At 42.0% G+C, this 288,358-nt stretch overlaps 1 protein-coding gene and 1 long non-coding RNA gene across 16 annotated transcripts; one reads left to right on the forward strand and one right to left on the reverse strand.

Annotated features, from left to right (window-relative positions):
• Nucleotides 1-15,411: 15,411 nt before the first annotated feature.
• Nucleotides 15,412-25,413, reverse strand: OTX2 (orthodenticle homeobox 2). 9 transcript variants are annotated; one of them, XM_045451069.1, is made up of 5 exons: nucleotides 25,221-25,413; nucleotides 25,001-25,068; nucleotides 20,118-20,333; nucleotides 18,976-19,151; nucleotides 15,412-17,059 (listed from the first exon to the last, which is right to left on the reverse strand). In XM_045451069.1, exons 3-5 carry the CDS (start codon nucleotides 20,212-20,214, stop codon nucleotides 16,439-16,441), a joined length of 894 nt encoding a protein of 297 aa, XP_045307025.1. In that variant the 5' UTR covers nucleotides 20,215-20,333; nucleotides 25,001-25,068; nucleotides 25,221-25,413; the 3' UTR covers nucleotides 15,412-16,438. The 9 variants fall into 9 exon arrangements, with proteins under 9 accessions (XP_045307025.1, XP_045307033.1, XP_045307026.1 ...); XM_045451077.1 differs by having other exon boundaries at nucleotides 18,976-19,127; nucleotides 25,221-25,399; XM_045451070.1 differs by lacking the exon at nucleotides 25,221-25,413 and having other exon boundaries at nucleotides 25,001-25,211.
• Nucleotides 25,414-26,777: 1,364 nt separating this feature from the next.
• On the forward strand, nucleotides 26,778-196,959 carry LOC123583894. Of its 7 annotated transcripts, XR_006705035.1 has the most exons (7): nucleotides 27,109-28,263; nucleotides 113,092-113,235; nucleotides 113,664-113,788; nucleotides 157,853-157,992; nucleotides 181,625-181,830; nucleotides 192,401-192,511; nucleotides 195,198-196,959. It is a non-coding gene; the product is annotated as an uncharacterized LOC123583894 (long non-coding RNA). The 7 variants fall into 7 exon arrangements; XR_006705033.1 differs by lacking the exons at nucleotides 113,092-113,235; nucleotides 113,664-113,788 and adding an exon at nucleotides 26,778-27,017 and having other exon boundaries at nucleotides 28,106-28,263; XR_006705036.1 differs by lacking the exon at nucleotides 113,664-113,788 and having other exon boundaries at nucleotides 27,111-28,263.
• Nucleotides 196,960-288,358: the final 91,399 nt, after the last annotated feature.

Genomic DNA, 288,358 nt, shown 5'->3' on the forward strand with positions numbered 1-288,358 from the left:
ACAACGGTACTTGTTCCAGTCAACGTTTTCTAGACAGAAGATCGTTCTGCTCCTTCGTCATTCTGCTCCTGTCCCTATCACCCCACCCCCCACCTCAGGACCCAGGACCGGGGCAAATGCTGGCCATCCCCCAGTGCGGACAAGGACAAAGTGGGAGAAAGGTGGTGAGCCGCAGATGGACTGCCAAGTTCACGCCAGCTGTAAAAAGGGAAATATTAAAGCCACGGCAGCCTTTTCTCGAACCCATTGATGCCAGGAGAAGAGAATCTGCATTGGCAGGTTTTGTTATTTTTTAACTTGACCCTGACAATACCTGCTGGGCTACCTGTGCTTTCTGCCAAAGAAGTGTCAGATGAGGGAGGAAGTTTGCGCACCTGGTGAATTCAACATCACAATGCCAATTGGGAGGGAGGAAAGAGAGAAAGAAAGGCAACTACAGAAAAGAACAGAGCCAAGAAATAGAAACTGGGGAGGAGGAGGAAGAGTAATGAAACAAACAATTTGGAGGAATTCTTGTGTGACATTTTCCAAGATCATATTACACCACAGGGACAGTAATAATTAACGATTCTAGTCGCCTTGGGGTGTGAGTATACACCACTCTGGGTTTGAATTTTTGTACCTGGAGCCCAAAAGGAAACTCTGCACCAGCCACCGCTGTCTGTCTTAGATTTTGATGCCCTGTTTGGCTGGGCTGCCGCGGAGTTTCCAACTGCATGTAATTAAACATTAAGTGGTCTCTTGATGGGCTGTCTTTTCCAAAAAGGCCTTTCTTGAATTTACAGCCAGTACGTCTGTAGAAAACACTAGATGGTTGCTTTTGCCTGTCCCAGGGACACTTCGGCCATTCCATTCACAGCCCTGTTTTTTAAGGAGTCAGTCTGATGGAGGCAATTGGAGGGGGGAAAGGAGGGGTGAGTTTCAAAGACGTCCAAGCCTAAGCCAAGCTTGTTAGCAGCAACTGTCACACAACGAGGCCAGAACACAGAACACCATATGGAGCTTCTGCAGCCACGGGCCCTGGGACCTACGTAGGTTCTCAGTGCAGAGCATCTCCTGTGCTCCGACCTCCCTCCGCACACCCAGGACTCCCAGAGGGGCCTGAGTTTGGAGCATCACAAACTATAACCGTTCATCGGAACATCTGGATCGTATTCAAATGTGTTAAAAATACGTGTTCCCATCCTTTCGAGTGTTAGCAAACATCAAGCTTCTAGCGTCACTTGCATTTCCATACATCCTTAAACGCACCAGCACTTTCCTTTAGACTCAGAAGCCTTGGCTTCCGTTGTGACCACCCAGCAGAATGGTCTCCCATAACCATGAATGTGAGTTCCATGGAAGCTGAAACTTTGTGTGCCTGGTAGAGAGAAGACCCTCAAATAGTTACTGAATGAATAGATACATCTTACGAGGGCCCTAGTTTTCCTAAATCCTAATGAAGGTTTAAGTGGAAGCTTAATTTTGTAAGCTTGACACCTGATAATCTTTTCCTACAGCCAATCTAATATCCATTTTAGGGGCGCCTGGGTGGCTCCGTCGGTTAAGCGTCCGACTTCAGCTCAGGTCATGATCTCACACTCCGTGAGTTCGAGCCCCACGTCAGGCTCTGTGCTGCCAGCTCAGAGCCTGGAGAGTGCTTCAGATTCTGTGTCTCCCTCTCTCTCTGCCCCTCCCCTGCTCATGCTCTGTCTCTCTCTGTCTCAAAAATAAATAAAAACATTAAAAAAATAATATCCATTTTAATGTTTATTTATTTTTGAGAGAGAGACAGAGAGATAGACAGTGAGTGGGATAGGGCAAAGAGAGAGGGAGACACAGAATCCGAAGCAGGCTCCAGGCTCTGAGCTGTCTCTGTGCGGAGACTGACGTGGGGCTCGAACCCATGAGCTGTGAGATCACGACCTGAGCCAAAGTTGGACCCCTAACCGACTGAGCCACCCAGGCGCCCCTCTAATATCCATTTTAATGTCTCCGGGGCCAGAAAAATATTATAACTTTATCATTCATATAACTGTTAGTAATGCAGTTAGTGTCTGCTCTTCAGAGAAATTTACAGCAGGCATGAGAAGCTACAATGTGCTTGGTTATTCTTTCAATCTCCCGAAGAGGTCAAAGCTGAAGTGTCTTCAAGGCAAACACAGACTCTTATTAATATAACTACGTCTTCTCGTGGAACAAATGCAAATCTATATGAACCTACAAAAGTCCCTTTGGCAATAATACCATTAGTGTCACAACTGTCAAAAGGAATTGAAAAACAAGAGTGGTATTCAATAACCATATGGTTAAGTACATGATAGGTGGGAATTCTCACCTAACAGGTCACCTAGTCATGAGTCGAGCTGTCGGCTGATGCTGGACAGTTCCTGAGGCTTGATTCCAAGGGTTCTTCCTTCCCTGGCTTTAAATGTTCCAGACTGGTGATTCTGTCACTTCCCTTGAGCGACTCTTCCCGGGCCATTGAGAGGTCATCACTGAGACATCTCGCAGTTTCATATTTTTATTCCAAATTAGCCCCTGGGATGCCCCTGGTCAATTCTGATGGGTGATGCCTTTTCAGACTCTTGCAGGTGGTTGTCAGGTCCCTGCTCCATCACAGACGTCACAAAGGAGGTCCTGTCTCCCTGTGCGTGCCCTCAGAGACATGTTTTGAGTTTGCAGTCTTAAACAAATTGCTTGCACAGACCTGTGTGCTGAAGAACTGTGGAAGCTGATGACTAAAGCTTTGCTCTTTGCAAATGTGGTCCATTTTGCCTATTCAGGCTTTCTTGAGATATCAGCCCCTCTAGCCACTTACTCGTTTTCTCTGTAATTCCTTAGAGAGTTGAATTGCCGTCTTCAGTAAATTCATTTGAACAAATTCATTACCCTGTTCTCTTCTCCTTCTGCCATCATCCTTACTAGTTGATTTGCATAAAGCTTTTTTTTATTCCCAATTATTCTCTCCTTTTTTTAAACCAAGGGCCCAATTTACAAGGTCTTTATTATTTTATTACTAAACAACGTTACCACACTTTTCTTGTTAAAGGCTGATGTTTAGGGGGAAAATTGTGAAATGTGTTGGCAGCCCTGTTTAAGCCACATTTAAAAGGAAATTAAAACCATGTTTTGACAGCATTTTTAGAGATGAGGAGGAGGCAATAAACATTGCCCACAGACTGAATTAACCTGCAGTATGTGGGAATAAAGATGCTAGTATCATTCTCAACAACACTGAGAGCAGGTTGGGGTTCAGAGCATTTGGAGCTGGGAAAAAAACTACTTGCAATAATGGATAAACATTTTAAATCTTACATGGAGAGGACTGGAAGTATGATTTAAAGATAGCAGTGTGGCAGCACCTAGGTGCCTCAGCCGGTTAAGCAGTTAAACATCTGACTTCGGCTCAAGTCTTGGTCTCCTGGCTCATGAATTTGAGCCCCACATCAGGCTCTCTGCCGTCAGCGTGGAGCCATATTTGGAACCACTGTCTCCCTCTTTCTGCCCCTCCCCAGCTTGTGTATGTGGCTCAGTCGGTTAAGCGGCTGACTTCAGCTCAGGTCATGATCTCATGCCTAGTGAGTTGGAGCCCCAGTGGCGGGCTCTCTGCTCTCAGCGTGGAGCCCACCTCGATTCCTCTGTGTCCCTCTCTCTCTCTCTGCCCCTCCCTGCTTGTGCTCTCCCTCTCTCCTTCAAAAATAAATAAACACTAAAAAAGATTTTTTTTAAAAAATAAAATAAAGATAGCAGCGTGGTTTGTTTTGTTACACTTTGACCCTCTCGTCAAATTTGTCTTTGCTCTTCCTTCCTTTTTGCCAAATGCCTTTGCAGATTTCAAAATCCTTATGGTTTCTTGGACTGTTGAACACAATCAGAGGCTCTTTGTGACAAAGGCAGACCCAACACAAAATGAATTTAACCATGTGGTTATGCTACATCTATAATTTGATACATATTATACAACAGTACACGATTACCCCTACTCTTGCATTCTTCCTATAACTGTGTTCTTGTCCTATTGGTGGAGTGAAAACAGTCAACGTTAGTTCATCGAGGCTTCTGACTCTGACTCAGTTTTGCCGGCCAGAGACTGACTACCATGACAGTGACCATAAGGGTGGCAACAGTAACTGGGACCAAGGATTGAGCACCTATTACCTACCAGACACTGAGCTAAGTGCTTTGTCTTCACGACAATCAGGGAAGTCGAAACTACCATGTTTTCCTGTTTTACAGATGAGGACACGAAGGCACAGAAGGGTTAGAAAATCTTCATGAGGAAAAATATGTACTTCATTATAGAGGAGCTTAACACCAGACAATCCAACTTTAAAGCCTGAATGCTCCCCCACTGCCTTTAACTACTCCCCTCCTGGAACTAGGGGTCAGCTTCTCAAATAACAACAAAAAAAAATAGGGACTGCCTTATGTTTCCTAAGACACCTGGAAGTCACACTTGCTTATTTAAATACTGTCATATGAGGGTTTCTACAATACTATGAGAGCCAGAGACATAGGCAAAAACCAAATACCTCTCACTCACACCACCCCTACCACAGCCCAATTTGTGTATGAATTTGAGGTAAAATTAACCAAAGCTCAGAGAAAGCTCAAGATATTCAGAAAAAGATAAGCGGGCGGAGACCAGACTGCGCTTCCAAAAGTAGGTCGTGAAGACCTACAGTAAAAAAAACTGACCTCTGGAAAGCAGCAAATTTGTCAGTTGGGATAGGTCTTTGAAAGGCTGAGTAAATCACCTGGTCCCATGTCCTGCTGATTGGTCTACGATACATGCAAATCATTTCAATATGGGAGATTGATCCCACCTTCATCACTGCCATCATGAAGGCGTGGCAAGACTAGACCAAGAGAACACAGGCCTGGTCTCCTCTGTCGAGGCTCTAGACTCTATCCCAGCCCACTTCTCATGGAGCAGACACATACTAAGGAGAGATAGTCCTGACACTGTAATCTCCTCCAAATACGTAAACATGTTGCTTTGCCTCTTGTCTGACCAGGCAAAACGCTGTCCATGTTTTTTTGAACATTGTATCATCAAGACACTGGAGCCAAGGCCAGTCTTAAGCAGTAACAAGACTTCCCTGTTTATTCCATGCCCTATTTCCCCACAGTCCTTAAAAAAAAATCTTCCAATGTTACAAAACACACCACTGTTATCAATCAGTGACTTTTTACCCTAAGGGGTGTCCTTTTACCAATTGTATACAGCTCTCTCATCCTGAGATTAGTAATTATGACTTGAGTTTGTTTATTTAGTGTATCATTTGGGGGAGAAGATACCAAACAATGGGGTAGGGTTTGCAGATACCAGTTAATTAAAAAGCTAGGTCAGCAAACAAAGGGTCTAGGAATGAAGTTCTAGAACAGCATAGCGGGATGTCTCTGTGACACTGTTTGCTGACCGACTGAAATTCTGCATATGTCAAGTTGATTTTTGATCTTGTCCAAAGGAGCTTATTGCTAAAAATACCCAAAAGAATTTGTGTCTACTTCATCAATGACCCACTTCCAACACAGGGACCTTAAACAACATATGATTAAAATAGCTACAGTATTTTTGAAACCTCTTGATTTTTTTTATCTGTCAATCCTTTCCAGAGCCATTTAACAAAAATCAAATAGAATGATTATAATACTGGAGTAGCAGAGGCAGAATACTTCTACCAAGCAGTAAAGGCGTATTTCTGTGACTTGAGGCTACAGCTGAGTACCCTGGGATATGAGCCTAAAACTGTTCCCTCTGGATATTTGAAAAGTGCAAATAGTTAGCAATTGCCCTGCAGGTCACTTAGCCTGGTCTCCCTCTGGGCATCAACAGCTTTCCTTCACCACTACACTGCTTTCCTTTATTCTCCACTGTAACCCCCCCCCCCCCCCGACTTTCTGCTGCCCCTTCTATCCCTGAAATGATACGGAATGAGAACATGGTCATCTGTACTGACCTTCCAGATGGCAAAAATAAAGCCATTTTCAAAACAATAAAAGCAATTCTAGATAGTACTTTGCCTTTTATTTTTTATATGTGCATTTTCCCTCTACTGTTTGGCAAAAAAAAACATTCATTTCCAGAGGTCTTTTTCTAGTCATGGTCACAGTGATGTTGTTTAAAGTTTATTGGGCAGGGAAAACACACAGTTACCTTTTCAACCTTTCTAATTTGTATTGGATTCTAAGCTCCCACATCTTGGCCCTCGGGCATTTTCCTTGATAAAGCCCTCCTACCTTCCAGTCCAACAAAGACCAAAGACTTTGGATATGAAATTTTAAAGTAACCACTGGAGAAGAGGCTTCAATTGTATTGGCCCAACTGGCAATCTGTGGAAGGCCACATGAATTGCTCAGAGATAACGCCCTGCCTTTCACCTTGCGGTCACCAGTTTGAGTCAAGCAGAGATTAACGGTGTCCAAGGGTTGTTATCATCTGGTGATGGCCTGGGAGCTGATATGAAATAAATTGCTAGTATCTTGCGTCTACTTGCCTGAGGTCGCTCAGTTCAGGCTATTTTAGGGACCAGATCCAAATCTTAGCTGCAATGGTTACTCTAAATGGAAGCCTCTGCGCAAAGATCAAATGCTAAATAAACCCATAGATTATGCTTCCTCTTGCACTAATGGAAGATATCCCCTTAGACAAGGTTGGAAGTAAGCTGGGGAGTTATGGGGGTGGGAGGGTGGGGGGGATGGGCTAGATCTGCTATTCTGAAGACAGGCCTCTAAGTATTTAATTTAAATTCTACCCTGGGTCCCCTACAGGTGATTATACCATCTGACCTTGAATTCCTTACCTGGATGGTATAATCATGCCCTCCTTCTGATTCGGTTCGAAGGTCCCACCTCCCTTATCTATTATTTCATCCACCTTGACAATCATTAAACTTTAAGGAAAATGAAAAACCTTTCAACAGAAAAATTTGGGAACCTAGGCATGATTACTAAATCTATGTACGTGCACAAAGAGAAAGGGAGATCCAATTCATACTAAATTTTCTAAAGTTTTAAATTAGAGCCAGATAATATTTTGTTGTTATTACTGTTGATTGTCTTGTTTTGGGTAAAGAGACTTGGGGTGCCTGGGTGGCCCAATTGCTTAAGCATTTTGTTTTGGCTCAGGTCATGATCTCATGGTTCTTGAGTTCAAGTCCTGCACTGGGCTCTGGGCTGATAACACAGCGCCTGCTTGGGATTCTCTGTCTCCCTCTCTCTCTCTGCCCCTTCCCCACACATGCTCTCTTTCTCTCAAAAATTAAACATTTTTTTAAAAGAAGTTTTTTGGTCTGAATGATTAAAATGTTTGCTTAAATTCTCTACTTCACATTTCATATGTAGATAATATTAAAAATAAGTCTTATTTAATTCATTTGTTATTTTACAATGCGTTATACATAAATAGCCTCATGGGCAATAATTCAAATTGGGCCTAACTAGATAAAATTTAAAAATAAAAGGGATTTTTTAGATTACTTTGTTTAAAAAAAAAGTTTTTTTTTTCAACGTTTATTTATTTTTGGGACAGAGAGAGAGACAGAGACAGAGCATGAACGGGGGAGGGGCAGAGAGGGAGGGAGACCAGAACCGGAAACAGGCTCCAGGCTCCGAGCCATCAGCCCAGAGCCCGACGCGGGGCTCGAACTCACGGACCGCGAGATCGTGACCTGGCTGAACTCCGACGCTTAACCGACTGCGCCACCCAGGCGCCCCTAAAAAAAAAAAAAGTTTCAAAATGTTAGGGGTAGATCTAAATTTCACTGGGCTGCCATTTTGTCCAGGTTTTATGAGAACTACAAGTATCTATCCCCAAGTTCACTCTTCTTTCACAACATAAAAACCAATGGCTCTTAATTCGGGGTGGTTACAGCCTTTGTGCGTGTGTGTGTGTGCGCGCGTGTGAATTTAACAAAAGCCGTAGATCTGTCCAGAAAAATTACACTGAACACACACCAAAAAAATGTATTTTTCTATACAATTGAGAGAATTTATCCATCCTCTAAAATCTATCCATGGACAACCATCCCCAAAGGGAAGGTTGAACCACTGTTAAGAACTCCTGAAGAAGCACCTAAGTCACTCAGTAGGTTCAGTGACAGACTTGGGCTCAGATCATGATCTCCCTCTTCTGGAGTTGGAGCCCCATATCAGGCTCTCTGTTCTCAGCACACAGAGCATACTTTGGATCCTCTGCCTCCCTCTTTCTGCCCCTCCTCTGCTCACCTGCAAGTTCTCTCTCAAAAATAAATAAATATTAAAAAAAAAAAAAAAGAATTCCTGAAAAAGATATCAGCGCAGGCACCTCTTAATAAAATTGTGTATCATACACTCCATACCTTTAGCTATACATATGAAGGAAAGGGGGAATAAAAGAAGGAAGAAAAAGGAAAAGAGGAAGTGATGTGTTCATTTACAATAGTCAGGAATCAAGATTATTGGTTTAACCAACACAATGACTTGTTCTTGAAAATAGGGAATGTATGTTTATACCATCCCCCCCCCACCCTCCCCCTCATCTCAAGATCAGAGGGCCTTATCTGTGGTCAGTTTTAAGACTAAATAAAGGCTATGCTTTTTGGTAGAGATTAATCAATAGACTGAGTTCTTGTTAGCCTTCTAAAGCTTCAAAGTGGCCAATTTAGACTAAAATTAAAAATAGCATCAACTTAATCCGCAAGAAGAACTATTGAGAAAGACATTTCAATTAGAGACTTGCATCAATTTAAAATGTATAATATTAATGTGACTCTTCATTCCACAATTACCTAATTTCATTTTTGGATGTGTGCGTGTGTGTGTGTAAAACTCTCCAAAGTATCTGCCTCCCTATGAAAAAACTCCTTAGCACTGTCTAGCAATAAGAATGAATAGCTAGCTGGACATTTCGAGCCAAACGTAACTCAAAGGTTGTCACACTCGCATGGGTCCATGGGCAAGAAGGACTCGGGAAAAGCTTTATATGTGCACCGTCAGTGTTCAAAACTCGAACGCAGCGCTCATTTTAGGACGCTCCTTACCAGTCTTCTGAACCTGCCCTGGCAGCTCCCGCGGGCCGGGTCAGGCCAGGCCGGGCCTCCAGGTGGAACCGGAAGCTGCCACCCGCCCGCCGGCGTCCAGGCCTCGGGGCCCGGATGGGCGCACTGCCGCCAGGACCCAGGACGGTGTCCAGACCCTGGGCACTGGGGTCCGAGCCCAGGCCCGGCCCGGGAGGCAGCGTTTACTCCAGGTCGCGAGCTCTAGGGACAAGCATGTCGCAGTTCCCCCGTCTTTTCGCCACGACGTGCTCCAAGGAGGAAATATGGACTTCTGCGCCCGCCCAGAGTGGGGCGCCCACGTGGGACCGGACCGCGGGGCGTTTTGGCCTCCTGCGTCATTACGCCCCCACGCACCACCCTGAACCTCGGGGAGCCTGCGGAAGCGGATGAAGGTGGGGCACGAAGACCACGGCACCCCCACCCCACTTCCCGCTTTCTCGAGAGCGGTGGCACTGTGCCTGGGACCCGAGCCTTCTCAGTCTCCACGGGAGACCCATCCACCGCGGGTTCGAGGCCCGCAGCCGTCGGAGGTACGGGTTAGGGGTCTTGGTCTCGCTGTCCCCAGCAGCTGGCCGGAAGCTGCCTCTCGGCCAGGAGAGTGAGACTCTCTGCGGTCCCTGGCCCTCTCTCTGGTCTCCAAGTCACCTTAGCGGGGGCGGAGGGGGGTGGGCGCCGCTGGGGCTGGGGAGGCCCAGCATGCGGAACCCTCCGCTTAGTTTGCTGAATTGGGGTGCGGGTGGGGAGGGTGGAGGACGGGAACACGCGCCTGCACCACTTTTGCTGGAAACCCGGGACCCCGCTCCCTCCCTGGCGCCGCAGCCGCTGCAGGGGCGTCCACGGCGCCGTCGACTGCGAGCAGCCAGGCCTGTAGGCTTCCGCGCCGCCGGCAGGAGCGCCCCGCGAGTGTTCCAGACTCGGCGGGCCTTGTCGGGGCGGGAGGGCAGGGGCTTTAGGGACTCTGCGCCGGCGCTGAGAAGCGCGGGGGTCCCGCGGGGAAGCCCCGGACTTAGGGCAACGCAGACGTCCGGGCGCGGGCCTCCATCGGCCTTAGCCGCCTTTCGGGCAAAGCTCCCTTAGAAGCGGGAGGAGGGGCAGTGGCCCGCGACCCGCCCCTCTTTCGTCTGGAGGTGACCTTATGCCGACAGGCAAGTTTTCCCCCTCCCCTTTCCAAAACTCTACGCGTTTGTTAAATCCGGTTAAATGAAGAACACAGAAGTCTCCCGCTCTGCTGTCGGGAGGAACGCCTCTACTTAAGAGCATCGCAGCTAAAATGTGGTTTGGCTGTAAGCTGATAATCAAGTAGCTGTGGTCAGACACCCACTCCAGAACATCGCTATTCAGGGACCATGTTGTCACACACGACGTCCATTAGGCCCCAGTAATCCGCCATCAACGCATTTTAGAGCTATTTGAATGTTAAGGAGATTTTTATTAATGGCCCATGAGCCTAAAATGTGACTATTGATTCTTGGAACAGATTTTAACAACTAGGGGCCGGGATGAGTGATTTTCAGGTGGCAGTGTGGCCGCAGGCCTCTGGAGACTCCAGTTGGCAGATTGGGGGCAGGGCCTCAGGGAGAGTCTTCACCCAAAAGCTGACTCTAAGGGGCGCTTTCAGGCCTTTACCTGGGGAACCGGGGGTGGAGGGCAGCAGACCTGCAGGGTGCAGTCAAGTGCTGCTCCTGTGTTTCCCGGAGGCCGCATTTGCTGGGCTCGTCCTGGGCAGTTCAGAGGGGTAGAAATCAGCACCGGTACAGCTGCTAGAAACCGGCATCTTATTTTTAAAGACACCCTCGGCTGCAAGTGTCTCCTAGTAAGAAACATCTAATCCAAAGGCCCCCTTCCCACCTCCACAGTAGGCAAACCAAGGCGAGGACACCGGGAGAGGGTGGCAGAGAATTCTGATTCTTGGACAGCCTTTTTTTTTTTTTTTTTTTCTCTTCTGGAGCTGAAACAAGTCAGTTCAAACTTTGGTCACTTACCATTATATATTTGCTGTGGGATTCTTTTTTGTTTTCTTTGTTTTGTTTTGTTTTTTTCCACCCCCAAATACCATGTTTCCTTCCACTAAGAATGGAAGGTAAAGAGTTGGGGAGATTAAGGAATAAAAGTGACTCATGGACCTCCTGCTGTTCGACTTTCCCTTTAGGAGAAAAACAAAATTCGGAGTCGACCCTCCCCCCAGTGATAGCCTGGCCTCTCGGGCACCTGCAGTTATCTTTGACCGAATGGGTTGGGCTTGGTAGGGCTCCTTTATTTGAATTTGCTTATTGTTTGTTTGCAGTCGACAGCAGGTTGATTTTTAAATATAAAACACGCTGCTTGCAAGAGAGGAAGTCTGACAGATTCCCTTTAGAATTGGGGGGTGGGGGGGGTGGTGGTGCCTGCCTTGCTTCTGGGAGTTGCTGCATAGTAGAAGGTCTTGCAAACGCACGCCTGCTCACTTCTCTCAGCCACTTCTGCAGACAGAAGCTTCCTCCAGCTGGCGGAATGGGTTCCGTGTCCTTCGAATTGCCTCCCTTGGAAAAACTGCCCTTTCCAAATAGTGCCTAAATTTTGTTTTAATCGGGTTAAAAACAAAAACCCACAAATGCTTTCAAGGCCTCATATTGCTATTAACAGGCAGTTTGGAAGAGATGCTCCAAGCAATTCTATACAATGTGTCTCAATACACCGGAGCACTATGGTTTCACATGTAATGTTAATTCTGTCCGAGACAAATCCCATAATCTGTGCAGTTTCAGAGCCTAATAGTGAAAGACATCGGGGTGGGTTTTGTTGGGGGTTTTGCTCTCTCCATCCCAGGGGCTCCCTGTCTTTCCTATCGTGCTAACCCACGGGCGGAAATGGGGCGGCTGGGGGATCAGGTTTTATCCGGGCACGCTGCGCTTACTGGGTGCTACCCGTTGAGAGAAAAACAGAGGTGTGTTGAAGGCACTGGTCACAGATCTGGGCATGCAGATACGCGACTGGGGCTTGGACCCTTTTGTGGTAGGAAGGGGAAAGAGCTGTCCTTCCTAAAGGTTTCCAAGGAAGGCAAGAAGCAGGCTGAGGTCATGGCTGAGTCCGACCCTGTATCTTCCCGTTTGGGTTGTTTTCTACGACGTCCGCTTCAGTTGTGTGGGATGCGCCCGACGCCTGCCTGACTCCTTTGTTTTTCTCTTTTGCGTAATTAAAACATGTCTCTGTGTGCAGTAAACCACCACCTAACACTGGCACGCCTGGTTTTGGGTTACAGCTTTGTCCCGGTAACAACAGCGAGGTTTTCACCGGGTGCTAGATGCGGGTTCAAACTTGTGCTGTACGTGCCAGGTCTGGCTGCCCGACCACCCGCTTCTGGTTAAGTGCGGGCGGGCACAGTTCTGCGGCCGCTGCCCTGCAGGTGACCGGAATGGGCTTCCTGGCGCCTTCCAGGGCGCCTAAGGCACCGCTTCCCCATTCCAGACCCGGCTTCCAGCCTTCGGGGCTGTTCAGTGCTGCGCCCAGGTCCAAAAAGGAAAAGACAGGGCACTCGGTTAAAAAAAAGAAATGTAGAGGGGTAGGAGAAAAGGGATGAGGCTCCCCTCTGAAAGCCTCAGCCCAGAGCCCAGGACCCCGAGGGAGGGCGGAACACACAAGCACGACTTCCCCAGACCCGCCAGCCGGAGCACCTGGCTCTCCAGGGAGATCTCTGAGGGCCCAGAGCAGGCCCAGCTGGACTCCCTGTCGGCGCCACGGACGCCCCTCGGCGGGAGCCCCCGCTGTGGCGGCGGCGGCGGCCTCCCCCCTCGCTGCCGGGAGGAGACCCAGCGGTCTGCGGCGCTTCCTCCCGGGAGACGAGGAGAGCCAGAGGCCGTAGGCCCCGCCAGGCCCGCTTTCACCTCCCTGGCCCCCTCTCCTGGGCCCGGCCTCTCCTTGGGTCTCAGTTTTCGTTCCTTTTCCAGCGCAAGGTGCTCTGCTCCTGTCCGGACCACACACACACACTCCTCCCTCCCTCCGCAACTCGGGCCGGGCCGTGCTGTCAGCCAGGCGCCCCCCAAGCCCGCGGCAGACCCAAAGGCGACTTCAGGGCTCGAGGAGGCCGCGCTCTCCGTGCGCTGAAGGCGCGCAGGCCCCGCGGCGGCTCCTCAGCTCTGCCCGCGGCCCCCAGCCCCCTGGGCTCGGGCGCGGCCGGATCCCGCGGGGCCTGAACGGGGTGGGCTGCGGCCCGGCGGAGGTCCTGGGTTCGGACCCGAGCCGCAGGCAGGGCACAGGAAGGGAGGGGAACTCAAAGGACGAGAGACGGTCTCCTGTCGCCTCCGCCAGGCCCGCAGGGCTGTGAGTAGGGCCAGAGGGCGGCATCGGCCCGGGGAACTGACTTGGGCCTCTGCCCCAACTGGGATGCGAGTCCTTTCCCCTGGCCAACTCCGACGGGCCTCCAGCCCTGAAAGATCGCGGTGAGTTCGGCCGAGAACCCGGGCCGCGCTCCTGCGCCGCCCCTGTGCACACCTTGGGGCTCAGTTCCCGCAGTCCCGCCCAGGGCCTCCCGGGGCCCCACGCCTCCCGCCCAGGCTGTGCGGGGCTGGGGCCGAAAGGACGTTTAGAGGAAAGGTGAGACTAAGGAACCGGATGGGAGTTGAGGAAACTGACCATTATCTAAAACTCGGAAATTTCGGCAGCCGGAAATTAATTGACTTGATTGCATCGCTCTTCTTATCTGGGAAGGCTAGAAACACTCCCAAGGTGAAATACAAACGGCCAAGAATCTTTGTGGGGAAGATAAAGGATTGGGGCAGCAGATTTTTGTGAAGCGGACCACCCCACCGACCTCTGCCCCCCCCCCCCCCCCCGCCCCAGTTGCCAATATGCAGTTGAACTAGCTCCCTGACGCCTTTGGAGGGTGACGTCATTTCAGTACAAGTATCACCATGACTGGGCTTAATTTTGTTAAACCCGGTCTTGAGTAGGAGGGGTGATCAGAACTCTCTGGACGTCTTTAAGCCAGCGCTTGCTCCCCGCCCCCCTTTCCCTCCCTTCGTTGCCTGCGGTCAGGGGGAATTCATTTCTACTTTGCCGTCAATCCAAAGGGATTTAACTCCGTGGTCTGTTAAACGAAGTTGTGCAAAGGTGATGGAAAAATTAGTTTCAGAAGATGCTCAACGCCTTTTTCTGACCTCCTCCGTGTTTATAGTATTGGGGGAGAAATCTAACCGCGTTATTTGCTGAGCAATTATTATTATGCCATTTTATAATTATACCATTATTATTTTTAATGAGAGGGGGTCTTTTCCTGATCCTTTGTGGGGCATCCTGAAAACTGGAAGCAGGGAGAGAAATTACTTTCGATCTGCTTTACTGTTGCATGAGAAAAGCTGGGAGAGTTAGATCCAGAAGCTGGAAAATTATAAAGCAAAGATTCTCTCTTGGGCCTCAATTTCACTTCGGTGTAAACTCTGTAGGGTAAATATTATCAATGGGTACTGGAAAATCTTGCCATGAAGTTTTGCCTCAGTTGCTTCTTGTTAACTATTGCATTTCCTTTAGCAGTAAAACAAAACCAATTTACTTATTAGGCAAGATTATGTAGGGTTCAAGAGAGCATGCCCGGCCAGGGACAGAAAAATTAGCTAGAAAACAAAATGGTTGCAACTACTAAAGTCATTTAAAAAGTTAGTCAAGAGTCACTTAATTTGGGTCAAATTTAAGAACATAAAGAGTTTAACATTCAATACTGCTTTTACCTGAGGAGCACCGTGACCATTGGCCCATTTGTCTTTTCTGGTGATTGGTTTACAAAATGCAAGTAGAACTGAGAAGGGACCTATTTTCTTTTCCTCAGCACTTTCTTTTAAACAAAACAAAAACAAAAGTGACCAGGGTGCCTTATGTTCAACTACTGAAATTATAGGTTTTAAAACTTTTCTGGAACTCTTTTGTTCAGAAATCATTTCTGCCTGAACTGCTTTCAGATTCTGATTACATTCCCTCTCATGTTCACCTCAGATTTTTTTGGAAGTTAAAAAATAAAAAAATCCCCTTAAATGAGAGAATAAAAACAAGGAATTCTTGTCATTCCCATTTTCTCCGAGGTACTACAGTTCTCCCTGTCTCGCTAAAAAAGAAATGAGCTATGTTAAAAGGTACCAATAAAGTGCCTAAGAAATCACCATGGTATGCGGCAAGGAGAGCAAGATCCTAATGATTGTTAGGCTCCCTATATTCTATTCCAGAGCAGTCCTGATGGAAGTCACACAAAGTTGACGTGCCACAGTCACTCGTATCTAGTTCATCCATTGACAAAGCCAAACATGCTTTTTAAATAGTTTATGGATTTCCTCTCTGACCTAAATAAAATATGTTTAGGGAAGGAGAGGCTGAATATGGGCTTCTCATCCATAAATAGTGGCATAAAATTAAACTGGACCCAATATTGTGCTAGAACCATTTTAATATAATTATACATATCTGCCAAATCCAGGAAGAAAAGGTTTATGCATATATAACTTTTCCAGTTAACATCTGCAAGCATAAACGACAATGATCTCAGTCTATAAATTCATCAGGGTCAGAGCAATTGACCAATGTCTCTTTACTGCTAGGCTTACCAACAGTAAATTACAGATGAATTAGTTAGTGTCCTTCTGTTTCTCTTCTCTCACTCTCCTTGTCCAGAGACATTTTGTTGTAAAGTTTCAGTGCAGCTCACCTCCAGCCAAAGGTAATCTTTTTAGATAAGTACTCAGTTGCTCTGAATTTGCTTATAATTATAACCTATTTAATCACAGAAGAACCCCTGCAGAGCTGGAGTTCAAGGTTGCATACAATAACAGGAGATCACAGTTTTGAAGTCTAGCACAGATTAAAAACCACAGATGTACCATTTATATAAGACACACACTGATTGTCTCTTAAACTACATATTGACTCCTTATGAACATTATTTTTTAAATAAAGTAGTGCATCTAGGACAATCAGTCGCACAATTCACACAGCCCTGAAAAGTTTTTCAGTGCCAACTACCAGTTGGTCATGAAACGTGAGTGAGCTTGAGACACTGTCCATTCCTAAGATTCAACCACGGATTGGCTAAAACATTGGAACACCTCTGCTTAAGAAGGCTATGTCCTTCCCTCCTTTCCCTCGCAATTTAGTTTTGTTTATTTTTGGTGGTGTTTGGTTGCACATGGTTAGAATGCTTTTGATCACTTTGCAAATCAGGAAAACCAATGACCTAAAACTATGACAGGATCTTAAGTAGACTGGTCTGTCCATTTCAGGTTGCTGGTTGGTGGGCCCCTGTAAGGCCCTTCATTTTTCCTTCTATGCCTCTCGGATCATTGATCAGAAGATGAGTCTGAGCATCATCCCATCTAACTCTTTTAACCAATGCCTGGCTAAAACTGGAATGTCCAGCCCAGTATATTTAAAAATCACCCACAAAAAGGTTCTACGGATCTTCACAAAACCTGGAATTTCCACGAGGATGTCTGATCTTTATAATCCAAGCAGTCAGCATTGAAGTTAAGCTTCCAGGAGGCAGTTTGGTCCTTATAATCCAAACAATCAGTGGTTGAGTTAAAACCCAAGCTTGAAGCTCCATATCCCTGGGTGGAAAGAGAAGCTGGGGACTGATTGAGATGGCTGGTGACTGCATTGGTACCCATGGGGCTGAGTGTGGCCCCTGGTCCAGGAAGCTGGTGATGCATAGGGGTCAAATAAGATCCACAGTCCATGCCCCCAAAGTAGGAAGTTGAGCCAGCATATCCTTGACTATAACCTGAAGCCTGAGTATAGGTCATGGGATAGGACCTCTGCATGCAGGAAGAGGAGGTGGACAAGGGATCTGACAGTGGGGAGATGGAAGCTGGGCTCCAGATAGACACGGGAGCACTGCTGCTGGAAATGGCCGGGACTGAGGTGCTAGAGGGGGGAGTGAATTGGCCACTCGTTCCACTCTCTGAACTCACTTCCCGGGCTGGAGAGGTCTTCTTTTTGGCAGGTCTCACTTTGTTTTGACCTCCATTCTGTTGCTGCTGCTGCTGTTGGCGGCACTTAGCTCTTCGATTCTTAAACCATACCTTGAAAGGGAAAGAAATTTCTTTAACGTGGTTTCAAGGACAAGAGTGGCTTCCAGATTATAAATCTGCTCTCCATGGACAGATGAGCTAAGCAGACAATCTCTCCTGCCACTGAAAACCCATTTTGTGGTGCTTTCAGATGTACCCTGGAATTGTAAGAAAGTGGGGAGGCTGTCTTAAAGCCTGGACTCTCAGCCCAGAATCATAAATCATATGGCTAAAAATTCTCCCTCTCATTTTCCTATCTCGTATTTCACCTTAAATACACACATACACATAGACCCAGCAGTATTGTGGAACACTCTTACAGTGGAATTCCATGTTTCTATGTCTTTTGGAGCAAAACACAAGCAAAGCGAGGGATGACAATTCTGTTGTTACTCAACAACAAGAACAGCCTAAATTCAAAGTTTACAGTCCATCTTCTGGGGGAATAACTTTTAATATGGAGGTGGTTCCATCACTCTATTTTTTTTTTCCTTCTCTCCTAAAAAGGCTCACTTACAAAAGAGAGCTCCAAGGAGAAGCGATCCTGTTGAAGGAGGTCTGAAAGCCACTGTTTGCTGAAACTGTCTTTATGGTAAGTGGAATGTTTTGTACGTACTCAGCTTTGAGCCTAAGCACAGACTTCTCTGCTAGTCTCAGGTCTGATACTGGAGTCTTTGCCTTCAGGGTGGTGCCACTCAGCACACAGATTCAGTGTCCTGGGCTATGTTCACTGGCTTGTCAATTTAAGGGTCTGCCTGCAACTGTGAAGACTGTCTTTACCAGCCCTGTTCACGTTCTGCAATGAAGGAACAGTATTTGCTGTGGGAGGGGGCCTATCAAAGAAATTACCACCCTTTGAGAGAAAACTACAGGCATTTTCTGAGCAACACGTCCTCCATGGTTTTCTCGAATGAGCTCTACATATGGGTGTGTTAACTGTGCCCCCAAAGCTGAGCATATCACCACCAACCACTCAGAGCCACTTACTTTCTTGCAGTGAAGACTTGAGTTCAAGCCCCCACAAGTGCTAAATTCCTCCGTCCTACTTTGGAAAGTCTCTTGTGTGATCTGCAGGTCACATTGATATGTCCTGGCTAAAGGGGAGTCCCAGGTGTGTGTGTGTGTGTGTGTGTGTGTGTGTGTGTGTGTGTGTGTGTTTAGGTGCTAAACATTATTTCCAGAGAACTCTATATGCGGCTTGCATTTGAGGAAATTTGGAGTTTACTTTCCCTCTCCAGCTTAAGGTCAAGTTAAGGGGAGGGGGGATGTCACTGAGGATGTTGCCTTGATATTTTACCTGCGAGATGGCTCAGAGCTAGCAAATTCTGTCTACACCCTGAGAAATTAAAGAAAACACTATTATTGTGTAATTTCTTTGTTAAGAACACCAGTGTTTCTGTGGCTTGGCTCTATCGCCAAACTGACATGTGACCTTGAGCAAGTCATTTACTCCATTTCTTCACCTGTAAAAATATTGGGGCTATACAGGAGCTAAGCTCCTTTCACCTCTAAAAGTAGATGAGAATGGGGTAGGATTTCCACACGGGGAAAGGGAAGTATTAAAATATTAAGTGACTGCCCTTGAAATCTGCCAAGACCAGGCCTCTGTTGGCTGGGGACCCGAAAGCTCTAGGACTGTGCTTTATCACTGCAGCAAAATCTCCAGTCTTCCCTTACAACCTGGGTCGGGAGACTCATGCAGAGACTCACCCCTAGGGTGGGGTGGGGGTGCAGAAAGGGGCAAGAGGAGTAATCAGGCCCAAGGAGCCTTAGAAGAAGAGTGTACTGGCCTCCAATGGAGGGCTGAATTTCCAGCCTTCCTTTCACACTTTCTAAGACCTGGGACTCTGCCGGGTCCTCAACATACACCGAGCTCAGGGGAGGAGTGGCACGGTCAGGAAGGACGGTTCTATCTACATCTGCCCTACCTGCACCCTGGACTCGGGCAAGTTGATTTTCAGCGCCACCTCCTCCCGCATGAAGATGTCTGGGTACCGGGTCTTAGCAAATAGAGCTTCCAGCACGTCTAGCTGCGCCCGTGTGAACGTCGTCCTCTCCCGGCGTTGCTTCCGGGGAGTGGCTGCGGGACAAGAAGCCCAGGGCCCTTTAGGGTGGGGGAGCAGTTTCTCAGTCATAGGGGTCTCTGCGGGTGCTCCGACTCCCCCGACCCCCACTCCCGGCACTTCCCTTGTCCTCCCAGCCCTTCAACCCAGAGCCTACCAGTGTTCTCCCCACCCCCTCCCCGGACCCGGAGCCGACACTCGGTCCCCAGACAAGCACTGTCCTTTCCAGGGGAGCCCCCACTTTTGACATCGGAGATCGCTCCAGCCAGAGCGACCCTTCCATAGATAACAAATGAAATAAAAGGAAGCCCAAAATCCTAAACTCCCACAGAAGCAACCCCTAAGCCACAACACAAACAAAAAGCCATTCCGTGAAGTCAAGGGATCCCCGGGGACCCGCAGTTCGGATTGATGGGGTGAAATCTCGATCCTGCTCGAGACTCTGGTTTTGAGGGCCTTTGTTCCTCCATCTTTAAAATGGGGGCATATTTCCTACTTCTACGAGGATTTTAAAAAACAGATCTGACCGGAAAGGAAAGCACCCATACCCAGGGTAAGTCACACCTTTAGGGCTTAGAGGCATGGGGCCTGGAGGTCACAGGGGAGGCCCCAGGATTGGCCCGGAGAATTTACGAGGAGAAACCCAGCTTCTCGAAGAGGGTCCTTCGAGGAACTGGGATTCAAGATATGGGCGGAGGCAGGAACCTTCCTCGCCCGCCTCCGAAGTGTGTCCCCCCAATCACTCCAATTAAGAATAAAGCGGTGTGGGTTTCCTCCAGTGTTGCAGGATCCACCTACTCCCTCCAGCCCCTATCCTCCCCTCCGGCCGGTAAACGCCCTGTGGCCCTGAGCTGCTTTTTCGAAGGAAAACCCAGTGGGGACCTCGCCTGGAGCTGGGGTGGGGGCAGCGCGACCGCCGGCCCCAGAGCTCCGGGGGGAAAGGGCGTCACAATCCGAGGGGCGGGCCTGGAGAAAGGCGAGGCAGGAGTGCCGCGAGGCTCACTTACCCGGGTAGCCCACCGAGGGGTGCAGCAAGTCCATGCCCGAAGTGGTCAGACTCAGTCCATTGACTGCGTAAGGCGGTTGCTTAAGATAAGACATCATGCTAAGGTTGTTTGGAGGCGCAAAATCGGCCCAAATCGGGGGGACCCAGCCAGAAGGTCTCGCTTCGCTGGGGGTGGACAGATTCAGGGTCCTTAGTGTGTGGGTTGGGAGCGGTTGAACTATGGGCAAAGCAAACAAACAAACAGAGGTGCTGGTTTACTGCTTCGCAGGCGGCAGCTCTCCCACGTTCCACCACTAACTTAGAAAGAGCCTGGGCTGTGCAAGGTAGAGGCTTTTAAAGGACTTGCAACCCATCCCTCACCCCCGCCCCCAGCTGCTGTGGAACTAGAGGGGATGGAGAGAGACCAGATAAACCTGTCTTCCCCACCCCCACACTAAACTTAAGGGAAAAAAAAAAAAGTACCAGAAGAAAGCAATTACAATCTGCCTTCCCCCCCCCCCCCCCAAGAACAAAACCCCGCGCCTTCAAATGCACACATTGCATTCCTATCCCTACATTTGCATAGGACTCATTGGCTGGCACTAGCTAATTGTCTCAAACAAAACTTGATTGGGGCCATTTGCAGAGACAAAGAACTCTTTGGCTAAATAAATAATGCTGATAACAAAGCCCATTGGTGAGAAACAAAGAAACAATTCAAGAAATCTACCTCTCCCCAGACTGTTGCCTTTCCAAGGCAAATTTTAATTATCTTCGCTTTTTTTTACCACTTTTAACTGCTGTGAACCTAAAATATTTAACATCTAAAATACGAACTTGCTAATCGACAAAGTTGAGAAAACTGCTCAACTGCTATGACTCCACATTTGAAGTCATTTCCAGTAATCATTTTCACCTAATTAGTAGTCTGGGTAATTAGATTTTGAGGTAAGTAACAGATTTATTAAGGTTTTGGAGGACCTTGATTATGTGTCTAAAGAACTAAAGCTAAACAAACAAGTGTTTAACTTTTAATCGACACCCATCAAATATTTAAACACACTGCAAAAAAAAAAAAAAAAAAAGTCTTAGAGATTGGCATGAGGTTTGCTAGAAATCCTGAAGTTAGAATCCCACCAATCAGATAATGACAGGCCCCCACATTTGCAAGCAGAAAGGGTGAGCATTTGTATTGCAAGCCGCTTCCATGTTGGTTTTGGTGTTGTAGAGGCAGCAGATCCTGCGGGAGGCACATTTTCAGACATTGGGGTCCTCAGCAGCTACAGCAGAGCTTCCTGTTAATTCTAGCTGCCTGCCTTTTGCACATTTTAGTTTTGAAGAAAGTAGATCCACAAACACCCAGAGTTGTGAAACTAGTAGAATTTCTCCCTACCTTTCAAGTTTTCTACAATCCTATAAGAAAAAGCTCAGGGAGGGAAAAGGCAGGCAGAAAAAGAAAAGTTATTTACTTTCTTCAGCCGTGTGTCTCTCATTGCCCCAAGCAAAGGGATCCCAAATGGATGTTAATACGGGCTGACAGTTTTCAAGTCTAGCTTTTATTTGACTAAAAATTGGCACTTATCCTGCAAAGACCTCTACTTTGCAACTTTGACACTATGAGAGATTGCTTCAAAATGGCGGATACAAGATTAGGAGAAGTTCCCTCTTACTTTGACAAAGGTCCTACTGAGTTTTTAGGACTGGATTTTCATATTTCCATTGCTTTAGAGATCAAGGCACAAAATTCTACAAATGGAAGTCAGTTACTGCAACTTCTTCCCGATTTAAAGTCATAGCACAAAAATCATGCTTTTCTACCTTCGGGTCTAATTTAATGTAATTTTATAAATACCCTTCTTGGAGGAGTTTGAAAAATCTCATCAATAAAACTAATTTAGTTGCCCCTTATAACAAAGACTTGATATTTTCTACTCTCTTTCCAAGACAGAGTTATTTAGAGCCTGTGAAAACAATGTTGCTTTAAAATACAGTCATTTATTTGTTTATGTAGCTTCTAAGCTGGAGTTCTTTCTTGTTTAATGCAGTCTTACTATGTTGTACAGTTCTGAACTACCACAGAAAAAACCAAAATCATAGCAGATGTACACATGAGAAATACGGAATTGTTCTTACATGTAGAGCTCTCACCCAATTAGAAACGCACATTCCAACGTAAAAAGCAGTAACAGACAGAAAGCACTAGGCAAAGATCCTTCTCGGAACAGCTTTGCCCTTGCCATCGCAAAATCACTAAAATTCTAGGGATAAACTGTTTTCGCTTTAGCTACTCTATGCATCTTTAAAAGAAAAAGAAAAGCACCCCCAAATAAAACTACTCGATACTTTGAGCAGCCGGCCTAGGCTATGAAAGAGCCATGCCTCTCCAAAGAAGAGGCCATTGGCTCTTCCATTAACTTTCAAAGCCCTGCAAGGACGCCTTTCTCTCTTCCTCTCTAAAGCGAGCCCAGAAGGGGAAACTGAAATACCCTTTCAAAAATATAAGCGTCAATATGACTGCTCGTGAGGTAGCCACTGGAGAAGTCCTACCCACGGGAGCGGGCGACGGTCGCTGGGCGAGTCTCCGCAGCCGCTGGGCGCCCGCACGTCCGGGCGCGAGTGCCTCGGTCCGGCGTCCCTGCCCGGCAGCCCCGCAGTCCTGGCGCCCCGGGTCCGGCTCCACTGCCCGCCCGGGCCCGCGCCGCCTTATATCTAACGGTCAATTCGTGCAATCTGTCGCTCTTCCCTCCCTCCCCCACATCTCCCCCCGTGTTGTGTGTGTGTGTGTGTGTGTGTGTGTGTGTGTGTGTGTGTTTCTTCCAAGGAGCCCATCTACCAGTTGCTGTGTCCTCGCTCAATAATAATTACCTCGTCCAAGAATTAATTATAATAAATGTTTTCTTGATAAACTAACGAGATAATCCGAGGGGCACACGTCCCTTAATTACAGGCCGCCGTGCTCAGCTCCGCTTCTCGTCCGGGCTGATTAATTTTCTGCATGATGGAAAAGAAACAAAACTACGCGGACTGGCGACTGGCCTGTGGCTCGGAGGACCGCGAAGAGCAAGAGGAGAGAAAGAAAGAGGAGAGAAGTGGGCACCGCGGAACCAGCCGGCGCGGGCCTCCCTCTCCGGCGAACTCGAGTGAAAGTTTCTGGCCTCAGGGAATCAAACAACGCTGCCACCCGCAAGGGAGGGAAGAAGAAACGTGCCAAAAGGGTTGGCCTTGACTATTAATTATGGTGAGGAGAAAGCCCCAGTGTTAGCTCAGGGAGTGAGGAGAGGTCTGGTGTCTACCTTCCTTTGGGGGGAGGAGTTTCCTCTCCAACTGGTCTCCTGTGCTAATAACTTTCGGTGCCTGGAAAAAGTCCCGAACTGAGCGGGAAAAATCCTGACCCCCCCCCCCCCCCCCCCCAGGCTCTCGGACGGAGGAGAGCATTTCCAGGAACGACTTCCCCACCCCCTCCCCAAGTCATCCACCGCTCCAGGGTCAACGCAGCTCGGCCTTCCGTCCCCGCATCCCACTTCTGTCTGTGAAGGAGGAAAAAGCCAACTCGGGGGAGTTCTGACGAGGGACTTGATCTCAAAAAATGTGTTCTGAAAACGGACTGTGATTTCAAGAGCCACTTGAACACATCAACACGAAGACTTCTTTGGAGTTGGCGGCGTGACACGTCGCCGAGGCCGGCTGCCCGCGGAACCTGATGGTTCAACCTGCGTGGACCCAGAGCGGAGGCTGGGCCTCAGGGCACCCCTCCACCCCGGCCCGGCCCCTGCCCACGACACCTCGGTGTCCCCGAGCCTGGGAGGGGAGCGCGCGAGCGCGCACGCAGGCCCCGGCGCTGCCCCAGGTCCGGAACGGCGGAGGGCCGCCTTCCCCAGTGTAAGGTTTCCGTCCCCGGCCCCGCCGCGGCCTCAGGCGGAGCCGGGGCCACTCACCAACACTTCTGCCAGCCCCAGGTGCGTGCGGAGGGCTGCACCGGGCCGGCCCGGAGCCGTTCCGGACAAAGTCACGTAGCAAAACGACTCTCCCGCTCTCGCTCGGTCTGGAGACCCTGGTCTGGGACCGAGACAACCGGGGATGGGGATGGGGGGTTTACTGCACTCCCAGGTTATTTTGAGGGGAGGAATGTGGCGATCAAAAAGGAAAAGGGGACCTGGAGGCCTTTGAAAGAGGCTGAGAACGGAGGGAGAATCTTGGTGAGCTGCTCTTGGCTCTAGGGAAAGGGGACGGGACAGAGGGAGCGGCGAGCGCGGGGCGGACGAGCTGCCGGCGCTCCACGCCTCCTAGGTTATTCGCTCGGGTTTCCTCTCATGTTCGGTAAGGGCGGGGGGGGGGGGGGGGGGCTCGAGCTGCGACCATCCTCACCCGCTGATCCGCGAGCAAGCCGGGCTTCGGGCACGCTGGCCCTAGAAGACGCCTATCTTATCATCATCATCATCATCATCATCATTATCCATCCATCTAGCTACATCTGTATCTTTTTGTCTCGGACTCTGAAGATGTCCTTGAGATCAGTCCAAATGACCCAACCACATCTGAGGGCCAAAACGCAAACTAGCAGGGAGAAGCCCAGAATGGGCGTTGACATAAAACAAAACCAGAAACAGAACCCCTCCAAAACACCCCACATTACCCTCACAGGGTTTCCACGACGTTGGGCGGAAGCGGCGACCCCAGGAGCGCGCTGTCTCCCCTCCTCCCACTCCCGCCCTCACCTCCAGATCAGAAATTTTTCTCAAGGCTCGTTACTACACCTAAAAAATTTACAAGGGAGAAAAACACGGCATGCTTCAGAAGAACTCCACGTTCGCGGAAGTGTGCATCAGTCGGTCTATTGGAGGTACCGGGGCGATGGTAGACAGGAGGACACATGGACATAGGCAGGCAAGACAGACGGACACTTACCTTACAGCCGCATGGGAAGTTAGAAAAAAAATTAAATTATCCTTCAAAATTCCAAATAGCCAGCTATCCTAAAAGAAATCAAGAGTATTGAGTTAGAAATCTTGCTGTCTTCACCCCTCCGTAAAAAGTCAAACAACGAAAAAAAAAATATTTTTAAGAATCGAAAATGAGGAAAGTAGCTCGAGTTGGAAACACGCGTGGGTCCCTCTGTGATACATACAAAGTAGACGTGGTGAGGGCTGCTCTAGCGATTTTTATTTTTAATAACAGTGGAGGCTGAGTTGGAGCTGAGGTCGGTCCCGCTCTCAGGGAGATTTGCTGAGAAAGCGCCTCTCTGGCAACTTTTTGACGCAAACTCTCCAACCAATGGCAGGGAGAGAATGATTGACACATCTAAGCCAGAGGGAAAATAATAAAAACACACAACAGGGGGAGGAAAACAGGCCGCTGCTGCACGGGGGGACGAGCAGGCAACAAATCCAGGCCTCCGACATTACCAGAATGTTCTTGAAAGACACTGGGCTCCGCTTAAAATATACATTATGGGCTGGAGCATGTGAACTAATTGTATAATTAAAATGATGGACAGGGAGGCCTCCCTTACCTTCCTCCTTTTCTTCTTTTCCTCCCCCTCCCCTTTTGTTTTGTTTTGATTTTAGGGAAGGGGAGAAAGGAAACCCATACAATACGATGGAAAGATAAAAATATTTAGGTAAATGCTGGAGAAGAGTGAGGGTGGGGGTGGGTTATCGCATTCAACGCCAGCAGTAAGGGTGTAGATCAAACGCAGAAAGCAAGTCAGGCTGAAGCCTAAAGCCACCACTGTGCTGTCTTAACCAGGATCAGACCACGCTGAGGGCCAGAAAGGGTAAAGGAAGGAGGCCTGGGAGTGAAGTGTGGGCGTGTAGGCAAGAGAGAGACAGATACACAAGTCCAAGAACAAACTATTTTCAAAAACTCGTGTCTCTCCCACTCGTTGCGCCCTTCTAAATACTCCACGGTCCCCGAAGGAGAGACTGGACTCGTGGGATCCGCGCAGGGCTTTTAGAGTTTGAAGGAAACCCAAGGCAGGCTGCAAAGAACACCAACCGGGGAATCTAACCCCAGGGCCGGTTTGGGGAGACAACAGGAGCCAGGTCAGGACTCGGGGATGGAAGAGGGGTCGGCCGGACACCCGGGGAGGGAGCGAACGCAGGAGGCCCACGCTGGAAACAGAGTTTCCACGTTAATACAAACGCTACTCAATGCCCGCCGGCGCGGCCTGGAGCAAACAGCCCGCGCGGCCCGAGCCGGGGGCTGAGAGCCCGGAGGCGGGAGAGCGGCAGCACCAGGGGACCCGAGCCAGAGCGCGCACCCCAGCCTAACTTTAATGCTGGCACAGAGAGCGGGACCCGACAGCCTTCAAACCGGTCTGAGTCCCTAGAAAAGCAGAAACAGATTGGGCGGAGGAGTCGCGGGGGGGGGGGGGTGAACAAGGGGACCGGCTGAGGGTGTGAGTGGTAGGTGGGGGGAGCAGAAGACATTTCTTCCCTCACAACTCCCAATGCCGGAAAAGAAAAATAAAATCTCTTTCTAAACACCCTCCCCCTTCAACCACCACCACCACGGCAAGTGGGCCCAAAGAAACAGCTCGCTGCCTTTAATTTGGGGACCTATGTTAATGAAGTTGGTAATTAATTCGTCGCTTTGTTGTCGGTTCTTATACTGTATGTGTAATCAAATGTGGCCGTCCTTGGGATTTACAGCAATTAACGAATTACGGGAGTGCGCACGAGGCAGCAAGCGCACGGCAGCCCGGCTGGACTCCGGCTCCGGCTCCGGCTGCGGCTCGGCCTGGGGCTGGGCATTCGGCGGCCGCGGCCAGCCTCGCAGGTGTCTCTAGAGCTTTGGGCCCCGGCGTACCAGCGAGCCCCCGAGCGGCCCGGGGTCTGCCCAGCAGCTCCAGTCCGAAGAGACCCGCTGGCTGTCGCGTTCCCAGGAGTCGCGACATTGTGGGGTCCCGGGCTGAGGGGGGAGGGTGAGTACGGACCTTTTTTTTCTCACCCCGCCCCGCCCCCACTGTACTAAAACACCTGGCGACTGCTCCCCCACCCCGGGCCTTTAATGGGGGGGGGGGGGGCGGGGAGAGCCACAAATGCCCCAGGCGGTCTGGCCCATTGGTTGGGAGCACTTGGCCAGAGTCGGGATACTTCGGTGAAGGAAGGGCAAATCCACCCAGCTCCCCTGAGCCAGAGCCTCCTTCCTACCCTGAGAAAAGACAGGGATTCTCCCAGTTTGATCGCAATGATGTTTAAAGCATCAAAGAACGAAAAAGAAAAATGGACGTTGTGCGTCTGGCTGAGGGGAAGGGCCGAAGGGAGGCCTTGGGGACAGTGGAGGTGGGGTGTGTGTGTGTGTGTGTGTGTGTGTGTGTGTAGAAATATCAGAATATGCGCTTGTGTTCTCCACGAAGTACGGGGAGCGTTTTAGGCCCAGAGATCTATGTGCTGTGGGGGGTCCATTGGTGTGGGAAACCCGTCGAACCCTACGGAGAGGTTTGCGGTGTCCTCTCAGTTGGCGGGGGCAGCTAAATCTCCCTGAAAATTCCCGGGTTCTGTCGGACAAGGGCGCATTTCTGAGCGGTGGGGCGTGGGAGGGCTTTTCCCTTTACTGCGGCTGGGAGCAGACAGCTCTCGCTTCTCCTTTGCCCTTTAGTCTAATAACTTCGCAGAAATGCAGGACCAATAAACCACGAGTTGGAAATGGACAGTGTTAAATAAACAAGGGTCTCTTTAAAATTCCCATCCACTTCAGATGTCTAAAGTAAGATTGTGATGATTTTGTCACGGTTTGGTAAATTTACCCCTTTAAGAGGCTTTCATAAATCCCAGAACACACCTTCAGCCAGATTTGAATATAGATTTAGGTTTTAAAACCCAGAAGCTGGAAACGCCGCTTTATCAAAGAGAATTTCCCTTTAGCTTAGCAATGTGCTGAAGCTCTTAAAAGATTGGATCTGAGAGAGAGAGAGACAGAGAGAGAGAGAGACAGAGAGAGACAGAGAGGAGAAAGAGAACTAGAGACACAGGCAGACGGGGGGGAAAAAGACTTTCTTTTTCTTTCTAGAGGAATTCTGCCCAGACTCTGCAGCAGTTGGTAGCAAGAAAGCTTTCTCCTGGGTGTCTCCTGGAAAAGTTGCAAAATTGCTCTTCACCTGTAAGAACATGCTCTTTATCTTCCAGTCTCTTCTTGTCAATTTGGAAATTGCAGACAGCCCGGCTCAGGTACAGTCCCCACAAACCATACTGTAGGTCAGGACAAAAGCCACTGGCTTTGGTGGCAGGGGGGGTTGGGCTGTTGTACTGAAAACCGCAGAGGCTTGGTGGGAGAAAAAGACTCCTTGGATGAAAAGTCTAACTCTTGATTTCCAGTAAGTCCTTGAACTTCCAATATACTTACTATGTGGTCATTGTATTTTCTCTGTTCATGTTTAACTTTTTTTTCCCCCTACATCTTCTGTCTTTAGATTTTTTTTTTCTATGAATCTGACTTGTGGTAGGTAGCATGCTTTGTGTTTGTAAGTAATTTTCATTAACAAGTGGATGGTTTTTAATTGCCATGAGTACAACTGTCTTGCTATCAATATGAGATATAAGTATTCAGAAGTGAAATTAAGAAAACCAGTACATAGGAAATCAAATTGTTCGTCAGAGCTTGCATACAGTTTCCAAAATATGGCTGATATTCATATTTTGAAATCTAGATTAATGTCTCACGCTAGCTGGATTTACTTTCTCCACCCCACTTGCCAGGCCAGTTTAAAATATTCCAAACTTTCCTCCAAGTTTATTAACTATGGTGCTGTGGGGGGGGGGGGGGGGGGAGGAGTAGAGGAGTGGGAAGAGAAAGGAGAAAGATTTCAGGATTCTTCCAGGCTAATTAAAAAAGAAGAAGAACAAAACCCATATTCCGTGAGAACACCGCCTCTCAGGGGGAAAGGAGCCAGTTAGACTCCCTGAACACTTACTTCAGAAATATGAAGATTAATTTCCAATCTTTTCAGCGATTCAGTGGACAGTAGGGGACCACATCTTGCCTTAGAACTGCCACGATATTTAGAAAGAAGTCATTTTTCATTAGGTTTTTAGATATGTCTTTATTAAAAACTTTGACAAGATTAACTTTAATTAATTTTTTAACGAGGGTTAAAGATTGGCAATGCAGGCAGAATTTGGAGGGAAATAGAAAGCAGTAGATCACTTGTGAATGAAGCTTGAGTTGCTTATTCCCTGCATTTACGATTGCCTCAGAAAAGAGGGTAAGGGAGAAAGAAACAACTTCAAAGATAGGATTGTGCTGTCTTGATAAAAGAGTAGGAGGCAAATTCCAAATGCAGAAAAGAGGAAAAGAGGACCATGTTGTTCCGGAATGAAACGGATTAAGATTGTGTGACAAGTGCGAGATGTGGGGCTGGGAGACATTTATGAGCTGAGTGTGAGCTGGGAGCTGTGCGTCTGTCCCTGAGCATGTGGGGACCCAGGGTGTGTGCAGAGCAAGGTTAGGGTGGGCGAAAGGAAGGGTTGGTGTGTGAGAGATGGAGAGCAATATGAGGGTGTGAGTGTGGGTGTGGGTGTGCGTTAGGAGGGTGTGGACGGGAATGTGGATGGATTGATGAGGGGTGGTAGCTGTCAGTTTATATAATTTTCATCTTCTGGTCCCGAACTTTCCTTGAAATCAATCCTACTGCAGGCAGTAGCCTTGAGCTTACAGAGCTGATATAAAACAACCATTACAGTCCAATATCTTGCCTGTTTGCAAACTTCATTTAAAACTGGGGGAAAAAAGACCCAGGAATGGTTTTGTAAGAAAGGGAAAAAAGAAGAAAAGAAAACCGCAGTGAAGCTTTAAACTAGTTTGGATAAATCTCTAATCTTTTATTTGTAACCTTTTACAAGCTTTATTTCCCGTATATGAAAAGCTTCTTTTATATGGGCACGACAGACTTTTCCTTTGGATTTTTAATTAGAGCCCATCAATTGTAGCCATATTTAAGAATCAATATAAAGTAATCCTTCGAGATGGGATAAGGTTTTAATCGAAAATCTAATTTCCCACTCTTTGCAGATCATTTTGAGGGGCTGGTTGATTAAAAAAGAGTTCAATTTTTAAAAGACATAACACCTAAAACCTGGAAAGATCATGTCCGCAGAAAAAGCAACTGATGTTTTCTTACAGAGAAAAAAAGTCTGGCTGTTGTTGGGAACTTTTTTTTTTTTTCTATTTAGAAGAATTTGACTTATTTTTCGCTCAAACACTACTCTCTACTGTGGCTCCTATGAGGGTATTCACATTGAATGGGGAGAGAAAAAAAAGAGGAATTGTTTGTCTAAAACAGTATTTCATATGCAAAAGACAGTAACTTAAATTTTTTATTAACAAAGAAAACATAGATTTTGATGGATCTTTTTCACTACAACCTCAAAAAATCCCAAGATTAGAAAATGAATAACACATTTTTCATTTTTGTTCAATGGATGCAAACTTTCCACTTTCACATCTAGGAATGAATATTTTCAACAGATTTTTAAACTTCTACATTAGAATTTTGCAATTTTAATTTTCTTACAATTGAAAAGTTGCCTATCACAAAAGCATAGAATTGTAAACAGTTGTACCAGATTCACTAGCTTTGAATTTGTCTTTTTTTTTTTTTAAGGAAGAAAAATGATAGCAAGGAAGGAAGTAAATAAACAAAAACTAATTGTAGGTGCACAGCCCAGACATTTTTTTGCTTCTTAATGATCAAGCTGAGGCATTTGTTCAAAAACTGCTCATTATCTAAATGGGCACAGTGCATTTTCTGCAAACACACCACTATTCTGTAAGATCTGCAAATCATCTCTAAACTAGAGGAGATTCCCCCCTAAAGTTTATAGACGCATTTTCAAACATTCACTGACTTGTTTTTGTTGTTATATCTGTTAAGTGCATTTCAAAAAAAGAACTCATGGTATTTGCTTTTTAAAATCTGAATGGAGCGGTTTGAACATAGTTGCTGCTCATGCTTTTCTTTTATCTGCAGAAATTTCAATTTATTTAAAAGCTTGGCGTTTAATGCACTACATGACCGCATAAATTTTAGAGAAACTCTCTTGCATTTCTCTGTAATCGCGTCTAATGAAAACCTGGGATTTTCCATTATTAAAAAAATGTGAAAAAATAATGCATCTTCATTAGGAAAATTGACTGCTGTGCTCACGACAGTTCTTAATTGAAAAGGCAACCTATTTTAATGGTGTGGTTGAGAAGAAGATTACATACTTTATCCAAACACAAAGACAATTAATAATGAGAAGCAGGCTGCTGCCATTAACTCTAATGCAGTTGCATCAATGTCAGTGAGAAGTGCTCATACCTGAGATACATGGTGCAAACTCCCCCGACTCCCTCCTTCCCCAATTCACCCACTCCTTAATTTGGGTTTCTTAAGCAAGCGCCTGGACCGGCTGTGATCCGGCGGGCTAGTGTCATGCAAATGCGGCGCGGGGCCAGGCGCCCCTTCTTCCCGCGGGTCGCGCGGTCCGGGACAGCGCCGCCCGGCCGGAGGCTCCCCGGCTGCGGGAGGCTCTCCGGCTGCGGGAGGCTCCCCGGCTGCGGGAGGCTCCGCGCACACCTCGCGCCCTCCCGCCTGTGCGCGGAGCCTGGCCAGGGCAGCCGCGGCTCCCGCGCGCCGGAGGGTTTGGAGACCCAGGGCTACCTGGTACATGTTAAGAAGTTTACCAAAAGGGACCGGGCGGCCTCGGAGTCTGGGTTCTGCTTTGATTCGCTTACGGAAAGGTCGTAGGGGGGAAAAATCTTTTAAAATTGAGAGTGTGGTGGGGACGTCTGGGCGCAAGTGGTCATCCGGCGGATCCATCAAGTTTCCAAAGCGCCCCCTCTCCAACTCGGGCCCGGAGAGCAGAGCGTGCGTGTGTGCGTGTGCGCGCGCTCCTGTGTCTCCGTGTGTGTGTGTGTGCGCGTGTGTGCTTGCGCGTGCGTGTGCGTTGAAGGGGAGATCCCGACCTTTCCTGGGTTCGAGCACGCCAGGCTGCTCCAGGCTGGGAGATAGGGAGGAGGCGGCAGCCACCTCTCTGCTTTTTCTTTCCTCTGCGACGCGCGGCCAATTCAGGCCTCCAGCCGGCTGCCTCGAACCCGGGCCGGCGAGCTGCAGGAGACAGCGCGGGAAGGGGGGTGGGGAGACCCAGGGCTCCCAGGCCTTGGCGCTGGGGGTAGCGGCGGCGCCTTGTGCCAGGCGCGGCGCGGCCGGGCGCTCCTGGGCTCCAGGACTCGAGGGTGCGATCTGCCCTTGGTCGGCCCTGCAGCCGCCAGGCCCCAGGGAGGCGTGCAGGTTGAGGATGGGGCAGATCTCAATTTGGGTCTCTACGAGGGGCTTTGGCGCCCGAGGAGGGCTAGGCGCCTGCTGCGTGGCGTATTGCAGCCCTCCGAACCATCTCTGCCCCTGGCCCTTCCCCAGCTCAGTTTCCCCAAAGAGGCTCAGAGCAGCGGGGGGGAGGGAGGGCCCCTCAATCGGTATTACTCCCTTCTCCCAGTGTGACCCAGGGCCAGGCTGCAGGCTAACAGGAGCTTTCACGCGAGGTGGTCACCTGCCTTCACCAAAGGGCTGGTGGGGGCGGGGGGGGGGGGCGTGCTACTTCGGGAAATTCTGGAGGCTTCTCGCATTGGCCAGCCATGCGCAGCTACCGGGAGAGAGAGTGTGCTGGGTGAGAACTACACACACGCATCCTGCAGAGGAAGAGTGAGGGACCCCATTCTCTAAGGCCTGACAGGCTACATCTCTTCCCCTTGAGGGATAGCTTCACAGGGAAGTTCCTTCCACAAATGCCACACTTCCCTCCGCAGCCCTCAGAGTCCCTGGGCCCACCTTGTCCTACCCCACTTTCCCTCTGGTTTCCACCTTTTCATCTACAGACGTCCTGCAGATTTGCCATTTTTTGTTTCTGCCCACTGGTCAGGGATCCTCTCAAACCTGAAGACAAGAGGACCTGGAGTTTCCCTGAAGCCCAGGCTCCTCCGCTCCCTCCCTCAGGATAGGTGATCTCTGGGACATTGAAACCTCCCTTTGGTGAAAGCCAGCCATGGGCTACTTGGCATGGTCTGCCCTACATCTCTATGATGTACCTAGAGCTTTTCCTGTTCCTTTTGACTACCTTTTTCACATTGCAAAGGTTGAAGTACTCCAGTTATTATTTATCAGCAAGTCTCAGCTTCTGCTGGTGCTGAGGCTAAATGTGTCAGCTGAGTATCAAGGGGGAGACCAGGTCTCTTAGACCAGAGAGAAGTGATTTTCTTCTTGGGAGAGCATGAACCTTAGATGTCATACTTGCCCAAGAACATAAGAGCAACAACAAACTAACTTGTATTTATGGATCTGTTTCTTGACATATGACCTATGGATGCTGGAGACATCTTTTTTTTTTTTTTAAGTTTTATTTATTTATTTTTGAGAAGACAGATGGAGTGGGGGAGGCGCAGAGAGAGAGGGAGAGAGAGAGAGAATCCCAAGCAGACTCTGCACTGTCAGCACAGAGTCCAATGCGGGGCTCGAACTCATACACCGTGAGATCATGACCTGAGCTGAAACTAAGAAAGAGTTGGACTCAACCGACTCAGCCACCCAGGCGCTCTGGATGCTGGAGACATCTTTATTAGCATGTATGGACTTTGGATAGCCAACCAATAATGACATTCCTGGTCATTTATTGAAAATTATTTAAGCTAGTTCAGCAAAAGACCGTAGCTCTTAGCCTAAATGGCAGGTTTCTGACAGCTTATTCAACGAGCAAACAAGCAAAAAACGAAAGATATAATCGCTTCCAATACTTAGCTCCTGAATATAACAGTCACCACTTAAGGGACACACAGACCACACCAAAAGTAGATGGTGTGGTCTAAGTTATTATTGGAAAAGCAGTTTCTTTCTGGTTGTGCTCTCTTGTATATAATGCACAAAATTATGTCAAAGAAACAGAAGAAACAGGCATGGTTTATAGATATTGGGTATCAACAGAATCATGGCCCCAAGTGTATCCTGACCTTTCCCTGCTGTTTTGGGAAAAAGCAGAAGTTGCAAAGACCTTGGTGAAGACTTCTTCTAACAGAAACATTATGTAGACACTATGTATTCACCAAGGAGTAGGTCACCTCGAGTCAGCCTGTGTCTGTGTCAAAACACTTGGAAGGAAATTAAACAATTCCATTATTTTTAAGAAATATTTTTAAATGTCCTTGTTGTTGACTTTGGGTGGATACAACCCCAGTCAACTCTAGAATCCTAATGAAGATATTCCAGTAAAAGAAAAAAAAATTACCCTAGACCACACAATAGTAGCCCCTTATCTGTGGTTTCACTTTACACGGTTTCAGTTACCCAAGGTCAACTGCGATGTGGAAGCAGATGATCTTCCTGCTGGCCCATCATCAGAGAGTCAACAGTAGCCTAAAGCTACGTCACAATGCTTATGTCATTCACCTCAATTCATCTCAATTCCAAGGCATTTTATCATCTTGCATCATCACAAGGAGAGGAAGAATGAATACAGTACAATAAGATATTTTGAGAGAGAGAGACCACATTTGTGTAATTTTTATTACAGTATATTGTCATAATTGTTCTTTTATTATTAATTATTGTTAATCTCATGCTGTGCCTAGCTTATGAATTTTTGATAGGTATGTAGGTATAGGAAAAAACATAGTGTATATAGGGTTCGGTTCTGGCTGCGGTTTCAGGCATCCTGTGGGGGTCTTGGAACATATCCCCCTGCAGTTAAGGGGAGACTGCTATAGCGTCTTAAATCTGATTGCACATTTGGATCAATTTGGTTGATTAACCAATTTATTCATACATGGCAGGATGGATAAATCTATTTCTTTTTCATGTGCAGAATTTTTCATTGAAGTCTCTGATTTCTCTAAAGGTTTGTGATTTGCGATGTAAGAAGTCTCCAGAGTACATGTATTTTTTTTTAAGTGGACTGTAACATGAACTCGCATTGCTTCCTTCCTTCATTTCTTCATTTAGCAAACATATTTGGGATCCCACTGTATACTATGCGATTGTCAGGCATCGATTATGCTCAGGACCAGGAGCTAAGTTGTTGTTTTTTCTCACTTAAAGCAGAAGGCAGATGGTTATATAATAGACGTTTGGTCTAAAGGTATACATTATCTACTCTCTTCTGGGAAATTCACCATCCCAAATCTGAGGACAGAAGTCATCTTGATTTTTCTGCTTTCCAGAGTATAGATTATTGGAGACAAAAATTAAGCCTGGAGAGATTTGTGAGTTGCTCAAAGTTGTAAGACCTTGTTGGTCATTCACAGCAGTGCTCCTAGAGAAAGCTGTAGGAGTTGTTTGTATTAACAGACACAAGTAGATGACTCTTAATGTTCAAATTTGGTTTGTTTCTAAAAAATAAAATCAGAAGGCAACTGAGTGTATAATTTATTGCATGTTTAGATAAATTATGTGCTCTTCAGTAACAGATAACTTTTTCATAGGAATAAAAACAAATTTGATATTTAACCTTCTTTTAGCCAATATCTAAAAGACGTAGAGATGGTGTGTATGCCATCATTACATTCTTACCTTATTTTTAAGAGAATGCAAAGAGTCGGATGCCTGGCTGGCTCAGTCAACAGAGCATACGACTGTTGATCTCGGGGTCTTGAGTTTCATGTGCGTCGTATTTAGTTAAAATTTAAAAATTAATTAATTTTGAAAAGGGAGAGAATGCAAAAAGAAGTATTTGTAAGTCTAATACTATTTATTTTTTGAATCCCTTTTCCTGGGCTAGAAATAGTTGTTATGGTTTGTTTGTTTGTTGGCCTTTTCAGCTTCGACTACTTGCCGGTCCTCAAAGTTGACAGGTTTTCTTTCTTTTTGAATTTAGGATTTACAAAATAACAACTTATACTCAAATATAGTCTTTTCTATAAAGATTCTCTCCTCCTGTTTTTAAATTTGTTTCTCGTTCATAAAAGAAACATGACCATGAGTTTTTCCATAGATCCTTGATGGAGTTATTGAATGTGGTGATCAAATGATAGATTAGAACTGAGTCTCCATAGAGGTGGCCAGTATAGAAAGCCCCTTTTTTTGCTGGTGAGCTCTACCAGGAGGAATTAAATGCTACCTCTTATAAAGCAATCTTACTGATCTATGTCTGTTTGGGCCCACTAGTCTTTGAGTCCTCACTTTGCTAGTAGCTATTTTACCTTTTGAATATGATTTGTGGGTCATGGCACCCGTGCATAGCCTGTGGTCTGTAGAGAGGCCATATTGATTAATGCCTTTGGTGCAAATTATTCAGAAGGTTATTGTTGTTGTTGTTGTTTTATCCTAAAAACATCCAAACACTAATTCTTTACTTTCCCAATTTGATCTTTTTAATTTCCTTCACAGCTAAGACGGTATGAGAGCCCCTTTGTTCTGGAACTGCCGAGTCTAGTGTTCAAGGTGTTTGTTCCAGGGACTGCACTTATGATTTTAAAGTGCCATAAATTCTTCAAACTAAGCCCCTCTACTTCTTATAACACCTTACGAGCTTCGATTGTGTGAACTTGAGAATGAAAAAAAGTTTCCATGAGATTAGGTAGCTATTCAGATTATAAATATGGCTTTATTAAATTTAACTGGCAAAGTGATCTATTGCAAGTAAAGAAAGTGAAAACACAGGCTTAAAATATCCAGGACTGAAAATAGAACATTTAATTTCTGATTCTCTCTGCAGGTGGGGTATGAAATAGAATGCTAGTGTTGCTGCTGCCAGAATGCTTGCCTGTTTTTATACTTTTGTCAAGGATGTGGGCAATGGAAACGGATACTTACTGAAGTACAACAGGGTTTATGTAGACATCCACAAGACTTAAGGAGGGCAGTATTTCCTTTACAGAAGAAAGTAGGTGTCTTGATGCCGGCAAGGTATATGAGAAAGATGGTGAAATGAAAGGAGATGAGAATCCAGACACTCTATCAGCAGCCTTACCCTGTGACAGACCCAGAGGCAACTCCAAAGCCACCAGGGCAACTGCCTGTTCAGTTTGCCAAAGAGCCAGATGCTGTTGCTTGGAAGAATCTCCTCCACAGCTTGATGTCTGGGTCCTGTGATTGCCATCCAAAGAACAGTGGTGGGGCATGCTGGGATGAATGCAATCCCGGCATCCCACTACAGTGCTTTCTTTTTAAAAAGAGTCATTTTAAATTAAATAAGTTTTAAAACTCACATGTTATTTTTTTTTAATGTAAAAAGGAAATTGGAGGAGGACAGTAGTATAAATCAAGGCTGTATATTTGAAAAAAAAAATCCTCTTAAACTTTATTTTGCTTATAAGTCATATTTAATTATCCCTTGAGGATCGGGACATTTAGAAAAGACAAAAGACCATCTACTATTCACAGTGATGAAATAAAAATCACTATAATATAGATGAATGGTGATGCAGAGAATTTTAACTATTTGTGTTATTAACGATGGTCACTTACAGTATTTATTTGCGTAAAATAAGATACTCAATTTTAGTGTTAGTTTTGCAACAGAATTTTGATTGTGGGTGCCACTGAACACGTGTTTAAATTAAAAGGGCAATAAAAAAGTGATAGGTGACATCTAAGGGAAAAAATTATGCCTGAGTTTCTGATGAGGCACTAACATCTCTTCTTAAATGTCAGCAGTATTGTCACATGAAGCAACATCTCTCCTTTTCAAAATATGTGTTAATATCTGCTGTGTTGTAGCTGAGTGAATAACAGCTGCTGTATGTCTTTGGAGTCATTCAGACCACTTGAACAAATGAATGTAATTTGATTCCAGAGTACAACCAAAATCTTTGCTCTTTTCGTGTAATCTCTTATTTTTGTAATTATAGGAATTTTTTCCCTTTAATATTACCAGGCTTTGTCTAATAGCCTGATAGTAAGTGCTGGAGTGCCAGAGTAAATCTGTAATTTCTTTAATCATTGTGATCAATGCGAATCATGGCATGATTAATGCAGCCATGGTAATAGGTAATGGTTAAAAAGATAATCAAAATATTTGGAGAGTAATAACTTACTGTAGAGCAGTGGTTCTTAACCAGGGATGGCTTCTCCCCCCAGGGGACATTTGGCAATGTTCTTCAGACATTTTTGGTTGTCACAACTGTTACTAGTGGATAGAGACCACAAATACTGCTAAACATCCTGCGATGCAAAGAGCAGCCCTTCCCACTCCCACAACAAGCTATCTGGCCTAACATGTCAAAAGGTACCAAGGCTGAGAAATTCTGATGTAGAGAAATAGATAACATGTATAATAATGTTGGCATTTAAAAATTTGGGTAGCGATATAGTATCACTAACCCAGATGAAAAGTAAAAAAAACTGAACAAAACAAAACAAAAACACAAAACAACAACAACAAAAAGTCTTAGTCACTCAAATATTTTCAAATACCTTTAGGTTTGGGGTCATATAGACAAGGCATACAGACATAATATTATTCTTACTTTCTGTAAAATATATTTCTTGCCCTCACTTCAGTTATTATTAAAACACAAACTAGCCACATGTTGATTAAATCAATTAGTGACTTCGCGTTATTAAGCTCTGCTTCTTGAATAGAATATATTCAGCAGGAAGAAATATATTAAAGAGTTTTTAGTTTTTCCTTTTTTTTCTCTTTCTAAAAATTCTTTCCAAAAAATTTGGAAAATGCATAAAACTATCAAGAGGAAAAGGAAAAGAATCTTTAATTTTACTACCTTAGGTTTTTAGTTTCTGTAAACTCAAAGGTATGCCTATGGTCATTGATTTTTCACTACAGCAACAAATATTGTTTGACCAGTATTTCACCGTGGTTAAATTTTCATGATACTAACTCCCCTGTTAACAGGGGAGATGAAAAGTGAAATTTTTAGTCATTTTCATAATTGTTGTTTGACAAATATTTCACTATGGTTAAATATTTCATGATATGAACTCCCCTGTTAATAAGGGGGATGGAAAGTGAAATTTTTAGTCATTTTCGTAATTGTTGTGAATACTAGTTTATCTCCCTGCTTTGGAGCATGAATTTTTTTAAGTTTTTTTTTTTTTTTTTTTTTTTTTTTTTTTTAAGTAGTGTGTTCAGTTATACTAAATAGAAGGCGTCTCTCCATATAAAACCTTGCTTGGACAACACTAGCATCCTGCCTTATCTGTTTTTATGTAACCTTATATATGATTTGTCTTCTAATAATTTTTTCTTAACTCAGATGTTTATGCTAAAGTTGTTTTTCAACTTTGAACCACTGTTCATAGGTTAATACTTTTGTCTCAGAGAGATCTATGGGTGAAGATACCACCAAGATTAAGGTGGTAGGTAGTTAGTTACTAATGGGTATTAAGGGTCCTGGTAGGGAGACACAGGCACAAGGTCCTTGTCAGGGGATGAAACCTAGACAGTAGTGTAGGGAGGATTGCCGGAATGGCAGACTGGCCCAGTGTAGAAAAATGACAGAAGCAAAGAGGATAAATCGAAGTTAATGGAATAAAGCACAGCTTTTATTTTATTTTTTTACATTTATTTATTTTTGAGAAACCGAGTGAGACAAAGTGTGAGCAGGGGAGGGGCAGAGAGAGAAGGAGACACAGAATCTGAAGCAGCCCCCAGGCTCTGAGCAAGCGGTCAGCACAGAGCCTGATGCGGGGCTCAAACTCACAAACTGTGAGATCATGACCTGAGCCGAAGTCGGACGCTCAACCGCTCAACTGACTGAGCCATCCAGGTGTCCCAAGCACAGCTTTTCAATAACAAACTGAACAGCAATGAGTTTGTATTATCATTTAGGCAATTAAATCCTTAACAGGACTTCTTTATTTAAGCCATTGATACTTGGTTTCCTCCTCAGACCCAATTACTTCTTGTCAGGAAAGCAGAGGGGAGAGTGCAAATGGCCCTTAATTTGCCGGGTTTATCTTTTCTAGAATTTTAAAATGGGGGGGACTGGGTGGCTCAGTCGGTTAAGCATCCGACTTCGGCTCAGGTCATGATCTCACGCTCCGAGAGCTCGAGCCCCGCTTTGGGCTCTGTGCTGACAGCTCAGAGCCTGGAGCCTGCTTCGGATTCTGTGTCTCCCTCTCTCTCTGGCCCTCCCCCCGTTCATGCTCTGTCTCCCTCTGTCTCAAAAATAAGTAAACGTTAAAAAAATTTTTTTTAATAAAATAGGGACGGTTCCCTCAGCTACCACCAGTTTTGTCTTATGCAGTTGATAATGGCAATTTTATGGAGCCCCCTCAATACAACACAAGAATTTCAGTGAATAGTTTATTTCTTTCTTTTCATTCATTCATTCACTTAAAAGTAATCTCTATACCCAACGTGGGGCCTGAACTTACAACCCCGAGATCAAGAGTCACATGCTCTAGTGACTGAGCCAGTCAGGTGTCCCTGAATAGTTTCTAGAGTAGAACCACTTTTCTTCTTCATAGAGTAGGTCTCATTCCTGTTCCTGGGTAACAGGTGTCATACTCAACAGTAATAGGCCTGTCTAGGGCGTGTTTGTTATTTTTTTCACAGACTCTGAACAACAGGGTTTAGAATAAGTCCAGTCTCTTGTGTCCACCAAGTTAAGGCACATGAAAAGAAACTTAATACAGGGCTTTCAAAAGGTTGCAAAAAAATTATTTCAGGAGGAATAAAACATACTATGGAATGAATAATATTTCAGTTAGTAAGAAAATAATATAAACATATAACTAAAGGAGGGATCCTTTCTACAGTAAGGAATGGATGAACCCTTTTGCCACTAAGACGGTGGAGTGACTTGTTCTGGTTCCCTCTGGGGCCTTCTTTCTCATCAAATGATAGTAGGTGTCTGTTGGGCCTCCTGTGGGTGCTGTCCTGGCCACATTGAAAGTTGGCCCATGCTAGCCTCGCCATTTCTATGATTACAGAGAAATTTCAGTCTCTGGGTGTTCCAAACATGAAATTTGAAATCCAATGTGGAGTGTCTTTGTGAACTTTATTTCTACACCTCTAGTTATTTCTGTTCCTGTTTATATGTGCAAATGCCAGAATAGCCTGCTCATTTAATTATGTCTTAAAATTTTTATGGCTGTTAATTATAAAACTCATTTTGTTCTGCTGCTATAGAGAATGGGGCCTTATACATCCACCCCCATGTTGATGGGAAGAGAATGTTAACTCCTCTGGGCCCAACTAGAAGTTTCCTTCTTTACCACTTACATGTCCTTGGCTTAAGGCTGCTTTGCATATTCTTGCTGCACTTTCCTCATTAACTAAAAAACAGGGGCGCCTGGGTGGCTCAGTTGGTTGAGCGTCTGGCTTCGGCTCAGGTCATGATCTCACAGTTTGTGAGTTGGAGCCCCCCGTCAGGCTCTGTGCTGAGCGCTCAGAGCCTGGAGCCTGTTTCGGATTCTGTGTCTTCCTTTCTCTCTGCTCCTCCCCTGCTTGTGCTCTGTCTCTATCTCTCAAAATAAATAAATAAACATTAAAAACAAAAACAAAAACAAAAAACAAAAAACAAACTAAAGAACCAGGTGCAGGTTCTTTATTAGGGTTTTGCACTTACGTGATGCCCATTTGTATGTGGTTTGTATACACAACACCTAACTTCTTCCCAGACTGTTTTAAAAAAGAACAGAGAAAAAATGGAACAGAGCATGCATGGCCTGGGAAGCACTCAACCCTCAGGACAGCGGCTGAGTATCATTAACAAGAACACAGCCCCTACTTTAGTCACTGTTCTTTAAAATACACAGGGTGTGTCGGGAGTGCCTGGGTGGCTGAGTGGGTTAAGCATCCGACTTCGGTTAGGCATCCGACTTTGGCTCAGGTCATGATGTCACTGTTCGTGGGCTCGAGCCCCACATCGGGTTCTTTGCTGACAGCTCGGAGCCTGGAGCCTGCTTCAGATTCTGTCTCCCTCTCTCTCTGCCCCTCACCTGCTCTTTCTCTCTCTCAAAAACAGTAAAAAGAACTTTTAAAATAAAATAAAGTACACTGGACGTGTTGAACCCCAAGTGAATATGTTATGAAAGAAGTATCTTGGGGCACCTGGGTGGCTCAGTTGGTTAAGCGTCCGACTTGGGCTCAGGTCATGATCTCACAGTTCGTGAGTTTGAGCCCCGCGTCGACAGTTCAGAGCCTGGAGCCTGTTTCAGATTCTGTGTCTCCCTCTCTCTCTGCCTTTCCCCTGCTCATGCTCTGCCTCCATCTCTCCCTCAAAAATAAATAAACATTAAAAATTAAAAAAAAAAAAGTGTCTTATGGGTACCTCTATGAGCATAGCACATAATTAAAGGGTTAAGTTTGTTGAACTTGACTGAGAATGGCTAAAGTGATGACCCAATTAATATCATGAAGAGCATCTATAGAGATTAGAGGAGGAATTTTGAAGGACATTCTCTATGTCTTCTTTCTGAGATCAGAGATGATGAAAAGAATTGTTTTTGAATGTTTATTTTTAATTTTTTATTTTATTTTATTTTATTTTATTTTTTTTTTCAACGTTTATTTATTTTTGGGACAGAGAGAGACAGAGCATGAATGGGGGAGGGGCAGAGAGAGAGGGAAACACAGAATCGGAAACAGGCTCCAGGCTCTGAGCCATCAGCCCAGAGCCCGACGCGGGGCTCGAACTCACGGACGCGAGATCGTGACCTGGCTGAAGTCGGACGCTTAACCGACTGCGCCACCCAGGTGCCCCTAATTTTTTATTTTTTAAATTTACATCCAAGTTAGTTAGTGTATAGTGCAATAATGATTTCAGGAGTAGAATCCAGTGATTTATATCCCTACATATAACACCCAGTGCTCATCCCAACAAGTGCCCTCCTTAATGACCCTTGCCCCTTTATCCCATCCCCCCCACCCACAACCTCTCCAACAACCCTCAGTTTGTTCTCTGTGTTTAAGAGTCTTTTGTGTTTTGTCCTCTCCCTGTTTTTATATTATTTTTGCTTCCCTTCCCTTATGTTCATCTGTTTTGTCTCTTAAAGTCCTCATATGAGTGAAGTCATATGATATTTGTCTTTATCTGACTAATTTCGCTTAGCATGATATCCTCTAGTTCCATCCACATGTTGCAAATGGCAAGATTTCATTCTTTTTGGTCACCGAGTAATACTCCATTGTATATATACACCGCATCTTCTTTATCCATTCGAGATGATGAAAAAATTTAATGTAGGAGGTATTTCATCTAAACATACAGACTGATATCCCCAACTTACCCAGCCCAATAGTAAAACACAGGAATATGTTTATTGTTGGCCATTGTGGAATCTCTATGTTTGGAGATCTCTGAGAAAAGATTTGAAAGTTTTGGTTAAATAGCCTGAGATAATCAGTCTTAAATTTCTTTCTAGTTCTTATTCTTTGATACAAACATATAGCTGAGAAAAATATTTATTTCCAAGTAGTAAATCCTAGGAGGGTCTTCTTGTGTTTTGAGGCTATAAAAAGTTTATGCTTGGAAAAGTTTTAGTAGCTTTGAAATTCTCTCTTAAGAAAGCTCATATCCCAGATTGCATAGTTCTTTCATATTTTTTGGTATGTGCTTTAAAGCATTTTTCCTTGTGAGGCACCTGGCTGGCTCAGTTGGAAGAACGTGTGACTCTTGATCTCAGGGTCATGAGATCAAGCCCCACAGTGGATGTAGAAATTGCTAAAAAAAATAATTTTTTTTTTTGCTTTTTTCCATATAGTCTTAGCACTATTACTATTTATTTATAAACTTTTTTTTTTAATTTTTTTTTTCAACGTTTATTCATTTTTGGGACAGAGAGAGACAGAGCATGAACGGGGGAGGGGCAGAGAGAGAGGGAGACACAGAATCGGAAACAGGCTCCAGGCTCTGAGCCATCAGCCCAGAGCCCGACGCGGGGCTCGAACCCACGGACCGCAAGATCGTGACCTGGCTGAAGTCGGACACCTAACCGACTGCGCCACCCAGGCGCCCCTATTTATTTATAAACTTTTATTCCTTGCCATAGGTTATGTTTTATCCTTCAGAGGCCAGCACAAACTTAAAAAAAAAAAATCTAAACCACTTGTCTTATGGTTTATAAAATGCTTTAAAAATTTTAAACAACTATACAATTTTTTTAGTTAATTTTGTTTGAATTATCATACAGTAAATCTGACCTTTTTTGGTGTATAGTTCTGTAAATTTTTAAACCTATATATAGATTCATGTAACCCCCATCCTAATTGGGTCCATCTTTTAATAATTTTGCCACTGAAATCAGTTTTCTAATGAAATTGCTCCATGAGTTTATATCCAGCAAACACTTAGTAGAATATAGTACTAAAATTGTAAAGGGGTAAATGTTTATCCACAAGAAAGTGCTTTACTCAAGATACTCTTTTTTTTTTTTTTTTTTTTTTTTTTTTTTTTTTTTTTTTAAAGAGAGACAGACTCTTAAGCAGGCTCCATGCTCAGCACAGAGCCTGATGTAGGGCTTGATCCTGCAACCCTGGGATCATGACCTGAGCTCAAATCTAGAGTCAGATATTCAACAAACTGAGCCACCCAGGTGCCCCTACTCAAAATACTCTTTTAAAAAATCCAAGTTTCTGAATTCAACTCATTGTGTCCAAATTCATTTTATACAATTCCTTATTATCACAATAGCTATCATCATTAACAGAAATAATACGTGTCAATATAATATCAATATTCCATAATTTTGAAGGCTTAATTGTATCTCACAAGGTTTTTAGTTTTTTTTTAAATCTAACTTAAACTATGACATGAACTTACAATCAGATTATAACTTAGAATATTTTCAATCATTTGCCTGGTATAGAATCTATCTTGATTATATTTTAACTTATTCTTTTTTTTTTAATGTTTATTTATTTTTGAGACAGAGAGAGACAGAGCATGAACAGGGGAGGGTCAGAGAGAGGGAGACACAGAATCCGAAACAGGCTCCAGGCTCCGAGCTGTCAGCACAGAGCCCGCCGCGGGGCTTGAACTCACGGACTGTGAAATCATGACCTGAGCCGAAGTTGGCCGCTTAACCGACTGAGCCACCCAGGCGCCCCTAATTTATTCTTTTTATAAAAGTTGCTTAGAAGAGATTGCAGAAAATGTAACTTTTACCTTATATAAGACATCAAAACAAAACAAACTCCTTACCATGCCAGATTTATAGATACTAAAAATACTATCCTCAGTATGAAAAGAAATTGATTTGAAGAGTCTACCCATATTTTTATGGTTGAATTGGATACAACAAAAATTTTTGGTCATTCTGACTTGTGTAAACTACCTAAGAGGAATTAATACTACATGCAGAGTCTTTTATTTTATTTTTATTTTAAGTACACTCTACATCACACATAGGGCTCAAACTCACCATTCTGAGATCAAGAGTCACACACACACTCTATGGACTGAGTGAGCCAGGCAACCCCAGAATCTTTTTTTTTTTTAATTTTTTTTGATGTTTATTTATTTTTGAAGGAGACAGAGAGACAGAGCGTGAGCAGGGGAGGGGCAGAGAGAGAGATGGAGACACAGAATCTGAAGCAGGCTCCAAGCTGTCAGCACAGAGCCCAACACAGGGCTCGAACCCACGAGCTATGAGATCATGATCTGAGCCGAAGTCAGATGCCCACCTGACTGAGCCACCCAGGCGCCCCAACCCGAGTCTTTTTGATAGGCATGATGAGTCAGATCTGTTAGCAATGCCAAATTTGCTTATCCATTTGTAGATGTACAGCATGATAATAATTTGTCATAAGCCCAGTTTTTATATAAATAGAGAAATGATAATATGGATAAAGATAGCATTGATTTTTGGATATGTTGTTTCTGTAGATTGATGAAAATATGTGTTTGTAATTTTTTTAAATAGCTAAGTTGAAAAACTCAAGGATTTGTACTCCACTAATAGCAGTCAATACATTGAATAGAATGCTGTTAAACATGCCTCTTTCTTCGCATCTCCTCTTCAGAAAAAAGGTTATTATGAGACAGTAAACATAATGGGGTTAAAAATACCTGGAAATTTAGCACGTGGTATCAGAGAAGATACCACAATAGTCAAATGTAATGAGGTTGGATAGTGTGTATTCTTCCAATTTGTCATTTCCTTTCAAAGCTATTATTTCACCCTTACTGATAACCTCTCTTCAGTTAAAAAAAAAAAATTACCATTAACATTCACTACTTTTTGCAGGTTTTGAACAATTTTTTAATCCAACAAGCTATTTTACCTTACACAATAGATGTGGTCTTAGCCAATAATCTTCATTGTTAACAACATCCAATGGCTTTTTAACAATTACATGACATCCATTGTGTTCCATTTTCTTTCTATGTCAGTAAATGCCTTCTAAAGCACTCCAACTAGTAAGGTACACGAAGTATCACTTTCATAAAGCTATGCTAGCTGTCTCTAATTCAATTATTCAACTCAAAGACTGCCTTCAGAGCTGCAAAATTGTCCTGGTACTTCCCCATTTCTGATGTTAACCTGAGCTGTTTGTGGTTCCTTGGGTTGTAAAGTGTTTTCATTATCTATTTTGCTTATCTTTTAGAACCATTTTACTTGTCCTGAAGAAATGGTTTTAGATTTTTTTTTTTTTAATCCTTAAGAGTGACCATGGGGATTATAAGTGGTTGTCATTTGTCTAAGTATAGAGAAGAAATGAGCATCTTGCGGGAGAAATGTCGGCATCTGTACCCGTGAAGAAAGCCATGATGTTAAAGTTCAGACTCTGTACTACCCATGCCACTGCTTCTTACTGCTCTCCGCCTCCCACTCCCTTATTTCTGGGGTAAATCATATTTGGGTCATTTGATTATTTACTTATTATCTCCAGAGGCTGGGTAAGCTAGTACTATCTGAACTCTAAATACACTCAAAATGCAATAAAGGCCAGAAGCTAGAGAGGATTAACCCCTCTACATTTTATAGTGATTGTTATATTTACCTTTCAAAAACCCATCCAGCTTCACCCCACAATTTCATCCTGGGAAAAAGTAGAAATGATATTGGATACATTGTCAGAAGAGAGTAGGTATGTGGTTCTTTGTCGCTAACTAATCATGAGTCATTTCTTCTCATAAAATAAATATTTGGAGTTAGTTTGTGATTTCTTTTTTCTTCCTCTCTGAATTTTTAGGTATGTAAACCACAGATCTCAAAATCTCCCCCATACATTTGATTCTACAGTGACTGAAATGGTAAATCATTTGGCTGACATGATTTTGCCTTTTTAAAAAATCCCTCAAGGGGCACCTGGGTGGCTTAGTCGGTTGAGCGTCCAACTCTTGATTTTGGCCCAGGGCATGATCCCAGGGTCATGGGATCGAGCCCCATATTGGGCTCAGGGCTGAGCAAGGAGCCCACTTAAGATTCTCTCTCTCTCTCTTTCTCTCTGTCTCTCTCTCTCTTTCTCTCTCTCTCTCTTTCTCTCTTTCTCTCTGTGCCCTTTTCCCCTGCTCAAGCTCTCTCTCTCTCTAAAAAAAAAAAAAAAAAAAAAAAGGCCTGGGAGTGGATAGGGGTAGAGTCTGGTATGACTGGGGCATCACTAATGGGGGTCCTAATTAAAAAAAAAAAAAAGTAGGGGTGCCTGGGTGGCTCAGTCAGTTAAGCATCCGACTTCAGCTCAGGTCATGATCTCGTGGTTCGTGAGTTCAAGCCCCGCGTCAGGCTCTGTGCTGATGGCTCAGAGCCTGGAGCCTGTTTCAGATTCTGTGTCTCCCTCTCTCTCTGACCCTCCCCCATTCATGCTCTGTCTCTCTCTGTCTCAAAAATAAATAAACGTTAAAAAAAATTTTAAAAATAAAAAAAAGTAAAAAAGACAAAAGGAAGGAAAAAATAGAAATTTCAGTTCATTAACTCAACTAATTTTTCCTCCAGAAGAACAAGTGGGCTTAAATATATGAACTATATTTAATAAAGATTAATATTATAAACACAAATCCAATAGAAGCCTGAAACACTATAAGAACAAAAGAAATAGCAAGCACTATATTTAGTTAGGTATAAGTACTTGCTGAAGGTGAATCTTCTTATTGATGGAAGAACCATAGTTCATAGAGTTGTTTTCTCTTCTGCAAGTCATAAAATGTTAATTTAAGTCTGGTAGTTCTTGCTTTGTTTTCTTTCTTCCTTTAGCAGATGCTTACCAAGTACCCACAGTGAGCTAGTAGCTGTTGGGGGCTATATAGAGGTGTAACCCATGGGAATTCATAGAGGCTAAAGTAAAGCCACAGTGCTGTCCTATCAGTTGGGGTTTGGGCAAAGAATAGACAGTAATTGACGAGAGTTTAATGGAGGGACTATTTACAAAAGTGTCGGGCAGGGGTAAAGGAACCCCCAAGAGATGGTGAAGTGCCATGGGACTAGGAATATTGGGGAGCCATCTCCACCTCTCCACCTGAAGGGATAAGGAGAAAGCAGTTACTGGAACCCAGGGCAGGCTGTAGCTGTAGAGAGAGCCACCCGGTAGGAACTGTGGCCTTCAGGAGAAGAATGGCTGATACATGTGTCCCAATAGGGAGGGGATTGGGCAACAAATACCACATACTGTCTCTTCCCACCCTCTTATTTCCTTCTGGTGATTGTTACTGCTTAAATTCAACCCCAAACCAGTGAACAAGAGAGTCCATTGACAAAAGCCACAAAGGCCAGCATCCTGGTTTATAGAAGAGAGTGGAAAAGGGTAGAGGATGATGGTTCTAGAGGGGCAGGCAGCATACCTAGCACAGTGATCTTGAGATATCCATACAAAGAAAGTTAACCTCAAAAGAAGGAAACAATACAAAAGATATCCCAAGATAAAGGATACCTGGTATAGACAGTAGGTCCTGGGTAAGGTGTGTGGTGTAACTCAGGGAAGACTCCTAGAAATAAAAGGAACACTTCTGTGATTGAGCCTTTAAGAATGATTTGGGGGGGCGCCTGGGTGGCTCAGTCGGTTGGCCGTCTGACTTCGGCTCAGGTCATGATCTCGCGGTCTGTGTGTTGGAGCCCCGCATCCGGCTGTGTGCTGACAGCTCGGAGCCTGGAGCCTGTTTCGGATTCTGTGTCTCCCTCTCTCTGCCCCTCCCCCGCTCACACTCAGTCTCTCTCTCTCTCTCAAAAATAAACATTAAAAAATATAAAAATACAATTTTAAAAAAAGAATGATTTGGGATTAGGTGAGCACAGAGGAATGTGGAGGATAGTCTAGCTGGAACAGAATAAAGGGAAGAAAGGCATGGAAGTAAAAATAAATATGACATAACTGAGATTATATTCAATTAGCTGAAGCATGGAGGGTGTAGAAGCCATAATAAAAATGCCAGGGACTTTCTGTGAGAATGGTGAACCACTTCCATTTATGAAAATCTTTTTAGTTCTACTGAATGCCTGCTGTATGCCTTGTACTCTACAAAGCTTTTGGGCAAAAGAGGACATCAAAGGTAGGCGATCTGGCCCCGAGACCTTTGACTTTCACTTACATTCACGTGAAACAGTGAACCAGTTAACCATACAAAGACAGAATACCAAAGTGAATGTTACTTGGGGTTCAAAAGTGGGGTCCAGAATGTGTAATTCCTGATGTGTGTTCATTCGTTTAAAAAAATCCATCCAACCAACATTTTTGAAGCAACCAGGATGTGCCAGGCACTGCCATTGAAGACACAGCCCCTTGGGTTGATCTGGATCCAACAGCCAACAACTGAGAGTTTGGCTCAGACCGAACCTCATCTAATTTAGACAAGAATGAAATGAAATACACTTCTCCAAAGTAAACCGTAATGAATCCACGATAGGTGCTCACTAAATATTCGTTGACCATGTGAATAAGTAATTATAATGAAGAAGTGTTACAACTTTCTATGATATTTTGAAACAACACATACACTAGGCATTTATACTGATGTCCAAAATCTAATCACAATGCGGACCCACTATGAAGGCAGAGACCTGACCTGTCTTGTTTACTGGATTAATCCCAGCTCCTAGCATGGAGCCCAGCACGGAGCTGGAGCTGGAGCACAGACTATATCTAGTGAATAAATGTGGGGATAAATTAATAAACGAATGCATTCTTGAAGCAAGTACTTTTACAGCGAGGTCGCTTTGGGTGGTGGCGTCCCTTGGGGGCATCCTTTGGGGGGTGCAGTTACCATTACAGCACATTAAGTACTCCTTCGGGTTGTTAATGAGTACTTCTTGAAAATGCATTTTTAACTTTTCCTCACTTTAATTCCTTGCGAGTTCCAATTGTGCCAGTTGTTTCAATAGCTCTGAATATAAAGGGAGAAAATCATGTTCTGCTTCACCTTTGAAAGGCAACACATGAGGGCAACACGTGAAGATGCAGGGCTTCTGTCTGTGGCCAGGGCCCAGGTGTGCATACCTGTGGTTGGCCTCAATGCCACTTGCACTTTTACCATCGTTCCTTCCTTTGAGAGCTCTAACTTCTTTTCCTACTGCCATTAAAATCATATTAAATCATTGTGAAGTGCTTCCCATAAACACCAAATAAGAGGTACAGCCGCGAGAAAAATTATCTACTTGTGTGGAATAGGTTATTATTTTATTTGTAATCGAAGTGGCGTATGTTTTAGAGAAGAGAGTATCGGGGTAGGCACCTTCCCCCATGCCTCACATACTCAACAAGGAGTGTGGCTTTTACGCCACCCCCCTCTCCCCGCCCCAGGCTAGTTTTAACCCCACTGGCTTATTAATTATGATACCTGCAGGTACATTTCTGTTTACTGGCTTTTATGCATTGTACTTTTTTATTTGCCATTGGACGCAAATAGAGATCTGTGTTCAACCTGGTTTTATGGCTTATAGAAACTGAAAAGTCAGATAAGATTAATATTGTCAGATGATGACGGATATGTGCAAATTTTACCTTTAAAGCAGGCAGGCCTTCTTGTAGAGTGAATTGCATTTACACAACCGGATTTCTCCTCCGGTCGGCTTTCAGTTTAAGAATTCCTGCCTCTGTGCGGATGAGATGGGAGATTGGAGGCTTTCAGGGGTCTGTAAGATCTGGGAATACGTGCTGCAATCCAATTGTGGGCGAGGTGCTCTGCCCACCAAATCTTTGTGTTTGTATGTAGAAAGAACTAGAAAATGATTGTTAGGGCTGATGGCACCCTGCTGACTTGTAGACGGAGTTTGTAACAAGGGGGTTTTCAGAATCTAGTAGCTGAGATAGGACAAATTCTTTTCACTTGAACAAAAGATTATGGTGAAAACCTTAACCAGCACACCCTAAGACAGACTGAAATATGAAAGAGGTGAAGGAAGTCTGAAATACGTGGATGAAAAAAATGTTTTAAACATGCGCTGGGAATGGAATTGTGCACATGCTACTTTCAGTTGAGTGTTTGTCCTTTCTTGTTTTTAAGATTCCTGCCCCCAAATATACCTAGATATCAATATGCAGGTGTCTCTCAAGATTCAGTTTCTAATTGTACGTGTAATATTCCAAGCAAGTTTTTTTTCTACTTCAGATTATGAAATTAAACTGGGGTATTTAATTTTCCTCCCATAATGACGATTGTGGAGGCTATATAAAAATAAAAGTAAATGTTTTGGGGTGCCTGGCTGGCTCAGTCGGAAGAGCATGTGACTCTTGATCTCAGGGTGGTGAGTTCGAGCCCCACGTTGGGTGTAGAGATTACTTAAATAAATAAATAAACTTAATAAACTTAAAACTTAAACTTAAAAAAATTAAAACAAACGTTTTGAACACAGTTGACACCACCCTAGTATTACAATTTGTGGAAAAAACATTGTTTTTCTTTTGAAGGTTTGTATACGTATGAAAAAAAAATGCTTTGGGCTGAAAATAAAACATGGGATGTCAGTCAAGAAGTATAATTTGGAATTACTTAAACATTAAGAAAAATCTTCTGAACCTCAAGAAATTACAATTAATGCACAATAAAATTAACTACATTTTTTGTTACTTCCCATCAGCTTTTTCAGTAAGTAAGAAGCAAAGATGGTCTATTTATTAGACTATTATTGAGTAAGCCCTAAGTATTTTAGCAAATAAGAAAGAAAGAGAAGAAAAAGAAAGAAAGAAAGAAAGAAAGAGAGAAAGAAAGAAAGAGTAAGGAAGGGAGGGAGAAAGGGATGGGGGAGGAAGGGAGGCAGGAGAGGAAGGGAGGAGGGAGAGAGCAAAGGAGGAAGCAAAAGAAAGAGAGAAGGAAAGAAAGAAGTTGATTTGATCATATGATTCAGCCTTTTTAATTGATAGCATATAATAAGTTCAAATAAAAAATTTAGTTATTTCAAAACTCATGTCTGATTGTACGTATGAGCAGGGTAGGCAAGGCTGCGTGATGAATAGACCCAAACAAGTAAGGACTCAACACAATGGAAGTTTATTTCTTGTTTACGCCAGAGTCCTAGGAGGGTGAACAGATTGGCCTGTGGCTCTCCTCTATGTACCACGCGGGGTACAGGTTGACAGAGGCTCTTCTGTGACCACCATGGTTATCTCTGTCATAGCCTGCAGGAAGAGGAAAAGAGTACAGAGGAGAGAGAGGAGGAGGGCCCTACTGGCGAGGACTGGAAGCCGCGCAGGTGACTCTGTTCCCCTTCCATTGGCTGGTGCTCAGTGACGTGGCTACCTAACTATAAAAAGGAGTCTAGCTCTGTGCATAAGAAAAAAGGGAGGCAGATTTTGGTGAATAGCCAATACCCTCTGCCACAGTTTAGCACCTTCCCAGCCTAGCAGAGCGTGTCATGTGTACTAGACCTTCCATTAATATTTGCTGAAGTGAGTATGTGCATATTACCTTCCAAATGTGTATCTATTTCTATAATGTAGTAATAGGATAGTGGTCACCTTTCCTATTTTGCTGCTGTGACTTGGAGGTTTATTATTTATTGGGGTAGTTATTTATATTCCAGTTTGTTACAAAAAATTAAACATACAGCAATGCAGCAAGATTAAATAACTGGTCATTAACTAATAAATATTTTTCTATGGTTCTGTATAGCCTTCAGAATTACAGTGTTGCAACTGAATTTACTAAGGCTTATATCTAAAGGTGGACATATTTTTTTCTTTTGTACATACAATATAATGTATATATGCACATTGATAATGGTTTAGCTGAAGTAATTTCTTAGGATAAATTCGTAGAAGTGAGAATATTGGATCAAAAGAAATAAATAATTGCATGATTTTTGTGAGATATTTACAGGATTTGCAGGAAGGAGTAGAGAACTCAGTGAGGCTACGACCTCATTGACTTGAATAGTATTTGTAAACACGTTTCACTGCCTATAATGTGCAATAAGGTATAATCGTTTTAATTTATATTTCTTTGATTGTTAATGGCATCTCCAAGTAGTACCTTCTATTTATATGTAACTTGTTGAGTGCTATATTAAACATGCTATTTAGGAATGAAATTCCCTTTAAAGTCTTCAAGAAAAGTGGGGTGCCTGGGTGGCTCAGTCAGTTAAGTGTCCAACTCTTGATCTCAGCTCAGTTCATAACCTCAGGATCATGAGTTCAAGCCTCACATTGGGCTCCACACCCAGTATGGAGCCTACTTAAGCAAACATTTTTAAATTAAAAATTAAAAAAAAAAATAAAGTCTTCAAGAAAATGCAAATGCAGCGTTCTTTAATCTGGGGTCTGAGGATTCTTGAGGCCACAGATGGCCTTCAGGTAGTAGTGACACTTCTGAAATTATGGGCAAGATGCTGAGAATAGTAGCACCTACATATATTTTTCTGTGTATAGAATACATAATATTTTAAAGTTTATTTATTTGAAAGAGAAAGCAAGAGTGAGAGCCAGGAAGCGGCAGAGAGAGAGGAGAAGGAGAGAATCCCAAGCAGGCTCCACTTTGCCAGCCCGGAGACCGATGCACATGGGGCTTGAACTCACAAACCGTGAGATCATGACCTGAGCTGAAATCAAGAGTTGGATGCTTAACTGACTGAGCCACCCAGGCGCCCGTAGGGTATATCATATTTTAAATCAGATTCTTCTGCTTCCATTCTACTTCTTTCCATGAGTAACCTAAGAATTTAGATTTGTCAGAAATAGAAAAATATATTAACTTCTCAACTTCACTGTAGGACTGGATACTAAGTTTCAGAGGTGCCTGTCTTCTGGGTTTAAAAGACAGAATTAATAAAATGCTAGTTCAGTAGGAAGCTATCTCTTAATTTTATGTTATTGAGATTCTATGGCTTTATGATTCGCAGATATCAGCGATATGTGACTAATATTTCTAAGCTTTTGGCACTTTGGACAAAAGTTTCAACAACAATGTGCTGTGATTCTTGAAGGGAAGTTCAAACATCAGAAGACGTGTGGAAAAATAGTGGGGAAAACAGAAACAATAGTCCCAACGAGAGAAAGCCCTGGGTTCATGGTACGTTTTAGAAGTAAACCAACTTATAGCTGGAGATAAAAGTAAAGCAGAGGCAGAAACACAAAGTGACACCGGAGAAAGATGAACGTTCTTGGTCCTACAACTTATCATAAATTAGGAATTAAATGAGTGGATAGTGATTTCATCTGTGAGTAGACATGCATCACACTAGAATCTAAGCCCTGTGGTGGCAGGAAGCTTGCCTGCTCATTGATGTATTCCCAGAACTTAAAACAGTGTCCATTATAGTGGTGGGCATTTGATAATCACTTATGGAAAACTATGAATAAACCAAGTAAATTCCAAGTGAAAAACACACACCTTAAATTCTCATTGGAAAGGAGGCAAAAGAAGAATGGTGTAAGACAGAACAGGGACCATTGACTGATTCAACAAGTGTACTGGGCACTGACTGTGTGTATGGCACTGTGCCAGGGACCACGGAGGTTACAGGTGGCTTCCAGTCTTGTAAGGCCAGCATCTGCACCAAGAGAAGCCTTGGAAGGCGAGGAAGAATTTCACTCCATTATAATCTCCAATGCCATCTTTCCGTCAATAAGCATTCTCTGAAAACAAAATGGGTATTTTTTTTATTAACTTTAAATAAAGTATGAATAAAAGCATCTTTATAATGTTGTTCTCATATGGATTTTAAAAGTACAACCTAGGGGCACCTGGGTGGCTCAGTCGGTTAAGCGGCCGACTTCGGCTCAGGTCATGATCTCGTGGTCCGCGAGTTCGAGCCCCGCGTCGGGCTCTGTGCTGACAGCTCAGAGCTTGGAGCCTGCTTCACATTCTGTGTCTCCCTCTCTCTCTGCCCCTTCCCTGCTCATGCTCTGTCTCTCTCTGTCTCAAAAATAAACATTAAAAAAAAAAGTACAACCTAAATAAAAAGAAAACCGTTATTTTTCCAATAAAGTTTCGTGATAGGGGTGCCTGGCTGGCTCAGTCAGTAGAGCATGCAACCCTTGATCTTGGGGTTGTAAATTCAAGCCCCATGTTGGGTGTCGAGATTACTTAAAAATAAAAACGTCTTTTTTAAAAGACTTTATTTTTAAGTAATCTCGACACCCAACGTGGGGCCCAAACTCACAACCCCAAGCTCAGAGGTTGCACACTGTACTGACTTTTAGCCAGCCAGGCACCCCTCAAAATAAGAAATCTTAAAAAGTAAAGAAAGATTTGTGGTAAGTCCCTTAAACCTTTTCTCCTTTTGCTTTGCCTACGTAGAATTCTGGGAACTGCTATTGTGTAAGATGAAGACAACAATGACAGGGATAATTATTATTCAAGATAGGAAATGTAAGGAGCCCTAAGAAGTGTATAGGTAAAATCTTACGAGGGTTTGGAAGAGGGGATGATCGCCTTTTCTTTTTTCTTTCTTTTTTTTTTTTTTTTTTTGCCTCCAATATTTTATCTTGAAAATTTTTACTTTTACAGAAAAGTGATAATAGTGGTGTAATGACATTCATACGCCCTTCACCATGTTAACATTTTACCCCCCTTTCTCTCCCACTTGAAAGTGAATTACAGATACCACAATACTTTACACCTAAATACTTCCTATGAGTCTCCAGGAAACAAGGATATTCTCTGACATGAATCACAATACTTCAAAATTTTAACATTATGGTAACAGGATCAACACTATATTATTCAGTATTCATTCCATAATGTTCGCCATTTCTATCAATCAGTGTCTTTGGGTGCAAATAATAGAAACTGGAAGTGACTAGTTTTATAAGAGTTTACTGGAAGGGTATGAAGTTCTTCATAAAATCAAAATATAGATCAAAGAAACCAACACTGGCAAGGACTGGAGGAGAGCAGAAACAGTCTTCTGTGAGCAGAAATAATCAAATTGCAGAGAGAGAGAGAGAAAGAGCTAGAAGGAGAGCCGGCGGAGGCTGAGAGGAGTGGCTCCTGATTGGTGAGTCAGGAGTGAGTGTCACATCTCTGTCCCTTCACCACTAGGGATAGGGCATTTTGAGTTACAGTCCCCTCAAGATTGTACGCAAAACTGATGCATTCCTCCTGAAAGAATGGTGAATGAATGATGCCAGAAAGGAAAAACCTATAGGTGTTCAAATACTCATCGAACTTGGGGTACAAGAGGCAGAGAAGTCTTCATGAGAGAGTTGGCATTGGAATTAGGCCTTAAAAAAAAAATTTGAATATGTTAGAATGGAAAGAAGGGTTAGGTTTGAAGGCAAGAGATCATGGTATAAACAGAGGCACAGAGGATGGACCAGAAAATAGGTATACCAGAGGTATGTTGGGAAGAGAGAATGGTACCGTTTGGATAGAGTATAGGGTAAGAACATACCGTGAAGAATTATGAATGCCAGCCTAAGAAGTTTGCATTTTATTCTGTAAGCAGTGGATGGACTGAATTTTTTTAGATGGGACATACAGCTATGTAATTAAATATTGAAATATTAGCTACGTGCTTTTTTCTTTTTCTTTCTTTCTTTCTTTCTTTCTTTCTTTCTTTCTTTCTTTCTTTCTTTCTTTCTTTCTTCCTTCCTTCCTTCCTTCCTTCCTTCCTTCCTTCCTTCCTTCCTTCCTTTTCTCTTCTCTTCTCTTCTCTTCTCTCTTCTCTTCTCTTCTCTTCTCTTCTCTTCTTTTCTTTTCTTTTCTTTTCTTTTCTTTCATCGACGTTCCCTCTGGTCATGGGATGGATGGCATAAGAGATTTGATACAGGGGAACCAGGACAGTAATGCAAAAGTTTGGTCTAGAAATATGAAGGAGGGGTGCCTGGGTGGCTCAGTTGGTTACGCGTCTGACTCTTGGTTTCAGCTCAGGTCATGATCTCTTGGTTCATGGGTTCGAGCCCTTGCATCGGCCTCTGTGGTGGCAGTGCATGCAGAGCCCGCTTGGGATTCTCTCTCTCCCTGTCTCTCTCCCTCTCCCCGACCCGTGCTCACTTTCTCTTGCTCTGTCTCTCAAAATAAATAAATAAATTTAAATTAAAAAAATTTTTAAGATTATGAAGCAAATGAACTATTGTAACAACTGTGGGGATGTTGTTTGAGGAGCTGGCACAGGAAACATGGTAACAGGTTGTGTTTAACCACAGGACTTACTCTCACCAAATGTACATGAAGGGAAGGGAAGGTAAATGTGTGGCTGAAGACTCGGTCAACAGAATCTATGCAATATTGCTCACAGAAGTAATAACAATGTAATTTAGCCACCGTGACTTTTCACATTAGTTATCAATCAAATATTCTTCATGATTAAAACCAAGCTATTGGAGAAAATCCCTAAATGCATGCCTATGTTCCCATAGCTTGAGACTTCAAAGTGAAAGAAATCAATTTAAATAATATGTATCCATCTTCCACTAAAAACAACAGGAAAGAGGGGCGCCTAGGTGGTTCAGTCAGTTCAGTGCCTGACTTTGGCTCAGGTCATGATCTTGCAGTTCCTGGGTTTGAGCCCCACATCCCTGCTTTGGATCCTCTGTCTCCCTCTTTCCCTGCCCCTCCCCTGCCTCACACACACTTTCCCTCTCTCTCACAAATAAATAAACATTGAAAACAACAATAGCGACCACAGGAAAGGTACTATCGGGAAGGATCTGCAAACTTTTTCTGGAAAATGTCACATAATAGACGTTTTGGGGTTTGTGGCCCATGCAGTTTCTGTTGTAACTATTCTGCTTTCTGCCAGAGAGCAGCTACAAACAATATTCAAATACATGAATGTGGCTATATCCCAATACATCGTTATTTATGGACACTGAAATATGAATTTCATATGATTTTTACATGCCGTAAAACCTTCTTTTGATTTTCTTCTATGATATAAAAACGTCCAAACAATACTTGCAACTAGTAGATAAATCAGTCCCAGAGACCTAACACACCGTACAGTGATTATAGACAACAAAACTATATTATAAATATTAGGGGCGCCTGGGTGGCGCAGTCGGTTAAGCGTCCGACTTGAGCCAGGTCACGATCTCGCGGTCCGTGAGTTCGAGCCCCGCGTCAGGCTCTGGGCTGATGGCTCGGAGCCTGGAGCCTGTTTCCGACTCTGTGTCTCCCTCTCTCTCTGCCCCTCCCCCGTTCATGCTCTGTCTCTCTCTGTCCCAAAAATAAATAAAAACGTTGAAAAAAAATATTATAAATATTAAATTTGCTGAGAGACTAGATCTTAATTGTTCCCAACACTAAAGAAATGGTAATTATGTGAAGCGATAGAGGTGTTAGCTCATGCTACAAAGGCAATCATATTGCAATATATATCGAATCAACATCTTATATACCTTAAACTTAGACGATGTTACGTGTCAAATGTCTCAATAAAAAATAATAATGAATACAAAATTTTTAATGAAAGCCTGGGAAAATAGAAACTAAATGAAATAAAAATATAAAAATCATTCTTTGCTCCCAGGCTGTAAAACACCAGGCAGTGGATTGGATTTCACACTTGCTAATTGTCTCATTGGCTACTATCACAACTTTAGAAATCAGGGCTAACATTTTTTCTCGTGAGTCAACAACAATGTGAACCCATTCTGAAAGTAGTAGTTGAACTAGAAGAAGGAAAATATGAGAACCAATTTACATTATTGATTCTGCTCTACTTGTTTTTAGTTTAAATGAATGGAGTCTTCCTTTCAGCTTTCTTTCTTAATGTGGCATGGTGTTAATGTTTGATAAAATACAGATGAGGCTAATGTAACAGAAGTGTTCCAAAACACAGTGCTTTGGGCGATATAGAAGTTAATTTCTCTCTGAGAAGTAAAATCTTCATCTGGAAAGCCATATGTCCAACTAAAATTGGGAGTTAACATTCCTACCGGAAGATGGGGAGAAGAGAATCGTAGAAATATCTGACGACAGCAGGAAGTCTTTGCAAAGTGTTGCATGTGACTGAACAGTTTCTTTATTCTAAATAGAGATTGTTTTATTGCTTCGGTCGGGGAAAAGGAGTCATTCTAAATATTTTTAACGATTAAACACTAAGAATAGAAATCAGTTATTTTGTTGGTGGTGCCTTTTCCCAGAGCTTTTACTATGGTAACTTCTATAACATCATAAATTCATTCAACAACATTTTTGAGCACCTATGGTGTTTATCTTTCTAGGCAGATAAACACCCTCGTTTTCTACACTACTAACAGTTTTAACACATCTCTGTTGAAGACAGTAGCTTAGAACACATAGGAAAAGCTCCTAAAAGCATGGGGAATGAGAGTTGGGAGCCATGGTTGTTAGAATACAAAGTGAGGGGTGGTTGGGGGGACTCCAGCCCTTCAAAATCTCCATCAGCCTTACAAATTCACTTCCAGTAAACATGAACTGCATACAACAGCCTGTTCACTATGCAAACATAGTTTCAAGAGAAGTCCTCTAGCTCTCTTTCCAAAAGATTGCCATCCTTGCACCTGTCCTTCCTAGAAATTCTAGACCCCTCCTTGGTATGGGGATTTGGGCTGATATTTAGGTGCTACCTCTCTCCCAGCCTTCCCAATGGGAAGATAACGGAGGATCCTGAAATGAGAGTCTACTTGCATGTGTTGGTGTCTTTCCCAAATTGTATTAAGGAAAAAAAAAAAAAAAAAAAAAAAAAGGAGCAGTCCAACACTAAGCACTCCACCTGGCATGACTTCAGAATGCTTGTGATTAAGATATTTTTCTTATTGTTAGTCAAAGGTCTAGACCTGCCTCGCTCCACATAAACAGAAGCTCTGTTTCTCAGCTGCCTGCGCGCATCCTCTCACATGTCCTTAGGGCGCTAGAACAGCAGGTCTTCTCTAAATGGCTCTTAGACTCGAAGAACATGAAAAGAAGCAGCGAAGGGTTCCTGAAAGCATTTACATTGACGAGTAATATGTATCGACAGTACGTTTTTTCCTTTTCTTGCTATAAAGCGAAAGCCTTTGTGCGCCCCTTTCGTTGTTAGCACCAAGGCGTGGCCAGCAGCAGGAGTGGGCTGAAATTAATTAAGTGAGGCAGTTTGGGCCACTCCTTCGCACTTTAACTGGTTGGAATGCAAGGGGCATGGTGGGGGGTGGGGGTGGGGGTGGAGGGAAGAGTGTGTGGCCATGCAAAATAGAAAGAATGAGAAACATTTGTTTGGGGTTCTGTCACCTGTCAGGTGGTTGGAGAGGAAGCCACAGATTTAAAAAAGCAGAAGCAGAAGCAGAAGCAGAAGAAGGCAGAGAAATCCCTTTACTTTTTATAGCGTGAATCAGAGCGATTAAGTACCAATAACAGCTAACACTTATTGAGCCCCTTATATATGCAGACACTGTTCTAAGTGTCTTACGTGTCATTATCTCATCTGATTCCGACAATAACTCTCTGCAGTAAGTGCTCTAATTATTTCCATTTTACAGCTATGAAATTGAGGCCGGGAGAGGTGAAGGCTTTCAGCAGTAGGCCTGGGATTCTGCCCTTGGCAGTCTGACTCCGGAGCTGTCATGCCATCCGGTATGTCATTCTACCTTAAAGGCAGTGGATCCCTTGCTTGTCATTTTCCTCTAGATTTATAGCACGGTTTTTGCCACAGGTGACGGCATAGATTTGCATTTCCTAATGAAAGAGCGAGTGAAGTTAAATCACAAACAAGAGAATGCCTGAAAAGTATGATGTTCAAAAAACCGCACAGAGTTTGTGCCTTTTCCCTGATTGCCTGCTAGCACATTGCTTGCTGTAGGGAAGAAAGTACAGCCTAACAGTGCTAGATTCTCTATAAGGCAATTTATTATTTTTTGAAAAGTGATAATGGCCTTGTTTTCATCTTAAGAGTCCAGAGCAGCAAAGGCCTGATAGGACCCTAAGAAGCATGCACTCAGCAAGATTCCCTAAATAGTTCTTTCCCCTCCAGTCCTGACCCAGTAACCTCCGGGCCATTCTATTCCCTGGAATCTCCTGTATAGGGCCCCAAAGAGTATGCTGATGCCTGCAACATCCTTTTAGGATTTGAAGACCTGTAGACAAATGGCTCCTGGGGACAGGGAACATATCAAAACGTAATCCTTACTCATAACAGAATTGAGTTTGGTGTGAACCCAGCAATCAGGGAATGAAAGGTGAGTGCATTAACCTACCATGTTATCTGTATAGGAGTTTTATATCTTAAATGGAACAGACATCCCCGCAAAACAATGACGGACCGAGATTAATGAGTTACAGGTGACCCTCAGACACGGGAAGGTTGACTTTGGATAAGCACCCACAAAGGTCAAGTGCTTATCTGAATTAACCACAAGTCTTGGATCTGGGGTAAAAATAAAGGACGAGAAATACCCCAGGGAGAGGCTTTCTTCAACCTGAGTTTTGTGTTCTTTCTTACCTTCTGCTAAATTCTGCATTGGATTGGACCAGCCCTTTTCCACACACATCTCTGGCCTAAGCCAGATCTCAACGTCGTGGAAACAGAACGAAAACCCAGAGCAATGCTTTTCAGATTTCCAGGGTTTCAGGATGTGTTGTAGACCAATTATTTTTGCTAACATAGAATTGAGTCTTTTTGACAGAGGCTTTTAAGAATTGGATGGAAACCTCCCAGCTGTAGTCACTTTTGCCTAGGACTGACTGGAGGATTTGCACGTCTCGTGGTAGAGTGCAAATATCTAGTGGCGCTGACAACTTTCTGTGTTTCTCACTCTCGTCCTTGGGTCAATTTTATTTCCATTTAAGACAATAATTAGTCCCCAGAGTGGTGCTGTATTCCACTTAATGAAAAACACACTTGACACCCACCTCCCTTAATTAAGCGGAGTTGTATAGCTACCTAGTGTCTCCCCCCATAGGGAGTATCTGCTGGGCTCTATCTTAGGACCCTGCCCGGAAGGTGAGTAGACTGGGAGAGGCCCATGGAGCTGGTGTAGACCCAGCTCAGGCTTCAGGAAGAGTTCTGTGTGGAAAGTAGAGTGGTCCTGCAGGAAGGTGAGCATCCACTCACCTAATACAAAACACTGGGGCGTCTCCGCGGGTGGACAGAATCCTGGTCCAGGTGTGTTGTCAATAATAGAGAAATATAAAGAGACAACTCTCAAACACCTCCCCCCCCCCCCCCCCCCCCCGCAGAACCTGGAATTGAGAGAGAGAAGATGCCCACTGAGAGCAAAATTTTAAAAACAACGACTAAAAATAGAGCATAGATATGCAAAAATTTTCTTACACCTCAGATGAGTCCGAAGAAACCTAGGCAAATGCATTAACACATGCAAAGAAAGAATGTGTTAATCAAAGGGGGTTGGTCAGCCCTGGAAGGTGGTAAAGAGAGAGTTCCTGAGGCCAAGTTAGAGGTGCTGGTCCAAGTTTTGCCCCTGGAAGGCCAGACCTGGCCAAAGTTTTTTTCAAACCAGGGTAAGCCTCAACTAAACATTTACACAAATTGGTATGGTGTGCTTATAACATGCCAGGCTTGTGTCAGGCTTTGGGAGAAAGTGCCGAGCGTTGAGACTTCCTCTCAAGACAGAAGACTGACCTGAGCCAGGCATCTTATGAAGGAGAGAACATTAAAATAACGAAGGAAACTGTAAACTGAGGACTCTTGGTCCGAGGAGGAAGTAACTCTAGACCGAAGAAGCTAAGGACTTGTAGGAGTTAAACAGAAGAAGGAGGAGGTATGAGGAGTGTATTTCAAACAGGGCCGGCGTTTGTTCAGAGCACCAGGCTGAAATGATCTTAGCTTGCAGCGTATTTGAAAGATGGAGGGAGGGCTGGTGTGGCTGGACCCAGGGTGGTTTCAGATAATAGATACCACTTCCTGATCACCTAGTAGGTGCCAGACCGTGTTGAAAGCAGTTTACTCTCCTAATTTCATCACAATCTTATGAAGTAACCGCTATCTCTATTCCTATTTTCCTGAAGCAGAAACTATGGCACAATGTAAGTGAATAAACTGCCCGAGCTTGAAAGTAGAGGGAGGGGATTTGAACCATGGAGTGTGGTTGCAGAAACCTATGTTCTTAACCAGTTCCTACAGTGAAGGCAGAGACTGAGCCGCCAGATCGCGTAGGGCCAGTAGCTGGAGGATTTTGCCTTCTTCTGAGAACAATGCCCAGTTTTAGAGGAGTGACCTAGTTGAATGTGTGCTTTGAAAAAAATCACTCTGGCTGCAATGTGATTAGCTACCATTTTTTAAAAATCTGATTATGATTTTGCTTCCTGTGTATGTCTGCAAAGAAAGAGGGAATGCGCAGATCATATGAGCAGATCATATGCACAGAATTTTGCTCACCAAGACAGCCATTTATTACTATGAATTAATATACTAGCTTTTTAAAATACATGTTCTAGCTTTCGAGCATAACCTGGCTTTTCAAAATTCTTGATGGTAGGCACAGAATATGTTGTGAGTGTGGCTTTGAGTATTCTACAACTGTTCTTTCTTTTTTCTTCTTTTTTTTTTCCACAACGGTTATTTCTTAGTGTAAATTAATAAATTACCCTGGTTTGATATGTCAGACTCATGAGATAGATGAAGCAGTCTGCCTTAGAATGATTGATTTACTTTCTAAAAATATGAAGTTTCTGATTTGCAATGCTAAGATCAGGCTTTGAATAGACTGCAGTAAATTCACCAAAGTAATGACTTTGCCTATGGCTGCTCAGGAGGAAGCCTGCTGCCTTTTCCCCAAGGGTAACATTTGATTACTCACAACAGTCAACATCATTGGGGCTGTGTACAACAGCCAGGGGTCCTTCTTTTTTTCCTCCTTCTTCCTCCTCCTCCTCTTCCTCCTACTCATAAGACATTCAGAAACCTAGACAGGTAGGCAGTTATTAGGAAAGTCTGCCAGAAGGTATCATGTTTAGAGCCCTTTGATAGGAACCAACAAGAACAATTCAGGGACTCAGGCCTTAAGGGATTGTGATATTAGACAGGGAAATAAGAGGGGAGCCCACTTAACATAACTAGGGCACAAGACAGAACCTGGATCTTGTTTTCACAAAAGGGGTGCAGCGTTTAAGAGCCATTCAGGCTAGATATATACATCTAGACAACAGTGTAGAGATGGTATATAAAGCTTTGTGACTGATGAAATCCTCTGTGGATTGAATGTAGTTAGAGGACAAAAGGGTCAGAACCCTATTTGGGGCTCCATCTCACGACTATGAGATCATGACCTGAGTCAAAATCAGGAATCGGAAGCTTTGTGGACTGAGCCACCCAGGCGCCCTGGGATGAAGGAGTATTGAGGACAGAGGAGGAGGGAATGGTGTAGGACAACAAATGAAAGCTGAGCAGCATTATTGGTCCGAGGTTATGATGACCGGGAATTTAGAATGGATCAGCCAGCCTAGTTGTTTGTTTTTCTCCAACATGTTCTGTTCAAGGATGCTGACGTGGAATAGACAGAAAGTTGGATTTAAGAAGTTATGAGAATTTACCAGTATGCTCAGAGAGGAGCAAGGAGGATGAGGGTGCTTGCAAGAGAATACTAATGGTAATGGATCATGGACTTTAAGCAGGATAAGGAGGAAGAAGGCGAGGACGCAGAGGATGAGGACAGTGACAAGGTGGGAGGGAGCATCAATAGATCAATAGATTGTTCTACTGGAGTAAATATGGTATTTCTGGCCTTCATCCTAATAAATCTCTCAAATTTGGAGCACCTGGGTGGCTCAGTCGGTTGAACGTCCAATTCGGCTCAGGTCACGATCTCGTGGTTCATGAGTTCGAGCCCCGTGTCGGGCTCTGTGCTGACAGCTCAGAGCCTGGGAACCTGCTTCCGATTCTGTGTCTCCCTCTCTCTCTGCCCCTCCCCTGCTCGCACTTTGTCTCTCTCTCAAAAATAAACATTAAAAAAAAAATTTTTTTTTAAATCTCTCAAATGTTTGACGTTCACATTTCTTTAAATGTTGATGGAGATGACAATAACATCTTTAGTTTTGGGGGAGCCGCGGCTACTCAGTTGGCGCAGTTATTGCTGGGAAGCAGCTGGCATCAGTGGCTGTTGACAAGAGAGAGGAAAGGCTGAGTGTTAGTTCCTCGTCAAAGGGGAAAGACTGGTGTGGGGTAGCAGGTCTCAGAGTCTCCAGTCTCTTGAAGTTTATATTCCTAGGATTGTAGGAGGAAGTGTTTAGACTCCAAGCCACCCCCCCACACCCACACACACGCATTTTTCTTCTTTACTAGGAATTAGGATAGTGCCCCATGCCAGAAGTGCCGTCTGTCAGTGATTCTTCAAAAGATTTTGGAGAGGGGGCGCCTGGGTGGCTCAGTCAGTTAAGTGTCTGACTTCGGCTCAGGTCATGATCTCACAGTTCATGAGTTCGAGCCCCGCATCGGGCTCTGTGCTGATGCCTCAGAGCCTAGAGCCTGCTTCGGATTCCGTGTCTCCCTCTCTCTCGCTGTCCCTCCCCTGCTTGAGCTCTGTCTCTCTCTCTTTCTCTCAAAAATAAATAAAGATTAAAAAATTTTTTTTAAAAAGACTTTGGAGAGTAAGAAGAAGGCCACAGAGAAAACAAGATAAGGTGAAAAATCAGGACAGGTAGAGGCAGGAGGAAAACTTTTTAAATACAATGCTTTACCTTAGAATTTAGTTTACGGATGATTTCAAGAAATGCGTGTTATAGCAGCACTTGGGGGGCTCAGTCAATTGAGTGTCAGACTCTTGATCTCAGCTTAGGTCATGATCTCACAGTTCATGGGATTCAGCCCCATGTCAGGCTCTGTGCTGACAGTTCAGAGCCTGCTTGCAACTCTCTTTCTTTTCCTCTTTCTCTGCCTCTGTCCTGCTCATGCTGTCTCTCTCTCTCTCTCTCTCAAAATAAATAAACTTAAAACAAAAAAGAAATGTATGGTAGAAGCTTGATAATAATTTCATTAAGGCTATAAGAATGCTCACACATGTCTTTGTGTATTGACTGTAAGATAGGCAGTTACTCCTATAGGCAGAATTCCTTTGGGAATTCTCATGTTTGTGGATTATTGTCAACTTCTTGGCCCCTGGTCCCTGGTTCAACCAAGGATACTTGGTAGTTGAGACTTTTAAATCAGGAATGGGCCTTTAATTTTTTTTATTTTTATTTTTTAGATGATTTAAAAAAATTTTTTTAATGTTTATTCATTGTGGAGAGAGACAGAGTATGAGTGGGGGAGGGGCAGAGAGAGAGGGAGACACAGGATCTGAAGCAGGCTCTAGATGTGGGGCTCGAACCCACAGGCTGTGACATCATGACCCGAGCCAAAGTCAGATGCTTAACCAACTGAGCTACCCAGGCATCCCAGAAATGGGCCTTTTAGATCATCTAGACCAATCCTTTCATTTTACAGATGTAAGTAAGACCTAAGACCTACTGAGGTGAAATCTGTGTTCCCCTATTTTACCATGATGTGGATGCCATATTCTGGCCTCTGGCTATGATGAAAGCATCCCCTTCTTCCATGCTTCTGTTGGAAACTTGTTCCTCGTCATGGCTGCCCTTGTCCTGTATTAAAAGTATCGTTTCGGGGCGCCTGGGTGGCTCAGTTGGTTAAGCGTCCGACTTTGGCTCAGGTCATGATCTCGTGGTCCGTGAGTTCGAGCCCCGTGTCGGGCTCTGTGCTGACAGCTCAGAGCCTGGAGCCTGTTTCGGATTCTGTGTCTCCCTCTCTCTGACCCTCCCCCATTCATGCTCTGTCTCTCTCTGTCTCAAAAATAAATAAACGTTAAAAAAAAAAAAAAAGTATAGTTTCTAGGGCACCAGGCTGGCTCAGTCCATAGAGCATGGTACTTGATCTCAAGGTTGTAAGTTTGAGCCCTGTGTTAGGCATAGAGTTTACCTTAAAAAAAAAAAAAAAAAAAAAAAAAAAAAAGGAGAGTTTACCCTCAGGTTGAGACGACCTCCCTATGACCCAGGAAACATAAACTTGCTGCTTCCAACACTGTTATACAGAGGATGGAACAAGAAGGTTTGGGTTTTCTTTGCAAGTTGGATATACATCTTATTCGCAAGAACAATCAGGGACTGAGGTTGAGGGGGGAGAAAGGTTTTCATCCTTCTTTAGAATAATTTTGTAGAAGAGATACAAAAATAATAGCATGAACGTTTTTTGGAAGAACTTGGGTTTTGAAGCCTGACAATTATGATGAAAGTTGTACTGAGTCTTACTTTATGAGGGGCATTGTCCTCTCTCACATCCTGGTACCACTTATTATGGGATCTTGGGCAAGTTGCCGAAATTTTTTGGATTTTTTTCCCCCATAGAAAGAAAGGAATATTAATGCCTTTTTTGCATGGTTATTTTTGTAAAATATTAAGTTTGCTGTCATGTAAATATCTCTGGCACATAACAGGTGCTCAGTAAATGTTAATTTGTTCCTTCTCCTCTTTCCCTCAAGGTTCCTGGGGTTTATTTATTTGTTTTTTTAATGTTTTATTTATTTTTGAGATAGAGAGAGACAGAGCATGAACGGGGGAGGGTCAGAGAGAGAGGGAGACACAGAATCTGAAGCAGGCTCCAGGCTCCGAGCCGTCAGCACAGAGCCTGACGCGGGGCTCGAACCCACAGACTGTGAGATCGGGCTCGAACCCACAGACTGTGAGATCATGACCTGAGCCGAAGTCGGCCGCTCAACCAACTGAGCCACCCAGGCACCCCCAAGGTTCCTGAGGTTTAAAAATACTTTTCCAGATTTTGAGCCTTTGAAAAATTTCAACCGCAAAGCGAGAATGGTTATGATTAAAACCAGTGGATACTGTGTATTCAATTCTGTAATGTAACCTGATACCAACAGCCAAGATCTTTGTCCTGAAGGGAATTTCAATATTCAGCAAAGTGAGGCTGATTTAATAGCCATTAATTCTGAGGATATGTTCAAGTTCAAAGTCCGTCTGTTATAAAATGTAAATTGCTCTTTTTGTAATGTATTTTGTATTGGAATTTAGGAACAAATGCTGTCACTTTTCCTTTTCTTTGCATGGGATTGCAGGCGCCTTTATTATCACAGAGCCCTATTATTGTGATACCTCACACAGGAAATGCTCACTCTGACATTAGTTACCAAATTGCTGAAATATCATGTGTTTTCTATTCATTAAAGCCCTAAAGCACTATGTGCAAATTCCCTTACTTTAATTACACACCTCAGGGATGTGCATGCCAAAAAAGGAGCCAGTCAGACAAAAAGCCGGGTCTTTGCCAAAAAACCCCAGCCCCCTAAACTGGTAAACATTTATTTTCAGCTGGGAAATCTGCTATTAATTCATATAGTGACTTTCCCAGCTGAAATAATGAGCCAAGCCAAGTGAACCAAATGTTCGCAGTGAGCAAACATGAACAGTGGGGAATCAGCCCATCTCTTATTTACATGTTTGTTCCTTCCTCAGTTAAGAACATTTGAACATTTTCCTTTTACCTGGAAGCATACCAGTGTTTATGCTTCAAGTGTCTTCGTTTTCAAACAGAGCTTATACACTGTAGACCTAGGGTAGGTGTTTTAAGAATTAAAAGAGAAAAATCACAAAACCAGATTATTTATTAGGGCTTAAGAACAGAGTCACCCCATCAGCTTCATGGACTTCCCTATCTTATCGGAGCCCTTCAGAAAAATCAGAATTGGCAAAATAATGAGATTTTGAAGGACATGCCATTTTGAAATTTTTGTTTTGAAAAAAGTTGACAAAAATTCTAAACTTATAAAGAAAAGAGTTTATTGTTCCATAAAGCAAACTAGGAATTAAAATACACTGTAAAAGTTTGGTTGTTTTTTTTTAATGTTCATGGAGTCTCTTTTCATTTCCACTTAATTCCGAAGCTTTAGCATGTGGAAAATAAGAAAAGAAATAGTTGTCCACAGGCACCATAGACATATGACCAAAACCAATAATAATTACACCCTGTTGAGGTCTGAATACTCAACAAAATGCACTCAGATTCTAGAACAGAAAGTTGCCCTATGTGTATAAAACTTAGAATAAAAAGTGGTTTGTAGAGAAGAGCATGCATAAAGGCTTAATGGAAAGCAAAGAAGGAAGGAGAAACAGTTAAATTAACACATGAAATAGCAAAGTTCAAGAGTCAAAAAGTCAATATATTGATTAATCCCTGTGATGATGCTGAGTATCTACTCAACAGTCAATTAACCATTTAACATTTTTCTTGATATAAAGGACTGTAAAAAAAAGGTCCCCACCCCAAACTTATATAAAGATATAATCAATAATTGGAGTTTTAATGCCACTTTTGGTATAAGCCCAGGTGCAGAGTTTTAAATCTATTCTCGAAGAATAAAATGCTTTCCATTTCAATGAAGGTGTAATTTTTATTATAACAAACATAAGGAAAAGTAGCTTTCAATTCACAGTACTTTAAAATCAAGGTTGACCAGCCCCAAACCTTTTTCCTAAATGAAATTTTTAGCAGATACATGATTTCTTAGCAATGAATAAATGAATAAAATGTATGAAAAAAATTTTTTTTGTTCTATAAGAAGAAGCAATGCCCTATTAATTTTGACAGACAACTTGGCATTAGCCATTTTAAAATCCAACATGGGATAAAGTTATGCATTACTAGTCTCTCTACACTTTTGTCAAGAGATGAACATTTTGCCAGATTTTAAATAATATGCCAAGAGCTTTGTCAGTCAGTTTATTTAGCCCCGCGTGGTTATGCCAGGTTTTGTCCACCACCCCCACTGGGTGTAACGCTGCCCGTCACAGCTCACAAACCCCTCCCCTGCAATTAGACAAAGTCAACACGGCGATCACTCCCAACCGCCCTGAGGTACCTGCACTATCAACAGTGCAGATTGAACAAGCTTTGCTTTGTCACTGCCTCCCCACCCCAATTAGGACTTTTTTCTGCCCAGGCAATTTAGCACCAACACCAAGGGTGAACCAGATAACTCTTTTAAAAAAGTGTGTTTAAGTCATTCTTTTGCCCTTCCCCCCCCTCCCCCAGCCCAACCCAATCAATTCTTTCTCCACCCCCTTTCACTACTTCCTCCACTGCTATTGCCTCCTGCACCCCCCTTCCCTAAAAAAGCACTCTCAGAAGGAACTAGTCTGCAAGAAGGCAGCTTGCAGTCCCTAACTAGTTACCATGCCGACTGGAGCCTGTGCTGAGGAATGTGCCACTGCCACACGGAACTCAATGAAAAGATGAAGAAAATGTGCAGGCAATACTAGTTTGGCTGGGATGCTGGGGAATCTGAGACAGGGCTGTTGGTATGGAAGGATCTCACTGCATGCAATTTGCAAACATGCCAGCTCAATAGCATGCGATAGGCACTGGATGGAATTTAGAGGTCTTGGAGGCTTCACGGCTGGAAAGGAATAAGAGAGCTGACTGGGGGGAAATCTGCCCCATGAAACAACCCCTGCCCCTTAGAAATGGAAATATAAGACTTACTATTAAAGTTATTACTGAGAATCTGTGGAAAATGCTAAAAGAGATTGATCTTTTTATAAGCCCTCCTTTTCTTAGTCCATTCATTATGCTTCCTTGAGATTTATTTGCACCTCACTTTTGACTGGCCATAACAGTCTGACTTTCTGTCCTAAAAGTCATCAGCAGAATTCATAGGATACTAGAGCTGTGTGGTCAGGGGATCTGAGGCAGTTGGGGATCATAAACAATATTTCCTGAGCAGTTGCATGAAGGAGAGGACTGCTATAATTTTGTGTGAAGAAAGGTGGAGGAGGAATGCAGAATTCTGAGAGTTGAAGACTTCCACGGCTTTCCATCTGGATGGAGGCAGATTTGGGTCTCCACTGGGGTACTTCTAGGGAGTCTCCCTTAGTCTGGAGAACTAGGCTACCATGAGATTATTTTTATTTTAGAGGTGCACTTGGGATATTGAGAGTAGATATGGGACCATCCTGAAGGCTAAGTCTACTCCAACAAAATTCTTACCCAAAACAGCACTTCCTGCTTTCATGTGAACCAGAAACTGCCCTAGGTTTCCTGGAAAGAATAGAGAACATTTTCCAGAATTAGGATGGTTCAGGGTTACTACTTACACCTCACACTCAGAGTAGTAACATTTCTTACTTCTTGCCTTTTCAGTCTTCCACATTGATTGGTTCCAAACTGTCCTGCACATCACTGGCAAAATAGTTTTCCATGCTTGCCAATTCGACCCTGTCTTTTCATTGCCCACAGCCTCCCTATGGCTCCTCATTGCCATGGCAACCACATGTCCTGGATTTTTCAGGACATTTTGATTTCAAATATTCTGTCATGTGGTCAGACCATGTGTCAGATCATATGCCAAAAGATATGTCCTGATTTGGGTTTTGAAAATATGGTCACCATACCCCTCACTCCCCAGATATGAGTGTTGTCTCTTCTTCCTTTTCTAGCAAACTAGAAAACAGTGCTTCTCTTTTAATATAATAATACCTTATATTTTTACATGATATTTTGCTGCATGCTCTCACATAATCGTCTTGATGGATCCTCTCCTCCCTGTGAACTAAGACAAGGGGAGACATTATTTCAGTTTTATAGATGGGAAGATTGGGGCACAGAGTAGTGAACTGACATTGTATTATTTCCGCAGTGGCAAAGTGACTAGAATCCCTGCCTCCTGACACTAATGTTTTGTTTTGCTTTGTTTTGTTTTGTTTTTTTTTTCACTAACACACTGCTTCCAAATATAAATGCTTTGTACTCTAGGTTTGTTTGCCATTTTGTCCCTGAAAGACTATCTATCAGGGACCATGTGACTGTAGATCAATGCTTTCCTGATTTATGCTGCACATCAACTCACGAGGTTGAGGAAGAATTGGGGGAAAGGCTTTAAGGTGAAAGATTGGGGGCTGAGATGTTGATAACTGACGTCATATATAACTTAAAAATAAAGAGAGAGAAAATGAGAAAGGGGGGGAGAGAGAGAGATAAAGAGGGAGGGAGGGAGGAAGAAAGGAAGGGCTATTCTTTATCATTAAAATTTCTCAAAAATGGTATTCTTATGTCAAATTCTCCCTAGCCAATATGATGTATGGTGCTAGACACTATACATAAGAATAAAAAAAGAAAAAAGGGAGGAAAATGCTTGTGATTAGCATAATTGTTTATTTGCGTCCCCAATAATAATTTGACAACTATCAAGCATTGTCTCTGAGCCAGGCGCCGTACCAGATGCTGGAGATGTTGTGGTGATAGCACGGTGCTTATAGTCCGGTGATAATTATTGATTGTGATAAGTGCTACAAAGAAGATAAACAGGATGATGTGATAAAGAGACCTGCAGGAAGCTGGGGAGATACTTAGGAGAGCTGCTTCAGATAGAGTGGCAAGGGAAAGCCTCTCTGAGGAGGTGCTGCTTAAACTGACACTTGAAGGATGATAAGGAGCCAGAGACATGCGCGCACAGAGCTAGACAAAGGGCATTTCAGAACGCGGGAACAAGAAACACAGAGCCCTGTGCTTGTCATGTTCTGTGTGTCTACAGCATAGTGACCAACCAGTTGGGGATCAGAGGAATGGTAGGAGGTGAGGCTAGAGAGCTTTACTCACCTTGAAGACCATGGTAAGGGGTTGGGACTGTATTCTAAGAGTAATAAAAAGCACCGAAGCCATTGAAGAAAGAGACCTGTAGATAAGATTTTTCTAAGGAAAAACCTGTAATTCTCCTCCTAGACCCAATTCTTATCCTTAAAGCCCACGTCAACAGAAGCAACACTATAGGTAGAATATTAGAACTCTCAGGGGCTATTTGTGTGGCATTATGTAGTTCTTTACCCTCTAAAAGTGTTCAGAACAGAATTTTTACTCTAGATTTCAAAACGTAGATTCATTAGCATCTCTTAAATGCCAAGAACTGTATTGTCTAGGTATCTTGACTCAAGATCAATAATATTACCCCAAAATGATCATGCAACCAAGGTCAATTTGAGAGGAGAGGGCATGGAAATAGGAATAAGCAGACAGATTGTTTCTGGTGAGATAGGGTTGGAGAGGCTTTGTTATTAAGCACTGAAGAGCTTTAAATTCTAATTGTTGTTGGTATCTTCAGCTTTAGTGTTTTGCCAGAAAATGGACAGGAGGAAGCAATGGTATGTAACTGAAGCTTTTCAGTTTACAGTTTACTATGGAATCAACTATGGAAGCTAACAGTTTACTCTGGAATCAACTCTCTAGGCAGCCAAATGGCTGTGACTCTAGTCAGAACATGTGTGATGTGCATCTCTTTCTGTTGTGATCCATGACAACTACTCAATGAAAAGGGAGAACTTTTAGTTGATTTCAGATGTTTTGCAATAGTCAGATGTCATACACAATACATGACTCACAGGTTTCCGTTTTCAGCTAGATGTGTTGGCATTGAATTGTAAGTGTTCTTTGGGGTGCCTGGGTGGCTCAGTTGGTTAAGCGTCCAACTTGGGCTCACGTCATGATCTCAGGTTGTGGGTTCGAGCCCCGCATCAGGCTCTATGCTGACAGCTTGGAGCCTGGAGCCTGCTTTGGATTCTGTGTCTCCCTCTCTCTCTGCCCCTCCCCTGCTTGTACTCTGTCTCTCACTCTCAAAAATAAATAAACATTAAAAAAAATTAAAAAAAAATTGTGAGTGTTCACTAAGAACAGTCACAGATATATACATGACCCTCAAAGGAAGCTCACCTAATGCACAGTTGCACAGTATAAAGTCAGGAGTTGGTGTTGTTGTTTTTTAATGAAATGTATGACTCTTGGTCTATATTATTTGTAGACTCAATTTTAGAAAAGGAGGAAGTGTTAGATGATTTATATTTAATTTGCTACACTGTTGGAGAAAAAAAGATTCCACGTCAATTCAGGCTTATAATCATAGCTTCTTTAGTTCTTGAACATATATATTTAAGGGCAGACATACTATAGCTTGGCAAGAATCCTCATTCAAGAGTGCTTGCTAATGAAAAAAGTGAGGGAACTGGTCCATTTGCGTCAATGTGGCTTATCATTGTGTTACTTCCAGAATAATCACCTTGGAACTATATTAACAGTCTTAACAAATAACACGATAATTCCATGTTATGAGCCTCAGGACCCTGTAAGGTCAGGAGGGGTTCAGTATGCATTTGTGTAACAACCATAATCCGAAATACCTAACCACTCATTTGTTAAAACACACATCGCAAAAATAAATTTTACTTTAAAAGCATTGGTTTTCCAGGGCACCTGGATGGCTCAGTCGGTTAAGCGTCCGACTTCGGCTCAGGTCATGATCTCACGGTTCGTGGGTTCAAGCCCTGCATCGGGCTTTGTGCTGACAGCTCAGAGCCTGCAGCCTGTTTCAGATTCTGTGTCTCCCTCTCTCTCTGCCCATCCCCCACTCGTACTCTGTCTCCGTCTGTCTCAAAAATAAATAAACATTAAAAAAATTTTTTTAAAGCATTGGTTTTCCCATTTTGTTCTTTGGATTTGGGTCTTATAGATTACATAGCGTAAGGCAAACACTTAAAGGCCAAAACATATGTAAGTTACTTCACATTATTTTTTTTTATTGCTTTTTAATTTAAGAATAGAAGTGTGATGTTCAGTCAATACTAAGAAAAAGTATAATTTTTTAAATTTTGTTTGAGAGAGAAAGAGAGTGAGCAGTGGGGGAGAGAGAAAGTCTCAAGCAGGCTCCACACTCAGTGTGGACCCTGATGTAGGGCTCAATCCCATGACCCTGGGATCATGACCTGCGCCAAAATCAAGAGTCAGACACTCAACTGATTGAGCCATCCAGGCGCCCCAATTTTTTTTTAAATGGCCATGCTATATTCCCCAGCTTTTGGCCTACATCCTAAAATTATGAGTTCTTAAAATGAAAAACCAATTAAGATCATTTTTAAATAGTGAACTGAAGTTCTTTCTTTAGTTGTTAATAAGTAACTTTGCATGCCTACTGCATGCCAGGCACAGGGTTAGAATCCAGGGATACAGTAAGGAGAAAAACCCAGTTTATTTTAGAAGGGGCTTTGAAGGCACCGACCTGGGATAGGAGGCAACCCAACGAAGCACAGAAGGCTTCAGAGAAACCAGGTCTTGGAATATTCTGGCCAGTGATTTTTAAGCAGGAAGTAACTAAGCATGAGCATTCTTCATGTCAGTAGTTATGATGTTGTGTTAATAAAGGGATTTCTCCCACATTGCCTCATTACACGTCCCATCGTAGAGGGCATTCACAGTTTTTCACATCCTTGACCACTGAATCAGTAACTAGCTAGCTAGGCTTCTGTTTTTCTTTTCTGTGGATTGATTTTGACTAGGAGAATTTTACAGTTTCATCCGTTCTAATGTTTCGGCCTGTTTGTCCGCTTCTCAGAGTACGACTTCTTCAGAGAACATCCTAACCCTGAATGCTTTGGGGGCAGAGATGCATGGTGGTGCAAGGGGAGACAGGAGATAGGGAGGGAGTTGACGATTCTTTTGAAAATAACTTATTTTCCTGGATGTATTTTCTTCCGTTACTCTACATTCCTTTGGTTCTGTTCTAGTTCTGCCAATTAGTGAAGGCTCACAGAAACATCCCAGCTGCCAGCGCGGGGAGAATAGAGAGTTTTGGTGACTCCGGAAATAACCATCTGGCACTCAAGCTTTATTTTGTCCAAAGAGAGCTCACAATAATTCAGTCATGAAGTTCACGCACTGAGACAAACACGTGTACAACCGTGGAGCAGGTTTAAAATTGTAGCCATTTTTGTTGTTTCCTACCCGAATGAATATGATAGGGCTTCTTTTAAGGAAACTCTCAACTCTTCCGTTTTGGGTGATTATGCTGCCAAGTATTTTAGGGACCTTAAAGAACGGTGTCAGAGTAGAGTTGTCAGAATACTGGGTGCCCGGTTAAATGTGGATACCAGTGAAAAACAAATAAATTTTTAGCATAACTGTGCCCCGTGCCAAGATTAGGACATGCCTGTATCAAAAAAAAATTATGTGTGCTGTCTTGTATTTTTTTAATTTACGAATGGTGGGCAACTCTGTGCCGGGGCAATGAACACATTATGGTGGTGTCAACAGACAGATCGGGAAATTGTTCCAACCCACTATTGTCGGCACGATTTTGGCGTCATCGACAGCAGCACCGGGCAAACAGTTATGAAGCACCTGCCCACTCACCAGAACCGTGCTGGTTGCCACACCGAGTTAGTTAAGTGGACAAGATCCTTTCAGTCGAGGAAGGCAATAACGGGACAGTATCACCGCGAGAAACCAGAGAAAAAGAAAAGGAAACATTAAAAGAAAACTTGACAGGGGTGCCTGGGTGGCTCAGTCGGTTGAGCGGCCGACTTAGGCTCAGGTCGTGATCTTGCGGTCCATGAGTTCGAGCCCCGCGTCGGGCTCTGTGCTGACAGCTCAGAGCCTGGAGCCTGTTTCAGAATCTGTGTCTCCCTCTCTCTCTGACCCTCCCCCATTCATGCTCTGTCTCAAAAATAAATAAATGTTAAAAAAAAAACAACAACAACTTGACAGCCATCAAAGGAACATATATAATAAATAAAGTACTTCTATTATGTGGACACCTCGTTGTTAGGAACCAACACAAGACCACAAACATTTCACAGAAGTCACTGGGCAACTGTTGACATCTTCTGTTTGGAAGCAAAACAATGACTCAGAAGTAAAAGAATCTCAGCTTCATTTAACTCCCAGAATTTCCGCAGCTCCCAAACCACCTCAACTCCTCATCTCTGCAAGACACTTCATGGGATTAAAAAAGTACATGTAAAAAAGTACGTATAAAAAGGCACACGTGCACATACACGCATGCATGCGTATAAACTATATACACATAAATAAGGGAAAATGCAGCCATTGATGCAATCAGAAAATGCTCACATACGTATGTGTGACAGATCTGATCCGTTTGCTGTCAGCAATGAATGTTCAGGTCAATTGCAAAGATACTGTGCTAAGATCCTGAAATGACCCAGTCCATTGCACCACAGCCTAGTCTTTTTTTTCCTTTTTAAATTTTTTAAAACGTTTATTTATTTTTGAGAGAGAGAGAGAGACAGAGACAGAGCACACATGGGAAAAGGGCAGAGAAAGAGGGAGACACAGAATCTGAAACAGGCTACAGGCTCTGAGCTGTCAGCACAGAGCCCAATGTGGGCCTCGAACCCACAAACTGTGAGATCGTGACCTGAGCCTAAGTCGGACGCTTAACCGACCGAGCCACCCGCGCGCCCCAGTGCCTCAGCCTAGTCTTACAGTGAATGCCCACTTGGCAACCAGCTTCTCAAACTTTAGAAACTGATTTTAAATGATTGATTCCCAATGTCCATATGTAGGATTGAGGTGGCCTAAGAGACTGTCAAGAATTTTCTGTGTATTTTTCCATATTCCTTTCTTTTTATAAAAGTAATGTAAGAGGCGCCTGAGTGCTCAGTCGCTTGAGCGTCCAACTTCGTCTCAGATCATGATCTCGCAGTCTGTGAGTTCAAGTCCCGCGTGGGGCTCTGTGCTGACAGCTCAGAGCCTGGAGCCTGCTTCACATTCTGTGTCTCCCTCTCTTTCTGTCCCTCCCCCACTCGCATTCTCTGTCTCTCTCTCTCAAAAATAAATAAACAATAAAAAAAAATTTTAAGTAATACAATACCATCATAGAGAGTTTCAGAAAGCAGATAAGATGAAAGATAAAAAGTAACCATCATCTCATCTCTCTGAATTCCTCTTTAAAATTTTTAATAATGACTCATTTTATGCACCTCCAGAAGATCAGAAAAGAATCTACCCAATTTCCATCTATCCACCAATATTGAATACATATTGTTATTACCCCATTCATATTTTATATTTTTAAAAGAATTACCTGTTTTTTAAGGGAATAAAATATAATAGATGCTGGTGAAGACCCATTTCCATCCCTTCTTCTTTTCCTTTCCCTTCCTAGGGCAACCACTACCGTGAAATTATGTATCGTTCCCATCCATCCGTTTGTACTTTTACAATACATGTATAGATACATAATCTATTGTTTGTGTGCTTTTTTAAAAAAAGGCACACTGCCCATTTTCTTCAGAATTAGCTTTCTTTTACTTACCATCATGTTTCTGAGGTGTATTCATGTTAATACATAGCTCTATGTATGTATAGAGCTATGTATTATATATTAATATATAGCTCTATGTATACGTAGCTCTAATACATTCATTTCAGCTGCTGTGCAGTATTCCATTGAATGAATGCATCCATTCCTACCACTAAGGGACATTTAGAATGTTCTCTAATTTTTTCAAGAACACTTTTCTCCAATACAATAATTTTTCTGTAATACAAACAGCATAACAATGGGTGTCTCCAAGTACACGCGTTCAAGAATTTTTTACAGAGGATATGCCTGAAAGTATGATTACTGGTTGCAAAATACGGAAACTTTCAGTTTTCTAGGTTTTCAAAATTGCTCTTCAGAGTGATGGTGACGATTTATACTTCCGCTAGGAGTATACATACTAGTTGAATTCCCCACATCTTTAAAAACGCTTGGTATTACCAGACACTAAATGCTTGCTAGTCTGATGAGTGTGAAATTATTGAGTTAATTTGTGTTTCACTAATTGTTAATGAAGTTGAGCATATTTTTCGTGTGTATTCATCATTCACCTTTCTTGATTTGTCAATAACTTATCCATGATTTTTGCTTTATATTTTTTTTCTTCGTCTCACTTGCTTTTAGGAGTTTTTAAACAGCTCGGATCCAAATCTACCGTCGTATCATTTGCAGATCTTTTCCTCTAACCCGTGGCTTCTATTTTATTTTATTTATGACATCATATCAGATATTTACATTTAAGGTAGCAAAAATTATTCATATTTTCCTTTAATGTTCATGCCTTTCATGATTTAAGATAGTCTTCTTTACTGTAAAGATACTCAATGCTTTCTTCTAAAAGTTGTGCAGTTTTGTTTCCTTACATTTGGGTTTTTAGTCCTTCTGGAATTAATTTTTGTTTACAGTATGAGACAAGGATTCAATTTTATCTTTTTCCATATGAATTTCCAGTTGTCTTAGGGCCATTGGTTGGGTGATACCTTTTCCCCCCATGGATTTGTAATGTCATCTCTGTTATATATCGAGCATCCGTATAAATGAGAATCTGTTTCTGTGCTTTTTTATCCCATGGCCTTTTTGTCTATTGCTTCTCTAATACCACTCAGTTGGGAGTAAGCCTTCTCTTCTCATTCCTACTCCTCCTCCTTCTCAAGGATTGTCCAGCCTCTTCTCGGCCCTCCACCTCACGTGCTGAGGGTTGCCACCATCTGTGAAAAATCATGTTGTGATTTTGATTGGCATTGCATATAATTTTTAGATTCATTGGGAGAGAGCTCTACTATATTGAGTTTTTGCTATGTAGCAATACTCTATATTAAATCTTTAGTATATAGCAATCTTTACTATGCTGAGTCTTTACTGTATAGGTATTTTACTATATTGAGTCTTTGCATCCAGTAACTTGATATACCTGTCTTTGTTTTAGTTCTAGTATGCTGCTTAATAAAGTTTCCTATTTCTCCGTAAGGTTCTTTTGTTTTTGTTACATATTTCCCTACATTATAGTTCGTGAAGCTATTGTACATAGTAGTAGTTTGTGTTGTATAGAAATGCAATTAATTTGGGTATATTGATCTATGTTTAGCAACCTTGTTGAACTTTTATATTTTTTGGAACCAATTTTATTTTCTTTGAATAATAACAGCTTCATTTCTTTTTTTCCAATTCTTATATTTTTTCATTTTTCTCCCCTGTCTTACCATGCTCCCTAGAGCCATCAGGACAATGTTGAATAGAAAGGGCAGGGGGCGGGGGGCACCTGGGAGGCTCAGTGGGTTGGGCATCTGACTCTGGATTTTGGCTCAAGTCATAATCCCAGGGTCATGGGATTGACCCCTGTGTTGGGCTCTGAGCGGTGTGTGGAGCCTGCTTAAGATTCTCTCTCTCTCTCTCTCTCTCTCTCTCTCTGTCTCTGCCCTCTTCCCTGCTTGTGTGTTTTTTTTTTTCTCTCTCTCTCTCAAAGAAAAAAGAAAAAAAAGAAATGGGGAGCATCCCTGTGAGTAAGGGCATGCTTATAGGACTTCACCATTAAATATGATGTTTGCATGAGGTTAAGGAAATTTGCTTATCTTCACAGTTTGTTAAGAGTTTTTGGTTTTATTTATTTTGTTTTGTGATTCAATAATGGGGGGTTGAATTTTATCTTGTATTTTTGTACATCTAGTAAGGTAATCTCATCGTTTTCTCCTCTAATCTATATTTTTCTTTTTATCATAATATCCTTCTCTGCTTTTGATGTAAAAAGTGAAGGGAATACCTGCTTCAAAAACTAAGTTGTCTTTTTTTTTTTTTTAAATCACTTTGTATATGATAGAGTTTATTTACATTTTGAAGGCGTGGTAGAGTTTTTTTTTAAATGTCTGAGTCTGGTGTTTTTTATTTGCTTGTTCTGTGGATACGTTTTTTACAACTGATCCAGTTTATTTTTAATTTCTCTTAATGTTCATTTATATTTGAGAGAGAGAGACTGAAACAGAGTATGAGAAGGAAGGGGGCAGAGAGACAGAGACACAGAATATGAAGCAGGCTCCAGGCTCTGAGCTGTCAGCACAGGGCCGGATGCAGGGCTTGAACTCACGAACTACGAAATCATGACCTGGGCCCAAGTCGGCCCTCAACCAACTGAGCCACCCAGGCACCCCCAATTTTTTTTTTTTTATTGTTATGGTCTTTAGTTTTCTATTTCTTTTTGTATCAGCTTTGATAGGTTTTATTTTCAAATTAAAATTTCCATTTCACTTGTGTTTCTAAATTTGTTGGCATGAAGCCATTTAAAGTATTTTCTCATGATTTAGAAAATCTTTTATTTATCTGTACTTGTGTTCTCCTTTTTATTAGGTTATTGTTTGTTTATAACTTCCTAGTTTTTCTTACACAGAGATTCTTTAATCTCGTGTGTTGTCTGGACAATCTAGGATAGTTTAGGATGTGCTTTGACTGTGACTTCATCTGCAGTGAGACTTCCATCTGTGGGAAACCCGTGGGGCCCAGGTTGATGGACGTCCCCCCCAGAGCAGGTGCTTTGGCCTGGCAGCTAAGTGATGTCACTGGATCCTTGAGGACCATCTCAAAGGCTGGCTACCACTGGCACGGAAGCACCTTTTATGTTGGTTTCTGTACTTTGAGGCTCCCTGACTTTGTGGTATGAATTCAGGAGGTTTTATTCTCACCTAGAGGTGAGAATTTCCATGTCATTTCTCAGTGTTATTGGGTAGATTTTCTCATCCTTCCTTTCACTGAAAGTCAGAGTCCTGGTTTTATGCCAGAGCCTTAGTTTCAACTCCCACTTTGTGCTACCCCAGTCTTCTGGTCCTGTCTGTGTGTTAAAAGCCAAGCTTCTGTGAGGGGCACCTGGGTGGCTCAGTTGGTTAGGCGTCCTACTCTTGGTTTCAGCTCAGCTCGTGATCTCATGGTTCATAAATTCGAGACCCGTGTGGAGCCCCACAGAGGTCTCTGTGCTGACAAGGCAGATCCTGCTTGGGATTCTCTCTCTGCCCCTCCCCTGCTCATGTGTGCATGCTCTCTCTCTCAAAATAAATAATTAAACTTAAAAAAAAAAAAAAAAAGTCGAGCTTCTGTGTCACAGAGGCCAATACTCTCCCCTCCTTTCTCAGATGCTTATGTATGTATTGAAAAACATTTGTGTGTTTTATCTAGTTTCTCTAGGTATTTTAGGGGAAGGGATTGCAGGTTACCTCGTTTTCCGTTTACCAGAACACAAGTTTGCTCATGGTACTATTTCAAGAAACAGAGGTCAGCTGATCCGTTTGTGCCTGCGCCGCTCTGTGTATCTGCCATTCTTTACGCAGGGAGCAGGGGGGCTCCCCTGCGAACCTTGAAAGTGGTGAAATTCATCTTTAGCACCTCCTCGCTCAGAGCTCCCTCTCCCACCTCCCCTGCCCTCTACAGCACCTCGCTCGTCCTTCCTCACTGGGTCCTACTTTTCCAGGATGCTCCGACCTCCTTCAGGGACTTGTCATCGCTGTGCTTCCCCCCTGCTTTTTGTGGAAATGTGCCTCACCAGTATCTCTGCACTGTCCAAAGTGTCCAGGTGACAATTAGCTAATCTGATAAGCTCATTCATGCTAATGTGCTAATGAAAGAGGCCTACAGAAGATGGCTGTCCTTCCCCTACCTCCTAATCAGGGGCCCTTCTTCTCCTGCCAGGTAACATATGTGCATAGCAGCAGTGATCTTCGAGAGACCGTGACCTGGCTGTAGTGGTCTAACCTGGAGGATTGACGTTAATGGAATGAGATTTTTAAGTCAGGTAGGAGGGACAGCTGAGTTGAGGCAGGCAAGAGAGGGTTAGTCAGGCAAAAATGACCCTCCGATCATGACGTGTGAGTTTCTACTAGTGTGATGATTGCATTAACCCTTGTCCTACCTACCCCACAAAGAATAAAGAGGATTTCTCAGAACACCCTTTTGCTAAACCAGAATTATTCATATCGAAAACCCCTCTACAAAATCAAAATGAGAACTCAACAGAACCAAAAACACATAAGGGGCTCATTGCTACACATTCCGATATTTTCATTTTGCTGACTCCACAGGAACAGTCTATGCCCCTTGAAAGGGATGGACAGGAGAGAGGTAAGTCCTTAAGTTGGAGGCCACAACTTACAGAGTTGGCTTTTAACAGGATACGGAAGGACTGCTAACTGTTTCTTCTCTCCTTCTGGGCCTCAGTCTGTTGGGTTTTGACCCCGGAAGAGTTAGGGTGTCAGTTCCCTGGAAGTGGCTCAGAGATGATCCAGACTCACGGGGCGCTGTGGTGGAGTGTGGCTTTGAGCCCCAGAGAGTAAGTTGTGTCTAATGAGAAAGAATATCCAAGTACATGCGTGTTTCTTTTTGGTTTCTCTGTGTGTTCACAGAGCAGATGCTTCGGCCCGGTTGTTGCTATGCTATGGGACCCAACGAGAAAGCAGACTTGGGTAGTATGCATCTGTGATGCTAATGGGTCTCTGTTACTGCTTTGAGGACACCGTATTAGACCGAACCCTGTGGTGGCTGTCTTCCTTTTGCCCTTCTTATCCACTCTCCATGCTCCCCTCTGGTGTCCTTCCTGCAGGTTTGTTACAGGCTGGCTCTCCCCACATTGAAAGTCTTATTCCTCTAGAAGAATCTTTCCACACAGCCTTCTGTTTCTTTGGCTTCTGGTTCCCTGCTCCTTCCATCCTAGCCCTGGGGTTCTCCTCTCTCCCTTGCCATTTCCTTATGCTCTGTCCAAACCTTTGTAAAGAGTCCTTTTATTAAACTCTCCTCAAATTGTCCTAATTTGAGTGTGCCATCTGTTTCCCGCTGGGAAGCTGACTTATAAAACACTCAAATTCTTCTTGTTATTTGTCTTATTTTTTTCTTAAAGTAAAATGTAACTTTTTTTTTTTTAATAATGGTAAAATATGCATGACCCAGCATTTACCATTTTAACTATTTGTAGGCATACAGTTCAGTGGTATTAGTTACATTCACAATGTTGTGCAGTCATCACCACCATCCATCTCCAGAACTTTTTCATGATCCCAGACTAAAACGCTGTACCCATGAAACAATAACTTAACCATTCCTCCCTGCCCCCAGCTCCTGGTAACTAACTTTCTACTTTCTTTCTCTATGAATTTGACTACTCTAGGTCTCTTACATAAGTGGAATCATACGATGTTTGTTCTTTTGTGTCTGGCTTGTTTCATTTAACATGATGTTTTCAAGATCCCTAAAAGTTACAAGTGAATTGATACAATAGTGAGATCCACAGGGGACAATATTGGTTTCCCGATATAAGCTTTTAAATCTTTGAGATATTTGTGAACAACTTCCCATGGAAAGCAGCAATGAGAGAATCAACATCCTGATTCTTCAGGGGTAAGGAATCACTGATTCCTTAGTGGTAATAATCCAGTTTCTTCCCTAGAGAATTTTGTGCAGTAAAACCAAACACTGACCAATAATACCTTCAAATAAGACCAGCTGTGCAATTGTTGTAACATTGAATGAATTTGAATCTTGATAATCCTTGAAAGGGCCTTTAAAACTATTGTGGAAGATCTCTTTCTTCCAAGTTGCATTCACAGTCATTTATGAATATTGGTGTAAATATGGCAGAATCCAAAAGTATCTTGTCCTGTGTCCTCTGAACATGCCTCACTTCCTGAGCTACACTGTCATATGTGTGATGAAGATCACTTTTGTCATGTGATGTGGATTGTTAAAGCATTTTAAGGATTGTATTCTAATGGACTTTCCATGACTCTATGCTTTACAGATTATGTGAGCAGAGCAAGGATATAACTTCCCAACAGCTTGAAGAATGTTTGTTCTGTCTAGAATTTGAATTCCCTGTTTTGTGTATTTTATTGTTGCTGCAGGTAAAGGTGTTGAGTCAGAGGATGTCCTAGTTATCTATTGTCATATAACAAACCATTCCCAAATTTAGTGGCTTAAAACAAATTTGATTATTATCTATCATGGTTCTGTGGATCAGCTGGGTGTAGCTGGATGGTTCTAACTTAGGGGCTTTTATGTGGTTACAATCAAATGGTGGCTGGGAACTGGAGTCATCTGTAGGCTTCTTCACTCTTGTATCAGACATCTGGGCTGGGGGGTGGCTGGAACAGCTGGGGGCTGGACAAAGCTCTTCATGCTGCCTTTCCACTGGCTATCTTGGGCTTTTTCATGGCATGGCATTCTCGGGATGTGTCAGACTTCTTACTTCTGGCTCCCCTTGTAGCGAGCATTCCAAGAGGGCCTAGGCAAAAGGTGCGAGGCTTCTTCTGACGTAGCCTCTTAAACCCTCTATCAATTTTTGTCACATACTATTGGTCAAGCAGTTCGATAAGGTCAAGCCAGATTCAAGGAGAATTAGACTCCACTTGTCAAGAAGAGTAGCAAAAAAATGGTGACCTTAATCTCAACTCTGCAGCTCCCAAGCTCTGAGAAGTTAGATCCATCCATCATATGCTTTTCCTGAGAATTAGTGTCCTCATCTGTGGACAAATTTTCGAAAAGTCTGTGAGTGATCTTAAAAATTCTTTCACTTCAGGGGCGCCTGGGTGGCGCAGTCGGTTAAGCGTCCGACTTCAGCCAGGTCACGATCTCGCGGTCCGTGAGTTCGAGCCCCGCGTCGGGCTCTGGGCTGATGGCTCAGAGCCTGGAGCCTGTTTCCGATTCTGTGTCTCCCTCTCTCTCTGCCCCTCCCCCGTTCATGCTCTGTCTCTCTCTGTCCCAAAAAAAATAAATAAACGTTGAAAAAAAAAAAAAAAATTAAAAAAAAAAAATTCTTTCACTTCAAAATTGTGAGTATTCTCTGTCTTCAAAGTATAGACAACATTTATAATAGGAGCTCCTCTTTAAATTTATCTAAATTTGTATTTCGTAGTTTTAGTGTCAAAACTTTTAGGATCTCTTTTGCTCATCCTGTGTAAATATAAAACTTGAGTTGGCCCAGAGATATCAGTACAAGATCCCAGTATGAATTATGAATTATTTATGAATTTTTCATACTTCTTGATGCTAGCTAAGAAGTTTACAAAATGACAATGTTGAATAGAAGACATATTTCTGAAATGCAAAGGGCAATGTCCTCATTAAGGTGTTGATTTCAGATGCAAATGACAGTTCTCTAGACAATGGTAGCTAAGCGTTGGTGCCCGTTCCATAATCTGATGCTTATCGAAGGCTCTTATCTAGTTTTAGGTGAAGCAGGGACAATGACAGATACAATCAAGGTTAGTGTCTGAGCCTGGTAGATGGTCAGAGCACATTGACCATCATTTTGTTTCAGGGTAGGATGAAAGTCTCTCAGATATGAATTCCTTCAGTAAAACTGACTCTTCAGTTTTCATGGACACAAAAATAGCTATTTAAAAAAATTTTTTTTTTGAGAGAGAGAGAGACAGCATGTGTGAGTGAGGAAGGGGCAGAGAGAGAGGGAGAAAGAGAATTGACATGGGGCTCAATGTTGTGAACCGTGAGATCATGACCTGAGCTGAAAGCTGAAATCAAGAGCCTGACATTGAACTGACTGAGCCACCCAGGTGCCCCGAAAATAGCTCTTTTCTTTTCTTTTTTCTTCTTTTTAAAATTTAAATCCAAGTTAATTACCGTATCGTGTAATAATGGTTTCAGGAGTGCAATTTAGTGATTCATCACTTACGTATAACACCCAGTGCTCATCCCAGCAAGTGCCCTCCTTAATGCCCCTCACCCATTTAGCCCATCCCCCCACCCAACACCCCTCCAATCATATGATATTTGACTTTCTCTGACTGATTTATTTTGCTTTGCATAATACATTATAGCTCCATCCATGTTGTTGCAAATGGCAAGGTTTCATTCTTTTTGATCACTGAGTAATATTCCATTGTATATATATGCCGCATCTTCCTTATCCATTCTTCATGGACAAATATCCATGGATGTTTGGGCTCTTTCCATAATTTGAAAATAGCCCTTTTATTATTATTTTTATTTCTTTTTTTCCAATTATTTTTTTATTATTTTTTATTTTTTTATTTTTTCAATATATGAAGTTTATTGTCAAATTGGTTTCCATACAACACCCAGTGCTCATCCCAAAAGGTGCCCTCCTCAGTACCCATCACCCCCCCCTCCCCTCCTTCCCACCCCCCATCAACCCTCAGTTTGTTCTCAGTTTTTAAGAGTCTCTTATGCTTTGGGAAAATAGCCCTTTTAAATAGAGGTTTTCCTCATTTGTCAGTTCTGTACCTGTTACACCTCAGAGTTAAAGTCCTTTGTCAGTTCTATACCTGTTACACCTCAGAGTTAAATCATATTGCTTGCACTGCCCAAATCTCAGATGTATTAATATTTTATTTTTTTTATTTTTTAATAATCTATACATACATACATACATAACGTGGGGCATGAACTCACAACCCTGAGATCAAGAGTCACGTGCTCTTCCTACTTTAGCCAGCCAGGCACCCCATCAGATGTGTTATTATTTTAAAAATAAAAAATATATAAAACACAAAACAAGGAGTTCATAACCCTGCTAAAGTACTTTAGTCTGAATAAGACTATTTTTTGATCTACTTCTTGTAAACCACTGTGATAAGTACCAAAATATAAAAAAAAGTACCAGAAATTTTCTGTAGCAGACCCTAATTGCCTTTTCAGTAGCCATTCCCTTGTTCTTCCTTGCTTTTAGAACCTCAATCTTGTTCCAGAATCTACCCCTATTCCAAACTCTAGGGTAAATCCCAGTTAATGTAAATTAACCATGGTGATCCCATTGACAATCTTTGGTTTAGGATTGGGCCTGTGACCCAAATCTGACCAAGGAGACATGGAGGGATTCTGCTTGGGGCCTCCACAAGAAGTATTTTTCAAGTCAAAAGTATTTTTCTTGTGTGTAGCACACAAGAATGGACATTCCTCTTCATCCAGTGAATATTGTGTCTGAATGTGATTCCCAGGCTATAGTTCCTGCAGCTCTCTTGTAACCATGAAAGTCCTGGCCGAAAGTCAGGCAGACATACTGAAGAGGATAGAGCAGAAAGATGAAAAGGATCTGGGTCCTTGATGATGTTATGCAGTTGATAATTTGAGCAGCTGCAGCACCGCCTACTTTTGAATTTATTATCATGTGCCATAGTAATTTCCTCATTGCTTAGGCCAGTTTAATCAGAAGCCTCTATTTCGTGAAGGCTAAAATATCCTAATGTACCCACTTAACCACACGCGGCTAGAAAATAGTGGCATACCTAATATCTCCACTTCACCTGTGCCTAGGGCTGGCCCTGATATCTCCTGAGACCTAAAGAAAGAAAATAATGTAGTAACATAACTCAGTGGGATTGTGTCCAGGTTTTGAAGCATGGCTGTGGTCTGATACAACCCTATACCCGAAGAGGAGAAGGATATGGATAATCATAATGATGGCTGACATTTTCTGTGTGTGCAGTCTACACCCCCAGACGCTGTTTTAAGTTCAGTAAATGCATAAATCATTTCATCCTCCCCAAACCCTATCAGGCCAGTGTTATTTTTGCACAGGCAGAAAATGAAGCACAGAGAGGTTAAGTAATATGCCCCAGGATGCATATATAAATGTGATGGAATCAGGCTCGCCATTTGAGAATTCACAGTCTCAATCTCTGTGCTTTTTAGTCTTTCTGTTCCCGAGGAAGGACTCCTCTCCATTGCTTCCAGCAGCCCCAGAAGAGGCAGCATGTTTTCCTTTTCTTTTTTAATTAATTAATTATTTTAAAGTAATTCCTACACCTAACATGGGGCTTAAACTCACAATCCTGAGATCAAGAGTTGCATGCTCTTCCAACTGAGCCAGCCAAGCACCCTGGGAAGGTCTTCTTTTCAAGGGAGCTTTGTGAATAACCATACCTGGTTCAAAACACCCAGTGTTGGGGGTCATTCATTCAACTGGCAAACATTTATTTCACACAGACTATCTTCTGGGCCTTGAATGAAGCTGAAGAAAACTTAGTTTCTGCCCTCAAGCAGCCTAATCTAACGGGAGGGCAGATTCTTGATCAGATATTTATCAAACATCATACTCAATGCTTTATCATTGATATGATGCATATCAATGATATGATTTATCATATCAAAGTCTTTATCAAGACTTAGCGTCTTGAGGATGTGTCAGGGAGTCTTAACGATGTAACATGTATTACCTACCTGGTCATCACACAATCCCTATTTTCCCCGAGAGGGAACCAAGGAAGAGCTCTGCCCACCGTGCCACAGCTGGTCAGTGGCAGAGCTGGATTTGAACCCAGGCAACCTCGCTTGGGCTGGTAACTGCTCTGCTAAGGGGGTGAGGTATGTACATCCCTGTGGAAGCACAGGGAGCCACTACTTCAGCTAGACAGGACAGAGGCAAAGGAAGGATCTGGAATACTTCATCGATGAGATGACTTTTCAGTTGGATCTTGAAGGGCAAATTGAGGTACCATAAAGGGTAAACCAACAGAGAATTAAGAAGAAGGAAAAGGAGAAGGAGGAGTAGGAGAAGAAGAAGAAGAGGGGCGCCTGGCTGGCTCAGTCAGTAGAGCAAGTGACTCTTGATCTCAGGCTGTAAGTTTTCGAGCCCCCTGCTGGGTGTAGAGATGACTTAAAAATAAAAATCTTTCAAAGAAGTAGAAGAATGAAAAGTAAGGAAGAAAGGGGGGGGGCATTCCAGGCAGAAGAAATTGCAGGTGCACGTACAAGGGCTTCAGGGAATTATAGGGTGTTCGCAGAATGACATGTTCTTTGTGGCCCCTCCTGGTGTGGAGGATGGAGTGAGGGGAGATGCAGCTGGGAGCCCTTCTTGCACGTAAGGGATCGTTATTTGTTTTATAGATAATAGGAGGCATACTGGAAATTTTAAAAGAGGAGAACAATAGGGACTTCTTTTATCGTGATTTAAATGAAAAGGAAAGAGTCGAAGTCTTGGGCTTTCAAATGTCTGATATAGAAAGATGGGTGGGGAGAGGCCAGCATGGGAGGCCAGCCCACGAGAATGGCCTGAAAGTAGGTAGACCTGCTGGGGGCCGTCGCTGTTAACATAAGGCCAAAGCCAGCCTTGGAGCCAGGAATGGTTTGCACACTTTTAAAGAGTTGTAAAACAAAACAAAACAAAACAAAACAAAACAAAACAAAACAAAACAAAAAAAAACAGCAAAGAATATGCGACAGAGACTATCCGTGGCCTGAAAAGCCCACAACACTTACCATCCGGTCCCTTGCCGACACCTGCCCGGCTTGGATTCGGTGGTGGCCTGCAAGCGGGGAAGGTGGGAGAAGGCAATGAGGAGGAGGAAAGTCATCCTTAAAATCCTTAGGGGACAGAGCTGACGGAAATCCTGGCCAGAGGAGGTGGGGAATGTGAGAAGGAGCGATTTCAAGGATGAATCAAAGACTTCCGCCTCTTTAGAATATCATCATCCAACTCAGGAAATACAAGAGGGAGGATCAGGCAGAAAGATTCTTTGATTGGGACCCGGTGCTGGGAAGCATCCACAAGACATCGAGGTGGAGATGCTCAGGAGACATTATACTGAACAATGCTGATGTCTCTGCTTCTCTGCGATCTATGATATAAATTCCTCAAGGGCAAAGATAACACAACTGCTTAGTATAGATCCTGGCACGTTAAGAGGCTATTAACCAAGCGTGTCGAGCTCACTAACCTGAATTAGGCGGTTGAATTTGGGAGGCTCAGTGTGAGATCTAGGTTAGAGGAAGAGACTTCCGTCATTGGCTTTGGTGGTTCCTGAAGTATAGAAGTTGATGGCATATTTAATATACTCTTATCAGTGCAATATTAAGTTGCATCGTTAGATGAATCTTTCTGGCTGCTCTTCCTCTGGCAGAATGTATCACTCTGTTTTTGGAGAGGCAGGAGAGCATAGCAGTTAGAAGCCAGAGCTTTTACCCCTGCAGCTTGGGTTTGAAAACCCGTCTCCTACTTTCTAGGTGTAGCTTTGGGTGAGTCACTCAACTTCCTTGTGTGTTAGCTACTCCTCTGTTAAATTGGAGATGACAATAATGCCCTTCACAGGGGTTGTTGTGAGACTTAATCATACATGAATGTATTAAAAAGGACTAGATCTGGGGGCGCCTGGGTGACCCAGTTGGTTAAGTGTCCAACTCTTAATTTCGGCTCAGGTCATGGTATCACGGTTTGTGGGATCGAACCCCACGTGGGCTTCCACACCAACGGTACAGAGCCTGCTTGCAATTCTTTCCCTCTCTGTCTGCCCTTCCCCTTCTCGCTTTCTCTCTCTCTCTCCCTCTGTCAAAATAAATAAAAATAAACATTTAAAAGGGGCGTCTGGGTGGCTCAGTGGGTTAAGTGTCCGACCAGCTTAGGGTGTGATCCTGTGGTTCACAGGTCTGAGCCCCACGATGAGCTATCTGCTGTCAGCACAGAGCCTGCTTGATATCCTCTGTTCCCCTCTCTCTCTGCCCCTCCTCCACTTGTGTTGCCTCTCTCTCTCTCTCTCTCTCTCTCTTGAAAATAAACATTTTAAAAAAATGAACAGTAAAGAAAGGGGCTAAATCTGTCCTTAACACAGCACCAGAGTTATCCTTTTAAAAAGTACACCAAATCATGGCAACCCACTAAGGAAGACCCTCCAGTGGCTCAGAGTGAAGGTCAGAGTCCTCACCATGGCTTCCTTTGCCTTACTCCCCTGAGTTTATCTTCTCCCTCTGCTCTCCTTGCTCCTGCCACACCAGCATCTTTGCTGCCTTCTCATCCTCACCAGGCACACTCCTGTCTTGGAGCCTCTTGCTCCCACTTTGCTTCTGCCTGGAGCACTCTTCTCTAGGATATCAGCACGTCTTGCTCCCCTCACCTCCTCTAAATCTGCATTCTGGCGTCTCCACCTTTTTCTGAACAGCAAACACCCTCACTCCTGGACCTCTCTTTCTCCCTTCTTTCTTTGTATTTCCTAGACCGACTCTCACATGCTAATATGCCAAATAACTTATATTCTGCCTCCTCCCACAAAAACGTAAGCTCCGTGAAGGCTGCAGGACTGCTGTATCTGTGAGTGAACGAATGATGCCTCCCCCATAGTAAGTGCGAGGCCAGCTTAGCTGTGGTTCTTCCCAAAACACCCGGGGCTGTCTGACTCCACACACACACACTCCCAGCAGACTGAGGGGACGGGGGTAAGAGCAGGCACAGATGTCTACTTCTCGACCCGCCTCCCTCCATAAACCCTGCACAAGAAAGCTTCCATTCCGTCCGTCTCGGACAGCCATCTTGTTAAATGCATACATTTGGGGGAAATACGCAAAACAGGCGAATGCTTTATGAGAGTGAAAAACCCATTTATGGTCTTTTAGAACTAGTTTAACACCCCAAAGAAGAAAATTTGTGTATACACAGTAATGCTGTTCCTTTGATATTAAATTAGTATTAAAGTGGGATGGAAACTCCTCTTATATTGGGCTCCTATGGAGATGGACAAAGTAATTTTAGAGAAAAAGCAGCTGCTCTCAGCAGTAGGCTCAGAAATGTCAATTTTAATTAAAACATTTATTTTCAAATACATTTCACGGTTCATATGTAGTGATATGTGTCTACTTCATGCAAACGTTCAAACCGCTGGGCTGCGGAAATTGGAGAAAGGCATTTTGATAAAGAACATGAACGGTATGATCAAAACAAAGAAATGCAAAGAGAAGAAAAGCCACATTGTGCTTCGGTCCGCACGTCAGATTGCTCCTCATGGACTTGCTCGCTGCTGGCCAAAGGCCTGTGGACCCCCTCAGAGAAATCTGGTGTCCGTGGGTCATCATGGGCACACGTAGGCCGTGCCCCCACTCCCAGGTGAGATCCATTTTGCGTACGGATACCTATTTACTTCAAGAACAGAGGCTGTCTCCCCGTGTTACAAGATCTTAGCCGAAGACAACTACCAGAACCTCCAACTCCCAAATCAAAATTCACCCCAATTCCATCTTTCCCCAAGCACTGTTTTGGGTTTGAGTTATGAAAGCCGCAGAAAGGTGTCCAAAATTTTACAATGACCTTCTGAGCTCCCGTCTCCTCTTGCTCTCTGCCCTGCCGAGAGCTCTATGCACCTGCCAAACTTCTGTTGACTTCCCAGGGAAACCGGCCATGGCTTCAGTGTGGCCAAAAACCATTGAAATAAAAACGCGGCAATTTAAATAAGCAGCAATTTAGGCGAAGGGTTTCTGAAAATTTTGCTCAAATTTCTCTAAAGACATCTATGAATATACTCTTATTTCGCATTAGAATATTAAGATAATCACTGTGTGTGCTATGCTAGAAAAATCATTGCCACTAGGTTGAAATCAAAGACGATAAGCAATATTTATTAGTGTGACAAGTGTCCTTTATCTTGTAATCTGGTGCATGCATTTCTGATTAAGGTGTATCCTAATATTTGAGAAAATTACAACATATAAATACAGTTGCATCGATTGCTGCTCTCAATATGCTTTTAACCTCTTCAAAGGAGCCATTAACATCACAGTCAGAAACACATAGTGAAGTCCAGAGAATGTATGCACGTACTTGCAGTTGGCTGGGTACTCCAGTGCCAAGCACGTTTACGAGTTATTGAATGCTCCACTGTGTAAGTTGTGAGAGTTTGACTTTGTATTTAATGATGTCAATAGCATACGTCCAATTTTTTTTTTTAATTTCTGAGCTAATTTTAAACTGTTTTTGAGTTTTGCATTTTGATTTTAAAAGTGTACTCAATTATAATCAATCCTTTCTTTTAAAAAAATATTTCCTTTGAGAGAGAGGGCACGCGCGTGCACATGAGAGGGGTCAGGGCAGAGAGAGGAGAGAGAGAATCCCAAGCCGGCTCCACACTGAGCACCAAGCCCGACTCGGGGCTCGATCTCATGACCGTGAGATCATGACCAGATCCAATATCAAGAGCCAGACGCTGAGCCACCCAGGTGCCCCTAGTCAATACTTTCTTGAACCCAAACATTTTGTTCCTTCCCAAGAACTATATATATAAAATTCTGATTAAGAGCTCTGATAAAGGAAAGGAGACCTCTGTTTTCTTTTTCTTTTTTGTTAATTTTTTTAATGTTTATTTATTTTTGAAGGAGGGGGTGGGGGGAGGGGCAGAGAGAGAGGGAGACCCAGAATCCGAAACAGGCTCCTGGCTCCGAGCTGTCAGCACAAAGCCCTATGCGAGGCTCGAACTCACGAACCGCTAGATGATGACCTGAGCCGAAGTCTGACGGTTAACTGACTGAGCCACCCAGACGCCCCGAGGCCCTCTATTTTCTTTTGATTGCTAGTGGAAGGGCTATTTGGTCATGGAGTTATTTGGTGACAGTAGACATATGTCCTGACATACCCTGGCTGAGTGAAGAGAATGGGGCATCAATGTCACAGAAGAGTACATGGATAAGGCTTAAGAAAATCACCTGTGGGTTACTTAACACCAACAAAAGAAAATAGGACGCTTCTTAAGTGTTGACCACGTCAAAGCAGGCGCTGTTCTAAGAGGTTTTGCCTGGCAGTTCATCTAATCCTACCAACACACTGTGAGAGACCATACTATTATGATTGTTCCCATTTTTCAGACGAGGCAAACTGTCACAGAAAGGTGAAGTCGCCCTACATCATGTAACCAGTAAAAGACTTAAAAGTAGGCAGTTGGGCTCTATGGTCTGTGCTGTTTAAAAGCACACATTTAATTTAAAAAAAAAAAAAAAAAAAAGGATGCAGACTTTCCTAGGACTTTCCTTTCCATAGACCAGTGGTTTTTCATAGCATAGTAGTTAAAAGTAAAGGGCTTTCAAACCAACTACTAGGTGCAAGTCATAGCTGCTTTAACTCCAGCTGCGTGACCTTGACTGAGGTACTTAGGCTCCCTGAGCCTCAGGTTTCTGTTTAGGAAGATGGAGATGATATGAGGATTAAATGAGTTGGTACACAGCAAGCACTCATGAAGGGTAGTTATTGTTGTTATTAGGTGTATTACTATCTACTTACAAACAGAATGGGTCAGGAGCATCCTGGATTTACAAAGGCCAATAAAACCTAACTCATTTTCATGGCATTTGTTTTTCAATAATGAAAAAAATTGGAAGAAAGTTAAACAGTGTGTCTGCCCTCTTTTTAAAAGAGGAAACTAGATTTTTTTCAACTCTGATTTTGGTATAGATTTGGCATTCATTTTGATGTAACCTACTACTTAGTATTTAAAAAAATCTTTTTAATGTTTATTCATTTTGGAGAGACAGAGTGGGAGTGGGAGAGGGGCAGAGAGAGAGGGAGACACAGAATCCAAAGCAGGCTCCAGACTCTGAGCTGTCAGCACAGGGCCTGACACAGGGCTCGAACTCATGAACCGTGAGATCGTGACCTGAGCCGAAGTCGGATGCTCAACTGACTGAGCCACCCAGGCTCCCCCCTACCACTTCCTAATAACTGTAGCCTTCAGATCGCTGTTGCTTTGTTTCTCCCCACCCCCATTTTCCTGTTAGTTCTTTTCCTAACATCTTCTGAAATCCAGTCAGGATGAGGCTCGACAAAACCAGATGTCACAAGAAAAACAAGAAAGAATCAGATTAATGATTCTTCAGCTCAGAGGAAGTAGCGATTTTATTAAGGGAAAACCGCAGAAGTCATGGATATTGTCGGCAGCATTTGCCCTAGTAGAGCATCTAACACAAACCAGTGAGAAGCAAATGGGTGTGTGTCCCATGTTTATGCTGCTCAGGTAAGCACAGAAGAGACACGATCTTCAGAACCAAAGGATGTGGGGAAAAATGAGCAGCTTTTTTGTTGCAGTTAGGTGCCAGGTGGAATCCCTTATTACCAATGTAGTAGATACGATCATTCCATACAGCAGTCATACATAGTCTTTACACCTCGCAGGAGGGGCGCTGTCTACTGTAAATAATTTTACCATGATGCAGCCATGGAGAAAGAGGCACCATTAGCGAGAGGGATTCAACCAGCCAGCCGCTGGCTTGTATTAAAAGAAGACCTGTAATGAATGATTGGGAAGAAGTTGAAAACTGTAGGCTTCTTTGCTTGCAATTTGTATTTTTTGTTAGTGAGGATCATTTTTACTTTCTAAAGCATTTGATTGATTTAAAGTAGCCTCTTCTCATTAAGTAATCTTTAAATTAACCTTCAACCATGTATCAGCAGCTGTACGATGAAAGCAAATGCATTATGTATTACTGTTTTGGATATAAGTTCTGAAAAAGCCAACTATCATTCTCAACATCAAAGAATGGCCCTTATCAAGGGCTTGGCTGAGAGGATAAAGCACTGGCTAGTTACCTTATGACCTGGGTTCCAATCCAAATTGTATCGCCAGTCATAGGAGTTCTATGATCTCAGCTCCACACAGGTAGATGGTAGTCCATATCACCAAAACACAGGTTGGCAAAATTGGAATTTTCCTGCTTAGGAGAGACCTAAGGCTGAAAGAAGTCCAGAGACATGCAGGTGAAAAAGCATCCAGCTCATAAGCCATCCGAGAGATGGCAGGCTTCTCGACTGGGCGAGGTGGCTCAGAATAGCAGTCTGGGGATGCTCTCCAACCTGGCTTGCAGATAAAGAAATCTGTTTTCAGAGCCTGCAGTTCATCCAAGTCTATTTTTCAAGCCAACGTCTCCTCTCCAAACGTTCCCCTCCCCCATTTCTCTCCTTCCAGAAACAAAAAGCAGAAAGCCCACCAGAAGGATTTTTAGGATGCCATTTGTAGAACCAGTGTGATGGTTCTGATCTCTTGAAAGGATATTCCAATTGAGCTGGTCTGTTACAGACCTTGCTTTTTAATATTAAGATTAAAAATGATTAGTTACAACATTCTCAACAAAGCCATTTAGATTACAGTTAAGTATGAGGACAGCTATGCCCGTAGTGTTGTATTCTCGGGAAGGAGACCTACTACATCAACTGTAGGACAAAGTACACTAAGCAAAAATACTTTCCTGGCCCCATATGAGCAGTTTTAAAATTTTGAAACATTTTAAATCAAATTAATAAAAGGCAATGCCGTTAGTATTTGGCATTTGTATTTGATAACAGGTAGTATGTGTCCCAACTATGTAGTGTCTTCTTTTAAACAATTTCTTTTTGCTTTTGTACATTTGATCACTGCCTTTATTTTTCATTCTATTCACTAGCGCACTAATTTAGTCATTCCTAGGTCCTTTCAAGAAATATTTTAGTAATTGTGAAGTGAAATAGTTAATATACATACTAATCCTATGTATTTGGTTTGGGAAGAAGGGAGCATTCCAACCTCTGGTTATACAGTATGTCCTTTATTTCCAAATATAGATAGATAAGAATCATCTCTCTTGAGCTCTAAGTCAGAGCACTCGGCCAGGCAAGCAAGGTGAACTTCTACGATGGTGCCATTAGAAGCATTTAAGAACTTGTTCTCTCTCTATACAAATATTAAGTAACTTCAGCTATTTTGAAAGCAGAGGCACATTTCCTGAGTTGGGCAGGGTGCACTGCTATGGGTTTACGTTTCTACTAAAGGCAGACATCGCTCACCCATAAGATTGAAAGATGACTATACCACCCATGTGAAGCGAAGTCTCTTCTCCTTTTCTATGTGGGGTGCAAAGTTGGAGAGCTTTGGGACTTCAGTCACCACAACTTGCTCAGATGACTCATATGGTGGACTTGCAGGAGACACAGGTTGGGGTGGGGTGGTTGTCAGCACACAGAAAGTTGCACGGGGATCCAGACATTCCAATGGTTGTGCCTGGGAAGCAGATCCCTTGATTTTCCAGGAGGTGGTTAGTCCTTGGTGCCTGCGCCATGAGGCTAAATGGGCTTCTCTCACACGCGCGCGCGGAGGGGAGAGCAGATGAAAGGATACAAATTCAACAGCCTTTTATTGTCAGCAAACAAAGAGGGGCACACATGTGCCAGTTTATAAATTACTGTTTTCATTAAAAAGGAGTTCAAAAATCAGGTTCCACTTATCATTGTTAAAACCTTAAATTTTTTTTAGCCGTGTGATTTCATTATATGAATTACAGAACAGTAATAGAGTAATATTACTCTTAAGCCAGCTCACTTAAATTTAAGACATTCAAGACCCAATAATGCATTAGGTTCTTTAGTTCAAGTTATGCAAATAATATACATTTTTTATTCGGCTTCCCACCAGGTTATACATGTATTATAAACACAACAAAGACCTCTTTCTTGTACAATATATTACTCAGAAGCTGGTGAAAAATAGAAGCCAAAATATTGTGAATTACATTCTCAAAATGGTTTGGCTTTGTACGACCGGCTGACATATTTTAAATGCTAAAGAGAAGCTGGGACTGGAAAGGAAAATGTTGACTCACTGTTACCTACTACTGTTGTCATTCATACCGATGTTCTTCAATGTCTAAATCAGATTATTATCTTTATTTTCTTTAGAGTGGAACTAGCAGACCCAGCTTTGCTACATTTGGAAAATCAGCAGGGGGAATGGTCATCTCTAAAAGACAAAAATAAAAGAAGGGACTGAAACTTAACATAAATTACCATGGCTGTCCCCAAACTCAGAACTGGAGAGAACCTTTTTATTCTTTTACACAAAGCTGATGATGGAAATTGATATGGATTATTTCACAAGCCTTGTTTCTTAAATATTTTGTATGGTTGCATGATATAATTCACACACTTTTTAAAAAATATAGCCGCTGACATATTAATTCCATTTGGGCTTTCAAAGAAAAAAAAAAAAGCTAAAGTTTAGGAAATTAGAAATACTGGTGGGTTCTGTCGTATGACAAACACAGCATTTACATCATTTATAGACTTAGCCCCAAAATTTATACGCTAGGTGGTGAGATAGCTCTGTGTCCTTGCCAAGGTTTCCATGTTGCCATTTATGCCCAATGTGGTCAATTGGTAACTTGCTCAATTTGATAAAATTAATCAATAATATATATATATATATATATATATATGTATATATATATATGGATATATATGGATTTTTCGAAAAAGTGAACATGAGCATATTTGTGTGTGTCTCTGAAACATACAAATGAATCTCATCGTAATCTCATGCTTTAAAAATATCCCTTCACCCAGGGGGCTTTACTTGTTTTGCTGAGCAGACTGAAAACAAAAATAAGAAAAGTGGAAAATAAGAAATTCACAGTCCCTTGGCTTCATGACGTAACATGAGCTCTGTGGGAACGAGGGAGCATTCCTTTATACTTGTATGCAATCTGAGCTCAGTGGCTTTGAAAGCTCTGAAGTCCTCCACAAAACTCTTTCCTCCCTCTTACCCTCCCCCCCCAAAAAATACCCCATCTCAACTAATTTATATAATCTCATCAGCATTTCTAACAGAAACTCTCACCTCGGATTCATTCCTTCCTGCGGTAGAGTGGGTAGAACCAGCCTCTGGAGTACTTAGCAAATCACTCTCAGCCGCTCCTTCAAGTCAACAAGTGTCAGTCAGCACACAGTTCTTTCTAGGCGGCAAGAAGGGCCGCACTGGACCGCAGGCCAGCGCGTGTTAGGATGGTGCATCATCATCTGTTTTGATGCTTGCCTGTCTGCCCCTGAGTCTGCGGATGGCTTCCTTCTTAACAAAATCTAGGCACGGAATCACATTTACTGTCACAACACATAGTGCTGCTGCTGCGAAAGATCAAAAATGGCCCTCCATCACATCGCTATTAAGAATTTTAAAAAAGACTGTGAGGTCCGAATTATTTCTTAATTGCATTTCACACCTGGTTAAGATAGTGTCTACAGCTGCAAGGAGATGAAAGGAGTGATTGATCCTTGAAAAGAGAATAGGTAGGGTAGGCCTTGGAAGGCTTGAGAGCAAGGCACACTGGGACGAAGTGAAAAGCAGAATCCACTTTTGCTAGAATGAGTTTCTTGCCAGCGTTTGAAAAAGAGGAAGGTGGCTCTGGGGGCAGCCTTCATTCTCCAGTGCGGACTGCAAATCCCCCACCGAATGGTCTCACTGTAAACAGCAGATATTTCAGACGCAATTAGACTTCCATGTGCCCCGCAAACAGCTGGGAAGAGTTTCCAAAGTTTTCCCTCTTTAATCTGAGTGGAATACTAAGGAAATAAAATATCCTGACAACTTCTGGCGTGGTCTTGTGACTTTAAAAAAAAATCAGCCTGTGAAGTATCACTGCTCTGTTTTAGTCTAATGCTACTTCTATCTTTTATCCTTTTTAATTAGAAGGCAAATTCTCAGACCGCCAGGCCTAATCCCTACACAGTGGAACAAAGCCCAGCAAAGCCTTTGAACACTGTTCAGCCGGGCAGCACAAACCCTAGTAACTGTTGGCAGTAAGGGCAGGACTCTGACCCTCATCTCAGCCATTCTCCTGCAGCTCCTGATGCACCCTGCCCTTCAGAACCCTATCTGTTGTTCTTCTGTTTGGACTGAAAAGACAAAAGAGGAGACAATGTGGGAAGCCTAGAGGATTGGCTAGGTAGGACGCGGGGCGCTAGTGGAGGATAGGGGCAAGTAAATGGAGTTTCACGGGAATGGACACAGTGGGGAGAATTGGATCACCAGATTAGGTCTTTAGGTTCAAGAAATTTCTTCATCCCTCACTAAATCTTTTCATGGACAATGCCACTTTTTAAACAATTGTTGCATTTCCAATTACTCCAGGAGTGTTCAAACAAATGCCCCCAAACCCTCCATGAAAAGTTTGCTCATATTTTAAACTCGCCAGATGAAAATCAATAAAACAAATACCCCCAAATCAGTGGCAGACACTGACATCTCCAAAGTATTTACACTTGTAATAATATTTGAGTCAAGAGCGTAATTTGAGCTCACTCAAGCAAAACCTGCAACTAGACAGAAACGTGAATTTTCAAAGCTAATGGGAACAATCATGAATCAAAAAGCCAAATTCCGAGTATGCAAATATGAAAAAGGATTGTTTGCATTTCCTACTCTGGCTGTGAATTATTTCAGCAGTGGAACGACAGATGCTGCAAACTTTTCCAAACTGTTCTTAGATGGAGCTACGTGTATGTGGGAATTATGTCTGCAGCCGGGATGGTTGAGAGTTGTATCGGGATTTCTGAAAAAGATACGTGTTTTCTATTTGTTGAGACATCTGGGAAAGACACGGCAAGGGAAAAAGGAGGGGAAAACCCCAGAAACCTTTCACTGGGAACATTTTTAGCAGTCCCGCAGACTCTTAAACAGAGCAGGTTTCACAAAACCACTGTCTTTTTTCCCCACTTCTAATGTCTGCAGAAATACCAATATATGTAGTACGGTAATAAACCCAATCATTATGGCTGTCTTTGTAACCAAATAGAAAATGTGTTACTGACCTGGCTTTGGGTGATGAAGAGGTTAATTTAAATCACAGGAAAGGATTCAGTCAGGGGTTTAGATGAATGATGTCCAATAAATGTGTGCGTTTTATCATGTAATCTCAAATCCGAAGTTAGAGTTGAGCAGCCTTTAAGGACGTTCCTATTTTTAAAGCTCTTAGTAAGACAAAGGTACCAAATTTTATGTTGAAATAAAATGTGATTTTGGAATTTTTAAAATGTGAGTTTCGCCCTTATTTCTAGCATCTTTATCTTGAGAACATATGTCTGTCTTATTAAAGGACGCCAATCTATGGAATTATAGTCCATTTCCATATCATATCTATTATTCAAGTGACAAAACCCAGTATCTTCCCCAATACTCTCTGCGCTGTGGAAGCAAATCCTTTCTCCAGGTCACACAGTGCTAAAGTAGGTGAAATGCACAAAGATAATCAAATACAGCTACAGATAGTATGTTACAAAGGATGATGTGGCATTACTGACGGTCTTCTCTCCGACTGCTTTTGTGTTTGTCTTTACCTTTGATACCTTCCAAAAGAACGTGAGACGTAACGGCTACCTACATTGGTGTTCTTTAAACATACCTTACATTCATTCTTCGTTTCATTACAAACGGTTTGAAAAATTAGGATACCCTAATTACTTCGGGGGGGCTCCCAGCAGCGATCACAATTTGCAAATAAAAATACTTTCAAAATATTTAAAATACTCTGAAAAGATAGAAGCCTGTTAAAGAAATTGTCTAAATGTTTGCATACATTTCACCGTCCAGTGCTCCAATGGAAATGATCAATAAACATTTGCATAAACAACAGCAAATTTATTATGCCTATGCGGGTTTTAAATAATCATTGGAAAGCTTTACCTGGTGGGAAATTATTTCCTGTGGTCCTGCATGCACGTGCTGTCTTTTGCAGGCATGTTATAAAGTTCTATGGACAACATGCTGTAGTGATATTTAACACTGCATTTCCAAAAGAAGGTTCCAGAGACTCAGAGAGAGTCCTAGAAATGAACAGAAGCAACAGCCAACACACTTCCCATAAGTCAAACCTGGCGTCACTTCCATCAAGGAATGTGTTTTCTGATTGTTCTTTTCACCATATCATTATCATCTACCTACTCACCTTGATCATGTGTATGAATTAATTTTATAGGAATATAATATAAAAGAATCGAGATCCCTGAAATCCAAAGCTTTTGAAAATAGCTTTTTCTTTTAAGAAACGAAGACTTGCATTGAACAGTAGCAATGCAGTATTACCTCGGTATTCAGTGTGGTTGAATATATTCATTAATACTTATTAGAATGTGAGAATTAAAATATCTACTTATATTTTCTACATTTCTCTTTTTTAGAATTCGTATAATTTAGCTGTACATAATAGCTGTGAGTGAATAGGGTTGCCAAGGTTAAAATATTTTTTGTGCAGCTTAGTTTTTGTTATTGTTTTTCAGTTTATTCTACCAAATTAGGCTTTCTTTACTAAGAATAAAACCTTAGAGGGTTTCTGAAGCTTATAATGTAAATGACCACAAATACTAAGCTCAATCAAAACAAATACTAAAAGAAGAAGAAGAAGAAGAAGAAGAAGAAGAAGAAGACGAAATCCTACCCTTAATTCTGTATTCTGATCCATCAGTGACTGTATAACTATATCATTAACGATGTTCTCTAACTGGGGAAGTCCCTACCCTAGAGTGTAAAGGATCAAAGAAAACATTCTTTTCTGTCTAGTACACTTAGTAGTCCGGCCTCCCAACAGTGGGATAAAAGGAACTTGCTAAACTGTTGCCATTTTGCAACATCTGCTATAATTCCCCTAAATCCAGATTTGTCTGACACAGAGAGGCCTGTTCTTACATCATTGCCATGTGACAGAATAACACCAGTCACATCAAGCTTGAGCATTGCAGCTTCAGGCTATGATAATATGAAGAAAACCTTTTTGCCTAGGGCAAAACACTTGTAACAAAGTATTATTCATCTGGCCAATTTAAATCTTCTCTCAAAAAGGTACCCAGAAACATATGCAGTATGCCTTTGTAAAAGGCTCGAGCAGCTCATAGGCAAATGACCTGAACCAAGAGTACAAAACCTAATGTCCTGATTAATTACTGCTAAGCGGCTCTGATACACAGAAAAGAGAATGCTGGTACTAATCCTTAACCCTGTCCTACATTCTCAAAATAGCCAAAACACTGCTGACAGTTAGAAAAACAAACCTGTCTAGGTTTTAAAAAAAAGAAAAAAAAAAGTCATACATTATCACTTGATGCCCTCCACCTAATAAAACCAGGATGCAGACAGATTAGGGAGTTAGTTACCAGTCCAGGGGGCTTCTTGGGACAAGGACACGGACGGCCTCATAGAAAGAAAACAAATCCGAAGGGGGAAAAATACGTAACAATACACAATCCCCAAGCAGAAATATTTGGGGTATTCTTATTTTCAGGGTTCAGCTTCCAAAAGACTGAGCTTGCCTGGAAATTGTTCCTTAAGAGTTGAGCAACCTCAATACCGCAATGCCTTGCTGATTAACCTGTAGCAAAGATTGCTGTGCTTAGAATTTTATTAGGAAAGGGTGTTAGAATTTTTTACCTATAAAAATAGGAGGATGCTCATATTTTACTCTAAATATCAGACATGTTAGATTTCAAACTATTTGAATTGGAAAGCTATCTTGGTTTCATCAACCACTCAAATTACATCTACCTTTATTAATAAAGCAGAGTTCTGGAGTCCTTGTTATTTTTGCTGAGCAAGAAATAAATGTCTAAAAAGAGAAAGTCCTGTAAGGGAGAAGGAAGTTGCCTATCTTAGCAAATTTCTTTCATTAAAAAACAAAAATCAAAAGGTCACTAAAATGCAGCTTATCGTACTATCAGCCATAATGCTATTATATTGTAAGTAAATAAAATTAAAATACTTCTCTTGGACTTTATGTAAAAACATGTACTTCAATAACACTAATTTAGAGCAAATAATGATCTTTATCTATTTTGAAAGCTGTTCTTAATTTGACATTATTTTACAGGTGCACCCTCTCCCCCTCCCCCCCCCCCACCCCTCCCCGAGTTCTAGGAAATAGCAGGGAACAGGAAAGCCATCCAAGGCTGGGGTTTTGAAGGGCCAGCCTAACTAGGTTCAGGGTCATTTTACTAACTAGGCTGCCCCCAATGCAAAGGAGAAGAGGCATATTTTCACCTGCAATGCAGTTGTTCTCAAGTCTAATTCCATTTTGGATTTTCAAGAATATTTCTCTGTGGGTGCACATCACTTGTAGACACAAGCATTTTCACATGCCACAGCTACCCACCCATTCTTTAATAGATGGTATAGGAAATACATTTTCCACCTGTACGGATCAAAGCGATCAGATGCTGACCGCCGGAGCAAATGCGTGATGCTGCTTTGGCATCACAGCCTGCGTTTTGATGGTTGGTGGTGTTTTTAAGGACACCAAGCCCTTGCTTCTCTTTATACAACCCTTTTTCTCCCTTTCCCTACCTTTTTGCTCTGCCTCTTCCTTCTGCAACTGGTCCCCAAGGGATGCACGTTGATTTCCCATCATTCCTCAGGCCCTTTCTTTCTGAATTAGGGCGACTCACCTTGTCGTTAATGAGGGTTCAACTTTGGAGTCCATTCACCTTGGTTCATAACATCCCCATAATTCTGAGCACCGTCTGCTCCTGCACATGCTGACCTTTGATGGAGATTGTCCTTCCTGAAGCCTGAAGCCCTGACTCTATGCAAGGCAGAGTAAAGAACCAAATCTTGCCACTTCTCAGCTCTGGACATCCAACCTGATAATCCTTCAGAGGTGAAAGAGCTGCTTTATTAAAATACTGCCAAGATTTGACACCATTTAGGGGGAAACTTCTCCTGTCGGTTAGTTGCAGATTTTTTTTTGGCAGATTAAAAAAGATAAGAAGTTTGAAAATCACTGCCCTTCTTGGAATTGAACTGAAATGTTATTAAGGATTGGAAAGACTAAAGTGATTCCCATTATCTGGTCTCCCTTTGACTTGTCAGTTTCCCTAAGGTGTAGGAAGAACAATGGAGAGCACATAAGTTTTGGATTAAAGAGATCCAGATTTCAAACCTGGTTCTTACTTATGAGCTGCATGACCCTGAGTGAATTACTTGATGTCTCTAAACCTCAATGTCCTCAGCTGTAAAATGGGGCCAAATGGGGCCTGTTTCACTGGGTTGTTGGAAGAAGTCAATGAGATAATGATTATAAAGCAAGCTCTTTAACCAACCTCAACAATCCTATTAGGCATTATAATCTCCATTTCACAGAGCAGGGGTGAATGGTTCAGGAAGGTTAAAGCACTTGCCAAATGTCACGGTCACATCACAGGTGTTTAATAAGTGGGGACTATTTACAATCATCAAACCAAGGAGCGTGGGTTCTCACCTACCTCCAAGTAACTCGAGCGCCTTTGCTCTTAGGGGTGAGAGAGCCAAACCTCCTTTTTGACTAGCTCTTCAGAGGCCTTGCCAAGAAAGCACAAGACAAAGGGAAATACCCTCTCCTCCCCTTTACCACCCTCCCACTTTGCAGTAGGCCTTTTTGAAGTTTTACCTCTTGTATCAATGTAACAACCCTTCAAGTTATCATCTCCTTTTCACCAGAGCACTATCCAGAGCCTGAGAAATGTTACATTGCTTGCCAAAGGTCACAGGCATTCATTATGGTGGAACCAGCCTTGTAAATTCCAGCCTCTCCTCCCTTGGGGCCCTTGCTCTTTCCACTACTGCCCTGACTCACTGTTGTTCTGCTCAGGGGCATGGGGGCAGAGAGCGGTCAGGGGTTGGAGAAAGAATGGCTAAACCTTTTGCAAGGGATGTCGTCTGGAGCAGGTGCCAGGAACCCCTCCAGAAGGTCCTCTATACACTCAGGAAAACTACAAGGGTTTCTGGAATGAAGTTTACATAGAAACAAATCTTAGGTAAAAATAGAAATCAGGGGGCGCCTGGGTGTCTCAGTGGGTTAAGCATCCAACTTTAGCTCAGGTCGTGATCTCCCGGTTCATGGGCTCAAGCCCCACGTCCGGCTCTGTGCTGACAGCTCAGAGCCTGGAGGCTGCTTTCGATTCTGTGTCTCCCTCTCTCTTTCTGCCCCTCCCCCACTCTGCTCTGTTTCTCTCTGTCTCAAAAATAAATAAACATAAAAAATATTTAAAAAAAATAGAAATCAGCGTTAAATTACTAGGTCACTAAACAGAAAAGACCAATACAGTAGAAGCCATATCAGGGTGTTTTTGCAAAAGAAAAATATTTCCAGAAGAAATAGTGACCTAATAGCCTGTATTTTTAACCGTGTATGTACCAAAATGATTTTTTAAATTAACATATTAGAAAATCAGGTTAGTAATAATGGAGTTATAACTGCTGATTCCCACCATCCCTCTGTCCCAACTGAAACTCCATATCCTCTCTGCCTCATTAGGGATTGTGATTAGAAGACAGAAAATTAATTGAAAGGACTCTCAAGGGTACTCTGTATCCCCTGCCTTCTCAAAGATCCTCAGGTGATTAAAGAAATGTGCATACGAATCACCTGGGGACCTTGTTAAAATTCAGATTCTGGTTCAATAGGTCTTGGGATGGGACCTACCATTCCACTTCTCCCATGAGAAGCAGAGAGTTCAGATGACCGAAGTAATACAGACAGTGGATCAACTCAGTTCTACCTCTTGAAAATGTTAGTGCAGCCCTTAGAATTCAAGAGATCCTGGTTGAAGTCAGGATGCTAACTCTAAAGTATTGCTCATTCCCAGACCTCAGAGGCAACCAACCTGGAGATCCTGTATGGTAGGCAGGTTCAGCTTGCCAAGTAGAACAGGCTGCTCAAGGTAGAGGAGGCGGGCAACCTGTCGTATAGATCCCCACCTTTAATCAAAAAGGTCAGGAAGAGAAAGGTTTGTCAGTGACCTAATAAGCCCAGGTGAGAATCTCTAAGTAGGGACCAGACCCTGATTGTCTTAAAACCAAATTTCCTATTCAATTAGAATGTAAAAGGTGAGCAGTTGGCTGTTGGTAGGACTTAATGGGTAGGTGCTGGGGAGAAAGGTACTGTGAATCCTCAGAAAAGGCAAAACTAGAGCATCCAAGCAGAGAGCAGGGTGAGGGAAGGAGTGCTGGGCTTCCCCCCACCCACCCCCTTTTCCTTCTTTTACTGTGATTTTTCTGGCCCTGGCCAAGTGAAGGAGACTTGAGGGGGTGAGTGACATTACTGGCTAAGATTTTTTTTTTTTAAGTTTATTTATCTTTGACACACAGAGAGAGAGACAGAGCATGAGTGGGGGAGGGGCAGAGAGAGGGAGGTACAGAATCTGAAGCAGGCTCCAGGCTCTGAGCTGTCAGCACAGAGCCCGATGCGGGGCTCGAACTCGCGGACCGCGAGATCATGACCTGAGCTGAAGTCGGACGCTCAACTGACCGAGCCACCCAGGCACCCCAGAACTGACTAAGATTTAAGGACGAGAGTTCTGCTGGAGGGAGCCAGAGTGAGAAGAAAGAGAAGGCGGCTGAATGAGAGGTAAAAGCAGGCTTCGCAGGGTGGGGCTGCAGGAGGGCTGAAACTTTGGCTGTCTGCAGGCAAGAGAGGGGCTGGAACTTTATAAAAAAAATTTTTTTTAAAGGACCTGCTACTTCTCAGTAGCTAGGCCATACACTCTTATATGTTAGATCGATCACCTGCTGGCAGATTCGGATTGAGGCCAAGTTGAGAATATGATTAAGAACTAGGATTTGTCTCTTGTCTTGTCTTCCCATTCCCTGGAAAGAGTGAACTACATCAGACTGAAACCCACCTGCCCTCCATCCCTGCACTGTCCACTCCCAGATCAGAGGGATGCTTAACAAGGGCAAGAATGGTCATGTGACTTAGGGTGCCCCAGTGGGAAATGTGATGGGAGAGTGCCAACGTGGATTGCTTGCTCTTGTCTCATAGCAAGAGTGTCTCTCGCACACAAGTTTTTAAAAGTGGTTTTGGCAGAATGGGTGTATGAGCCTATGGGAAAGTTCTATGCTTAAGTGTTCTATTAGATAAAAAACTAATTGTTTCCGATTCTTAAACAGAAAAGGAAGATCATTTCCTGTTAGCTATTAAAATACATGCTTTCTTGTGAGACTGGCGGACCTGCTTCCTGTTTTCAGAAGCTGGACAGAGGGGTGGCTGGAGAGTAATCATTGTGAAGCCCTGCGATTCACCCCATTTTGGCCGTTGCTAATGCCCCCTTGAATCTGTTAACACTTTTTTTCTGAAAACCTTCTTAGTGGATGTGAAGGGAAAAAAGGGGGAGGGGGATAAAGGCTACTGTCAGATTGATTAAGTGAACGCTCATTAGAGAAAGTAACAAGAGGTGAAATCTGCATATGCATTGCAGAAATGTGTCTGATCTTGCTAAGTTGTAAAAAGACAAAAGGGCTGAAAACCTCCCTAGCTGGAAGTACTTGAGGGAGAACTGGGGGAGGGGAACATTCTCTAATAGTGACCATCCTTCTTTATAAACACATGCTAGAGCAGCCACAGTCTGCAACGCTTGGGTATATATTTGCAACTCTGTTTTCTAGAAATTTGTACTACAAATATAAATGAATTAATCTGACTGTTCCTAGAATACACTAGCCACTTCCTTAATTTATTTTAATACGAATTTTATTTCCTCCTTTTCCTTTCACTCCTCAAGAGACCCTTCCCTCACCCCATATATAACTATTCTATTGTACCCAAGAACCTAAAGCGATTGGTTTTGTGTCATTGGGGGCATAAACTGTTTCTGTCCGGGGTAGAATAGATTTTTTTCTTTCTCAGTTGTAAAAGATAAGCAAACCTAGGGTCAATTATTTTTGCTTAAATTTCTTGTTTGTTGGAGGTGAGTGGGGCCATCCTTACCAAAATTCTCCCTAGCTTACTGTCCTGAACAAAAAATTTAGAATAGGATCCAGGCTCCAGGCAATCGGTATTGACTTTAAGGAGGCGAAGGTCCCCCGCTCACTATAAAGTGGTCAGCTTGGTATGTAATTACAATGAACAGTTAAGCTGGTAACTTGAGTAACGCTTTTAAGAAGACAGCGTATTTCCAATTCCTCTCATCTGTGGGAGAAGCCTAATACTATAGCTGTAAGATAACGGTGATGATTTTTTGTTAGTATGCATTTTTTATGAACAAAAATTTCATAAGTAGTGTCAAATCTGATGTTTCTGTTAACGTTCATCGTCAGGCATTCCTGTGGTTAGCTTTCTACCTTTCTGCTAACACCTCAAACTCAGCTCCTCTTCTCCAGAAACCTAACCAGAAAATTCCTTACTGAAAGAGATGATGGTGTTGACCTTAACCTGCAGAATGAAGATACTTCAGGGCTTAGTGTGAAAAGCGAGATAGAGGGGCGCCTGGGTGGCTCGGTCAGTTAAGTGTCCGACTTCGGCTCAGGTCATGATCTCAAGGCTCATGAGTTCAAGCCCTGCATCGGGCTCTGTGTGGACAGCTCAGAGCCTGGAGCCTGCTTCAGATTCTGTGTCTCCCCGTCTCTCTGCTCCTCCCCTGCTTGCACTCAGTCTCTTTCTCTCTCAAAATAAATAAACATTAAAAAAAATAAGGCAAGATAGACAGTGATATCAAATGTGCTTCAACTGACACCAACCTTTAATTTTAAAAAGTTAGAAAGAAGAAAAGCACGAGCTTGACATTTCTTAGGTTTAGAAAAAAGACAGCATGCATGAGGGGTGGACCAGACTGCCCTGAAGATTTGAAAGGAGATGAACAACAATAATAATAATGCTTTGCCAGAGGATGTCCTTTGAAATATCTGCAGATTGCAACAAAGTGGTTCTTCTCATATGCCGGGTTGTCTGGGCTGTTTTGCACCATTATGTGCTTTGGAGATCCTTGTAATTACAAATTTAAGACTTAAATCCTCAGTTCTTCTTTATATTTCTAAACTACCCCCATAGGTATATTTACTTCCTTCTTTTGTCAAGCTTAAACATTTCCAATTACCTCAGATTCTAAAGGGAAATGTGATGGTTAAATTCCTGCACTTGTAATGACATTTATTAATCCAGTTCTGGTGAGAAATGTTGAATGTCTTGCCTTCCCAAATCATACATTTTAATTCCAAACACACCTCCAAAGAAAATTGACATTGTTTAATTAAAACGAGGGTGCACATTAATAAGAAAGGATATCATTTTGTTATTTATATATAATTTTATTTTGTTAAAAAAAATGAACAGAGACTACTGGTAAGTTCCATAATTGCCCTCCATGGTGAAGGAATAAGTGTAGGAGAGAAGAAAAGCACAGTAAGACACATATGTTAGTAAAACACTCCTTAATACTACACAAGCTGTAGAAAATGCTACTTTGCATTTGGTCCTCAACATGGCTAACTGCAAGCCATTGAGTAAAAAGTGCACCTTTTAAACTAATTCCTTGGTCCGAAGATAGAACCCCAACTAGAAACCTCCTCATTAATATGCTATAATGGTCAAGTAAGAGATTAATAGCAAAGTCACCTGCTAAAGCAACCAGGAACCTGTTGATTAACAATAAGCCTCCAAAAATAAGATACCAGATTGCAAAGCAAAATCAAGTCTCAGGGCAACAAGTCCTTCTGTAATTTATTCCTTCTTTATATGAGGGCATAAAGCTCCCTTTATAAACGTGTTTTCCAGGCCCTGCTGTGAGCTGTAGGTGTGAGCTTTTCAGCTGATTTATTAATTTTAGTTTCAATCAACGTGTCACCTGCAGACACAAAAATGTAGGCCTCACCACAGAAAATACAATTTAAGAGAAAAAAAAAAAGTAAAAGAAAAAACAGGGCTCTAATTCAAAAAACTCTGCCAGCATTTTTTTTTTTCCCGACGAACACTGGAACGTCTATTCTTTGAGATCTAAAATAATTCCCAGCAACATAATTAAAAGAAATCAAAATTAAACATTTTTGTCATACTTCGAAAGTCAGTCTTAGACCCGGGAAGAGTAACATGAGGCCTGCCAAAACAATCAGTTCCTCTTGTCAGTAGGGGTACATTCTCCCCAAAGAATCGAGTGAACAACAAGTCCCCTGGGCAAAATGTGCAAAAAATTCTCAATTAGTTGTCTTTATTTAGTGAGCACTATGGGGTCCTCAACCACACTATAGAATTATGGCAAGAAAGCTGAGCTCTTCACTAGCTTATTAGCATTCTCAGAGGGTTGGAGCGCTGCTGATAGCAGGCTGTTGCCTCCAAGAGCTGTTGGTGGGACCCCTACACTCCCGGGCTTTGTCCTTTTGTCCTTCCAAGCCAGCAGGAAGTACTGCCCTATGTTCGGGGCATTCTGGGATACCTTCATTCCATTCACAGTTTGCATTACCGACCGGGCCCAAGTCTTTGTTATTGACTATGACCATCACTGTTGCAGGTTTAAATGAAAAGCAAAAGCAATCCGTATGTATCAGTCAATCCTAAATGCAGGTTGAGGAAGTAGCCCCTTCCAAATGAACATCCTTGTAGGGCTGGAGTGGCCTTCTGCGGCCAAAGCCCCACAGGAAATCCATGTCCCAGGTTATAATCTGGCTGCTTTCTTTCATCCCGAAATGACGTTAGGCGAGGGGATAGAAATGGGAGTGGGTTAGTGAATATACCAGACTGCGTCCTCAGCGGTTACATTTTTACAGCACTCCCTTACCTATTGATCTCCTCCCCACACCCACAACCCACTTACCTCTAAACACTCTTGTCCCAGAAAAAGAAAACAAGAAAGATGAAAAGTGAAAATAAAAGGAGAACTGGCAGCAAGTGTTAGAAATGCCTTTTCTAAAGACGAGGGTATTTGCCGCTTTAGGGAAAACACTATCATTGACTAAATTAACAAGTTGTCTTATCAACTGCCATAAGCCTCGGAGTCTAATTAATTTAGTACTGATCAATAGTCCTGAATGAGGCATTGATTTCTGCCTGCTCGAAAGGGCTGCAGCTGAAATCACTTTCTCTGTATGCCACACACACACACACACACACACACACACACACACAGGCATCCAAAGCTTATGCGTTATCACATTAAGATTTTATTTCACTCCTTCTATGTGAACGGGAATTTCATGAACCAACTATAAATGAGAAAATGGAATCAAAAGCAACTTTGGAAGTAAGAACAGTTTTACTAGCAAGTGTGAACAGAGCTTGAACACTCCTGGCCAAAGTTCTGCTTCCTTAGAAAATGTCCTTTGAGTGAGATAAAACATTAGCAAAGAAAAAAGAGAACTGAGGTGCTTTGCTTACAATAGGTAGTAAGTGCTTTAATTGGTCATAAAACATGCAAAGAGGGCTTGGGTTATTCCTTTGTCTCTTATTTTTCAAGTGCTGATGATACTTTATTAAAAGTATTCTGATCCAAAGTAATAATAACAGTAATGCTCTCTGGCCAAGGGCAGAAGCAGATGGTGAGTCTCTGATAAGAATGAAAACATGTGGCAGAGCTACACAGATTTGTCTTTTACTGCTGGGGTTGGTGGGCTAGGGGTGGGGGTAGGGGTGGGGGGGGGCGGAGGAGGACTTTCTACTTCCAAAAAAAAAAAAAAAAAGATCAATGACAATATATCGGAACGGTATTGGGATGAAACTAATTCAGGCATTGGACTTTTTAAATTTGACGTGTACTGACAAAAATCTTTATTCTCTTATGATCTATATCTGTAAAAAGGTCTAGGTTTGAATTCAGACTTTCACATCCTCCTATGGCACACTCCTTGCGTTTGCTTTTGGGCCCTCCCTGCTTTTGCGATTTGCTTTCATTGTGGCGGCCAGCTGCCCGGCACTCCTGAAAATCTTAAGAGTTTTCCCCCTCAGGCCTGGTCACTGGGCAAAGTTTTCCTCCCACTGCTAAATCATTACTTGAAATAAGAAGTACAGCCAAACTCTTCAAATATTTTAAAGACGATGCTTCCGTTTCAGACACAGGAAACAAGATAACGAAGGAGCTTGCTTATCTCAGAGCCGATGTTCTGCTCAAGAAACGTCACCAAAAGAAAAGAAAAAAAAGGAAGAAAGAAAATGAAGAGAGGAGGCCGAAACCCAGGACCAACCTTCTTTCACAGGGTTAGAGAAACAATCCCCAAATGATCAAAACAACACAGAATTCACCTTCTTTTCAGTGCGTTTATTTAATATAATTTGGCTTTTTGAAACTCTCTCTCTCTCTCTATGTATATACATATATATACACACTCTCTCTATATATACTCTATGTATACTATATATGTAGTTTTTCAAAATCCCAGAAAAGTCCTCCCCTTAATCTCTTTGGGGCCTCCATGAGTTTCCATAGCACTTTACAAAAGATCTTTATTGAGGAAAGGATTGGACAAACTTTCCTTATATGTGTGGCCCACACCATTAATTGCCCCATCTCCTTTAGTGAGGCCTTATTCCTATGTAAATACCCTTGCATAATGTTACAGGCTATTGTTAGGCCAGCGCCAGTCAGTCGCCACTTATATGCATTTTTATTTCAATCCGCTGCTCAGAGAATGAAAAGATGTCTGGACTTAAGCTGTTTACCAACTGGGCCAAAGCTGCAGAGCGGCAAAACTGAAGAAAAGCCCCAAGCAACTGCGGGAACAAGCTTTTACAATGCGAGCGGCCATTTTCAGTTGAGTTATTAACCCACCCTGAAACTCTTCTAAGCTATGCCTTTTTTAAAGAACAAATGTGCTGAATCAAACATGAATGAGCCAGAACTATTAAGAGAGAAATCCCCTAAAGAACTATTGAACACAACATAGGTTTGTAATCATTTTGTCTCAGTTGTGGGCTACCAACATTATCAAGGATGATAATGCTGGCTCAGTTGTGGGTTGGCTCGTAATTAAACAATAGTGTGGTACAGTAAAAACACACACACGAGCTGCACACACCCAGAGTCAGAGAACTGCGTGCAAGAGATGAGAAGACTGAGTTAATAGTTCACCACCAAGACCTTGCTACCAATTTGGTCACTAAAACACGGTGATCTCCTTTGGGAGCATTGGAAAACTGCTTCTGAATCAAGTGTCGCTCCCCCAGCACGCTATGGCCTCCTCCATTCTTAAATTGAAAACATAAAATAATTTTTACTTTATAGTTGTAAAGATCCGAGGGAATGAGACACCATGAAAATAAAGGAGCAAAATTCTACCAAAGGGAGCTGGCTTTTTCTCTGCAAAATGTGCTGCAGGCGACCAACATCGTACTTATTTAATGGCAACCACAATCTGAGTTAGTGTGGTATTAGCCTAAAGAAACTCTTGACTATTTGCATGCTTATTAGAATCCAATGAGTGCTTAATAAGTGCATATATATGACAGAGGAAACATCTCATTGCATAGTTAGTGCTACAGGAAAGACACACACACACACACACACACACATACACACACGCTGAGGAAAGCAGTCTTGAGTTAATTACCATCACAATGCAATCAAGTACAACAGTCATAGCTGAAAACCGTTTCTATTAAAGCTGCTAGACTCAACCTTGCCTCTGCAGGTCAGCTGCGGCACTGATAACCTTTCCAGCAGACAAATACATGTAACATTGCCTCATCTAATTAAAAGCTCAGGGAGGTGTAGAAAAATACCAGCACATTGAATCCGAGCAAATGAGTGCTGCCTTCGGCTGATGAAGCTACCATATGCTGCCGCTGTTTACTCTGGAAGGAAACTGAGTCACTTAACATTTCAATAGGTTAATCAATTGACAATTAAATGGAGAAATTGGTTAACTCTGAAAACAATTAACATGACACTCCATTAAGTACACTTTCTAATTGCCACAGCTGTGAGTGGAAATGAACGTGCATGTTAAAGCATCTAACTGGGGTGGCACTGTTTTTTGTGTTTGAGAAAACGGAATTAGCTGAAAACTCGGGTTTTATTTTATAGATTAGACAGTAGGAATTCTATCATCAACTGCAGTTTTAGCCGAGGGGAGCTATGTACATTTTTTCATTCTTTTAAGGGCTCACTTCAAGTTGTTGAAATATTTAATTTGCAATAATTAATTAAAATAGCCTACACCCCTCCTACCAAATTATGGGTTGGCGTACAAAATGGGAAATCTCTCCCTTTGCCCATTTTGTGGACAGAATTACTTTGCAGGATCAGGTATATTTCAAGATTTCCTTTCTAATTAAACGATGCAATACGCAAGTCTTAAAGTCAGAATTTTTGCTGAACATTTCTGTGAATGGCTTCTGATTTTTGGCCTGGTTCCCTAGCCTTACTATAAAATAGTAACAATGGTGTTTGTTAATAACAGTTTTAAGTTGGAGGATTTGGATTTTTACAGGCTATTAAACATGCTAGCTAGCAAGCAGGCAATCATTAAGGCAAAGAATATTCATTTACAAAAGAGGTGATAATTTAAGCGACTCATAAATGTTTCTGATCTATATTAAGTGTGAAATATATGTTTTGTGAATGAATATCTTTAAGAGCGATTATAAAAATTTTATAATCTTCCTCCTTCCCACCCCTTTTGGTAGCTTTACTATCCCTGGATACACAAAAATGGATAGGATAAATCCTACTTTGAGGGGCCGGTGGTCTGTCTGGCAATGGAGTAAGAGAATGGTATTTAAGAAGAAGAAGGTAGGGGGTGCCTGGTTGGCTCAGTCTGTGGAGCACGTGACTCTTGGTCTTGGAGTCGTGGGTTTGAGCCCCACATTGGGGGTAGAGTTTACTTAAAACAAACAAAAAAAAAATTAAGAGGGTAAAGGACACAGCTAGTGCAGGAGGGGAACACTAAGACTTAACATTTTCCGGTTTGGGCATCTGGTTAGATGGTGAGGTGATTCATCAAAATAGCAATAAAGAAGAAAGGTGGAATGGGGTAGGGATACTAGATAATGAACTTAACGTGGAATATGTTGAGTTCAAAGTGCCATAAAACATGCGGGTGCAGATGTCAGCTGGACAGATGGATGGATGGAAACTCATGGACTAGAGATATTTCGGAGTTCTCAGAATACATGTGAGTGCTAGTACCATGGAAGTGGGATGAGATTTCACTTCCATTTTTTTTTTTTTTCTGCATAGAAGAAGACCAGGAGAGGGTTGAGGAGAAGACCTTGGGTAATACCAGCATGCTTGGGTGGACAGAGGGAAGAATCAGCAAAGGAGGCTGAAAAGAGGTCAGAGGAAAAAGAGAACAAGGAGAGAGTGATCCTGGAGGTCAAGGGAAGAGAGCACCACTGATGCCCAAGACATCTAGTAAAACGAGGGCAATTTGAACTACTGGTACCAACTGATGGTTGGTTAGTGTGAGGAAGGCTTGAGTCAGAACACAGTTCCCGTGGGGAGTTAATGGGAGGTGAGCAAGGAGGGGTGTTGAGTGTGAGCTACTTGGAGGAGCTTTGTTGCAAGGAACAGAGAGGGCAGGGGCTTGAGGACCGGAGGATGGAGGGCAGTTTTGTCTGTTTATACCTAAGTTTGGAAACAGCCATAGGTTAGGCTATATTTGAACAATCCAGAATGGGAAGATGAGGAGATTCTGGACTGCTGGCTTCTTTTCATGCGTGTATTTTTTTAGTCTGAAATGTTGAAGGAGGAAAAAATGGTTTGGCATCGCTGCCGAGAGGGCTGGAAGAGGGATGTGACTGAGAATGGAGGAGAAGGATTACCACTGAGAGGCGAGCTGGAATTGGACACAACATCCTGTGGTCATACTCATTCACATTGCAGTGGCATTTCTCCCTAGGAGGACTCCTTCATTCATGTATTTATTCATCCATTCAACAAAAATTAATGAATGCTTGCCATGTGCCAGGTACCATTCTAGGCCAGCAAGACATGGTAATGAGTGAGACAGACAAGGTCCCCGCCCTCAAGGAACTAGGGAGTTCCTGGAAAGGATCCTATTTTAAATTTGGCACCTCCTAGGAGGCGACCTTTGAGTCTTTTTCTGAAGGATGGGAAAGACCTGGAGGTCAAGGATCTTGGTGGAAGAACATTCTAGGAGTTGGGAGAATGGAGAGTTCCTTGAGGTTGAAGAACATGTGTCCACATAACCAGCTGTTTCCTACTTCATCAAGTCTTAACCACTGTAATAGCCACGTGAAGTGGATTATATGCTACCTTGAATTCGTCTTTAGTTACTGATGTTTTGAACAATGCTGCTTATAGAGCCGACACTTAAAACACTGTTTTTCCCTCCTTAATCAGTGAGCAAAATGAACTTTATGAGATACAAATTTGGTAGTTATAACTTTTTGTTAGGTTTGCTCTGGGATCTTTGAATGATCTTCAATTAAGAAACCCAGGCTGTGGCACAAAGGGTACTTGTCCTGTGAGATCCCTTTCTTCTGTGGTAATAGCTCCAGATTTTTATCTGGACATAAGACCATCCAGGAAAAAGGCAAAATTTTTCAGTCTTCCTTAGAGCTACACATGGCTATATGACTGGCTTTTGGACAATGGGCTATGGAGGGAATGATGTGTATTAACTTCTAAGAAGTGCTATTAAAGGAAGTGGTGTCCTTCTCCCTTTTGTCCCTCCACTGCTTTTGTCCATCTAGTTGTTTAGAAGGTAGATGTGATGGCTGAGTTGTCGTCTTAGACTATGTAGTCAATGCCACACTTGGGAGTTAGTAGAGTGAAAGTGAGAGTAGTCTAGATTGCAGATGACCGAGGAACTGTCACACCAGCCGTAAGTTGTTTCCACATTGACCGACATGAAAAAGAAGTAAACGTATATATTGTATAAGGCGTGGTCATAACACATGGACAAATTTTTGTCCTAACTATTCAATCATACCCTTTCCTATCATATCCTATCCTACCCTATCCTAAACTGTGTTCAAACTACATACATAGCAAGTGTCTATTAAACAACCATTATTTTTTCATTAAAAAAATTGATTTATTTGGGGTGCCTGGCTGGCTCGGCCTGTAAAGCATGCAACTCTTGATCTCAGGGTTGTGAGTTCAAACACCACACTGGGCATAGAACTTACTTAAAAAGTTTGATTCCATATTGTTTAAAGTTTTATTGAGATATAATTGGCATATAAAGCTTGTATATATTGAAAGTTTACAACTTTATTGTTTTTTACTTTTAATTTTTAACAAAAATTTTTAATGTTTATTCATTTTTGAGAGACAGAGTGTCAGCGGGGGGAGGGGCAGACAGAGAGAGAGACACAGAATCGGAAGTAGGCTCCAGGCTCCGAGCTATCAGCACAGAGCCCCCCTTGGGGCTTGAACTCAACCAACGCGAGATCATGACCCGAGCCAAAGTCAGACACTTAACCAACTGAGCCACTCAGGTGCCCCTTTATTTTTATTTTTTTGAGGGGGAGAGGGGCAGAAGGAGAGGGAGAAAGGGAATCCTAAGCAGACTCCTTGCCCAGTGGGGAGGCTGAAGAAGGGCTCCATCTCACCACCTCAGGATTATGACCTGAGAGGAAATCAAGAGTGGGACGCTTAACTGACTGAGCCCCTCAGGGGCCCGTACTTGATTTTTTAAAAAGATTTTACTTTTAAGTAATCTTTACACCCAACGTGGGGCTCAAACTTACCCCAAGATCAAGAATCACATGCTCTACCCACTGAGCCAGGCAGGTACCCCTATAACTTTTTTTAAATGTTTATTTATTTTTGAGAGACAGAGAGAGGGAAGGGCAGAGAGGGAGGGAGACACAGAATTCAAAGCAAGCTCCAGCCTCTGAGCTGTCAGCACAGAGCCTGACGTGGGGTTCGAACCCACCAACCGTGAGATCATGACCTGAGCGGAAGTCAGACATTTAACCGACTGAGCCACCCAGGTGCTCCTTTTTTAAAAAACATTTTTAAAATGTCAGGCACCCCTATAACTTGATGTTTTGACAAATTTATACATTGTGAAAAGATCACCACCATCAAGCTAATTAACATAACCATCACTTAGGTATCCCCCGCTTTTCTAATGTTCTCTACTTTGCTTTTAGGAAAAGGCTGCATTAGTGCCTGTTTTCCCTAACCAAAAGAAATTCAAAGAGGATTCTTGCTTTTATGGAAAAAGGTGAAAAGTGAAAACAACATTCAACATTTGTTTTGCAGGGAGGCCTTACAGAGGTAGCGTGTACCCCAAGCAGCAAGGATGGCCCTGTCAAGCTCCTTCTCTGGGAACTACACTTAGCATCTCAACGCCAAGTTGGCCAGAGCTTTGAACAGTGTCTGTGAGCATCTGTGCTTTATCTCGATTCATTTTGCGCATCCATTAGCAAGATGTGTTCTAAGGTATCAGGAAAGTCTTAAGAGAGTGTGTAGCCTTCAGGTCTGAGAATGCTCAAAAGTTTTTCATCTGAATTCCTGGTAATTACTTCTTTTAATGCCATTTCATTTACAAAAGATTCCATAGGAATGCTCTATTTTGATGCAGTGGAGGAAACCTGCACCATACCATCTGTGTGTGTGTGCGCGCGTGTGTGTGTGTGTGTGTGTGTGTGTTATGTTGTTTGTGCATGGTGAGGCGACTATTGCTTTTTGAGTTTGTGAGTTTTGAGATTGTGTGACAAATTTCCTTGACATAATAGTCTAGAAATAAACTACTTATGAGTGATCAGGTAAATGTTAACTCCATGTAAATCCAAATATAATGATCGTCATTCTATAAAACAAAGCTATTTCCTTTTCCCAGTGGGTGATCATAATCAGCCCCTTTTGTCACATATGAACACACTGCTGTGGCATTCTGTGCCTATTTGCCTTATCATCATTGATAGCTTTCCCATGTAAACGTCTGGAAATGCCTACCTTGGTTAACTTTTCTTAGGGGATTGAGTCGTCAAAAACAGGAATTTTGCTGCATTTTCATGTTAGCAAGCACTGAGAAGAGATGAGATTTTAGTTATTTTGTAGTTTTTTGGTAGCAATATCCATCGACTTTGGTAGCAATATCCATCGACTCCGTGTGTTTCAGACCCATTTTATGGACCTCCCTAGAATTGCTTGGCCTGTGTGCCTTCCCGACGCTCCTCTGCTTGTTCAATAGGCAACCTGGCCACCACTATTGTTAGTGCCTTGTCTTCTAAAACTGCTGGAGGTTCTAAAACTTTCTTAGTTCTGGCCTAGGACTCCCCGCATTGGGAGTCATAGCAGTTCCAGTAGCCAGACCTCATCCTGCCATACTCACAGAGACTCTGGCTTGTCCCATCACTTGTGGACCCAAATGCATCACTACACCTTGGGGTATCAGATTTGGCTTACTAGGCAGATGGCCAGTGGAGCTGGTTAACAAGAAGTGTTTTTCTCTCACTTTAACCAGTGAGAGATTGGGACTAACAGGCAGTTCCATGCTCCCTGCCTGGAAGATGTCTCCCATCATTCAATGGCTGGGTTTTCTTATTATGCTGTGGTCAATTCACCGTGGATCATGTTTTACCTGCTTTTCTTTCTTCTCTGCTTCACTTCTTCTTTTCCCTCACTTTTAATACCCTGGCGTTATACCTCCCAATAAAGCCTTCCATCGTAACATTTGCCTTAGCACTGTTTCTAGGGATACTCATATTCCAGAAATGTGATGGAGATGGCAGTGAATGGTGGCATCGTCATTGAGATTTCAGCCCATTTTTTTCAGAAGAGAATGCAGCATAGGAAGGAAAGGAGAGTATAGTCAGTATACTGACTGAATCGCCTCGGCTGGATTCCCTTTGTGAGGAACAGTCCGTATGCCTATAGTTGAGCATAGTAGAAGTTACACAACTTATAAAGGAGTAAATTCAGACAGCTCAGGTTTTTAGAGCACTTCTAGCAGTGCTTTGTTGATGTGGTTATATCCAGTTCTAAAGAAAAAGTAAGTTTTAACACTTTATTGTTTACAGTCTCCAGTTATAGGACAATTAATCTTAGGAAAGAGCTTAAGTGGTTCTTCAGAAGAGAGATGAGTTAGGCTGAGTCATAACTAACTGCTTCAGTTCACATTTAAAGTTGGTGCCTTGGGATGCCTGGGTGGCTCAGTTAAGCGTCTCACTTAGGCTCAGGTCATGATCTCAACGTTTGTGAGTTGGCGCACCGAGTCAGGCTCTGTGCTGACAACTCTGAGCCTGGAGCCTGCTTCGGATTCTGTGTCTCCCTCTCTTTCTGCCCTTCCTCTGCTCACGCGCTCTCTCTCTCAAAACATAAATACATACGTACATATATACATACATAATTAAAATTAAAATTAAAATTTAAATTTAAAAAATAAGTGTTTAAGGGGAGCCTGGCTGACTCATTCAGTAAAGCATGCACAACTCTTGTCCCAGGGTTGGGACTCCAAGCCCCATGCTGGGCATAAAGCTCACTTAAATAAATAAATAATGTTCTTTAAAAAAAAAATAAAATTGGGGGGGCATCTGGGTGGCTCAGTCGGTTAAGTGTCCAACTCTTGACTTCGGCTCAGGTCATGATCATGGTTGCGTGAGTTCGAGCCCCACATCAGGCTCTGCACTGACTGCATGGAGCCTGCTTGGGTTTCTCTCTCTCTTTATCTCTCTGCCCCTCCCCCGCTCATGCTCTTTCTCTCGCAAAGTAAATGAACCTTTAAAAATTGTTTAAAAAAGAGAATGTTTTTTAAAACAATAAATAAGTAAAATTGGTGTTTAAAATGTGCCCAGGCATCATTTCACATGTGGTGCTACAGTGAGAAATCAGCACAATTCTGCATATGTTTTTTGCATCTTCTCACAACCCTGGACTGAAGAGCAGAGAAAATGGATGGTTGAGTTTATCGAGGCCTGGGAATACCTTCCCCCTCCCCACTTTTTTTAAGCTTCTTTAATCTTACCTATCACTCAAGTCTTCAATACTTTTCTACCCCTCAACTTCCTACCACACCGCAGGAGCACTTGGATTTCCTGCTTCTTCCTTATTGGAAAGAAATCCCAGAAGAAAAAACCCCAAAGAAATGGAAGAACAACAGCTATTCTGTTTAATTTATCTGCTATGGACAACACCCCTTCCCCTTCCCAAATCTCGGCATATTCCGAGCCCTGCAGCTGGCAGATGGGGTTCCAGATATTTGGTGGAATGAATGGTAGGAGAGAAGAGAGGAAGGGAGAGAAAGAAAAGCCCAGCATCTGTCCTTAGGTGGGGCTAAACACACCAGCTGGAGACCTCCCCACTACACGTCTCAGGCTAGAAAGACCTCCTCAGCTCCCTCGGTTCAGCAAACGTTTATTCATTGCTTACCATATACCAGACCATGTGCTGAAAAGTGAGTAAGAGTTTCTGCCCTTGATGAGCTTATGGTCTAGTAGGAAAGTTGCAAACATGACAGATCATTTCAATCTAAAAAGTGGGTAGATTGTGCTGTGGGAGCCTGGGGCGGGGGTGGTTCATCCCCCTTAGGGAAGGCGTCCTAGAGAAGACGGAGGAGTTGCCCCTTTTGAGTCTGTCTTTCAGGGACTGAATACAACCTGGCTCCCTATAGACTCAACCTGTCTGGCTTTATCCCTTGTCAATTTCTACCTAGCCCTCCTCAATTTACTGTGCAAGCATTCACACTCAGCTCTCACTAATTTTCTACCACTGCATGTTTACACAGCTTAGGCTTTCTGTCTGGATGTTCTTTTTCCATTTACAAATCTAGAAAACCTCTATTCATCACTGAATACCAACCTCAAAATCACTTAAAAATATTTTATTTTATTTTTAAGTTTATTTATTTACTTTGAGAGAGAGAGAGAGAGAGAGAGTGAGCGGGGTAGGGGCAGAGAAAGAAGGAGAGAGAGAGAGGATCCCAAGCAGGCTCCACACTGTCAGCGTGCGGAACCCGATGTGGGGCTCGAACCCGTGAACGGTGGGTTCGTGACCTGAGCCGACATGCTGAACTGACTGGGCTACCCAGGTGCCCCAGAGCCACTTCTGTGAAGCTTTCCTGAAGCTCTTCGGCAGAGTTGCCTCCTTCCTCTTTTCTGCTCCTAGCCGACTATTTATACTTCTATATTTACCACAGTGTACTCCTAAGATAATCTTTACTACGGTTTTTCTGTATAAATATCTGTTTTCCCCATTAGACTGCGAGCTGTTAGGACAGAAGTCATTCATCTTTGTTTCCCCAGGGACTAGCATCTCCAATGACCCTTAGCCCTGTAACTTAGTATTTGATGGATGAATGATTATTTTTAATATACTAAGGAAACACCTTAGTAGATGGAGTTGTTCACTATGCTGTTCATGCTGAATACAACATTTGAAGCATATGTTAACATAGTAAATAGGCCTCTGTGACAATCTCTGAGAAGATTTGGAGGGGTCCAGGACAGAGCCCTGACTTAGAAGATGCTGCCAGCTATTCAACAGAATAGCTGTTGTTCTTTCAGGTCTGTTGTGTTTGCCTGGCTACCATCTCAATGTACGTCACGGATTGTTGAGTGCTTTATAGATGATCGAGTCAGGAGAATTTGCTTTGTTTAAAGTTTTATTTGGGTTAGTTGTTCATTTATTAATTAATCAGATATTTATTCAGTGCCTATTATGTTGTTTAAAAAATGTTTACTTATTTTGAGGGAGAGAGAGAGAGAGAGAGCGAGCTTGAGCAGAGGAGGGGCAGAGAGAGAGAGAGAGAGAGAGAGAGAGAATCCTAAGTAGGCTCCACATTGTCAGTGCAGAGTCCGACTAGGGGCTCAATTCCAGGAACCTTGAGATCATGACCTGAGCCTGTCTCAAGAGTTGGATGCTTAAATGACTGAGCCACCCAGATGCCACCAGTACCTATGTTATCGAGTGCTATTCTAGATGCTTGAACACATGGTGATCAATTATAACATGTATGGCTGAAGGGTCTATGGAGAACACACTAGGACAGCCGTTCTCAAAGCTTCTCTTTATTTAGATCAACATCACTTGGAAACTTATTAGGGAGGCAAATTCTTGGACCTCAAATTCTAAGACCTACTTCCAGACCAACTGAATCCGAAACTCAGGCAGGGAGTGGGTTGGGTTGTGGGAGTTAGCAGTCTTGCTTAACAAGCCCTCTCCTTGATTCTGACACCAAGAATCATGGCTGAGGTTAGCCCAAGCCAACGCTAGAGAGACCACCTCTGTCCATAGCTTCCGACGGGTCCTGCACATCTGCCCTTCCAACAGCCCTGGGAAATGAGCATGTGTGAACAGTATCAGCGCTGGTCATGCCCTTGGCTTTTGGTTGGGCTCAGTCAGTGGGGAAGAGAGGAGAAGAGCAAGGACCTGTTATTTATAATCCTGGCTTCTTCCCTGCTATGTTATTCCAGGCCAGCTGTGCCCCTCAAGTCAAAGCCACGTACCTCCTAAGGACAGCTCCTCTGCAGCTTTTTCCAGCCTCTGGTAAATAAACTTTGTTCATAAGCCCTCCATGAATTCTCTTGAATGTCTTTTCTGTTCTCTATTAGAACTCCACCATTCAGGTCAGGTGTTAACCTCTCATGTCTGATCTTCTGTGGTCCAGGACCTACCTCTTCATTTGGCACAGTGGACACAAGTGCCTACAGCAGTAATTTTGGGGGCCCATGAAAATGTTTAAAAGGTTTTTTTTTAAATTATTTTTTAAATGTTTCTTTCTTTTTTTTTTTTTTTAATTTTTTTAACGTTTATTTATTTTTGAGACAGAGAGAGACAGAGCATGAATGGGGGAGGGACAGAGAGAGAGGGAGACACAGAATTGGAAGCAGGCTCCAGGCTCTGAGCCATCAGCCCAGAGCCCGACGCGGGGCTTGAACTCACGGACCGCAAGATCGTGACCTGAGTCGAAGTTGGACGCTTAACCGACTGAGCCACCCAGGTGCCCCTGTTTGTTTCTTTTTGAGAGAGACAGTGTTAGCAGGGGAGGGGCAGAGAGAGAGGGAGACGGAAGATCTGAAGTGGGCCCTGCACTGACAGCAGGGAGCCTGACGCGGGGCTTGAACTCACGAACCGTGAGATCGTGATCTGAGCCGAAGTTGGATGCTTAACCGACTGAGCCACCCAGATAGCCCTAAATTGTTTTTTAAACCAGAAATGAAAAACTGATATAATCCAGGATGAATTATATTTTTCCTTATATTGATGCAATTTAAAATTGAATTTGAAACTTTTTTTTTTTTTAATTGGAGGAAGAGTGCCACAAAGACAAAGGTGCCTCAGGCCCACGAATGTCATAATGTGGCCCTGCTGCAGTCTCTTGCTAATTGATTTTCTTACCTTCATATCCTCTACCCCCAACTAGTCCACTCCCCAGAACAATCTACATGCGTCAGCACATGCGCCTGCGTGTGTGTGAGCACACACTCCCACACACACACTTACAGACATGCACGTATATTTGCCCCTCCACACTAGTTCTCTGCTTTTCTTCACTTCCTCTTTCCTTGTCTGGGAGGCAGGGGGAGGCTGACCTCTGTGAACTACATTATTCAGGCTTCCTTGTCGGGCCTTGCTTCTCTTTGGGAACTATGAATAGGAGGCATCAGTGGGAGATCACAGGGCCAGAGGAGGGAGAAGTCAGGGTGTTTACTCTCCTGGCACCCTCTCTGCTTCTGGCAGTGGCTGCCCTACTCTACCTAAGGCCACAGCTTCTGCTGCTGAGCCCCTCCCATGCTAGAGCTCTTTCCAGCTTCCCACAACCCACACCCGCTCCCTGCCCCTGCTCCTTCAACTCTGGAACAGGTCTTGGCTCTCCACTGTTAGAGCCCAGTGGCCCCTCGCCATGCCATCCCTTGTTGGCTTCCCTTCACCCTTTGTTAATAGCCTTTGTAAATAGTTTCTTCATTAGTATGCGTTGATAGTAGAGAAACATGGCAAGTTTTGATTTGTTCATTTGCCACGATATCACAAACATTTCCTGAGGTTTCTGCAAAGTCTGCATAATGATGCTTTATGACGACACAATATTCTACCTTAAGATGTACAAGAATTTGGGGCCTCTGGGTGGCTCAGTCGGTTGAGCGCCAACTTCGGCTCAGGTCTTGATCTCGTGGTTCATGAGTTCGAGCCCTGCGTCAGGCTCTGTGCTGAGAGCTCAGAGCCTGGAGCCTGTTTTGGATTCTGTGTCTTCCTCTTTCTCTCTTTTCCCCTCCCCCACTCACACTCTGTCTCTGTTTCTCTCTCAAAACTAGAATAAACATTAAAAAGATTTTTTAAAAGATGTATACAAGAGTTTTGGAGTGCCTGGGTGGCTCCATCAGTTAAGCATCTGACTTGGGCTCAGGTCATTGTCTCATGGTTCGTGAGCTCGAGCCCCACGTCTTGCTCTGTGCTATTGTTGCAGACTGTGCTTGGGATTCGCTGTCTCTCTCTCTCCTCTCTCTGCCCCTCTCCTCCCTCCCTCTCTCTCTCTCTCTCAAAATAAATAAATAAACTTAAAAAAAAAGATGTAGAAGAATCTAATCTCTGGGGCGCCTGGGTGGCTTAGTCGGTTAAGTGGCCGACTTCTGCTCAGGTCATGATCTCAGGGTCCGTGAGTTCGAACCCCGCGTCGGGCTCTGTGCTGACAGCTCAGAGCCTGTTTCAGATTCTGTGTCTCCCTCTCTCTCTGCCCCTCCCCTGTTCATGCTCTGTCTCTGTCTCAAAAATAAATAAATGTTAAAAAAAATTTAAAAAAAAAGAAGAATCTAATCTCTTAGTATATTCTCCCTTTGCTCTCCTTCTGCTTGACTTGCTTTTCCTTTTCATGTCCTTTATTACCATTATAGACAGACAAAATAAACATTCTCAAGGTGCAGATTTTTACTGCATGTGAACTTTTATTTCATTCATGTTTTTTTCCCCCTCGAGATTCTGATGCTGCCTTTTTCTGAATGCGTCTGTAGGCAAATAGCTTTACTCATTCTACTTGGAATGTAGTTAACGCTCAGCTCAGCTGTCAACAGACATGTGTTTAAACTCTTCTGTCCACTTGAAATACTCTCTTCTTCACAGATTTTCAAATGTTAGTTTTTCCTCCCTACTTAAGTTAAAGATGTTATTCTCTCTTTTGAATTAACCTATTCAAATGATTGGTTTGGTAGTTAGTGATTCTTATTGTTATATTTTTTAATGTTTTTATTTATTTTTGAGGCAGAGAGAGACAGAGCATGAACAGGGGAGGGGCAGAGAGAGAGGGAGACACAGAATCCGAGGCAGGCTCCAGGTCTGAGCTGTCAGCACAGAGCCTGACGCGGGGCTCGAACTCAAGGACTGTGAGATCATGCCTGAGCTGAAGTCAGATGCTTAACTGACTGAGCCACCCAGGTGCCCCTTTTATTGTTAGTTTGAAATGTAATTAAAATCTTTTAGGTTATTTAACTTGGTTATTTAACTTTAAATATGGCACTATCATTTCTTTTCCGAAGTTGATGATTAATTTCTTGATTGACATGAATTATTTTCTTGGATCACTTTATGTCTCCTGTAGGGACATTCCTGCAGTAATTGCTTAATGACCATATGTTGATTTGAAAAGTATTGGAGTTCCATATATAAAAGATTGACTTTCAGAATCCTATGTAGGTTCACGTGTGATTAAAGTTGAGTTCTTAGTCCATCTCTCTGACTACAAACTGTAACTTCATCACAGGGTGCTCAGATTTCCAATATTGTTTGGGGATCTTATTGTTCTTACATGTTGCTAGGAGGGGAAATGCCTTAAAAGTGTTTACGTCTCTCTAGGCACAAGTGGAGCTCATGCCTAAGAAGTGCCTGAACTGTGTAGAGAAGGAAGAGTCAGGTAGTAATACGAGTTGTAGTAGTAACTCACTTCTGATTAGTAATAACAGAGATTCTCAGTCATCCTGTGACATATTGCCCTGTTTTCTTTCACCATAACATGTATCACCTCCAATGATGTTTATTTGATTATTTGTAATTATAATAAAACTTTCCCCACCCCAGCTAAGATATACCATGAGAGTGAGGACTTTTTTGTTGTTCTTGCATTCTGTACTGTACCCCTAGTCCTAGAATAGGTCTGGCATAGAGTAGGCACTCAATAAATGTTTGCGGAGTAAATGAATGAATGAACATTTGTTAGTATTTTACAGTTTTCCAGATGGTGCTATAAATGCTCTGCACTGCATCTCACTGAAGCCTCACAACACGCTTTTAAATAGGTACTGTCCTTTTTTTTTTTTTAATTTTTTTTTTTAACGTTTATTTATTTTTGGGAGAGAGAGAGAGAGCATGAACGGGGGAGGGGCAGAGAGAGGGAGACACAGAATCGGAAGCAGGCTCCAGTCTCTGAGCCATCAGCCCAGAGCCTGACGCGGGGCTCGAACTCACAGACCGCGAGATCGTGACCTGAGCTGAAGTCGGATGCTTAACCGACTGAGCCACCCAGGCGCCCCGGTACTGTCCTTTTTTACAGAGGAGGAAACTAAGGCTTGGAGGAGTTAAAGGAGTCCCATGGTCACAAATCTAGTAACTGGGGGAAATGGTACTTAAATCCAGGCAGTCTGGCCTAGAGACCATAGCATTAGCCACTATGTTAAATTTTATTCAGTCAAATATTGTGAAATAACCACAACTACCATTTGTTAAAATGTATAAATTACTGTCACGTGTATTTCCTCTTTTGATAGCATTCGGTGATCCTGAGCTAATATTTTCATTATCCCTACTTTACAGATACGAATACTAAGACATGATTTGTCAAAGTTCACAGTACCATTAAGTGGTAGCCCTGGGAATTAAACTCAGATCTTCTGAGTTCAAACCCCATCTCTCTCCCACCTCCTTCTCCTGTCATCCACCGTGCTGCAGCTTAAGTGTGGCCAGAGACCCCAATTTATGCTTTAGACATACATGAAAATGAATTCTATTTAATTAGTCACAAATAAAACCATTGTATTAGTACTCAGCAAAAAATAATTTTATTTTATTATTGACTAGTTTTATTTTAGTAGTTACTAAGTTGTTACTAATGAAAAATTACACAGGGGCGCCTGAGTGGCTCAGTCCGTTAAGCGTCTGACTTGGATTCAGGTATGAGATCTCTCGGTCCATGAGTTTGAGCCCCGTGTTGGGCTCTGGGCTGACAGCTCAGAGCCTGGAGCCTGCTTCGGATTCCATGTCTCCCTCTCTCTCTGTCCCTCCCCCACTCATACTCTGTCTCTCTCTCTTTCTCTCTTTCTCAAAATAAGTAAACCTTAAAAAAAATCTTTTTTAATCACACAGAAGTTCTAAACTTGGAGGTGATGGCAAATGGCTCCCAGTTGCATTTTCTGGACAACATAGTAAAAATTACAAACAATTAGGAGTCCTTACCTGAATGGAAAGAAGAGAAAGGAGTAGCGATAGATAAAAGTAACTAACATTGAGAAGATCAATAGGCCCCATGAGTCACTGAGGAATGGCGGGGGTGGGATCAAGACATTTGGAGCAAAGTGCCGGAGAGTGGTCAGTGGCAGGGGTGACGGGGGAAGGGTGGCAAGAAAAGATGGCACAGATTTCACAACTTTGAAGTTGGAGGGTGATGGGGGGGCATTGATTTAGTAGTGAAGTGAGGAACATGTCAACCTTCTCTTCAGGGCGATGGATGAAGAGGCACCCTCCACTTGTGGAAGGCACAAAAGGAACATTGTCACTTTATGCCCAGTAAGAAGGTGGAGTAATCATTCGTGATTAGAGTGGAAAATACAGAATAATTCACTTTATGAGAGAAGATCTGAAAACTACTTGGAAATCTTAGGGGCCAGTAACTGAATATGATTTAACATAGAAGTATTAGCATTAAATAGAAAGATACCGTGCTTTAACATAGTCAGGAGGCATTGCTATTGTCCACTCAAAACTTTTACTTTTCATAAAGCTTTTATAGTTCATACCGTGCGCTGGCCAATTTAATGTTCCAATGAATCCAAGACTCATTTTAAAGCATGCGAACCTGCCCACCTACCTCCCCAATCTGCAGAGATTTCTCATTTTTTTATGAACATGTCGAACACTTACTTTTCTATACCACTCACTTGGAATCTATCACACTTAGACTTTTGATGATGGTCTGACTTCATATGCATACATGCATGTGGTCTAATGGTGACTAATGGTAGACTAACGAGGTGACTCTGTTTATTGAATTGTATTCAATATTGTTATTGAATAGGTTTATTCATAGGCACCTGTCTTCATGAGTACCTACCGTGTGCTTTTTCCTAGATCCACAGCGCTTACTTAGTTTGGGGCCTGACGGGATTGTTATTTTGGCTTAGGCTGTTGTTTTCTTCCTAGCCAGCAACAGTTGCAATGAAAACCATGTGGTACTATTTATGGAAGTTGTGAATCGTGATGAAATGCAATGAATGTCTCTTTAGGTGAGAAATTTGATAAAGACTGGGTTTTGAGGAAGCATCTCCTCCCCCAAGGAGTGGGCTTCCTTTCAGAGGAGATCCCCTTCCATAGCTGCCCAGGTTGCTAAGGCAAACCTTTGCATATACAAATTTGGGTCAATGTGTTGACAGGATGTCAGATTTGTGTAGCTAATGCAGCTTCAGCATGAATACTGAGCTTTATGCCACTCCATTGATGCCCAAATGAATCTGTAGGTGCCTATTTGTGCCTGAGGCTACTGGGGTAGAAAATAGAAGCCCTTGTGAAAACCTGACCCAGGTCCACAGCCTACACTTGACCAGTAGTAATTGGCTTGCAGCAACAACCGAAAAGTAAATTCAAAGCGATCTGAATGGCAGACCGCTGACATCTTTCTATCAAATCGTCTGTAATTTCTCGTTGGAGTTATTTTGCCTCACAGACTTATCCGTGAGTGTTCCAGGAATCTTCATCATGACATGGATCCACAAAGAGTTGCAAAAGAATTTATGTAATCAGCTGATTTGGAGGGACCGAGTTTTCTGTATTACGAAAGACCTAAAATACCAGTTAGTTCATGAAACATAAATCGCAGTGAGGACAATGGTAAATGTGACAATTCTTTTTTTCTTTTTTCTTTCTTTCTTTCTTTCTTTCTTTCTTTCTTTCTTTCTTTCTTTCTTTCTTTCTTTCCTTCTTTCCTTCTTTCTTTCTCTTTATTTCTTTCCTTGTTTCGTTCCCTTTCTTTCTTTCTTTCTTTCTAAATAAAAAGTACTCTTTGAAATGACATGTCAGGGTCATGAAAATTTTGAGACTGATCACAGTAAACTGAAGACAACTTTTATAGTCTTTGAGAGATGGAAGTGCGAATTAAACAGCATTCACTAAAAGCCTTCTTTTTAACTTCTTAATTCTCTACTATCATTGTATTACCTAATGCTTCTACTTGTGAGCATTTCTGCATACATATACAACAACAATTGATGTGATCATTGATCACAATAATAATTTGTCAGTGAAAGACCTTTCTATTTATCAAAAAAAGAATCATTTGGACACAATCTAGTTTTATTTGTTTTTGCTTTTCATTATCATTTTATGAGAATTGACAATCTATTAGAAAGCCATTAGCTAGATTATTTAAGCAGAAGACCTTATCTTCCAATCATTCAGATGATATAATTTATTTTCTTTGCTTTAGTAGAGCACATAGCATATTTGATACCTGGAACAGATCACTTGTTCATACTTTTCTTGTCTTACACAACAAAATTATGTTTTGTAAAAATTATGAAATGAAGCAAATAATAATAATAATGTCCAGAAAAGAAATGAAGACACTGAATATTTTTTAATCATACTTTGTGTTTATAGTTGTACAAGTAAAGGAAAAATGATTATAAATGCAATAGAGATTACAATACAAACATGAAAAATGGATTAATAGTTTTATGTATCTTTTTAATAATTTTTTTTAAAGTTTCTATTTATTTAAGTGATCTCTACACCCAACATGGGGCTCGAACTCACGACCCCGAGATCAAGAGCTGTGTGCTCCTCCTACTGAGCCAGCCAGCCGCCCCTGGATTAATGGTTTTAAAACACATTAATGCATTTTTTGACAAAAGAGGAAATATGATACTTACGTATCATATTTGTCTGTGGCAGTAACAAACATGTGAGGCTGAGTCTGTGTGGGTCCGGGACAGTGCACCTGGTAGTTTCCCAAATTAACTTCCATGGAACGTGCAGTGATTATAAGGCCTAAGAAACAAAAATGTGTGGCGCCTGGGTGGCTCAGTCGGTTAAGCGTCTGACTTCGGTTCAGGTCATGATCTTGCGGTCCGTGAGTTCGAGCCCCGCGTCGGTCTCTGTGCTGACAGCTCAGAGCCTGGAGCCTGTTTCAGATTCTGTGTCTCCTCTCTCTCTGACCCTCCCCCGTTCATGCTGTCTCTCCCTGTCTCAAAAATAAATAAACGTTAAAAAAAAAATTAAAAAAAAAAAGAAACAAAAATGTGCTAACTTGAAATGTACACATAACATAATTAAAAGTTGACAGTAACCTCAGAAATTGCTTAGAACTTAAGACAAACAGGATTTTTACAGAGAGAAGCATTTTACTCCTGATATCATTTGGAACGGGCAGTGCATGATGACACTGAAAGGCAGATGAGATTTCAGTTGGTTTTGACACTGGGTTTGCACCCTGTGTAGACTGTGCATTAGGGGTGTTTGTACCAGGGGCCACCGCTTCCACCCCTACTCACCCCCACCCGCCTGCCCCCACCCCCTCCTTGCCCTTGGTCACCTCTGCTTTGCTTTGTAAACTTGTATTTCTATTTTCTCCTGGCGTACTTTGGAGTGTAGCTTTCGGAAATAATCTTTTGCAGCGCATTTCTTTTTTTCTACCATGCCTCCTCTCAGTATATCAGAAATCTTACTTTTGTTTAGTATGTCTGAATTATTAATTGTCACTCAGAACGCTGTATACTGTTTGATGAGACCTAGACCTATAGATAAATACTGATTTGTATTTAGCATGTATTTGTACATTAGTTTAAAAGGAATAATGCTTTTTTTTTTTAATAAGAAAGAAAGAGATTAAATAGAAGAACGTGGAAACATTCCCAACCATTTTGTATGTGTGTGTTTGTATTTGCCATCTATAGAAACCAACTTATCACATCTTATCTCTTTCATGGAGGCATAAAGTAAGAATCCTTCACAAGAGAGCTCTCTTCCTCTCATCTCTTCATCCGAGTATATGAGTATGCATGGATATTTTTTCATACATTTATCAAGTTGTTTTTCCCTAGCTGGTACCCCAAACAGTGCCCAGGCAGCATTATCCTATGCATGAGCCTGTTTTTATTTGACACTATTGTATTTTTCCCCCTCTCTAAAATTAATTCCTCTATAGTGTCTGAATAGTTTTTTTTTTTTATCAATTAGCTTTCTCTAGGAAAATCTTTTCCCTTCTAATATAGAATAATGATTTTTTTTTCTTCTGTCAAGGGGGTTATTAATAAATGCCACCAGTGGGGTTAGAACATTCTCTGGTGTTTGCTTTAGGGGAACAAGGGGATTGTCGGAAATCCTAGCCAAACTGAACCATAATTAGAGAGAAAATGTTAGCAATTAGAACTATACATTAGGCTTTAATTTACTACCATGGAAAAGTCAAGGGTGGCATTTTTATTCCATTTTTAGGTGCAGCCAGATGGATTGCTCATTACAAGATAATTTCCGCCGACCCTCTGCATTTCTCAGAGTAACAAAGCCGCCGAGAACACTGTGTAGCAACTTGCTCAGATTTTATTTTATTTTTTGTGGGGGTGGTGGGCAGGGGAGGGGGGCTGTTGAGCCATCATCAATTTCCTATAGTTATTGACAGAGTTGGGAATCTTTTCACATGTGGAATAATTTTAGGCCAAGAAAACAGAACGCTAACGCATTAATATCATTTACTTTTCTAACCTCACCTTAACAATCTCCATGTTAAAAAAAAAAAAAGGCTCCTTTTCGGTGTTTCTACCTTTAATTTTTCCTAATGACCAAAATAAACATTTAAAAAAAAATTTTTTTTTTCAACGTTTATTTATTTTTGGGACAGAGAAAGACAGAGCATGAACGGGGGAGGGGCAGAGAGAGAGGGAGACACAGAATCGGAAACAGGCTCCAGGCTCTGAGCCATCAGCCCAGAGCCTGACGCGGGGCTCGAACTCACGGACCGCGAGATCGTGACCTGGCTGAAGTCGGACGCTTAACCGACTGCGCCACCCAGGCGCCCCCCAGTGCATTATTCTTGAACATGTGGGGTATCTGTCATCATTCTTTTTAACTCACACTCAGGTGGCATTTTCTTATTAACTCTCCTATCCAGTTTTCTTTTCCATCAAGTGAATTTGGGGCCAAGATGTTAATGACCATTGAAAATAAATGTATTTAGAGCACCTGGGTGGCTCAGCCGGTTAAGCATCTGACTCTTGATTTTGGCTCAGGTCATGATCTCACAGTTCGTTGAGTTTGAACTCTGTGTCTGGCTCTGGCTGACAGTGCAGAGCCTGCTTGGGATTCTTCCTTTCCCTTTCTCTCTGCCCCTTTCCTGCTCTCTCTCTCAAAATAAATAAATAAACTTTAAAAAATAAAATAAGGGGCGCCTGGGTGGCGCAGTCGGTTAAGCGTCCGACTTCAGCCAGGTCACGATCTCGCGGTCCGTGAGTTCGAGCCCCGCATCGGGCTCTGGGCTGATGGCTCAGAGCCTGGAGCCTGTTTCCGATTCTGTGTCTCCCTCTCTCTCTGCCCCTCCCCCGTTCATGCTCTGTCTCTCTCTGTCCCAAAAATAAATAAACGTTGAAAAAAAAAAATTAAAAAAAATAAATAAATAAAAATAAAAAATAAAATAAATGTATTTTTTTTGAGCTTAACAATGTTTTCATGAGAAAAAATCTATCTTTTGTTACTTTAAATTTGTTTTTTTTTTAAATATATTTTTTTTAACGTTTATTTATTTTTGAGACAGAGAGAGACAGAGCATGAACGGGGGAGGGTCAGAGAGAGGGAGACACAGAATCTGAAACAGGCTCCAGGCTCCGAGCTGTCAGCACGGAGCCCGACGCGGGACTCGAACCCACGGACCTCGAGATCATGACCCAAGCCGAAGTCGGCTGCTCAACCGACTGAGCCACCCAGGCGCCCCTAAATTTGTTTTTTAATGTTTATTTAATTTTTGAGAGAGAGACAGAGCATGAGCGGGGAAGGGGCAGAGAGAGGGAGACACAGAGTCTGAAGCAGGCTCCAGGCTCTGAGCAGTCAGTACAGAGCCCTACGTGGGGGCTTGAACTCCTGGACTGCGAGATCATGACCTGAACTGAAGTGGGACGCTTAACCGACTGAGCCACCCAGGCGCCCCAGTCTTTTAGTTACTTTATATTATAATGAGTCAAAATCAGTTTCCTTTGGTTTTAAAAATATAGTTGAAGACACTTTTATTGTTATTTTATTTTACTTTTATAGTGGTCAAATATATATGACTATATATAACATAAAACTTAACCACTTTGGCCACTTTTAGGTGTATCGTTCAGTGGTGTTAATATATTCACATTGATGTGAATCACTATCATCCATCTTTGGGAATTTTCATCTTCCCGAGCCAAAACCACATTCATTAAATAATAATTCTCCCTTCTCCTCTTCCCCCAGCCTTTGGTGACTACAATTCTACTTTCTGTCTCTATGAATTTGAGCACTCTGTACCCCATTTAAGTGGAATTGTACAATATGTGGCCTTTTGTGTCTGATAGTCAGCGTCATTTCTCCAAGCTTCATCCATGTTGTGTGTATGAGAATTTCCTTCCTTTTTAAGACCAGATAATATTCCACTGTATGTACATACATACCTTTATTTTATATAATTTATCCACATTCCCTAAAGAGTTGCCTCCACACTCAAGTCTTATTGAGTTGACATCAACAGACAAAACTTTGGTTCCGCCAGGTAAGGTAGTGGGTAAGAAGGGTTGGTGAGTTTTGCCCCATGACAAAGTGTCAGGCATTTTGGACAATAAGCACTTGAGGTAAAAAATTGAGGTAGCCTCAATTTTCTCTTTAAGCTAAGAATCAGAAGAATGAGAAATATTTTCCTTTCATTCTGTATTCTTCCAGATTTCAGCTCATTTTCCGTGATTCTTATGGAAAACATTGACACAAAAACCCCATACTTTTGTCAACTGAAAATTCTACAGTTCCGTAGCCGTGTGACAGAAAGCATTTGTTTTTCTCATAAAAATCCGTATTATGTAAACAAAACAAAACATTACTGAACTCTTGATTTTTAAATGTTTTGGTGGCAAGTTTACTTAAAGAGTGCCCTGCTGGGGTGCCTGGCTGGCTTAGTGGGTAGAGCCTGGACTCGATCTTGGGGTGGAGTTTGAGTCCTGCGTTGGGTGTAGAGCTCACTTAGAGAGAGAGACAGAGTGAGAGAGAGAGATAGTACTATGCCTCAAGGAGAAGTTCAGCTCTACATCTCACTTTTTCTAAGCTACCTTATAAGGGAACTCTTTAAAACAAAGGAGGGGTTCCTGGCTTAGTGGGCGTCAGACTCTTGATTTTGGCTCAGGTCATGATCTCAGGGTTCATAAGATTAAGCCCAGTGCAGAACCTGCTTGGGATTCTCTCTTTTCGTCTCTCTCTGCCCTCCCCCTCAAAACAAATAAACTTAAAAAAGAACAGAAAAGAAAGAAATGAGGAGACTTCACAGAAGAAAATTTAGAGTTAGAGTTTCACAGTATTTTGTATTTTATTCATTCTTTATAAGAGGCAAACCTCTAACTTTCTTCACTGCTTGAAACAGTTCCACTTCAAAGGGCACCAGTTTTGAGCTCCCCATTCTGACCCCAAACAACCTTTTTTCGCTTTCCCTTTTCTTTCATGTCTTTTGAATCTGTTCTTTGTTTTCATGGGGGGGGGGGGGGGGGGGACTCCGTTCTCTGCCTCCTTTTCTCCCTCCCTCCTTCCCTTCCTTCTTCCATAATTATTTCTTGAGCGAGAGTTTATTGTGTGCCAGGTATAGCCCTTGGAGAGTCAAAGATTAATCTGACATGCTTCCTGCCTGGGTTGAGCCTGCAGTCTAGTGTGGGTCTGTCCAGTGGTTTTCACATTGGTTGTTCGCTCTCAGCGACTGAGACCGGACTGCTGGAGCAGTGAATTGAGGAGGGTTTTGGGCTCATATCTAGTTCTGGTAAGAAAGGATGCCAAAATCAATTAGCGATGTCGGCCAGTGGCCTGGGAACAGAATGGTTGGTGTGTGTGCCGTGCCTTGCCAACCCGTAATCCAAGAGAGCCAAAGCTTTTTCCAGATCTGTTTTTCCTTTGCCCAATCTGACCCTCAAGTTGAGAACTTTAAAGGGTGCTTTATTATTAAAAAAAAAAAAAAAATCAATGTTTATTTATTTTTGAGAGAGAGGGAGACAGAACATGAGCGAGAGAGGGGCAGAGAGAGAGAGGGAGACACAGAATCCGAAGCAGCCTCCAGGCTTCAGGCTCTGAGCTGTCAGCACAGAGCCTGATACAGGACTCAAACTCATGAACCGTGAGATCGTGACTTGAGCCGAAGGCTTAACCGACTGAACCATCCAGGCTCCCCTAAAGGGTGCTTTAATTAGCATCCTAGTGTACGTCCCTTGCTTACATATGGTAAGTGCCCACCATATCATTCCCTAAATCATGTTCACCATTGCCGACTAATTTCTCTTTTTTCCCCTAGGCTATCAAGTTTTGCTAGAGAAAGACGTGAAACCATTCTGATTCAGGTCAATAAAAATTCATGCTTCCAAAGTTCCTTTAGTTCTTACTGCTGCTCTGTACTCGTTTATTACTCTCTTGGAGATTCAGTAATGAGTTTCCTCCCTTGGTTGTTTAAGGCCATCTGTAAATCTCCTTCAAGGTCCTGTTCCTTCCCTCAATCTTTTCTATTTTCCTTCATCCATTGCTTCTTCTGCCCTTCTGCCTCAAAGGATGTGGCATCTCTCTTATTTCTAGATTGAGCACAACTCATCCAGGACTTTTCTCTGTAACGTCCGTTCATTGAAATTCTAAATTCCCTTGCCATAGGTTCTTTAGTTTGGAGAAAATAAAGAATAAAGTACAGAGATTAATACAACAAATATGGGTGTTTCCAATACCCAGCATGACCGTTGTCACTGTTATGATGCATTGGCTTATCTTTTTTGTAATAAAAAGAAAAGTTACAGGGATGCCTGGCTGACCCAGTCAGTAGAGCATGCAACTCTTATTCTCCGGGTTGTGAGTTCAAGCCCCACGTTGGGCATAGAACTTACTTAAAATTTTTTATAATTTATTTTTTAACTTTTTTTTTAACTTTTTAAAGTTTATTTATTTGTTTTGAGAAAGTGAGTGTGTGTGGGAGGAGAAGAGAGAGAGAGAGAAAATCCCAAGTAGCTTGAACTCATAAACCGTTAGTTCATGACCTGAGCTGAAATCAAGGGTCAGACGCTTAACCGACTGAGCCACCCAGGCACCCCCAAAAAGTTAAAAATTAAAAAAAAAGTCACAGATAAGGTTGAAGTTCCCTTTGACCTACATCCTCAGTGCTATTCCTTTCTTCCCCTTCCCAGAAGCAGCCCTATTATGTATGATTTTTCTATGGGTTCTCTAACTTTATTAAAGTATTTATTTACATGTGTGTATACATAAATGACATGTAAGATTATTTAGTGGAAAATTTAAGGACTTACACATTTCATGTTTTACAACCTACATTTTTCCTTCCACATGTTTCTGCCCTCTGTCTGTGCTGATACGTGTGGATCCAGATGTCAACTCCCTGACAGCAGGGGTTTTGGCTTGCTTATCTCTAAATCCCCAGAACCTAGAACAGTACTGTATTTGGCATTGAGTAAGTACTCAATATGTATTTCATAGGTGAATTAATATAGCTAGCTCATTTTTAGCTGCTATGTAGTAATCAACTGCATGACTATCCCTCATATCACATTTTATTTATTTGCTCCCCCAGTCCATAATTTAGGTTGTTTCTCATTTATAAGCAATGTTGGAGAACACTCTTTTTTTTTTTTTTTTTTTAATTTTTTTTTTTTCAACGTTTATTTATTTTTGGGACAGAGAGAGACAGAGCATGAACGGGGGAGGGGCAGAGAGAGAGGGAGACACAGAATCGGAAACAGGCTCCAGGCTCTGAGCCATCAGCCCAGAGCCCGACGCGGGGCTCGAACTCGCGGACCGCGAGATCGTGACCTGGCTGAAGTCGGACGCTTAACCGACTGCGCCACCCAGGCGCCCCAAGAGAACACTCTTGTGTAAGTCTTCTTGTGCCTCCACTTGAGATTTTTAAAAAAATGTTTAGTTGTTTATTTTGAGAGAGAGAGAGAGTGAGCAAGGGAGGGGCAGAGAGAGAGGGAGGCAGAGAATCCCAAACAGGCTCCGCAACTGTCAGTGCAGAGCTCGATGCAGGGCTGGAAACCACAAACTGGGAGATTGTGACCTGTGCCAAAACCAAGAGTTTGATGCTTAGGTGACGCTTACCCCACTGAGCCACCCAGGAACCCCTGTTTGAGATTTCACCAGGCATGCTTACCTAAAGTTGGAATTACTACATTGTAGGAAATAAGCTTTAACCTCTCTCTAGATAATTGCTTTTCAAAGTTTCCTGGTTTTCTTTTTTTTTTTTTTTAATTTTTTTTTCAACGTTTATTTATTTTTGGGACAGAGAGAGACACAGCATGAACGGGGGAGGGGCAGAGAGAGAGGGAGACACAGAATCGGAAACAGGCTCCAGGCTTTGAGCCATCAGCCCAGAGCCTGATGCGGGGCTCGAACTCCCGGACCGCGAGATCGTGACCTGGCTGAAGTCGGACGCTTAACCGACTGTGCCACCCAGGCGCCCCCAAAGTTTCCTGGTTTTCAAACATGTTCAAGAATTTCTCTCTACAGTTGTCCCTCCCCCTCCCCCGAGTGCTCTATACCCTGAAACAGTAGTTTTATCTTATTCTTTCTTTTGGCATTTCAACTTTTCAAAATAATAATCTATTGGCCCAGGATCCATTCATGCCTAATGCTTGAAAGAGCCAACCTCTGATTTTTAAGTTGTATTAGTGAATTAGTTCTCCCTTTTAAAGATAATTACTGTATGTATACACATATATAGTAAAAATTATTATATATAGTAAATATGTAGTATACATATGCTATAAATATAGTACATACAGTAATTTTTACACTATTTATACTTATGTTTATAGTATTACTGTAGTAATGGTATTTATAGTATTACCCATCACTACTGCCCTCCACAAGGGTACTCACCATTCTGATTTGTAACAGCACAGATTTTATATGAGTTTGTATGAGAGAGAACAGTTGTGGAGTCCTGGTTAGACCAAAGTCTCCAGGGCAGTCCAGCAGGCTGGAGACACAGGGGAGTTGATGTTGCAGCTCAAGTCTAAAGGCAGTCTGGAAGAATTCCCTCTTTTTGGGGGGACCTCAGTCTCTTTCTCTTAAACCCTTCAACTGATTGGATGAAGCCCGCCCATATTATGAAGGTTGATCTGCTTTATTCAAAATCTACTAATATTTTTTAATTAAATATTTTTTTAATGTTTATTTATTTTTGAGACAGAGAGCAAGAGAGAGAGAGAGAGAGAATGAGTGGGGGAGGGGCAGAGAGAGAGGGAGAAGCAGAATCCGAAACAGGCTCTAGGCTCTAAGCTGTCAGCGCAGAGCTCGACGTGGGGCTCGAACTCCCGAACCATGAGATCATAACCTGAGCCGATGTTGGACGCCCAACTGACTGAGCCACCCAGGTGCCCCAAAATCTACCATTTTTTTTCAAGTTACATTTATTGAAGTAATCTCTACACCTAACATGGGGCTTGAACTCACAACCCTGAGATCAAGAGTCATATGCTCTACTGACTGAGCCAGCCAAGTGCTCCCCAAATTGACTAATTTAAATGTTAATCTCATCTAAGAAATACCTTCACACCAACATCTAGACTGGTGTTTGATCAACTCTCGGGGTACCATGGCCTAGCCAAGTCAACACATAAAATTAACCATCACAATAGGTGATAAGCTTTTTAAGCCTCTTAATCTGTAGATTTTCCCAGGCATAGTCTTGTCTCTCTTTTCCTTTTATAATTTATTTGTTGAAGAAGCTGAGTCCTTTGTATTTTTTTTTTTTTTCTGGCTGCATCCTCATGGTGTAGTTCGATTCTTTTCCCTATCAGTTAACAGTTGGATCTCAAGGTTTGATCAGATTCAGGTTTGAAATTTTTGACTAGGTTGCTTCACAAGTTGGGTGTTTATTCTTTTATCAGAAGGCACATAATGTCTGGTTGTCTCTCTTTGTGATATTACTGGTCATTGATGGCTCGGTGCCTAGACCCATGAATTCATTAGGAGATTGCGAAACGGCAGTATTTGATTCTATTATTTCTTCTTCATTTTTTAGCTGCAATGCTTCCAAAAAAAGAAATTTAACTTATATATTAATTGGTTAACTAGTGGTATAGGGTGAATAGGAAAGTCAGGATAAACTTTTTTTTCTCTTTGTTTGCCAGCTTTCAAATAATGAAGTTAGTTGACAAACATTCTCTGAAAGTGATCATTATGAATTCATGAATTTGAACTCATTTGATGGACTTCAAACCATATATTTACTGATACCTCAAATTGTTCCGTCCTTGGCAAAAGAGAGTCTTTGAATTGACTCCTGGGTCTTTCTGACATGCCCTTAATCATATTTACTGTGCTATCTGGTAGGATGGAAATATGTTCCAGGCTAATCTGGTACGTTTCTTTAAGGGAAATGGAACTTACACTTCACCATCTCAATGTTAGGGATACTAATTATTATTATAAAACTATCTTTCAGTGAATAGAGTCAGGAAATTGTTTTTAAAGTTTTTTTTTAATTTATTTTGAGAGAGAGAGCACATGGGAGGGGCAGAGAGAGAGAGAAAGAGAGAGGGAGAGAATCCCAAGCAGGCTCTGCATTGTCAGCACAGAGCCCAGTTCCGAGCTCGAACTCATGAACTGTGAGATCATGACCTGAGCCGAAACCAAGAGTCAGATGCTTAACTGACTGAGCCACCCAGGTGCCCCAGGAAAAAAATTTTTTTTTCAATATATGAAATTAAAAAAATTTTTTTAAGTTAAAATATATCATGAGTTCATACTGATATTTCTTTTTTCTTTTCTTTTCTTTTTTTAAATGATTTTATTTTTAAGTAATCTCTGTACCCAACTTGGAGCTCAAACTCACAACCCCAAGATCAAGAGTCGCATGCTCTACCGACTAAACCAGCCAGGTGCCTCCATGCTGATATTTCTGATTCACGTTCAAGACTGTATGTTTTGCTGCTCAAACTCTCCTATCTTATATCTGTATCTCTTTTTTCTCTCACTAAGAATTCTGATTTTCAAGGACACCACAGATGATAGAATCAGATCGTCAAAAATTTTCTCATTTTCTTTATTCTACATTCCACAGAATAATAGTACTAAAGCTACGACTTGTAATATGATTATTATAAAGAGTTTTGAGTTCTTTTTTGCTGCTGTTTGTTATCCTATGAAAGACTGGATATACATTTAAATTAATTTTATTTTTAAAGACTGCGTTAAGATTTTAATTTTGTACGTTTCCCAAGACTCTTCTTGTTAAACATGTGCGCTGTGTATGTCTCTGCCCACAAAATTATGTGGCTCATGGAGCTTCCTTGCCCTCTGCCTTTTGTTAGCTTTTATTCTCATCACTTCTGTGTATATTGAAAGCTGCTTTTGGAAGTTTAAAGTTCTTTATAATAGATATATATTTTTAAGTTTATTTATTTATTTTGAGAGAGAGAGAGAGAGAGACGGCATGAGTGAGGGGAGGGGCAGAGAGAGAAGGAGAGAGAGAATCCCAAGCAGGCTCTGCACTGCCAGTGTAGAACCTAATGTGGGGCTTGAAGTCACGAACTATGAGATCATAACCCAAGCCAAAATCAAGAGTAAGACGCTTAACCGACTGAGCCACCTGGGTCTTTATAATTTAAAAGTCTTTATAATTTAAAAAAGTCAGATTTCAAAACATTATCACAGATAACTTATATTTTTTATTCAGTTTTTTCCTGTTAAGAAGACCCTGATCAAGAATAGCCCGGGGCACCTGGGTGGCTCAGTCGCTTAAGCGGCCGACTTGGGGTCAGGTCATGATCTTGCAGTTTGTGAGTTCGATCCCCACCTCGGGCTCTGTGCTGACAGCTCAGAGCCTGGAGCCTGCTTCGGATTCTTGTCTCATTCTCTCTCTGCCCCTCCCCCACTCATGCTCTGTCTCTCTCTGTCTCTCTCTCTCTCAAAAATAAACACAAAAAAAACTTAAAAAAAAAAAAAGAATAGCCCAGGTTGATTTCTCTGTATTTTCACTAGACAGTTGTCCCTGGTCTTCCAAAACTGTATCTGATCAAAAAATCCAAGATTTTTATAACGCAGTGTATCCACAAGTATTCGATTAACTCCAATATCCCAGTTACTAATGGTAAATGCATGCTATTCATCAACGATGCACAATAATGACAATCTCTGGGGACTGAAGCCCTTGCCAAGACTTTCGACCCCAATTGGGTATTAGTGACATCTTTTAAGAAATTTCAAAAAACCTTGTGAATCCATCCCTTTAAACTTTATCTTAGGTGTAGTCCAAGGACTTTAGTCTAGCATAGACTGTCCCATAAGGTAGATGCCAGCTACATGTGGCTATTTAAATTTAACAATAGCTAAAATAAAATAAAATAAAATAAAATAAAGTAAAATAAAATATTCAGTTCCTTGTTACACTAACCAATTTCGAGTACTCAATGGTCATATCACTAGTGGCTACTAGATTGGAGAGCACATATTATATAACACTTCCATCGCTGCAGAATGGCACTGATTTAGAAAGTCATAAGCTGTGAAAGAGGCAACACAACTCCTTGGTTTTCATGGTGTTCCTGAAGAACCTCAGTTATGTTGACGACAATGATGATGATGATTGACCGTTACAATAATTATAAAAACTATGGTCATTTATTTGTTTTTTTAATACTACACCAGGAACTGTACTAATCTCTTTTCAAAGGCATCGCATTTTCCCCTCTCATCAACACTGTGCCATAGGTATTAATATCTCCATTTTACAACTGAGGAAGTTGAGGATTTGCAGGAGTCCAAGATCACATAGTTAGCATATACTGGACTGGAGCTGGTGTTCAGAGCAAGTCTGTCTGACTCCAAAGCCCATGGGTTAAGTCATTCTACCACATACCACATATCCTCTCTGGATGGCTCAGTCGCTTAAGCATCTAACTCTTGATTTTGGCACAGGCCATGATATCACAGTTCATGAAATCAAGCCCCATGTTGGGCTCCATGCTGACAGTGCAGAACCTGCTTGGGATTCTCTCTCACTCTCTCTCTGTCCCTGTCCCTCCCCTGCTCTCTCTGTCTCTCTCTCTTTCAGTAAGTAAATAAACTTAAAAAAAAAAAGAGAAGTGACATAAATTATGGAAGATGGAGTTAGGGATGCATAACATAAAACCTCTCCAGCCTGTAACTATTTTCAGCTAAAGTAACTCAAACCTTGATTTTTGAATATAATGGAATATCTTAAAAATCATATTCATGTAAAAGAAGGATGTAACTTTATATTTTAAAAAGATCTACACTGATGTTGAAAATGGAAATGGCCTGAGCTGTGACTCCTTTGCAAAGTTTTCGTTAGAGAATATAGTGATTAATGACGTGTTCTGGTGGCAGGCAGGAATGCCTGTGCCAACCTCTACCTGTGATCTTGAGCAAATTCTTCACCAGGGTAACACATTATCTGTAAAGTGGGAATATAAGTGCTATTTACCACATTGGACAGTTGTGGGATTAAAATGAGATCATGCAAACAAAGTGCTTAGCATAATATGTGGCTTACAGTAAATGCTCTGTAACTCATACTTTCTTATTCTTATTACTTATTAACATGTTGCTTCTTTGCAACTGATGTGGGATTCCAAATGGCTAGGCCAGGGTAGGGTCAATTGGTCTTATGCTAGGTAGGGGGGCCCCACCTAGGACTTTATTAGTTCCCTGCAGACCCACCTCAATAGGTAAGAAAGATACCATATTGCTTCCAATCTATCCTAAGGAAGAAGTACCAACACGGATGACTAAAAGTCAGGGTCTTGCATAAACTGAGCTAATGACCAGATCAAAGGTTCTTAGTCACAGCTGCACATGAGAATCATCTCAAAGAATCATCTCAAGAATCATCTCTTCAAAGAAGAGCTTTTGAAAAATAATTTCCAGACAAATTAAATCAGAATCTTTGGGTATAGGGTCCAGAATCAGTATTTTTAAGAAGAGATTCCCCCAAATGATTTTAGCGTGCAGTTAGGATTGAGAGCGATCTTACCCGATGGTGTGTAAGGTTTCTTCCAGTACCCAGAATATCTGCTAGAAGTCCTCAGGCATGAACTCCTTAACCTCTGATCTCCTGCCCATATATATCTCTTCAGGGGCAACTGTCTCCCTTTTCTGAAGATGAGATGTCTTTATCCTGACAAAGCTGAAGGCTTACCCCCGGAATCATCGTGCCCTGCCTTCTTGAGGAGCAAATTCTAGTAATTACTTCTCTTCCTGTATGTTCATCCTCTCTGCTTTCTAAGGCTTCCTTCTCCCAGTAAATAAATATATTCAAATTATTTTCATCTTAAAACACACACACACACACACACACACACACACACACCCTAGAACCAAATCAAACCAAAATAAAAAGACCCTTTCATGGTTCTGTGTCTCCCCATGTGACTATTGTCAGATGAAGTGCTGATACACGCTCCAATTCATGGTCCTTCAGTTCTAGTCCAGCTTTCAGAAAACACTGTCTCCGCCCATGTTCCTCATACCACACATTTTATTTAATCTCCCCGCCCCCACCCCTGCAGTGTGGCACTGCCCCATCCCCCCGAAACTGTTCTCAGCAATGTCAATAAGGGCTGCTGTCTTATGGTTCTCACCTAACAGGACACTGCTGACTTCACTCTCATTCTTTTCTTTTTCCTTCCCATTTTATTGGGGTAAAATATTCATAACAGAACATGTGTGCTAAACCATTTTAAAAAATACATATGGTATTACATACATTCATAATGTTATATAACCATTATCATTATCTAGTTCCAGAACTTCTCGTCATCACAGACAGAAACCTCCTACCCATCAAGCAGGCACTCTCCACTCCCCAAACCCCAACAGCCTCAGGCAACCACTAATCTCTAGGGATTTTCCCATTTCACCTATTGTCTCTAATAAAATACATGACCTTTGTGACTGGCTTCTTTCATTTAGCATAACGTTTTCAAAGTCCACCATGTTATAGCATATATCAATACTGCATTCTTTTCATAGCTAAATAATACTCCATTGTATGGATATACCTCATTTCGTTTATCCATTCATCTGTTGATGGACTTTTGGGTCATTTCCACCTTTGGCTATTGTTGAATAGAAACTGCTATGAACATTCATGAATGTGTTTTTATTTGAATACCTGTTTTCAATTCTTTGGGGGTTTATTCCTAGGAGCGGAGTTGCTGAGTCATGTGGTAATACCAAGTTTAACTTATCGAGGACCCACCGAACTGTTTGCCACAGTAGTTGTGCAATTTTACATTACCACCAGCCATGTGTGAGAGCTCCAATTTCTCCACACCAGTGCCAACACTTGTGTTATTTGGTTTCAAATTACGGCCATCCCAGTGGGTGTAAAGGGGTATTTTATTGCTGATTTGATTGGCAGTTTCCTAACGTCTGATGATGTTGACCATCTTTTCATATGCTTGTTCACCACTTGTATTCCTTCTTTGGGGAAATGTGTATTCAAGTCATTTGCCTGTTTTTAAATTGAGGTGTCTTTTCATTGTTGAGTGTCTCATTCTTTTGTTTGTTTGTTTGTTTGTTTGTTTTTAAAGATTTTATTTTTAAGTAATCTCTATGCCCGAAGTGGGGCTTACACTCACAACCCTGAGATCAAGAGTAACACACCTCACTGACTGAGCCAGCCAGAAGTCCATCATTTTTTTTTTTAATCCATGTTTTTATCTGATATTTTTCACACAAAGAAAGAAATACATGCTTGCTAAAGAGCGTAAATAAAATATTTCTCTCTCTGGTTTTTCATGACAGCACTCTTTCTTAATTTTCTTCCCACTTTCCTTGCAAGTTTCTTCTGGCTTCTTTATATGTTCTTGTTCCTTCTCCTGACATTTTACTGGTGGAGCACTCCAAGATTCTGTGCTCAGTCGTCTTCTCTTCTTACAGTAAACATTCTCTGGTGTTCACATTCATAACATTAAGGATAACTCCAGTTATGACTTCTTTTTGAGTCTAGGAAGAAGAGTATACACAATCAGACATCACCACTTAGGTATCTCAAAAGGATCTCAAGCTGAAAATGTCCCCAAATTACTACCTCCATAAACCTGCTGCTTCTCCCTTTTTTTTTTTTTTCAAGTTTATGTGTTTATTGTTTTTAGTAATCTCTGCACCCATTGTGGGGCTCCAACTCATGACCTTGAGACCAAGAGTAGTATGCTCTTCCAACTGAGCCATCTCGGACTCCTTTTCTTCTTTCTTTCTTTCTTTCTTTCTTTCTTTCTTTCTTTCTTTCTTTCTTCTTTCCTTCCATGTTTAGTTATTATTGAGAGACAGAGCATGAGCATGGGAGGGGCAGAGAGAGGGGAGACACAAAATCCAAAGCAGGCTCCAGGTTCCAAGCTGTCAGCACAGAGCCCGACGCGGGGCTTGAACTCACAAATCACACAATTATGACCTGAGCTGAAGTCGTACGCCCAACCGACTGAGCCACCCAGGCGCCCCATCAGATTCCTTTTCCTTTTCTCTTAGTATAAATAAGTGGCACGAGTATCTGTCAACCTCATTGCCTAAGGAAAAATCCAGACAGTTATTTCAAGATTTTTCCCCCTTCGACTCACATCTAATTAATCAATAGCTACTGTTGATTCTGATTTCTAAATGTATGTTTTATCTTTCTCCTCTTTTCCAACCTTAGTACCTCTGAAATGGTTCAGCTCTTCAATAGCCATTGTCTGCACTATTGAAGTACTTGGTCATTGTTTTTTCTGCCTCCATGTCTGTCCTCCCCCAATTTATTCTATGCATTTTCTAAATAAAAAACTGATCACGTTACTTGAAATTCTTCAATTAACCTCTATAATCTATGGAATAAAAATTACATATTTAAAAATTATTTATTTATTATTATTTTTTAATAAAGTATTTTAATTTTATTGTAATTTTATTTTTTAAAGTTTATTTATTTTGAGAGAGAGCAAGAGAGTTTGTGTGCGTGCAAGTGGGGGAGAGGCAGAGAGAGAGAGGGAGAGAGAGAATCCCAAGCAGACTCCGTGCTGTCAGCACAGAGCCTGACATGGGCCTTGATCCCACATGAGATTATGACCTGAGCCAAAATCAAGAGTTGGATGCTTAGCTGACTGAGCTGCCCAGGGCCCCACATTTTTATTTAATGTGAACTGTATGCCCAGTGTGGGGCTTGAACTCATGACTGAGCCAGCCAGGCGCCCCTATTCTTTTTTTTTTTTTAATTTTTTTTAATGCAGAAACAGCCAAAGTTTTAGTTTTTAATATTTGACAGCAGAGCAGACCAAGGTCTGAGATGTGAAGTTACCATGTTCAAAAAATTGGTGGGGCAGGAGGTAGAAATCACTCTATAAACTAATGGCATAGTATGTGATAAAAAGAATACTCACTTTATAAAAAAATTAATTCTGGGGGCGCCTGGGTGGCTCAGTCGGTTAAGCGGCCGACTTCGGCTCAGGTCATGATCTCGCGGTCCGTGAGTTCGAGCCCCGCGTCGGGCTCTGTGCTGACAGCTCAGAGCCTGGAGCCTGTTTCAGATTCTGTGTCTCCCTCTCTCTGTGACCCTCCCGCGTTCATGCTCTGTCTCTCTCTGTCTCAAAAAAAAATAAATAAATAAAAATAAAAATAAACGTTAAAAAAAAAATTAATTCTGAAGACATTCTTAAGCATAGCATAAAATGAATTTTGCTATTTGTCCTCAGAATCCTGTTCATACCTCGTTTCTTTCATATTTTGTTTGAACAATAATAAACTAGTTGTGTTTTCTTAAACAGCCTAAATTATACATAGCTCTATGTCTTGGCATGTGACATTCTCTCTACCTGGAACAGTTACTATTTTTGCTTCTTTTTATTCTTGCTCATTTTTCTTTCTTTCTTTCTTTTTTTTTTTTTAAGATTTTATTTTTAAGTAATCTCTGCACCCAATGTGGGGCTCAAACTCACAACCCTGAGATCAAGAGTTGCATACTCTCTTTAAAACATTTTTAAAAAAGGGGGGAGGGGGGCACCTGGGTGGCTCAGTCGGTTAGGCTTCTGACTTCAGCCCAGGTCATGATCCCACGGTTCATGAATTCAAGCCCTGCATCAGGCTCTGTGCTGACAGCACAGATCCTGGAGCCTCGTAAGGATTCTGTATCTTCCTCTCTCTCTGTCCCTCTTCTGCTCATGTTCTGTCTCTCTGTCTCTCAAAAATAAACAAATGTTAAAAAAAACAATTTAAGAGTTGCATGCTCTTCCAACTGAGCCAGCAAGGCACCCCTTCTTATTCATTTTATCAAGTTCGATCTCAAAAGCTACTTCCTCTATAAAGTCTTCCAGACTCCATCATAGAACTGTAATTCTCTTCTTATATTTCTATTGTGCACTGCGCATGCTTATCACATAGAGATTACCTTATTGTAATTTAATTGTTTAAATAAGTGCTTCCTCAAGAGACTGTGACATCGTTGAGTTCAGCAACTATGTAGGCCCAATGCCAGATATGCAGCATGTTGTCAAGTGAGCAGGCACTCAATACATATTTGTTGAATGCTCACTGGACTCCAGTGTTGATCCTTCCATTAGTAAAAATGCCCTTAAACCACAATGGCTGTGCTGAATCACTAAAAAAAACCTTGAGTGAAATTAAATGGTGGCTATATGAAAACCCTTCACCACCAGAAAATAGTATATTTGTTTGTCATCATGAGAACAAGCCATAAAACTAGATATAAAAGCAACATAAAGGTTCATTACTCTTCCATATTTTGAATTTTTTTTTTAGTGTTTTTATTTATTTTTGAGACAGAGAGAGACAAAGCATGAGCAGGGGAGGGGCAGAGAGAGAGGGAGACACAGAATTCGAAGCAGGCTCCAGGCTCTGAGCTGTCAGCACAGAGCCCGATGCGGGGCTCGAACTCACGGACTGTGAGATCATGACCTGAACTGAAGTGGGACGCTTAACCGACTGAGCCACCCAGGCACTCCTACTCTTCCATCTTTTGTAAGCAAGCTCTAGGTATTAAATTACCTCTTACGGGACAGATTTTTTTTTTCCTTTACCATCAGCAACTGAGTCTCTATTTTAAAAAATGTTGCTCAAAACTTTCATATTATAGATCTTACAAAAACTTGCATATTAATCTCAGAGTTATCCCTTAAACAAGGGTATTTTGATAACTCCAAATAGCTATTTTAAAACCGTACATCAAAACTTTTTTATGGTATCAGGTTCCCTGAAAAAACATGCAAGGAATTTCCTTTATTTTTTTTGAGGACTGTATTTGGCTTAGGCTGATCCCCAAACATAATACTTTTATTTTATAAGCAAGAGTTATTACATTTTACTTGACTTTAAAGTCATTGCCTTTGTTTGCGAACTGTCCTTGATAATGTTAATGGTTCATGGAAAGTTATTTGGAAAACAGATTTCATGCTACTCTGAGGAATGTCAGAGTTGAAAAATCAGCCAGAAGTAAAGGCAATAATACCTTAAGCCTAAAAATCTGGTCATTCTATCGCACTGTTAGTGCCTATGCTTACTGGTCCTTCAAGACTCTGAAATGGAGGTGAGAAAACTAAGCTGTCTTCTTAGTTCTGGAGGGTGGTGTGCAGATTAGGGAGATAAGAGTTAGACCGTAGGGTTCACCAGTAAACAGATCGGAGTTTCTCCCCTTTAATGGCTAATGCACAACATTTTGGCGAAACCATCATATTTCTTACCAGATGGCTGAAACTTTGTCCTATGATGCAGTTTGGAGACAGTAGAGAAGTGGGCATAGCTCTCCCCAAAACAGACTTAAGTCATTGCCACTAGTTTCATCTTTATTTCCATGATGCTCACTTTCTCCTATTGAATTAATCCATCTATTGGGAACCATTTGGAGAGAGAGGAAGAGTGAACAACATGAGAGAAAAGAGAGAGAAGAACGAGGAGACGGAGGGAAGGAAGAATGGCAGGGTGTAGGTGAGGGCACCTGGCTGGCTTAGTCGGTAGAGCATGTGACTCTTGATCTTGGGGTGGTGAGTTCAAGTCCCATGTTAGGCGTAGAGCTTACTTAAAAAAATCAAGTGGATTTAATAAAAACTTAAAAAAAATCACTGATATTACAAAAAATAATGGCAGGTGTAGAAGAAGAGGAAAAGGGAAGAAAGGACAGAGAAGGAAGAAGTATGTGTGTATAAAAGAGACAGACAAACATGGGTGGGGGGTTGGGGAGAAGCAGAGGAAAGAAAGAGAAAAAGATAATAGGTGATATTCAGTGGATGTTCTAACAGCTTTCACTTGATCAAAATAAGTGGAGACAAATTAAAGTCTTCCCTTGAAAGTTCTCTCAACTTATTTTTCCTTGAAGATGAGGTAAAATGTCAACATTTCTACTAGGAAATTTAATAACTTAAGGGAGTGTACATTGTTACTTGGCCTTCACTTAATAATGATTTCAAAAATTCAGAATAGGAATAATTTTATTTAAAAGTACTGACTATATTAGGGGCACTTGGCTGGCTCAGTCAGTAGAGCATGCGACTCTTGATCTCAGGGTCATGAGTTCGAGTCTCACATTGGGTGTAGAGATTACTTAAAAATAAATTAAAAAAATAAAAGTATTTACTATATTAGATCATAACATTTACCCCTGAGCAGAACAAATACAAAAGCAAAGCTCATTCCTGCCCCCACCCAAGGTCCGCCCAGAATATAATGCCATTTTCAGAAGGGAAGCAAGAAGTCCATACCTTTTTCTTTTGCTCTTGCTGATATGAACGAGTGGCCCTATCCTCCTGAGCTTCATAGACCAAGTCTGACCAAGATCTCACAGAGTCAATGTTTGTTAGATGCTTTGTCAGCATCGGTTTCATCCTTTACTCTTCCCAATAGTCTCTAGTTTCCTTTGGGGGTCTATGTAATTTTATGAAAGCCTACCTCACTGCATCCTAGAGTAGGCCAAGCCAATCACCGCATTCTATCTTCTTTTTTTTTTTTTTTCAACGTTTATTTATTTTTGGGACAGAGAGAGACAGAGCATGAACGGGGGAGGGGCAGAGAGAGAGAGGGAGACACAGAATCGGAAACAGGCTCCAGGCTCCGAGTCATCAGCCCAGAGCCCGACGCGGGGCTCGAACTCACAGACCGCGAGATCGTGACCTGGCTGAAGTCGGACGCTTAACTGACTGCGCCACCCAGGCGCCCCGCATTCTATCTTCTTGACTGCAGCAGTGGAAGCAAGGGTCAACATGTGAACTGAGCCGACCATACAGTGGCTATAGAGGGTTTTCTGGGAATGCTGGAACAAAGTTGCTCTCCCTGACCCAAAAAAAGAAGGCATATGGCTCCAGAAACTATGAGCAGCCATTTTGGGAGTAGGCGTGGAGCTAGTCTTGGATGAAGCTGACGTGAATTGCTGGAAAGAACTCGCCAGATCTTTTGGATATCCTTGAGGTATCAGATCAAGCCTCATCTACAACATCCCTATCTCTGGGTTTTTTGGTTGTGTGAGGTGATAAGTGTTCTTTTCTGTATTATTTACTGTCAGTCTGAGTGTAATGTAAATGTTTTCCCTTCAGTAAAGAGATTATGCTGCCAGAAAGAGCCATTACTATGCTTTCTGTTGTAAGTAATGATGACTGCTCTTTTTGAAAAGATCCTGGGACAGGCAGCAGCAGAATTTTATACTGGGAAGATACTTTCAGATTGCAGAAACCACAGTATCTTCAGGGGTTGGCCAAGGGATTTCAGTCTGGGATTCTTCTAAGAATGTCCCTCTTGCTATAAGATACTAAAGCTTTTTCATGATTAAAATTCCATTGTAACTTGTTTCTGATTTATTTATCATCTATAATATGTGAAAGAAATTAATGTGTAAAAGTTCATGAATGAAATAGTGTGAAGATTAGACAGAATCTTTTGAAATAGGGTAAATTTTTCATATTTGGAAGTCAAAGAAGAGAGTACAATATAGTTCTATTCTACAATTCCTGGAGCCCTTAGTTTATGCCTGGAACTCTTTAGATTCCACAGGCGCAGCAGAGGCAGGCAGGTAAAACAGACTTTACCTTCAAGAAGTTTCTAGTCCAGCTGGTAAGGATTAGACAGGGGCTTAAATTAGACTAGCAATAGCTGTCATTACTAGCTACACTTATGAGGTTATGAGTAAAAAGAAACAAATATCATAATAAAACTACAATGTGGCATGGGGTTTGGATGAAGGAGAAAGACCATATAGTTGGGAGAGAATGGGAAAGGGCAAAGGTAGGTTTCATGGAGCTGAGACCATGTGAGCTGGATCCTGAAGAATCGCTACTTCTGTAATTCCCTGTCCTTTGTTGCTCCCTTTCATGGCACCCTTTTTCTTCTTTAGCAGCTACTTGCATGTTTATTTATTTAATGGTCCATCTCACCAAGCTATTGATTTCATGGGGTGGGCCCCATGGTCCACTCTGATTTGCTCCCCATTGTATTCCCAGCACAAAGCCCAGTGCCTGGTACATAGTATGCGATCAATAAAAATCTGTTGAGTAAATAAATGAACAATTAGATGAATGATGGACGGCACTAGGTACTATTGCTGAATGCCAGTTATGGAACACTCACTGTGGTCAGCACATAGGTGATCAAATGTATTGCATTCAACAAAAATACGAGGTACATTTTATGTCAGCTTTGTAGAGGAAGAGACGGAGAACTACAAAAGGTAAATAGCTTACCCAGTGCCATGCTACAAGTGCCTGGCTATAGCCATACCCACGGAGGTCTCTCTCCAAAATTTGCGCCGCCAATCACTGCACAATATTGCTTCCCCTTCACTATGCACCATGTGCCAATTGTTGGACACGCGTTACCCCATTTTACTTTCTCATTTACTTCTAGCAACAACCTGTGAGTCAGTTATCGCTAGCCTCATTTAATAGCCGCGAAAACAGATTCAGAGATGTTTGTTCACTCACTCCACAAATATTTATTATCTGTCTACCAATTGCCAGTTGCCATGCTACTCCTGGAGACAGAATGGTGAGACAAACAGTCATCCTCCCTGCCCATGTGGAACTTATATGGACTTCTAGGGGAGGCAGACGGTGATCAGATGTACAATAACAAACTGTGAGAAGTGCTGCAGGGAAAGTCAGGGTGTCCTACGTGCATCTCATGGCTTCAGTGAGGCCCATGTGACTCCAAGGCTCTCAAGTTGTTATACGACTCTTTTAAAAAAAATTTTTTTAAGTTTATTTATCTATTTAGTTATTATTTGAGAGAAAGTGTAGGAGCGGGGGAGAGGGGCAGAGGGAGAGAGAGAGAAATCTTAAGCAGGCCCCACTCTTAGCAAAGAGCCTGACGCAGGGTTCAATCTCACCACCCGGAGATCATGACCGGAGCTGAAATCAAGTCAGATCAGAGTCTTACCTGACCGAGCCACCCAGGTGCCCCTCTTTTTGGTTTTTAACAACATGGTGGATGAAACTTGAACTGGCAGAGAGGAAGGACAGGAGTGGCCCCCAAAGTGCAACTCTCTAGTATGACCAGAGAAGGTGGGGAGATATGTGTAGGAAATAATGTGAGTAGCTGAGGCTGGAAAAGTCACAGTGTTGAAGGTCTAGTAAGGGACTGGCCTTCTTTAGGAAGGCAATGGAGAGCCATTCAAAAGGTTTTTTTTTTTTTTTATTTTATTAAAAAAAATTTTTTTTTTCAACGTTTATTTATTTTTGGGACAGAGAGAGACAGAGTATGAACAGGGGAGGGGCAGAGAGAGAGGGAGACACAGAATCGGAAACAGGCTCCAGGCTCTGAGCCATCAGCCCGGAGCCCGACGCGGGGCTCGAACTCACGGACCGCGAGATCGTGACCTGGCTGAAGTCGGACGCTTAACCGACTGCGCCACCCAGGCGCCCCACCATTCAAAAAGTTTTGAATGAAATCTCAAATCAAAGTATCTTTCAGAGAAGAGTAGCTTAAAAAGCAGAAACAGTGACAGAGGTGGCGGCGGGGGGGGGGGGAAGACTTACTGGTTCAACATGGCACTAAGTTTGGATTTATTTTGCCTATGTTTTTTTTTTTTTTTTTTTTTTTTTTTTTTTTTTAACATTTATTTATTTTTGGGACAGAGAGAGACAGAGCATGAATGGGGGAGGGTCAGAGAGAGAGGGAGACACAGAATCCGAAACAGGCTCCAGGCTCTGAGCTGTCAGCACAGAGCCCGACTTGGGGCTCGAACCCACAGACGCAAGATCATGACCTGAGCTGAAGTCGGACGCTCAACCGACTGACCCACCCAGGCGCCCCAATTTTGCCTATGTTTTGTCAGTGTATTAGTTAGGATGTAGGCCTAGCTGAAACCACAGGGGTTTTAACAAGACAGGAGCATATTTTTTCTCTCACATAGAGGTTGAGCTGAGATGGCACCTCTGTTCCCAAAAACCATTAAGGGTTCTTTTATTTCGATTTGAAGAGGGAGAAGGGTGAAAAGAAGACCTGCCACTTAGGGACCCAACGAGGAGGAGGTTGCACACGTCACTTCTGCTCGCTTCATCTCGGCCAGAGCCGAGCCTTAGAGCTGCACTCGGCAGTTATAAGGAGATGTGTAAACGTCATCTCTGGTTTTGCTGTCTGCATGCCTTAGGGCAAAAATCCATAACTATGGAAAAGAGGGCATGATTATTAGGATATGACCAGCAGTCCCTGCCATACTCGCAGGCTTCTCTTCTGAGAAAGAGAAATCTTGGTGATTCATTTGCTCCTGTTAGAAAAGCATCCAAGAAAATTAAAAAAAAAAAAAAAAAATTTAATGTTTATTATTTTTGAGAGAGAGAAAGAGAGCAAGCAGAGGAGGGGCAGAGAGGGAGGGAGACACAGAATCAGAAGCAGAATCCAGGGTCCGAGCTGTCAGCCCAGAGCCCGACGCAGGGCTGGAACTCACATACTGCGAGAACTCCCATACCGGGAGATCATGATCTCAGGTGAAGTCAGCTACTTAACCCACCGAGCCACCCAGACCCCCCCCCCCCCCCCAGGAAAGCATCCAAATTTTAAATAATGTTGGATTTTTAAAGAATTAAAATTGTTAAAAATTTTTTTTTTTTTAATTTTTTTTTTTAATGTTTGTTTATTTTTGAGACAGAGAGAGACAGAGCATGAACGGGGGAGGGGCAGAGAGAGAGGGAGACACAGAATCTGAAGCAGGCTCCAGGCTCTGAGCCGTCAGCCCAGAGCCCGACGCGGGGCTCGAACTCACAAGCTATGAGATCGTGACCTGAGCCGAAGTCAGACGCTTAACCGACTGAGCCACCCAGGCGCCCCAAAAATTTTTTTTCACATACCATAGAAAGCTAAGTAAAATTTGACAGCTTATAACTCTAAGTAATAACACAAAAAGCAAAATCCATTCTGATTCCATAGATAACTATGGAGAAAAACTTTATTTTAAAACAAATTACCTAGAAAAAGATAAAGTAAGTAATCCATGATATACTTTTATGTCCTTAAGACTGCAAAAGGTACTATTTGACACTCTGATATTAATATTAATGTTAGCAATACTAGTATTTTACATTAATGTTGCATATATTTTCCTTCTCCCTTAATTTCCCATTAAAAAATAACAACCCGGGGCGCCTGGGTGGCTCAGTCGGTTAAGCGTCCGACTTCGGCTCAGGTCACAATCTCATGGTCCGTGAGTTCGAGCCCCGTGTCGGGCTCTGGGCTGACAGCTCAGAGCCTGGAGCCTGCTTCCGATCCTGTGTCTCCCTCTGTCCCTGCCCCTCCCCATTCATGCTCTGTCTCTCTCTGTCTCAAAAATAAATAAAAACGTTAAAAAAAAATTTTTTTTTAAATAAAAAAAATAAAAAGTAACAACCCATTCCTTAGTTGAAGACTGAGAGTCATTTTTACCAAACTTGAAGAACGAGCAGTCAAAAGAAAATGCCTCTGTGTATGGGGTGTTCCCATCTTGGCAGGTTCTATGATGTGAGTGGCTTCTTACCTGAACCATGAAAGGAAGGGTTCCACTGGGAGGATTGGGGCTGAACTGATGCACTTCCTGTGTCACAGCTGGGACAGCAACATACAATATCCACGCCATAGAGTAAAGCACATTTGCTGTCCTGGGCAGCCCTTAATTTTAGTTCATTTTCCTGCACCTATTTATTTGATCGCTCATTAATTGCCTCTGAGCAGAGAAAATGTTTCCTTTAAGAAGGTTAAACAAAGAGTTTATTGACATAAGTGAATTGGTGGAAGAAAACATTATTAAATAAAAGACACTTATTTAAACACCAAATTAATCATTTAAAGGCAAATTAGAGGTCATATCCCCTCCTAACTAAATAATGTTAACCAGTAATGAGATATCCATTTTAGATATAAGCACTTTCAGATTCAGGCTGCTGGTTGAGCTGTGCCTTGGGTTTCCAAGTGTTCAGAGTCCATAATTACACTGGTGCTTTAAACGTCACTATTTTAAACCATATTCCATCTATAATGGGATAATGTGATATCGTTTTTCATTGCATAATTAAAAACTGAATAAATAAAGCTTCTCTTTCATCCCAGCAGAAAAGAAGACTCGTGCTCTGAGAGAAGACCCCCAGTGGAGACAGACTCACCTCGGGCTCTGGCTCCAATTATTGAACTTCCCACACCACCGGTGCTTGAGTGTTCTTGGCGACGGCCAAGTTGATCCGGCTGGGCCACAGGTAACTTTCCGATATCCTAGCTGGGGCCATATGCCCGCCCGGCTATTCTACACCTGCACCTCTTTCAGGACTCCATTATGTAAGCTTCAGAGACTGCAGAGAAAGTCACAGCGATTTTTGTTGTGCTAGAGGTAGTGCAGTTCCTGCAGTTGTCTGGTATTTTAGCATGGTATTTTTCTCTTCCAGTTGGAGGGTGTCACAAGTGCCTACCCACATCCAGCCACACACCTTTGTCACGCAACCACAGGGGCAATGCCCCATGCACCAGTCCACTGCTGGGCTCGCGTTAGCTGGACTCCCAACCACCATGACTGTTGAGGGTTGACAGGTGCCAGAGATTCACCCTCCAGGCTCTTCCATTGAGAAACTGATGCTGAAACCAGCGGCTTTGTGCCACACGGCGCTGAAGTTTCGCTTGTAGCCAGACAGGAGTCAGGAAAATTTTAAGGTTAATCCAATCTGACGTTAGCCCGCCCCTGTTGGATATGACCATCAGATGGTCCAGCAGATTCTTTTTTATCAAAATATTTTATTGTGCATATGTGGAGAAGATGGGGGAAAGACTCCCAATGGACAAGAGCTTGATTTGGTTCGTATTTTTTTGAGCGTCCGTTTCCGACTGATCTTTTAACCCCCTGTAAGTCAATTAATCTTGCTTTTATAATAATTGTCTTGATTCAGCATGGTTTATCAATGAATACTGCTTACCTTAACTCATTGCTGCCCCTTGCTTGGGTAACCTATGCGTTTTGAAGGCATGGGACTAGATTCAGGCTTTAAAGGCCTGAGGTAACTCTTGGAAATACCATCCAACAATCTGAGTCTCGCTGTTCCCACCACATACTAACTGGAATTATGGCCTCCTCCAAATCCTATTCTCCTCCCAACCACATGACTTCTTTTTTCAGCTGTGACAAGAGAATCAGCTTATGACAAATTGCGCATCAGAGAAGGTATATCTCTATGATGTGGGTGGGCAATGTAATTTAGGATTCTACAGGCTTATGCCCAACCCATTATTTGAAGGCTAAGGAGCGGTAAAGGGAAAAGTTGGTTCAAGCAATCCTGATACTGCTCATTAACTGGGAGACAGAAAGGAATAAAATAGGACTTTCCTGATTATTTCAGGAGCTCTCTCCACTTCCCCACGCCACACCCCCTCCCCCCCAGCAGACATTTAGACTGAGGAAGAAAGGCACTTTGTGTTTAAGGTTAATCAAGTTTCAGTACAATTTTTTTTTTTTCAAACTAGAATCACACTAATCTTTTTTTCTTGCTCTAATGTGTGGCTGTTGAAATCCTCAGCTGTGATAAATTAAGCTACTTATTAATCTAATTATCGTACATTCATCCTAGAAACTTTCATGTGACTTGAAAAGGCTATTCAACCTTTTCCCTCCCCTCCTAGAAAGGGCTCAACCTTGCACCAATTAAGATCATTCTGAAGTAAGGCTTTAAAAAAGCTTTCTCTAATCACCCAATGGAACATGGACCAGTGGAAACCAAACTCAGAGCTCTGGGAAAAAGTTTAGCATTCCTTTCTGTCTGCCAACTTTTATGGTTTCATGGCACAAGGGAGGAAGACTTCATTTTCCTATTTAGTTGTTCTTTCACTGACCTCCAAATAAAGTCCATGTAATTACTGAGCAAATAAAGTTGCAGCATGTGTTTTAAAAATCAATTGCCATTCTTGGACTATAGAAATGTAACAATACACAGATTTGCCGGAAAATGCCCAGCACCAACCATATGAACTAAACCCTGCACTGTATCTGTACAATGGAGTAGTTTTGACCCCTAAAGCACATATTTACTATGCAGATTTTTAAAAGGGTTTCTTTTATGACTTATCTATTGATATTAAAATGTCCCCGTCCTAATATAGGTTCAATTTAGGATTAAAAATATGTTGCAAATGTATCATATCTTAAACATCCGTTCATTGCCAAATGCCTCACTTCTTTTTTTAAATGATGGCATAAATGGAGCTATTTTACATTCAAATTAAACTAGCTATTAATTTGAATGCAAAGCAGCTCAATGTACAGGATGCAATTTCAATGACAGGTTTACCCCAAGACAGAGCAGAGCAAGTCAACATGGGTGAGTCCTGGTGGATTGTCCCCTACTCTTGGTGCCTGGCAAACTTGCTCACTGTGAATAGTTTTTGAAGTGAAGATTAAAAGAGTGGCATTATAAAGTATAATTACATTTTATTGGAACTCTAGAAATCAGAAAAAATTCAGCAGGAAACTTTTAGTGAAACATGATGTGTTGTCATTATCATTAAAAGATAAAAGTTCCATACTGTTTTTATCTGTTTATTTGGAAGAAATCCAGCCTTTACAGTTATGCAGGAAACAAAAAACGGGAATGCAGGAGTAATTATTAAAACTGTGTGATTTGTTATCTCAGCTACTGTCTTTCCAAATGGTAATGCGATATCAGCAGCTGCAGACGGTGGCTGATTTCCTCTATTAGTAAACAAGTGCTTTGGAGACCTGTGTGGGGCACTTTAAGCTCGCTACTCCCCGAAGTGCTGTCAGGCTTAACTACTAATCCATGGTATTTCAGAGCACTGGAAATTCATCTTTATAAAACCTGAACAAAAAAGGGAAAAAAGCCTGGAGGGCATGAGCTCCCTCTGGTGAGACAAATGACATGTTCATTTATTAATGAAACAATAACCCTGGAAAGAGGATCAAAGCACATTCCATCCTCACTTTACAATCCCCAATTTTCTCAGGCCAAACCATTTAATTGAGCCATGACAATGGAATACTTAATTGTTGCCTTAAAGTTTTGAAGAAGCGACTTCTTCAGCATCAATGTACATTTCAGGATTATTATTCAAGTACAATGTAGCCGGATTGAAGCTGGTGGAATTTGATTCATCCTACATTGGGGGGTCTTTAGCAGGCAGAAAATGGGTTTTCTTGAACATGCCAGCAGCACCCACCACCACCAGCACCTCTTGCCTGTCACTGCCCCTCTTCCCTTGCCTGAAACAGCCCTGATGGGTTGCTTCCTCATGATGAAATAACCGGCCTCCTGTGTGGGAGACTGGGTAAGACTCAGGTCCTTTTTGGCATTTCCCTTGCATCTGGGACATAAGTGAGGCACAGGGAGTTGCCAGGCTCAGAAGCTGGGAGTTTAGGGAGTTTGGGGGTACCCAGCATGGAGTATTAAGTCTTGATAGACCCATGGCATGTGCCGTGGAAAAGTCACCCCTGTGGGCTATTCTCCAGTTGTTTTTGAGAGTGATTATCACGATTCCATCCTATCAAAACTAACAAACACACATGTAATATTAAAAAAAAATGAAAAGATCTATATTTAATTTCTACATATGAATCCTGGATTTTACCACAGCATTCCAGCTTGATAATTTGTTGTTTATACTCACATAACAGCTATTCTAGGGTTTACATGACTATGCTGTTTTTCACATTAACCAAAACTTTCAGGGGAGTCTCAAGGCACAGAAGTAGGGTGTCCAAAAAGTGCTTGCTGACCCATTGTGTAAAGAGGACCATGAAGATTTTATATGTAATCTCTACGACTCACCTGTTTTGCGTTCGGATATTCTAGGCCAGTTTGATTCTAGGCCCAATTTTCTATTACATGGCCTCATTTGGAGTTTATAAATAGATTTCCTTTTACTTTGCACCTGCTCATATTTATTCCTTAGGAGATCCATTAAGCCAATGAAAACCAATAGTCAGAAAGGAAGGTTGCAAGCAATAAAAACACTCCTGCTTCTGTGTTCATGAACACCATCTATTTTATTATATTTATTTTTTTTTTTAAGTAAGCTGTATGCCCAACATGGAGCTTGAACTCACGACCCCAAGAGCAAGAGTCACAGGCTTTACCGACTGAACCATCCAGGCGTCCAATCACCCTCCATTTTATTAAAACTTACGCGAGCTGGCCAGTGTATTTTGAGATGATTTCGATTACCTGTACATAGGATCTTTTTTTCTGACCTGCTTTTGAATGCCAACCTTCTAAAATTCTTTCTTTTTGTTCTGGGTTATCAGACATAGGCATAAATATTAGGCTTATGAGTATTTTTATGTTGAATTTTAGTAAAGTACTTAGGGAATTCCTTATAAAGACATTTTTATAATACGGCCATCAATTTGAAAAAGTTGCATTTGGTCGGAGCTCTTCTTGGTAAACTTTTCTGCAGGATAATTGTTTCAGCTGCACACAGGGGAGTGATGATTGATTATTCAAAGTGTATAGTGAGCTCTATGGGAGAACACAGAACCCTGTAAGTCAACAATTATAGCAGGGATTGGCCTAAGAGCCAAAAGGGAGTTTCAAAGGGAGGGTCTATATGTGAAACAGAAACAATTATTTTTCCAATCTCCCCGTTTGGTTATCTTTCACCCCAAGATACAAAACATGTATTTTCAAAAATACACACCTAGAAAGACTTCATGGGCTTGGCTCATGAGTGTTCAAACTGCCATGACTTTGATGGCCACATCACACATTTCATACAAGTCAAAGATGAGACAGAACAAAGATACTTACATCTGCTGAGAAGATATCCATCTCCGTGAGCACACTCGACTAATATTTATACTATTCATTCATTCATTCATTCATTCATTGATCTTTTTCTGTCACTTATTTAGCCTGTCAATTAGTTACTCAGTGACTACTGACTGAGGTCCTACTGCATATATATCATATACATGACAACAGATATAGCTTGGGTTATGTGTACTTTTGGAAGTATGTGGAACCTGAGACTATATGTAATCGAAGGAAGCAAGGAGTGGGTTAGGGATAAATAATTTGGAGGCAGAAACAGAGCTCCCCTTTAGCACCGTTTTGAAAAGGGGCAAAGACCCTTTGGGGTGTGTCTGTTGAATATATGATGGAAGTATTCATTCAGCAGTATCTCTCAAGCAACTACCTCATTGCATGTGCCATGCAGAACACTTACTCAAAAAAAAAGAACCACTGTCCCTATCTCCCAGGATCTACCATTCTGTAGTCTGAGGGGGGCGGGGCATAATATAAACACATAAAACAGTTAGCTCAAGGTAAGTGATGAGACTCCATACTGAAAGGTACAGGCAATTTCAAGATGAATTGTAAATTTTGAGTTATTATAATTTTCATCATGTGGTCTGGAAGTTGGGGCTTGGGCTTCCTATTTCCCATTTTGCTGAGAAATGTGCGCTCTGAGAAGGAAGATGATAAAGAGGCACATAAACAGGTGCATGCATTCATATTTTGGTTCTTATCTCCCACTCTTGGGACCTTTGTTCCTCGAAAAAGAAATAGGCTCATTTCTAAGAATGTAATGTTTGATCATTTTTACTATCTGTAATAGCAGATACATAAACTGATACTGCCACTATAATGGTGAATAAACCCCATATTCTTTAAACCTGCAAGATGAAATTAGGAATATAAATTAGGTAAATACATATGTAAGGATGGTTACACGAACGTTTTTAATAAGCACTAAGGATTAAAAACAACAACGGAACTCCTGTACTCTTTGCCCCTTCTGCAGTCCAAGTAACTAAAATTTAAAACAATACCAAATCACCAACAAATGTAAGGAGGAACAAAGATAGGGTTTTTCTTTTTTATGATGACTACTTAGAATTATGTTGAGATTATTGGAATTCCTTACAAAATCAATTATAAAATTTAAAATATTTTTTCTTACTTCTTTCCCCTGATGCCTCTGGTATGCTGGTAATGGGTAATCCTGCACTGGTTTGGCATTAGAGTTGAAGATGTGATTACGTTGTTTTTCTCTTCTGCCTTTTACTAAAAAATGAGCTATCAGAATGCCCTGGTGTGGCTTCAAGTTCTGTTTTCTTTTTATTCCCAAATTCTGTGTGTAGCATACAGGAGCTCTAATAATATACTTAACCAGTTTCACTTCGGGGCAATTATCCCTTTTTAGCATTCTAAGCTATGGTTAAATTCTCCTAAATGTAGCACAGGGACAAGGAGCATATATTATCTCTCTAGGTTCTCCTTGGTCCGTATCCATTTCATTACATGCCAAAAGGAGCTTATAGTGTGGAATATTTAGAAAATATATACATAGTTCAGGATAAACGGCTCAAAATAAGGCCATGGCTCCTTACTTAAATTAAACAACATTTTTTGCTTAGCTGTTTGCTATTGGTTTCTTGAACTTAAGAAAGAAATTATATTTTAGTAAGTGCTGAAATAATTAGTTGCAAATATTTAATAAAGTGAAACTACAAAACCTAACCAAAACCATTTATTTTCTTATTCTCTGAGGTTGATGTTTATATTTAATACTGTTAAAAAAAAACATGCAATAAGTATAATGAAAAGGACATTTGAAATAATAAGGAAAATTTTAATGAAAAATACAACACATATTTTCCTAGTTAAGGTTTATCTTTCTCTAATATCTAAGATGTTACAAATCATTTTTAAAGTTGCTATTCTTTTTTTAAAAAATCAGTAGCTTAGAATAAACAAACACTGCTTTCCCTAATTACACCTGCACTCACCACCCCCACTGGACACATGATTTCATTCCATAAAATAAGTAAATTTTGTTGACTGTATGTACATGACAACATAATAGTATCAATATATAAAGATAACACACCAAGTAGACACAAAATAATTTATATCTCCTGCTTAAATAATTTCTGATTGCTTATATCAGTCAGTAAAAATTAACTGGAGGTCATAAATATATACCTCTTCTTGACATTGGTAAAACAAAATGGCTCCCACAGCTGATTTGTGGGGAACACAGAGGATAGTCTATATCACTTAAATGAGACTAAGTACCGAATACGTGAACCATTTTGAAATCTGTTGCGGTATTTCTAAAATGCAGGTGGCTTATCTAACATGATAGACGCTGAATGTTATTAATTAATTAATTAATCAATACATTGCCTCAAGGCTCGTGCTGACATTTAGGTCCATGTTAACGATTCAAAAGTAAGTCCCAGAATAGCTTCAGAAGGAGAATATATTCTGACAGAGAAGCAGAAACGGGTAGGTCTTGAAGTTGTTTCCCAAGGTCCTCTGGGACTTGGGACAGCCTCTGGAAGCACTAGTTTCAGAAAGGGGAAGAGTGGCTCAGGAGCATCCCTGCTCAATTCAGTAGTCAGGCAAAGAACGAGAGCTTACAAACAAAACAGAAAATAACTTTCCCAGACCGGAGAGAGAAGAACCCTTGGCATTCCTGAGGAACAGCTGTTTATGATAATCAACTAAACTGGGGGAGCATTTCTTAAGAAGAAATATTTAATTATCCTGCTCACCATTATGAGGAACTTCTGCCACTCTTCAGGTTATTATACAGTAAATAACCATTTTTCTAAAGGACAGAGCTGTTTTAATTATATGACAATGAATGCATAATTATTATGTTTGTTAGGAATGAATCACAAGACAACAGACTTGATATTGCTGCTCTGGTTAGTGCATCTTAATTACTTTTTCATTTATTTTGCATATAAAAGCTATTTGCTAATTGTCTTTGCTGTAAATATGCAAAATATAATTAGTCATTCATAATTCTTTATGTGTTATCTAACTGTACATTTGTTTCTGAGGAACATATATTAAAGTGTGAATATTTAATGAGCTTTTCTGTGTGTGTGAATTCTTCTTTTTTTGACAAAGTTTTAAGTAAATATTAGGCATGTAACAGTTTTAACCCTATTCTTAGGGAAACTTGCTCTGAAAAAAAAAAGAGAGACTAGAAAATACAGAGTTATGGAATGAAGACCAAACTGTGTGGAATTTTAAAACATCTTCCATGTGAAGATACTGATGATGACAGGGAGTATCTCTTATTAAGCCTTTAAATTAACCTTTTAGATAATCTCCCAAGCTACTCAGATAAATCTTTAAGCATTACCCATTTCAATTTAAGTTTTTACATATTTGTGTGGATACTTACCAGAAGGAGAAAAGAAATCCATGGATGTGCTTATTAAACATGCCTTTTTAAGTGCTACCAATAGATTGCTTATTATATCTGTTTAAAACACTGGGCAAACGCTCTCAAAATGTTAAAATCTTAACTATGAGTACTGTATAAAATCTGTGTGAGCGGCAATGTGAGAGTTTTCTTCAATAAGGTCATTTTTGTGTGTGTGAATAGTGTGGATGTTCCATAGTGGCCTCTCAAGAGTGAACCACACTGACCAGTTTTTCAGCCTCGGGCGCAATTTTTTTTCCCTTTTTTTCTTTGTTGGAAACAGAACTTGGGCTACTTTCTCCTGTGGTTATCACTACTCAGTAGGAACTAACGTTGCTGGGTATGTCTTAATGCACTCAGATTCATTACAGTGACTGACTGGTTAAATGGACCACGTGCTTTCAAAACTGTGCAGATATCAGGCACATCGACCAATGATGACAATTTTTCTTTTCACTTGTCTCCATCAAATCCTGCCCGTCCATCCTGCTGATGCATGTCACATTCCACTTTCTTCACCTCAAACATTTGATTTACTAACCGGTTGTACTGTTAATCCCATGTCATGACACTTCTATTCACTTCTGCTTTTCAACTGAAAGCAGCTTCCTATGAAGATAAAGCTAGGTAAAATCTATTGTAAAGAGGAGAATAACTTGAATGCAGCTATCATATCAAAATGAAAACACACTTCTGCTCTCCTCACCCACTAGACATCCTGAATACTTTTCTTAATGATGAAGTCAAATAGGATAGCGGAAGAGAATACGACCGATGATCTTTTTTTTTTTTTTTTTTTTTTTTTCCCCTTCAGAAGTAATCCTGCTCTGTAATTCTGTAATTGTTCTTATTTATGTTTGGCAAATCTTTTTAAATGAACATATATAAAACCAGAATGATGGCAGGGTGTGAATGAGAAAAGAACTAGTAAACATGCTTTGGAAAATTCTGATATGAATACATTATACTGATTCCTGTTTATCACAAAAATATTTCAGTCGCTTCAAATAAGGCTTTTTAACCAGCACTCGCAAAAACCGTAACTGTTATATAGGGTTCTTTGTTTTCATTGTGAGATTTTTCTTTTTTGGCTCCTTGAATATTTTTTTTTTTCTTTTGCCTTCAGAATAGCCAAAAAAAAAAAAAGGTGAAATATATATTTCAAATATCATTCCACTCATACAGGAAAGTGGTAGGGATAACCCTCTTTCTATCAAAATCGCAATTATAAACACCTAGTGTCCTAGAGTGAAATGATTTAGTTGGATGGGGTTGTAAAATGAAGAACATTGTGCTAAAAAAAATTAATCATTTCACTCTACCATCTGAAATAGTGAAATTCAAATTGATGAATTTCTGTTAAGAGTGATTCATCATACCTTTTATGCATGTGTTGATAACATGAAGTAGGTTTGAAAATTAAATTTCCATTCATACTACCAAATACCTTCATTATTATAAGGATAATCATAAGAATGATTTTGTTTATAATTTTTATAAACCTATAGTATTCTCAAGTGATTTAAATATATAAGAGTGACCAGAAAATGCAATATGTGTTTTGCGATATGACTAAATGTTCAAAAGAGGCACTAGGCCTTAGGAAGAAAAAAAATTTTAATTTTTCACATTAGCTAAAGTAACTCTGATTGTATTGTGTGGCATGAAAGTATTGAAAACATTGGAAAATTCTAGATTTGCCTTCAATGATGACAAGGATCACTATCTGTCCTTCTTTACAAGAAGTTTGAGAGGGTAATCATTTAAGGGGCTTTTGGTCTTTCCAAAATAATCCTTATCAAGCACCTATTTCACAAAGAATCATGTCAGAAAAATAAACACAATCTTTCTAGAAGCATTATGCAGGATAAAATTCAGAAGAATGGTAAACGTAAAGAGTGACTGATGTTGAATAGATGATAGGAAAGTAAGAGCCATAAAAGCTTCCTATCAGTGTATTGACCAAAAAATTCCCAGACTTTGTATCTTTCAAGATTCTGGATATTTTTACATAGAATTTTCCAAAACATACTTTAATTTAAAGACTTCTTTACAAGCTCTAGGAAAGAGACAATTCCAATCTTGTGGGTTCCGAATTGCACATTGTAGAGAGGAACCATCTCATTGGCCTTAGCCAACTAATTCTAGAATCTCAGTGCTCATTCCTAAAGTTAAAACACTCAAGAAAGAGGATGGGCAATGGCTCATGGAGATGTTGTAATCACATCTGTAAACTTGTGGAGATAATAAATAAAAATTATTGCAATGAAACCCCTAAGACATTGTTAGAGGAAATATTGCTCATCTAATATTATTTAACTGTTAGAAGGATATGTGTGTACGATGTACTATGTACAATGTATTACACACACACACACACACACACACACACACACATCTATTTTCTAGCCTTCTTTATGGGGAGACAGTGTCTGATCTAAATCTATCAAATAATGAAATATCCCAATGGCAACCAGTATTTGTACATTGTCTGTTAATTCAAATTTGAAATCAAGAGATAAGACACTAGTTCATTTATCTTTTTTTTTCTTAGGTCCAAGCTCTACTTCTTTTCCCTAACACTTCTAAGATTTTGCAAACCTTTTACAGTTAAAAAATTTTTGTCACATGGTGCCACAATTTGTCCCCTGAAAAATGGTCTCAGATGATCATCTGAAGAGTCAAACTTAAAATATCCGACTTTCTAGAAATAAAAACAGCATCTTCTTCTCTGGCGTTCGACAAAGTCTTTGGGCTGGGGGAAAATTGTCCGCCTAAGAAAAAACAAACAGTCCTTCTACCCTGTGTTTGTGTTTGCATGGATCAATTGTGAGACAAACAACATTCATTGACAGTTGCTGGCCATGAGTCTGCCTGTTTGAAATACCTTAGTCAGGAGAAGTACCACAAACTGAACCGAACAATCTCTCACAAAACATCTGCAACCATCTGACCCTGGCCTTAACCTTTAAATCTATCTTTTCATATTCATCTCAAAAGACCTTGTCAATGGCCAAGGAGACTCAAGAAAAGGATTCTTCAACAAACAAAAAAGATACAGAGGAAATTCAACCCAGATTAGGTGGCAGAAGATAATACAGTTTGCTCATTTTTATTCTGCTGCTCAAACTGGAGTTGAATTCATTTTCACTTTATCTTTATTCATGTTATTTAAACATAACATTCATTAGGATTGTGAACTGCAACAGATAGAAGAGAACAAAACTACTCGCCAAATTTGTTGGGCATCTGTTCCCACTAGAGGCGGCCCTTTGCCAGCTCCACATCGTGTCATTTTTTTTCCCCTGAATTCATTTCAAAGTCAATCCATCAGTTTATGAACTGTTTGATCAAACTTGTCATTAACCAAGTGAAACATTTAATTTGTATTAACAAAAATGGGACAAATAATTAGTACAGGGATTAACCATTTTACTTTTTTTTTTCATTCTTATTTATCAAATGTGTTCATTGTTGATATAATTTTTGCATGTGACACTATCTGGTTTCACTGGAAATAATGGGAAACATTTTTTTTTAAATGAAAATACTTATGAACTGATGGCCATTAAAAGAAAAATCCATACAAATATTTGGATCTCGCAGCTTCCACCAGTAACTGCTAATTTCGAGTCACCATCGTCATTAAGATTGAAGCATAGATTCCCCAAAGGCAAAGAGAATGAATGAGCCAACTGGCCAAAGACTTATGAGAAAATTACCAAGGCTATATCAAGTATCAAAGGAGATTTTATTTTCATGTTTTGAATAAAACTAACATTTCCTTTTAGCAGCCAACCATACTCTTAACGAAATGGCATACGTAACTTACCACAGAGAGCCCTCCTCCTCCCTACACTCGCCTGCAACATTTATTTCAGGTTTTCCATCCCAAATTGCTTTTTACATAACACATGAATTAGAAATGGAACGATTGCTGTTGGTTGGGAGTTTTGCTCTCGGGAAAACTCTCTTAGTCATCATCTTCTGCATTTGCCATGACCGTGACCTCATTGGGCACTCGTCGGCCTAGCTATGACAATTTGTTAATGAACTAGTTTTGTTTTTAATTGCTTACTTAATTATGGAGCACCGACATAATAGCATTTCTAATTTGTATCATAATTGCATGCAGAGATGAAATGTTGGTGTCTATCATATGCTTGCTTCTAATCATCTCTTGTTCATGGAAAATTTTCCAAAGAGATATCTTCTTTAATATGATGATGTGGTACCAGTCATTTGAAATGTGTTCCTCTTAAATGCAATTGTGTCCCTAAACTAATTTCAATCTTTCTGTCTCTGTGCGCGTATATGCATGTGTATATGTATAAATATTTATAAATATAAAGTTATTTAAATGTTTTCTACTTTCAATGAGCTAAAAGTGCATAAACATGAAAAAAAAACCCCACAAAAACCTGCCGTTGCCTAAACAACAAACATCGGTATTTTGACAGTATCTGTGATCGTGGCGGTTTTTAAAGAATAGTTTTAAAAATAGTGAATTTAAACCGTAGGAAGTTCTCCTCACCACTGCGTTAGTGTTACTGCCGCTCTGTAGAATGTCTAAGATACGCCATTGGTGTGTGTTGTGCAAACCCGTTTTCAGTATGCTCCGAGTCCATCAAGAGAAATTGTAGGCCATCGTTCTTTAAAATCAAATCACTAATCTAATAACTTCTTTCTTGTCATGACCTAAATTTGAAAAATGTAGAGAAATAAACCGAGTCTCTTGTAAGATAAAGAACACGTGGAAACAAGGCTTCAGAAAGGAAGTCATGATAGAGGCCACTGAAGTCACCATCGACCTATGTCCTTCTCAGTGAATTTTCTTCTGTACAGTTAGTTGCCCGTGGAAAAATATATTCAATGCAAAACATTAGTTATGGGCCTAAAAGCACAGTTCCAAACATGTGTCACTGACGTATGTTTCCCCCCAAAAATACAACTATTGGCCTGTTCATTGTCATCTACACAAAGAACTGAGTCCTAAAATCCTTTACTCAACTAAATTCTTAATAAGTAAACTGAGACTAACCCTCTAATACCAGATTTGTTAAACAACATGATTTAGGTCCTTGCTATTCATGCACCTCGTACAACTAAAATGACTGGTAAAGCTAGCATCATGAAAGAGTCATTTTATGTAGCTGCTAAATTCCTCTCAAATCTCCTTGCAACTTAACGAGTAAAGAAAGCTCAATGTGTAATGCCGGCTAATGTGGTTTATGCTAGAAAATAGTATCAACCTATCTTTGTAGCTTATCTAAGCCAGGATAATACTTTTAGCCTTTATAGTAGACCCAACTCCATTTTTTCAACTCTTGACTATGTATTTCCTGAAATCCTTTTCCAAAGAGTTAAATTGGATGTGAAATCTGTACTAGGCTATGGAGCTGTCTTTGTTCTAAGTCTCGCCAGCAAAGCCTTGCCTCTGTATCACTTTCATTGCGTTCTGATTGAGCTTGACAGTGTGACAGGAAAGCAAAGGGAGGCAATTCCAAACTGAATGAGAGTCTTTTTCAGCCACACAGCAGCCTCCTCCTTAGCCCCTAAGAAAAAGAGGTAACAGATGCCGATAGCAAAGCATCCCTAACAAAGTCCTAACTTTGATGCAGGCAGAAGAAGAAAAAAAAAATGGAAAAGATTGTCTCAGTGCAGGAAAACCTTGAATGGAACACAAAGGAAGCAACATGAGAAAAATTGCGGTGCAGGAAATGGCTGGGAGAGTTAGGTAGTGACAGTGCATTTAAGAAATTATTTTCCTCTTAAAAGAGGTTAGGATCTTCAAAATCTGCCCTGCCAGGTATGGTGCAGCCAGAATGTCTACATTATATGGGGCCCGATGCTGTGAGTGCTTGGAGGATGTTCCTGGGAACTAATGCCCTGTCCCTTGAGTGGAAAGTGACACTGTGAAGAAAGCCACCTTTATAGTTTAGCCATTACCTTTGTACACTGGGCAGTGGATTTTTTCGGATTGAAAAAAAAAAGATTAGTAGTTATTATCATTTTTTACTTCAATATGTTCTGTAATTAAATGGGTTGGTGCATCGCCTACCTACCTTACACCGCTTCATACTGTCTTAAGGATCCGCATCTAAAGATCTGGTCTCATCAAAGAGTGGCTTCCGAGGATACGCTGAACTCTGGAAGGGAACTATGATTAGTTGCGTGAAAAAATTTGTTGTAAGATAGAAGTACTTAGAATGCTTAGTCGTTCTTACTTAAAAGGAACTGATTTAAAATATCAATATCTGCACCATCTGCTTTAATCCTTGTGGCAAGAGCATGTATCAAAGTACACCAGGTCTATCCCATTGGATTGGGCATCACTAATGCCCATATAGTGCTGAGCCCATTGCTAAGATAAAGGCTGGGAAGCATGAATGATCCCCTTGCATCCACATACAAGGCCTGGGTGAGAGCACCAGGTCCCAAGAGTTCGTAGAAAGAACTCACTTCTTCGGTGGTAGGAGTGGAAGACATAGAGGAAGAAAGAAGTCTCATCGTGCTCTTCTCTGCATTTGTCCTCATTTGTTTTCAGAGACTAAAAAAAAAAAAAAAAAAAAAAAAAAAAAAAAAAATCAGGATCAATATGATGTGAAGAATAGTGGGGAGCATTTACATGAAGAATTCCTTTCTCGATAATCCTCTGGCTGATGTGCTTGGTGAAGCTCTGTGAATTCAAAGCTCAGTGCCATGATGAACTTCCCCTAAGGAGTCGTTACTGGCTCCAGTGACATCTGTATGGTCGTGGTGCAGTGGTACAAATACTATAAACATCGGTCCTTATTGCGGGAGAAATGTGCAAGGCCCTGGTCTAGTACACGGAACGCATCTGTTTTATGCTAATGTTACAGGGAAGTTTTCTTTTTCTTCCCCCCTTTTAAATAGACTTAATTTTTGAACAACAGTTTTAGGCTCAGGGCAAAATTAAGCAAAATTAATTAAAAATTAAGTACAGACAGTTCTTAAACACCCCCTGCCTTCACACATGCACAGCCGTCACCACTGTCAACATCACCGGAAGAATTTCTAAAGTATGGATTTTGTGGCATTCTTTTTCCTCTGGAAGCTGGATGGCTAATTTTTTTTTTTTCCTCTCAAATATGATAATGCTACTTTGTCTCAGGATTAGATGTTTAAATTGCATATACCTACTGAATTAAAGGTTAGTTAGAGTCCATGAAAATAGAGCTTGGACCAGGAATATAGTTGGAGCAAATGACAGTTAAGAGCTGTGTTAAAGCTGTCTGCACATTTTGCTAGAATTAAGATTGAAAATGTATTGAAGATAAAAGAGATGAGGAAAACAGGAATGACCTGGATTTCTAGAACTCCTAGTTTAACGTTTAAGTGATTATCTGTGCTATAATAAAGCGCAGATAATTATTATGTTGCGTGCATACGTTATCATTAAGATACCCAGATATATAATTCATATATGGGATACTCCTATAGATTAATATGCACATATATACGAGTTCTCATTTACTTAAAATGCTAGGACATTAACAGTGATTTAAATGATCTCTCTCACACTCACGTTCATATACAGGTTATACTATTACATTTGCCAGATAATTAATGTCCTCTGTCTATATTTAACATGATTTGATTTCCTTTAAAGATAGCTAATGAGATAAAACAGGCACTATGAACCAGTTAAATCAACCACCTAATCTTGCACATGAAACATTAAACAGAAAGGAAGCATCTGCAATTAGCAAATTGCTTTGATGTGACTAAATATCTGGCTCTCTCTATCACCAACATTGTGGGTCTAAGTCCCAGATGATCTAGATGTGCTGAATGTAAACATAACAAGCATGCATCTTTTCGTGTAGCTCCCTTCTTGAGGCTGGTAGTTCCGTTCAATTCAAAAGAACTCGGGCTCTTCGTCTGAAAGATCTTTATTTCCTTCCTGAAAAAGAGAAAACCGCACACTTCCAAAATGCAGAAGTGTGTCGCATTACCTAATAAGATGCTGAAAATGCAGAACTGTTTAAGGGATGGCGAGGATCCAGATATTATCCTAAAAGTGGATCTGGTTCTTGGGCCCATCTAACGTGGATCTGATGGACTCAGGCAGAAGAACTCACACATGGACTTCTTCTTCAGTGTCTGCTCGATAAAATTCTAGAGTTTACCCAGAATGTGGATGGAGTGGCACAGGAGTGACTGTGGGCAAAGCCATATGGAGAAAACCAATGGACCTCGAAAAAAACTTCAATATGTGAATGTTCATTTAGGAAAATTACTTTTTTACTGCGTGCTGTTGGTCACTGTTCTACGTGCTTTATATAGGTCATCTCATTTAATTGTCTCAAAAAAACCCAACACACATGAAGGAGGTATTATTTTTTTATCACCCCTGATTAACAGATGAGAAAACAGAGGCAGAGAAAGGTCAGACAACTTGCCCACCATCACCCAGTCCCTTGGTAGGTAGTGGGAAACACCTAGAACATACGCATTTTGAAAATCAGCTAGATGCATGGTTGGTTTTGCATGGAGATGTATGGGTGATCGTGATGTGCATATATTGAAAGTGAAGAGTTCTAGGTGTGATCACTATCAGGGAAGTAAACCCCCTTCAGTGACTAGGAAAAAGAAAGGGGGCCCGCAGGAACCAAGGGCACTTGACAGGCAGAATGCCAGAGGGTACATTCTAGGTGCCAGGCATACTCATGCACAACACTTTCTTTGGTCCTCTTGATGACACTGGCAGGTAGGTGTTCAAATCTATTTAAAAAATTTAACAGACTTTGTTTTTTAGAGAAGTTTTGGCTTTACAGGAAAATTGTGTGGAAAATGTGGACTTCCCACATCCCGATTGCCGGTTTCCCTTATTGTTAAAATCCTGCATTAGTGCGGTACACTTGTTAAAACTAATGAACCAATACTGATATATTATTGCTAACTAAAGCCCGTAGTTTACATTAGGGTTCAGTCTTTGCGTTGACCCGTTCCGCAGCTCTTGACCAACGCCTAACGTCCTGTATCTACTATTGCAGTATCATACAGAATAGTTCACTGCCCTTCCCTCTGTCGGTTGATTTATGTACTCTGTCTGTAGTTTTGCCTTTTCCAGAACGTCATACGGTTGGAATCGTATCACGTGTCGCCTTGGCAGAGTGGCTTCTTTCACTTGGCAATCTGGGTCTCAGATTCCTCCATGTCTTTCCAAGGCTTGAGAGCTTATTTATTTTTGTCACGGAATCATATTCTATTGGGTGAGTATGTGACAGTTTCTCTGTTCACCCATTTTTCAAAGGTGGAAATGGAGACTCAGGAAGTTATCAATGTTTCCACGGCCAGAAAGTGGCAGAGCTGGACTTCCTGCTCTATGGCCAGGGCTTTCCCGCTGCATGATAGCTGCCTGAGGAGAATTATGAAAAAAAACCCAAAAAACAAAAAAAACAAACAAACAAAAAAAAACAAAACAAAACCAGGTTGGCATTGGGTCATATTGTAAACTGAGGCACTCAATCAAACCAGGTGTCTCATTTTTCTTTTCAAGTTGTCTAGCTGTATTTTCATTGTGCAAAATGTATGCTTCTGTAAGAACTAGCCCCAGTAGACTCCTGTATCTCCCCCAAAGTAAGAGCTTTGCGTATGAGCCAGGAAAGTACTTTAGGGGTGCCTGGGTGGCTCAGTCAGTTGAAGGTCCGACTCTTGATTTCGTCTCAGGTCATGATCTCATGGTCATGGGATCGAGCCCTGCATTAATCTCCTCACTGAGTGTGGAGCCTGCTTGGGATTCTCTTTCTCTCCCTTTGCCCCTCTTCCCCACTCATGCACACATGCGCTCCCCCCCTCTCTCTCTCTAAATATAAAAAAAGTTTTTTTTTTAATTAAAAAAAAAAGGAAAAGAAAAGTACCTTTAGGGAAGACAAATACTCCATACCGGGCTCTGGGTAGACAAAGTGAAATATCTTGGGAGTACTGGCCAGTAGATTGCTACCTAAGGTAGTATTGTTTTCTACAATGAATCCTACAAAGGATTCATTGACTGACCGCACAAATTACCACTCCGAATTCTACCACAGGACATTTATTCCTCTCATTTAAGTTTTTTGAATTCCTGTTCAGGGTCCAACCCCCTGGGAAAGGAGGCAGCTGTGCCTCCCTGTGAGTAAGGCACTGGGAGCCCAGGGAGAAGGGGAGCAGTAAGGTATAAAGAAGTGATGGAGAGCCGGAGGGAAGTGGGTGCTGAGTAGGGGTCACTGTTTCCTAAAGTAAAGCTGCTGTTTCCTTCTACTCAGAACGCACTGCCCTGATAATAACACCCCGGTCTCCTGTGCCCTCACTCATGGAAGCAGAGCGATAGCTAGTTATAGTAAACCTGTGAAACCCAGGCCTTTCTTCTCAGGAGCCAGCCGCCCAACACAGAGCCCTTCCATCCTTCTGTCTGCAGCATAAGTAACCAGAGGTCCGTCCCGTGGCCTCCCGTGCGGCCTCTGCCTGTGGGGCAGTAGGACAGAGGTCTGTTTGCCGTTGTGTTCAGTATTAGAAAGTATCGTCTGCACGTAAAAGCCACATTCTCCAATATCAGCTTTGCCAGTGATGAAGGTGACATTTTGGTCTTTCTTTGCTTTACTATTTTATCGATTTCTAGTTGGTTCAGAATTAGTGAGAAGAAGTGATATTTTTGGGGTTCTCATCAAACCCAATTCATGGGAAATCAGAGACCACCCTTTTTTAAAAAAAAAATTTAAAAAATGTTTAATTAAAATTTTTTTAATTAAAAAAAATTTTAATGTAGGCTCCATGGGGCACCTGGGTGGCTCAGTTGGTTGAGCATCCAACCTCAGCTCAGATCATGATCTCGGGGTTCGTGAGTTTGAGCCCCACATCTGGCTCACTGCTGTCAGTGCAGAGCCTCCTTCAGATGCCCTGTCTCCTTCTCTCTGTCCCTCCCACCCTTGTGTGCTCTCTCTGTTTCTCAAAAATAAATTAAAAAAAAAACATGTAAAAAAATTAAGTAGGCTTCATGCCCAGTGTGGAGCCCAATGTGGGACTTGAACTCACGACCCTGAGATCAAGGCCTGAGTTGAGATCAAGAGTCAGCTGCTTAACTGACTGAGCCACCCAGGCACCCCTTCCTTAATCCTTATAGATGTCCTTATTTATGGTTCTTTTCCAGTGGCACCTTGAACTCTGACAAGAGATGGACTAAGGAAATAGAGGGCAATGGAGGAAGTTTGAAGACAGTCATCAATAGTAATCATAACTACTATTGCCTCATTGAATCTTTATGAAAAGAATACCTGTGGTGTTGATAATATTGTACCCATTTTCTAGATGAAAAGCAGAGGGACTTGCCCAAGGTAAGAACTAGTAAGTGGCACATCCAATTCTGGTTGAGTCCAAAGCCTCTGCTTTACTTCTGCATTTCTCCAAGAATTGTTATGTTTTCCTCCTCAGTGTTCTTTCTCTCTCCCTTCTTTTCCCTTCACGCTGCCACATTCCCTGTCTTAGGCTCATGTCTGGCCTGTCACCATAGACCCCCTCCACCCCTAGGCTTCCACTGAGTCCATTCTGCACCCTTCGAGACCAACCTTCCTAAAACTTGATTTAAAATGTGCCTTTCCAGATCCAAGATTGTTCTCAGATGTTCTGTCACCTCCTAAAATATGGCTATCCCTTGAAGAATAGGACACTTATCAAGAGCTCCAGGTTAGAGCCCAAATCTGACCTGGTATGAACCATTTATATAGAAGTCTATGGAAGTCAACTCAGTCTTCTTTGGATAATAGCACTCATTTCCGCCCCCCCTCCCATGATAGTTATTATAATCCACTCAATAATCCCATTTCTTAATGTGGAATTATAAACTGTTCCCCTGTGGGAGCACTACACAACCTGCAATATTTACTTGTCCTTGGGCTTCTTTGTAACCTCCTCAAGGGATGTCACTGATGTATCCCCTGAGCCCAGCAGAGCACAGGGAAGACAGACATAGAAACTGCCCTATAGATGTCTGTTGAATGAATTAAATGAGTTCCCGTTTGTAGTGGTAGGCATGAGAGCTCCAGCTTAATATGTGGCCCTTAAATACTTTTGAATACATGAAAAAAAATATTTAATTACTTCAAATAGATAAAATATTCATCTTGCCTCCTTTCTAAATACTTCACCCAAATCATACAAATATGAACTTTGACACTTCATAACCTTTTTATTTTTATTTTTGGCAAGGGGCTGCAATGGCTGTATTGGGACCTTCCTTTCAGCCCAGCTCTGTTACTTACTAGCTGTGGTTTCTAGGGCAAAATATTTAAACTCTCCGTGACTTGTTTCCTACCAGGGATAATAGGAGTAGGATTTCTTTCTTTCTTTCTTTCTTTCTTTCTTTCTTTCTTTCTTTCTTTCTTTCTCTTTTGGTGAAGTTTAAAAGTTTTTAAAATGTTTAGAATAATGTCTAGCTCAGAGGGCACTCAATAAATACAAGCTGTTATCATCATCATTATTGATAGAACAATCATGAATGATATAAGCACTTTGGAGATAGTATATTTTTAAAATACTGGGTGTGGGAAAGAGGTCTTATAGTTTTGTCTTATGAGCTGTCACCCTTTGAGATCCTTCTACCTTAACCATTACCTTTGGTTTTCAGAGACTTTTGGAGATTTGCTGAAGTTTTTGCTCTTGTGGATGTTGTGGTGTAGGGGGCCAGTTTTCTTTGAGCAGAACCACCCATAACTGATTTCTGAACCTGTGCTAAGCAGATAAGGATTCACTGGATAAGCATGGGGAGTAGCAATGGTAGTATGAAAAGAAAATATTAGACCAGGACGCAGGCACTGGAACTTAGAGTTAGGTGGAAAAGTGTAGGACTTTGGTTATGCCATGTTTAGTTCTTCCAGCAAGAAATGGGACACTGGAGAAGAAAGGAGAGTGATCTCCAGGTCGCTAAGAGGAAAAAAAAATGAGCAATGTGGAAGGTTGATACTGACATCCCTCCCTTTCATAAAAGATTTTTAAAAAGGAAACTTTGCTGATTAACTTCTAGGCATTCATTGGTTGCTCTGAAGATGCATCTGTACCTAATGCTTTTAGGTAAATTATACTATTGGCAGAGAAATGAGAGCGGGGTCCATACATGTGCCTGATGAGCCCAAACTAAAAAGCACAGTCAAGAGCCTAGCCCCATGGCACTGGGGCCACACCATGCAGAAGCCTTAGAATGTGCATCTTCTTTAACCCTCACTTTCACACCTAAGAATTCTTTCTGTAAATATATTTGGATAAGTTGGCAAAACTCAAACATGAAAGGCAATTTACCACGGCACACCACACTACTGCAAACCTAATAGCTGATCAGATGAAGTAACTTAAATATCCCATAATAGAGGATTGGCTCAATATATTTTGGAACATCCGTCAGTTGAATGCTGTGGCCATTTTAAACAATACTGTAAATGTATATTTATTGACACAGGGAGATGTTTGTGCTCTACCGTCAGGGAATAAAACAATATGTAAATTTTGATCCTGCTGTAAACAAATGGATTATATGTGTGGATATAATTACCTGGGAGAGGATTTGCCAAAATGTTAGTAAATGATGATCTCTGGATATGTTCAGATACATTTAAAAAATATTGCTCTGTATTTTAAAAATTATCTACAGGGCATTAAAATTGTGATAAAAGTAAAAAACAAAAAGCAAACACAGAAACAGATGGTCTGATAAGCAGCTGAGGCGGAATGCCTGGGCTCCCATTGAGAGGCAGATATAGGACTGAGGGGGCAGCTCTTCCGGTTTCAAACCTAGAGGAGAGTACACACACGTTACCTAAGCCAGTCATCATTTACAAAGAGTGGGTAGGCTCTTTTACTATAAAGAGCCTGTTCTTCATGCGTCCTGCTTGTCATCACACTGGTAAAGATTTAGTCATTTAAAATACATCTGTGGGGCGGGGCACCTGGCTGGCTCAATTGGTAGAGCCTGGGTCGCTTGATCTCGAGGTTGTAAGTTCAAGCCCCACAATGGGCGTAGAGATTACTTAAAAATAAGATCTTAAGGGGCGCCTGGGTGGCGCAGTCGGTTAAGCGTCCGACTTCAGCCAGGTCACGATCTTGCGGTCCGTGAGTTCGAGCCCCGCGTCAGGCTCTGGGCTGATGGCTCGGAGCCTGGAGCCTGTTTCCGATTCTGTGTCTCCCTCTCTCTCTGCCCCTTCCCCGTTCATGCTCTGTCTCTCTCCGTCCCAAAAATAAATAAACGTTGAAAAAAAAAATTTTATAAAAAAAAAAAAATAAGATCTTAAAAAATATATATGTCTAATGAGTGAACAGGCAAAATAGCATAATATGTTCACTCGTCTCTCCCCCTGGATGGTCAGCTCCACGAAGGGGAGGGCTCCTGATGGCTAGTTTACAACTACTGGAAGGACTTACAGAGGTGATCCACCCTCAGTGTGTGCCTTATATTTGCCACTGAAAGAGAAAAAACTAGCATTCATTAGGTATTCAACAGATGATCTTTGAACACTCAACTGAAGTGTATCCTTTATCATTATATTGCCAGTTCAAACCTTTGGCATAGGCTCATCTCTTTATCAGGATAGATGCGTTTCAATTGTATCCTTAAGAGAGTGAAGTCTATTTATAGTTAAGAGAATAAATCTTCCCTACATTTGGTAAGTCATTTCAGTCACCCATGGCAAAAGAAAATTTGACACTAGGTGAAAATTATCCACTATGGCAAAATAGGGAACGTAGCTTGAGAATTACATTCTTGGGGCTATCTTTACCCAGTTTTTTTTTTTTTTTTTTTTGTCTGTTTGTTTTGCAAGTCTTTTCTTTCCTTCCTTTTCTCTCTTAAAAAGTTCAGTACATGTTTTTTTTTTAAAAATGTGAGCCCTAAGTTATTTTAGACCAGTTACCCCCCCGGAGATCCCCATAGGAATGTGTCACGGTCACCTCAGACCCCAAACTGAACCCCACTTATTCCTCACGAATCCAGCTTCTCATCTTCAGTTTCTCAGCATGAGAATGTGCAATATCTCTTCAGTTCTCTGGTTCAGAAATTTGGAATAATCCTCAGGCCCTCAGGCTTCCTTCACTGAATTCCTCCGTTGAATAAGTCTCAAAGTCCTAATAATTCTACCTCTTAAATGACTCGATTCCAGTCCCTTTTCTCTATTCTCACTGCAATTCATCGGTGATGAACAAATACTGATGAAGCACCTTTCATGTTCCAGGCACTGGGGTTCCAGTGGTGAACAAACCAGATGAAGTCCCTGTCCTCAGGGAGCTGATCATCCAGTGGGAGAGACAGATGATTGACAAGACTATTTTAAGTAACAGTTTCAGAGACTGATAAGGGCAAGAAGATAAAGCAGAGGGTTATGGGAAGGGAGTGTGTTAGGAGGGTAGAGCTTGGCCTTTTTGTGGAGCAGACAATTTGAGGAAAACTCAAAGGATGTGAAGGGTGAACCATCTGAAGATCCAGGGGAAGAGTGTTCTGGCAGAGAGAAAAGACAACGCAGTGATCCAAAGTGAGAGAAAGTTCAGTGTGTTCTAGAAGGCTGGGGTGTCTGGAGTGGAACAAGTGAGCAGCAGAGGCGGTTAAGGAATGGGCAGAGGCCAGGCACGCGGGAGGAGGTCTACATTTTTGCAAGGAGGTGAGATTTTTTTTTTTTTCCTTGACAGGAAGCTATTGGGAGGTCTTGAGGAAGGGAGTGACGTCACTTGATTTACATTTTTGAGAGCTCACTCTACTGCAGTGTGGAGAAGATTGTTGGAAGGCAAGAGAAACCAGAAGATCGACTGGGACACTGGAGAAACCCAAGCAAAAGGTGAAGATGCTGGTAGCTGTGGAGGCAGAAGGAAGTTACCAGATTCAGTGTGGTTTGAAGGTAAAGCCGGGAGGACTCGTAGATGGATGGAGGGGATGGTTGTGAGGGAAAGAAAGCAATCAGCAAGGCACCTGGGTGCTAATTCTACAAATACATTTTAGAATCACTTTTATCAAGTTAAAAAAAAATCTGCTAGGAGTTTGATTGTTTTGTATTTATAGTTTCGTCTGTAATAATGTTTTGTTTGTTTAAAAAAAATTTTAATGTTTATTTATTTTTGAGAGAGAAACAGACAGATTGTGAGTGGGGGAGGGGAAGAGAGAGAAGGAGACACAAAATCCGCAGGCTCCAGCCTCTGAGTTGTCAGCACAGAGCCTGACACAGGGCTTGAACTCAGGAACTAACTGTGAGATCATGATTTCATCCAAAGTCAGACGCTTAACCTGCTGATCCACACAGGCCCCCTTATTTGTTTGTTGGTTTTAAATGTTTATGTATTTATTATGAGGGAGAGAGGAAGCATGAGCAGGGGAGAAAGGCAGAGGGAGAGAGTAGAGAGAAGCTCAAGCAGGCTCCGTGCTGTTAGCGCACAGCCCAATGCAGGGCTCGATCTCGTGAAACTCAAGATTATGACCTGAGTCGAAATCAAGAGCTGGATGCTCAAATGACTGAGCCACCCAGGTGCCCTAGTTTATAATAACGTTGTATTTTTTATTTTTTAAAATATTTACTCATTTATTTTAGAGAGAGAGAAAGCAAGAGAGAGCTCATGAACAAAGGAGGGGCAGAGAGAGAGGGAGAGAATCCCAAGCAGGCTCCCCACTGGCAGCTCAGAGCCCAACATGGGGCTCGAACTCAAGAACCGTGAGATCATGACCAGAGCCGAAATCAAGAGTTGGATGTTTAACTGACTGAGCCACCCAGGTGCCTCTGTTATAACATTTTGTTTTTAATGTATTTTTTATTTTTATTTTTATTTTTTTTAATTTTTATTTATTTATTTTTTTCAACATTTATTTATTTTTGGGACAGAGAGAGACAGAGCATGAACGGGGGAGGGGCAGAGAGAGAGGGAGACACAGAATCGGAAACAGGCTCCAGGCTCTGAGCCATCAGCCCAGAGCCCGACGCGGGGCTCGAACTCACGGACCGCGAGATCGTGACCTGGCTGAAGTCGGACGCTTAACCGACTGCGCCACCCAGGCGCCCCGTTTATTTTTGTTTTTAAAAAAGTTTTATTATGTAAGTAACCTCTACACCCAATGTGGGGTTTGAACTGACCCAAGATCAAGAGTCATATGCTGTTCCGACTGAGCCAGCCAGGTGTCCCTCGTCTGTAATAGCATTTTAAAACATTGTTTGTCCTTCCATATTCACGATGGCCTTCTGTAGGTTTATAATTTCCTTAATATAAAGCATACACATTTCTTGTTGTTTGTTCTTTTGTGAATGGGAATCTACTGTATCTGTTATACTTTCTAACTAGTTATTGCAGGCAAGTAAGAAAGTTATTACTTTTATAGATTTATATTTTAACCAGATAATCTACTGAATTTGCTCCTGTTTCTAATAGTTTTTCAGTTGATTCACTTGGGTTTTTAAGACTATAATCTTTAGAATCTGCAAATAATGATACCTTCTGCCTCTTCCTTACCCAATATTTATGCTTCTTATCTCATTCTCTCATCTAATTACATTGGCAAGCACTTCAAGAACAATCATTAAATAATTGTGGTGATAACAAGTACCCTTGTCTTGTTCCTGACTTTAATGAGACTACTTCTAGGGTTTCACCAGTAAGTGTTATACTGGCAGTTAGTTTGTGACGCGTAGGTATGTATTAGATATCTTTTTAAGCATGGCTTATAAGTTTTGTTCTATTACTACAGTATTCAGATCTTTAAAAAAGTCAAGTGTTTGGGGGGCAAGGAAAGCCAATATTGAAATAATCATGTGGTTTTAATTCTCTAACCTATTTCTATGATAAGGTCTTTTAATAGATTTTGCATTAATGAACTATCTTTAGAAATCTGAAATTATACCCACTTGATTGTGGTATGTTCTTACTTTACTCTGCTATTTATATAATAGAATATATTAATATTTTATTTGGCATTTTGTGTGTTATTCATGAATGAGATTAGTCAGGGGTTGCCTGGCTGGCTCAGTCAGTTGAGCAAGTGACTTTTGCTCTTGGGGTCGTGAGTTCAAGCCCCACGTTGGGCGTAGATTACTAAAAAAATAAATAAAACTTAAAATATAAATAAATCTTTTCTTTGCCATTTTTGCCATCCTTTGGTATCATTGTTGTGTTGGCTTTGTGGAAAAATTCTTCCCTTAAATTGACACAATTTAATGACAAATATTCTATCAATGCATGGAAAGCCATCTGGTTCTGGCCTTTGAATAGTACTTTTTAAAAAATTTTTTGTTTTAATGTTTATTCATTTTTGAAAGACAGAGAGAGAGAGAGAGAGAGAGAGACAGAGCACAAGCAGGGGTGGGGCGGAGAGAGAGGAGGACACAGAATCCGAAGCAGGCTCCAGGCTCTGAGCTGTCAGCACAGAGCCCAACGGGGGCTCGAACTCAGGAACTGTGAGATCATGACCTGAGCCAAAGTCACAGGCTTAACTGACTGAGCTGCCCAGGCACCCCTGAATAGTACTTTCTTAACCACTTTGTAGCAGCTATATAGGTGTGCTACCATTTTTTTTTTAATGTTTATTTATTTTTGAGAGAGAGAGAGAGAGCACGAACAGGGGAGGGGCGGAGAGAGAGGGTGACACAAAATCTGAAGCAGGATCCAGGCTCTGAGCTGTTAGCACAGAGGCCAATGCAGGACTTGACCCCAGAAGCTGTGAGATCATGATCTGAGCCGAAGTCAGACGCTTAACTGACTGAGCCACCCAGGCGCTCCCAACTTATATTTTGATTACATAGATTATACTATCAAATACATTTTTCAGGGGGGAACCGTCGATAGAATCTCTTGAGTCTTTTCATATTTGAGAATATTGTTATCTTTACTTGTTGAAAATAATTTGACTAGGTCACATGACTTTCCTCTCAAAAATTTTCAATTATTGCTGTCCACTGGCCTTATATGTTGCCATGGACCAGTTTGAGCCCAGTCTGGTATTTTCCTCTTTTGATTTACTTCATCTGCCTAGATGTTAGAAAGATTTTTTTTCTATCCACAAAGTGCAGTAATTTCAGTGGGAAATGTCTTGGATTAATTATAGTATATTAATTATGTTAATCTGAAGATTTAGCTCTTGTAATTTCAGAAATTTTTCTTCTATTATATCTTTAAGTATCTGTTCTTTTTTGTACTTTGGAGAGAATAGTTATGTATATTTTGTAACTAGGTTGGCTGTCTTCCATATCTACTAACTTCTGCGTAATAACTTTTATTCTTATTCCTTTCCTTTTCATCCTGTATGGTTTTTCTCCAGTCTACCGGTGAGGCTTATTATTTTGCACAACCAATTTTGCTTCTTGGTGTTTCTAAATTCATTCATTATATCTGCAATGAAATTTGTTTCCTTCATCTTTGCCAGCTTCCTTTAAATTTCATGTTTTCTTATCCTTTTATCTTTGATAATCATCTTTCATAGAGTCTGGCTGTCTTTAATTATATCTAAGTATGGAGCATTTATTTTATCAAATTTTCTCCTGCTTCTCAATGCTTTTTTTTTTTTTTTTAATTTATTTTTGAGAGAGAGAGAGAGAGCAGGGGAGGAGCAGAGAGAAAGGGGGACAGAGGATCCAAAGTGGGCCCCACACTGACAGCAGCCAGCCCATGTGGAGCTCAAACTCACAAACTATGAGATCATGACCTAAGTCGAAGTCAGGCACTTAACTGAGCCACCCAGGCGCCCCTCATTTCTCTTTCAATGTGTTTCTTCTTGTATGTCTTTATATGTCTCTTCTTTATGTCTCCCTCCCTCCCTCCCTCCCTCCTTTCTTCCCTCCCTCACTCCTTTCTTTCTTCCTTACTTTAATAAAAAAACTCTCCAAATGGGCTTCATCTGCCACGTATGTAATTGTGGCTGAGATTATCTTTTCGACCCTGCTTGCCTCCACACTTACTCTTTCCACAACTGCTGGCTCCCACACGGGCCGCCCCATGAATCTTAGAGGCCAAGCAGTTTCATGCCTTGAAAGGGCAGATGTTCTTTCCTCCTTTTTACCCTCCATTAAAGCTTTCAACAGAACAGCTTCCTAGATTCCAAATCATTGTTTAGTGTTGCAGTTCTTTGAATTCATAAGCATCAAATTTTTCCCCCAAAGCCCATGTATGGTGCTGTGTTGGCATGAGTTTCTAACATCCGTTGTGCACTGTTCCTGAAACCAACACAGTTCTGATGATTCTGGGGCTGACTCTGGCCAGCAGCTCACCCTAACTTATCCCATGTGGCGAGTTTCCTCTTAGGAGTCTCTGTTCTTACAACATGTCCTTAGTCAGACACTCTGGCTTAGCAGATATATCATAATATCTTTGGACCTCTGGTGGGGAGGAAAATTCAGCTCCACTCCTATTCTTTTTCTCCTATGGGGCTCTTCTGACTCTATATGAATTTAGGCTAACCACCTTCCTTCCAGATTCTCATAATGTTGGAAGATCAATAATACATTAACTCTATGCTCAAGATCCTTGCATGTCTCCTATTTATACCAGACATATTGCAAGTTGTACATTCCAGCAGAATGTGGTATTCAAATGATCTTTGCTTCTGGACCCATCTAGCCCTGTAGACTTGAGCAGCTGGTGGTAATGCCCACATAATGTGGCTGTTACACAGCCAGCAGAGTAGGTGATACACTTTCTCAACACCTTCTTCAAATAAAAGAGTTAGACCTGCTGGTACCCTGTTATTTGAGCTTCCTCCTTTCAAGGTCTAGAAATCCAGACTTACTCATGCAATAAAGAGAACATACAATGTTTGTTAAGCTCTACTCTGCTATATGCTAGGAGTTATTTGAGGTTCTTGTCATATAATTGTGGACAAGAAATAAGTTCCCGCCCTCACAGAGCTTTCAGACTAAAGGATGGAATTGTTTCTTATCTTGCCATCCATGCAGAGAGTTTGCCTTCTTGTGGTTTGTGTATAAATTCAAAGATGGCACCTCCTCAAATGGGAGAAATAGCAGGAATCTGAATACTTGCCTTCTGAGTTTGTCTTTGTTTTGCAGGCATAAATTCCCCTTCCTTTACTTTTTAAAAACTTAATTAATTTGGGATGGCTCAGTGGTGAAGCATCTGACTTAGGCTCAGGTCATGATCTTATGGTCCGTGAGTTTGAGCCCCGCGTCAGGATCTCTGCTCTCAGCACAGAGCCCACTTGGAATCCTCTGTCTCCCTCCCCCTCTGCCCCTCCCCCACTCGCATGCATGTGTGTGTGGGCATGCTCTCTCTCTCTCTCAGATATAAATAAACATTAAAAATTTATTAATTTATTTATTTACACCCAATGTGGGGCTCGAATTCACAACCTTGAGATCAAGAGTGACATGCTCTACCGACTGAGCCAGCCAGGCGCTCCAAAGTCCCCTCTCTAAAAAAAAAAAAAAAAAAGTGGATTTAAAATGTATTTTCTGAAGTTAATTCATGCAAAAGAAAGTTCTGGAAATGCTGCGTAGGCCTGCAGGGCAAGTTAAGCATTAGCATCTCTCCTTGAGGCTTCATTTCAACACTCCACAGGTCCATTTGCAACCTGTACTTTGAATCTGATTAGTTGCATAATAACTCTTTACATTTTCATGCAGTGTGACACCTTTCTTTGGATGAGCTTAAAGTGTTTTACAGCCATTATCCTATTAACCCTCACCCTAGGGAGTGTTGGGGGTGCGCGGAATATGTTATTATCTTTATTTTATGGAAGGGACATGATGGCACAAGGAAGTCAACGAATTTGAGCAATAGCACATGGGAAGTTGGGTGGAACTGGGGACAGAAACAGGTCTCATAAACAGGCTTTTGCTGCTGTGGCATAAATCTCTCCGCTTCCTTTATCAGAAAGAGCCAAGCGGCCTTAGTGGTGATACTGAAGGTCTGATCTTTCATCCAAAGGGAGGGGTTAAATATATGCTGGGAGGAAGGAGCAGATGAGTTAAGTTGATTCATCTAGACTGATAGGAGCTGCTCGATAAACTTCTGCAAGCAATCTGCATGTGCATTTCACGTCTGCTCTACTGCATGGTGTCATGCTGCCAGGTGCTGTAGGAGAAACCCAGGGAGTGTTCTGCTTGGCACAAAGTAGCTCCTAAATACATATTTGTGGAAGGCAGGAAGGCAGGAAGGCAGGAAGGGGGCAGGCAAGAAGGAAAGAAGGAAGGAAGAAAGGGAGGGAGGGAAGGAGGGAGGGAGGAAAGAAAGTGGGAAGAAAGAAGGGAAGGTAAGATATCATTCCCGTCTTCAGGGAGCTTATAATTAGAGAGGGGGAAACCAAAATAATATGAAGAAAAATTATGTGCTGAACAAGGGAGTATTGTCCATTGATGCCTAAGCAGAGCAGAGAGGGAAGGAACCTCCAGGCCTGGAGCCATCAGAGAAACTTTCTCTGATGGAAACTGAATAAGCCTTGGAGGAGGGAGGGATTCTGGAGATGAAGAGGAGGAGAGAGAGATTATTTTGGGAAGTGCGAGGGCCTGACTTGTCTGGTGGTAGAAAGTATCCGAAGGAAGGAGTGCTTTTTTAAAAATGTGTTTTTAAAGGAAGAAGTGGGTCTTGTGAGATTGCAAGGAGGGGTTGTTTCTTTCATTAGATGTTGTGGAGTGCCCACAATTTACTGGAAGATAAAGTGCAGGGAATCAGAGCAAACTCCTAGATTCTGAGGTTGAAAGTGTGCTGTTGCTGAGAAGGAAAGCTTGCATTTTGGAAGACGGTTAACTTTTTGAGTCTCTAATAATTTCAGGAGCTAGTCTCAGCACATTTATTTTGAAACTGTATGGACTCCATATTCTGCTCGGAGTGTTTGTTTCTCCCTTAAAGGTGAGATTGAGCTCACGATTATTCTGTTATCACTGAAATGTATTCTTTTTTTTTTTTTTTTTTTTTACCGTTTTTGTATTTTTTTTTACTTGGTTTTAGTTAGTGAGCATATAAATGTACTTATCATTATTCTGTTGTTATTTTTACTGCTTTTACTATTATTCAGTTCTGATTACACTACTGCATCCATCGCTCTCCTATCTCGGATCCGCTTTTATCCCTTACCATGGCTCATATCTGGCAGAGTTCTCTAGCAAACTTTCTTCTTCTGACCTGGGTTCAGCAATTAAAATCATACATTTTGAAAATAGTTATTACTGTCTTTTAGGATTTTCCATATCTTTGGGGATCAAAGCTCTTGTTTTATTTTGGGTTCTTTCTTCCCCCATGAAACAGGGAAGGTGAAAAGCTTTAGACACGGAAATCTCTTCTACTCCCAAATAATGTTGGCCTCTGACTAGAGGTAGATAATCAAAATAAGAAAAAAAACAAAACAAAAACAACTAACTCAACAAACATTATAGGAAATGTGTATCAACCCAAGTAGGAGATTTCATGGTCTTAAAAGGTGATTGCCATTATGTGGAAGTCTGAGGAAGGCAAAGAGGGCAGTGTGAAGGTGAGGGTTCTGCAGACTCTCAGCAGGGTGGTAAAGTTGCAAGTATTCATATGCATAGGTGCAGAAGAATAAGATCCGTAGATTTGCAGCCCGGTCCCAGGTATGATTGAGGGCTGGGCGGGGTGGGGGGGGGGGAAGTATATGAGCAAGAACCCCAGTTTTCTACTGCCCAAAGCAGCAGAGGGGACATATTTGGAAGAGAGACCGGCAGAATTTTCTGAAATGCATTCCCCATTTATTACCTTGCCATCTAATGGAGAGCCTGACTGAGAATGAGGTTCATATCAAATTCCTATTTCTCTTTTCTCTCTTTGAATGTTCCCAGTTTAATTCGGGCGCATGCATTATCAAACATCTGTTTTAATTACAGCCATTGTTGAGGTAGTTAATCAGTTGTCGTCTCTCACCAGCCAAAATCCTATATTGCTGAATTTTTGTACAATCAAAGATACAATAAATATAAAAGGAATTCTTGTATATCAGCAAGGAAAAAAAAATGCATACAACTTCTTTGCTCACTGATGCAACCAAAACACCAAGGAGTTATTATAATGTGCATTCCCCTGACACAGACTTTTATTTCATGCAAATGACTGTGATTAAGATTCAAATACTTTTTTTTTTCCATTTTCACACATTACTTAATCAATGTGAAGTACTGTGTAAAAATTGCATCTCTTCATAACAGTGATTTTGACCAAGTCAAGTGTTGCTCCTAGAATTATAATCCAGACTTGTGATTCAATTATCATTTAGAGACTTTCTAAATTCAAATTAAGTTCACTCTCTCCTCCTCCTCCCAACACTGTAAACTTAATATCAGTATGGATCATTTGTAAGGTGTGACCAAAATAACTTTCCATTTCAAAGAAGTATACAATGTGATGTGTAAATTTCCCTTACTTGCAAAAAAAATAGAAAAAAGCACAGCAATCAATAGTGAGTTGCCATTAAAATGTATGAAATGCACAAAGTACAGTCTATTTACGTTACACTTAGCTTTTACGCTGGATAATACGGACACTCTCCAGCATATTTATCTATTTAAACTTACTTGGAACACTTGTACAAACCACCATTTAAAAAGTTCAAAAAGAACCCATGGAATACATAAAGTTTGGCATCGCCATTTGATGATTTAACTATTGGACATTCAAAAGCTCATTCTTACAGGAATCAACCAGGAATGAATAAAATGAAGTAGGATTCCAGAAGCCAGCTAGGTAACTCTCCTACAACTGTAAACATCGATCTATTTACTGCTTACTGCACCCAAACCAGAGGCTGAATCTTGTTTTGTTATTGTCTGTGACTCTCTTTCTTGTTCATCTTGCATTTCATTTATACTCGAAAAATTAGATGTTGCCAGTGACTAAGTTTCGGTTATTACCAGGTACTATCCACATCCATTTTCTTACCCTTACCCTAACCCTTACCCTTACCCTTACCCTTACCCTTTCTATACCCTAAATTTCTTTACCCTCTGAGATGAAAATAAAATCTAATTTTAATTGTTTTCCTTCTTTAAACGTTCACCCAAAATTCCTCCTTTTGTGTCCAATTGCAATGAGCAGACAAAGACACTCATCTTTTGTTCTCCATGGTTCCTAGAACACAATGCTTTCTCTATGCTAGAGCTGAATCTCTTGAATTTGAATAGTTTTTTTTTTTAAGGGAAGTAGAATTTGCATTTGATTGAGTCTGATGAATTCAAACATATAATGTTTGAATCTGGATATTCCTTTTGGAAGTTTCTTGAACATTCTAAAAGAGACATTCCACCTTTTCTGCCAGGAAAGATAGAGAGACATTGGCAGTTCATATGAGGGTCTCAACTTGTAGAGACCTTGGCCAGTTGAAACCAAAGGTCTAGTCCTGAATTTTCTGGAAGACTAGGAAACGTCTTTGAAGTTGAGGTGGTTTTATAGGAGGAACAATCATGATCTGCCTAAGAAGGCATTGTCACATTCTACAGAAATAAGAGTAGCCAGCCATGTCTGGGTCTTTCAAAGCCAGAACCAAGTCATTTGAAGTCAGTGCAGACTACTTACAGAGGACCAAAGAGATGATTTCTATCTATTCTGATTCCATCCAGGGAGTTGTATGGGGACTTTATGATAAAGCTTCAAGGGAGAAACGAGATTGGATCAGAGGCCCTGGCTGGTCCCCATTATCTAACCTTCCCTATCCCATAGAAATAGAATTTTTGCTGGGCACATGGCTGGCCAGAACAAGACTGCATTTCCCAATGTGGCCCTTTCCCATAGCCCTTTGCATAGTCCTCATAGCTGGTAATGGATCCATGATTAAATTCTGGCCAATAGAATGTAAGAGTATAGGTCCAAAATTCCTTATCCCGAATAGAGGTCATATATGGTATGGAATTCAGATTTTTTTTTTTTTTTTTCAGATTTTGAAGGTGATACGATGCATATTCTGCTTACTATTATGGAATATCTCTATTGGTGGCAGGGACAGCATCTCACTATCAACTGCAGCAAAGCATAGTAACATTCACTCTAAATGGGATAAAGACAATGATCTCATGGCGATGCAGGCTGGCTGAGCCCAAGACCCAGGGGAGGGTCCCATAGGACCGGCTAACAGGGTCCTTGGCTTTACGCAGCATAGAAACCAAACAGGAACCAGAGCAAGTGAAAACAGAGTTTCTTGAACAGTGTAAGTGACAGAAGAGTGCCTGGGAGACTCAGAAAGGAACAGACAATGAGTCTCGTCAGTGCTTGGGGCTATGGGTTTATATTAAGAAAGAGTCTAGGGTACGTTCTCCTCCAGGAACCCAGGGTAGAGGCAACTGTCAGATGAACAATAGGTGCTTTTCCATAAATTACTGAAGGTAGGGGTACTGAGGCCAGCGTGAGCTGAGGTTTGTTTGAAGCTCATGTCCTGGAACACGTTTGAGTTCTGGCTCTTCGTAGGTGTTATCAGGTGTTTGGGGCCTAGGACAAAACTCAGCCAATGATTAACTTTCTTGCTTCTTCCCTGAAATGGGAACATAGCTCCTTTGGCTTATACAGGGGCAAAATGTGGATCACGAGTTAATGGGGCCTACCAGAAAAACAGCAGAGACGGAGACTTTCTAAAATGGAGTCTCTTCAATGGCAATCCAGGTCAGGTTTTGTCCTCAAATGAACTGTTGTTGAAAACTATGAAAGGAATTTTGGTTTTTAGAGCTTTTTGGATCTCAGAATTATGTATCATGTGGCAGCTTCTAGAAACCTGTAGAGACAGCTCACAAATATCTTTCGACTCTCCCTTGTTTCTTCCTACATTCTGCCTTCTGGAAAGTGAAGCTTCCTTAGACCACGAGGACTGTGGTTTTAAAGACAATATAAATTGCCCTTATTTATTCTTTTCCTCAAAGTGCTATTAACTTTAAATGTGAATCTTTTTGTTTTGCTGCATCACTTAATATTGAATGCAAACCATGTGCAACACACTATACTAAGTATCTCATTTAATCCTGTGATCAATTCCATTTAACGGATGAAAAAACTGAAGAATAGAAAGTTTATCTAACTTAGCCAACGTCCATATTCAGTAAGTGGCAAAGCTAGGATTTGAAACTAAGAAGGCTCTCTCAGTGAGACCATACTTGCCATATAAAAAATGTGTTGGAGACTCATTGGTCAAGTTTCACGTTTCCCTATGGTTCTGGGATTGCATTCTTTAGAGGCCTTGTTGAGATACTGTGCTTTTTTTTCCTCCTTCATTTTAGTTTGGCAAGTTTTAATTTGCAATTAACCAGCTTTCTAACAACCCCCAAAAGAGAAGGGTAAAGCTAAAAGCCTATTGCTTTCTATGATCACGCTAACATTCATGACCACAACTACATCATGATGTAAAGCACTGGACAGAAAGGTTTATAGATATAACTGTTATGCAGACGTACCTCCCAGCCAAATTAGAAGTGAATATAAATTTGGGATACTAATTAACCTATCATCTTGGCCATATTTTCTGGGTGACATCTATGTCTCTCTCTTTTTTTTTTATTTATTTTTTCTATTTTGAGAGAGAGAGAGACAGAGACAGAGAGAGTGTGTGTGTGTGCACGAGCGGGAGTGGAGCAGAGAGAGAGAGAATCCCCAGCAGGCTCTCCACTATCAGTGCAGAGTCCAATGTGGGGCTCAACCTCACAAACCGAGAGATCATGACCTGAGCCGAAATGAAGAGCTGGACGCTCAGCCAGCTGAGCCACACAGGCACCCCATCTGTCTCATTTGAAGTGTCCCATACTCAGTGGTAGGTGCCTTCTTCCTGTTAATACCTGAGTGCCGGAAGAAGTCACAGTCTAATAGCAAAGCCATCCCTGCTCAAATCTGAGAAGATTTCCGAAGTTATAAATGTTGTATTCCCCAGTAATTGTCATTACGTTATTGGCATTTCTGGCACAATTCACTCTAGAAACTACGGGGAAAAAATGTAACTAGTTAACAATAGGAAAGGGCGCTGCTAATGAAATTGGTTTTGAGGGGCGCCTGGGTGGCGCAGTCGGTTAAGCGTCCGACTTCAGCCAGGTCACGATCTCGCGGTCCGTGAGTTCGAGCCCCGCGTCGGGCTCTGGGCTGATGGCTCGGAGCCTGGAGCCTGTTTCCGATTCTGTGTCTCCCTCTCTCTCTGCCCCTCCCCCGTTCATGCTCTGTGTCTCTCTGTCCCAAAAATAAATAAACGTTGAAAAAAAAAGTTTAAAAAAAAAAAAAAAAGAAATTGGTTTTGACTCTAGAAAGATGTGTGTATGACTTAGCCATTCTCAGTTTCATATCTTTGGTTTCAACTCATTCACGTAGTTGAATCTCAAGTATTAGTGTAGCAAATACGGTAAAATATTAAGTTGTTGAATCTGGGTGTTGAGCAGATGAACGTTCATTATACTATTTTCCCTACTTTTGTGTAAGTTTGACAATTTCATAATAAAATGTCAGAAGACCAGGGAAAAATCCATACAAATGATAACTTTAAAAATCTGCCATTATTTAAGTGAGGTTATCTAGGTGTTTAGCTCTATACTGTCCAATACAGTGGCCATTACGCAAATGAGGCTATTTAAATTTAAATAGAAATCCATTAAAAAGGCATTAAATTAAAAATTGAGTCCCTCGGTTGCGCTAGCCACACATTTCAGTACTCAGCAGTCACTGCCTATATATTTTTAAAACCATTCTTAATTGTGGTAAAATTTGCATAACAAAATTTACTATTTTTAAATGTACAGGGGCGCCTGGGTGGCTCAGTCGGTTAAGCGGCCGACTTTGGCTCAGGTCATGATCTCACAGTTCGTGAGTTCGAGCCCCGCGTCGGGCTCTGTGCTGACAGCTCAGAGCCTGGAGCCTGCTTCACATTCTGTGTCTCCCTCTCTCTCTGCCCCTTCCCTGTTCATGCTGTGTCTCTCTCTGTCTCAAAAATAAAATAAAAAACATTAAAAAAATTTTTAAATAAATAAATAAATAAATAAATAAATGTACAGTTCAATGTGTGAGTATGTTGCATTGCTGTGCAACTATCGCTGTGCATCCATCTCCAGAACTTCAAAAAATTTTCTCTATTTTTTATGCGAGCCATTTTTATTGTGGCAAAACAAATATATGAACATATTAAGAGCCTGTTGAATTTAGTACTGTTGTCTGTTCCCAAATTTCTCTGAAAATATTGGCTTGTTCTTGCTTCTCCTCATATGGATTGCAAACATAGAGGTAGCAAAAACCTCAGGGTTGAGAAACCTTAAAGGAGAAAATTCTGAATTGTGAAACTTTATACGTTAACTATCTTTCTTCCCCCCTGGAAATGGAGAAGCAGGAGGAACCCCATTCTTCAACCATAACAATGAATCACACCTCATTCCACTCATAGTTCCCCAAGGCTCTGATCCTCTGGAACATAATTTGAGACACACAGCTCTATTGAGCACAGACATTGATTCACCAGCAAACATTTGTGTGGAGCCTCCCGGAGCCAGGCGCTGTGCTGGTGATGGGAATATAAAGGTAAGGAAGACAGGCAAGGCTCTTGTTTTTCATGGCACTTCCTTTCTGGTGTGGGGAGACAGACAATCAACCAGTTAGCAAGTCCACAGACAGACCCAAGGTATCATATGGTCGTAAATACTGCAAAGAATATAAAACAGGGTGATGTGTTGGAAAACTTCACTGACCGGACGTTAAATGTCCTATTCAGAAGCCGATTCCAAATTAGCTATAAATCATCTAAAAACAATGAAATATGACATTCACCAAAAAGAAGTTCACCTTCTACTACCTTTGCTTTTCCTGCCTCTGACTGTCATATTGGTTGGTTCTACTCCATTATTTACTTTTAATAAGCTTGGGAGCTTGGGGGATATAAATCTGGTAATCACTCAGGTAATTCACACCTTATCTTTATGTTCAAAAAAGAAGATACCTATAACTTTTGCAAAAGAAATTCATCTAGATTGGTGCTTGTTGCAAATTGAACCCCGGGTTTTCAACGAATAAAGAACAAATCTGAAAAAACAGAGAAGAAAAACTATGGATATATCAGACAGCTTTGCGTAACGCCTGTCATTGTCTTCTCGAGCCCAGTCAAGATTGGGAGCCATGTGGGTTAATATTTCCACCAACTTCTCTGTCGTATGTTTGCCAAGTATCGCCTCTACTCGGGATACAACACTGATTTGCAGAGCGTGCAGTTGTGTGAACCCAGGAGGAAGGCAGTGTGATTCACACAACTTCCCTTCTCTCGACAGGAAATACAGCAAAGCATGTCCTGTGTTCCCATAAAGTTCACCGTCCTATACGTTCTATACCTAAATCGATTACTGACTAGGAGAAAAGTCAATGTATGACAAGAGATATTTTCTTTTCACTGAGTAAAAGTTCCAATGAGTGAAGTGAGTAATGTTGTTATAATCGTCCACATAAAAGGAGATAAAGCAGTTGGAGAGAGAGAAATGCAAACTGTTCCAAGGTCTGATCTTGACAGTAAAGACTTAATCATTTTCAAGCCTTCTTGATTTTCCTGCCTCTTGCCTACACACTTCTGCCAATGTTTCATCTTTAAGATCTATTCACAGCCTTCAAAACAGCCTGGGGCAAATAGCAAGGACGGCCAGAGAATGTGGTTTTCAGTTACCCTACTATTTGGGTGACTCCTTAGCTGGGATAATGCGATTTTGAACGGATTTTAAATGGTAATGGTGATAGGGGATGGTCAATATTTATTTATAAGCTTTCTTAGTTGGGATGCTATTTCAATTTTTACATATCTCTCAAATTTTAGAGAAATACATTTCCCAACTGAGTTTTTTTAGGTTTAGAAAATTGACCATTATACAAACATCCTTCACTGAAATTCATTGCCAGCATTTATAACAACAATACTAATGACGAAACTGATATTAACTGTGCTGAGAGCTTACCATATATTACCTCATCTAATTCTCATGACAAGCGATGGAGGAAACTAAGGGTAAGGGAAGTAGAGTAGCCAGCGACTCTTTTTTTTTTATTATTTTTTTAATGTTTATTTATTTTTGAGAGAGAGAGAGACAGAGTGTGAGCAGTCAAGGGGCAGAGAGAGAGGGAGACACAGAATCTGAAGCAGGCTCCAGGCTCCGAGCTGTCAGCACAGAGCCCGATGCGGGGCTCGAACTCACGAACCACGAGATCATGACCTGAGCCGAAGTCAGAAGCTCAGCTGACTGAGCCACCCAGGCACCCCAAGTAACCAGCGACTCTTGTTATATGTCCTGTTTTGGCAATGAGGTCAGGTTTCAGGGGGTGCATTGGAGAGCGTTTAATTTATCATAATCTTGATCAGAACTGCTTCCTCTAAGCCACCCAGAATAAACATTTTATCTGAGTAAGGGCAGTGTGGTTGCTAAGGAAAGGCAGATCGCAATCCTGAAGGCTGTCCCAGGAAGATGTTCTGGAGCTGTCACTCTATATCCACGTGACTGTTACCATCAAATTCCCGTTTCTTCAATGCTCATTGTGTTTGGAACACTAGATTCAGACACTTGCCCAGTGAAGGGGACGCAGAAGACATGGGGGGCATCCAAAGCAGGATGGCAGCATGGAATGGTAGGACAAGACCAACCCTCGTGGACAGATACACCTATCTCCTAGGCTCGGGTCTTACAAATTATTTCTTTGACCTTAGACAAATTATCTAGTTTCTTTGGGCCCAAGTTTATTGGATCTAAAACAAAAGGTTTGATGTAGTGATTGCTTAAGATCCATGTAGCTGTAAATTATGATGACTCCATAGGTCTTATCTTCCCAGAATTTACAATCCAGTGTGACAATCAAATAAACTGAAGTATTTGGAAATGTTTCTAAAGTTTATCTTGTAATTGCGTTGGTGTGTTTTTTTCCCCTTAGTCTTGAACCTAAGGGCTGTGGGCATGTTCTTTGTACCTCCTCCAAGATTTCACACATATTAGGGGCCCCATAAACGTCTGTTACATAAGTGACAATGAGTGAATACCTGAATAAACACATAAATCTAACTTCCCAAAGAAGCAGTATATATGTAATGACACCAGCTTCTTCTAAATTCACATTCAGGTCTCATTTTTATATCATTTATCCCTGGGAGCAGATCCAGGTTTTGATGAACCCGAAGTTAATACAATTCAAGGGCTCCTCTTTAAGAAAAATTAAAAATTTCAAATATACAATTGAGTACAGCGCTCTTGCAGGAGCCTGTGTAAACGAGGAGCACCAAGGTGTATACCCTACTGGCTTCCAACCCACTTCTGGCCACAGGCCCCCTTTGGCCCTCCACTCCAGGCATATCTGCCTTCTCTCTTCCTGAAAAGTTTACTCCTACCTCAGTGCCTTAGAAAGTGCTCCTCCATTCTCTACCACAGCTCCCTGATTAGTTTTTAAATCATGGTAAAATACACATACTGATCATCTTATCCATTCATAAGTGTACAGTTTAAATACATTCCCAATGTTCTGCAATCGTCACCACTGTCTATACCCAAAACCTTTTTTTTTTTTTTAAATCATCCCTAACCTAAACTCTGTACACATGAATCAATAACTCTCTTCTCCCTCTTCCCCCTAGCTGCTGGTAACTTCTGTTCTACTTTCTGTCTCTAAGAATTTGTCTGTTCTAGGGGCGCCTGGGTGGCGCAGTCGGTTAAGCGTCCGACTTCAGCCAGGTCACTATCTTGCGGTCTGTGAGTTCGAGCCCCGCGTCGGGCTCTGGGCTGATGGCTCAGAGCCTGGAGCCTGTTTCCGATTCTGTGTCTCCCTCTCTCTCTGCCCCTCCCCCGTTCATGCTCTGTCTCTCTCTGTCCCAAAAATAAATAAACGTTGAAAAAAAAAAAAGAAAAAAAAAAAAAGAATTTGTCTGTTCTAGGTACCTCATATAAGTAGAACCATAGAACGAACACTTGCCCTTCTGTATCTGGCTTATTTCACTAAGCCCAATGTTTCCAAGGTGTGTTCGTGTCGTAGTATACATCAAAAGTCTATTCCTTTTTATGACTGGCCAATATTCTATTACATGCATACACCACATTTTATTTATCCCTTCATCTGACTTGGGTTGTTTCCACCTTTTGGATATTGTACATAAATGTTGCTGGGAACATTGTATGTAAAGTATCTGTTTGAGTTTCTACTTTCAGTTCTTTTCAGTACATCCCTAGATGTGGAATTGCTCGGTCATTTGGTAGTTCTGTGTTTTATCTTTGGAAACTACTAAACTGTTTTCCATAGCAGCTGCACCATTACACACACACACACACACACACATACACACACATTTACTGTTCATTTATCCTTGAGAGAGAGAGAGACAGAGACAGAGCGCAAAAAGGGGAGGGGCAAAGAGAGACAGAGACAGAATCGAAAGCGGGCTCCAGGCTCTGAGCTGTCAGCACAGAGCCCAGTGCAGGGCTTGAACTCTTGAGCCATGAGATCATGACCTGAGCCTAAGTCGGATGTTTAACTGAATGAGTCACCCAGGCACCCGAGCACCATTTTTTATTTTTACCAGCAAGGTATGAGGGTTCCAATTTCTCCATATCCTTGCCGACACTGTTATTTTCCATTTTTTGAAATTATAGCCATCCTAATGGGTGTGAAGAGGTATATCACTGTGATTCACCTGATTATTATTTTCATAGCCTTTTACATTATATGAAATGGTCCCATTTATTTGTTACATTGCTTGTGCTGAGATCAATGCTTCAACAATAGCACATGAATTAGATAACAAGTGCACAGTCGTTTGTATTCGGCATCAGAAAAATCCTGGTAGCCTTGAGCCAGCAGAGCACCGTTATCTTAGGTCCTCAAACAGTGAAGACCAAACACAATTGAAATGAAAAGATGTGTCATAAGAATTGGAATTCAAGGTGAGTCGATTAATAATTTTCATAAAGCTTGCATGGATAACTGCATCCTGCTACCTTTTCAAGCTGCCCGGCGCTAATGTTGCTTTGGACCAAGTGTAAACGGAACAAAAATATTGCACTGGGGTATGGGAAGGAGCTATGTCACAGAAACCCAGGTCCTAAATGGCTGACTGCTGTGTCAAGTTGGGTTGATAAGAAAGTCACAGCGCTGCCTGCCTTTCCATTTATAACTGTAGGGGGAACAAAATTTCATTTCTTAAACTGAAGGCTGAAAATTACTGAATCCTTCAGAACAATATGTGATCTTAACTCAACACATGGCTTCTGTGCGTTCTTTAAACACACAATTTCACAACTGAAAGCTTTCAACAATTCCATTCCCTATTGCTAAGAGCCAGTCCCCGGACAGGGAGATCCCAGAAACGGCCCGAGGGGCCAGAGCAAACAGGAACTGTGTATAGTGTTGCACCGTGGCGAATTGCAAAGCACACTGCCGTGCAGTATCATACCTGCCCCACTGGACACCACCCAGTTTCACACGATCTGTTTGCTAATGCTGCAAACACAAACCAAATCACACCCATTGTGTAGTCCACAATTGTTCCCGGTGGCTCTCTGAGTCACTAAACCAAGTTGCATAATGTTAATATTTTGAAATCACGAAGTGTATGTCTCTGAAGGGCTCGCAGAGTGTTTTATTAAGTGGTCAGTATAACTGCTGTCAGGGAAGGAATCAGAGGGCTCCTGAGTATGGAAGGAGGACAAAAGACCCGCCTGAAAACAGCTGTCCTAGCCAGAAGCAGATTTGCCCTGACGCCCGTTGAAGATGGAGCTTTCCAGCAGCCAACCTGCGCAGGTGCCTCCCAAGGGCAGAGGGAGGAGGGGACAGAGTACACAATGACTCATGAAACAATTATGTAACTTCTTTTTGGCATATATACCATTATATATTTTTTTTATTCATTGGGAACAAAAAAAAAAAAAAAATCTGTGACCTTTAGATTGACATATTATTTGTTTCTACCCAATCAATTAACATAGATTTGTTCAGGGGGCTCCTGGCTGGTTCAGTCAGCAGCATGCGACCCTTGACCTCACGGTTCTGAGTTCAAGCCCCACGTTGGGCGTGCAGCCTAGTTTAAAAAAAAAAAAAAGAGGGGTGTCTGGTTGGTTCAGTCTGTTAAGCATCCCGCTCTCGATTTCAGCTCAGGTCATGATCTCATCGTTCATGGGATCGAGCCCTGCATCAGGCTCTACGCTGACAGTGCAGAGCCTGCTTGGGATTTGCTCCCCCTCTCTCTCTGCCCCTCCCCTACTCATGCATGCTCACAGGGCACTTGCAAGCTCGCTCACTCTCTCTCTCTCAAAATAAATAAATAAACAATAAAAAGAAAAAGGAAAAAATTGATTTGTCCAGGGGTAGCTGGCTGTCTCAGTTGGAAGAGCATGAGGCTTTTAATCTTGACATTGTGAGTTTGAGTCCCACGTCGGGTGTAAAGATTACTGCTAAAAATGTAAAAAAATAAACTTAAAAAAATAGATGCATTTAACTATCTTGGAATGTATCGCAAATCCCTTTGCACAGTTAAAGTTGACTAATTGCTTTCAGAAGTGAAACATTTCAAATGACAGTAACTCCCGTGCACACAAGATATGTTTCTTCCGGACCCTCCTGGAGTTTGAAACCCAGTCTGAGAAGAATCTCTGTGAGAAGGCCTAGCTAGTTCACATCAAGTTAGTTAATGTGAGTGCTGTCAGGTGAGGCTTCTAAGTGATTGCGTGGAAAATTCTTGAAATAACCAACCTTACGGATGCTTTGAGAAATTCCTCATCACACCGAACCAGCTGAGGCGTCGTCCCTCCCATACCCAGGATCTGTGCCCAACACCCATGCTGTATTTCCTGCGAGTGGCTCGCTTTTTTTGAGACCTTCACCGTAAAAGTTGACCCTCTGGTTTTAGAAGCCGCCGCTCATCTATGAGATGGGAACTTGGTGGGCATGTCCTATTTCTTTTCTTTCAGTTCCGAGAGAAGCATTAGCGGGGAAATTCAAAAGCAAGCAGAACACTGGCATAGCTAATTTAGGCTAATTAGGATGGTGGAGGAGAGTCATACTTCAGAGCTTCCCCTGCCCTCCCGCGTCTCCACCTGATTGCTTTGTCCAGCAGCAAACCCAGGAGGCACTTCCAATTACATCATATCCTCTTCAAACACCAAACCACTCAAGCTAATTTTATCCTATTAAACAGACTGAAGGATCCAGAAGAAAGGCTCTCTCCACCTCCCCAAAAGCTTCAATTACCAGGGTCCCTGATTATCATCGCTTCCATCCTATGTGCACTGCTAAATACTTTTTTTGCTTAGCGTTGCCTTCTTGATTCAGATGAAAAGCAAATATTATGAGCATGTCTTTACAGCTCTGGTAAGTGACACGAAGAGTAAAACTAAAAAGAAACTCCCTGGTTATTAGCATGGTTAATCAAAGTCAAGTTTGAAGTTGCCAAAGACATTGGAATCACAGAGATCTCGGCACCTCTCCGAATGTTAGCATTTAGAAAAAGCCCCGAAGATTTCTTTTCTTTCTTTTTTTCCCCTTCCCTTCTCTTTCCCACTCCTACCCTCTTTCCTGTCTTCCTTTTAACATTTTTATTTTTGAGAGACAGAGTGCAAGTGGAGGAGGGGCAGAGAGAGAGGGAGACACAGAATCGGAAGCAGGCTCCAGGCTCTGAGCCGTCAGCACAGAGCCCCACGTGGGGCTTGAACTCACAAACCGCGAGATCATGACCTGAGCCGAAGTCGGAAGCTCAACCGACTGAGCCACCCAGGCACCCTGGGTCTTCCTTTCTTCTTTTCTCTCCTTAAAGGACTATTCAAAAAGTTAGTAGCAAAAAGGAAATTTGTGATTTGTGAATGGAATAAACAGCTTGGCCATGGCAGAAAATGTAAGGAGGTTTAGAGAGATGAATAACATAGTCATTCATCATTCGGTCTACTTTTTTCTAGCCAACAAATGTGGAGAGTGTAGTTTTCATGACATATGTACACAGAGAGCAAAAGTTAACAGAGTACGAACTTTCAATTTCCAAACTCCAAATCAACTTTCCATTCAATTTTGACTCATTTGGGAAGTCTTAATCTGAAATATCTTAATATATATGTATATATTAAACATATAGATGTTATATATAGATTATATATTATAACATATATTACAATATATAGTTATATATTATATATATTATACATATATATTTTTCCTGATGACAGCACGAATAGAACGATGTCTAATTCTGAATGTAAAATTCTTTCTAAACCGTTCGTTTAAGACTTGGAAGCAAAGTGGAACACTTAATTGTTCTTGATTCGTTTTTGAAGATTTATAAAAGCCGCCTTAAATGTTCCATGCTTAAGAAGACATGTCAAGTTACAGATAAAATTTACAAGAAGGGGGTTATGATGTCTGAAAGACTTAAAAAAGAAAAAAACCTGTTTCTGAGGTTTAATACATTTACTGTGCAAGCTCTGTTCCTCTTCTCAAGGACAAGAAATAGGTTTGACAAACCTTAAAAGGCAAAGGTGTCAAAAAGAAAAGTTTTCTTGCCTTCAGTATTATCCAGTTGCATGGAGCCTTTCACAATGAAAAGAACAGTGATTTTGCATTTCTCCCAAAAATGTATTATAACTTAAAAAAAAAACCACATCTTTCCAAGACTTTTGGTGGTCCTCAAAGTATTTGTCAGTTTTGTTTTTAGAAAATCTCATTAATATTCTGTGTAGTCCAAACGATTGAAATTAAATGTTTGCTTTTGTAACAATCTCTCTCCTTTAACAGAAAATCTGCCCAGTGGCTCTCACCAAGTGCCACTGTTTCACAGGTATCAAGAAGCCATTGTCTTGGGACAATCACCCTCCCCCACAAAAAAGCAGCAGCCACTCACCAGCAATCCACCCAAACTCTGGGCCAATTTTCTTAATGTTTCAGCAAGGCTTAATCTGTTGGCATAAGTGTTTAGACCCATTAACAGCTAAAGTCACAGAGTCCACAACTCACTGTGCTGACAGTAAACAAGGAATTTGAGGAATGGCTTTTAAACAATGACTAAGCCCCGAGCCATTTTGTCTTCAGATGCTGTGAAACTGGTCCATGCCAGAGTTGCCTCCTTGCTGCAGCCCCACTTTTATTTAAAATGCATCTCCCTCCCACTGTCTTGCATGTGCTGATTAGATTTTATTTTCCTAACTTCACTCTCCTCTGGTTGGCCCCTGAGGACCCCCATGATCATGAAGATAAGACACTATTATTTTTTAAGAACAGTCTTTGGCAAAAAGGAGAAAATGGGTGAGTTTGCCCTCACTGGATTTCTTTCCAGAGAACACCATTCAGTCTCCTGCGGGACATGTTCTTTGGGTGGGAGCAGGGGTTTCTTGACCTTTATTCTAGTCTTCTGGAGAGTAGAGAACAGGGAGGACAGAACACAATAAATGTGCATGAATAGACCGCCTCGCTGACAGAAATGATCCCACTAGGGGTGTCAGAGTATAATACTCACCAGAAGTGGTTCATTCTTCTCTTTAAATATCTAACTTTGGGGCACCTGGCTGGCTTAGTTGGTGGAGCATGCCAATCTTGATCTCAGGGTCCTGAGTTTGAGCCCCACGTTGGGTGTGGAGATTACTTAAAAATAAAATCTTAAATAAGTAAATAAATATCTAACTTCATATTGAAGGTTCTTTTCGGTGTTTTCATCAGTAGATCTGTCCTATTACCTCCTAGCTCGTATTCCATATTCATCACATAACGCCATAAGCAATAGTCAACAGCTTTGTATCTGTGACTTCTTTTTCCCACTCCCCATCCTTTTGCTCTCTTCCCATCAGACCCATTGCCCACCCAGAACTTACAAACAATAACAAAAGAGAGTATTCTTTGCCTCCGGATCTTCATATGATTCCAGGATTAAGGAGATTCCCCAAGGGATCCAGGCTCCACTTTGGGGGCTTTTTTTGCCTAGTGATCTTTTTAATGTGAGCTCGCATCTCCTACTTGGCCAATGAAAAACACCAGTTCTTTTCCTGAACCTACAACACGTGATATTCAAAATCTCTCATGCGTGCTGTCCAGGATTGCTGAATACAAAGGGGTTACATTGGGAGTGTGGTATTCTGGCAGGCTGAGGTTGGACTTGTAAACAAAGGAGGTGAGGAGAAAGCCTGTAAATGGAGAAGTTGACATAGCTGGTAGGGAATTTTGAAACTCCTTTCTCAATCTTTTATCAAATTAAAAAGCATACAAAGTAAGAGGAAGAAAGAGAGCAAGGAAAGTGAGGGAGTGATGTATTTCTTTCACCTTCCAACACCGTTTAGCAAATGCCCACTCTATGTCAGACATTGTATTCTATAGGTGCTAAGGGCTGGGGATATGGTATAGCAAGATGTATTTACCTACCTACAGTCTGGGAGGGGAAGCAGACCAGAAAAATCAGTTGTTACTAGCTAGAGTGTTAAGGCGCGTTGGGAACCCAACCCTACAGGAGAGGCACCTAGGTTATCCGACAGTGGGGTGTGCTGGGAGTTAGGGATGAAGGCTGCTCAAAGAGAGGGTGCTTTAGATGGGCACTGAAAGGTAAAAGGCAACCACTAGGCAAATGGGGGTGGGGGTTGCAAGGATGCATTGCACGATGAGGAGAGGGGAACCCCAGGATAAGAAAAAAACTCTGATGCCAAAGCCCAAAGATACAGTGTGTTCGGATACCGTATGCTTCTTGGTATGGCTGGAGATTAGCGGGGCCAAGAGCGAGCAGAGTCCTAACTCAAATTAGAGAAGCCTAGAAGTCTATGAAACGTGGCTATAATTTATTCCCGTGTTTCACCTATTTCAATTTTCGGGAAATATTTAATATTCTAAGGTCTGGGGGTGCCTGGGTGGCTCGGTCGGTTGAACCTCTGACTTCGGCTCAGGTCATGATCTCACGGTTTGTAGGTTGGAGCCCCATGCCAAGCTCTGGGCTGAACTCTTGCTCAGAGCCTGGAGCCTGCTCTAGATTCTGTGTCTCCTTCTCTCTCTGCCTCTGCCCCGCTCGCGCTCTGTCTCACTCAGTCTCTCAGAAACAAATAAATGTAAAAAAAAAAAAAAAAAATTTTTTTGTAAGTATCTGAGGTCTGTGGTCTTACCCAGATAACACTACTGCCGTGTCTAAAAGTCTTATAAATGTCAACCATGTGTCTTACAGCTAGGACCTTCAGTTACCTTCATAGTTACAGTTATCTGCAGTCCGTGCAGAGTCCCCCAACTCCAAAACTAGGCTGCTCCTTCTCAGCAACCACCTACTACACACTGTTGTTGTTGCAGGGTTCTGTCTCAGCAGTGTTTGGACTTTACCCACTTTCTCTGGGCAGTCAACCACGGCTTCTACCAACACTATAAAGTAGTAACTTCCAAATCAGCGCCTCAATCCAGGTCTTCTTCTGAGATCCCAATCCTTATTCCACTGGCTCACCTCAAATGCAACATGGTCAAGATTGGACTCTTCCCCATGCCAAACTGTTTCTCGTCTTCCTATTGCTATATTGTGGTGCCACCACCATCCGTGTAAAGCTGGACACCTGGGGATAATCTTAGAATTTCCTCTTTCCCTTCCTCACTCATGCATCTGAATCCAAAGTGTTGGCCATTCTATCTCTGAATAGCTTTCTCATCTTTCTCCTTCTCTCCATCTTGATTTACCACGACACTAGAGCAATTAAGTTCAGTTCAGTTCCTCAGCTGTTTGTTGAATGGCTACTGTCTGTTGTTCATCAAGTTGATAGCCCTGTGAGGAAATAGACTAGGTGGTGGGTTATCATAATTACAGCTCTCTCTCCCTCCATCTTTTCCCACATCTTCTATCGCATTACTGTCTGCTCAGGAATTTTCAATGGCTCTCCTTGTGTAAAATCCCAATGTCCTAACATATAAGGAGCTTTAAGATTGGCTCCTGACATTCTGTTGAATATCACCTTTCCACACACTCTCTACAAGAGCCAATCTGAAGAGAGTGCTATGTATGCATGGATATGTGGATATATTTCATGAGCATACTATATTCTGGCAAAACTCCATGATATGTTGTTTCTCTGTCAGGAATACCCTAATAGGTTCAAAACACTTTTCTTCAAACTTCGAGTCTCAGCACTTACGTTATTCCCTATTTTTGATTCCCCTCACCCCTTACCCCAATGATTCTACTCACAAGATATAACCTTTCATGTTCCCTTTATACCTTGTAAAAACCTCCTTCAAGTAATTTGATTGATTGATTGATTGATTGATTGAAAGAGAGAGAGCAAGAGTGGTGGAGAGGGAGGGGGGAGACAGAGAGAGAGAGAGAGAGAGAGAGAGAGGGACCCCAGGCAGTCTACACACTCAGCATGGAGCCCAATACAGGTCTTGATTCCACCACCCTAGGGTCATGACCTGAGCCAAAATCAAGAGTTGGACACTCAACCAATGGAGCCACTCAAGTGTCCTCTAAGCAATTTCTGTGATGTGTTGTAAATCATTTCTTACAGGTCACAGTCCTCCCCTCACTGAACATTAACTCTGCGAAGGTGGGGTCTATGTGTGTGTCTGTTCATCTCCATACAGAGGCTGGAACACAGTGGGTGCCCAATGCATCATTCAGGCTTTTCTGCAATGAGATCTTACTATGTACCTCGGGGCTTAATGAGTACCTTTTGTTCCTAGACAGCGATCTTGTGAGTGACCCAAGTGACCCAGTCCCTAGCTGCTCCTCAGTTGCAGGGATTGTGGGGCCTAAGCGCCATGGATTCCCTGGGCACACATGCCTCATTTCCCTTTCAGGGACATCAGAGAGGGAGGAATAGTGGAGCACCACTCAGAGAGCAGTGTCTGTCATTGTCTCCCTCAGCCAATCCTCCAAGGGGCATGGTCCATTTCTGGAAAGTCCTTCATTGGATGTCCTCCTGCTCCTCCCCTCAGCCCAGCCAAGTACTACCACTCGGTTCCTCACCTCTGTGAGGATTTCTCACCTCTGTGGTTTTGCTCATATCCCTTTGCTTGTACTGCCTGGCTTTCGATTCTACTTGTGAATTCATATCCAATCATTCTTTAAGACTTAAACCCAAATGCCATTTTGTTTGCAAAGTTTTCTCTACACTTCAAATTGGAATTGGCCCCTCCCCCTAAGAGCCTTCTGTTTCTACTTAGCATTAATTATATCTGCTTGTTATTATTTGCATCCTTTCTATCAGCTGGTGAGACTAAATCATAGTTGTTTTCACCCTCAGAGTCTAGTACAATTTCTTACATGAAGTACGTACTCAACCAATTCTGGCTTAGACATTCATTCCTCCAGAGAGCCCCCTGCCCTTAATCTGTGTCATGTCCCCTTTATATGTTCACCTTTAGCATCCTGTGTCACTCACTGCCATGTCTGCTTTGGATGGCAGGGATTGCCCTTCTCTTGTCCACAGTTGATATTCCCAGTATCAAGCATAGGACTGACCTCAAGAAACACTTGTTGAAAAAATGAATAACAAAGCAAATATGGGGTATTGAATATGGAGAACCCAAGAAGAATGAATTATCCTGGGGCTTGAGGAATGGCTGCCTTTTAATATATTTGGTTGGCTTTGTGCCTTTATTTCACTCTCTGAGGTATGTTGCAAAATGTCAATTCTACCTTCAAAGCAAAGGAATGTCCCATAGCTGGCCAGTGCTATCAAGGAGTCCTGGCTGACTGAAGAGTGATACTGGATGTGGGATGGTGGGAACAAGTTGGTGAGGAATTGGTGGAGATGAAGCCATGGTTATCCTCAAATCCCCAGCATCATCTTCCTTTACTGATTGGTACAGAGCACTCTCTTCCCTCCTGATACTCCGTGTATGCCCGTTCCTAATCTCTTACAGTTTAGGGTGATAGGTTGTGATGGGTTGTGATGAACTGAGGGAGGTCCTCATACTGTAGTCCTACAATAGATTTCCCTGTCTATAGAGCAAGTCCTACTCTTTGCAGACTCAACCATAACTACCTTTTAGCCAAGAAGCTTTGGGAAGGGTGGAAGGTTTATCTGGGCTGGGGGGCAAGGCCCATGCTCAGCTGGAAAGAGAGTCACTTCAGGATGAGGAATTTTTTTTTCTTTTCAATTTTATATGTTTATACATTTTTTTTTTAACATTTATTCATTTTTAAGAGACAGAGCATGAGTGGGGGAGGGCAGAGAGAGAGGGAGACACAGAATCTGAAGCAGGCTCCAGGCTCTGAGCTGTCAGCACAGAGTCTGATGTGGGGCTCGAACCCATCAACTGTGAGATCATGACCTGAGCTGAAGTCGGGTGCTTAACCAAGTGAGCCCCCAGGCGTCCCCTCTTCTTTTCAGTTTTAAAGATTATTTAAATTTTGTAGTCTGTCTACTCTGTTCCTCAATCTTCAAAGAGTGAGATTCCTTTTCCTAGCTCAGCAGTAAGCCTCCAAACTTCACATGCACAATTTCCACCCCAAATGGGGGAAAAAAATAGGCCATATTCAAAACTGAAAAGGAAAATTCGTCATAAAACCTTCCCAAGAGCTGTATTATTAAAGTTACCATCATTCAGTTGGATAGTACCAAGGCAAAAAAATTAAGGTAGAGATTGTGAACACCGCTGCTCACTTTTCCTCCTTTGCTTGTAAATGAATGTTTTTCAGCCTTCCCCATCCATCTTCATTAACATTGTGAGCAATTTGTATTGGCCCGCGGTGCGACATCTTTACATTGTGCGAGTGTATGTGATGTTCTGGAAATGGGCAATTTAATATGAAAAGCGCACCATATCTCGGATTTTTTTTTTTAATTTTCTAAACAGTAATTTCTGCTAGGAATTATTCCATGATTTGTGCATAATTTCATGCAGATGGTTATTTAAATATAAATAGAGAAATGTGTCGTTAAATACTGTGCCTGCCTCTACTTAGGTTGGCATTCCCACATTTTAAAATAGTGCCATAAATAAAAGATAAAAAACATCCCTAAGCCACACACTAGTCAGAAGATAATTGTGCCTGTTTGTTCATTGTCATTTGAGTGCCCTCCAATTAACTTTCTTAATATTTTCCAGTTTCTTTAAAAAGAAACTTAAATGGGTCTTTTTGTGAAATGTGTTTACAATGTAATGAAAAACCCCTTTGTTTACCTAATTAAGACTACATTCTCCCTGTAGTAAAAACAGCACTTCAGTCTTTGGTGACCATCCCACTTTCCTGCCCTCCCAAATGCTGACTTGGGTCTGTAAACCAACACGAGAACGCTTGGTGTTGGAAGCCATATACATGCCACAGATGATGGCCTGATCCAGCCATTTAAAAATTCACGTGTATCTTCCGCAAAAAAATGCCACCCAGTTGTTTGCCTTGAAAAGTTTTGTAATAATTAAAATAGACAACATGAAGGAAAATGTGCAATTAACTTTCTTTATTTGAACAAAGTCTAATTCAGTGGCAGCAGGTTTAGAACTACAGGTTTTATGAACGCCAGTCCAAAACATCGTTGAAGTAAATATCCTACAACACTCCTTAACCAAAAACTACGATCTTGAACAGTGGTAATGAGAACTTACAAAATGGTGAAAGAAAACCCAGGAGTCTTCTCCGGTGCTCTACCTTCTGTGTTGTTACTCTGTGGACCTTTACTTAACTGTTCTAGCTGAGAGGCTGTGGAGATTTTTCCAGACCAAATTTTACTTCAGCGAGTGTGAGTTGGAACCTCGTTTAGGACAAAGGTGATATTTTCCATCCCTAAAAGATACCTGGAAGCAAGAACCAGCATAAGAAAAGAAGGTGAAGACGTGTGAGTGCGCGTGCGTGTGAAAAGATTTATTGGACCTCTTTTTTTTTTTTTTTTTTCAATGTTTATTTATTTTTGGGACAGAGAGAGACAGAGCATGAACGGGGGAGGGGCAGAGAGAGAGGGAGACACAGAATCGGAAACAGGCTCCAGGCTCTGAGCCATCAGCCCAGAGCCCGACGCGGGGCTCGAACTCACGGACCGCGAGATCGTGACCTGGCTGAAGTCGGACGCTTAACCGACTGCGCCACCCAGGCGCCCCTTTATTGGACCTCTTGATACCAATTCTTGTGTGGCATTGACTCTCTGATCTACATCCAGGGCCTGGAACGCTCCTCCCTTTTGCATTTCCAAGCTTCTTAATGGCAACATGGCATCTGAACTTGGAGATCCGGCGTCCGCATAAAAGCAAGTATGCTGATACTCAACAACTTATTTTCTGTCCTTGTCCCTCCTCCCAGTTTCACCAATACCTTGAGACCGAATTTGAAGCGTTCTTTTCCTTCATTGTTCACGTCCACTCTGTTACCAGTTCAACCCTATAAACGCTTCCTTTAGCAACTTCAGGACATTTCAGCAGTTCCTGTGCTTACTGGCGGGAGCAGGCAGCATCTTCACACATGTCTTTTTGCCTGCTTTCCTTTCTCCCAAGGAATCCTCAAGTAGCTTACCGATTTTCAATATTGGAAAAGGCCTAGCTTGAGACTTAAGAAAACTAGGAATTCTCGTCCCAGTTTTGCCTCTGACAGCGAAAGTCATTTCATCTGTCTGCACCTCAGTTCCCTCATTTGTAAAATAAAACGGTTAGACTTAATGAACTAATAATTCCTTCCCAGCTCTCTCCTCCTACGTAGAGGTCTGGATTAAAGCTCCCAGCAAGGGTGTTAAGGTCTTACGACAACTGCTGTCTATCGTGGGTCCTATTGACCCCATCTAAATCTTCCTCTGTTTCCCTGGGCATATGCTTTCCACTGTAAGAACCCTGCAGGCTTAGATGTGACTTGATATTTTCAATCCTATCGAATGTGTGAGAGGCTAGTGTCACGTGGTTAAAAGGAACTCCGGCCGGATTACCTGGTTTTGAATCCAGCTTCATCACTTACCAGCTGCATGACCTTGAGCATGTTACCTGACCTCCCTGAATCTCAGTTGCCTCATTGAATAAGGCATTTCATAAGGTTACCAGGACTAAATGTGATCATTGTTGTAAAGCTCTTAGAATAGAGCCTAGACCTTGGTTAGGACTCGAAAAATACCAGTCATTAAAACGAAATAACTCTTCAAGGGTGTCTGGCTGGCTCAGTCGATAGAGCATGCAACTCTTGATCTTGGGGCTGTAGTTGGGCCCTACATTGGGCATAGAGTTTTCCTTAAAAATTTTTTTTAAATTTTTTATTAAATAAAATTTTTTTAACGTTTATTTATTTTTGAGACAGAGAGAGACAGAGCATGAACGAGGGAGGGTCAGAGAGAGAGGGAGACACAGAATCTGAAGCAGGCTCCAGGCTCTGAGCTGGCAGCACAGAGCCCGATGCGGGGCTCGAACTCACGGACTGTGAGATCATGACCTGAGCCGAAGTCGGCCGCTTAACCGACTGAGCCACCCAGGCGCCCCTATTAAATAAATTTTTTAAAATGTTTTTATTTATTTTTGAGAGGGAGAGAGAGTACAAAGGGGAAGGGCAGAGAGAGAGGGAGACACAGAATCCATAGAAGGGTTCAGGCTCTGAGCTGTCAACCCAGAGCCTGATGTGGGGCTCGAACTTGTGAACTGCAAGATCATGACCTGAGCTGAAGTCAAGGACGCTTAACTAACTGAGCCACCCAGGCACCCGTAAAAAAAAAAAAAAAAAAAAAAAAAAAAAAAATTTAACATTTATTCATTTTTGAGAGACAGATGCAGAGCATGAGTGGGGGAGGGGCAGAGAGAGAGAGGGAGACACAAAATCCAAAATAGGCTCCAGGCTCTGAGCTGTCAGCACAGAGCCTGACATGGGGCTTGAACCCAAGAACATCGAGATCATGATCTGAGCCGAAGTCAGATGTTCAACCGACTGAGCCACCCAGGCGCACCCCCCCCCCCAATTTTTTTTAAATAATAAAATGAAATAGCTCTTCTTTTCACATTATAGATTAATCGGTAAAACATACCAGAACATGTTAGACACAAATGGCTCATAATATTATCCTTTTTAAATTTTTTGCACATTAGCTAGAACACTTGCCTTTAGAGCTATCCCTGATAGGGAGGTATGCTTTTATCACATCATAAACAATTTATACGTGCTTATCTTATCTTAATCATAACAATTTCTACTTGTAAGACCACAGAGTCTCCTCTTTTTTAATAGTGGAGTACATGCACAGTGTCAAAAGCCAGTTGATTTAGTCATACAGAGCTAATGATCCATTTGGGAAAAAAATATTATACTGGGTCTATTTACAAAAAGTAGTTTAAAACATCCCACTTGTATACATTAAAATGAACAAATACTTTAAAAAAAAGGAACTATGCCATAATTTTAAGTTTAAAATGCTAAGCCTCTTTGTTATTTTCCCTAATAGGATATACAAGGTTTGTTAGGCTAGAATCATATTTAAAGACCCATATTTTGGAGGATCTTATTTTTGTCTTTGAAGGCCTACCTAATGACAGTAATCGAAAATTCTTTTGCTAGTGGTATTTAATGAATGGCACTGGCTTGATGACCTGTTATATTAAACAGCTCCTGCCATTAGCTGGTTACACTTTAGAAGGGACATTGTTAATGTCCTAGAAAGATCAAGTAGGTTAATCTGAGTAACATACACTGTGTACGCGATGGAAAACGCACATGCAATTCTGTATAAAAATAGCGCATTGCTGGTGACAACCGAGGAGCTACAAATATTAAAGATCCTGTTAAGATTAGCAATTGACGTAGTTTGATTGATAATGAGTGACTTTTCTTTAAAGCTCGAATCTGATATTTAGAACGATATTCGCAGTTTCTCTGTTTGATCTTCACATCTAAAATAGAAAGTTTGTCATCACCCTCTCCCTCCTGCTCCCCTGCACCTCATTACCTGTGTCACTCCGGAGCCTAGCAGGGTCTTCTCTCCGGGCCACGCCCTTTCATTCCCCACCCCCCCACCCCCGCTGACGTCATGCCTCTCCAGGGTCAGAGTAACCTCAGCACCGCTCTCCAGCATGCCGCCTGCATCTCAGGGCCACCGAGCTCCAGTCTGTAAACAAGACTTCCGAACCCGCTTTAGTGTTATGCAGCAGTGGATATTCTGTGTTTGCTTGACATTCCCTTGCTCTAAATTCGACAATTTCAATTCTAGATTTGAGCGTCATGCTCTCCCTGCGTAGACCACTGCGAGCCGTGTTTCCGAGGCTGGTCGCCTGAAAGGACTTCCAAATCCCTGATCTGTGTGGGTGTAAGAGTGTGTGGTATGCCTTGCGCAGGTGGAAGACCATAAAACTTCTGTGAATAATTAAATAGCCAATGATTTGGGGACAAGACACAAGTTTGATTAAACTACGCCTCTAGAAAATTAGCAGAAGTGTTAGTGACGTAAGACTGTCTTAAAACATGAGCATCTGTATATATATAGCTAGTTTCTTGTAGGCACTGACATTTCTGTCCACAAGTAAATGGCAGAGAAAACTATAGATGTTACAAATTGTAAAAGTTGCAAAGACCTAGGTAGCAAAGAGTAATTTTTTAAAATTAGCGCCTTGGTAATGGAGGAAAGTTAAAGAATGCTATCTCTAATTCATGTTTTTTACAGTAATTTTATTTTTCTTTTTTCTTCCTTGCCATGTTGCTAACTGCACACATGATCTTCCATGGAGACATAACCCATGCAAACCAAGGTGATTTTCCCTAAATAAAGACAACACGATTGAATTCTTTTTTTTTTTTTTTTTCAACGTTTATTTATTTTTGGGACAGAGAGAGACAGAGCATGAACGGCGGAGGGGCAGAGAGAGAGGGAGACACAGAATCGGAAACAGGCTCCAGGCTCTGAGCCATCCGCCCAGAGCCTGACGCGGGGCTCGAACTCACGGACCGCGAGATCGTGACCTGGCTGAAGTCGGACGCTTAACCGACTGCGCCACCCAGGCGCCCCAACACGATTCAATTCTATGTACCACCTAGGCCCACGGTTGATTTCTAGCCAACAGGGAGACATTTGACCAAAAATTTTAAACCAGAAGAAATAGGAAAATAAAGAGGCAGAGCTGAGTTCTCTAATTCCAAGGAAAAGCTCAGTGAACGTTTCCTCCAGTATCTTAAGGGCTGTGGAACTTGAAATAACTACTTCCTGTGGACCTAAGTGTCCACTGCCTCTTGTTAATAAAGTAAGCTAGGGGGCGCCTGGGTGGCGCAGTCGGTTAAGCGTCCGACTTCAGCCAGGTCACGATCTCGCGGTCCGTGAGTTCGAGCCCCGCGTCAGGCTCTGGGCTGATGGCTCAGAGCCTGGAGCCTGTTTCCGATTCTGCGTCTCCCTCTCTCTCTGCCCCTCCCCCGTTCATGCTCTGTCTCTCTCTGTCCCAAAAATAAATAAACGTTGAAAAAAAAAATTAAAAAAAAAAATAAATAAAGTAAGCTAGTTTTCAAAATTATTGCCACGAAAATAAGCCAAAAATGTCCTCAGAAAACATGAAATGAAGTTGAGCCAGAATCAAGGCTGGGGATAGGAGAATATTTGTAGGGGAAACGCAGTGGGACGGGGAGAGGCTATCCACGGGAGAGGGGAAAAAAATGAAGGTCAGTCTTCATGATTCCAAGCCAAGAATCCAGAAGAGCACGAATGGACATAACACCACCTCACCTGTTAAACAAAAACACCAGAAATTTAAACTGAGATACATTCAGATAAAGCACTTTTACTTTTAGTGAATATTCTGTTAATTCTTAAAAACACCCTTTTGGGAAAAAACATTCTTTTTTCCCCCTCCACTCTATATGGGCATCTCTAAAAGCCTACATATCTGGAAACATAAGTAGATATCCATCCAGTGAAATATGAGTTAATCAGACAAATCCAGTTTTACCTCCATGCTGAATCTAAAACTGCTTCAATGTACAACTCAGAGAAGAGAAGAGAAGAGAAGAGAAGAGAGAGAAAAGCAGATAAAGAGAAGGGATCCAAGACTTCCATTTTCTTACTTGCAGATAAACATATTCAACATCTACGAATTACAAGGGAAGTTTTCGACAGCTTTGAGGAAGCCCCACAGAATTATTCACTAATAGACCCCAAATGCACATTTTAACTGCCTCCAATTGCCCAATTACATTTTTAATTACCAAGTGCCTTCCACAGGAGTAAAATGTCATGGTGTGAACACCACACATCTCCTTTTACTCCCCCCACTCCCCACCCCGTTCAGAAGAGTCCTTCTACATTCATTTAATCCCAAATCTGATTTCATCGGTCTAAAATTTTGAACGTGTTCAACGACACAGTATTTCCCTCTTAGAAAACCTGAGACAATGACAGGAATTCATAGTAAGTTTTCCCATTCAACCAGACATTTCTTGAGGGAATTGAAAAGGCTCTGCAAAGAAACAGTTAATATGTATACGTCTCTCTGAAATTGGCAACTGTCTTTTATTTCCTCTAATATTCTAGCCAAAGATCTGAGCTCATTTTTTTTTTTTCTGTCCATAGGCTCCAAAAAAAAAAAAAAAAAAAAAAAAAAAAGACTGTATTCTCGCTAATTATACATCCTGAAAAGAATTTGGTTCAGTGTAAGATGATCCTAGTGATATGCTAATCCTTTTTTCTGCTTGGTGCTGCCTGAAGCTTGTGTCTAACATTTTTTTCAACTGTATGACAATAAAAGTTCTGGCAACAAAAGAAATAAATGGGCAGCTAAAGAAGGTATAGCTCAAACACATGGCAGGCCGGCTCTCCCCTCTCCTTCTGGCTGCTCTTTTGTAAACTGCAGTTTGGTATCTTCAAGTCAATAGCTGAAATCCAGCCACCTTAGCAACTTAGTATGACACCCAAGCCCTCTCTCTTTACATTCATGAATAGTCAGCACCCAGCAGACAAAATAGAACTAATCTTTTTTGACAGAATTGTTCAATTTTGGAGGAAAAGCTTTTGAGTCTTCCACACATTTGCAGAATATGAGACAACAATGGCTGCGATCAAATTTTAAAAACAACAGTGGCCAACAGGGCTGCGAAAAAAAAAGTCTCTTTGAATTAAACAGCACATGCAGGCAGTCCCAGTGGTCATAAACTTGGGGCAAACATTAATTTCAATACGTGAAAAAGAGAGAGAGAGAGAGAGAGAGACAAACGGAGAGAGTACCCCACAGCCTGCTCTGAGCTTTATGCAGTAATTCCTTCTGCTATGATACACACATAATTTTTTTTCAGTTTCCTTTTTATTTTTCTTTTGTAAAGACTAACACAAATATTTCTTCCCTCTCTAAAATAATTTTGTTTGGTGGTGGGAGGCAACGCGTCTCGGTTTAAAATGCTTTTTATCCAGCAGCCTTTTGTAGTCATTTGAAAGCAGTTTTACCATTTAGAAACCCTGTAATGTATCAGTCACTTACAAGTCTAACATGTGCTAAAAATGAATCTTCTCTCCACTCCCACCCCCGCCCCTCCCCACTTAACACAAGGCATCGCTATACCTTCGGAGACAATATGAACAAGAAGAAAAATCTACCCAGTTCATGGCAAAAACAGAAGTTAGCAACATGGTCCATGCAGCTGCAACATTGCATTTAAAATTCAGTTTCCTCATAGGAAGAGGGCTAATCCTGCCCCCGTAATTCCCTACAGCCAAAATGTGCCCCCTCCCCTAGTGACAGTGCAATGCAAAGACACTAGCACGCTTATCTTGCCTAACCAGATGGCCGACTTGGATCAATGCACACACGCCACGATCAATGGGAGAGATAAAGAATTAGGAAAACAGTGGTACATGCTCCCAGAAAGCTTGTACACTGCATAATTATTTTATGATTCTACACATGGCTACATGTGATACTGAAGTAGAGAAGGAAAGGATAATTAGAGTGCTAGGAAGAATTTTGTAGGAGACTACACTTTGTCTGTCAGCACTTCCCACTCGAGCAAACTCACTGCCCTTATCGGAAAGTGAATTTAGAAAAACATGAGCAAAAATGTCAGGGAAGGTATTTCCATTTTTGCCAGGTCCTGTCACATCCCAAAGTTTAGCTCAAAGCCTGAGGAGGCTTGCTGGGATTTGGATATGCCTCTCGCCATTAGCCACCCCCGGTTCCCCGGCCAAGGAAACCCACCAGCTAATATTTGGATGTGATGCAGACTGTCACGAGGAAGAATTTGGTCTCCAAGTGATTTCAGTCAAGTTCATTCAGTAAAATAGAGCGGGACGAGGCATTCCCTTAATTTCTGTTTCCTGATTGGCTAACCAAAGCCATGTTTTTGAGCAGGTTAGTTGCCTACTTCAAACTAAGAAAAAAATATATGGCCCTACATCCCTGTGAAGCGCCCAGGTTAGGAGGCAAGTATACGAAGGGGTGAAGCTGGCACACTGCCGCTTTATTCTGAATTCAGACCAAGATCATAAACCAGAACAATAAACTGCTGCAATCCTCCACTGTGGCAGTGTGCTAATCAGAAGAAAAGACAGTGTTCCTTCAGCCCCTAGCGCACGATGGGTGCTTAATAAATGATTATACTATCGTTGCAAGTAGCAATAATAATAATAATAATAATGTTTTACCCGGCGCTAGCCCCAAATTGTATTCTTGCATCGCCTTGTGTTAGATGCAATTAAAAGTAGTATTAGGGTCTCCTTTTGGATTTAAGACTCAGCTTGCATGCTAATTAAAACATTCAATGAACTTTTTACACCATTTCTTATGTAAAGAGAGCCGGGAACTGGAATCTTGAATTAGACACAGCTCTCCCCCACTATCAACCTCACAAAACCCCGGGGGGTGAGCTAGTCATTTTAAGTAGTCTATTACATTCAAAATAGAGTGAATATTCAATATCCAAATAATTAAAATTACTATAATTTAATTCCTGAGGATAAATAAAATATAGCCTGGGTAAAAATTCAGAGGGAAAAAGAAAGAAATGTTGACAATCGTAAAAAGCTGGAGGCGACCTCTTTCTACGTGATTTTAGTTAGGTTAAATATGATGCTTTGCATTTTTACATGATTCGGTTGTTCTCTGTGATGTTCTTTGTCGAGTTGTTTTGTTATCTCTGCCCTGAACATTCCTCACCTCCACCTGAGCGCAATACGGATAGTTATATATAAGTAGCACTTGGCTTTGCTGCCCATAATCAGATTTGGAGAAAGATCCTGGGTTCGGGGATATGATGCATATTATCACACCTATTTTTAGTTCAAAACCCTTAAAAGGCAAGGCTATCATTTTACTGTTTAGGGCTTAGCCCCCCTTTTCTTTTTTTTTTTTTTTTTTTTTTTTTTTTTTTTAATTTTTTTTTCAACGTTTTATTTTTATTTTTGGGACAGAGAGAGACAGAGAATGAACGGGGGAGGGGCAGAGAGAGAGGGAGACAGAATCGGAAACAGGCTCCAGGCTCCGAGCCATCAGCCCAGAGCCCGACGCGGGGCTCGAACTCACAGACCGCGAGATCGTGACCTGGCTGAAGTCGGACGCTCAACCGACTGCGCCACCCAGGCGCCCCTTAGCCCCCCTTTTCTCTGAGGCTCAAAAACATGAGTGTAAACATGCCATACCCTGCCAGCCTTGTAACAGATTCACTGAGGTTTCCTTTTGCTGTAAAACAACTGATCGGCATGTGGCATCCTATCACGTAGCTGAGTTCGCAGGGAGTAAGAGAAACCTCTGGGTGTTAGGGAGGGGAGAAATCCGTGAGCTGGAGCTGGAGCCTTTGAGGAGAAAGAGCATATGAGTGTTCTCTGAGGTCAAGGCTGAGATGGGCTTAGCTTTGGGCTGGACACAAGGTTGGCTGGTAGCCGGACCTGAGTCTCACCATTAAGTTGGAAAACCCGGAAGCTGGTGTGCTCTCAGCTCAGCAGTACCTCTGGCTCCCTGTAAAAACAAACCCAAATCATGTCTGCAGTAAAGCGTCATCAGGTTAGACCCCCAGGTTTTCAAGGAATTAAGATTAATGAAATGTAAACTTCTAATCAAAGATCACCAATGACACAAGAAAATAATCCTCTATAAGTGAGGGTCAGTGGAAATAGTCAACAGCGTTAGAAACTTCTAGGACTGGGGCGCCTGGGTGGCGCAGTCGGTTAAGCGTCCAACTTCAGCCAGGTCAGGATCTTGTGGTCCGTGAGTTCGAGCCCCGCATCAGGCTCTGGGCTGATGGCTCAGAGCCTGGAGCCTGTTTCCGATTCTGTGTCTCCCTCTCTCTCTGCCCCTCCGCCGTTCATGCTCTGTCTCTCTCTGTCCCAAAAATAAATAAACGTTGAAAAAAAAAATTAAAAAAAAAAAAAAGAAACTTCTAGGACTAAACGATCAGAATGTATCAGATACAGAATACAAAATAAACAGGTGTAAAATATTTATTTTAATTAAAGTTGAAATTGCTAAAATGAGTCAATATTAAGAGATGATCAAAAATGGGGGTGGCTAGTGGCCCAGTAGGTCAAGTAAGTGACTCCTGATTTCGGCTCAGGTCATGATCTCATGGTCGTGAGCCTGAGACCCACATCGATCTCCATGCCCAGTGTGGATTCTGCTGAAGATTTTCTCTCTCCCTCTCTTCTGCCCCTTCCTTGCTCTCTCTCTCTCTTTCTTCTCTCTCAAAAAAAAAAAAAAAAAAAAAGATAAGACAGGTTGGAAGAGAACCAAATAGTACTTATACTTTTTTTTTAATTTATTGAGGAATCGTTTACTGACAATACATTACACGCATTTAAAGTGTACAAATCAGTGAGTTTTCAAAAAGCGTTAGTGAAACTATCTCCACAAGCAAGACACAGAACATTCCATCAACCTCAAATGTTTCCTCATGCCCTTTGCAATTTATCCCTCCCTCCACCCCTGGCCCCAGGCGACCACTGATTGGGTTTGTGTTGCTAGAACTACTTTACATCTAGAATTTTCTATAAATGAAATCATACATTATAAACATTTCCGGCTCCGGCTTCTTTGACTCAGCATAATGATTTTGAGATGTGCTCATTTTCTTGTGCATATCAATAGTTCATTTCTCTCTGTTACCACTGTTTGGATACCACATTTTGTTGATCCGTTCTCCAATTTACGGACATTTGGGTTGTTTCCAGTTTTTGGCCACTGTGATTAAAGATGCAATGAACAGCCACATAAAAGTCTTTGTGCGGACATATGGTTTCATTGCTTTTGGGTAAACACCTCGTAGTGAAATGGTTGGGTCATGTGATAGGTGTACGCTTAACTTTTAAAAAACTGCCAAAAAAGTTTCTCAAGTGATTGTACCATTTTCTCTTCTCACCAGTAGTGTATGAGAGTTCCAGTTACACTACATCCTCTGCAAGACATGACATGGTCAGTCTTTTTAATGTTAACCATTATAATAAGTACTCATTGTGGCTTTTTTTTTTTTTTCAACGTTTATTTATTTTTTTTGGGACAGAGAGAGACAGAGCATGAACGGGGGAGGGGCAGAGAGAGAGGGAGACACAGAATCCGAAGCAGGCTCCAGGCTCTGAGTTGTCAGCGCAGAGCCCGATGTGGGGCTCGAACCTATAAACCACGAGATCATGTCATGCGCCAAGATCAAGAATCAGATGTTTAGCTGACTGAGCTGCCAAGGTGACCCTATATTATTTTATTTTTAAGTGAATACTATGCCCAAGATAGGGCTGGAACTCACAGCCCTGAGATCAAGAGTAGTATGCTTTACCAACTGAGCCAGCCAGGTGCCCCACCATTCTTCTATATTGTTGTGTGAAGTATTCAAATTTTTTGCCCATTAAAAAAAAATATTTTTTGGTTATATTGACTTGTAAGAGTTCTTTATGTATCCTGGATACAAGTTTTTTGTCAGATTAATCTATCTATCTATTGCATTATTTTCTCCCATTCTGTGGCTTGCTTTTTTATTTATTGTATTTTGCAGAACAAAAGTTTTTAATTTTGATAAAGTCTAATTGATCAATTCTCTGTTTTATAGTTGTGTGCCTTTTTGTGGCTATCTAAGAAATATTTGCCTATTACAAGTTTGCAAAATTTTTTTCTCCTGCATATTGTTTTATAAGTTTTGTAGTTTTACCCTTTATTTTTTTTTTTTAATTTTTTAATGTTTATTTATTTCTGAGACAGAGCATGAGTGTGGGAGGGGCAGAGAGAGAGGGACACAGAATCTGAAGCAGGCTCCAGGCTCTGAGCTGTCAGCACAGAGCCCGACGTGGGGCTTGAACTCACAGACCGCGAGATCGTGACCTGAGCCAAAGCTGGACTCTCAACAGACTGAGCCACCCAAGCGCCTGTGTAGTTTTACCCTTTAGGTCTGTGTTCCATTTTGGGTTAATCTTCGTGTAAGGTGTAAGATAAAAGTCTGTTTCTCCCCCCATACGTAGTGCCAATTGTTCTAGTGCCATGTGTTGAAAAAGACTTCCCTTGTCAAATTTTCTTGGTAACTTTGCTGAAACATTAACCGAACATATATGGGTCTATTTCTGACTCTTTATTCTGCAGATCTATATGTGTATACTTGCATTAATACCGCACTGATGGTATTGATTTTTATAACTTTATCGTAAGTTGAAATCAGATACTAATATCATCCCATTTTGGTCTTTAAAAAAGTTGCTTAGGCTATTCCAAAACACTGGCATTTTTTTTTTATGCTTTAAAATCAGTTTGCCGATTTCTATTTTTTTTTTTTAATTTTTTTTAATGTTTATTTATTTTTGAGACAGAGAGAGACAGAGCATGAACGGGGGAGGGTCAGAGAGAGAGGGAGACACCGAATCCAAAGCAGGCTCCAGGCTCCGAGCTGTCAGCACAGAGCCCGACGCGGGGCTCGAACCCACGGACCGCGAGATCACGACCTGAGCCGAAGTCGGACGCTTAACCGACTGAGCCACCCAGGTGCCCCAGTTTGCCGATTTCTATAAGATTGCCTACTGGGGTTTTGATTGGTATTATTTTTGGTCTATTAATCACTTTGGGGATAATTGATGTCTCAAGAATACTAAGTCTTTCAATTCATGACCATGCTATATGTTTTCATTTATTTGGGATTTAAAATTTTTCCCTTAGTAATGTTCTGTAATTTTTAATGCAGAGGTCTTTTTAGCACTGATGAGTTTATTTGTAAATAGTTTTTGGTTTTGGACACAATTGTAAATTGAATTGATTTTTAAAATTTAATTTTCCAATTGCTTGTGGCCAGTATATAAATATACAATTGATTTTATTATATTAACAATTTATCTTATGATCTTACTAAATTAACTTATCAGTTCTCATAGTTGTGTTTTGGATTCCTTAGGATTTTCTAAATAAATAGGCATGTTTTCAGCAAGTGAAAGTTTTCTTTTTTTCCTCTTCAATATTTATGACTTTTATTTATTTGTCTTGCCTTATTGCAATGGCTAATAAGGCCATTCCCTGTTCAATGTTGAATAGAAGTGGTGAGAACAAGCATCTCTGTAATGTTCCCAGTCTTAGGGGGAAAGCACTCAATTCCTCACCATTAAGTGTATTAGCTATAGGTTTTCCATGGATACCCTTTGTCAGATTGAAGAATTTCCCTTTTCTTATTTTCCTGAGTTTTTTTTAAAACATAAATTGATGTTGAATCATGTCAAAAGCTTTTTCTGAATCTATATAAATTATTATATGGGTTTTCTCCTTTATTGTATTAATAAGGTGATTCTGCTTATAGTCTTGATTTTGTATTTAAAAATACTTTGCAGTTAGTTCTGGGATAAAACCCCTCTTGGTCATAATGTAATAATTTTTAAATATATTGTTGGAGCATGTTGGGGCACATGGGTGGCTCATTGGTTGAGTGTCTGACTCTTGATTTCAGCTCAGGTCATGATCCCAGGGTCGTGGGATCAGCCCTGCATGCTGAGTGTGGAACCTGCTTAAGATTCTCTCTCTCTCTCTCTCTCTCTCTCTCTCTCTCTCTCTCTCTTTCCCTCTGCCCCTCTCCCCCACTTGCACTCACTCATTCTCTAAAAATTTTAAATATATATTTGAATATTATTTACTAATACTTTGTTAAGAATATTTGCTTTATGTTTTTGAAGGATGATGATCCATTATTCCCTCCCCCTTTTTTTTTTGGTAGTGTTCTTGTTATCTTTTGGTAGAAGGATATGATATCTGTATAGCAGTGTGCCTTACTAGCTCTACATATTTTTCATGAACCTGACAAGTGCTTACATCTGTTCCAAAATACAAAAGATAAGTTCTGTTATAGGAACTATTCATTAGGTAAGAGGATGTGTCATTAAAGGTTCTGCTCAAATGTTGACAGGCCTTTCCTAACCACTCTGTCTAAGGCAGTACCATCTGTCCATTAGTCTTAGTTTCTTGCCATATTTTATTTTTCTTCATAGCACTTATCACTACTCAACCTACTATATATGTACTTGTTTATTTGTTTACAGTCTAATTTCTCCACTAGTATGTAAACTCCATGAGAAAAGGGTTCTCACCTTCTTTCCGCATCATGACTCTTCTTCCTTGTCTAGGATGAGTTCTGGTAGATTGCCTCAAACACCTAGAAGCTAGAGAAAGACCTCCAGAAAAATAAAGACTGACTTTCCAACTGAAATGCGACACAGAAGATTGTGCTCTGGAGTCAGACTGCTTAGACTTGAATCCTGGTTCCACCATTTACTAGCTGTACAAACTTAGGCAAATTAGTGAGTCATTCTTGTTTCTGTTTTTTAGTCCAATTGAAAAGAAGGTAGGGGGCCTGGGTGGCTCAGTCAGTTAAGCATCTGTCTCTTGATTTCGGCTCACTTCATGATCTCATGGTTTATGAGTTTTAGCCCTACATAGGGCTCCTCGCAGACAGGGCAGAGCCTGCTTGGGATTCTCTCTCTCTGTCTCTCTGTCTCTCTTTCTCCCTTTTCCCCTCTCTCTCTGCCCCTCCCTGCATGCACCCCATCTCTCTCTCTGTCAAAATAAAAAAATAAATGAAAAAAATTCTTTAAAAAATAGCATTTATATAAAAAATAATAGAATAATAGCAGCACCTAGTTCATAGGGTTGTAGTAAGAATTCAGTAAACTGATACATGTGAAACATTACAAAAAGGTCCTGACATGTTATAAATGACCTCTAAATGTTTATAAAGTAAGTTGTATGCATACCCTCAGAATCAGATGTAATTATTATAATGCGCTTATGCCATGCATTTTTAAAAAATAAACTCTATGCCCAACGTGGGCTCAAACTCACAACCCCGAGATCAAGACTCTCATGCTCTACCGACTGAGCCAGCCGGTGGCTCCTCCTATGAATTCTTTTGTTGCACACATGGCCAATCTTACCTTCTTTGCTGTTAGTTTGATGATTCTCCCTATCAGTGCCTCAGCTCTAGAGCTGTAGTCCCTCCATTAACCCGGATAGCGGTTTGTACTATAATTTCATTTCTAATAGGATGCCCTATTTAAGCTGTGCCTGAGTGGCACAAGTAAGGTTACTGAAGCACACGTGTGCTGCTGTAATGAAATCTGAATGAGGTTCCTTTACAAATAAACTATTGGAAAATATCTGAATAACACCATAGAGGAATTTATACACAGAATTACTCACAGTTAGATGGACAATGGTCTTGTTTCAATACGAATTCTCCTTCTCTAGAGGGTGGATCTATAGCCACATACAACTGAGTCCCACCCCGCTGTTTCTCCTGTTCTCATCTGCTTTGTCCTTTTCTGTCCTGACCTGCATTGTCCTCTGCTTAGTCCCTTGCTGTCCCAGGCAAGCAGTTAACATCTTTTGCCGGGGCACTGTCTGTAGCTGTCCAGAGGCCACAGGGCTTTACTGACTCCTGTGAATTGCTGGATGACCAGTTATGGTATAGAAGTTTGTTGCCCTAACATCAAAAAAAAAAAAAAAAAGTCCTCTGTTAGTGCTGCTCTTTCTGCTTCCACTGTTTTACCATACACGTATACACATTCCATACAATGCTAGACTTCTTTCGCTTAGCTTATCAACTCCACCCAAGGTTGAACAGGAAACTGCTGAAGTCTACTTCAAATAGAGCTATTAATTAGAATACTCTCTTCCCTAGAAAGCTAAAATAGATCCTTATTGTGGTTTTTCCCTGTTCCCCTTTGGAGTGACCTGCTTGGATACAACAAAAGAACTAGAATCAAAGATGTCATCCAGCAGTAAAATAGTATCTACTTCTCTACTGACTTTTCTTAATAAAGATTTGTATTACCTTAGTGGAATGCTCCCATCATATCACATGGGAATATAGGGTAGACCAGTTGGCTACAACTAGGCTGAGGATGCTGCTATCACACCTCCCATTCTGGGAGGCTTAGATAGTATTGGGCCTTTGGTCTTCCTGACTTCTCTGAACATTGACCAACAACTTCTGGAAAACACCTGGTCACAAGATCATTCTTAAAGACCAGTTTAGGGGCGCCTGGGTGGCGCAGTCGGTTAAGCGTCCGACTTCAGCCAGGTCACGATCTCGCGGTCCGTGAGTTCGAGCCCCGCGTCAGGCTCTGGGCTGATGGCTCAGAGCCTGGAGCCTGTTTCCGATTCTGTGTCTCCCTCTCTCTCTGCCCCTCCCCTGTTCATACTCTGTCTCTCTCTGTCCCAAAAATAAATAAACGTTGAAAAAGAAAAAATTAAAAAAAAAAATTAAAAAAAAAAAAAGACCAGTTTAGTTTGGTATATCTTAAATTCCTTCCAATACTCTAGATTTCTGCACTTTAGTGGAAGAATCCAAAGAAACTCTCCCACGATCTAGTTAGGGATTATACTCAATACCCGTGTAGATATTTATCATTTAAAACTCCCTAAAACTAAATAAACTCTGAATCCCAGGTGTAGGATATGCCTTAAAGGTCCCAGAGTGATTAATAATTGTAAATGATATGAAGCCTTATCTTTCATTTAACAGACTAACCATATTCATGATATACTTCTAGATGAACTGAAATGCTATCTTCTATGAAGACTCATAAACACAGAATCAAATGAGAAAAAAATAGACTTATTGTTCGCTAATTCTCAATCTTACTGCCTTGTTTCTTTAAGTACTTATAGCAGACATATCTATCTTTGCTTGGAGGGGCCATAAATTGCATGAGCCTACCTCATGGCCATAGCTAATGACTAGAGCTAGACATCTAACCAAGGAGAGCCAGTCACATGTTTTATTTTATGAATTTGAATCAAGAGATGAAGAGTATTTGCCAGCACTGGAAGGCCATGTGTGGATGTGGGAGTGGTGGCCATGTTTTGTGACACGTGAGATGAATAGAGGCCAAAGATCCTGCAGCCCCAGAAACACAGCATAAACGTCATTCCTGAGGACCTACCAGGAGCCAAAATGCCAACTCAGCTTTAAATCCTATCCTTGGATTCTGCAAGAACCAGATCTTTACAATAAACTGCTCTTTATTTGTACTAGTTTAAATCTGTCACCCGCAAACAAAAGTGCCTTGCAGGCTGGGTATCTTCATTTGACTCTATTGGTATCCCAGCAGAACGCAGTGTTTGACACAGTAAGGACTCAGCAACTTGGTTGAACTTTATGACTGTGACTAACCATTTTTCACTTTCAAACCTTTTAAATGTGTTCTACCATACAACTTAACTCATCCTTAGAAGACCACTGTTGTGTCTAGTTTCTTTAATAACAGAAAAGTAATAACAAAGTTCAAAAAGCCCACCTGGGGGCGCCTGGGTGGCGCAGTTGGTTAAGCGTCCGACTTCAGCCAGGTCAGGATCTCGCGGTCCGTGAGTTCGAGCCCCGCGTCGGGCTCTGGGCTGATGGCTCAGAGCTTGGAGCCTGTTTCCGATTCTGTGTCTCCCTCTCTCTCTGCCCCTCCCCCATTCATGCTCTGTCTCTCTCTGTCCCAAAAAATAAATAAACATTGAAAAAAAAAATTTAAAAAAAAAGCCCACCTGTCTTATAAGCAAGAACTATTGAGAAGGTACACAGTGTGAGTTAGAGGCAACCGGAAGCCCTCATATTTACTCTCCCCCCCCCTTTTTTTTATTTTGTGGGTCTCTGCAACACTATTAGAATCACTCCTGAAGTTGTTCTCTTCTTCCAAGTTGTTAACTAAAATACAAATATCTTGGCCAATATTTCCCAAAATGTGTTTTGCCGAACTCCAATCTCTCAAGATCCTCCCTGAAAAAAAATAAGAGAGGGAGACAAATAAGTAAGAGAGCCACACTCTACTCCCTTCTCATGTTGGAGACTCACGGGCACTACAGCATACTAAAGGCTCTGAGAACTCCTGCAGTGAAGAAACCTACTTAGGTTGGGTTTGGTGGAGGTGAGAATGGCTGACTCATTAAGGAAACTGCCTGGGGGGCAGGGGAGCAACTGGGTGGCTCAGTCAGTTAAGTGCCCGACTTCAGTTCAGGTCATGATCTTGTGGTCTGAGAGTTCTAGCCTGGCATCGGTCTCTCTGCTGTGAGCGAGGTGCCTGCTTCAGATCCTCTGTCCCCCTCTCTCTCTGCCCTTCCCTTGTTGCACTCTCTTTCTCTCAAAACTAAGTAAACATTAAAAAAAAATAAACAGGAAACTGTCCGGTGAAGAGGAATGACTCTCTGTCACCCACCGGTTGTGTAACTTAGACAAAATGAGGATCACAAGAGCCCCTAACTCATAGGTTTAGTGGGAGAATTAAATGAAGTAATGAGTATAAAGCACCTAGCACCTCAGCAACACAGAAGCAGTCCACAAAGATTGTGTTTTTTAAAAGATTTTATTTTAGGCAGTGTCTATATCCGACACAGGGCTCAAACTTACAGCCCTAAAATCAAGAGTTGCATGGTCTACTGGCTGAGTCAGCCAGGCGCCCTGATAAAAACTGTTTTTATTATTATGTAGCTTTTTCTAAACTCACTGAACCGTGCTTTTAAACACAAGTCATTTACTAACCTCTCAGAATATCTACTGTGGAGGAAATTAGGAGGAAGAAAAGCTGTTTGAGAGGCAGGAAGCAAGAGGCACTGAAAGGAGAAAGAGAAATAAACAAAAGGTAACTTTGCTTATTCTAGAATTCTGTAATTTAGCGACGAGACATTCAGGTCCAGCCTCTTCTCCAATCCTAGTACAGTGCCAGGTTTACAGCAGGCATTTAACAAAAAAGCTTGCCATTTCATTAACTAAAAATGCAAATGGCAAATTTATTTGAACTCTTCTGCCCCCCACCTTATATTTTAACCCATTTCAGAGCAAGAGAAAAATCCCAATCTATTAAAAGTCCCTGGAAGTATTGATCATCTGGACATTCCAAAACAGGCCTCGAGTTAGTTTTCAGGGCTACGAAAATACTTCTGGGGCTGCAGGGCCAGCTAAGCCAAGGCAAACGCATCTCCGCACCCGCCCGCTTTCTTTAGGCTCTGAATTTAGGGTCAGATTCTAACGCCAGGATGAAAGCATAATAAAACTGCAACACCCCTGCTAGTTAGAAAACAGAGTGAACAAGCAGAGGCTCAAGTGCAATTTTAACTGCTTTTCTGCCGGGGCTGTATGCTGGGATGTGGCCGGCACCACCTCGGCCCTGCAGAGGAAATAGCAGCATGCTTTCAAAAAGAAAACGATAATTGCTCAGTGGAGAAAAACAACCTAAAAGGCCCTTCATAGTATTGTTTCAGAAACACCCAGATGAAGAACGTATAATTGGGAGTAAACAAACCCAGCTCTGGCTGAAGTTTGATGAGTATCTCGAAGTCTCAAACCCGTCCCCAAGTATTCATGTCTGGTTACATCTGTCAGTGCTTTTGTGGCCAGCCCTTCTTGGCTTTTCATAAGATAGATAGGTGGAGACTAAGACAGACAGATGCATACAGAAGCATCTTACAAGGGCCTTTCAAATATATTAATTTTTTTTAACGTGTATTCATTTTTGAGAAACAGAGTGTGAGTGGGGGAGGGTCCAGGACAGAGAGGGAGACACAGAATCCGAAGAAGGTTCCAGGCTCTGAGCTGGCAGCACAGAACCCGACATGGGGCTCAAACTCCCAAACCAGGAGATCATGACCTGAGCTGAAGTCGGATGCTTAACCGACCGAGCCACCCAGGCGCCCCTCAAATATATGAATCTTTAAAAACTCCCTCATGTGTGCTATGTCCCGCGTCCCTGGCAGCTCCAGGAAGGCAGACCGACATTGAGGATTTGAGAATGAATGGCAAGAAGAAGGACTACAGAGCCAAAGGCAGTTTGCCTAGTTTTCAGAATGAGAGAGACCCGGAATCTCAACTCTAGACTCCCACATGGTAACAGTTGAAATGCACTACACCTCCCCAGTCTAAATCTACTGAAGGTAACAATATGCAAGTTTCCAGGTGTTGTAAGGATGAAATGAGATAGTATATGCAAAATATCCAGCATAGGGCAGGGCACAGAGCCATAATAGCTAGCATTTTAGTGAGCCCTGTGTGCCAGGAACTGTGCTAAATGCTTTAAATGCATTATTTCACCTAATCCTCAAAATAACCATTTACAAGTACTTGCATATATTATCTCCTCTTTGTAAGTAAGGAATCCCAGCTTTCGAGTCACTAGTTAATTGGCCACAGGAATCCGTCTAGCCAGGTTTTGAGTCTATGTCGGACTGACTCCAGAGACTTCACTCTTGGCTCCCACATACAATGGAGTCAGGACGGTAGTTACTTAGTTTACTGAGAACCACTGTGTGCCTGGAGCTTCACAAGTTTAACAAATAACTCATTTAACATTTGTTATAGCACACAGCCAATTTTGCCTTCCATTTTACAGATGGGGACATTAAGGCACAATCAAGAGGGACATCAAGAGATTAAATATGACCCTCAGGGGCGCCTGGGTGGCTCAGTCCCTTAAGCGGCCGACTTCGGCTCAGGTCATGATCTCGCGGTCCGTGAGTTCGAGCCCCGCGTCGGGCTCTGTGCTGACAGCTCAGAGCCTGGAGCCTGTTTCCGATTCTGTGTCTCCCTCTCTCTGACCCTCTCCCTTTCATGCTCTGACTCTCTCTGTCTCAAAAATAAATAAACGTTAAAAAAAATTAAAAAAAAAAATATGACCCTCAGGTTGGGCTGGCCACATAGGTCTTCAACCCTGTGCTTAGAAGGACTCAGTGCTTGTTTAGTTCCCTGCTGTTGCCATCTTGAAATTGTTAAGCATCTTTGAAGAAGGGACTACATATATATATTTGTATTGGGTCCCACAGATTAAGCAGCCAGTCCTGCCTTCCAACCTTTTCCCACCACACTGCGCTTCCATGGACAGAGTGAGGGGGCCACTCTATTCTCTGAAGGCAATACTAGAAGCCTTGTGCCTTGACGATCCTAGAAACAGATGCCCACAAAATTAATGTTGGCAAGCGCTGCCTAATTAAGGACAGAGCCATCTCAGAAAATGAATGGAATGGTGCTGGAGTTGGAGTTGGAAATAAAAAACACCCTGCCTTCTTGTAAGTACTCTTTAAAAGGAAAGGAAACCCGGGTCCGTGCTTTCAAAGTGTTCGTGGCAACAGTGCCCTATATTTGCTATCAGAGAAGAGGTGCTCTGATCTGTAGCACAGCTGGACGCCACCACCCTGCCCAATGAACTCTAGAGAAAGAATGCCAAACACATAAGAAGACAAATGTTTACCATGACATTGTGGCCAAGCTGCCGGCTTAATTTAACACATAGTATATGGTAAGAACGTGCAATTGCGTTAGTTTAATATAGGTAGGGAATGAGCCCTTAATCACTATCAAACCTTGGCATAAAACAGCAAGAATACCTCCAAACAGTTGTCAGAGCACGGCCCATCTGTCTTTATCTCTTGATTCTTCTTAGTTACCCTTCTATTCTCTTACTACAGGCGGGCTGTGTTCAAATGGTAGTAGGAAGCACAGCGGTTGCCCACAAGGCTCACATCCTTGCAGCATGCAACCAACATGGAAAAGAGACCACCACTTCCCCAGCCTCTTTGTATCAAATCACATGGAGAGGTTCTGATTGGCCCTACCTGGGACAAAGCTTATGCATTAGACCAATCAATGTGAACAGGGGGATTAGGGATGCTGTGATTGGTCAGTTCTGGGTCATGTACCCACCTATATGAAGCCAGGTGGACATTCTGATTGGCAGATAAGATTGCTCCATTTATTTATTTATTATTCTTCGCTTATCTGCAATTCAAATTTATCTAGGGATTCTGTATTTTAGCTGATAACTCTACCTCCAGAACCAAGGGAAAGAGCAAGAGCAGTTCCCAATAGAAAGAAGGATTGTGGACCAACAAGAACGACACTCGACGAAGACAGCATTCAGCTCAGTCCTATTGGTTCACACCTGGTTTGGAAAGGCTAGGTCTCAGTCCCAAATTCCAGGAGAAAATGCTGAGTTCCAGTTAAAGCCCCATTTTCAGGGTCACACCCTGACTTGTGAGGTAACATACTACTTGAGGCTCTAAACTGATTATGTTTGACACCACTGACTTCTGTGTTCAAAGCTCTTCAGGGGCGCCTGGATGGCTCAGTTGATTAAGTGTCTGACTCTTGGTTTTGGCTCAGGTCATGATCTCACCAAGCATGAGCCGGAGCTTAACTTGGGGCTCTGCGCTGACAGGGCAGAGCCTGCTTGGGATGCTTTCTCTCTGTCTCTCTCTCGCTCTCTGCCCCTCCCCCACTCTCTCTAAATAAATAAACTAACAAAAAAGCTATTGAAATTCTACTCAAAATTTAAATTCATTTCTTTAGTGGAATGATTAGTAATGAATCCGGCTTGATCACAGTACTTATGTCATTTATATATTTGGGTTTGTTACATTGAAAGTATGAATTTTTTTTCTTACAAACCAGGATATACTTTTAAAAAATGTTGAACAGAAAAAAAAATTTTTTTTTTTCTTTTGCCAAAGGCCTATACAGTCTAATCCTGTTGCAGAATTAATCTATTTAATTGAAAAATATTTAAGGGAACTCTAGCCAATGGCTCAGATATTGCAAACAATATCAAATGGAATTAAATTATTGTACAAAAGGAAAATTTGGATGGCCCCCTGTAATATGTTGAAATGTAATTTATTCTTGAAAACCAGGCTCAAGCATTTTGACCTGAAGGTGTATTTAAAAATGAAGATAAAAAAATTTCCCTTTCTTCCTCTCTCAATCTTCTGGCAGTCCTTTTGCCCTCCCTTGGATTCTAATCCTCATGTAAAACATGATAATAATGTAGGAAAAAAAAAAAAAAACCTAGAACAGCACTGTCCAGTTAAAATAAAGAGAGCCAAATATGTAATTTAAAATTTTCTAGTAGCCACATTAAAAAAGTAAAAAGGAAAGATGAAAGCAATTTTAACAGTATATTTTATTTAACCTAATATATTCAAAATGTTATCATTTTAACATGTTATCACTATAAAAATTATTGAGGGCATAGTTTAGATTCTTTTTACATTTATAGTACATCTAAACTTGGACACTAATTTAATTGGAAATATTTGATCTGTATTTGGCTTTCACAAAATTTATATTTGATTTATATATTTTTTATATGTTATAAATTATATTTTTATGATTTTTTTATATACCCCATTTGTTCCAAAAATAGTTAATCATTTTCTAATAACTGAATTGAGTTTCATTTCAGATGTGTCAGCCATGGTCCACTTAGGAGACAAACCACATCAGTATTTGAACGCAGAGAAATTAATCCAAAGAATTGTTGGCTATACAAAGTTATCAATTTGGTAACTAAACAGGCTAAAAAAAGAGAGAGTGGAGAGAAGTGTATGCTCTCACCGACATAGCAACCGCAGGAAGCAGTGACCACGGCTAGGGCTGCGGAAATAAAAGGAAAGGACTGGAATTAATAAAACTCAGAAACTTAAAAGTGGGGCCCTAGGAGATAAAACTCAGCCCTTAAAGAAGCCTTGCTTGCCTGCCATTGCACCAGCATTCGGAGGATTTCTAATTAGCCCCAGTAAGACTGTGATATGCATTTCCAAACATTCTACTGCCAGGGCTAATACATTTTTACATGGCAGCTGAAATCAGTCTAAACTATTCATAGGTATAAAATTAAAAGCATTAAGCTGATGAAGAGATGGACTGAAAAGGTTCTTGAAGGGGCGCCTGGGTGGCGCAGTCGGTTAAGCGTCCGACTTCAGCCAGGTCACGATCTCGCGGTCCGGGAGTTCGAGCCCCGCGTCGGGCTCTGGGCTGATGGCTCAGAGCCTGGAGCCTGTTTCCGATTCTGTGTCTCCCTCTCTCTGCCCCTCCCCCGTTCATGCTCTGTCTCTCTCTCTGTCCCAAAAATAAATAAAACGTTGAAAAAAAAAATTTAAAAGAAAAGGTTCTTGAAATTTTCATGGGAGGAAGAGATACTCCCCAAAGTTGCCTTGTTCAGTTTTAGTGATTGACAAATGATCACCTCAGTCAGGGATTAGCAGACTATGGGATGGGGATCAAATCTGGTCTGCTACCTGTTTTTATAAATAAAAGTTTTATTGGAACACAGCCATGTTCACTTATTTATGTGTTGTCTATGGCTGCTTTTCCACCACAACGGTAGAGTTCAGTAGTTGCAACAAAGGTCATATGGCCCTACAAAGTCTAAAATAGATACCATTTTGCTCTGTATAGAAAAGTTTGCACAACCCCGATGTAAACTTTTGCTAAAATAAATCTTTGTTTAAACATGATCTAGTAGCAAAGCATTTCCTAATATGCCAGACAATATATGTCTGTGTAGAGCACAATCCAATGAATCCTTACTCTGGGTACCCCAACACTTGTTTCTTAATGTTGGCTTGCTTTAAACTTTCCCCAAATCTTAGGAACTGCATAATATCTGCAAGCATATGAATTAAAAATATCCTGGCTACTGGCATTATCTCCTCTGGATTTCTAAATTCTACTATACATATTTTTTCGTGGAATATGATCTAAACTTAAGAGTAGAGTATATCCATTTATTTCTTTAAATAATAAACTCCCTCAAAATAGAAAAAGTAGTCAATCAGTATAAGAAATAGAAATAAAAAGCCCAATACAGATATTATGGGGGAAAATATATCTTACTCATTGTCAAAGTCAATTGCAGTGCAAAATTATATTTAATTTTCCGTTCATTACAGTAAAATTGCACAAAGTCTGAGTCTTTCCAAATAATTTTTAACAATATAATTTTTCCAGAAATGGGAAAACCAGGATCTTTACAGAAATTTTAAAGCTCTAAGATTTTTTAAAAATTCAATATTTCATTTAGGTTCCCATGTAGAAAGCTAATGTGTATAATTTTCTGGTCTTAGGCAAAATCTGTGACTCTTAAAGAGAAAACAAAATCTAGACTGCTCTCTTGGACTTTTTAATAACATTCTTTTTATTGTACTTCATCATGTGGGTGATCCATTTCTTTATCTAAAGTCACAGCCAGACACATAAATGAACAAGAAGGCAAATAACCACCAATGTTATTCAGAGCATAAACTAATTCTGAAATTTGGGCATGGTCCCTTTAATAAAAAGCTTACCATTGTGGGAATAATAAACTTAGTAATAAGCCTTCCTCTTCCTCTCCCTCTCTCCCCTCTTTCCCCTCTTTCCCCTCTTTCTCCTTGCTTATTTCACTCAGCATAATGTCTTTAAAGTTAATCCACATTGTAACATATGTCAGAATTTCCTTTCTTTCAAGGTTGAATAATATTTCATTGTTAGAGTTGCAATTAAAAAAAAATGTCACTTTTAGAAGTGGAAAGATACACAAAAGGATAAGTAAAGACACAGAGAAATTAAATAATAAAAGCAATAAAGTAGACTTACTAAAATTGCATACAATTTGTATCCTGCCAATACAGAGTATGTATTTTTTATGATTATAAAATGTGTAAAAATGATGATACATTTGACTACACAAGAAAAAATCCTTAAAACTTAGGTAAGAGTATTCACAGACCACAAGAAAATTACAAAGAAATAAACTAGTGACTAAAATCATCTTAAAGTTTGGAAGTTAAGAAATATTTACCTTGGGGCGCCTGGGTGGCTCAGTCGGTTAAGCCTCCAGCTTCAACTCAGGTCACGATCTCACAGTCCGTGAGTTCGAGCCCTGCATCGGGCTCTGGGCTGATGGCTCAGAGCCTGGGGCCTGCTTCCGATTCTGTGTCTCCCTCTCTCTCTGCCCCTCCCCCGTTCATGCTCTGTCTCTCTCTGTCCCAAAAATAAATAAATGTTAAAAAAAAAAAATTAAAAAAAAAAAAAAAAAAGAAATATTTACCTAAATAGCCTCCAAATCAAAGAAATTTAAAACTGACATTGCATGCTATCTAGAAAGCATGGAAAGAATAATTCACATTACATACTTTATATTAAAACAGCTTAATTATATTCAGAGAAAAACACACAGCCTCAAATTCTTTCATATTTGAAGAAAATTGAAAATAATTTAAACTCACTGTTATGGCCTGAATCGCATCCACCCAAAATTCATATGTTGAAGTCCTAACCCCCATACTGTATTGGAGATAGGGACTTTACAATGGGTGTTGTATGTAGGGGATGAATCACAGGAATCTACTCTCGAAGCCAAGACTACACTCTATACACTGTATGTTAGCTAACATGACAATAAATTATTTAAAAAAGAGGTCATTGGGGTACAGTGAGGTCAAAAGGGTGGGCTCTAATCCAATATGACTGGAGTCCCTATAAGAAGAAGAAATTTGGACACACAAAGAGACACAAGGGAGCCATACACGCTGCAAAAGACCTTGTGAGGCCATGATGAGAAGCCAAGGAGAGAGGTCCTGGAAGAAATCAAACCTGCCAACATCTTGATCTTGGACTTCTGGCCTCCAGAACTGAGAAAGTAAGAGCATACATTTCTGCTGTTTCAGCCACCCACTCTATTTTGTTATAGAGGCCCTAGCAAATTAATATATTCATCTAAATAATTAGCAAAAAGAAATAAAATAAATCAAAGAAAGTATGCAGTAGGGATTTAAAAAGACAAAACATAAAATTGATAAAATAGAAAACAGAAAACTAGAAGAAGAAGAAAAAATGATGTTATGACAAGAGCAATAAAATCAGTACATTATTACTGGAGTAAGAAAAATAGGAAATATGCAAGATTAAGAATAAGTTCACAATCACAAATATAAAAGAGATGAAAATAATTAAAAGGATGTACATTGGGAAACCCTGTGGCAACAGTTTGATAATCTGGAAGAAACAGATGATTTAATAACAAAATAAATTACAAAATTGACCCAAGACATAATGAAAAACTTGGAAAGAATAATCACCATATAAAAGATTATAAAGGTGATTGAAGATTTATTAGTTTTTGTTTTTATTTTTTTAAGTCTATTTCTTTATTTTGGGGTGGAGGGCAGAAAGAGGGAGAGACAGAATCCCAAGCAGGCTCCATGCTGTCGGCACAGAGCCTGACTTGGGGCTCAAACTCATGAACTGTGAGATCATGACCTGAGCCGAAATCAAGAGTCAGACGCTTAACTGACTTAGCCACCCAGGTGGCCAGAAGATCTACTGGTTTTTTTAAAAAACTGTCAGGTGACTTTACAGCTGAAGCTCTATCATTTAAAAAATATATTCATATGATTTGATAGCTGAGTTCAACCTAATCTTTGAAACGATATCATTTTCACTATTTTAGATAATAAAAGATAAAAATCCCCCCAATGTGTTTCATGATGCTATTATATTACATAACAATGTAATCCTAAAACCTGACCAAGATGGAAGTATCTGTCTGAGAAAACTTGCGCCCTCAGATTAACCTCAGCGTCACAAAAAGGGGGAAACTACATACCAAGTGTCTCTTGAGGTAGTGCAGTGGGAGGTACCTAGCACCACCCATAAATATTCTTGCCAAGGGAGGAAGGAAGGAAAGGGAGGGAAAGAGGGAGGGAGGGAGGGAAGGACAAATGTAAATTTAATTGGGCTTATAGATCTACTCGTTTACTGAAGATAGAGGGGGATAGAAGAATAAGCTGAACAGTGCCAGGAAGAAGCTAAGAGCCAAGTCCAGAATTGGGGGAAATCGACAGGGTCAATGACCTGGTCCTTTCAAAATTTAAATGGTAAGAATAAAAGGGGAAGGGATGCGCTACAGATTGAAAGAAAATTGAGAAATATAACAGCGAAGTATGCTGTACGTTCCATTTTTGGTTTCTGATTTGAATAACCAATAAAAAGTCATTTTTTAGATCAATCAGGGGAACTTGGTTAGGGGTCGTGTTACCCCATACCAAAGAATTTTTGTTAATTTTGTTAGTTGTAGAAATGGCCTGTTATATTTAAAGTCTCCTTACCTATTAGATGTGAATAGTGAAGTATTTGTGACATTCTGTCCGAAATTTGATTTAAAAATTTTTTTTTCCAACGTTTATTTATTTTTGGGACAGAGAGAGACAGAGCATGAACAGGGGAGGGGCAGAGAGAGAGGGAGACACAGAATCGGAAACAGGCTCCAGGCTCTGAGCCATCAGCCCAGAGCCTGACGCGGGGCTCGAACTCACGGACCGCGAGATCGTGACCTGGCTGAAGTCGGAGGCTTAACCGACTGCACCACCCAGGCGCCCCTGAAATTTGATTTTAAAGACTTCAAAACGCAGGGTGCCTGGCAGCTGGTAGAACATGTGACTCTTGATCTCAGAGTCATGAGTTCCAGCCCCACCTTGGGTGTAGAGATTACCTAAAAATAAATAAGTAAATAAATACTCCAGAAATAAATTAAAAAAAATTTTTTTCAATGTTTATTTATTTTTGGGACAGAGAGAGACAGAGAATGAACGGGGGAGGGGCAGAGAGAGAGGGAGACACAGATTCGGAAACAGGCTCCAGGCTCTGAGCCATCAGCCCAGAGCCTGACGCGGGGCTCGAACTCACGGACCGCGAGATCGTGACCTGGCTGAAGTCGGATGCTTAACCGACTGCGCCACCCAGGCGCCCCCAGAAATAAATTTTAAAAAGCGTCTATGTGTGGTGGAGGAAGCTACATTGATGAAATAAAACTGACAAAGTGATTGAAGCTCAATGATGTGGGCACAGGAGTTCGTAGACTGTCCTCGCCACTTCCGTGTATATTTGAAAAGATCTGTAATTAAACTTAAACAATAAAATTCTAAAATTCAAGAAAAAATGTTCCTACTCACAGTTTTGGTACAAATAGATATTGCCCGAGTTTGCCAATGTGAACATTTATCATTATTTAGGAAGTTAGGTCTTATATCTCTGACTGAGACAGACAGATACTTGGGGATTCCTAGTTTAACCTGTATAGTTAGTTATACATAGTTTTCAAAAATGAGAAAGAAAATCATACAGTAAAAACAGATGTGGAGGGACGCCTGGCTGGCTCAGCTGGTGGAGCATGCAACTCTTAATCTCAGGGTCATGGGTTCAAGCCCCATGTTGGGTGATAGAGATTAATTTAATAAATAAATACAACTTTTGAAAAAAAAAAAAAAAACAGATTTGGGGAAGATGTGGGAATAAATATGTCTGAAAAGCCAAAAAAGAAAGCAACAGCCTCTGAAGACACAGGACAAGTTCACCGTATTGTGTTGTGTAAGAATGAGAACTTGAGATTCCCTACGAAGAAATAAATATCATCCAACTTCCTACCTGAGCAAAGGGCAGCTTAGTAGGAAAGGAGGTACCATGAGTATGTTTAAGATTGCATTCTTTCTAGTATACTCGATGTCTAAATCTTACAAAGAGATGTCCTTAGTTACCTCTGAGCTAGGAGACTGTAAAGTCTAACCTGACAGGAGCACCAGGGTGGCTCAGTGGGTTGAGCATCTGACTCTTGGTTTCAGCTCAGGTCATGATCTCATGGTTCGTGGGTTGGAGTCCCATGTCTGGCTCTGCACTGAATGGTGGAGCCTGCTTGGGATTCTCCCTCTCTTCCTCTCTCCCTCTCTCTCTGCCCCTCCCCTATTCATGCTGTCTCTCTCTCTCTCTCTCTCTCTCTCTCAAAATGAATAAATAAAGCTTTAAAAAAGTAAAGTCTAACCAGACATTTGTTAAGCATGGCTCACTCAGGTCACTTGCTCTGTACCCATCCTGCCCACTAAAGTGTAAGCGTCATGAGGGCAGGGACCATGTCTGCAGTACATAATCCCATCCCTTCTACAGTGCCCGAGCATGGTAAGTGCTCGCTGAGTATTATTTAACCGACGGATTGAATACCTTTTGTTATAAAATTATTTCTCAATCTTCTCTAATGAATTTTATACGATAAGAGATTGTTTTCATTGAGAAATGGCATACAAAGGGCTTTAGCTCCCCTGCAGATTACATACGAAAATCCCCATACCATTTATTGTTCTTACGGGACTGCATGGGCTCAAAGGGCATTTATAATGCCAAATAATGCTCTAGGAAGTTAGCCAAGAACTCCACTGTCACCTAGAAGTTGCGAAACCTTGAGAAGTTTCCTCCTGGTGTGCCTAAGAGTATTCAGGCTCAGTCTGCACGTGGAATGTACTGGCTTACGTTGGCATTTTTGTCTTTCCTCACCTCCCCCCCCCCCCCCCCCCCCCCCCGTAAGTGACACCGCAGTTTCTTTTCAGGGTCATCCGCGATTCCAGCAGTCTTTTCCATGTGCGGAAGAGAGCTGTACGTGCTTCCCCCGGCTCTCACAGCTGTAATAAGAGACAATCCCCGCAGCACGGTACAGGTTCTCAGCAGGATAAACGCCGGTTTCTATAAGGTAATATTTCTCCCTTGAGAAAGTATAGTTTGTAACTCTGGCACTATCAAATTTCCAGGTCATCTTTGCTCGCTGGGAAAAAGAATCCTTATGAAGGGACGTTGCTCCCTGGAGGGAGAAGAAGGCAACGATCTCCCTCGCCCCCAAACTGCCCCCGCGTCCCGGAAGGATGGCGACAATGGGCCACGCGGAGGCCACGAGCTGTTGGGCAGAGGTGGTCTGGGTGACCACAGAAGGGAAGATCCCTTAAATAGATTGACTCCCACGGCCTTCGCGTAAAGCTCTCGCCAACTCACCAACGCGGTCAGCAGCCATGCTCTGATCAGTTTCAAGTTGTTGAAGTGGCTCAGCGGATTAATAGGATATTGCGCTGGCTTTCTCAAACGCACACGCCTGGAATCATTTAATGCCATTTTCAAGGGCAAAAGGAAGGAGATGTGCTAGCACGGCCAGTGAACAGAGAATGAGGGAGCCCCCATCGCCACCACCAAACAGCGAGAAAGAGCACTGCGTGGGAGAACATGAGCCCTCCCATTGCACCCGCCTTGCACTCTCTCCGTCTAAACTCCTGGCCGGCACAGTTCCACTTTCCCGGGTCCCCGCCTCAAAGCTGCTAAGGGAAGGTCCCTTAGCATTATCTTCTAAAAACAAACAAGCAAACAAGTAAACCTTTGGGGTCTTTTGTAATTTAAAGAAGTTATAGTGCGCTTACATTTCTGAAAATGCCCATGTAGACAAATATATCCTAATATGTCTGCGGGAGGAGATAACAATGGAAACCCTTTCCAAAAAGTGTGAAGTCAGTGATAGATTGAATGGATATAATATACTTTATAATATTTTGGATGTTTACATTTTGTCATTTTTTTTTTCCCACTTAAATACTGGACAGAAAAATATTTTGGCTCATTTATTCTCTTCTAAGAAAGTCTAAGTTGCTTCACATGTGACCAAGCGCAGAGTTAACTAGAATTCCATAATCATACAATTCACTGTATAGATTCAGATATTCCGTGGCACAAATCGTAACCAACAAAAAAATCAGAGCTGCAAAAAGAGAAAAAGCTTATATGAGCATATGCCTATCTATTTGATTTCCTTCTAAAGAGTTTACTTTCTTTGTGCACTTTGGCCAACTACATTATCATTTAAGTTTTTTCTTTAAAAAAAAATTTTTTTTTTGTAATATTTATTTATTTTTGAGAGAGAGAGAGAAAGCAGAGTATGACTCGGGGCGGGGAGGGGCAGGGAGAGAGGGAGACACAGAACTTGAAGCAGGCTCCAGGCTCTGAGCTCTCAGCACAGAGCCCGACACGGGGCTCGAACTCACAAACTGTGAGATCATGACCTGAGCTGAAGTCAGATGCTCAACCGACTGAGCCACCCAGGTGCCCCTATCATTTAAGTTTTAATGAGTACTCACGAGCAATCTCTCTCTCTCTCTCTCTCTCCAGTGATTATAGGTCCTTTAGATATTAGGTACTTTTCATGAACTCTCAGCCATTAGCTATGTGTGTGTATTCAATTACCAAAAATCTCTTTCAGATTTCTCTGTCTCAGAGCTATCTAAAGAATGAATTGTGCTGGCAGCCATACTCATTAAGAAATAGCTTCATAAAAGCAATTTAACCAGGTGAGGGTCCCTGTGCTTATGTAACAGATGGATCAGGCTCTTCTAAGCTTAAAATTTTTCCCTTTTAAGGCTTTTGATCACCCTGGAGTCTTCATAGAAAGACCAAAAAACTACATACTTTCACATGTTCATAGTTAACTCACTTCAACATGTGATCACTTGGGCTAGGCCCTGGGGTTCAAACATGAATACCACATGTTTCCTCTTCAAGGACCTAACAATCTGAGAAGAAATCAGTAAATAAGATAGCCAACTGTGTCGCAACATAATAACTATAAAATTATCACTATGGAAAAGGCTCCCAGAGTATGTGAGAGCAAATGATCAATTCCTCCTAGAGGATGTGTAGAAAGGTCATAGACTCACTTTATTGCCTGCTTCCAAATATTTAATTTTTCCTTTGGGTGGGATTATAAGGATTATCCCCACTTTGGCTCCAGGGCTGAGTCTTCACAAGTATAACCCACTCCCAGACCTCTTCAGGCGATTAGCTCAAAAATGGACGCTATTATTTTCATTGGTCGTAGGGACTGGTAACAAGGATCCTTACGTCCCGTTGGAAGGCTTTAAATATTATCTGTACACCAACAAGTCTGAAATGTATCTTGCCAGTCTAGACTTCTCTCCCAAAGGTAGACTCAGATCCCTCTGCCTACTCAACTTCTTCACCTGGGTGTTGAGAGACTTCTAAGAGTCCACATGTCCAAAACCTACGCCAGGATCTTCCTCCCCAAACCTGCTCTATCTAGGGCCCTCCCCATCTCGATGGTTTAGGCCCAAATCTTGGAGACATTCCAGACTCTTCTTTCATCTCTCACCTCCTATCTGTCAGGAAATCTTGTTAGCCCTACACTCGGACGCTTTCCAGAATCCCACCATGTCTCATCACTCCCCTTGTGACCACCCTGGTCCGGCCATATTATCTCTTGCCTGTATTATTTTAGTAGACTTTTTTGAGTCTACTGACTTCCCAGATTCCATCCCCACGCCCCTACAGTCTGCCTTCAAAGCAGCAGCCACAGAGATCCTATCAAACCTGACTTGGATCATTTACTCTTTGATTCAAAACCCTGCAGATGAAAAGCCAGAGTCTTTATAGTGGCCCTTATGACTTGGCCCTCTGATACGTCCGTGATCTAATATCCAGCTGCTAATCCCTTATTCACTCCATTCCAGCTACACTGGTCCTCTGATGCTGTTTAAACATGCTGGGAATATTCCTGCTCAGGACCTTTGTGCTGGTTGTGTCTTCTGCCCGGAACACGCTTCCCTAAGCCATTCACACGTCTCTCTTTCACATCCTCATGTCTTTGCTCAAATACCATTTTCTGGATGAAGGCTCCCTGGTCACCAACATAAACTTCAACCCCCCACCCCCTTCCTACACTCTCCACCCTCTTCACTCTGCACTGTGTTTTTCTTTCCCCATGGACTTCATCATCATTTAACATGCTATATGAATTACATATGTGTAAAGTTTACATATAAAATATAAACAAATATATATATAATTTTTTTTAATGTTTATCTTCTCCCATTTGAATATTTGCTTCAGAAGAGCAGGGATCTTTATTTAGTTTTGCTTACTGTTGTGTCCCAAGAACCGAGAAAGTTCCTGGCATGCTGTAGGTGCCCAATAAATATTTTTTTTTAATAAACAAATAAAATAGGAAAGTCACAAAGGGCAAGAACTGAGAGAATTGGATCCAAAGCCTGATCAAACTATGCCTGAAGTCCACGCTGGACTTTTTTCAGTAGCCCAAAGCCACTATTGGATTTTACTTTTTAAGCCAGTTTGAATTCAGTTTTCTGGTACTTATCAGCAAAAGCAGCCTAAGAGATCCAGAGAAACTTCAGAGACCTCGTATGAGGAGGGTCTTAAAAGGTGAATAGGATAGGGGAGCCTGGCTGGCTCAGTTGGTGGAGCACACAACTCTTGATCTTGGGGTTGTGAATTCAAACCCCAAGTTGGGTGTAGAGATTACTTAAAAAAATAAAACCTTAAAAAAAAAAAGTGAATAAGATCTCATACTCCTTCACAGCCAAGACATTTCCAAGAGTGGTCTGTATACTTTGTCTGCATTTCCTCGTCAGCTCTAAGTAGGCCTCCACACCTAGCACTGCACCAAAACTGTAGTCAGTTAGGCCATCAGGGATCTTCTGATTGGACATGTGTTCAACTTTGATCTTGTTTGCCCTCTCTGTAGAGTTTGCCTCTTCTCTGCAGGTTGGCCCACTTACCTCTCCACCTTCCCTTTTTATTATACCACCTTCTTCTGGATTCCCCACTTTGTTTCTGGAAACTGCTTTACACCTCTGTGATGGAGGCTGGGCATCTCCTGAAATTTGGTGTTCTCCAGGGCTGTGTCTGTGGACCACATCACCTCAGACTCTGCAGTGTCCCTGGGAGGGATCCCCTCCAGTCCACGACTTCCATAATGTGTAGATGATCTGCCACCCATTCCCAAATTTCTGTGTCCACCTTAGACCTCAGAATACCACACACACACATTCCATAGCCTAGCTCTCAGGACCCCTTAGATCTCCCACAGGAATCCCAAACTCAGTGAAAGGAATCCATTGATTTTGAAGCAAAATCCTACTCCGGTATTCCTTATTTGAATGCTCCCTCCTCTTCCAGTTGGTTCTCCAGCCATTTCTCCCTTAGATAAAAGCAGCCACTTCCTACCTGTGCTCCCGAACTTCAAGTGTCATTCTCTGCCTGTCCCCTCCACGACTGCCAATCTTTCTCTAACCCTGTTCATTACTGGGGACAGCACCCCACCTAGGGGGCATTTGGGAAAGGTGACTGGGGTGGGGGGTTACTTTTTGTTATCACATAGATTGGGAGGCAGTGCAAGCATTTAATTATCACGGTCCAGGGAAGCTAGACACCCTGCAGCACCTGGGGCAGCCACATGTCCCTCAAATGCCTTGCCAGTCAATTGTGCCACCAAAGCAACTACTGAAGTAATTCTCTTTTTGTTTCTTCTTTGTCTTATAATTAGGACCTTGTTGATGTATATATATATATATATATATATATATATATATATACATATATATATGTATGTACATATATATGTACATGTATGTACATATATATGTACATACATATATATATGTATATATGTATATATGTGTATATATATATGTATATACTTGTGTGTGCTTAATCTTACAATCCTAGTTTGACCAGCATGCTGCTGCTTTTTTTTTTTTTTTCCCAACGTTTATTTATTTTTGGGACAGAGAGAGACAGAGCATGAACGGGGGAGGGGCAGAGAGAGAGGGAGACACAGAATCGGAAACAGGCTCCAGGCTCTGAGCCATCAGCCCAGAGCCTGACGCGGGGCTCGAACTCACGGACCGCGAGATTGTGACCTGGCTGAAGTCGGACGCTTAACCGACTGCACCACCCAGGCGCCCCAGCTTTTTTTTTTTTTTTTTTAATCAGTGTATCTTTACCTTAAAATTTTGATTTCAAGATTTCTTTGAAAAAAGCAGAGGTCTAGATTTTTCCTATACTCTTGCACGGCAACAGGCAGCTGGAGCTGAACGGGGGCTGTACCCCTTCCACGGCACCTGCTCTCCAGAGTTCACTGCAGCCCCTGCCCCACGTTCTCCCCCACTGAGGCAAGAAAGTGAAGCATTGCCACTCATCAAAGTGTTTGCTATCGGTAACTCCTGTGGCTAAAAGAAGAGTCAAGTGTTTCTCTCATTCATTTGTTGTATCTATCAAAAACCAAAAAATGAAAGATAATGAATGGGGCCATGTCTTCAAGAAAATGGGAGGGAATGTATTTCTTTGAGGATGTGATGAGCTTTCTCATGTGTTTTCTTACTTTGACCAGCTTTATTCAAGTCTTAGAAATATTTAACTTTCTGGCATCTTCCCCAACCTAATTTTCAAATTGATTTAACCAAAGCTGCAAATACGGCTGCTGTTTCCCTGCTTAAGTACAGAAATCCCTCAGTAGCTGTCCATTTTTTTCAAGTGACAAGTCCAAAATCCTGTCCAGGACCCAGAAGACCCTCCCGGCCTCATCTGTCACCCCTCCCACTTACTCTTCCTTTCTTCATCTGCTCTTGAAAGTTTCAAATCCGTTTCAAATACTCACGCGTTCTCTCTTTCCCCCTTGCTTGTCTAGGGACATTCTTCAAGCCCTAACTCAGGCATCCTTCCTGTGAAAGGCCCCTTGATGTGAGTTATCATTCCCTGCACCTCCCTCCTCACCCTGAAATTTGAGTTAGTACTCCTCAGTGAGCTGTCCTAATGGGCCCACCCCCACTGTATTATCATTTACTGTTCTTCTTTCAGTGCATCCCATCAGACTGTGAGATGGTTGAGGTCAGACACCCAGATTTACTCCCCTCCATAGCCCCAGAATCTGGCCCATAGGAGGAGTTCAACATATGTGGAATCAACAAACAAGTGGACAAGGCAAGAGAATTCCAGGCACAAGGAACAGCATAAGCAAAGGCACAGAAACATGAAGGCACAGGTTGTGTTTGGGAAATAACAGGAAGTTGGGTAGCTGGTGCTGTGCTGGGAGCTGTGGTGGCAGCCAAAGAAATCTGCAAAGGCTGTGGCATCAGATTATAAAGATCTCAGAAAACAAGACTGGGGAGGTTGGACTTGTCTCTATAGGTGTTAGAGAGTCAAAGATGGGTTTAAGTAGGGAAAGCAAGTGAGCAGATGCGTATGACAAAATCGAGAAGGACACAGAAATGCCATGTTTTTCTGTCTGCTCTTTTCCTTAAACATTAAATTTTTCCCTAGCAGTGATTAAATTGAGAAGACGAAGAGAGGGCAAAAAAAATGGAGAGAAGAGAGAGAGAAGTGATTAAGACAGTTAAAAAATAAAAGTATCAGAGTTACGATGAGATATATGTGAAGTTCGAATTTTGGCTCTGTCTGAATTTTCTTAATTCTTAATTTCTGCTTCCACATCCGAGATGTTAAGGTAACAACTTTTTAGCCTTCTCAGAGGGTTGCTAATGATTAATTGAAATAATGTGTGTTGGGGCACCTGGCTGGCTTAGTCAGTAGAGCATGCAACTCTTGATCTCAGGTGGTAAGTTCAAGCCCCACATTGGGTGGAGAGCTTACTTAACACATGCCCGCTACAAAGCTTGTCCAAAGTAAGTGTTCAAATAACATTAGCTGTTCGTGTGGCTCCCCATTGCGTGCCACCTCCAGATGGCTCCCGGAGCAAAGCAGAGAAAGTTACAGTTGAGAATGGAGGCAACTGTTCCTGCTCTGAAGAGAACACGGTGATGCTTACTGATGCTACCTTGCTCCCAGCCACAAATTGGGCAACATTCCCTTGCCTTTCCTCCTATCAAAAACTGGCCCTGTGAGCTTATTGCTGTAGGGCTATTGGTGAGAGAAAGTTTGCTTCAGGCACAGCTGTGGTGTGTGGACATCACCAGGGGCCTCCTCTCTTACAACTGCCTGGTCCTTGAGTCCTTCTAGATGTGATCCTGACACCGATGAGACTCTGGAGGCAGCTGTTCTCATCCTGCCCATGACTCAGGTCTCAGGGCAATTGTTTCTTCGTTGCCTGACCTTTTTTATCTAGATTCTGTTCCCTCGAGTTCTACAGAGGTGACTGAAGGCAAGGTGGCCACTGAATTCACAGTGAAAGGGACAGTGACTTAATATGTGAGCTCTCTCTCATCTGGTAAGTCTCTGCATGAAGAAAGGGGGTGTTTCCCAGCTTCTAGGCCAATAGGTTTGATGAGAAGTGATCAGTGTCACTTGTGGGCTGAACGTTGAATGGCTGACATAAAATCCCTAGTGGTCTTTTCTCCTCTGCATGTGACCAACAAGGTCCAAGATGGTGGCTGCTCCATCCCTGAATGACTATCCCTGAATGACTATCATGGGCGGACCTTTGCCCTGCTAACCTACATGGATGTATAACATTAAGTTAGAAATAATTAGTTGCTTTAAGCCCATGAGAATATAGGGCAGTTTGTTATGTAGCATAAACAGCCTAGACTGACTGATACACTAAATACAGTTAAGCACTTTTATGCATACACTATTCATCCTCCAAATAAATCTAGGAGGCAGGTATTATTGTTATGCACCCCCCCACCTTTTTTTGAGAGAGAATCAAAGAGAGAAGGAGGCAGAATCCCAAGCAGGCGCCACACCTTCAGCACAGGGCCTGACTCAGGACTCAAACCCATGAACCGCAAGATCGTGACCTGAGCCGAAATCAAGAGTCGGACACTTAACTACCTGAGCCACCCAGGCGCCCTTGTTATGCCCATTTCAAGGATGAAAAAGCCTAGGCTGAGAGAAGTTAATTAAGTTGTCTATGGTCACTGCAGATAGCTAAGGCAATTTTTTATTCCACATCTCTCTGGCTCCTAGTCCTGGCTCTTAATCAGCGCTCCACCTCTGTCCTTTCGGTCTAGGTGCTTTCTGAGCCAGGAAGAAAATAACGCTTGTTACACATTCTCCCCAAACAGATATTTACTTCATCTTGCCACCTACCACATAAGCTCAGATTTCCTATCGTACTTAACATCCACATGTTAAAAAAGCAAAATTCTGTTTCTGACAAACTACGGTAGCACCATAAACTATAGTTCAATGGCTGGCATTCTATCACTTTCCTGAAAATATGACCTGGCAAATATAACTTCTTCTCACAGCAAGCAGCCCTCAGCTAAGAAAATTAGTTTTATTAACCAAAAAATCATTCTTCGACTTGATGGCTTTGTAGCTGACCTTTGGCCTCCTGTAATATAGCAATGTGTCTACCACAGTAAAAATGCCAGAGTAAGACAGGTCCCACAAAAGGCAATAAAGGAACAACATTCCAAAGACAAATGCACTTGAGACACATATGACAGCCATGGGAAGGGAGAGTAATCAGTTATAAGAAATGACAGTGTTTTGGCAGCTTCAGCTACTTTAACTGACAGGACACATAAAACTAATGTAAATTATTTTTTTTAAAGAGCAAGTCAAAAGATTTTCAAATACGAATCGGAGTTAGTTTTGGAGTTTGATTTAAGTCTGCTGGGTATTCCTAGTTTTTCAATGCACCAAGGTCGGCATTTTCCCTGGTACAAGCATTAAAATCTTTCTGGTTCTACTAATTTTTCTTTGGTCATTTGATTTAATCTGGGTTTTATTTTGCTGTTAATCCTCTCAGATTGACTTTGCCCTTCCAATATTCTCTTTGAGGCGTATCCTCATCTGGGTGTGTGTTTACAGTTACGTGTAAATCCCCCGTGAATTTCACTGCGAGTATAGAGGGCAGTCCATTGAAATAGCCATTGTTGCTTCAAATGCAACCTGTTCTAAAAAGATCGTGAGATATTCTAACTTTTGGACGTTTTAAATGGGGACCCTAAAACACTACCACGACTTACTTTTAAAATGCCTATAAAGGGCTCTCGGGGAGGCAGAAATGAAAGTCTTAAGCTACGTTCACATTTATCCTGTGAATAGAAGGAAGAAACCAAACCCATAAACAAAGTACCCTCCTCCTGAAGGCATTTCTTCCCCTAGCGTATCACTTACTCATCACTACTCGAACTGGGCCGAGCGGGTTCTACTTTATTTGCCGCTCAAAGACGAGGGTATTGGGATTCTTGCTCAAGTACGGGACCTAAATCCAGGGGCTTTTGAAGTCTTCAGTGGCTTAATGTTCAAAACTTTACTTCCTCAAGATGAAGGTTCAGACACAATTTAGGTCAAAGGTTAAAGAAGTCGGCCATTCAGCGGACAGATAAGGGTTTTGAAGGTTGCCGTGGAGGCCCGGTGGCTGGGCCAGCCTGGGAAGCTGAAGGAGAAAGGAGACTCGGCCCCACCCTCGGCTATCTGCCTCTGGTTTCCTGAAGAACTAATGTTCATTAAATTCCTCTCCCTTGGGGCGCCTGGGTGGCGCAGTCGGTTAAGCGTCCGACTTCAGCCAGGTCACGATCTCGCGGTCCCTGAGTTCGAGCCCCGCGTCGGGCTCTGGGCTGATGGCTCAGAGCCTGGAGCCTGTTTCCGATTCTGTGTCTCCCTCTCTCTCTGCCCCTCCCCCGTTCATGCTCTGTCTCTCTCTGTCCCCAAAATAAATAAAAACGTTGAAAAAAAAAAATTAAAAAAAAAAATTCCTCTCCCTTAATAAAGAAGAAAGATTCACACCCACCAAGAAAAGTAAATCCTATTCTGGCAAAGTAGGTCAGCGTCGTGTGTCCCCGCTGGCAGTTCTCTGCGGCGTGGGCTTCGCGATGAGTCACAGGTATTTAGGAAACTGTGCTTGATTAGACTTCCCCTTTTCCCCATCTGAAGGCTCTAGTGTCTCTTAGTCGGAGAGAGATGGAGTTGGCGGGTGTCTCTCTCGGAAGACTCGTAAGTGAAGACAGCAGATCTGAGGTCTACCTGGGCGCCAGCTTGATTTGGAACCGAAGCCTCAGAAACATATACGCCGCGTGCCGAGAGGCCGCTGTCACATGAAAGCGGCTTAGCAGCATGGGAACTTTATTTATTTATTTTTTTTACAACCCGTTTTAATGGGATTGGATTCAGTGCTAAAAAATTGTACTCTCTGCTCTTAAAAACAGAAATGCAGACACATCGCCCCCAGACTTCTGGTTCTGTCTCCAGACTCATCAATATGGCCATTTAGCACTTCTGTGGTAATCAGAGAGCCACGGTAAGGATTTTCTCATTGAAGCAGTAAGACAATAGCAGTCTTTGGATGTGGTTCTGGGGCGTCACAGGAGAGTGACGCACGGGTTATGGATGTCAGTGCAAATGCAAAAAGTAAACCTCCGCTATGCAAGCAGATGAGGTGGCATTCATGACTCTCCCACGCACATGGCCTCAGACAAGTGTCCCCAGAGCCAGATTGTACCCATGGGGACAAGTGTATCCAGAGCAAGATTTTTGAGGGGCGCCCACGTGGCTCAGTAGGGTGAGCGTCCGGCTCCTGATTTTGGCTCACGATTGTAAAATCAATTGTCCTGCATTGGGCTCTACGGGGACAGTGCAGAGCCTGCTTGGGATACTCTCTCTCTTTCTCTCTCTCTCTCTCAGTCTGCCCCTCCCTCACGCTCCCTCTCAAAATAAATAAATAAACATTAAAAAGAAAAAAGATTTTTGTAAAGGAGGACTTAATAATCGTTACAAAAGATTTCACGTGCGTGTTCCCGTTGCTGGAGCCAGAGAATAAGAGCTAGGAATTGTTGGGTCTTGTGATTACATCCATTGCCAACTCACTGTGCACTTGAGCCTTATGTATTTTCCACTTCTGTTTTTCTTTTCTTTTTTTTTTTTTAAATTTGTTTCATGTTTATTTATTTTTTTGAGAGACAGAGAGACACAGAGCACGAGTGGGGGAGGGGTAGAGAGCGAGACGGAGACAGAATCTGAAGCAGGCTCCAGGCTCTGAGCAGTTAGCACAGATCCCAGTGTGGGACTCGAACTCACAAACTGTGAGATCGTGACCTGAGCTGAAGTCGGATGCTTAACCCACTGAGCCACCCAGGCGCCCCTCCACTGCTATTTTTCATGACTGTACAGGAATATAACTCTGCAATAAACCGATGGGGAGGGCTACCTTTTCCCTGCACATTAGCTAGCCTCTCGGAAGTAACTTTTTTGTGTGTCCTTGCCTGTTAGCACAGGTAGAAACCAGTGCAGGGCACGGCCAGGCTTGGAGTTGGCACCTAGAAGGAGCGGCTGTGTGACCTGAGTCCCCACCCTCTCTTCTCATGTGCCCCCAAAGCTTTCTTGAGTTGTGTTAGAAAGACATGTGGCCATTGGTTAGAAGTGCTTCTGTCTTAAAAGAAAAATGCTCACCTCAAACCTCAGGTAAGTCCATTTGAGAGGGAAGCGAAGAGTAGGGGCATGAAGGAAGCACTGGGTTAATTATCTGCACGCATTACTCTCAGCAGCCACCCAGGACCAGGGCCCAGGGCTTCACCAGCTTGTGGGTCATCTGGGCATGTTGTTAAATGCAGATTCTGGTTCCCTGGGTCTGGGGTGGTCCTGAGATTCAGCATTTCTAGCAGGGTCTCAGGCGATGTGCGGTTGTGAGCAACAAAGAAACGATATAATCTTGGCTCAAATCCTGGTACGAACAAATGTCATCATATGCAGCAGGCACTTAATCTAACCAAACTCCAGTGTTTTCTTCTGTTCTGGGTATTAACTATGATGGCATCTCGGAAATGCAGATGAGAAATGACAAGGGCTGGAAAGAAGGCCGTGGTAATCGGGTGGACATAAGGGTAGATATAAGCCCCTGAGACCCCTAAGGAGGCCACATTAATGGGATCGACTTACTGCAGGAAGTGGGGTGCCGGGAAAGAGTCAAGGATGCTCCCCGGGTTGTGGAAGTGGATGGGCAGGTGCACATGGTGGCCTGAAGACAGGGGAGCACACGGTGAGAGAGGGGAGAGGCCACACTGGGGAGAAATGACAAATACAATTTGGGGCACACTGAGCTGGGGATGGGGGCTGGAGACACAGGTTCGAAAGCGCTCACCCGGGAGACCAAGTGGAGTGACCCGAAAGGAAAAGCCGGGAAGAAGCTGGCAAACACTCGTGTTTAGGGCATAAGTGGCCGAAGAATCTACAAAAGAGACGGAGAAAGATGTGCCCACGGGTAGGAAGAAAGCCAGGAACGCGTGGCACCTTGTGCTGGGAGGCTGGGAAGGGTTAACGCTGGCGAAGACGGAGTGAGTGGGAGAGGACGCCTGTTTGGGAGAGAAGATGGCAATTCTGAATTGGAGACACTGATTGTGAGATGTGGGACAGTGACCTGTGACTTTGCCAGGAGCTGCACCCGCAGAGGGGTGCCATGGGGGTCCAGCCCAAGCCGACCAGAGTGGGGAGGTGGCGGGTCACAATCAGGATACACTGGGAACCGCACACAGAGGCCCTGCGATGGGGGGGTGGGGGAGTGGGGGCAGCCGGAGCGCGGTGTTTCACACAGGCTGACCCAGGCCAGTTTCCCCCACTTTTCGTTTTTAAAAGTTAGCAATTAGAAATGCTAAAAAAAAAAAAAAAAAAAGGGGGCGCCTGGGTGGCTCAGTCGGTTAAGCGTCTGACTTCGGCTCAGGTCATGATCTCACAGTTCGTGAGTTCCAGCCCCGCGTCGGGCTCTGTGCTGACAGCTCAGAGCCTGGAGACTGCTTCACATTCTGTGTCTCCCTCCCCCTCTCCCTCTCTCTCTCTCTCTCTGCCCCTTCCCTGCTCATGCTCTGTCTCTCTCTGTCTCAAAAATAAATAAACATTAAAAAAAATTTTTTTTAATGCTAAAAACAAATTCTCCATGAAGAAAATGTTTAAACCTTTCAATACAATATCATAAGTATTAGAGAGTGAAAGCATCAGCAGAAATTGGAAAGGAGCCTTTCAACCTCATCTCTGTAACAGCTGCCCCACTAGTTGAAAAGTTTAACAAAGCGAACTTTTTGTGAGCCAAAGGGCACATAACTGACCGGAATACCTTCTGACAGAGTTGGCCAAACTGACAGATGATTTTAAGAAGCGTGCATGTGCCCGAGGCCTTTGGTAAGCTCCTTTTGGTAGAGAGTTTTAGGGTGGCCCATCTACATTATCTCTGAGACACATCTGAGATAGCAGGCTGTGTAGCCCTTTTGATTTTTCCCTGATCTTGCAGTGACCAGAAAGCCAACATCAGAACTGAGATGTAGAAACAGTTACGTAAAAATTCTAACGTGAGCCAAAACGCGGTATGTGCCGGGGTGAAAATGAACAGCAAGGCTTGCGAATACGACCTTGTCTTGTTCATCTTGCCATCCCACACTTTAGCTAACCGAGGACCCAGCCCACAGAGACCCTTCACAAATGTTTGTGGAATGAAAGGCAACATAAAATATTGCATTTAGCAAGCCCCGCTCAAATCCCACTACTTCAGAGGGCTTTTCCTGACGAATCCCACTCTCAGAAGGCACTTTGTACTCGTGGATTTCTATATAAGCTTTTAATCTTGCCATCTTGCAATTATTATTATTCATGTGTTGTTTTTAATTATTCTCTTATTAATTTGTGTGTGTGTGTGCATGTGTGTGTGCACACGTGTGCGTGTGCCTCACTTCTATTGACTACAGGTCCCTTCAGTCAGATCCTTTATGTTTTTTCTGTTTTGAATTCCCAAAGTGCCTTATACGGGTCTGGGCACTGCGGATGCTTAAAAATACTTGTTGATGAAAAATCTCTCCTCTGCCTGGATTGCATGGTCAGATATATTTTTTTTTAATCTTTTTTTTTTTAACGTTTATTTATTTTTGAGACAGAGAGAGAGCATGAACGGGGGAGGGTCAAGAGAGAGAGGGAGACACAGAATCTGAAACAGGCTCCAGGCTCTGAGCAGTCAGCACAGAGCCTGACGCGGGGCTCAAACTCGCGGACCGCGAGATCATGACCTGAGCCGAAGTCGGACACTCAACTGACTGAGCCACCCAGGCGCCCCGCATGGTCAGATATTTTAATCACTACCAATAATTCTCCTGTCCCTAGTATGTATGCTTTTCTACTTCCTAGGGAAAAAATGAGAAATACTCAAGGGCTAAGATTTTGTAATCGAATGAATTTCTAAGATAACTAAGACTTGATTTTTCTCTAGAAGATCAGTAGAGTCCTTATTTTTGGCCGCAAACTCTCACACACACCTAAAGGCTAACCTAGAGTTGATAATACATCGCATCCAAGCTGGGGCTCTCACATACCAAACACATAGTGCACTTCAATTCTGTAGATCAGTGATGCAAAAAAAATACACTCCCTATTTCGCATACAAACAAATATATTATGGGAAAGATCCAAAGCAGCGATAGTACGCACTAAATGAATTCTTTATGATTTACTAAAATTGGACATTTCCCTGATGAGCATTCATTTCATCAAGATGCTTGATAGAAGCAGAAAGTTTTCCAAGTCAGAGAAGAACCAGTCCTGTTTGGCACAACAATCAACATTAAAAAGGACGAGATGCGGGGTGCCTGTGTGGCTCAGTCTATTGAGTTTCCAACTTTGGCTTAGGTCATGATCTCACGGTTTGGTTCGTGAGTTCGAGCCCCATGTCGGGCTCTCTGCTGTCAGCACAGAGCCTGCTTTGGATCCTCTGTCTCCTTCTCTCTCTGCCCCTTCCCTGCACGTGCTTTCTCTCTCTCAAAAATAAAATAAAAACTTTTTTTTTTAAAAGACTAGATGCTTCCTCTTCATATTTAGGGAAATGCAAACATCAAAAGGCAATCTCTTTTGATAACTATAATTACAGTCTTCATGTAGTATACAACTATAATATACACCTTTTATAGGCTTGCCATAAAATTCATTCACTCATTCAACAAATATTTATTGAGCACCCACAAAAGGGGCTAAGGATATGTGAGAAAAGCAAACAAAATCCCTGTCTTCAGCTACCACATTCTGGTTTAATAAAACATCAGCACAATGGCATTATATTTTGGAATTAAAAGAAATTGCTTAGGGTTTTTTTTTTTCTGGAGAATATATTTAAAATTCAGAACAACACCATGGTCAATTGAGGTTATAATTGTCATTTTAAATAAAAATTTCTAAATAGTTTCTTTTTTTAATAATTTTTAAAAATTTAAAATTTTAAAAAAGTTTTATTTATTTATTACTGAGAGAGAGAGAACACAAGCTGCGGAGGGGCAGAGAGAGAGGGAGACACAGAATCTGAAGCAGGCTCCAGGCTCTGAGCTGTCAGCACAGAGCCCAAGGGGGGGCTTGAAGCCATGAACTGTGTTATCACGACTTAAACCGAAGTCAGACACTTAACTGAACGAGCCACCCAGGCAGCCCTGAAATACTTTCTTATTCAGTATTTTAAGTCCACCAAATAATAATTACATAAAAGAACCACTACCTAGTCTTACGGATGAAGCCTATGGAGACTCAGGAAATACACATTTTTCTACGTTTTAAGCTTTTATGACAGAATACCTGGAGTCTTCTATAACATACAGCCTGATTACTTGCCAGGTTAATTCAGGTAGAATCTTGTCTAAGATTGATCACAAAGAATTGACTTACAGGACTTCTATGATCCATTAAAAGTGAGTTTCAATTCAGGCTCCCCGGTTTCATTTTTATCTATGAAGCCACCGGGATGAGCAAAGTCTTTTGGTGCCAAGTACTTAACTCTAGCTCAGCACAGATAGCTGTGTTTTGAAAAGAAGACCATTTGAGTGATAGATTCTTTTGGCCTACACGTTGACCTTATTGTTCTGTTTCCCAAAGCTGTTCATGTTGTGGTTATTGTAATAAAGCTCAGCTATTGAAAACCCGAGGCTACGCATCATAGCACGTGCTTATTGGATGACATGTTTATTATTTTTCTTTCCGCTGGTTTTACGGTACGTTCCCACGGTGGCACATGAGTAACTATATATGTTTGTTTTTGAGGTGTGTGAGTTGGCTCAGAGATCGACAGCAGTGCTAGCCTCACCTGTGGCTGTATGCTTATTAGAATTCCAAGAACCGTAAAGGATCAAAAGTAGCCCCCGGTACCTTGGAGCAACATGGCCCGAATTTCCTAGCCGAAGACTTTAATTCAAAGCTCATTTATTAAGAGGACTACTAATTAGTTTGTCTCCTTCCTCTGTTACAAACGAGAGCAGGCAACGTGTTATGGGAATGCCAATGTTCTAAACTGAGTCCCTGCAGCATTCCCTCGCAATGTACCCTTTTCGAGAGACTAGATCCTTTAGACCCATTTATTCTGGCGTAAGAAAGTCCAATTTGTTGATTGCTGTGAGGAGAGAAAAGCCAACTCTATCGATGACATTACCTACATGAGACCAGTTATCCCAGAAGAAAAAGAAATATGATTTTAACCTTTGCCTGAAAAATATGTTTTAGAAAACAGTTTGTCTCTAAAGTATCAAACATTAGCAAATCTACTTGCTTCGTATTTTTGAGGTCTGCCACTCTGTCACATTCTTTTTTTCCCATTAGAAACTTTGGCTTTCTCATTGGTTCTTGATTAAAATTCCTTGGATTGCCTCAAAGTGCAATCCCTTAGACAAATTTAGTTGCCTTTAAAAAACGCCAGCAATAGAAAGCCCAGTAGGAAAACAAGCATTATTCTAGAGACCAGCAACCCTGGAAAGACAGTTTTGTTAGTGGAAACACATTAGTCTTTCACAAACTAAGCAACGATGATATTTACAGAGCAGTTTATAAAAGGTCAAATGCGCGTCTTCTGCCAAGGAGCGATGCTTCTCCCTGCAAAAAAGGAGAGCAGGTTGTTCAAATTGGGGGTTCATGGACATGTTTCCAGGATTCCAAGACTTTTAGGGTATTTAAAATATTTCTAATTGCTTTGTTTCAAGAAAAGACTAAAGAGTTCAATGTTCCACCTTTTAGCAGTTACAAAGACAGAACTTGTCTTTGCTGTTAGAATTCTGAACGGAAAGAGATAGCTATAGAATGAGATCTTAATTTTTAAGCCGGCGTTTCCCAAAGTGGACTCCACTGATGTATTGCGGGTTGTGCGGAGATTAATCTACCATCTTAAGAGGGGTCCGGGCAATATTCAAGTTTGAGAACCGGTGCTCGGCTGTGGGACCGGCACCACACTGCAGAAAGGGCCGGCAAAGGTAGAGGGCGCCACCGTGAGGCTTCCATTTCAACGCTTGTCATTTCAATTGTGGTGGGTTAGAGATCACAGGGAAGCAGTGCTATCTGTTGAAGAGACATCAGACAGTGTAGTAAAAAGGGTAATCCATTTATTTTTAGAGAAGTTTTCCACTCAGAGATCATACACGCTGCAGATCACAGAAACACATGCAAGCATGAAATTTAATTTTTAGGAACTCTTTCCCGGGGCTTCCACAGAAAGCGACAGTGAAAGGAAAATGATAATCATGACAAGGCAATTATAGAAAGGTTTGGGGGAAATGAAAAACTTCGAGAACACGTCGTTAAAAATATTTTTTAATTAAAAATATCACGCAAGCTGCATTATTTTAGCTCAAAAGAGCTAAATGAACATGGCAGAGACAATACTTTTAAACTTTAAAATAGTAAAAAAAAAAAAAAAAAAAAAAGAACGGTGTGCGTGTTTTTCTCCAACCCGATTTTTTACCCCCGTGGTGATTCAGAATTTATAAACGTGATAAATATTGACTTATGAGGCTTCCAGCAGACGGAATGAAACATGCAGTAAAACAAAAGCAATACATTTGTGCTTTCGGCATGAAATGAGTAAGAGATTAAGCTGAGGCTTCCCTAGATTATTAAGAGGGAACAAAGTGGATAATATTAGTGTTTATGCACAACTGCATGCCATTTCCAGCAAATAAATACGGCAAATTAAGAAAGGAAACTCAACCATGATTCCACCTCCCCCCCCCCCCCGCCCAGGGCGATAATTCCTTTTCCTGTAACTTTCTGTTTTTGAAAAACATTCCTGAAAAACAATAATAAAAAAAGTTTATATTCTCTTTGAGTTTCCTGATACCCCTTTCAATGGCATGTCTTCAACCAAATACTCAGTGAACATTTGAGAATTAAGATTTGGCACACTGAACAGCACTAAGAAAGAATACCAGCACAGGAGAATACACATTTCCTGAGATTCCCCAGCATTCAGGAGATGCCGCCAACAGAAGATGGACTTTTTGAAACTTACACTCAGATCTTTCCCGGCAGCAATGGCACATTGCAACAGAAATTCAAACCGTGGAAGAACTACTTTATGACGTGATATAATCACACTGGCACGAGTGTCTGTTCCTCCACAAAAAAATCTTTGGGAAGAACGGTTAGCTGAAATATGGGCCAAAATGGCAATTTTTCCCTGCAAGTATTAGTTGAAATAGTACGTGATGAAAGGATGAAAGCCCACTTACTGGTGTTTTGGTTTTGAACACACACACACACACACACGCACACACGCACGCACACACACATGCACACACACAGGCACACACACAGGCACTTTCCACGCCCCCCTAAAGGTTGCTACCTTTGTTGCATTGATAAAATGCTCTCTCGGTCCAGTGGGAAAACGGGAGGCCTCTTACGTGTCAGTTTTTCCAAACCGTCATCACCACAGCAAAATAATTTGTCAAATTGTCAAAATTTACAGCCATCCCAGACCCGGAAAATTTTGACCGAGGTTATGCCTTCACAAGGTGCCAATCTGACTCCCGGAGCTGTAAACATGATGGCCGAAGTGACAGCCTGGCCACAAATCCGTCTGGCAGCTTCATTAGGCATCTCTCGCCTGACTGATTAAACTGCATTTAAGACCCACTTTTATTTTTTCAAGCCTTTTGTTTAAATTAAAAGGTCATGTTTTCAAGCAAATGATCCGCTGCTCCCCTCAGCCTAGCACCATAATACAGTTACATTATTACTAGTGTTACCCCAAAAGCTCCAGTCAGCTGTCTAGGCACACCGGCCAGGGCCCCTCCCTTGGGTCTGGCCAGGACCCTGGGGAGGGGATTGTTTATTTATTTACAGTAGGGCCTAGGGAGGGAGCCTGGCTGGGGGAACATTCAAGTTGTTGAATAACAAAATCCTAATGGAAGCCTAATGGCAAAACGGCGTTCGATATGTAAGGCACCCCTGCCATTTGGACATCCTTCCTTTGCAATTTGAGCAGTAGGCTTTGATTTGGCTTAAACGGACAGCATTTCACAAACCTCTGTATTTTATCTCTGTCCGTGTTGGAAAAACAACCAAAAAAAAAAAAAATCAACTTTCTCAGAGCATGGATAATGGCATCAAGAAAATATAATAGACACACGCGTCACACTTTGAATAGTATTTGCTAACTGTGGTATATCAAGAGGTTCATATTATGTATAAAACAGAGAGTAGGCCCATACTCATAAGCCCCTACCTCCGGCATTCAAGCCAAAGAAGGCCATGGAGGAAGCTTTGCTTCCTCTTTCTTGTGGTTTTTCTGTTAGAGTGCATGGCAAATACAGAGGAACCATCTGAGACCTAAGGTATCACTGGGCCGTTTTAACTTTGTGGGCAGCCACTAAAGCTGTTCCCCATTCATTTCATATCAGGCCCAGGAGGCGGAATCTACAAACTAGAGACTATGGATGCAAGAGCGGCTCAGCTTCAGTATAAAGGAGGAGGAAGAAGCTGTCCGTTTGCAGGCCTGTTTTTGCCTTGGTCCTTTGTCATGAATTTGACGAAAGAAGCCAGGTCAGGAAGCATCTACATAGGTGTCGGGATTGATGCTGGGAATTAGTTTTACTTCCTGGTGCTGATAGGTTTCATTTGGTAGGTTTAGAATTTTGAGCTTTTATCTGTTATTAAGTTCTATGCCAAATTGATTTTTGGATTCGATTTCCATCTTTCTCTTTTCTCTTTCTTTCTTTCTTTCTTTCTTCCTCCTTTTTTTTACATTTTCAACTATAATTAAATCTGCCATAATCATCAAGGGTTGAGCAGAACTGGTGCTGGCCAACCCCTAGTGAGCATCAGTAACTCAGTGTGAACAGGGTCAGTGAACCATATTAAAGAAATAGTATTGCCTTTTCATTTTCATTTCAATGAGATTCAACCGATAATAAATACATTTGCATGTTGATATGCAAATAAAACCCCCAAACAAACAAGCAAACAAACCACCCCCCCCCACACACACACGTTCACATACTTGGAATGTAAGCAATTTCTAGTTCTTTGAGAATATTGCTAGGCTATCTGTTCCGCAAAGCCCACTGTTCCTGAAACACATGCCTGTGAGCCTATTTGCGGGAGACTTTGCTCCCCTCGATGTGTGGGGGAGTTTACACGAGGGCACTGAGAAGAAAAGAGAATCTAGATTTTTGTACTTAAATGAAGGAACTTTTGCATTTTCATGTCTCTAACCTTCTGATGCTGCAAATTAAAATAAAACAAAACAGAACAGGAAAACTGGATTATAGAAAAATAAAATATACATAGTGTGGTCAAGTCATTACATAACCTGAATAATATGCCTAAGAGTCAAAGGCAGCTAGTTTTCAATTCTGTCACCTAAAATTTAGATTAATAATAAAAATATCTTCCTAAAGGTACAGAATTCCAAGATATATTTACCAGCTTGCAAATTTCTAAAAGGGTAGTTTACCATTAAGCTCTTTAAAAAACAAATCACTATAAAAAGTGTATTAACAACAACAAATATATATATATATATATATATATATATATATATATATATTAACAGATACTCTAAATCAGGATCACTTGGAACATTACACGAGTGTGTCCCTATTTTGTTTTATGCAGCACAAAGTCCAAATTAATTTTAAACCTTAAAATTGATTTCAATAACTTTAGTAAGGAAATACATATGTAATATGCCTCGTACCTCATCAGTGCTTAACAAATGCTGTTTGTAGTTAGTGATTAGTTTCTAATAAATAATCTGACTACTAATGATCAAAGTAGTTGCTATTCTACATCTTCTAGTCCTGATCCAATATTTCAATAAAATAAGCCAACCGTTACTTATGGAACACAAATACATAAATAAACAAAGCCAATAATTTCAAAATGTTGTCAGATATCAAAACCTTCTTAAAATCAAGCTCACATCATCAGTTTTAGGTGCAAAGATTTTCCCCCACATAATGCCACGTTGGCAGGAAGAAGGGGAGATATTTTTCTAGTCTTTCCTATAATGTTTTCACTCTGAAAATAAGAATCCGCTTTCCATTTGGAAATCTCTTCCAAGTGGGTCTGAATCCAAATAACTTACAATTTTTTCCATTCATTAATCATGAAAGCTCTAAATATGTTTTTGAATACAACTGTATCAGTACTGATGGACCTATTTAGCAGAGCAATATATCAGCTGTATACAAAAGCCATTTTAACAGCCTCTTTAATAAAGTCGGAGACAAAAAATACCAAGGCACAGTGATATGTGTTTAATTAGGAGGTATACTGTACTTAGGAACATTCTAATGAATAATAAATGATGTTTTATTTCCTGTGTCTGAGACACAAAGCCAAATAATCAAGAATCAAAGCAACTCAGAGTATTAGGTAACAATCAGTAAACTTGGGCAAGATCCTTTTTCCCTCTCAAGTTTAATTGGCTCATTGTTCCCAGGAACTATAAACCATGGGGTTGGTGGCAGTGCTGAAGTTTACTTCTATAAAGGAAGATTAACATATTCTGGAACTTTACACTAATCCTTGTTTTGAGTTAACTCAAGCAGATTGGATTAGTAATTCTTACCTACCACCCACTAGAAGGGACCCCAGCTTCTTTTCTTTGACAAACGGTGGTATTGTACCCCTTCTGTACATTATCTCCCACCGAAAACATTGTGGGGAAAAGAAATTGTGTTATATGAGGGAGGCAGGAACCCAGAGTTTTTCTATTATCAGCTTGGTGCACATTTGGTTAATTCAGCCCGTGGTGGGGACTCTGAGAAGTTCATTAAACATTTCCTCCTCACTGAATGTGGGGAGGGCTGTGGCCGGAGGGCGAGAGAAAAGCCTTCTCCCGCCCAGCCCTGTCGGACCATTTCCATATCCTTTCTTCCCTTGTATTCCCTCAACTCTCAGATATGAACCCAAAAAAGTAACTGGCCCATTCTCCAGAAGAGCGATTAGGTACTTCTGTTCTTCCTACTACCGTGACTTCATCTACATACTGATGTGGCATCGCTAGTCTTGAAAGAAAAGAATACCAACAAAATTAAGTGCTGTCGAGTCCCACAAAGGAGATGCCCTCGCCCTGTTGACCTCCCAGTCCTAGGCTTGTTGCCATGTGCCTGAAGAATTTTGATTTTCCAGTTATAAGTAAACACTTGAAAACTTCTTTCTTTTTTGCAGTTTCATTGAGATACAATTGGCAAACAGCACTGTTAAGTTTAAGATACATAGGACAATGATTTGACTGACACAGATTGTGAAATGATTACCATATAAGTTTAGTTAACATCTGTCTTCTCATACGGATGCAGGAAAAAAAGGAAAGGAAAAAGCAAAAAATATGTTTTATCCTTGCGCTAAGAACCCTTGAGATCTACTCTCTTTGCAACTTTCAGATACGCCACACAGCAGAGTTAATTATAGTCATCATGTGCACATCACATCCCTGGGACTTATCTTCTAACTGGAAGTTTGTACCTTTTAACCACTTGTGTCCAATTCTCCTTTGATTCCTTTCTTTAATTTCCCAACAGTCATAAACGGGGAGCCACACCCACTCAGGACCTACTTCCCTTCCCTATAGAACACTGTCCTACAAATCTACTGCTGTCCTCGTTTGCTTAATTGCTTCGGCTTCAGAGCAGCCAGATGGCTCTTTTGTCATGATGGGACATAGTTAATTACTGGCGTTACTATGAACAATTATTAGAAACAGATAAAACCGTCTATTTTTCGTTCTGTGAGCGGAAGTCTAAATCTTAACTATTGTTTTACTTGAAATAACCAAAATAATGTAGTCTGAAGCAGGATTTCCAGTACATTAGTTTTGAATCTGATGTTTAAGATTCTTTGACCTCGTTCCTGTAAGTGGACTCCAGCAAATGAAAACAAACTACGTACTGATCATTAAATGAGGAATAGCGATCTACGATTTTGAGGAATTTGAAAGGAGCAAAGAGGGATATTTGTTTGGCATGCACTGGGCACCAGGCTCTCGGCTGAGCAATTTATATACAGTTTGAGTGAGCGGACACTGGTTTGCATGGATGTAGAATCCCAGAAGTTAGAATGAAGTGCTCGGGGTCATACAGCGAGAGTAGGGCTTTGAACCCAGGTCGACTTGATTCCAGTACTCATACTGTTTTCTGTACCAAGTGTCTTCATGTTTTGAGAGCTATGTGTTAATAAGTTATAAACACTGAACAGTAAACGAATCCACTTTACATGTTTGCCATGCCACGGATGACGCTGATTGACAGAAAGGGGAGGGACGAGAGGCTGGGCAAGAAACGAGCTCCGGGCAAACTCCCCCACCCAGCAGGCAGGCCTGCGTAGGACTGGTAACCATTGGCTGCCCATGCTCACGAAGACCTAGAAACGCTTTAAAGGGACCTCCGACTGTGGAGGTGAGGGCTTCAAGAAAGGACGTCACCTACCTCTAAACTGTGTCTCTGCCTCCTTCCCTGCCCCCAACCTTCCCAGCAGTGTCTGTTCAGTGCTGGCCTGGAAACCAGACCAGCCGCCCTCCAGGCCCCTCCACAAAAATCACAAAGCAGGTCCAAGACGCCGACCCAGACCCTCTGCCTACAGCACTGTCACCTCTTGCTAGTGCCTAGACCCCATTTTCACTGGCTGCCAAATCTGGGTCCCCTGACCCAAGTGCACCCCTCCCTCCCTCTGGCCTCCCTCCAGCCCCTCTCTGCCGGTCCTCACCAACACTGGCTTTGCTGACCCCTTCAGTGCTGGGGTCTCCTGTGCGGCCCCCTGCCTGGTCCTCTAACCCTCACTGTCTGGTCCCGTCAGGTCACCCCTCACGTCCTCTCTGCCCCCTGCCGCACTCCAGCTCAGGGGAGACCCTGCCAAGAACTGGCCCCAAGGAGCCTTCAGTGAGAAGCCCTCACCACGCATGGGCCGGGTTGGGTCAGGATGGACCTTCACAAAACTGCCACCACGCTTTCTGCTCCTGCTCCTTTCTATCACCTCCTCGGGGAAGGGAAGCACAGAGAAAAGAAGAAGAGAATATAAAGACACATTAAAGGTTGCTAGAGTAGGAAGTAACTTGGAGGCCCCCCAGGCTTAGGTGGGAACTTGGAGGTCAAGGGGGAAAGGAAGGAGGTGGGGAGGGAAGGGGAGGTGGCCTAAGTCCCTCCCTGCCAGGGACAGTGACACCAATAGGTCAGTGACACTTCTCCTGTCCTTCCTTTCCCCACTCCCCCCTGCCTCATGTGTGTGTGGCTCTCAAGCCTGGGATTCCTGATTCTGAGGTTCTGGTTTCTTTCCAGGAAGAAAGAGGAGGGGTGGGGGGGGGGCAGCGCTACTTTAAGCCAACGTTGCTTGAACACCTCGGATCTTCCCTGTGGGGGCTGGTTACCCTGAGGGGTCAGAAAGGAGACCCCCTCCCCCGGCACACACTAGGATCCGGCATAGGTGCCTGCGGGTCTCAGACCAACTTCCTGCTTTATATGTCACCTCCCTCCTTCTGTGGCTGTAACTGTGTGAAAGTCACGTAAACTGTGTACGTGCACACCCAGTGACCAGGAAGGAAGGGTACGGCTAGACATACCCGTGAATGTGGCAGATACCCGGATTTATTCATACGTCTTCTGCTCGGGATTACGACCCTGAACTACTTCTTCCTTTTCTTCTTCTTCTTCTTCTTCTTCTTCTTCTTCTTCTTCTCCTTCTCCTTCTCCTTCTCCTTCTTCTCCTTCTCCTCCTTCTCCTCCTTTTCCTTCTCCTTCTCCTCCTTCTTTCTCCTCCTTCTTTCTTCTTCTTCTTCTTCTTCTTCTTTATAAAATTTATGGTTACATTGGTTTCCATACAACACCCAGTGCTCATCCCAACAGGTGCCCTCCTCCATGCCCATCACCCACCTCCCCCCCCACCCCCCATCCCTCCCCCCCACCCCCCATCAACCCTCAGTTTATTCTCAGTATTTAAGAGTCTCTTATTGTTTGCTTCCTTCCCTGTCTGTAACTTTTTTTTTCTCCCTCTCCCCCCCCCCCCCGGTCTTCTGTTGAGTTTCTCAGGATCCACCTAGGAGTGAAAACATATGGTATCTGTCTTTCTCTGCCTGATTCATTTCACTTAGCATAATACCCTCCCGTTCCATCCGTGTTGTTGCAAAAGGCCATATTTCATTCTTTCTCATTGTCACGTAGTATTCCATTATGTATATAAACCACATCTTCTTTATCCATTCGTCAGTGGATGGACATTTAGGCTCTTTCCATAATTTGGCTATTGTTGAAAGTGCTGCTGGGGCGCCTGGGTGGCGCAGTCGGTTAAGCGTCCGACTTCAGCCAGGTCACGATCTCGCGGTCCGTGAGTTCGAGCCCCGCGTCGGGCTCTGGGCTGATGGCTCAGAGCCTGGAGCCTGTTTCCGATTCTGTGTCTCCCTCTCTCTCTGCCCCTCCCCCGTTCATGCTCTGTCTCTCTCTGTCCCAAAAATAAATAAACGTTGAAAAAAAAAATTAAAAAAAAAAAAAAAGAAAGTGCTGCTATAAACATTGGGGTACAAGTGTCCCTATGCATCAGCACTCCTGTATCCCTTGGGTAAATGCTACCTTGAACTTCTTATCTCTGCCCAATCTCCTGAGCGCACTGTTCAGGAAGCATGGGGTCACTGCTCCCTACTTGAAAAAATTAAGAAGTGCAACATTTCCATGCATATTTGCTACTACTGTCTCCTTGCTCAAGAGGTTTTCTGCGATACTCAACATTCACTGAGCCCTTGTGTGACTCTCTCGCGTCAGGAACAGGAAGAAGACCCGAGTCTTGTCCTCAAGGGGCTCACGGTTTAGTAGATGACGTAAGTTTGTCTCATGAGGAGATGAAGGTGAAGGGCAAAGCATGATGCAAGTTAGTCCTATGAATAAGTGTCCACATACTTGTTGTCCCTGAGTCTTCATTACTTGTGTCCCCTTGCAGTCTCAAACCTGTCCTAGGTTAGAGGCTAAATTATGCAGTTACCTCACCTGTTGGGTGAGGACACACACACACACACACACACATGCAACCATCAGCCAAACACCTGAGCTTTCCTTACAGATATGCCTTCCTAAGCAATCGTGGACAGGGTGCACATTACGTTTCTGTGGAAAGGAAAGGAAGGAACTAGATTCTGACCCTTCCTCTGAAGTCACACGCAGAAAATGGAATGGGAGAGAGGAGGCAAGCCAGCATCTCTTCGCTACTTCCTGTGTGACGGCCAGGCATGGCGAGTAGGTTTCAGTGATGTGTTCTTCCCAACAAGTGGCAGTGTCTGTGTGGAAGACCGAGAGTCTGTCCATGCTCAGGCACACAGATGCCACAATGGACCCACAGCATCAGCAGCATCTGCAGAAGGAAAGCGTTCTGGGTGCATTCTACTGACAAACACTCCCTTGGTTTCTGTGTGTACTTTCCAGACTAAATTTCAGAAGTTCGGCTTTATTTTGTCGCTTGTCCTGGTCTTTTCTTTTTCTATTTTCCCAATATTCTTTTTGGTCCACGAGCTATATTGATTACTTAAAAATTTCAGTGGGACAACTGTATCACAAAGAAAATTTAGTAGCTCACAATACCTATAAGACATTAAAGAGAACGGTGTGTTAGAACAGCAACACCCGTGGTTTTTCCTAAGTCCATCGAAATAGCACACAATATCTGACATTGTAGCCAGGCTTGATTTTTTTTTCTTTTTACCGTCTTATAAATGTTTAAATCTATAGAACATTCCTTGACTATGCATTGGATTGTCCCACATATAAGTCAAGGCTCTTTGAGGTGCTAGTGAAAGAGACCCAGATCAAGCTACTGTGAGCCTTAAAAGATATTTGACTGGCTCACTTAAATGAAAAGTGCAAGAGTAGCTTCAGGTATGGCTGAATCCAGGGGCAAATGTCATCCAAACTTTCTCTGTACCTTCCACTACATATGGGTCTCTTTAATTCCCTTGCTTTGCAAATGTACTTCCTCAAAGGGCCTGGGGGCCAGCAGTTCCCAAACACACACACACACACACACACACACCCATTCATTCATTGAATGGAGAAGGAATGCTAGGAACACCAAATGAAGGGCTCTATCTTATACATTCCAAGACCCCTTCCATTGTCCATTCTGTCCTTCGTTCTTTTCTTTCTTCTGTTCTTTAAATGTTTTCAGCATTTTAACATCTATAAAATCAGAATGTATCTTAAATTTGCTGTCATTAGGTGGCAGTTGAGACATAGTTGTTTTTACCTGGGCACATGATCAAACCTGCAGAATGAATGTCTGTAGCTCAAGAAACCAGTCCTGGGGCCGTAACAGAACACTCTTTTCAGAAATAGTCATACTGTGTCACTGATATTCCTGATAGCACAAAGAACATTGGGGGGAAAGACGTATATAGCAACCACTGCAAATGCAAAAGGACATTGCACATAAAGAAGTTTTAAAATATCATTAGTTTTGGGCACCTTCGTGGCTCAGTTGGTTAAGCAACGGACTCTTGATTTTGACTCATGTCAAGATCTCATGGTTTGTGGGATCGAGCCCCACATGGGGCTTTGAGCTAACAGTGATGAACCTGTTTGGGATTCTCTCTCTCCCTCTCTCTCTGTCCCTCTTCTGCTCACACTCGCTCTTCTCTCAAAATAAATAAATACATAAAAAGAAATATCATTAGTTTTGTTTACATCTTCGTTTTATTTATTTTTTATTTTTAAAAAAAAATTTTTTTTTCAACGTTTATTTATTTTTGGGACAGAGAGAGACAGAGCATGAACGGGGGAGGGGCAGAGAGAGAGAGGGAGACACAGAATCGGAAACAGGCTCCAGGCTCTGAGCCATCAGCCCAGAGCCCGACGCGGGGCTCGAACTCACGGACCGCGAGATCGTGACCTGGCTGAAGTCGGACGCTTAACCGACTGCGCCACCCAGGCGCCCCTACATCTTCGTTTTAAAAGAGATATCTTCTTTTTTTAAAGTTTAGTTATTTATTTTGAAAGACAGGTTAAGCCCGAGCAGGGGAGGGGCAGAGAGACAGGGAGAGAGAGAGAATCCCAAGCAGGTTCCATGCCGTCAGCGAGGAACCAACGTGGGGCTCAATCTCACAAATCATGAGATCATGACCTGAGCAGAAATCAAGAGTCCGGTGCTTACCCGACTGAGCCACTCAGGCACCCCATCTTCTTTCCATTTACCCACAAGAATCAGAAGGTCTATAAACCAGTGTCTCAGCGAGTCTAAAAAAGTTTTTTCAGTAAATAAAATTTTATAAGGATGCATCTGACACTTGAGGGCATCTTAGCGCAATTAAAGTAAGTGTTGCCTTCCAAGTCACTTTCTGTTCACTAGAAGTGGCTCAGCTCACAAGTGTGAGCTGATTGTTCTGTGGCATTATAACACCATTTCCGTTCTGCACTTACAGCTGCACAGGGGCATTGGGGCTCCTGCGGGACAGTCCTGCAGGAAGAGCCCTGGTCTGTCAGAAAGGAGCTGGGGATTCCGGACTCCACATCTCCCTCTCACCAGCAACTGCTGGGGACCTACCTCACCTCTCTGCACCTCGGTTTCTTTATCTGTAACAGAAATTGCATGATCGCTAAGAAGTCTTCTGGGTATAATGCTTTTGAAGCTAGCAATGGCATATGCTATATAAACCTGGTGTTCTTATCATAGAGCTATATTGATTATTTAAAAATTTCAGCGGGGACAACTGTATTTTAGCTCACAATACCTATAAGACATTAAAAAGAATGATGTGTTAGAGCCGCAACACCCGTGGTTTTTCCTAAGTCCATCAAAATAGCACACAATATTAGGCTAAGCTTTATTAAAAATCTTTTCTTTTAACCTGCCCATGCTAAACACACCAAGGTATCCAGTGTGTGTTAATGAGGTCAACACTATTAGGCAACATCAGGAAACGCTGATTCCCGACTCTAAGTTATTTGTTCTGCAGTTTGAGTCTGTCTGTGCAGAAAAGGTGTCAGTCAATTTCTTCATTTCTTCCCAAAAAAGCAAGAGAAAGACGCAGTCACCAGGTAAGCAGGCAAGACTAAAGGCATCCCACAGCTAAGAACCAGAGTGCAGAGGAAAAACAGCTTGGTGTTCAGAATTACATTAAGTTCCTGTTAGAGCACAATGCAGGCGAAATATTCCAGTTTACAGAAAAGTCTACCAACCCAGGAAAGAGGAAGAAAACAGGTGACAGACCTATGGTAACCTGACGACAAAGACACTAGTTCCTGGGAGGCAGTGTTAACCCCTGCATGGAATATCCAGGCAGCCAGTCTTTCCTTTGTCCGAGTTTGTAGTATTCATTTCTTTTCATCACATCTGCATAGAAACCCTGGGATGTTGGTGCTTCTGATTCCTACAAAACACGTAAACAGTAAGAAGCGGGAAAAGGGGAAAACAAAACAAAGCAAAACCAACAAAACACCAAACTTTACTAAGCTCTGGAAGCCCGGTGTTTCCTAAATGCACAACAGAGCCTCCTTGGCAGCTTCTTTTTTGGTGAGGAAATGGAGGCAATTAAGGAGTGAGTTATCCAGGGTCACAAAGATAACGTCGGGGTAGGCATAAGGAAAAGTTTCCTGATATGAATATATAAGATGGTAGGCTATGCCGAGGAAGGAAAGCACCCAAATCCTGCCCTTTGAAACAAGAGGTGCCGGCTAATGCGTTCGTTCCATGCAACCACTGCTGGCCTGGTAATCTTTCAGACATGGAAATGTTTTCTTCCTACCCATCTCTCTGACTGCTTCTTTCTAGTTTCCTTCAATAGCTTCCACTTTCTTTTAATATTCTGTCATTCTCCTGTGCCTCAAACTACTTTACCAGTAGTATTTTTCAATGCTGTGCCCCAGTTTAATGCAACACCCTTAAGAGTGGTCTGACCCATAGAGTATAGAACAGTCTCGTTAACTCCCTTTTCCTCTGTACAAAAGTATTAATGCAACCAGTGTTCCCTGTGGCTTTTTAATTTTTTTCTTTTGGTAGATTTTGCCTCATTTTGATGTCAGTCCAAATCCCTGAAGCACTTGTGCTATTATGTCACCATTTCCCCATCCCATACTTGATTTGGGGACCCAAGTGCAAGACTTCACTTTTTTTTTTTTTTTATTACATTCCTTTTTGTTAGATTTGGCCCACGGAGATATTTTTAGATTCCGAGCCTGCCTTCCAGCAAATAGCTTTTCCAGCCAGCTCCAGGCCATTTGCAAATGTGATTAGCATACCTGCTACATCATCAGCTGAGTTATTGATAAAAACGGTGAGAGCAAGAGGAGAGCCTGGAAGCACCAGTCTAAACCTTCCTCTAGAGTGACATTCATAGGTTAGCTGCCCTATTAGTCAGGGTCCAACCAGGAAAAACAGAAACCACCCTGAGTGTTTAAGAGAGAGAGAATCTAATACAGGGGAGTTGTTTGATGGACAATGGAAGACGGGAGAAGTCAACCAGGGAGCAATAAAGCAAATGCAGGAAGCCATTGTCACGCACAGGCTGGAGTACCCAACGGGGGAGGGTCAGTAGGAGCCACAGAGCAGTGAAAGGCGGGCCCAGGGACTCCTACCCTGTCATAACCGCCACCCAAGTCACAGAGGTGAGGGGGGAGAAGTACCCAACTTCCTCATTCCTGCCATTGGCCTAACCCAGCTGGAAGCCTTCTTCCCAGCTTGGGAAACAGAGCTCCTGTGTGATAAAGTGGAGGAGCAGAAGAGGAAGAAATGGATTGGAGTTTCCACAGGCCCCGGATGGTATAGCACACCCCACCTCGCCCCAGCTTTTTTTTTAACCTATAAACTTTATTGAGGCTGATGATACAGCTCTCTTTTTCTGGGGCTATTTAGCCAGTTACTAACGGATTGTTCTTGAATCCAAGATAATTTCTCCATCTTGCTCACAAGAAAATAAGAGAAGAATTTGTCAAGTGTCCTGGTCCATACCCTTAACACTATTTGATTTATCCAAACAGATGGATGGTCCCATAAAAAATAAAATAAAATAAAAGGAAGACTACTATGATCCTTTGCTTTCTTATCTGAACTCCCCACAATCATTGGGCTATACGCACAGGTTGGCCAACTACAGTCTATAGGCTAAATGCTGCCCATTGTTTGTTACCGTAAATAAAGTTTTATTGAATACATACTCATTCATTTCTGTGTTGCCTACGGCTGCTTTTATGCAACAAGGGTAGAGTTAAGCTGTTGTGACAAAAACCAGATGGCCTGAAAAGCCTAAATTATTTACTACCTGATCCTTTACACTAAAAGTCAACTCCTGGTCCATAATTTACTTCTAGAAAGAATCCAATTATTTTTACTTTCTGAATATCAGACATTTCGCATCTTTGGCTTTTTCTTCCTCTTCCATTTTCTATTTTATCTCCTAGATCGTCAATAGTGGTTGAGCAATCTGTACTCTTTCCCTCAGGGGACCTGAAAATGTCCCCACAATAACCTGTAAGACCTTATACAAAATGAACCCTTCTCTAACCTCATCTACCACCCCTAACCCCTTGTCCACTCCTGTTAAATTCTGTCTTGTTTGGGTTGGTCATTCAGACCTTTTTAAATTCTGATTCTTTCTCGCTACCCCCTAGGACATAGTAGGCACATCCTGCTGAAGGGTCTTGGCCCCTGTCTTTCTCTGTCCAGCCAGCTCTCAACCCCGATGTCTACAGAGATGCCTCCCATGTTCCTTTGCTGAAGATTCACTTCTCAGTGAGCCTTTCCTGACTTTCTTATTCAAAATTGCCTCTCTCTCCCTGTAGTATCCCTCCTGCCCTTCCCTGCTTTACTCTTCTCCACAGCACTTAGCACTTTCTGACATAATTATTTGCTTATTGTCTGTTCTCCCCACTCCCACTAGAATGGGAACTCCAGGAGGGCAGGATTTCTGTCTGCTTTGTTCACTAATGCACCCCCAACATCTAGAACAGTGCCAGGCAATAATAGGCGCACAGTAAGTATTTTTCGAAAGAATGAATGAAAGTCAAGACACTAGCAAACTCCTTTGGAGCAACTGACTACTCTTTTATATCTCCAGCCACCTCAGGTTCTCTTGTGTCATCTTTTGCAAGCAAGGAGAACAGGTACTGAATCATGCCTGCAGCTAGACCCGCAACGAGAGAACTTCAGTGTGGTTAACCATTAAGGATCTATTGGAGTTTGCATACAAGTTAATCACAAAGGAGTCTGTAGTCAACATTTTAGAGCCAAAGATGAAAGAAACTTGAAAGAGCCGTGTCTAGGTAGCAGCTGGTTTTTAATTGCTGTTCCAGGGACGTGTCCTTTCCCACCCTCACCCATGACCCTCCTTTAATAAAGGTGTTATGACTCAACCTTACATGGGTGTAATAGCTGTATTTGAAGAGCTCTGAGAAGTTTCTTATAACTCACTGAGCCGCAGGAAGACCTCCCAGCACCTAAGTCAGAGTATTTGTCCATGCCCACTCCTTTACCTTTTCTTATTCATAAAGACGTCTTCAGGGATATAGAACTGTAAAGCCCCAAATTCTTCACACACAGAGTCCTATCACGGGCTTGATGAAAGAAGGCTGATCTAAATAAATTTCACTGGGTAAACTTTATTTCATTGTCAGCCAACAATTACTGTTTCAGACTGTGTTTATTGATCAAGTTGACTTTTTAAGGTTTTGAAATATGCATAAGTACACAATACTGTATTTTTTTCAGCGTGAAGTTTCCATTGAATATTTTGTACCTAAGCCTTTAGCGTAATTGAAATCTTTGCAGAGCCTAAAAGTTAGCATTTTGTCTTTTTTTTTTTTTTTAAATAAACCTGTACTTTCAGAATACCACTTCCTTTTTCAAACCCTTGTCTGTCTTCACTGTGGATCTTTTTCATTTGGGGATTATAAAATCATCTTTCTTTTAATTTTACCTTATAGAAACATTTTACAAGCGTTCAGTCATTAAAGCATTAAGATCTATAGGATAACATCATTGTTGTTTTCAAATTAAACACGAAGCCACTGTGCCTCAGGCCTTTTGCTCTGAGTCTTTGGGTAAAGCTCACACAAACGAACTATATGAAATGATCTAAGCTCTTTTCAACCACCCTTTAGGACCTAACTTCAGTGCTTGAAATTTATTTCTAAATATTTTTATAGTTAATAAAAATATGATTAAAAAAAGATTTAATCGCATCTCCAGTGCTAACCTAAAACTGTTTCCAATGACCTCCATTTCATGATTTTACAACAGCCTTTTGTTCTGGGGTTTTCCAACTGTTTGCTAAGCATTTTTCAATGGAAGTCTCAATTAGAAGAAAAAAAAAAAGGAAGGGGGGTACAATCATTTAATTCAAAAATTAATTTGGAGATCAGGCAACTGACTTAGGCTCATGCCAGCAAATTAAGGCTTTCAGCCTTGGCCACATGATCCCAGGAACTGAGCAACAGCTGTCTGGCTGCTTTAATCCTCCTTAATTTGAGAGCAAAGAAACTCACATGTGTTTCTAAGAACATTTTTGGAGCACAAGAGGTCCATTTCTGGGGGACACCGTCTAATGCCCTTGTTCCGCTGATCTCATGTATTTCTAAGTTAATTTTTAAACCGCACATGAGCAGCAGGTGGCCTGGGGTGGGGGTCGGGGGAATGTCCCGTGTTGTTAAAACAGCTACGGAAGGAGGCTTGGAGAACCTCGTCCTCGGCCGGACCGTGGCCTGGGCCCCATGCGCGAGGAAGGCGAGAGTTGCAGAGCTTGCCCTGACTTCCGCCTGAGAAAGAAGCTAGTGAAAGACCCACAGCCGTCAGGCTGCTTTTCCCCCTGTGTGTACAGCCCCTCTAGGCTCATGGTCCCTAGAAGAACTTAATTAAACCCTGTGGATGGTTTTCCCAGAAGTAGATTAGGCCCTATGGTAAATGTGATCTGTTGGGGGAGGGGGGATCTTTGATTCTCTCTGGACTTTTTTACTTGGGAGGGAAAAAGCTTACAGTCGGAAAAAAACTGATGGGTCTCCCATGCGTTTCAAGTCTGATGAGTTGATAGGCAACTGGGATCTCAAAACTTTGTCTCTGGGATTTACGAATCAAAATGGAAACTCAGGAAGCCGAGCAGGGCTGGACCTCCAGGGGCTAGGCCGCAAAGATGTTTCTCTCATACTCTCCGTCTCAGCTTTCTTTAATCTTCTTCCCTCTTGGTTTCCGTCTGGAGCCCTTCAAAGAGCCGCCTCCCTTACTTTCCTTTCCCTTCACCTACGCAGAGCCAGCGTTACTCTCAAGGAGAGTCTGATCAAACCCTTCAAACCAACGAACACATAATAGCTAGCATTTCTTGATGTTTGACTTTCTGCCAGGCACTGGTCTAAGCATTTTACATGTATTATTACTTAATGCTTGTAACAACCCTATAGACGGGCATATTCTTATTTCTATTCTACGGAGGAGGCTAGGGGATTGTGAAATTCACACAGGGATTCCAACCCAGGGAGTCTCATCACCAAGCTTGTTCTCTTAATCGCGCACCCCTGCAGTCATTATGCCTCAGTGTGTCTGTACCAGAAGACTGGGAACCCAGCGTTGCTTCTCCCAGATCGGCCGCCATTGACTAGGGGACAGAGCCTTCAGCGAAGGAGTGAGGCTGTAATTGTGTGTGTTTCTAATCAGTGGAGCCTTCCCTGGGCCCCTGAAACCCAGTCCCCAAAGCGGTGGCCTATTCTGGCCTTGCCCTCAGTCTTTTGCACACTAACGAGCCAATTTGGAAATGGAATTAAATAATATTCATTAAGCCCCTATGACACAGAGTTATGTTCGAGTAAAAATATTCAGGGAGCCACAACCCTTTGGGTTATATGAATTTTCAGTTTCCTAATCCAACTTCCCATTCAAAACAGGAACCCCCTTTCCGAATCCTTGAAAGATAGTCTGTAAGCCTCTTACTTCCAATGCCAGCGAGTTCATTGTACGCCTCAGCTGACTGATCTTTACTAATTGTTAAAATGTTCTTATTCATACTGAGTGCGAGCCTGCCTCCCTATAAGTGCCATTTGCATTGAGGGTAAGACAAGTACAAGGGTGTGGCGTTACCTCGTCTCCTCAGACCTTTCCAAATGAAATTATATTCTCAACGGCACTGTCATGGACCAGAGGGGATACACGTGGGCCCAGGGTGGGAAGGCCCACGAGGCCAGCCCCACCAGCAGTGGCTCTGAGGATAAAGAAGCAGGGTTTTACCATTTTCTGTAGCAATGACAGATCTGGGGGGCTTAACCCTGAAGAGTGGTCTTCTATCTCCTCAAACGCCCTGCCATCTGCTCTGCCCTTCGTTTCGCAGTCCATGCTCTGAACCCCCTTGACTTTGACGGCATATCCTTCCTTGACTGCGCACCCCCCAATTATGCCTTCTCACAATGACTTAAAGAAAAGAAAAGTGGGGTGCATGCCTTAAGGGCCTGGGCTGTGTGCTTCATTTTGTTACTGGCAGCCGGATCGCAGACCCACACTATTTGAGGTTTTGAGTATGTGATCCTTTTCAGAGCTCATGGTTGTACTTTGAAAAAATATTAATAAAGGAAACTATTGACTTTTATCAATAACGTGTGGATAAAGAGTAAGCAGCATATCAATAAGACACTGTCTTTAAGATTTGAATAAAGACAAGGAACCGTCTGTGAATGAGACATCTGCCCCCAAACACGAGTCTTGTTTGCGTCAGGTTTGATGGGCTCATTTCTGGAAACCAGGAATCCTTATTAAAAGAGAAAAGTCCGTGTTCTTTCCGGAAGCGTCATTACGAGAGGGTGAGGGGACAAGAAAGACTCTCCTCTTGGCTTCCAAACTCTGATCCAGAGTTTACCCAGTCCAGTAGGGTAGTGCTGTCACTGTAAGGTATTCAGCCTTAATGCACCCACTCAGCTGGTGAAGAGGCACCCCCAAAGTAATTACAACAGGGTAGGAGAAGAGACAGGAAGGTCTGAGGAGGATAGTCATGTTTGTGCTGATGTTAGTCAAGTTTTGGACTAAGTTGGTGGGAATAAGTATCTCGAGGAAACAGCAGTGAACAGTTCCAACATTTTGTGAATATAATTTGGGCATGCTGAAGTCAATAGGTTTCATAAATACTTTATTGTTATTATTGAAATTTTTGAACCTTCTTGGTAGTTCACCTATTTCTTACTGACTGGATGGCAGACGTAATCAAGCATAGACCCCGAATTACACCATATATATAAATTACGGTGTGTTGGAAAAAACAATGACTAGGAGTCAGAAGCCAGTTTTCTAGTCTCAACTTAAAAACAGTTAGCCATGACCTTGAGCAAGTCACTGAAGCCCGTGAACTTCTATGAGAGAAGAACTTTAAGACCTCTTACATCTCTGCCAATTTAATGCTTTAGTGCTATATAACAGCTCACACCAAAAGATATATCTATCACTATCTGTTTCTCTCTCTCTCTCTGTCCATCCATCTATCCATCTATTCATATATCCATATCCATTTCTGCCAAGGGGTCCAATGTAGTCTCAGTTTCACTGTGTTTCCAAATTCAGCCATCAGAAGTCTTTAAAGGAAGCAGTGTTGGAGGGAAGGCAGAAATGTATGAATGGCCAGATAAATAGTAACAGAATGGCAGATCTCAAAACAACTGAAGAGGCAGGAAGAAAGAATTAAATTGTGGTATTAAGAAAAACTTCAGAGGCGCCTGGGTGGCGCAGTCGGTTAAGCGTCCGACTTCAGCCAGGTCACGATCTCGCGGTCCGTGAGTTCGAGCCCCGCGTCGGGCTCTGGGCTGATGGCTCAGAGCCTGGAGCCTGTTTCCGATTCTGTGTCTGCCTCTCTCTCTCTGCCCCTCCCCCGTTCATGCTCTGTCTCTCTCTGTCCCAAAAATAAATAAACGTTGAAAAAAAAAATTTAAAAGAAAAACTTCAGTAGGGTAGGGGCTACATTTAATTAGGGCAGTGCGTGCTCACTTAACATTACTGAATGAATGTAATACTTATAAACAAGGACCCTCAGGAAATGGATAGAGCACGTTCCAGTGCAGGGTTAAGTTTCGAGGTGGGGGAGGGCACTACCAGAGTTCAAATCCTATCCAGTGACTCTAGAAGCGCAGAGTTAGGCAACCACAAAGCACACTTTTGTATTCACGTTATGGGGTCTATGAATGTTCTGCGTTGACTCAAATCAGTCAGAAAAGCAAAAGTGCAGACAGGCCATTGCAAAACCAGTGCTAGGTCTGCTTTGTGGAGAGCTCAGGGCGGTGTGGCCGGGATGAAAGGTGGTCCAGCTGCAGAGGCGAGCTCTGGAAGAATGAGTGATCACTCTTGCTCTTTTCCTAGCACACATTTCCTGGTGAGGAAGAGCAAGCATTCTATAGATGTCATCAGCAGGACCCAACCTGGGCATAATGATAAAGCCATCAAACTTTGCCTTTGGCAGCTCAGGGTCCTCTTTCTTCCATTTACCCCTGAATTAGACTTGTTGCTGTCAACTCTTTGATGCAGAGGTCCGGCACCAGGAGCTCTGGGGAGGAGTTGTGTAGAGCTATTTTTAAAGATGTTCATTAGGACAACAGTACATTCAACTAGTCATGCCCAACGATATATCATGCTGTTGGATGCATAGTTATGTCGCCACACACCCACAATGGTGAAAACATATTGAACACCAATGATTTGGCTTCTAATTCTCTCTGCCTCTGATCCTGTAAAAATGGGAAGGCTTCCGTGGCCCTTTTGGCATGGGATGTAGTTAACTCCATTTTGAATAGAGATACCAAATCTGCTCCAAAATTTGGTTCAGTTATCACCTGGGTTACAAGTTGCCTGCCTCTAGGCTTCTCCACTTGAGTGGTATTTTTCTGCTTCAGAACCAAGCTTCTTGAGCCAGTTATTGGTCATTTTGCAAGACAACTGCAGGACAGCAAAGAGTTAAGGTGTTATTAATCCAAATGCATTCCAACAACCCAAGAACATCATTTCCTCCCGATTGCTGAGAAGCAAAAGGAAAATTCCCCCCAATATTTGAATCTCCCAAATAAAAGAGCAAGATTGAGGAGGAGGACCAGACTGGAAAACAAAAGAGAGGAGGAACCTCCAGGGAGAGGCGGCAGATGGTCCACCAGGTGGACCTTGACAGTCCACAGAACTGGCCAAACCGACTGGTGGACCAGGCAATTTTTAGCAATGATTGCAGTGTGAGCCAGAGTGCACCAGCCACAGGCACGTTGCCAGTCATCACTCCTAGTGACATTCCAACCAGATAAGCAATACATTCATTGCTGGAAGGGGGTTGAGGAACACTGGGGAGGAAGTTAAGGAGAACAGGCAGGCAGGCAAGATAGAATAAAGATGGAACAGAGCACGCTCGCAACCCAGGTCTAGCAGGTTCCAACATGTCTGAACAGGTAACTAGTAAGGTGGCTTAACCTTTGGTCTTTGCACACCCGGGGACATTGCTCTGTAAGAAAAATTTGATTTACTCAAAGAAGTAATTAAATCTGGTGGCACAGTGCTAATCAGAATAGCATTCATCAGCACTCAGAGTTGGAAAATTCTTTCTCTCCCCTTTGTAAATGCCCAAACCCTGGGCACCTTATTATTCAAGTTTTTAATTAAAAAGGAACATGAACAGTTCAATAACCTGGAGCAATCCATCATGCTCACAACCTAATAAAAGAATGCGGGGTTGCAAAGACACTCGCCCCTCGACAGGATACTGTGAGCTCCATGGCGAGAAAGCCAGGAGTCACTCGGTTTTCTACCTCTCCGCTGACTTAACCGTCATATTACATACTTGCTGCTAAACTGCACGGAAGGTATTTCTAATCTCATGACGGTGACTGGAAGAGGTTGAAGGACGCAAATTAAGTCTCAGAGCAGTACAGCTGAGTAAGAATGGAAGGTCAGTCAGTTGACTCTTCCCACAATTCCCCGAACAAGGCAATTATTCATGAAGGAAATTTCAAATTATTTTCATTAGACTTGTGTTTTACCAATCTAACCAAAGTGATTAATTAGGGATTAAAATATTTACTCTGCACATGCTGCCTTGGCTCAGCACTAGCATATTTAAGCATTGTGCTAAAAGGGTCAGCTGTTTCCAGTATTGTTTGGAATTCGTTTCCTATTTTCTAGGTAAAAGGGCACTGACATGCATGTCCATAACCATACTTAGGGTCTCTCCAGGCACCACACCGGAGAAGAAGAAAGAGGCTTCAGAGCTCCCACCCTTGACCCCCAAATTTCTTCCTTGTTAGAACCACTTTGGGTCTATGGCCCTGGTTTTGCTGTATCTCAGCGTCATTGGAACAAGGTGTTTAGCCCACCTGGGGGCCAACGACAACACCCTGATCAATGACACGTGATAGAGCAGTGACAATTGCGCAGCGGAATACATCGTGGCACACAGGTGTGAAGGAGACTACGAGAGCGGGGAGGTATTCCAAGACTCTAGAGGGCTTTTCAGCACCATATGACTGCATAGAGCAAGTTATAATAACTGTATCCTGTGTGTTGAGACGGTGGCAGCAGAAGTGGCTACTCAAACAGGATGCCCAAGGCTCACTTGTTCCAGGGGTACCCAACAGCGCCAGAGCATTTCTGAGTTTAAACTGCCACCTTAACAAGACTCCGAATGGGATACCAGTGTTGGGAGATAGTCCTTGTTCATTCAGAAACTTCTAACCTTTTAAGAGATTGCTAAGACGTTGCATGGAAAGGAGGTGGTGAGAGAATTCCTTATATTGCTACTGGACACCCTCACTGAAGGGATGAGACTCACGCGAGTTTCATGATTGCACCTCTGAAGGTTTGTAAAGAGTAGTTAAGAAGATGCAGATGATACTTAGGCATTTTCCCTTTGGCTTCCTGCCAACACTTGTAATCACGTTCCTTCGAGAGTTCTCACCAAGCCTTTAGAGATGTAGAAAACAAATTATATATATAACTATATATATAACCATATATGGGGTTACACCATTTATGGGAATAAACCAATTAAGGGTTCTGGAAGCAGAGATGGTGAATAATGCAAGGTGATACATATGGAGAGGTAAATGTAACCATGATCTTTGTAGGGTACAGTTGGAGAAGAGTAGAGTGAGTCCACGACTTTGTCTGCAGGAGTAAGCAGAGCTCAAAAGGGTGGGAGGAGGGAAGTGGTGCCATGAGAAGAAGAGGGAGCCATGTCTGAGGAAAATCACCAGGATGGGGCACGCTGATGCCAAGACTGAAAAGCCTCCAGTGGAGAGGGACGAGTCCGCAGTGCCCTGAGCAAGGAGAGAGGTCCTGGATTGGTCAGAAGGAGGTATTTATTGACAAGGAGAGCTGTAGTTTCAGTGGAGTACTGAGGCCAAGAGCCAGGTTGGCCGGAACCCAAGGAGACAGCTGGTGTGGAGACGTGGCTATGGCAGCAGGTACAGCAGTGCGGCTCTGGAGTTTATCTAGCAATCATAATAATAACAACGAAAATTTGTTGAGTGCTTTCCATGCACCAGGTACTATGTAGGCAATATCTTACTTTCTTTAGTCCTCACAAGAAACCTATGTTCATTTCATACACGGCTATTAAGAGCCAGAACCAGGATTCAAACCCAGGTCTGTCAGGGAGCAAAGATTATGCTCTCTTAATGAGCACAAAATGCAGTCTTCATAGAAGAGCAATGAGATGGGCACAGCTGGGAACATTAGTGATAGTTATGATGCCCAAAGGGATAAGATGTGGAGGACGGAGGGCCATCTCTCACCCCAGAACAATCATGTGCTCTAGGAGACTCTAGGGAGCAAATGTGAGGTTGGAAACCAGCAGGTTTGGATTCCAATTTTGACTCGGATCCCCCCAAATCTCTGAAAGTTATTCAACCTTCATGCCTCAGATTCAAAGGCACCCATTGAACAAAAATAATACTGCGCATTTTACCTAATTTGTGAGGCTATCGTAAGGATGAAATATAGTAAATTAATTCATTAAAATGGTTTACAATTATTTGGCAAATGCTATGGGCCAGCACTGTGCTAATCACTTCACATGCATTCTTTCATCTGGTTCTCATGATAACCCCGTGCATAGGTACTATTATTCCCATGAGATAAAAGAGAAAGAAAGAAACATTTCATAAAGTTCAAAGAACCACAAGCACGTAAGGGGTGATTATGATTTTGTAGGAAGTAGCATTATCCAGCTTGAAAAGGAGATGGTAAAAAAAAAAAAAATCTCTTCTGAACATTCTGGAAAGAAAAAAGGATAGAGGCTGAGGTAAGGTATGCATAGATATGTAATTAGGAATCATGTGATGTTACTGAAGGCTCGGCTACGGGGGACATTTTAGAGAGAAGCCATGTTGGTTACCTGAAATTCTGAATAACTGAATTTGGGATAATCTTGGCTGGATTTCTGAGAAAGAATGTATCAGATAGAAGACAAATTGATCTTGGCCAGCAGCTTTGAAACATTATCTGCCCCTAGAAGTTGGACGTGTTTCAGGGCATTTTAAGTCTCAAGGGAAGGTATACTTCGCTTTACCTTATATCTAACTTTTATGGCCACTGCAACCGCACCAAGATGAAAACGATGCATAACAGGATTTGCATTCCTTCTCAGAATATGACTGCTGCAAGCAAACAGTTCAGAACTTTCTTGTTAGCAATATTATTAGAAGTCTCAATCGTTTCCTCACAGGGCACAAGGCCCCGAGGGGAAAGAAGTCACCTGCCACTTTCTAATGTTATTTAATCTTTTTAGTCTGAGCTGTAAACTGTCAATCACGGCGAATGTTTAGTCACCTTGAATGCTGTTTAATCAGTAGAATGCTTTGTATATCTATAAATACCTGATGACACAGGAATTAAGTCTTCACAATAATTACCCCACTACATCATTTGACATCATTACTCACAGGCAAGGCCAAAACCGTTTTTAATCTCTCCTGGTTTTTCACTAAAAAAAAAATGGTTCATTACTGCTACGTCAATGGAATTGCTATTTCACATTGAGAAAAACGGGGAACTGAAATCTGCACACGGGGCTGGGTATAATGTCTGAATGGCCCTGTCTGTCATTAAATGCTGCTGATGACAGGATAATTATGATCATGTGACCGGATTGCCAAGTGTGTGCAGCAAGAAACAAGAGCAGCCTTCGTTCAGCATTTGAGAAGTGGTTCATGTTATGTGCACTGAGGTTCACGCTAATGTACTCAGTTTGTTCAGGTCGTTCAGAGATTACTTTTTTTTTAAGTTGAGAAAAAAAGGGGCACCTGGCTGGTTGGTAGAGCCTGCGACTCCTGATCTTGGGGTCATGAGTTCGAAACCCATATTGGGCAGAGAGATCACTTAAAAAAAGTGTAAGGAAAAAAGATGTTAGGTCAACCAGTAGGTCAGCTGTATATGTTTGTGACTGTGGTTGTTCCTCTCTTTCTAGCTTTCCTTGTCTTTCACTCTTTGTTCCTTTACTATTTTCTACATTTTCCAAGTCACGTATCCTGAATAGTTTTTTACAGAGAGAAATATACATGCATTTTAAAAACGTGTTAAAATCATAACCATTTGGTAATATTATGTAAAATAAAAAGACACTTGGTTTGACACATTGTTATGTTAAATGTAACAACACTAGCTTCAAGTGCCTGCTTGGCATGGATTCTCGGAATGCTGATCGTAGGACCCCAATCTTCTATGGAGGGCTCTGTCAGCATGATTATTGGGATGGATTCAATTTTGAGGGCTGTGAAAATGCTGCCTGCTAATGGTGCAGAATATTTTCTGTTAAGTGTATGAAGCTATTGCTGTCTTTCCCTTTTGTTTCTTCTTTCTTTCACTTATGGTCTGTTTTTTAAGAAACACTTTAAAACTTGTATATTCCTGTCTGTGCAGAAAATTCATTCATTCACCCATTCATTCATTCCATAAATATTTCTTGAATACTCATGAGTGCCAGGCCCAGTTCTAGGGGCTGAAATACAGCAAGGAGGAAAACAAACAAAAATCCTTGCCTGCATTGAGCTAAATCCTACGGAGGGCAGGCCAAAGACATAAGACAATTAAAAAAAAATTTTAATGTTTATTTTTTTTTGAGACAGAGGGAGACAGAGCATGAGCAGGGGAGGGGCAGAGAGAGAGGGAGACACAGAATCCGAAGCAGGCTCCAGGCTCTGAGCTGTCAGCGCAAAGCCTGATGTGGGGCTCGAACCCATGAGCGGTGAGATCATGGCCCAACTGACTGAGCCATCCGGGCACCCCAAGAAATAAGACAACTTAATCAAATGAATTGTAAGCATGATGGTGATAACTGTTATGGAGAAAGATGGAAGAGGAAAGGAGAGACATAAGCATGTGTGGACGGGGCACCATTTAAACGGGTAGTCATGGGAAATTCACTGACAAGGTGATATTTGAGTCAAGAAGGTGATGGGTGGAGACCCTGGGGCCATGTGGGGACTGAAACCAGAAGAAAAGAGGCTTTGAGGTGGGAGTGTGCAAGAGGAGCAGTGAAGACGCCGGCACGGCTGGAATGTTGGGACGGAGAGCTGTAGGAAATGAAGTCAAAGAAGTAATGGGCTCCTCATGTAACAACTTGGAAGCCATTGTAAGAACTCCTGTGTTTCCAGAGAGTGGGATGCAAAGCCAAAGGTTTTGAACAGAGGAGTGACATGATCTGACTTTCATTCTAACTGAGTCATTTTGTTGACTAGGTTAAGGACAGATTAGAAAGGGCAAGGGCAGAAGCAGGAAGATCAGTAAGATGCTGTTGCGATATTCCAAGTGTAGCTATTAGACCAGTGGAGATGGTGAGAAGGGAACAGACTCTCTCTATGTATATATTTTATGTTTATTTATTTATTCATTCATTCATTCATTCATTCATTCATTTATTTATTTTTAATTTTTTAAATTTACATTTATTTATTTTTGAGAGACAGAATGAGACAGAGCATGAGCAGAGGAGGGGCAGAGAGAGGAGACACAGAATCTGAAGCAGATTCCAGGCTCTGAGCAAGCATTTAGCACAGAGCCTGTTGCGGGGCTCAAACCCACCAACTGTGAGATCATGACCTGAGCCGAAGTCAGACACTTAATGGACTGAGCCACCCAGGAGCCCCAATTTATTTATTTTTGATAGAGAGAGAGAGTGGGAGAGGGACAGAGAGGGAGGAAGAGAGAGGACCCTAAGCAGGCTCCACACCGTCAGGGCACAGCCCGACATGGGGCTCGAAAACATGAACCGTGAGATCATTTCCTGAGCTGAAATCAAGAGTAGGACGCTCAACTGACCGAGGTACCCAGACACCCTGATGCTAGATATATTTTGAAGGTAAAGCCAACAGGATTTATCGACTGGTCAGATGTGGGGTTCGAGAACAGTTTTTAGTCTGAATAACTGCAAGGATGACTGACAAAAATATGAATGGCATTTAGAGGCACAAGACTGGATGAAATCATAAGAGAAGAGATCCAAGGACTGAGCCCTGGACACAGTGTTGAGGGAATGAAGAGATAAGATTGGTCCAGGTAAGACTACCCGCTGTAACAAACAAAATCAGAAATGAAGAATGGTTAATAGAAGTCTATTTCTCACTCCCATGAAGTCCAAAATGAGTGTTCTGATTTGTGGTGGCTCTCCTTCCATTTTCTGGTTCCTCTATCTTCATATGGTTTCCAAGGTCACCATGAACATCCACGTCATACAAGGAGAAAGGGAAAGATAGTGCATGGGGGGATTTTAAGATCACACCAAGAAGTGGCACCTGTGGCTTCTTCAAATTATAAGGGAGATTTAGAAATGCAGTCTAACTAAGTTTTCATGAAAAATAAAAACCTTGTTTGGTAAGCAGCTATCCAGGCTCTGTACAAAGGATGGAACGGTAAAGGAGACTGAGAAAGACTGGCTAATGAGGTGTTAGAAAAGTTGGTGGAGTTTGATGTCCAGGAAGCCAAGCGAAGAAAAAATTCAATGAAGGGAGAATGGTCAGCTGTGTCCAGTGCTACTGAAAGATCAAATAATATGAGGACTGAGACCTGAGCAAAGGATTATCATTGTTAAAATTGGTGACTGTGACAAGGGCAATGACTTTTGGAATGAATTCAAGAGACAGAGAAAGAAAGGAGAATAGACATGGATGACTCTTTCCAGAATTTGTCGAATGCAGATCAACACGAAGACTTATCAGCTACCTTCCTGGTCATGGTTATGGCGGGAAACAGAATTCATCCCAAGTGGTTCCAATGAAGAAACTTTAAGAAAGTATTACTTGTGGAGGTGTGGGCTTCCCTGAGGGAATAAACGACAGATAGTGTGGTACCAAGGAACTAGCTACAGTGGGAAGCTGTTACCGCTTCTAAACTGAAGGGACAAGGAGAAGAGATCAGGTTAGTGGAACACAATGAGAGATGAAAGACCAAAGAAGAATCACCCAGTGGAAGCTGTGGGCCTGGGGAGAATCAGTCGTTGCCTGAATAGAGCATGGAAGGGAGGAGGGAGCAAGGAAGAACTACCAGAAACCTTTACACTCACCCTCTGATCTCCAAATATTGGCCAACTCTAAACATAAGTTCACCAGCAAGGGAGCTCAGGAGATGTGGCCCACAAGGGTCACCCTCCCATGGCACAGAGCAAGGCTGAGAAGATCAACAGTTGGGAAGGGGAAGGACAGCAAATAACAAGCTCAGAGGGGTTGCTTGAACTTTCCCACGGAGGTGGACAGATGTTTGTTGCCCCATAAAGGGTATTCTACTTCCTTGATTGAGTGCTCGTGCGATAGTTACCATATCTTTCCTGTTGATTATCATATGGCATGAAGAAAATATGATGACTCCAAATAACACCAGACAGGTTTTACACAGGACACCACAGTTGTGTAGATTAGCACACTATGTCTACTTAACATGGGAAGCAAATATCTGTTTCCTCCAAATGTTTGTTGGACTCCTCCAAAACTCGATTCAATGATAGCAACGATTTATAGGAAGGAATATGTAAGTCCCACAATGTTTTAAGGAAGCAAATTATGTGCATAGCTAAAATAGAGAGGGTTTACTTAATAACCAAGGCTATTTGCATTTAACTGAGAGGGAAGCAAATTTGTACTGGTAACTCACACGCAAAGTATGGTTTGTGATTATAAAGCCAGGTGATGTTGTACAGTTAAGTCCCATGTGAGCATATGAGCAGGCACCATTCACAGAAGGGAATTAAAGAGGGATTCCAAAATGTACTAAAATCAGCATAACCACTATGCCCTCCACCTCGGCCCCCAGCTCCTCCTCTTCTGATTTTGTATAATACAAGCCCATCCAGGAATCATCTCTCTTTTGCAGAAGGGATAACAGCTTTACACAATATTCATGTTTTCAATAATATCCCATGCAAAGCACACTCGAGGTTTCTTTTATAACTCTCCTAATCATCTTCCACCCAATACAATTAGCATTATCTAAATTAGTTATCAGTTTACCAAATTGTCTCCTCCTTTAAAAAAAGTCATATTGCAAAATTGTAGGTATAGCCATAGACAAAACTAGTGTTCTATGCTTGCACACATCTGGAGAGAGATAATGTTCTTAATCCTAATTAGAATTCTTTCCCTTTCCTATATGAACTTCTCGGAATCAGGGGTGACCTTATTTTCATTTGGATAGAGCCCTGGTAAATCAACTGATTTTCATTTGTCTTGCAACACATCACCTCCTGTTCAAATGTGTTTATTTAAGCTCTAGGCCTTTTACTATCTTTCTGCATTGCTGCTTCTCCCAAAAATATCCATTTGGAATAGAATGCATTCCATCTCCCTTATTCTGCAATATGATCTTTAGTACAATTCAACGATTGTTTGAGCCAAAGTCCTGCCTTTTGAAGCTAGTGCCTCCAAGCTCAGCCAATGTGATGTTTCTATCAATGTGTCCCACAAAGATCAGGAAACTCCTGGCTAGCTGTCAAAATCTCCTTTTGAAGGAAGGGCTGTTCTCCCTTCCTTCCCCAGCACTAGAGTTTAAACTAGGTGACTGGATGGCCATTTTCACCCTTCCTTGCAACCCGATATGGCTATATGACTAAATTCAGGTCAATGGGATGTGTACATCTCCTGGGACCTTCCACTTTAAAGACAAACCATGAGTCCCAGTGTACCTCTCTTCCCCCTTATCATAAGCTGGGACATGTTTGTGACCATGTCCATACTTTGATTATCACAGCTGGCTTTCATTATACAGACAAGGACAATGCTCTAAGGGATGGTAGACCAACAAGACAGGTTCCTAAAAGACCATACGGAGGAGAACTTTCACACCATTTTGGAATGTTCTCCCTAGAATTACCCTCCTTAAGACGCTGTATTTAAGGTTACTTTGTTAAAGCAACTTAACCTCTACCCTAACTAAAACCATTGTCAAATCGACTGAACTTCTCAAACATGTGAGAAAAGATGAAATTAGATCACAGTGTAACTACTTTCAAGCTGGAATATCACTTTTTCTTAATTGTTCTGCTTGAGTAAGTAAAACATGGACTCATCCAGAATGTTACCTTTGGCAAAGTCTAAATCACAACTCTTACTCTCAACTTTTCATCATCTGGTCTTTTTTTGAAGATTGCTCATTCAAAGTAGAATCTGAGTAAAGTAATTCTTTCTAAATAACACTACAGGCATTGTCTCAATTAAAGTAGGATCAATTATCCAGGATTAGTAATTTAGTTTTTTTAAACGTACTTCTTTGTTGAGGACTTCTAAATTCAGGTTCAA

The sequence above is a fragment of the Leopardus geoffroyi genome, chromosome B3 (genome assembly GCF_018350155.1).
Source record: "Leopardus geoffroyi isolate Oge1 chromosome B3, O.geoffroyi_Oge1_pat1.0, whole genome shotgun sequence".
Taxonomy (NCBI): domain Eukaryota; kingdom Metazoa; phylum Chordata; class Mammalia; order Carnivora; family Felidae; genus Leopardus; species Leopardus geoffroyi.

What these genes read in the sequence shown, in the direction of transcription:
- OTX2 (XM_045451069.1), bottom strand. Translation starts at nt 20,214, where the DNA reads ATGATGTCTTATCTTAAGCAACCGCCTTACGCAGTCAATGGACTGAGT. An exon ending in CCCCTCGGTGGGCTACCCGG is followed by an intron (nt 19,152 to 20,117) that starts GTAAGTGAGCCT and finishes CCCACCCTAAAG; the next exon opens with GGCCCTGGGCTTCTTGTCCC. An exon ending in TGCCCGAGTCCAGGGTGCAG is followed by an intron (nt 17,060 to 18,975) that starts GTAGGGCAGATG and finishes TTCCCTTTCAAG; the next exon opens with GTATGGTTTAAGAATCGAAG.